Source organism: Grus americana, chromosome 24 (assembly GCF_028858705.1).
Source record: "Grus americana isolate bGruAme1 chromosome 24, bGruAme1.mat, whole genome shotgun sequence".
NCBI lineage: Eukaryota > Metazoa > Chordata > Aves > Gruiformes > Gruidae > Grus > Grus americana.
Window position 1 is genome coordinate 961,410 of NC_072875.1, and position 269,952 is coordinate 1,231,361.

Here is a 269,952-nt window from a genome sequence, read left to right on the forward strand (position 1 = left end):
CTCTCCTGCCCGCAGAAGCCCCAGGCTCACTGCTTCCATTGTGCCATGAAGGATGCTCTCCTCCACCGCCCAGCGAGCACGCTGGCCTTTCTGCTGCCCTGCTGCAGTGGGCAGCTGTTGTTCCTCCCAGCAGGGAAGAGAGTGCACTGAGGAATGCCTGGAGAGCGCAGAGGCTGTTGGGCTTACGGCCACCGCGGGCTGGGGGAGTTGGATGCTGTCTTGCAGCTGGAGACTTGGAAAGGAAGCGTGAGCTTTGCTCCACGGGCAGTTTTGCCAACCCGGGATCAGGGCCGAAGCAGTCAGCAAAGCAGCACATGGAACTCCATTACTCTCCCGGGTGTCGTGATGGTTGGCAGGAGCAGTTTCAGCCCTGAAAGGTTTGCATTCCTCACAGCCAAGGCAGGACGTACCCCAGCTTTTATGGACAGCAGAACCGGGACCAGGAGGAATGATACAACTGACTGACAGTCCTCCAGGGAGCCTATGGCAGATCTCAAAGTTTTATCCCAGTCCTCCATCGCTTTGCCCCTCCCAGGACTCAGAACAAGGTTTAATCAAAGCTGCATCCTTTCTCTTTACAATTATGTACGATGAGGTAAACCAGGAGCGACTTCCCTGGAAGTATACTGCCCTTACCTGCCTAGCAGCCTTCTACAAGCTGTGGGGCTGCACTCACAGCCTGGCCTCACAGGCAGGCACGTGTTAGGAAGGTGGCCTGAGAAGATCCTTCAGACCCTTCAGTCCCCCGGCCCTGGGCCTGCAGGCTTTTTCCTGATGCTGGGCCCCTTTCCTTCCTGGGGAAACGGTGCGGAAGTGCAAAGAGTGCTCGGATAAACTCCACAAGCACCAACCCCCCGTGAGAAAGGAGTGGTCTCCTTCCCCTGGCTCCCCTCCAGGGACCGGCATGTCAGCCACACAAGACACTTCTCGCATGAAGTGCAGAAACTGCCACCAGCTGTGGAGCTGGTCAAAACTAGCCCAGCCACGGACAAATCTTCCTCTGGAGAGGCTGACTCAGATGCCACTCTGCCTCCCAGGCGTCTCCTGTCTCGTAGGGCCTGTCACTTCCATGTCTCAGAACTAGCCAGGAGGGTTTTCTGCCATCCGAGCTTGACCTTCTAAGGATGTTCAGCATCTTGCAGCATCTGGCCCATTAGGGATGTGACATGCTGCACAGATGTGCAGGACAGCAGGCACAGGCTTTGCCGAGCAATAGAGACCTCCCTCCTCCTTCCCGCTCGCCATTCCTTTCCAGGGACTGAAGACATACAGTCTGCCTGACTCCGTCAGGTCTCAGCAGGGACTCCAGGGCAACGCGCAACAGCACACCCGGGTGACCATGATTCTTTTCCTGAAGGAAAAAACATTGTCTCACCTTCTCCCCGCCAAACGATGCTCTCTAATCCTTCATGACTCTCCAGTCTGGTCCTGCCTGAGGAGGGGTGGTGAAGAGGATAGCGTTTGTTCTGCTCCTGCTGCCTTGCAGGACAGGAGCGCCTGTGGTCAGTTCTGCTTTTAGCCGCCCAGTTGCCAGCATGCCGTTAGGAAGCATGTTTCCGCTGCTGCCGCCCGCTGCTCTGCAGCTAGACCCCTGGCAGAGGTCTCTCTGGGATTACAGGCATCCAGCTGCAGAGCCTGGTGAAACCTCCTGCTGCCCACGAAGGGGGATCTGCCTCTCTCAGGTGTTGTTATCATCACTGATGCTGAGCGCTGCTTAGTTCAGCCCCTTGACACATTTATCTGTCTCTATCCACAACGGAAATTCCCGTGCGCTTCAGGGGCTCACCAGCCTGGGCTGCAGTTTGGCTTTGGACTCATACCTGAAGCTACCCTGCTGGCTGGGCTTCCCAAGGCGCAAAGAAGAGGCTTGTCTGTCTTTACATGTAATTAAATCTGGATTAAAACAAGATCTTGCTGGAATCCAGCCTGGGGGAAACTGTAAAGGGCTTCCTGGAGGTGAAGCTCTATTACCAGCACCCAGGCAGTGCGGTGCCCTCTCTCTGTCTCCTGAAAGCGAGGGGGAAGTGAAAAACCCGCGGAAGCTGGTTTGGGAACCTGTCCATAGCCAAAGACCAACTCGGATGCTCCAGCAGAACACTGCCCATCACACGCAGCTCTCTGTTCCACCTACGGGAACGGAGGCAGCCATAAGGGAACCCTGACTCGTGTAAAACCAAGCTTGGTCCCTAATCCGCCCTAAAATTTCACATGCTTGCAGGACTCCCAGGAGTGAGGTGGCAACCTCTTCTCTTCTGCACAGCTTTGGAGAGGCACCAGCCCTGGCCCCTCAGCCAGGACCAGAATGAGTGGGGCACTGCGGGGTACTCATTCCTGCTGGGCAGCTTCAGAGCTTGCTCAGGTGCCTCTCGGCACTGCCACATCTCCAGCACTCCCAGTGCGGAAAGGAAGGACTGGCTCGCTGAACCTCCAGTTCTTCAAGGAGGGGACCAGGCTGGATTGAGGTGGTCTTCAACAGGAAGCACTGGCTTGCAGAATTGCTGGGCACCCTACAGTTTGCTTCTATCAGCACAAGTGGCACGCACATGCTGTCCCCTGCGCCTTACCCCCAGAAAGGCTTTGCTAGGTGAATCTGTCACCTCCTTTCCCCATGCCTCAGTTTCCCCAACTATAAAATGAGGCCAACCGGTCTGGCCCATGCCCTCCTTGGTAAAATGCTTTGAAATGCACCAGTGAAGAGTACAGCCTGCTCCCCCCTGCAAAGTATAACCCCCAGCCCGCCACTGCCTTGCACACCAGCTCCTCCTTCTGTCACCAGCTCTTCCTCCTCCAGCCTGCTGGGCACTTTCCATGGGGTGTCCTTGCAACCAAGCAGACATCAGGGCTTGCATTCCCTGCTGGATTCCCACAGCACCCCCGCCCATGCGCTTCCTCCCGGCTGCTGCATAATGGGCCTGAAAACTTAGAACTGATATGCAAATCTGACATTTAATTTGGACATGAGAGTTTAATGAGGCTGTGGAGATTCTGCCACTCGCAGCCTCCACATCCTGCAACCTGCAGTCACATTCCCTTAATTGAACACGTCCCCAGTACACATGTATGAACGCACATTCACGTGCACGTGCTCTCCAACACCATCCACCCCTCGCAGAACAGTTGCTCCCAACTCCTCTCTCTGTCGGTGCCTCCTCCCAGGCTCCGGGGGCCAAAGGGCAAATCCGGGGACAGTGACTCTCCAGTAGCCAACATCTGGTCTTTCTAATAGCATCTCAGTTTGGAGCAGACACATGTCTTCCCACCCCAATTTTGGGACCTCTTTTAAGATGGTGCTTTGGTTTGGTGACTCCTGAAGCACTTGGCTCTGCTGCAGGGCAGGCAGGACTGACTTACTCCCTCTGAGCCAAAGAGCTGGGGGCATACAGTTCATGAGCTATTGTGCTATCTTGCACTTGAAGAGATGGATGGTGCACCAGGAGCTGGCTCTGCTGAGAGCTGGGGTGGGAAGGACACAGATCACGCCTTGTGAGGCCTCTCCTCCCATCCCATGAGAGCTGCAAAGCATTTCCCTGCCACAAGCAGCACTTCAGTCGGGAAGAATGTATCCTACCCACCGGCCACAGTGCCAAAGACACGTTGCTGTTGGAAACAGGATCAACTCTTCACTTTAACAGCTCCACACCAGTCTCCCCCTCGGGCACCTGTCTGAGCAAAGGCAGCGTGGGCACAGCCAGAGCCCCATTTTTGCCACCCTGCCCTCCCTTGCAAGGTGGGAAAGGAGGAAAACCACATCCTCCCTGATCCACAGGCTCAGTCTGACATGAAAGACACCCCTGAGAACTAGAGCTGAACTGTAACAAATTGAACCGTAATTAATCTGCCTCCCTGACTGCAACGGCCTGAGATCAGTGTATTGCTCAGACCCCAAAATACAAAGTGCATAGGATACCTTGGTCCCGAAGAGGGCAACTGGGAATGAGCTGTCAGGCTCTCTGAAGAATCCTTAAAACTCCCAGTGAAGAGGAAAACAAATAATCAAATAACAAACCCCAAGCAAAACCCAGGAACTCCCACATCCAGCAATGAGACACTCCTTTGTGCCGCCTGCCCAAATGCAAAAGCTTCCACCAGCTCCCAGCACAGAAACTTCACAGTCTTTTTACTTGAAGAGGATTATGGAGCTGCCAGTCTGTAAATGAAGTGCCACTCCAAACAGCTGCACTGTGGCCTGCCCTTGTTCAGACAGACTGCCTTGCTGGGGCCGCAGAAGCTGCGGGCAAAGGCTGCTCCTGGCCTTGGAGCTCTGCAGAACTGAGTAGCGCCTGAGAGTGCATGCACAGGAGCCAGGAGGGGGGTGAGGAAGCAGGAGGAGAGTTTCTTTTCGTCATTTCTGCTGCTCCTCTGACAAGTACAGCCAGGGTTTTCCTCTTCAACAGCCTGCTTTCCTCCCAGGTTGCAGCCACAGCACTGAACTGCTTCTCTGGCAACTAAAATATAGGTTCCGCTTTCCCTGATTTGCTGGGAGGGGGCAGAAGGACAGAAGAATGAGGGTTACTCCCCTTTCCTGCTGCTTTACATCAAAACAAGTTGCTCCCAGAAGCCGTTATTGCCGCAGTAATCACAGCACCCTCCGCACAGGGCTGATTACCCAGCATCACAGAAGACAAAGTGAACTGCAAGCCTGAGCTCTAAGTCTGCCACATTTAATTGCCAGGGAATATGAGCTGGGGAGAGGCCATCCAGCTGGTGAAGAGACTAGGAGACCCACTCCGGGGCTGGAAGAGGGGGATGTGAGCTGGGCGACCGGAGGAGATCAGCGGGAGGAGGCGGGTACGTGGGACATGAGCTCTCTTCAGCACGAGCAGGCTCCAGGATGAAATATTAATGCCGGCATCCTGAGAAGGCAGCAAGCAGCGGTGTCTGCGCCACTTGGCCATGAATAAAAGATGGTCCTGAAAATGGGGAAGAGCGGCAAATTAATTAATTGAAGCAAAAGTCTCTCCACTCCCATTAACGAGCAAGCCTGGAATCCTCTCACATGCAGCTCGGCTTGAGGAACACGCAGGGGCACAGAGGGGAGAACGACAGCAGAGGCAAGGTCTTGTCCCAGTGACCTGGGGTCTCCCACTGTCCAGTAGTGCCCTTAAGTTCACGTTCAGGTTCTGGTTCAGCTCCCTATCCTGTCTAGCCTGCCAGCTTTGAGAGTTCAGCCTCCGCAAGCTTGGACTCCAGGCCTGTGCCCTGAGGTTTGAACTCCCAGCCCATGCAGGCTCCTTCGTGGATCGCTGTCTCTGCAGTGACTCTGAGAAACGGCCACCGTTTCCCCTTCACTTGCCTCCTTCCTTTCCCTGGGCCAAACTCCCCAGGGCCAAGGTCAGGGGGTCTCCTGGGCCCCAACACTCCATCCCCATCCCGTCTCCCTCTCACTTCCCGAGGTTGCAGGGCTGGTGAAGGAGGAATGGGAAGGAACAGTCGCAGCTGAAACAGTGCCAGGAAAGGGGTGAGGTGGGAGCTGCAGCTGGGGTCCTGGCCCAAACACCAAAAGCGGCTGGCAGGAGAAGGTAGAGGTGCCACAAAGCTGCTGTATCACCCCAGGCAGAAGCCCACACGTTGCACCAAGAGCGGCTGAAGGAGAGCTGCGCAGGCTGAAACAGCCCAGCTCTGAGCCAAACCCTGGGGTACAGCCAGCTGCTCCCAGGTGAGCTAGCAGGAGGACAGGGCGCTCTCGCTGGGGGAAGGCTCAGAGTTGCTCCTGCCTGCAGGAGAAGACAACCCGTTTTCTCTTCATTCAGAGCCGGGAATTTTCCGGGTGCTGCTCGGTGGCTGCCCTGCCCAAGGCTAATCCCTTATGCCGTGCCAGTCGTCTGGAAACAGAGCAGTAGGGGCTGCTGCAGATGGAGAGCCACCCTCAGCACCGAGACACAACTGATCTCCTCTTCTGAAGCTTTGCCCATAAATTATAGATTTTAAGCAGTGTTTGTTTAAAATATTCAGCTTGCCACTTAAAAAAGAATACTCATACACACCAGGAATGGGGAGAAGGATGGTGGGGGGGGCGGGCTGCGTTCCCACTTGGAGGAGGGGGAGGGAAGCAGACAGGGGAGAGGTGTTTCCTCAACTAACGAGCCAGCATTCCTCCCAGTGGATGTGCAGTTCAACACGTGAGCCACCTGCACTGCAGCTTTGCCTGCCTCTCCCTCTGGCACGTAGCTCAGGACCAGCAAAGGTCTGCAGGAGCAACGGCCTCTGCTTTTTCCACCCCGCGTCCCAGCGTGCGGGTCATCCCACAGCCTTCCCTTCGAGCCTGCAGGACAGCGTTGTGTTTGCAAAGTCACAGCAAAGACAGCTCTGAGGGCAGGCAGGAGGTGAGGAGGCAGGCAAACATCCCCCTCTATACACACACCCCTTACCTAAAAGCACAATCATTGCTTTGATTAAAAATCCAGCTCTCCGGCTGACATGGCCGAGGGGCGAGCCTGCAGAAGGTGGGATGCAGGGAGCAGTAGCCCAGGTATTTCTCATTAATGAGAGATGATCCTCTGCTCTGCGAGCATCCCAACCCCGCCAGTCACCAGGGCCTCTATTGCCGCCTGATGGTGAAGAAAAGGCAGGGCCTTGCTGCAGTATAAAGGGATTTCTCCTCTAGGTTGCAGCACTTCCCAGGCTTAGGCAGGCTCTCGCATGAAAGAGACTGCAGATAGCACTGGCGAAGAGACACGGACCTTACAGGAGATGACTAAAGGCATACCTCAGCTTTTCCTGCCCCGAGAAGCTCACTTGTATACTCAGGTACACCTTGCAAGCAGGGTAACGGTAGCAGCGGTCCAGCTGCAGAGAGACGTTCAGGAAGGCACAGATCTCCCAACAAACCCAGACGCACCAAAGGGCTGCTGCTACGCACGCACCGCTCAGCTAAACCTCGCGTAAAGCATCGGAGGAGTACTCGGAAAGACAGAAGACTTGCGCTGTTGTGTGCTCGGTGCTTGCTGTTTGTTGAGGCCTCTGTCGAGAAAACTGAAGTGGACAGAGGAAAACGAGGCAGTTACAGGTGGGGTACCTAGAAATGCCATCACCTGTACTGTGCAGCAGCAGCAGCACCTGGAGCCTGACCCAGCGCCTTGGCCTTGCAGCACCAGGTGCTGTGCAGAGCTTTAGGAAAACCCAGCCCAGCTGAGGTCAGTAGACGGTGAGCAGCCGTGCAGGGTCCGGACAAAGTTCACCTTTAATAAAAGGAACGCAGCCCAGGGTCAGACCGAGCCAGTGGAAAGGGCTGCAGCTTCAAATCCTGACTACCCCACGTCTGCTGTGATTTTATCAGGGTAACACCCAGCTGGGAGCTCTCAAGTGGGTATCTTTGTGGGAGCTCCCCGTGATCTGACACGGCTGGCTGCCCGAGGGCACTCTGCCTTTCCTTCCTGCCACCTGGGTGATGCTCCAGGCCCAGCCTTTCTCCCGCACCTCCCATGCGTGCATGCGCCCAGACTGCAGAGACATCTTGAAGCAAAGATACCTCCTAAAGGGCCCTCTCAGGCTCACCCCCGCACGCAGGTAACCTGAGGAATGCCCCGGGGCTCATCCTGTCTAGGGGATACCAAGTGCCTGCCTGGGAAAGCAGGCAAGAGCTTGTCCAGGATGCTCCAGCAAAAGGCAGCTGGGTGTTTTGGTCAGGAGGCTCAGGGAGTCTGCAACTGAACCAGCCTTGCCTGTAGCTTAAGCACGCTTCAGGCTAGCTTCACCTCATTCCTTCCTTAGCCGCAGAGGGGGAACGAAACAGCCTGTGCCCCCCGTAGGCAGAGAAAAGCTTGGTGCCTGGTCACCTCTCCCGTGCGGCAGAGACACAGGAAGAGAGCGCAGCAAGCCCTGGAAAAAAAACCAGGCAAAACTTCTCCGCATACCTGCTGCCTCCAAGGATGCCGAAGGGCTGAGCCTCCCACGTTGCCTCCTCCTGTAGCACTCTGAGCATCCTGCAGGGCTGGAGATCTTTGCTCAGCCTGGCCTGCTCGTCAGCATGCCCTTTGGGCCCTAGCATTTTTCTTGAGTAGGAAACAACGAAATAAAGCTCGCCAGGCCTGGCCTGGAGCTCAGCAACATGGCAGCTGCAGAGGCTGAGGGTACCTTGAGCTTCTACGCAGCTCAGAGGTTTTCCCAGCCCACAGGGGCTTGAATCTGGCTCCCCTCCTGCCTGTCCCCCAGGCAGGAAACATCATCCCCTGGCCAGTCACAACCCGTTTGCCAGTCAATGGCAAGGAAACATCAGTTGGCTGGGCTCTCCCAGCTGGAACCAGGGGTGTTCTGGCTGGAACATTTTTGCCAGTAGCCAGCTCCGACCTGCTCAATCCCAAAACAGGGAGTCAGGACTCTTGGTTTTCCCACAAGCAATTAAAATGCACCAGTCAGGCTGGGGAAAGACTGACGCTGAATGGAAAGTCTACTAAACACTTTCAGAGATTCAGACGAAAGGCACGAAGAAAGCCCAGAAGATCAAAGAGTCAACAAGCACCTGCTGATAATTTTTACCAGACTGTCTGCTCCTTGCAGCAACGTCTGTCTTCAGGGCCACCCAGCACCTAGACCAGGCCAGCGCCGCTCACGTTGCCGACACAGACCACAAAGGTGACCACCAGCCCTGCTGCTGCAGCCCACGCGCCCATCAGCTGAGGGTGGGGTCCCTTCAGTCTCTCAGCGCTGCCTGCTTCCCCACAGTGCAGAAAGACCAAACCTCCCCTGGCCGAGCATGAGCCCAGCTATCCTCCGTAACCCCGGCAGGGCTGCGTTCCTTGCTCTCCCCCCCAGGAGACACTGACCCTTCTGGCAAGCTCTGCACTCTATTTTTAATAAATTAGCCCTAAACTCCATTTGCGTGGATAAATATAGCATCAGCCACTCTGCCAAGCCGTTTTTTTTCTTGGTTAACACGTTCATCCAAGCTGCTCTATTTGTCTTTCCTCCACAGACTCATATTCTTCTGGATTCATTTTGTCAAACAAATTGCACAAGCTGGACTGCCCATTTACCCAGTGCTGTTTGATTGCAGGGGTTATTTATGAAACAGCAAGATATATGGCATTAAGGTTCTTAATAATAATAATAATGAGAGAAAGGAAGGGGGAAAGCATTAGAAGAGGGGAGGGCGAAAATGTTTTTTTATTACAGACAAAAGCTCCTGCCACGGGTGATAAATTCCAGACGCTTTTTCCAGTTGCTCTTGTGTTGCTGGCATGATGAACAGCACAGGCACCAGCAGGAGCGTGCCCATGGGCTGCCAGGAGAGGAGGGAAATGCCGGAGCAATCACACGTGGTGAGGCTGGCTGGGGTGCGCAGGAGCCGCCGGCCAGCAGTCACCAGGCAGTTCACTTCCCAGGAGGGATCGCGCTGGTTGCGGCGATACAGAACCCAGCCCTGCCTGCCATCGGCACCGTGTCTGCAGTCCCTCACGTTTCAGGCTGAGAGGAACCTTGGAGGCAGCGTGAGGGCAGGTGATGTGGCCATCCAGCACCTTGCCAGTCCCCTGCCAGCATTGCTCCTCCCAAAGTCCAGCTGCCTTGATGAAGTGATTACTGGAGAATCCTGTGTTTGGGGAGCAAATTATCCTCTAACTCTGTGGTTGCAAAGCAAAGCCTGAAGAAAGAACACAGTGCAGAGAAGAGAAAGCCTCAAACTACTTACTGCTGAGCTCTCAAATCTTATAAAAACTGCGTCTACAGCCCAGTGAGAATCTAGACCAGGTCCTCTCCTTCTCACACATTGTTCCTGTGCTGAATAGGCTCCATATATGCAGCTAGCTTTTCTATTGCAACCTGTATGATTTCCAGGCGGTACTCAGACTGCCCAAGATATTTCATTTCTGCATAGCTAAACTGCTTTTGAACCTCTTTCGCCCTCTTCTCTCCGATTTAGTCACTTATTCCTGAGAAGTTTGGAACCACTCCATTCACCACACGCAGAGCCCGGTTCGATCTCTGAACTCATCCCACTCTGACCTGGCTATCCTGGCTCTAGTGACAGCTCACTGCGATTCCATCAAAAGTTCTTTCAAAGGGAGATGGTCGGTTAAAGGCCTGGGAGACCTTGAAAGTAGAGTCACTCCTGGAAGAGGAAGGTAATTAATTTTTTTTTTAATCAGTGGGAAGGTGTGGAGAACAGAGTCAGCAGCAAACTCACTCCCACAGATACATAGTGGAGCCCTGCCGCACTACGGGGAACGTGCTGGGAACTGGACGTGGTACACACCAACCTGCAGAGCTGCTGCGTCATCTCATCTTTCTCCCTAGTGGGAGCACTCTGGGCCATTCCCCTGGGGCAGAGGCACCTTGTGCTTTCCTCCCTCACCTCTGACACGAACAAAGTTGGAGGTCTCCCCTTCTCGCCCTCTCCCACAAGAGGAAAGCACACCAGGCTTGCAATCAGAGACAGCATCAGTCTCTGGAGATAATTCCTTAGCAGCCCAGTCTCCCCTCGCTGTCTTGCAGGGAGGACCCTGGCAACGGGATAAACAAGCTCAAACACTGAGACTAAAGGCTTTCCCCTGGCACATGCAAATGGCTCTGCAGTACTCAGCTTCTGCTTTCTTGTTCATCAGCTGGCACAGACCTGGGGATGCTGGGCAGGCAGAGTTAATCAGGCCTCGTTTGCGATTACAATGAACTCTTGCATTTCATGGCCTGCATCCTAAACCTGCTTTCTAATTCCCCAAAGGAGAGGGATTTACACTTTCAATTTTATGTCTAGTTAGTTAATGGTCCATTACTGTCAAAAGGATCAGTAGCTAGAAGTTAAATCCTACAGGATTTATGATAAGGAAGAGCCAAAGGCTGCAGAAGAGAACATGCCAGAAAGAGGGCACAGGGAACAGAGAGGGGTGTTCGCAGGTCCTCAGCGCTGTGGCACTGCTGGTTGGACACTGGTGACGAGTCTAGGACAAGGTTCACCCCATCACTCTCTGCTGGCTGCTTCTCCTCTATATACTGTACCAAGTTTCTTCCTCGAGTATCTCCTTGGAGAAAGTTTACCAGCAGGCTGCCAGGAGCAAGGGGATTTGGGTAAATTGAGGGATCCGAACTGCCAGTCACAGAGAAAGGTCCTGCTCTCCATATCGAGCCAGGCATCAGACCCCCATCCTCCAGCAGGATTCACCACTGAAACCGAGTTCGGCTGGGGCAAGTCATCGTGCTCTAATACTGCTGGGAGCTAGAAGGGCTGAGAAAGGCAATACCATAGTACACACACAAAATAGATTTTGATGGGACCTCCAGAGTCCAAGCTACTCCTCAGCCAGCATTCTGCTTGTTCCCAATGTAGTTCCTCCGTAGTCCCCCTCAGGGAAAAATACAGGACTTGAGCATGGCACACCGCAGCCCTCACCTTCCCAAAATGATTCCCCCCACTTGAGAGGGAAGTCAGATCCTGTTTCCCCCACCCCAGGGCCACTGGCCAGCATTGCTGAGTGACCTTGAAAGCTGCTATATCCACAGTGCCTCAGGTAGGAGGCAAAACAAGAAGGTGTCCAGATGTGGTGAACATATCAGTTGTCCAACACGTTGTTAAACTCTGGCCTACCTTCCGTTAATACCACTCAAAGCAGGATCCCCCCAAGCTCTGCTGTAGATATAGAAAATTATGCAGCTACCTCTGAAGCAGAACAGTGTCGCTATCCCATAGCGCAGAGAAGCCGTCCTTGCTGCAGGCAACCAGAAGCTCGGAGCAGAACAGTAGCTTTGGTGGGACTGGAATGGGTTTGCCTTGTTCATGTTGAATTCCTCCCCCCTCCCCACCAAGAGACACTGAAAGGTCTCCAGTTCCTTGGCAAGATAAGGGCTTCTGTGAAGTATACACAAGCCTGCCAATAGCCAAAAACATCCGTCTGCTTCTGATCCCATCCCCTGAGATGCACGGTGTTGCTGCTGTCAGAGCAGATGTATTAAAGCAGCTACACCGAAAGGTCTGTCAACATTGCAGAGCTTGCTGTGCAGGGGTTTATAACCTGCCCGTAAAAACCTCACTCCAGGCTGAAGCAGGGCAAACAAGGTCCCCATGCCCCTCGAGCAGGGAAGTGTTATTTTAATTTTATTTGGCAAACAAGGAAACTTTTTTTTTCTGCTGCCTGAAGTTTTTCTGAGTTGTAAGTGGTACCAAAGAGAGTTTGGCTAGAAGGGGGACAGGAAAATATACAAGTCAAAGAACAGTTACTGATTGTGTTAGCAAGAGGCTGGAAATGATTTTATAGGTCCAGGTAGCTTAAGCTGCAGCCAGGCAGGCAGCACAGTGGAACTCTGAAGACAGGTTCAGGGCCCTTCCTCAGCCTCATCCATACCTGCAGAAAATGGACACATCAGGCCTGGAAAGGCAATCCAAGGGAGCACTTAGTTCTAAGCCCCTCGCTGCCTCGCCACCAGAGACAGGTATGCCAGCCACGTTGCTGGCCCTGGAAAGCCTGGGACAGAGAAGGCAGACTTTAACACTGCCCAGAGACATTCCAGTCTGGCTCTCCAGCCACACTGCAACTTGCGCCCTGCCAGTGCTCCCCCCGACGTCTGCCTTGCCCCTTTCATGCAGCCATACAGCTTCATGGAACCCATTACACACACAATACACACAATTACCAGCCATTCAGAAGCTGCACTGCTATTACTTTTAACCATTTGCTCTAGTAAGCTTCTAAGAGATCAGAATTTTTAATTTCTTCCCACTCCCCCTTTCTGTACAGCTAGGAGCACTCCCCCCCACTGAAATCTGTGCTTCTTCACTGAAGCCCTGCCTCAGTACCTTAGGCCTGCTAGCACATACACAAAGTAAAGCCGTACAGTTCATGATGAGTCCATAAATCTCACTTTCATCCCTCCTATCTAACCTACCAGGGAACACAGGGCTAAACCCTGGAAACCCAAGCATCATCAATTAAAAAAAATAATCAAAACCCACCCTGCCAATAGCCCGCAGTCCATAGGAAAAAACATAAGACTTTTGGCTTCTACGATACATTTCTTTTCACATGCAAGAACAGACCACTAGGCCCTTAGGATGCAGCCCGCTGCACCCCAAGAAGCCTCACAACAGGTAGGGAGAAGAGCAGCACTGCGCTGGTTCCCCCAAGCGCACTCCACCAAAAGGCAATGCTACCCTCTAGTGCTTCCGAGCAGGATAACCAGCCTGCTCGCTAGTCCCCAGGAAGGGTCTGCAAGCCAGGGATGCTAACATCGTGCTGCTGCCCCCACAGCCTGCCATAGGAGCCAGCTTACCTGTATCATGCAGCTTTATCACCGAGAGCGCCAGGGCACCCGACAATACTACGCCAGAAAGCGCTGCCCACCCATGCTGCCCCATCCCCTCACCTCAATAACACATGCCACCACCTTTGCCGTGAAAGGCCATTAAATACACGCAGCAAGGTGCACGGGGCGGTGCTCCCGCTTACCTGTGCGGGCCAGGGCGCTGGGTTTTCCCCTCCCCCTGTGAAAGCTGTTTCTCAGCTGGTTTCAGTGTGAATACCCTCGGGTATCTCCACAGCAGAAGCAATTAATTAAGGGGGACGGAGGAAGAAGCTTACTCTATCAAGCCATTGCTTTGTGTGAGGAGAGACTTCAAGGCAGTCTTTGCTGGCCCTTCACACTTGATTAATTCATATTTATAAAGCTTTGCACCATTTGAATGGAGCTTTTTGTGATTTATTTCTAATATATTTTCAGAAATGTAGCCCTGGCCTGCCGGCACAGACAGGAATTGCATTAAAATAGGCTGCGGTTTGCTTCCTAGCATTTATTTACTTTTTTTGTAGTAAACAGCAGATTACGTTGTTTGTGATAGTTAATAAATTCCCTTTTTGTTAAGTGTGTGTAAGTGGAACCTTCCTCTGTATCTGTGTGCGTGCACGATTGTGGTAGCAATGTTTTCCTCTGACAGTACGTGCTTTTCATCTAATTCTTTCCCTGTCTCTCTCATTTTGCCCATCTCTCTGTCCCTGCCTCTGATTTTCACCAGCGGAACTTTCAGTTTTTCCTTTGGTTGCAAATAACTTGTTCTTCAGGGTTTTTTTTGAATTTACTAATGTGCGGCCTCAGAGATACCTGTAAATACTTCCTTCAAGTTAAGAAACAGTGAGAAAGAAAAGGAATCTTATTGAATGAGGTGCACAGAAACACGCGTGTGTCCCCTGGGTAACAGCTGCATAGATTCCAATGACATGTATTTTGAGGAATACATTTGCTCTACTATTTCCTAGCCTAGATTGTGGTCATGATCCTAAATATTGCTTTTTGGAGTATCTCGCCCAACACAGTTTTTGACGGAAATCTGAATCTCTTCAAAACAGAGATTCGCAACGTTTAAAAAATCACATTAAGGAAAAAAAATCTATCCCATGGAAAGAGTAAAATGACATGTCCTGTTACGACTGACTCATCACAAACACCCTCCACTGCTTGGGTAGTTGAGAACTATGTAAATAAGCATAGATTATGTTTATATGTAAATAAACATGGTAAAGTACATAAATAAATGTTGTAAATAAACACAGTAAACAGTGTCAAATGGTTGACTTTATCCTTGCAATAAAAAGCTGAGAAACATACTTGTTAAAAGGTTTCTAGCCAGCATGCGAACTCAAAAGGCAATTTCTTTTTTTTTTTTTTAATAATTTCATGTTTATAAGCTTGTTTCATAAGCTTTATAAACTCATGTTTTATAATCTTGTGTCAGGACTCTGAATATCTCAGAAGGCTCAGTTTTAGCAATCCAGGAAAATACTGTGTTACTGAGACTGGCCAGTGCTTTGTATTCCGGCATTTCAAGGCAAAGGAAAGCACAAATCCAGTTGCAGGGAGAGGAAGGATACAGGCTTGAGAAGCAGAGTTAGAAAGAGATAACATAAATCTTTTTTTCTCCACATTTTTTTCTACCATTGCACAGGAAGGGTAGAGAAGGGGGGCTTCTTTATAAGTTGGGTTCTTTTAAAAACACCAAGGAGATCACCAAAAAATAGCAATAACTTTCTTGTCATATGCTATACAGTGACAGTCTTTTTGCATGTAAAGTGCCTAAAATATTTTGTTTAGAATTCAACTCCAGAATGATATAAATACAAGGGTTAATGGATTTGCTCAAGAAATCAGGCTGGGCTGCACCTGTGTGCTGTTAATTGCCCCTCAGGTGCTGCCATTGAGGGCTCCTGCCCCCAGCACCCCAGGAACGCAGCTGGGATCCCTATAAGTAGCTTCCCAGCAGGAGGTGGAGGTTTTTGCTTGTGCTGCAGTGTGGTGAGAGAGCTGAGGTGTGCTGGAAGGGTCCTCAGTATGTTCAGGATTAAAGCTTCTGAGAAAGACAGACAGGTACAGGTATTTGGCTGGAGGTTAGGTGTAAGTGTCTTCAGAAACAGTTAGAGTTCCTAAAATATCTTTTGGAGTTGTAGACTTCATAAATGAGCTTATGTTTTACTCAAGTGGTTATTTAGGGTGGGTAGGATATTCATCAAGTTTTCTCTAGCTCTGAGCTCACAATTACAATGCTGAGGGAGGGCCAGCGAGGCTGGGTGGTTCTGGAAGCGTTGTAACGCTGGTGGGAGCTGTGCCTGAGCTCTCCCTGGGGAGAGTCAGGGAGCTCATGGAAGGGGTACAAGGGGTTGGTGCTTTGGGCTTAGCTTAGCCTGGGTAATGCGGTGCCTGCTGCTGAAAAACAGATAGCTTGGTGTCTGGGGAAATGTGGGCGCTTTACAAAGGCAGTAGAGGATGACCGTTCAAGAATGGCTTTGGGACCTCTTTGCAGAGTTGTATCTCTGCTTTCTGTCTTGGGAGATCTTTGGGGGCCTTGGGAAAGGCTAGGGGATTGCTGAGGGCAGTTGGGTTTGCCCTGTAATTTAACATAGCAACAGACCATGATGATAAATCTTCCCCTTGCTTGGTGAGATAGGGGCGGGCAGGTGCTCTGAGTTTGTGGGTTATGCTGCTGGCCTGCTCTCTTGACCAGACTTGTCAGGCAATATAAATGGTCCTGGGGGATGCACAGCCTAATCTAGGGTTGGGGGGCAGGCGTTTTGCAGCAGTGCTTCAGCTGGGTTAGTAGCTTGCTTTGGCTTTATTTGGGCCAATTGCCAGCGTGCTTACTCCGGGATAAACACTCATGTAACTTCCCAAGTGGTTTGACTCCGGAGGCTTGAGCTGGTACGTGGGGGCTGAGCCACTTGCCTTTCTGTGGACTCTGCTGGGTGTTGGGGCTGTGCTGCCTGTGCCTCCCCTTCCTGAGCAGCGCTGGAGCTGGAAGGGGCTCTGAGCACAGGGCAGGAGACTGGTCCTGGGCTGTCTGGGAGCAGCGAGCTCTGCTCCTGCCTCCCTTGGAGCGTGGGCCAGGAGCTTTCCAGGCAGCCTTACTGTCTGGCCAAAGGCTTTTGCAACCACTGCAGGCATGGGCATCTCTCCTGGGGCTTACTGGACCCAAAAGAATGCCATGAAAAGCCTACAAAAAACAACTGGAGACAGGAGTCTGCTCTGCCAGACCCAGCCTAGTGTGTCACTTTTGCCTGCTGCAAAGCTGTCCCCTGCCTTGAGACTGTTCCCTTCCAACAACATTTTTAGTACCTTTTTAGAGTATAGCTGTAGCAGGCTGCTGTTTTGCATCAATTAGCACTGGATCCATGTGTTGGTGGATCACCTGGCAATGAAGGTGTTACTCAGACCAATGCACAAACAGATTTTAGTCCCATTTGCTGGCACATGCAGAGCTGTTTGTGCTGGCTGTGTCAGCTGCAGAAGCACAGATGATAGCCCATCTGGCATAAACATGCTGGGACAAAACTTGTTCCTTCAAAAAAAAAAAATACTGGAACACACCTGAATCAGCAGAGTGAACTTACACTGATTCAGCATTTCATGTTGGCACAGTAACTTCAATGTGGTAGCGGGTACCCAAGGCCTGGATGCGAGCTTTCAATTCCACTAAATGCCAGCTCTTTAACTCAGAGTGCTAAGACTCTCTAAAGAAGATAATTCGTTTATGAGCTATGGGGGTCCTGCTTTGCCTTACTCAAGAGCCTCAAGAAGAACCTCTGAGTATTGGAAACCGAAGTCTCGAGTCCCCTGGAGCTGAGATGATAGATAACTTGCCACCCCACCCATGAGGCTGCAATATAATCCTGGCCTGCCCTTCGCCTACTGTTGTCAGTCCGGTCTTCAAAGGCTTCTGTGTAATTCTTTCCCACCTGCTGTACTGAGAGATAACGGAGTAGGGGGACTCGAATGCCATGCTGGTATTCAAAGTGTGCTGACTCAATGCTCAAAGTTTTCCATTCTGTAGCTACCTGAGCAAGCTGAAGGTATGGCCAGCAGCTAGTCCTGTGGTGTTAAGAGTCCCGAGTAAGTTTTGTAGGCAGAGATTGCTTAGCCCCGGTCCCTCTGCTGACTCGAGGTTGCTGGCTTTTGTCTCTGGCAGTTTTCCATGCCCCTAAAATGACTGCAGTAGTTGCACAGTCAGGTAGGATCCCTGGGGGATTACCCACGGGGCTGCAGTCTGACACAGCGCTTGGTTAGCGGGATAATGTACATTTTCCTTTAAACAATGAGAACCTCTGTTGTGGTGGAAAGATCAGAAAGATCTATAAAAGAAATGCTTGAAAGTGCACAGGGAATCAGCCTCATTTCCCTAACTTTTATAGCTCTTTCTGACCGTGCATTCCAGTGCAAAGCAGTATACTCCTTTGGAATTATTACCGGCAGAGGAATGATACTGTCAAAGTGTTTGTTCTGGGAAAACAGCAGCACAAATGTGGAAAAGATTAAAATCGATGTGTCCTAAGTGGGTGCATGCATCGAAAACTTGGGGAAATCACATCGGAGCACATAATGCTTATTTTGAGTTTTGGGGGTTTTTTAAAAAAAAATAAAGGAAATGAGAGTGCCTGTTAAGTTAAGGTGGGCTCTGGAGTAGCCTGTGGACTGCCAGAGGGACTCCACCGGGGCCCAGCTAGGAAGGGCAGGCGGAAGGGAGATGAGAGGTGCTGGGGTGAGGATCCTGCCGGGGAAAGGGATCACGCGGGGGGCACAGCCGGGGTGACAGAGCCGGTGGGCAGGGCAGACTTCTGGCGAGAAGCTGTGGTAGGTGTGCGGAGCGGTTCTGGGCGGGAGAGCCCATGAGGTGTCCCGCCTGTCGCTGAGGGGGCGGGCGGGTCGCTGCTGTGGGGCCGCCCGCCCTCCCTCCCTGCGCGGCGAGGCGGGGCTTGCCGCTTTCCCGCCTCCGCGGGCTCGTCGGCCGGCTGTGGCGCGGCATTCAAAGCGGCGGTGGCTGGCCTGCTCTGCCGTGCAGTGAGACGGACGACAGCCACACGGGCTGAAGGGCTCCCCTGCGGCCGGGGTGCGCTTTGTGGGGTTTGGTAATGAGTCTGGGAGTGGTCCTGGGGCAGACTTTGGGCTGTTACAGAGGGTGTGGAGGGGAGGGAGTATTGGGCGGCTGCCTCGGAGGACGGCGTGGTGTTTCAGTGGAATTTGTGAGGGAAAACCTGAGGTAATTTGGGGGGGGGGGGGCAGAGTGAGCTTTATGGAGGAGAAAGCTGAAGTAACTTAGAAGGGACAGAGGGGACGTTTTGGGGGTAAAATCTGAGGTAACATACGGGACAGAATGAACACTTTGGATGGAAAAGCTGAGGTAATTTAGAAGGGACAGAAGTGGCGTTTTGAACAGAAAACCTGAGGTAATTTGAATGAAACAAAATGGGGGACAGAAACAGTATTTTTGAGGAGCAAGTCTGAGGTAGCTGAGAGGATAGGGAAAGCTCCAGAGGAGAGCTCCATCATTTATCGCAGTAATATTGAGGATAGTTAGATCAGAGGGAGCATGTTTCAGGGCAACATCTCTGCTACCTTAGGGAAGACGTTGCCATTGTATTTGTGGGAGAATCTGTAGTATTGCAAGATGCTGAAAGTAACAGAAAGGATGAAGATTTTAGCAGACCTTGATGAACGAGAGTTCTTGATTTGTGTAGTAGCTTTTCCTATAATCACTAAGGTACAGGAAGCATGAAGAGAGGGTCATGGAGAGGGATTTTCATGAAACTTCCCTGCCACCTTCACAGGGATTGACTCAAAATAATAACCAAGCAATGGTATTTCACATTATTTAGAGTTCTGAAGCCCAGGTTTAACAGAAACTCACAGACATAACCTTCCTGGAAGAAGAAACAACCAAAACTTGATGGTAAGTTCAGGAAGAAATTTTCTGGCCGTAAATGGGCAGGATAGGTGGAGAGAGAGAGACATTGCACCTGAAAGAAGGGAGAGGAGGATGCACGATTCAAAACTGGAACTTGATATGGGTTGAAGACAAAAAACAGAATTAAAGCACTGGTAGTGCGAGAGTCAGTCTTTCTCCACGTATGGCGGTTACGTGCTGACGCTTGTGAGGCCTAACTGCGTCCTCCTTCCTTGGCAGCGGCCGGCGGAGAAGAAAGAAGAGGCTTCGTGTGGAACGGCGAGGCAAGAGTGAGCGAGAAGAGGAGCGGCGTCGGGCTGAAGAGCGAGCGGGCAGGAGAAAGGCGCTCTGGGCAAAGGGACCTCCCTGTCAGCAGGGCGCGGTCACGTAAGAGCATCGCGGGCACCTTTGGGGTGCCCCGGCTGGCTTTGCGCTGGGCGACCTCCCTGTAACCAGGGCTCGGTCTTTGCTTTTGTTGTCGTCGGCCTTTTGCCGTCGTGCTCCTTTGGCTGCCCGGAGAGAGCGGCGACCCTGTAAGGAGGGTGAGAGCCGCCGTCTCCGCACCCGAGGGGGAAGGGGAGCTGTCTGGACCCCGAGCCCACCCTGTAAGCAGGGGAGGGCCGTTTCCCTGGCCCCGGCGGCTTTCTGCCTGCTGGAGGCCTGCCCAGCGTGACGCCCTGGAGTCAGGGCGTGTCACGGCGTTTGCCCCTTGGCCACCTGTGGAAGCCCCTTGGCATGTTGAGGCCCCTGTGGCCTCCGTGCAGCCCGGGGGGCAGGTCTGAGGCTCTCCTCTCCCGCTCGGCGGTAGGGTTGGCTCCCCAGACATTGGCTGCACAGGGCTCGCTCTCCTTTCTAGGAAGTTCTGTTTGTCCCTGTTTGCGTGCGTCCGTGTCTGCGTCTGTGTGAGTGAGCAGCGAATGAGCTTCTTGTTTAGGCCCCTGTTAATATTGCTGCAGCGTACTTAGCTTGAGCTTCCCAGGAGGGAAAGGGCGGCTCTGTGCAGCAACAGGGGGGTCCCCTCTGAGCCCGCGAGCGGAGGGAGAGTCCGGGCTTGCCCCTCCTTTCTATAAGGACGGAGCGAAGCCGCTTAGCGGTAGAGCGGGCAACGCGACCTGCCTGTAGTCAGGGCCTGGGTCTCTGTGCCTGCGTGGCCGCCTGTCCTGCTGGTGGCCTGCTCGGCGTGACAGCCCTGTACTCGGGGCGTGTGTCACGAGCCGTGGAGCCCTCTTGTCCCCAGGAGCAGCCCGACCTCCCCGTAAGCGGGGCTGGGGGGGCCGCTCTAGCCAGCCCACAGGAACGAGCCCTCCCTCGCCCTTTAGCGGGCGCAGGTTGAGGAAGCGCTGCGCCGGAGGGCGCAGTCCCGCCTTTGGCGCTGCTTTTGGCTGGGGCGACCTCCCCGCGGTTGGGGTCGAGGTCGCTCCCTGGGCTCCTGAAGACGTGGCGTTGTGCTGCAGCCAGGCCGGCCGGCCCGTAAGTCGGGCGCAGGTGGGAGCCTCGGGCTCCGCGGGGCTTGTTGGGAGAGCCGAGCCGAGGGGGGCCGCCCTGTAAGCAGGGCTGTGCGTGTCCCCCGCGCTCGGCGGGAGGTGCTTGGAGGGACCCCCTGTAATCAGGCGGGTATCTCCTGGCCCCGGCCTTTCAGAGGCGCGGGGCCAGGATGTGTGGGGGCCGGGCGTGCGCCCCCCCCGTCCTCGGGGCTGGGGCCGCGGCCCCCCGGCCTTTGGCCGTGAAGCTCCGCTGCCTGGCTGTCGAGTCTCGTTCCTGTGGCTGCGGGGGAAGGCCGAGCTCCCCGACTCCCTGGGTGTCGACCTGCCTGTAAGCAGGGTTCCGGGTCTGGGAGCCTTTGTGCTCAGCTGGCAGCCTGCGTGGGGTGACCGGCCCCGTTAGCGGGGTGCGGGTCGGGGTGCCCCTGAATCGGAGAGAAGGAGCCTCCGTGGGCCTTTGGGACCAGGGCTGCCCTGTAAGTCAGGGCCCGGCCAGTGCCCTGCAGTCCCGGGCGCTTTGCGGTCCAGGCAGCGGCTCGAGCCCCCTGTAAGCAGGGACGCGGAGCCTCGTTGGCCGCTGCTTTGCATGCCCAGCTTCGTTTGCCCAGGGTGCCCGCCTCCGAGCCCGGCTCCAGCACCGGCTGGAACTCTGGCCTGCGTCGCTTTGGTGAGAGAAGCTGGAGGAGGAGGAGGGTTTTGCGGAGGCGGGGGGTCCGCGGGCGTCTGGCGGCCGGGTGACGCCCTGGGGAGCTCCCTCCGGGGGCGTAGGGGTCCCTGTTTCCTTTGTGCGGCGGAGTTGGCGCTTGTGAGGCCTAACTGCGTCCTCCTTCCTTGGCAGCGGCCGGCGGAGAAGAAAGAAGAGGCTTCGTGTGGAACGGCGAGGCAAGAGTGAGCGAGAAGAGGAGCGGCGTCGGGCTGAAGAGCGAGCGGGCAGGAGAAAGGCGCTCTGGGCAAAGGGACCTCCCTGTCAGCAGGGCGCGGTCACGTAAGAGCATCGCGGGCACCTTTGGGGTGCCCCGGCTGGCTTTGCGCTGGGCGACCTCCCTGTAACCAGGGCTCGGTCTTTGCTTTTGTTGTCGTCGGCCTTTTGCCGTCGTGCTCCTTTGGCTGCCCGGAGAGAGCGGCGACCCTGTAAGGAGGGTGAGAGCCGCCGTCTCCGCACCCGAGGGGGAAGGGGAGCTGTCTGGACCCCGAGCCCACCCTGTAAGCAGGGGAGGGCCGTTTCCCTGGCCCCGGCGGCTTTCTGCCTGCTGGAGGCCTGCCCAGCGTGACGCCCTGGAGTCAGGGCGTGTCACGGCGTTTGCCCCTTGGCCACCTGTGGAAGCCCCTTGGCATGTTGAGGCCCCTGTGGCCTCCGTGCAGCCCGGGGGGCAGGTCTGAGGCTCTCCTCTCCCGCTCGGCGGTAGGGTTGGCTCCCCAGACATTGGCTGCACAGGGCTCGCTCTCCTTTCTAGGAAGTTCTGTTTGTCCCTGTTTGCGTGCGTCCGTGTCTGCGTCTGTGTGAGTGAGCAGCGAATGAGCTTCTTGTTTAGGCCCCTGTTAATATTGCTGCAGCGTACTTAGCTTGAGCTTCCCAGGAGGGAAAGGGCGGCTCTGTGCAGCAACAGGGGGGTCCCCTCTGAGCCCGCGAGCGGAGGGAGAGTCCGGGCTTGCCCCTCCTTTCTATAAGGACGGAGCGAAGCCGCTTAGCGGTAGAGCGGGCAACGCGACCTGCCTGTAGTCAGGGCCTGGGTCTCTGTGCCTGCGTGGCCGCCTGTCCTGCTGGTGGCCTGCTCGGCGTGACAGCCCTGTACTCGGGGCGTGTGTCACGAGCCGTGGAGCCCTCTTGTCCCCAGGAGCAGCCCGACCTCCCCGTAAGCGGGGCTGGGGGGGCCGCTCTAGCCAGCCCACAGGAACGAGCCCTCCCTCGCCCTTTAGCGGGCGCAGGTTGAGGAAGCGCTGCGCCGGAGGGCGCAGTCCCGCCTTTGGCGCTGCTTTTGGCTGGGGCGACCTCCCCGCGGTTGGGGTCGAGGTCGCTCCCTGGGCTCCTGAAGACGTGGCGTTGTGCTGCAGCCAGGCCGGCCGGCCCGTAAGTCGGGCGCAGGTGGGAGCCTCGGGCTCCGCGGGGCTTGTTGGGAGAGCCGAGCCGAGGGGGGCCGCCCTGTAAGCAGGGCTGTGCGTGTCCCCCGCGCTCGGCGGGAGGTGCTTGGAGGGACCCCCTGTAATCAGGCGGGTATCTCCTGGCCCCGGCCTTTCAGAGGCGCGGGGCCAGGATGCGTGGGGGCCGGGCGTGCGCCCCCCCCGTCCTCGGGGCTGGGGCCGCGGCCCCCCGGCCTTTGGCCGTGAAGCTCCGCTGCCTGGCTGTCGAGTCTCGTTCCTGTGGCTGCGGGGGAAGGCCGAGCTCCCCGACTCCCTGGGTGTCGACCTGCCTGTAAGCAGGGTTCCGGGTCTGGGAGCCTTTGTGCTCAGCTGGCAGCCTGCGTGGGGTGACCGGCCCCGTTAGCGGGGTGCGGGTCGGGGTGCCCCTGAATCGGAGAGAAGGAGCCTCCGTGGGCCTTTGGGACCAGGGCTGCCCTGTAAGTCAGGGCCCGGCCAGTGCCCTGCAGTCCCGGGCGCTTTGCGGTCCAGGCAGCGGCTCGAGCCCCCTGTAAGCAGGGACGCGGAGCCTCGTTGGCCGCTGCTTTGCATGCCCAGCTTCGTTTGCCCAGGGTGCCCGCCTCCGAGCCCGGCTCCAGCACCGGCTGGAACTCTGGCCTGCGTCGCTTTGGTGAGAGAAGCTGGAGGAGGAGGAGGGTTTTGCGGAGGCGGGGGGTCCGCGGGCGTCTGGCGGCCGGGTGACGCCCTGGGGAGCTCCCTCCGGGGGCGTAGGGGTCCCTGTTTCCTTTGTGCGGCGGAGTTGGCGCTTGTGAGGCCTAACTGCGTCCTCCTTCCTTGGCAGCGGCCGGCGGAGAAGAAAGAAGAGGCTTCGTGTGGAACGGCGAGGCAAGAGTGAGCGAGAAGAGGAGCGGCGTCGGGCTGAAGAGCGAGCGGGCAGGAGAAAGGCGCTCTGGGCAAAGGGACCTCCCTGTCAGCAGGGCGCGGTCACGTAAGAGCATCGCGGGCACCTTTGGGGTGCCCCGGCTGGCTTTGCGCTGGGCGACCTCCCTGTAACCAGGGCTCGGTCTTTGCTTTTGTTGTCGTCGGCCTTTTGCCGTCGTGCTCCTTTGGCTGCCCGGAGAGAGCGGCGACCCTGTAAGGAGGGTGAGAGCCGCCGTCTCCGCACCCGAGGGGGAAGGGGAGCTGTCTGGACCCCGAGCCCACCCTGTAAGCAGGGGAGGGCCGTTTCCCTGGCCCCGGCGGCTTTCTGCCTGCTGGAGGCCTGCCCAGCGTGACGCCCTGGAGTCAGGGCGTGTCACGGCGTTTGCCCCTTGGCCACCTGTGGAAGCCCCTTGGCATGTTGAGGCCCCTGTGGCCTCCGTGCAGCCCGGGGGGCAGGTCTGAGGCTCTCCTCTCCCGCTCGGCGGTAGGGTTGGCTCCCCAGACATTGGCTGCACAGGGCTCGCTCTCCTTTCTAGGAAGTTCTGTTTGTCCCTGTTTGCGTGCGTCCGTGTCTGCGTCTGTGTGAGTGAGCAGCGAATGAGCTTCTTGTTTAGGCCCCTGTTAATATTGCTGCAGCGTACTTAGCTTGAGCTTCCCAGGAGGGAAAGGGCGGCTCTGTGCAGCAACAGGGGGGTCCCCTCTGAGCCCGCGAGCGGAGGGAGAGTCCGGGCTTGCCCCTCCTTTCTATAAGGACGGAGCGAAGCCGCTTAGCGGTAGAGCGGGCAACGCGACCTGCCTGTAGTCAGGGCCTGGGTCTCTGTGCCTGCGTGGCCGCCTGTCCTGCTGGTGGCCTGCTCGGCGTGACAGCCCTGTACTCGGGGCGTGTGTCACGAGCCGTGGAGCCCTCTTGTCCCCAGGAGCAGCCCGACCTCCCCGTAAGCGGGGCTGGGGGGGCCGCTCTAGCCAGCCCACAGGAACGAGCCCTCCCTCGCCCTTTAGCGGGCGCAGGTTGAGGAAGCGCTGCGCCGGAGGGCGCAGTCCCGCCTTTGGCGCTGCTTTTGGCTGGGGCGACCTCCCCGCGGTTGGGGTCGAGGTCGCTCCCTGGGCTCCTGAAGACGTGGCGTTGTGCTGCAGCCAGGCCGGCCGGCCCGTAAGTCGGGCGCAGGTGGGAGCCTCGGGCTCCGCGGGGCTTGTTGGGAGAGCCGAGCCGAGGGGGGCCGCCCTGTAAGCAGGGCTGTGCGTGTCCCCCGCGCTCGGCGGGAGGTGCTTGGAGGGACCCCCTGTAATCAGGCGGGTATCTCCTGGCCCCGGCCTTTCAGAGGCGCGGGGCCAGGATGCGTGGGGGCCGGGCGTGCGCCCCCCCCGTCCTCGGGGCTGGGGCCGCGGCCCCCCGGCCTTTGGCCGTGAAGCTCCGCTGCCTGGCTGTCGAGTCTCGTTCCTGTGGCTGCGGGGGAAGGCCGAGCTCCCCGACTCCCTGGGTGTCGACCTGCCTGTAAGCAGGGTTCCGGGTCTGGGAGCCTTTGTGCTCAGCTGGCAGCCTGCGTGGGGTGACCGGCCCCGTTAGCAGGGTGCGGGTCGGGGTGCCCCTGAATCGGAGAGAAGGAGCCTCCGTGGGCCTTTGGGACCAGGGCTGCCCTGTAAGTCAGGGCCCGGCCAGTGCCCTGCAGTCCCGGGCGCTTTGCGGTCCAGGCAGCGGCTCGAGCCCCCTGTAAGCAGGGACGCGGAGCCTCGTTGGCCGCTGCTTTGCATGCCCAGCTTCGTTTGCCCAGGGTGCCCGCCTCCGAGCCCGGCTCCAGCACCGGCTGGAACTCTGGCCTGCGTCGCTTTGGTGAGAGAAGCTGGAGGAGGAGGAGGGTTTTGCGGAGGCGGGGGGTCCGCGGGCGTCTGGCGGCCGGGTGACGCCCTGGGGAGCTCCCTCCGGGGGCGTAGGGGTCCCTGTTTCCTTTGTGCGGCGGAGTTGGCGCTTGTGAGGCCTAACTGCGTCCTCCTTCCTTGGCAGCGGCCGGCGGAGAAGAAAGAAGAGGCTTCGTGTGGAACGGCGAGGCAAGAGTGAGCGAGAAGAGGAGCGGCGTCGGGCTGAAGAGCGAGCGGGCAGGAGAAAGGCGCTCTGGGCAAAGGGACCTCCCTGTCAGCAGGGCGCGGTCACGTAAGAGCATCGCGGGCACCTTTGGGGTGCCCCGGCTGGCTTTGCGCTGGGCGACCTCCCTGTAACCAGGGCTCGGTCTTTGCTTTTGTTGTCGTCGGCCTTTTGCCGTCGTGCTCCTTTGGCTGCCCGGAGAGAGCGGCGACCCTGTAAGGAGGGTGAGAGCCGCCGTCTCCGCACCCGAGGGGGAAGGGGAGCTGTCTGGACCCCGAGCCCACCCTGTAAGCAGGGGAGGGCCGTTTCCCTGGCCCCGGCGGCTTTCTGCCTGCTGGAGGCCTGCCCAGCGTGACGCCCTGGAGTCAGGGCGTGTCACGGCGTTTGCCCCTTGGCCACCTGTGGAAGCCCCTTGGCATGTTGAGGCCCCTGTGGCCTCCGTGCAGCCCGGGGGGCAGGTCTGAGGCTCTCCTCTCCCGCTCGGCGGTAGGGTTGGCTCCCCAGACATTGGCTGCACAGGGCTCGCTCTCCTTTCTAGGAAGTTCTGTTTGTCCCTGTTTGCGTGCGTCCGTGTCTGCGTCTGTGTGAGTGAGCAGCGAATGAGCTTCTTGTTTAGGCCCCTGTTAATATTGCTGCAGCGTACTTAGCTTGAGCTTCCCAGGAGGGAAAGGGCGGCTCTGTGCAGCAACAGGGGGGTCCCCTCTGAGCCCGCGAGCGGAGGGAGAGTCCGGGCTTGCCCCTCCTTTCTATAAGGACGGAGCGAAGCCGCTTAGCGGTAGAGCGGGCAACGCGACCTGCCTGTAGTCAGGGCCTGGGTCTCTGTGCCTGCGTGGCCGCCTGTCCTGCTGGTGGCCTGCTCGGCGTGACAGCCCTGTACTCGGGGCGTGTGTCACGAGCCGTGGAGCCCTCTTGTCCCCAGGAGCAGCCCGACCTCCCCGTAAGCGGGGCTGGGGGGGCCGCTCTAGCCAGCCCACAGGAACGAGCCCTCCCTCGCCCTTTAGCGGGCGCAGGTTGAGGAAGCGCTGCGCCGGAGGGCGCAGTCCCGCCTTTGGCGCTGCTTTTGGCTGGGGCGACCTCCCCGCGGTTGGGGTCGAGGTCGCTCCCTGGGCTCCTGAAGACGTGGCGTTGTGCTGCAGCCAGGCCGGCCGGCCCGTAAGTCGGGCGCAGGTGGGAGCCTCGGGCTCCGCGGGGCTTGTTGGGAGAGCCGAGCCGAGGGGGGCCGCCCTGTAAGCAGGGCTGTGCGTGTCCCCCGCGCTCGGCGGGAGGTGCTTGGAGGGACCCCCTGTAATCAGGCGGGTATCTCCTGGCCCCGGCCTTTCAGAGGCGCGGGGCCAGGATGCGTGGGGGCCGGGCGTGCGCCCCCCCCGTCCTCGGGGCTGGGGCCGCGGCCCCCCGGCCTTTGGCCGTGAAGCTCCGCTGCCTGGCTGTCGAGTCTCGTTCCTGTGGCTGCGGGGGAAGGCCGAGCTCCCCGACTCCCTGGGTGTCGACCTGCCTGTAAGCAGGGTTCCGGGTCTGGGAGCCTTTGTGCTCAGCTGGCAGCCTGCGTGGGGTGACCGGCCCCGTTAGCGGGGTGCGGGTCGGGGTGCCCCTGAATCGGAGAGAAGGAGCCTCCGTGGGCCTTTGGGACCAGGGCTGCCCTGTAAGTCAGGGCCCGGCCAGTGCCCTGCAGTCCCGGGCGCTTTGCGGTCCAGGCAGCGGCTCGAGCCCCCTGTAAGCAGGGACGCGGAGCCTCGTTGGCCGCTGCTTTGCATGCCCAGCTTCGTTTGCCCAGGGTGCCCGCCTCCGAGCCCGGCTCCAGCACCGGCTGGAACTCTGGCCTGCGTCGCTTTGGTGAGAGAAGCTGGAGGAGGAGGAGGGTTTTGCGGAGGCGGGGGGTCCGCGGGCGTCTGGCGGCCGGGTGACGCCCTGGGGAGCTCCCTCCGGGGGCGTAGGGGTCCCTGTTTCCTTTGTGCGGCGGAGTTGGCGCTTGTGAGGCCTAACTGCGTCCTCCTTCCTTGGCAGCGGCCGGCGGAGAAGAAAGAAGAGGCTTCGTGTGGAACGGCGAGGCAAGAGTGAGCGAGAAGAGGAGCGGCGTCGGGCTGAAGAGCGAGCGGGCAGGAGAAAGGCGCTCTGGGCAAAGGGACCTCCCTGTCAGCAGGGCGCGGTCACGTAAGAGCATCGCGGGCACCTTTGGGGTGCCCCGGCTGGCTTTGCGCTGGGCGACCTCCCTGTAACCAGGGCTCGGTCTTTGCTTTTGTTGTCGTCGGCCTTTTGCCGTCGTGCTCCTTTGGCTGCCCGGAGAGAGCGGCGACCCTGTAAGGAGGGTGAGAGCCGCCGTCTCCGCACCCGAGGGGGAAGGGGAGCTGTCTGGACCCCGAGCCCACCCTGTAAGCAGGGGAGGGCCGTTTCCCTGGCCCCGGCGGCTTTCTGCCTGCTGGAGGCCTGCCCAGCGTGACGCCCTGGAGTCAGGGCGTGTCACGGCGTTTGCCCCTTGGCCACCTGTGGAAGCCCCTTGGCATGTTGAGGCCCCTGTGGCCTCCGTGCAGCCCGGGGGGCAGGTCTGAGGCTCTCCTCTCCCGCTCGGCGGTAGGGTTGGCTCCCCAGACATTGGCTGCACAGGGCTCGCTCTCCTTTCTAGGAAGTTCTGTTTGTCCCTGTTTGCGTGCGTCCGTGTCTGCGTCTGTGTGAGTGAGCAGCGAATGAGCTTCTTGTTTAGGCCCCTGTTAATATTGCTGCAGCGTACTTAGCTTGAGCTTCCCAGGAGGGAAAGGGCGGCTCTGTGCAGCAACAGGGGGGTCCCCTCTGAGCCCGCGAGCGGAGGGAGAGTCCGGGCTTGCCCCTCCTTTCTATAAGGACGGAGCGAAGCCGCTTAGCGGTAGAGCGGGCAACGCGACCTGCCTGTAGTCAGGGCCTGGGTCTCTGTGCCTGCGTGGCCGCCTGTCCTGCTGGTGGCCTGCTCGGCGTGACAGCCCTGTACTCGGGGCGTGTGTCACGAGCCGTGGAGCCCTCTTGTCCCCAGGAGCAGCCCGACCTCCCCGTAAGCGGGGCTGGGGGGGCCGCTCTAGCCAGCCCACAGGAACGAGCCCTCCCTCGCCCTTTAGCGGGCGCAGGTTGAGGAAGCGCTGCGCCGGAGGGCGCAGTCCCGCCTTTGGCGCTGCTTTTGGCTGGGGCGACCTCCCCGCGGTTGGGGTCGAGGTCGCTCCCTGGGCTCCTGAAGACGTGGCGTTGTGCTGCAGCCAGGCCGGCCGGCCCGTAAGTCGGGCGCAGGTGGGAGCCTCGGGCTCCGCGGGGCTTGTTGGGAGAGCCGAGCCGAGGGGGGCCGCCCTGTAAGCAGGGCTGTGCGTGTCCCCCGCGCTCGGCGGGAGGTGCTTGGAGGGACCCCCTGTAATCAGGCGGGTATCTCCTGGCCCCGGCCTTTCAGAGGCGCGGGGCCAGGATGCGTGGGGGCCGGGCGTGCGCCCCCCCCGTCCTCGGGGCTGGGGCCGCGGCCCCCCGGCCTTTGGCCGTGAAGCTCCGCTGCCTGGCTGTCGAGTCTCGTTCCTGTGGCTGCGGGGGAAGGCCGAGCTCCCCGACTCCCTGGGTGTCGACCTGCCTGTAAGCAGGGTTCCGGGTCTGGGAGCCTTTGTGCTCAGCTGGCAGCCTGCGTGGGGTGACCGGCCCCGTTAGCGGGGTGCGGGTCGGGGTGCCCCTGAATCGGAGAGAAGGAGCCTCCGTGGGCCTTTGGGACCAGGGCTGCCCTGTAAGTCAGGGCCCGGCCAGTGCCCTGCAGTCCCGGGCGCTTTGCGGTCCAGGCAGCGGCTCGAGCCCCCTGTAAGCAGGGACGCGGAGCCTCGTTGGCCGCTGCTTTGCATGCCCAGCTTCGTTTGCCCAGGGTGCCCGCCTCCGAGCCCGGCTCCAGCACCGGCTGGAACTCTGGCCTGCGTCGCTTTGGTGAGAGAAGCTGGAGGAGGAGGAGGGTTTTGCGGAGGCGGGGGGTCCGCGGGCGTCTGGCGGCCGGGTGACGCCCTGGGGAGCTCCCTCCGGGGGCGTAGGGGTCCCTGTTTCCTTTGTGCGGCGGAGTTGGCGCTTGTGAGGCCTAACTGCGTCCTCCTTCCTTGGCAGCGGCCGGCGGAGAAGAAAGAAGAGGCTTCGTGTGGAACGGCGAGGCAAGAGTGAGCGAGAAGAGGAGCGGCGTCGGGCTGAAGAGCGAGCGGGCAGGAGAAAGGCGCTCTGGGCAAAGGGACCTCCCTGTCAGCAGGGCGCGGTCACGTAAGAGCATCGCGGGCACCTTTGGGGTGCCCCGGCTGGCTTTGCGCTGGGCGACCTCCCTGTAACCAGGGCTCGGTCTTTGCTTTTGTTGTCGTCGGCCTTTTGCCGTCGTGCTCCTTTGGCTGCCCGGAGAGAGCGGCGACCCTGTAAGGAGGGTGAGAGCCGCCGTCTCCGCACCCGAGGGGGAAGGGGAGCTGTCTGGACCCCGAGCCCACCCTGTAAGCAGGGGAGGGCCGTTTCCCTGGCCCCGGCGGCTTTCTGCCTGCTGGAGGCCTGCCCAGCGTGACGCCCTGGAGTCAGGGCGTGTCACGGCGTTTGCCCCTTGGCCACCTGTGGAAGCCCCTTGGCATGTTGAGGCCCCTGTGGCCTCCGTGCAGCCCGGGGGGCAGGTCTGAGGCTCTCCTCTCCCGCTCGGCGGTAGGGTTGGCTCCCCAGACATTGGCTGCACAGGGCTCGCTCTCCTTTCTAGGAAGTTCTGTTTGTCCCTGTTTGCGTGCGTCCGTGTCTGCGTCTGTGTGAGTGAGCAGCGAATGAGCTTCTTGTTTAGGCCCCTGTTAATATTGCTGCAGCGTACTTAGCTTGAGCTTCCCAGGAGGGAAAGGGCGGCTCTGTGCAGCAACAGGGGGGTCCCCTCTGAGCCCGCGAGCGGAGGGAGAGTCCGGGCTTGCCCCTCCTTTCTATAAGGACGGAGCGAAGCCGCTTAGCGGTAGAGCGGGCAACGCGACCTGCCTGTAGTCAGGGCCTGGGTCTCTGTGCCTGCGTGGCCGCCTGTCCTGCTGGTGGCCTGCTCGGCGTGACAGCCCTGTACTCGGGGCGTGTGTCACGAGCCGTGGAGCCCTCTTGTCCCCAGGAGCAGCCCGACCTCCCCGTAAGCGGGGCTGGGGGGGCCGCTCTAGCCAGCCCACAGGAACGAGCCCTCCCTCGCCCTTTAGCGGGCGCAGGTTGAGGAAGCGCTGCGCCGGAGGGCGCAGTCCCGCCTTTGGCGCTGCTTTTGGCTGGGGCGACCTCCCCGCGGTTGGGGTCGAGGTCGCTCCCTGGGCTCCTGAAGACGTGGCGTTGTGCTGCAGCCAGGCCGGCCGGCCCGTAAGTCGGGCGCAGGTGGGAGCCTCGGGCTCCGCGGGGCTTGTTGGGAGAGCCGAGCCGAGGGGGGCCGCCCTGTAAGCAGGGCTGTGCGTGTCCCCCGCGCTCGGCGGGAGGTGCTTGGAGGGACCCCCTGTAATCAGGCGGGTATCTCCTGGCCCCGGCCTTTCAGAGGCGCGGGGCCAGGATGCGTGGGGGCCGGGCGTGCGCCCCCCCCGTCCTCGGGGCTGGGGCCGCGGCCCCCCGGCCTTTGGCCGTGAAGCTCCGCTGCCTGGCTGTCGAGTCTCGTTCCTGTGGCTGCGGGGGAAGGCCGAGCTCCCCGACTCCCTGGGTGTCGACCTGCCTGTAAGCAGGGTTCCGGGTCTGGGAGCCTTTGTGCTCAGCTGGCAGCCTGCGTGGGGTGACCGGCCCCGTTAGCGGGGTGCGGGTCGGGGTGCCCCTGAATCGGAGAGAAGGAGCCTCCGTGGGCCTTTGGGACCAGGGCTGCCCTGTAAGTCAGGGCCCGGCCAGTGCCCTGCAGTCCCGGGCGCTTTGCGGTCCAGGCAGCGGCTCGAGCCCCCTGTAAGCAGGGACGCGGAGCCTCGTTGGCCGCTGCTTTGCATGCCCAGCTTCGTTTGCCCAGGGTGCCCGCCTCCGAGCCCGGCTCCAGCACCGGCTGGAACTCTGGCCTGCGTCGCTTTGGTGAGAGAAGCTGGAGGAGGAGGAGGGTTTTGCGGAGGCGGGGGGTCCGCGGGCGTCTGGCGGCCGGGTGACGCCCTGGGGAGCTCCCTCCGGGGGCGTAGGGGTCCCTGTTTCCTTTGTGCGGCGGAGTTGGCGCTTGTGAGGCCTAACTGCGTCCTCCTTCCTTGGCAGCGGCCGGCGGAGAAGAAAGAAGAGGCTTCGTGTGGAACGGCGAGGCAAGAGTGAGCGAGAAGAGGAGCGGCGTCGGGCTGAAGAGCGAGCGGGCAGGAGAAAGGCGCTCTGGGCAAAGGGACCTCCCTGTCAGCAGGGCGCGGTCACGTAAGAGCATCGCGGGCACCTTTGGGGTGCCCCGGCTGGCTTTGCGCTGGGCGACCTCCCTGTAACCAGGGCTCGGTCTTTGCTTTTGTTGTCGTCGGCCTTTTGCCGTCGTGCTCCTTTGGCTGCCCGGAGAGAGCGGCGACCCTGTAAGGAGGGTGAGAGCCGCCGTCTCCGCACCCGAGGGGGAAGGGGAGCTGTCTGGACCCCGAGCCCACCCTGTAAGCAGGGGAGGGCCGTTTCCCTGGCCCCGGCGGCTTTCTGCCTGCTGGAGGCCTGCCCAGCGTGACGCCCTGGAGTCAGGGCGTGTCACGGCGTTTGCCCCTTGGCCACCTGTGGAAGCCCCTTGGCATGTTGAGGCCCCTGTGGCCTCCGTGCAGCCCGGGGGGCAGGTCTGAGGCTCTCCTCTCCCGCTCGGCGGTAGGGTTGGCTCCCCAGACATTGGCTGCACAGGGCTCGCTCTCCTTTCTAGGAAGTTCTGTTTGTCCCTGTTTGCGTGCGTCCGTGTCTGCGTCTGTGTGAGTGAGCAGCGAATGAGCTTCTTGTTTAGGCCCCTGTTAATATTGCTGCAGCGTACTTAGCTTGAGCTTCCCAGGAGGGAAAGGGCGGCTCTGTGCAGCAACAGGGGGGTCCCCTCTGAGCCCGCGAGCGGAGGGAGAGTCCGGGCTTGCCCCTCCTTTCTATAAGGACGGAGCGAAGCCGCTTAGCGGTAGAGCGGGCAACGCGACCTGCCTGTAGTCAGGGCCTGGGTCTCTGTGCCTGCGTGGCCGCCTGTCCTGCTGGTGGCCTGCTCGGCGTGACAGCCCTGTACTCGGGGCGTGTGTCACGAGCCGTGGAGCCCTCTTGTCCCCAGGAGCAGCCCGACCTCCCCGTAAGCGGGGCTGGGGGGGCCGCTCTAGCCAGCCCACAGGAACGAGCCCTCCCTCGCCCTTTAGCGGGCGCAGGTTGAGGAAGCGCTGCGCCGGAGGGCGCAGTCCCGCCTTTGGCGCTGCTTTTGGCTGGGGCGACCTCCCCGCGGTTGGGGTCGAGGTCGCTCCCTGGGCTCCTGAAGACGTGGCGTTGTGCTGCAGCCAGGCCGGCCGGCCCGTAAGTCGGGCGCAGGTGGGAGCCTCGGGCTCCGCGGGGCTTGTTGGGAGAGCCGAGCCGAGGGGGGCCGCCCTGTAAGCAGGGCTGTGCGTGTCCCCCGCGCTCGGCGGGAGGTGCTTGGAGGGACCCCCTGTAATCAGGCGGGTATCTCCTGGCCCCGGCCTTTCAGAGGCGCGGGGCCAGGATGCGTGGGGGCCGGGCGTGCGCCCCCCCCGTCCTCGGGGCTGGGGCCGCGGCCCCCCGGCCTTTGGCCGTGAAGCTCCGCTGCCTGGCTGTCGAGTCTCGTTCCTGTGGCTGCGGGGGAAGGCCGAGCTCCCCGACTCCCTGGGTGTCGACCTGCCTGTAAGCAGGGTTCCGGGTCTGGGAGCCTTTGTGCTCAGCTGGCAGCCTGCGTGGGGTGACCGGCCCCGTTAGCGGGGTGCGGGTCGGGGTGCCCCTGAATCGGAGAGAAGGAGCCTCCGTGGGCCTTTGGGACCAGGGCTGCCCTGTAAGTCAGGGCCCGGCCAGTGCCCTGCAGTCCCGGGCGCTTTGCGGTCCAGGCAGCGGCTCGAGCCCCCTGTAAGCAGGGACGCGGAGCCTCGTTGGCCGCTGCTTTGCATGCCCAGCTTCGTTTGCCCAGGGTGCCCGCCTCCGAGCCCGGCTCCAGCACCGGCTGGAACTCTGGCCTGCGTCGCTTTGGTGAGAGAAGCTGGAGGAGGAGGAGGGTTTTGCGGAGGCGGGGGGTCCGCGGGCGTCTGGCGGCCGGGTGACGCCCTGGGGAGCTCCCTCCGGGGGCGTAGGGGTCCCTGTTTCCTTTGTGCGGCGGAGTTGGCGCTTGTGAGGCCTAACTGCGTCCTCCTTCCTTGGCAGCGGCCGGCGGAGAAGAAAGAAGAGGCTTCGTGTGGAACGGCGAGGCAAGAGTGAGCGAGAAGAGGAGCGGCGTCGGGCTGAAGAGCGAGCGGGCAGGAGAAAGGCGCTCTGGGCAAAGGGACCTCCCTGTCAGCAGGGCGCGGTCACGTAAGAGCATCGCGGGCACCTTTGGGGTGCCCCGGCTGGCTTTGCGCTGGGCGACCTCCCTGTAACCAGGGCTCGGTCTTTGCTTTTGTTGTCGTCGGCCTTTTGCCGTCGTGCTCCTTTGGCTGCCCGGAGAGAGCGGCGACCCTGTAAGGAGGGTGAGAGCCGCCGTCTCCGCACCCGAGGGGGAAGGGGAGCTGTCTGGACCCCGAGCCCACCCTGTAAGCAGGGGAGGGCCGTTTCCCTGGCCCCGGCGGCTTTCTGCCTGCTGGAGGCCTGCCCAGCGTGACGCCCTGGAGTCAGGGCGTGTCACGGCGTTTGCCCCTTGGCCACCTGTGGAAGCCCCTTGGCATGTTGAGGCCCCTGTGGCCTCCGTGCAGCCCGGGGGGCAGGTCTGAGGCTCTCCTCTCCCGCTCGGCGGTAGGGTTGGCTCCCCAGACATTGGCTGCACAGGGCTCGCTCTCCTTTCTAGGAAGTTCTGTTTGTCCCTGTTTGCGTGCGTCCGTGTCTGCGTCTGTGTGAGTGAGCAGCGAATGAGCTTCTTGTTTAGGCCCCTGTTAATATTGCTGCAGCGTACTTAGCTTGAGCTTCCCAGGAGGGAAAGGGCGGCTCTGTGCAGCAACAGGGGGGTCCCCTCTGAGCCCGCGAGCGGAGGGAGAGTCCGGGCTTGCCCCTCCTTTCTATAAGGACGGAGCGAAGCCGCTTAGCGGTAGAGCGGGCAACGCGACCTGCCTGTAGTCAGGGCCTGGGTCTCTGTGCCTGCGTGGCCGCCTGTCCTGCTGGTGGCCTGCTCGGCGTGACAGCCCTGTACTCGGGGCGTGTGTCACGAGCCGTGGAGCCCTCTTGTCCCCAGGAGCAGCCCGACCTCCCCGTAAGCGGGGCTGGGGGGGCCGCTCTAGCCAGCCCACAGGAACGAGCCCTCCCTCGCCCTTTAGCGGGCGCAGGTTGAGGAAGCGCTGCGCCGGAGGGCGCAGTCCCGCCTTTGGCGCTGCTTTTGGCTGGGGCGACCTCCCCGCGGTTGGGGTCGAGGTCGCTCCCTGGGCTCCTGAAGACGTGGCGTTGTGCTGCAGCCAGGCCGGCCGGCCCGTAAGTCGGGCGCAGGTGGGAGCCTCGGGCTCCGCGGGGCTTGTTGGGAGAGCCGAGCCGAGGGGGGCCGCCCTGTAAGCAGGGCTGTGCGTGTCCCCCGCGCTCGGCGGGAGGTGCTTGGAGGGACCCCCTGTAATCAGGCGGGTATCTCCTGGCCCCGGCCTTTCAGAGGCGCGGGGCCAGGATGCGTGGGGGCCGGGCGTGCGCCCCCCCCGTCCTCGGGGCTGGGGCCGCGGCCCCCCGGCCTTTGGCCGTGAAGCTCCGCTGCCTGGCTGTCGAGTCTCGTTCCTGTGGCTGCGGGGGAAGGCCGAGCTCCCCGACTCCCTGGGTGTCGACCTGCCTGTAAGCAGGGTTCCGGGTCTGGGAGCCTTTGTGCTCAGCTGGCAGCCTGCGTGGGGTGACCGGCCCCGTTAGCGGGGTGCGGGTCGGGGTGCCCCTGAATCGGAGAGAAGGAGCCTCCGTGGGCCTTTGGGACCAGGGCTGCCCTGTAAGTCAGGGCCCGGCCAGTGCCCTGCAGTCCCGGGCGCTTTGCGGTCCAGGCAGCGGCTCGAGCCCCCTGTAAGCAGGGACGCGGAGCCTCGTTGGCCGCTGCTTTGCATGCCCAGCTTCGTTTGCCCAGGGTGCCCGCCTCCGAGCCCGGCTCCAGCACCGGCTGGAACTCTGGCCTGCGTCGCTTTGGTGAGAGAAGCTGGAGGAGGAGGAGGGTTTTGCGGAGGCGGGGGGTCCGCGGGCGTCTGGCGGCCGGGTGACGCCCTGGGGAGCTCCCTCCGGGGGCGTAGGGGTCCCTGTTTCCTTTGTGCGGCGGAGTTGGCGCTTGTGAGGCCTAACTGCGTCCTCCTTCCTTGGCAGCGGCCGGCGGAGAAGAAAGAAGAGGCTTCGTGTGGAACGGCGAGGCAAGAGTGAGCGAGAAGAGGAGCGGCGTCGGGCTGAAGAGCGAGCGGGCAGGAGAAAGGCGCTCTGGGCAAAGGGACCTCCCTGTCAGCAGGGCGCGGTCACGTAAGAGCATCGCGGGCACCTTTGGGGTGCCCCGGCTGGCTTTGCGCTGGGCGACCTCCCTGTAACCAGGGCTCGGTCTTTGCTTTTGTTGTCGTCGGCCTTTTGCCGTCGTGCTCCTTTGGCTGCCCGGAGAGAGCGGCGACCCTGTAAGGAGGGTGAGAGCCGCCGTCTCCGCACCCGAGGGGGAAGGGGAGCTGTCTGGACCCCGAGCCCACCCTGTAAGCAGGGGAGGGCCGTTTCCCTGGCCCCGGCGGCTTTCTGCCTGCTGGAGGCCTGCCCAGCGTGACGCCCTGGAGTCAGGGCGTGTCACGGCGTTTGCCCCTTGGCCACCTGTGGAAGCCCCTTGGCATGTTGAGGCCCCTGTGGCCTCCGTGCAGCCCGGGGGGCAGGTCTGAGGCTCTCCTCTCCCGCTCGGCGGTAGGGTTGGCTCCCCAGACATTGGCTGCACAGGGCTCGCTCTCCTTTCTAGGAAGTTCTGTTTGTCCCTGTTTGCGTGCGTCCGTGTCTGCGTCTGTGTGAGTGAGCAGCGAATGAGCTTCTTGTTTAGGCCCCTGTTAATATTGCTGCAGCGTACTTAGCTTGAGCTTCCCAGGAGGGAAAGGGCGGCTCTGTGCAGCAACAGGGGGGTCCCCTCTGAGCCCGCGAGCGGAGGGAGAGTCCGGGCTTGCCCCTCCTTTCTATAAGGACGGAGCGAAGCCGCTTAGCGGTAGAGCGGGCAACGCGACCTGCCTGTAGTCAGGGCCTGGGTCTCTGTGCCTGCGTGGCCGCCTGTCCTGCTGGTGGCCTGCTCGGCGTGACAGCCCTGTACTCGGGGCGTGTGTCACGAGCCGTGGAGCCCTCTTGTCCCCAGGAGCAGCCCGACCTCCCCGTAAGCGGGGCTGGGGGGGCCGCTCTAGCCAGCCCACAGGAACGAGCCCTCCCTCGCCCTTTAGCGGGCGCAGGTTGAGGAAGCGCTGCGCCGGAGGGCGCAGTCCCGCCTTTGGCGCTGCTTTTGGCTGGGGCGACCTCCCCGCGGTTGGGGTCGAGGTCGCTCCCTGGGCTCCTGAAGACGTGGCGTTGTGCTGCAGCCAGGCCGGCCGGCCCGTAAGTCGGGCGCAGGTGGGAGCCTCGGGCTCCGCGGGGCTTGTTGGGAGAGCCGAGCCGAGGGGGGCCGCCCTGTAAGCAGGGCTGTGCGTGTCCCCCGCGCTCGGCGGGAGGTGCTTGGAGGGACCCCCTGTAATCAGGCGGGTATCTCCTGGCCCCGGCCTTTCAGAGGCGCGGGGCCAGGATGCGTGGGGGCCGGGCGTGCGCCCCCCCCGTCCTCGGGGCTGGGGCCGCGGCCCCCCGGCCTTTGGCCGTGAAGCTCCGCTGCCTGGCTGTCGAGTCTCGTTCCTGTGGCTGCGGGGGAAGGCCGAGCTCCCCGACTCCCTGGGTGTCGACCTGCCTGTAAGCAGGGTTCCGGGTCTGGGAGCCTTTGTGCTCAGCTGGCAGCCTGCGTGGGGTGACCGGCCCCGTTAGCGGGGTGCGGGTCGGGGTGCCCCTGAATCGGAGAGAAGGAGCCTCCGTGGGCCTTTGGGACCAGGGCTGCCCTGTAAGTCAGGGCCCGGCCAGTGCCCTGCAGTCCCGGGCGCTTTGCGGTCCAGGCAGCGGCTCGAGCCCCCTGTAAGCAGGGACGCGGAGCCTCGTTGGCCGCTGCTTTGCATGCCCAGCTTCGTTTGCCCAGGGTGCCCGCCTCCGAGCCCGGCTCCAGCACCGGCTGGAACTCTGGCCTGCGTCGCTTTGGTGAGAGAAGCTGGAGGAGGAGGAGGGTTTTGCGGAGGCGGGGGGTCCGCGGGCGTCTGGCGGCCGGGTGACGCCCTGGGGAGCTCCCTCCGGGGGCGTAGGGGTCCCTGTTTCCTTTGTGCGGCGGAGTTGGCGCTTGTGAGGCCTAACTGCGTCCTCCTTCCTTGGCAGCGGCCGGCGGAGAAGAAAGAAGAGGCTTCGTGTGGAACGGCGAGGCAAGAGTGAGCGAGAAGAGGAGCGGCGTCGGGCTGAAGAGCGAGCGGGCAGGAGAAAGGCGCTCTGGGCAAAGGGACCTCCCTGTCAGCAGGGCGCGGTCACGTAAGAGCATCGCGGGCACCTTTGGGGTGCCCCGGCTGGCTTTGCGCTGGGCGACCTCCCTGTAACCAGGGCTCGGTCTTTGCTTTTGTTGTCGTCGGCCTTTTGCCGTCGTGCTCCTTTGGCTGCCCGGAGAGAGCGGCGACCCTGTAAGGAGGGTGAGAGCCGCCGTCTCCGCACCCGAGGGGGAAGGGGAGCTGTCTGGACCCCGAGCCCACCCTGTAAGCAGGGGAGGGCCGTTTCCCTGGCCCCGGCGGCTTTCTGCCTGCTGGAGGCCTGCCCAGCGTGACGCCCTGGAGTCAGGGCGTGTCACGGCGTTTGCCCCTTGGCCACCTGTGGAAGCCCCTTGGCATGTTGAGGCCCCTGTGGCCTCCGTGCAGCCCGGGGGGCAGGTCTGAGGCTCTCCTCTCCCGCTCGGCGGTAGGGTTGGCTCCCCAGACATTGGCTGCACAGGGCTCGCTCTCCTTTCTAGGAAGTTCTGTTTGTCCCTGTTTGCGTGCGTCCGTGTCTGCGTCTGTGTGAGTGAGCAGCGAATGAGCTTCTTGTTTAGGCCCCTGTTAATATTGCTGCAGCGTACTTAGCTTGAGCTTCCCAGGAGGGAAAGGGCGGCTCTGTGCAGCAACAGGGGGGTCCCCTCTGAGCCCGCGAGCGGAGGGAGAGTCCGGGCTTGCCCCTCCTTTCTATAAGGACGGAGCGAAGCCGCTTAGCGGTAGAGCGGGCAACGCGACCTGCCTGTAGTCAGGGCCTGGGTCTCTGTGCCTGCGTGGCCGCCTGTCCTGCTGGTGGCCTGCTCGGCGTGACAGCCCTGTACTCGGGGCGTGTGTCACGAGCCGTGGAGCCCTCTTGTCCCCAGGAGCAGCCCGACCTCCCCGTAAGCGGGGCTGGGGGGGCCGCTCTAGCCAGCCCACAGGAACGAGCCCTCCCTCGCCCTTTAGCGGGCGCAGGTTGAGGAAGCGCTGCGCCGGAGGGCGCAGTCCCGCCTTTGGCGCTGCTTTTGGCTGGGGCGACCTCCCCGCGGTTGGGGTCGAGGTCGCTCCCTGGGCTCCTGAAGACGTGGCGTTGTGCTGCAGCCAGGCCGGCCGGCCCGTAAGTCGGGCGCAGGTGGGAGCCTCGGGCTCCGCGGGGCTTGTTGGGAGAGCCGAGCCGAGGGGGGCCGCCCTGTAAGCAGGGCTGTGCGTGTCCCCCGCGCTCGGCGGGAGGTGCTTGGAGGGACCCCCTGTAATCAGGCGGGTATCTCCTGGCCCCGGCCTTTCAGAGGCGCGGGGCCAGGATGCGTGGGGGCCGGGCGTGCGCCCCCCCCCGTCCTCGGGGCTGGGGCCGCGGCCCCCCGGCCTTTGGCCGTGAAGCTCCGCTGCCTGGCTGTCGAGTCTCGTTCCTGTGGCTGCGGGGGAAGGCCGAGCTCCCCGACTCCCTGGGTGTCGACCTGCCTGTAAGCAGGGTTCCGGGTCTGGGAGCCTTTGTGCTCAGCTGGCAGCCTGCGTGGGGTGACCGGCCCCGTTAGCGGGGTGCGGGTCGGGGTGCCCCTGAATCGGAGAGAAGGAGCCTCCGTGGGCCTTTGGGACCAGGGCTGCCCTGTAAGTCAGGGCCCGGCCAGTGCCCTGCAGTCCCGGGCACTTTGCGGTCCAGGCAGCGGCTCGAGCCCCCTGTAAGCAGGGACGCGGAGCCTCGTTGGCCGCTGCTTTGCATGCCCAGCTTCGTTTGCCCAGGGTGCCCGCCTCCGAGCCCGGCTCCAGCACCGGCTGGAACTCTGGCCTGCGTCGCTTTGGTGAGAGAAGCTGGAGGAGGAGGAGGGTTTTGCGGAGGCGGGGAGATTGGTATCATGTACTGTAATGTAAGGTATTGCTTTTGAGAGCGTCCTTTACAGGTTGTTTCTGCACCATATACGTAGTTGTGGGCAATGGTATATCGCAGTACAATGGAGGCGTTTTTGTTTGTCATAACTGTTGTTTCGTATTACTTGTAATCTTTTTTTGTTGTTTTATCTCTTAATACGTATGTTTGGTTTTTTGTTTTAGCATCTTCAAAGGGGCGGAAGCATTTATATCGCTGTATCCAGAAAAAAATTGTTTGTTCTGTCCAGTGACTGCGTCTGTGATTTGCCTCTTTCCCATTACTTAATGTTCCGGTTCTCAATAAAATGCTTTTTCAAACTCCACGTTGTACTTGTATCAATTTTCGTACTGATTTTTTTCTATTACTAATGCTCATAAGATTGTAATACATGTTTGTTTACGTTTGCAAGAGCAGTTGCAGTTATTGTTGTCACGATGCTGTGGTGTATTTGTCCTCGGTGCTTCCAAGTGGAATCTCGGGAATCTGGAGGTGACGTCCAGGTAAGTGACGCTGTAATACTCCAGCAGACTTGTATGGGGCAGAGCTCCAGGACAGCTGGTGGGTGTCCAGCGATGCTCCAGTCCCTCCTCAACTCTTGTGTGGGGCCCAGTCCCTCTCACCTGGCCGCTGGGCACCCTCCCCGGCCTGGAAGCAGGACTCCCTGGCCTGGAAGTAAGACTCCCTGGCCGGGAGTTCACTTGCTCCCTGTAGCAGAGCATTTTCTTCAGTAAGGGGATGCACAAATTCCTTTCAAAGTAAGAAAAAGGGAGCATGGCTGCACTCATGTACTTAGGGTGGTTTATTTGTGTGTTTTATTCTGCACTTGCTTGTAAACAGCTCTCAAAGCCTATACTCACTAACATGCTACAGCAGAGGTAAGGGAGCAGTGACTCGATGGGGGACTTTGTGGAGCTGCTTGGTGTATTGCGGTGTTTTGGGGGTCTGGGGTGGCCGCTTGAAATAGCTTGGCTGAACACGCTAGAAGGCAGGTGTGGTTCTGCAACTTTGAGAGGTGGTTTGTTTACAGAAAAATATAAAACTGCATTTAACAGACAGGATATTTTGTTAGAAGCAATACAGAGAGTAAGAAACCATGTAAATTATCTCAACAGAATAGGGGAGTAAGTAAATTGTAATCGAGCGCCGGCTGGTAGGTTCCCAAAGTCCATTAGGACTGAATGTTTAGCTAAGTGCTGTGCAGCTTCTGATTCTGAGCATGCTCAAGGTATCTAAAGCCACACAGCGAGATTTCTTCCAGTAAACATTGGCGGGGAGCGTTTACTTCTTGCAATACAGACTTTTTAACAGTTGCAGAGGTTTATTCTTTATGCGTTGCCTTTCCGTGTTTATTTCTAGTAATGGTACACACTATCCCGTTTTTCAGCTCTCAGTTCTAGAGAAAAGGAACCAAGCAGCTAAGCTTGTCCCAGCATCTGGTGTCCCTGCCTTGCCCTGGGAAATAGGAAGGGTTCGAAATAAACCCACTGGTTTGCGATAGTGACAGCTTTGACGTGAAACTCCTGGGGGGAGCTTCTGGTGTCACTTCCAGGAGTAAATTAGCTGCTCTTGCATGTTGAAGCGGGATCTTGCAAAGAGCAGTTAGGGCCAGCACTGCTCTGGTACCCCTTGTCCTTTTCTCCGTGGGGGTCTTGCCAGTGACGTCCTCCTTTCAAGCTGTTTCGTTTTCGATGCTTGTGGTTACAGAGCGTATGGTAATTACCGGCTGTGCTGTTGTCTGTCCGTGAAGTCCCCAAAATGAGGAGGGTGCTGTTCCGTTTCTCGTTATGAACCTCGTGCTACTCGGCCAAACTTGAAACATACTAGAAATGGAAGGGCCTTGTTCAGTTACCTGTGCTTTAGGTAAAGCACTAAGAGCTCAGAAGGATGACAAGATCATGACCAGGAGCTAATCTTTCCAACACGCAAACCAAAATTGCGTTTAGGATTTATCTTCCCAAGGAAACGGTGGCGATAGGGTGAAACTTACGCTTAACAACGATTTATCTGCCAACTTAGGCTTGCAAATGACAAAGAGCACGCAATATAAAAGGCAGTCCTCAGATCTGACTATGGTGGAAATAATGTTTTGTTGACATTTTTTGGAAGAATTCAAAGTTCACCTTGGAGTTAGTTTCCTAAGTTTAAGGTTAGTAATGGCATTGTATGAGTTAGGCTTATGCTAAACCTCCGGCTAAACTTTCCCAAAAAGCACTTGCTATTGGTAATCCAGAGGCTTGAGTTCTTTCAGTACAGCAACTGTTCCCCAAAGGATGCTTCTTGAGGATGACTGAGGCCCATTTAACACCGTTCATCGCAACGCGGGGGTTCCAGCCCTTTCCCTAACGTCACCTCTCTGGTAAAAGGCAGGTCCTTTAGATGCAGACTCATTTGTCCTGCTTTACCGCCTCAGAGGCGAAGCAAGCCTGTAGCTGGGCACAATCCCATCATGTCTCACACCTCCTTCCACTTCTCTCTCTTTGGTTAAGTGCTGAAGTACGAAGGCCGTGCCGCTCCTGGCCCACGGAGCTGGAGCCCTGGCTGAGTGTTGCTTTTCCCTGGCAGGACCCTGTTTCTGAGCAAACTTTGGCTCCCTAGAAGTGCCTGTCTTTGGTGTCGCGAAGGTGCGGAAGCTTCTGGGGAGGTCTCCGCGAGAGCCGTTGTGTCACAGGGCAAGAGGCTCGTGGCAGACCAAGGCTGGGCCCTCTTGCCTGCCTTGAGTGACAGTAGGACGGAAAAAGCCCGACACCCCGCTGTTCGCAGACGTTTGATGTGGTGCTGCTGTTGGAAAGAGTCTGCTGTGCTATAGCATAAATGAAGCGATCGCAACGGTATTTGCTGGAGAGCCTCTGACTGCCGCCTTGGTGCTTGTAGTAACTCGGTGAGTATACTGAAGAGCACGCACACCAGCACAGTTCTGAAGTGGGTGCCCGGGTAACTCCTCCACTGCTACAATCAAGATTTTTCTTTTTCTTTCAACCATGACTTTGGGTTTCTCTTTACAAAAGCTCAGTGATTCTTTTTGACTGTGTTGTCTTTATCAGCAATCTGTCTCCTGGAGACCAGAGGGTTGGCCTGGACAAAAAAGGAAGGAATTTCTTCAGGACATGTTTTTCTGCGGCAAAACTGATGCACAGAGATATGAAGCGACCCACTTCCTGTCCCTGAAGGAGACTATAGAGGAGATGAGGAGATGGGGCTTGGGCTTCTTAGCCCTGCCTTAAGAGTCCAGAAACAGGAGGTTCTCCAGCCTCCTAAGCAAACAGGAGCAGACAACAACAGGTAAAAGGCTGCCTGGGAAGCGCTTGAAAATATCTCTCTGCTCCAAACAATTTGTCGGTACGGACTGGGAAGAATCGCTGAGCGACTAAGGCCAGCACGAGTCTGGTTGCTTGGCCAGATGCGGCTGGAGGGATGCTGGCGTTTGTGGTTTGACGCTGAGAAGGGTGACGCAGAGAGCGGGGCTTGCCGAGTGCCTCCGAGGAGAGCGGGCATCGGGCTCTGGGCAGGCAGTGTTGTCTCCGCCTCGGCCCAGGCGCTCGGGTGTCCTTGGCGGCAGGAGGGCTAAGGGAGCTCGCCAGCAGCACAGGCTCGTGGGCTTATATCGGCTGCAGAGAAGGCAGGGAGCAGGGGAAACCCTTCCTCGCTCCGCCCGGTACATGCTCCTATTGTCCCCGCTAACAATGGGGGAGCTGAGCGAGCGCTGGAGCTGGTGACACAAACCCGAGCGCGGGGAGCAGCTGGCTGGCTGCTAAAGGGAAGCACTGTGTGTGCCGTAGCAACAGCCCCTGCCCCTCCGGCACGGCCAGGGCGAGAGCCAGGCCCGGGCCTCCCTCCCTCCCCGCTGCTCCCCATGGCCTCCAGCCTCAACGTAGAGCCGAGCTCTGTTCTGCGCCTGGAAGGGGCAAACCTGCCTGCCTTTGCTTAACCTGCCTCTCTCCAGGGTGAGGAGCTTGGAGCACAGGGGAACCCTGCGGGCAGTTGCTTCCAGCGGCTCTTCTCTGGAACTGTCCTCAGGAACCCGCGTGGTGAGAGTTAACCACCCTGGCTGATGATTTCTTCATAAATAAGGAATGCTAATAAACATTTTCCGTTCCTTAAGGCCCAGCATGTAGGAGGAGAAAATTCGGGGAAGCTATTTCCATTTTATGTAGCTTGCATTATTCATCTCTCCTGAGACAGAGAGGAGGAAGCTAGGCTGGGGATGGGGAGCAGAAGCGGTGCTGTGCTCGATGCCGCTTTTTCTGTCCAGCACCTTCCTAGGAGGCACCTAGGGGCTTTTCCTTTCCCACACGGGTAAACTTCCCCAAAACAAAGGGGTTTAAAGTTGCCCTGGGAATCAGTCAGCTGCTGGTCTGGGGCTTCTAATGCTGCACAACCTGGCATCAGCCCCCATAGTTACTCTCCTCGATTGCCATCTTAAGTGGGGACAGAGGGGGGGGGGTGTCACGGGGTAAGGTGTTCAGCAGGGGGAGGAGTGGAGTCTCATCATCTGAAGCGGCATTTCTTCCCAGTTCAAACTCTCTGTCTGTGTTAAGAGCCCATGGGATGTGGCACCCTTGCAAAGAGGCTGAATACAGGACCTCTGGTCGCTCACCCTGCAGGTAAGAGACACGGATCTTCCAGCTCTGAGCTAGGAGCCGAGTTATCTGCCAAACCTGCCTGGTTCAGTTGGCAGAGATGTTTCCCTTTTTGCAGGGACGGGTCTCCATCTAAGCTCAGCAGAGATCAGGTTTGAGGGACGTGGTACAGAAAGCAGCGCGCTCATCCCAGCAGCTGCGTGGGAAAAAAAACCTAGCCCCTGCCACGTGCCAGGAGGATGCATCGCTGGCTGCAATGGGAGGCAGTAAGGGGGAGGCTGGAGCGGGCAGCCGAGCGCTGCTCCCACTCAGTCTGGGGAGCAGACGGAGCAAGCTGAGAGCTCTGTGCCTCAGTCAACCCCCTCTTCCAGGCTGAGTTGGTTCCTAATATCCTGGCTGGCTCCCCCGAGGATTTCCAAGTCTCTCGCAAGAAGGTTTTAGTGGCCCTGGGCAGGAAGGGCTGGAAGCAGACAGAGATGGTCACCTCTCCTCCAGATTGACACCAGACTGCAAGGAGAACTGTTCTGCTCTGGTTGGGCAGGAAAGCTACACCGCTGGGATCTTGCCCGGTGGCTCCCAGATCCGAGCAGGGTGGAAAGGCAGCAGTGCCAGATAAAGCAGGGATTTACTGTGGGGCATCCTACGCTGTCTTGAATACTCACTGCTGGCAGCCTCCTAGAGAAGCATCCCTTCACGGCAAGCCACCGCGACAAGCAGGAGGGCACAACGTTCCCGCTCTGGGCCACCCTTGCGTGACTGGGTGTGAGCCCAGAGCCTGGACTTTCCGCTAGCCAGAGCACACAAGGCAGACAGGGAGGAAAGGAGCGGAGGGAGGGATGTTCCTGCTGGCAGCTGTGTCGGTGCAGGGACTGGAGCCGATTCCTCACGGGCACTTCCTAGCCCCGGATCGCTCTCTGTTAGACCGAGGTCTTCAGTCTCTGGGGCTTCTCTGAACCCAGAACACAGACATAAAACACGCAGAGGCTATCAAGGAGGAGCCCTGCATGCTGCAGGCAAGCCACTCTGGCAGAGCTGGAACTATGCCCCGGGCAGCCATCTCCTTTGCGAGGCTAACACGGCTGCTCGGAGCACGGCAGACCCCAGGCCAATGCCGCAGCAGGAGCTCTGCCTGCCCCTGCTTTCCGTGGCCGTGTGCTGCATGCAGGAAGGAGGGGAGCACAGTATCCTCCACCCCTGCTCTGTGCAGCAGTGCCACAAAGCCCAGGGGCTTCGTATCTGGGCCATGCTACATATAGCATCTGTGGGGCCCCGCCGGGCTCCCAAGGGCCATTCTGTCCCTCCAATCAAGGGCAAAGCTCTTCTGCAGCTTCCCGTTCTCGTCCCTCAAAGGTGGGGTGGGAAGGGTCTGGCTCAGCGCAGTGAGAAGCGCGAATCCTTTGCAGCCCTCCTGTCAGCTGGAGCTCTGGGGCCTGGCCAGCCTGCCAGGTGCTGCGCTGCGAGGCAGGTGAGCGCTGCCGGCAGTCGAGCCTAGAGCTGTGATCTCTGCCAGATCGATAGCACTGACTCTCAGGTGCCCTCCCTCACTTTTCCATCCCGTAAGTCCCCGGCTCTAATGGCCTTGGGGAGGATGCCAGGAGTCTCTCCCCAGGAGTGCTGCCCCCAGGTCCTGTTGTCCGGGACCTCATGTCTCCCCTCCCCAGCGATTAGCGGGGGGGGAGCAAACGGTAGGGACCAGCTGCTGCGTGGGCATCCTGCTGTCATGTTTTGAGCAGGACCCAGAGCGTACTGCTGTGCAGTGATTCGTAAGAGGGAGAGACGCTCTCTCTGCTCCTTGTGTTTGGGGGTAGGCTGAGGGCAGTGGAGAGATGTTCCTCTCGGGAAGGATGTGCACCCACCTTTCTCCTAGAAGAAGGGCATCCCCTGCACCAGGATGTCCTTGGGACAAGGCCAGGTTTTAATTGCTGCAGCAGCACCAGACGCCCGAGTCATGGTCAGTGCCTCTGCTCCCAGCCTGCCTCCTGCAGCTACTGGGGACGGTCCTTGAGCTACCAGGAGCAGCGATGCCCCCGACGCACTCCAGCAGAGCAGAAGGACTCCCCACACGCCCCAGCTTTCTCTCCACACGGGCGCGAGGGGCAGTTTGGCTGATCGGAATTCCTAGGAGGGCTGTGCGCGCCCTGCCTCTGCCTGCTTGTCTGTCTGTCCTGCCACAGCGACCCACGCCTGCTGGTATCTGCACTGCCGTGCTGTGCTGCGCTGTGTCTGTTTGGCTACCTCCTTGCCCCGTTTGTGCTTGTCTGTCTGTCTTTCTGCCTGACGCCTGCCCCTCCAAATGCTGCCTGCCCCCCTCTCCGTTTCTCTGCCTGTCTGTCATTACTAGACTCTCTCCTCTCCACCCTTTTCCTTTGGCCACTATCTGGAGGTCTCTGCATTAAGTGCGACTTGGGGACAGATTTTCTGTGGTTTATGGATGACAGCCAGACTGCGATCTGCAGTGAAGGGACTATCCAGCTGGCGAACCTCTGCAAGGAGCTTCTTGCAAATACCTAGGCAGGATGCTCGCTGCCAGCAGTGCCCAGAAACTGCACAATCATGCCTGCCTCCACAGCACCGCCAGCCCGAAATTTAAAGGGAGCTGAAATCTCTTGCAATGGGACTGGGGAAACCGCATGCCTCCAAAAGCCAGTCCTTTGAGCTCAAATTCCCTGGTTGCCTATGCTCGCATAGCCAGGGGCGAGGGTGGCGTTGTGGAGGAGACGCAGCTTGTGGAGATGTGGGGCTAGATGTAAAAAGGACCCGTACGTTTGCGCGCGCGTGTGCACACGGTTACGCGTGCCGCCCCACATCACAGCTGCGTTTGGATGCAGACTTCGTGCTTGCATTTTGTGCGCCCTGACAACGTGGCGACACACCTCTGGTGTCTGTCTGCTTGCGTTGCGCCAGTCTGCTTCCAGTCACGTTAGCAGTGACCTTCTGTGCCACGGCTGCAATCCGGTCCTTAGCCAGCACTGTCAGTCTGTGCCATCCTGGGTCACCAGTGCAGTTGTGTTGCTGCGCACATGCAGCTGTGCGTGACCCCACCGCCTGGGTCCCTTCGGTACCCAGCTGCCACAACGGACAGGGTCAGGCCTTTGCCCTCCTCGTGGCAGCGCACCGGAACCCTGATGCACGCTCCCTGGACATCACAGGCCCCCTGGCCAGCCCGCGTGTCCGGTCCCGTTTAGGGCAGACACCTGCGGCCCACGTAGGGAGCGAGCAGTTAGAGTCAAGATTTGGTAGAATTAGCAAAACCCCGTTGCACAGCCAGCTTGCAAAACCTCAGCACTCGAATGTCACCCGGGATCAGGTTCTGCTGGAGCAGAATATGACTTTTCATATCAACTTTCACAGTGCCAGCCCTTTTTGCAGAGCCCAGCCAGGGGGTGTGGGAGGAGGCGAGGACAGGGCAAGCCATCCTGCATGCCTCTGCTCCTTCCCCGGACGAGGGCCTTGGGACCCAAACTCCCAGGCAGAGCAGCTCCCTAATGCTGCCCTCCTCTCCTGTCATCTCCACCTCGCCCAAGAGCAGGGAAGAGGCCTTTTGCCAGGCTGCTTTCTGGGTCCAAAGACATTTTGCACGTGCAGAAGCAGCTCTGCTTAGCCCCTTCCCAACCATGCGGTGACGGGAGCCTGTGGGGAACAAGCCCTTGCTTGCGTCCTCACTGCCACCGGCTCTGGGCCTAAAACTTCAGGCTCGTGGCCAGCGGTACCACAGACGGAGCTTCGGCTGTGTCCCCCGCTGTTCCTGCCACCGTTTCCTGCGTGAAGGAAACCTGCGTTGCGTGGGTCTTTGGAAACTTGGTGCGGGCTGGCCTCGTCGGCACCTGAGCTCTACTCATTTGAGGAGGGGGAATACCTCCCTCCTTCTCAGCAAAGCCCAAGCCAAGCTCTTCTTTCCACGTCCAAAGCACCCTCCTTTCCCAGCAAAACAACTCCTGCCTTGCCGGGGAGGATGGGGGCTAGCAGCTCTTCTCCAAAATGTGATGTTCCCGTGGCAATGGGGATCTGTCGCCCTTTCCAGTCTGCAGAAAGAGGGGAAGGGGCGGGGAGGGGGGAAGGGGGCCGAATGGGAGCCCCCCCACCGGTGCGTGCCCCGGCCGGGCTGAGGACCCGCCCCGTCGCCCCCCGCCCCAGCCCAAGGGGCTTCCTTCCTCCCCGGCGCCCCGGCCTCGGGCAGAGCCCCCCTGGGCCGGGGCGGCCGCAGCCGGGGGCGGGGGCAGGCCCGCAGAGGCAGGGCCCCCCCCGTCCCCCCCCCCCGCGCCGCAGGGCCGGGGGCCGAGCCTGCGTGACGCCGCCCGGCACTGATTTGCTGGGGCCGCCCGCCCGGCCCTTCCCAAACTGCGGGAGCGCCGCGCCGCCCACAGCGCCGCCGGGCAGCAGCGCCGGGCAGCAGCACCGGACAGCGCCGGCAGCCCCGCGGGCGGCAGCGCGGGCAGCACCGGACAGCGCCGGGCAGGTAGGCACGGCCCCGCCCGCCCCGGGCAGCCCCGCCGCCCCGCTCCGCGCTGCCGCACCGCGGACCGGGCGGCGCCGGGCGGGGATGAGGGGGGGAGCGGCGGCGGCGCGACCCTGCGGGCTGCCTTCCCCCCGCCCCCGCCCGCGGGAAGGTCCGCAGTCCCCCCCGGGCGTGGCGGCGGGGCCGGGGGCGGGTGTGGGGGGGGGGGGGGAGCCCTCTGGCCCCCGGCGCGGGTGGCGGCCGGCGGCGGGATGCTCTGCCCGCCCCCGGCCGCCGGGGAGAGGCCGGTGCTAGAGGGCGGCGGCCGCCGGGGGGGACGCTCTCGCTGTTGTCGCGGCCGTGGCGGTCCCACTCCCCTCCCGCCGAGGATCGGGACTGCGGCATTCCTCCGTGGGCACGCCCGGGCGCACGCACGCACGCACGCACCCGCCAGCCTCGCCCCGCGCCTCCACGCGCTGCCACACGCGCGCCCGCTGCCTGCAAGGCGGGCAGCTCGCGCCTTCGCGGGGCCCGGGCAGAGGCGCCGCGCCCGCCTCGCTCCGCTCTTCCTTGCGGAGCCGCACGCCCACGCGCGAACCGCGCGCTTGGCAGCCCTCCCGCGCGCTGCCTTTCGCTGGCAGCCGCCCCCGAGCGCAGCCGGGCTCCCGGGGCTCCTGGTTTCCCTCAGCCCGTCGGGCTGGCTGTTCTCTTCCCCGGCGCCTCGCCCCCGGCCCCACGGCCTGCCCGTCACCCGCGGCTTGCCACGACGGTGGGCGCGGAGGTACCGCCGTGGCGTGGCCCCGAGCGGGCGGCAGGGACCGCGCCGGAGAGCTTTGCTCTGCGAGGGCTGGGCTTGCTCTGATGCCACCGTCCTCGTGGGTCCTGTCCCTACGCAAAACCCCTGGGACCGGGCGGGAGCGAGAGGTGCTTGGCTCGCTCTGCTCCTGGCACCACTGTCAGGAGGAGAGGGGGGGTACAGGGGGTCCGAGGGCTCAGGAACCCAGAGCCTAGAAGATCTGAGTGCTTCTGCACACGGATGGGAGGAGGCCTCCCTCTCTGGGAGCCTATTTGCACTGATTTTCTGGAGGAAAGCCTGGCCGTGACCTAGATAGCGTCCCAGGACATTCCAAGAGGAGTGGGTCGGACCTGAGGAATGACAAAGCGAGGGACGGGGGCCAGTTCCTAGGAACCCAGAGGAGACACAGGTAGTCTCCTCCATCACACCTTTGCCCCCCCGTTGCAACCTCTTGGTTGTCGAGATCAAACAGAAGGGAATTTTTCTTCCCGGCCTGGGTTTGGGCTCGTGGATACAGAGATCTTTCACAACTTCAGAGTGAGCAAATGGTTTTGGTATTTCCTCCTAGAGAGTTATATGAAAGACCTAAAAAATGCTAAAAAGAAAAACCCAGCTGGCTGTGGCGCGGGCAGTTCCTAGCTCTTCCCTGGGTGCTTAGCCAGGCTCGGAGGGAGCAAACTGGGGACCTGCTGTCCCCTCTGCCAGCCTGGAGTCCCAAAAGGGGTGGTAATTCACCTCCCCCTCTTGGGCCTGGCCCCGCATCCCCAGCCTGGAGGACCGACTGCAGGGCGCTTGGTGTGTCCTTCAGCCCTGGCGTCTGCTTTGCCGCTCCCCCACCCTCTCCCTCCATTCCGCATGTCTGCGGCTGAATTCCCCATGCGGCTGCTCGGCGGGGCTGCAAACCTTTAACTGATTCCTCTCAGCCGGATTGGACCGTCAGCAGCCCTGGCGTTCTGACGGCACGCCGGTGGGCCCCTTACCCACGCAGAGCGGGAGGCAGCCTGACGAGAGATGGGCACCGGACCAGGGACCCAGAGGGTGGGCTCTGCCGCCCCAAAACCCTTCCACCCTGTGGCCGGGCAGGCTTGGCTCAGCCCCTGGAGACTGGGTGCCGTCCGTCGGCAGTTGGCTCCCTGTCCAGCTGCCGCGTCCCTCCTCCTTGCCGGTCTTGGCCCCTTTCCCTCACTGCATCGCAATGAGTCATCTTTGCTGAGCTCACCCGCTGGAGCCGCAGGGGGGCTGGCAGGCCTGGCGCCCGCCGGCACCGAGGGAGGGTCCCTCACCTGGCAGCACGCTCGCCGTGAGCCGCAGCCCTCTGGCCGCGATGCGCAGGCGCCGGGGTGCATCCTGATTTCTCCTGCCCGTCCCTTCACTGGGCACCCAGCCTGGGCACGGGGCAGAGGGAGGGGAAGGCGGCACGTGCAGGTCTCGCTGCAGGCAGCCGCAGGTCTGTGCCACGCTCGTTTCACGTCTGGCGTGGGGGATCCAGACAGGGAAAAGAGCGCGTGGCCGGCATTACCAGGGGATACGGAAAGGTGGTGCTGACCAGACACGCAGCGCCTTATTCCCGAGCTGGCTGCAGGGCCAGCTGGTCCCTGCGCAGTGAATCAGACATCAGGATGAGGAGCAGGCTACAGAGCATCATTTGCGCGAGGCGAGGCAGCCTGCCTACCTGTGCCACGTGTGCCCACGTCTGCACCACCGAGTGCCCACACCTGCGTGCCGGGGCAGTGGCCTGGCTGACCGCCTCTCTCTCCCTGCCCAGGCTCCCCTCTCAGTGACGGCCACCGTCAGGCACCTCAGCGGAGAGATGAACCCCACCGTCAGCATCGCTGTCATACTGACAGGTACAGCTGGCAGGCGCGCATCCCCTCCCTGCTCTCCAGTGAGCTCGGCCCAGAGCAGCTAGGCAAGGGCCAGGAGTCTGCATGGGCATCTCCAGTGCTCGCTGGTCCCTGTCCAACCCCTGCTTGCTTCTCCCAGTCCTCCAGGCTGCCCACTGCCAGATGATCAAGGACCTGAGTGCCTGCCTGCTGGGCCAGAGCCTCCGGGTGGACTGCCGTTATGAGAACAAAACCAGCAACCCCCTGACCTATGAGTTCAGCATCACCAAGGACAACAGGAAGCACGTCATCCACAGCACCATCAGCGTCTCTGAGAACGTCTACCGGAGCCGAGCCAACGTCACCATGCACAAGAACCTGGTGTGCCTCCACCTGCAGAGCTTCACCACCAGCGATGAGGGTGTCTACATGTGCGAGCTGAAGGCCACCAACGACTACACCGGCAACCAGATAAAGAACATTACTGTCATCAAAGGTAAGATGGGCAGGGGTGCCTGGCCTCAGTCCCTCCTTCCCACCTGCTCCTTGGCTTGGCAGGGCCAGCAGAGAAAACCACGACCCCCTGTGGCGTACCCAAACCCTCCCTGAGCCCCGTCAATGTTTCCCAACCCTTACCGTGCCTCCCTACTGCAAGCAGAGCAGTCAGCCCCACAGATGGCCTCACTCTGCCCCATCCCAGACTACTTACCCCTGCCCCGCCTCGGGCACGTCGCCCAGGTGTCCTCCCGCAGTCAGTCTGTCCCAGCAGAGGGGACGAGTCTGCTGGAGAAGGACTGAAGAGGTGCGTGGTCCAGAGCGGGAATGCAGCGGGGATTCTCCACGCTTACATCCCACAGGAGCAGTCCTCCAGTTTCAGAGCCCTTCGTCTTACCTGGTGCCCGTCCCCTTGTCACCTCAGTCAGGCACAGGCAGGGTTACGCTTCCCAGGATCTCTGAGCCCCCAAAAGCTTTGCCGCTGCATGGGCACGAGGTGGGAGGGGCAACAGGCAAGAGACCAGGACGGGACTTGCTGCATTTCTGTGGCAGAGAAAAGGCAAGAAGCTGAGTCCCGGTACCCCTTATAACCCCCAGCCTTATTCCCTGTTCCCAAGGGATTTCATTGCGGATTTTCTCTCCCTCCCCGTTCCCTGTTCCTCACAGACAAACTGGAGAAATGCGCCGGCTTCAGCCTCTTGATCCAGAACACTTCGTGGCTCCTGCTGCTTCTCCTTTCCCTGCCTCTCCTGCAAGCCGTGGACTTCGTGTCCCTGTGAAAGGAAAAGCACGCCCACACACGCACGCACGCACACACCGAGTACCCCAGCAAACCTGCCTCCCCTGCCAGAACGCAGCCCTTGGAAAGAGAAGCCGAACCATTTGGAACGAGTGAAACCTCTCTCCGTGTTATCTCTATATAGCCATATATCTAACGCTAACCACCGTCCTGTGCCGAGACCCACCATCACACGCACACATGCCCTGCTCCGAAGCATGGTGGCTCTGCTAGGCAGCGTTGCTTCTCCCATCGTGCCTCCCCGCTCGGTAGGCTGGCTGGTTTGCTCATACTGGGAGCACTGGAGCTTCAGCCCCACACAGCCCGCTTCTCCCGTCCCTTTAACTTTTGGGGTTTGCCTGTTCTCAAGCGGGGAAAGACAGCTGGATTGGCAGGTAAGAGAGGGAGATGATGCGAGAGCATGCCAAGGGGTCCCCTTGCTGGGTGCTGTGCCCACAGCCCCTGGAGGAGATGAGGCTACTGGCGTCCCCAACCCGCCCTGCCCGCTAGCCAGGTGACATTACTGATTCCTCAGCCTGCTCCTCTCTCCCTGAGCCACTGCGAGCTGCCACGACTGGGAGAGGCCCCGAGGTGAGTCCTGTCTGGGAGCAGGCAGGGAAGAGACGGAGGGAGCAGGGGAGGCAGGGGACGATGCTGGGCCTGGCCAGGCTGGGAGGAGAGGGGGGAGCAGGTCGAGGAGACACCCGTCGAATGCCCCTGCCTCCTTAGGGCTCGCTGCATACATGTTTTGGCAACGAGTTTTTCCTAATCTGTTTCTTACAGCTGAGCTGGAAGCGAGGCCTCCTCCAGATATCATCTGGTACCTCTGGGCTGCCCGAGCCCAAGACACCACTTGCTGTCCCCGGGGACCAGCCCTTAGCTGTGACGAGAGAATTGCTGCCAGCACCCGCTCCCCGTGGAGGCAAGCAGAGCCTCTCTGAGCTAGCTGCAGCCCTGCCTTCATCCCCGCTCCCCTCCCCGAGGCCCCTGGGGCTGGATCCAGGCAGGCTGGTGGGGAGGGGGCTCCCCTATGGGACCGTGACCCCAGGGTCTCCGCAGGGATTCCTCTGCACCATCACCCTGTCTTCCCTGAGGGAACATCTGGCGGCCCCGATCCTTCCTCACGGCACACGTCCTGGTGCCTGGCCCTGGGTAGGCTCGGCAGCCTTCCTCCAGCCCAGTCTTCCTCCAGTCCCACCGTGCTGCTGGGAGGAGCCCATGCGCCCCCTCCCTTCTCTCTCCTCCCTTTCAGCATTTCCCCGTCTCCATTTAAGAGCAGCCGGGCTCTTGGCCACTGCCTCAGTAAGGCCAGGACCTTCCCAGGGGTCATCCAGAGCGGGGAGAGCGATGCTGAGCGCAGCCCGCATCTGCCAGCCCGGGCCTGCCCCAACGCCCCGCAGGAGCCCGGGGAGCTGGTGGGCTGCTGCCCTGGCCTCCCCGAAACCTGGCGGCTCCCAGGCAAGGAGCAGCCCAGCCGGCCGTGGGGAGAGAGACCCGAGGGCCAGCCCTGCTGCACCCTTGCCCAGGGGAGGGCACAGGGGCAGGGAAAGACGCAAGCGGGAGCATCCGTGGGGTGAACCCCAGCCCTGCCGAGCTACCCGTGCATCCCAGGTTGTGCCGTGCCACCACGGCTGAGAGCAATTCACAGCAGCTGCTCCCCACTCCTTGCTCTTCTCCAGACACCGCGAGCTGCCTCCTACCCCCGTGCTCATTCCCTGCCCGCCTCTGCCTGCTTGCTTGCTGTCTAGTGCTGCTGAGGCCCTGTATAGCTGAGGTCTGGCTGTGCCCAGCTCCCTGGGCTTGCTGGTGAGCGCCGGGGCAGGCGCAGAGCCCAGCTGGCAGAGCGCGGATGTGTCTCGAGTCTCATTTTTTTGTGAACATTTGTAGTTGTTTCCACAGCTTGTCGTAAAAGAAATTCTGTTACAGGGGAAAAAAAAAAGAACCCTACGAAAAGCAACAACAAAAACCCACCCTCCGGGAGTGTTCCTCTGTCTGCACAATAAAACCCTAGGTTGTGTGTTGGAGCCACGGCCACCCGTGTGTGCGGCGGCGGGGCGAGGGGCCGTGGCGGGGCTGGGCTCCCGCCCGCAGTGAGGGCAGGGGCAGCCTGTGCCCTCAGCCTCCCGTCTGGGAGGTACACCCTTCCCAGGCGGCCCCCGCCGTGCCTCCCCCCGGCCTCCGGCAGCCCGAGCCCTGCAGGAGAGGAGCAGGCAGGGCCAAGACTTGCCTTCCCTGGGGAGGGCGGCCCCCTCCTGCCCACCCGCAGCATGGAGTCCTGTGCCGAGGCCCTTTGCCCCCATCCCATCCCGGTCTCTCTTCCCCCTGCTTCCCAGGGGCTCCCCCTCTCCCGCCCCCCCCGCCCCATTGCGAGCTCGGGGCCAGGGCTGCCCACTCTGCTGGCAGGGGGGCAAAGCGGGGTGGGTATGAGCGGGCACCCCGGGGCCGGTCCTGGCCCAGCCGTTCTCCGGGGAGGGAATTGCCGGGGCTGGGAGCGTGGCTGGGTGCGCACGTGCGTCCCCAAGCTCCTGGCCCTGGGGCGGTGTGCCTGTCGTGCCAGGGTCCTCTCTGCACGCCCATGCCTGCACGCTGCCCGCGGGGCTGCCAAGGGGCCCTGCGTCCTCTAGAGCAGCGGAAGCAGCGCTGCTCCCTGCCCGGGGTCAAGATGCCGACCTGGGGACCGTGGGGCCTGCTTGCCCTCGAGTTTGGGAGCAGGGCCCTGCCACCACCTCCTAACGCTGCTGGTGACCCCGTAGCAGCCTCCCAGAGTGACGCCCAGAGGCGTCCCTTGCGCGGCCCTCCCGGTTTAAGGGCTGGAGCCAGGCGGAGGGAGGAAAACGCCACCATAATTGCATCCCTCCTAATTATCCTCGGCAGGTGCTCGCTGAGTCACGGCCGCCCAGGAGCCGGCGTATCGCGAGGCCATGCCGCCCTGGGTGGGTCAGGCGTCGGGGAGGGGTGCCGGGTGGGTGCCCCAGCGTCCCCGGGGAGCCACAAGCGGTGCGTGCTCCTGTGCCCACGCCGTCACGCCAGCTGCCTTGTGCCCACCTTTGCTGCAGGCTTAGGGGGCTCTTCTCACTATGGCTTGCCCCAAGGGGGGCAAAACCCAGACCACCTCCTTCCCTCACTTGGATGCTCTGCTCCACACCTTACTGGCAGCCACGGGCACCCCTTCTTTCTGCCTCCCTGACCCCCACACAAGTTGTGTCCCGCTCCACTCCCTTTCTTAACCCTCTGTCCATCCTTTCCCTCCTGGACTTCCATCTGCCTCCTCAAATCTCTCCCCTCCCCACACTTACCCTCAGTCACCCTTCTTCACTCCCACAGCCCCCCTTGCCTCCACAGCCTCCCCTCCCAGCACCCCGCTGCCGTGGGCCACTAGCCCCCTCGGGCTCACGTCCCCTTTAAGCCTTCCCGAAGCTGGAATGCGAGAAGAGCATTTCAGCGCCCTGTGAGGTCAGATAAAGACACTATATTTATCTAGCCGGTAACTTGAGCCATGAATTTCTGCTGTGGCGTTTTTACGCAGCCCCACAGCCCTCCAGTTCGGCCCCCTCCGGCCATTGCGTCCGCTCCCTGCAGGGTGGAGGAGCTGAGCCGTGGGGTGTCCTGTCCCCTCCAAAGCGCTGCTGGCCCTTCCGCATCGCTTACTCTCCTCCGGCCCCAGGGGAAGCACCCCAAGGAGGCAGGATCGGCTCCCTGCACTCAGTCCCGTGGGCACCACCCCATGACCCGCCGCTCAACCCCCGCCGTGCCGGCCTCGTGCCCCTGACCAGTCACCAGCCGCGCGCGCCACCGACCCGCGTGCAGGTGAGTAGAGGGGGTGCCGTGGGGACGTCGGCCTTGGGGAGGGGGCTGCGGCATCAGAGGCTCAGAGGCGCCGGCAAAACTGCCCCCCTCTTCCTTCAGCTGGGTAAAGCCACGAGGGAGAGGTTTGTAGTCTCTGCGTCTCCAGAGAGCAGATTCAGAGTTCATGCGCGAAAACTTGGCGGCTCTCCGCCAGCAAACCACGCTCCCCGGCACCCTCCCCGTCCCCCAACATGAGCAGAGCCACGTGCCCGGGCACTTCCCCGGGGTCCTTTCTTTTTTTCCACCCCCATACCTCAAAGCAATAACATGCCCTGGGTCTTACGTCAAGGTTCCCCGTGGGTTTGGGGTTTTACTGCCTGGGGGCGGCCCAGGAGCAGTGACTAGCAGGTTCTGCAGTCAGGTGGGTATGTGTCAGCAGCACAGAGCGACTCCGGGACAATGACTCCCGGCTAGCACACGTGGTGTGAGTTCGGAAGGTTCTCAGGCCCGGTGGCTGTCAGGGGAAGGGCCCTGGCCAGGCTGGCCCCAGCTGCACGCGCGACCTTGTGCAGGTTCCATCACTCTGAGGTGTGCAAGCGGCGGGGGGGCAGCGCTGGAGCCAGGGCAGCTTCTCCGCAGGTGCTGGAGCAGGGCTGTGAGAAGGGCTGCCGGCAGCGCCCAGGGGCACTGGGGTCTCTCTCCGCTGATCCAGGACACCCTTTGGTGACTCCGGCCCCTTGCAGGGAGCAAACGCTTTGCAGCACATTTTCGCCAGGGCTGCTCGGGTCCACCCTTCCTAGAGGGAAATGCAGATACCCCGAGGGATCCCCTCCCTTGAGGAACGGGCAGGAGGCTGTCCTACCCCTCTGGCACCGTCAGCTGGACGCAGAGCCCCTCCGGCTCAAACCGCTTGCAGGCTGGAGCCGGCAAGGTGCTTCACACAGGGTCCCCCCTCTGCCTCCGCCATCGCAGAGGGCTGGGAGCTCCCACGTAACCTCCAGGCTGGGACATAGTGTCTCAGGGAACATGGGACACAGGTCCAAGCCTGCGTAAGCGAGAAGCAGCTCTGCCGTAACACCTTGGATGGAGCTGTGTAAGCTGAGCTTGCTCTGGGGCTCCACGGCCTCCGAGGGGGACAGCTGCCACCGGGCCACGCCAGGAGGGCTCCGGAAGAGGACAGCAGCTGGAGAAGGAGCAGGGTCTCTGCTCCTCTGCTTCCAGGGCGGTTTGCCTCCCAGCTTTGGGCTGAGCTTCCCACTGGGAAAACTGGTGGACCTGGAGGCCAGGCCAGGACTCCCCAGGGGTCCCGGCAGTCCCTGGCACTGGCTACTGCCTGGCCACGTGATGGTGGACCGGACATTCCTGTGCCTCAGCTTCCCCTGACACCCCGGGAGGACGATGAGGGTGCAGGAGGCCTGACTCAGCCACACCAGCCCCAGGGCTTCGCCAGGCAGCAGGAAAGCTCAGCACTATTATGGGCAGGGAGGGGCCAGGCAGGCCAGGAAGCGACGGGAGGAACCAGGGTTTTCTCACACCCCCTCAGCTCCTCTGGCTCCTGGCACGCTCTGCTCTCCCACAGCCCTGGGGTCCGCTCGGATGTGACACGGGGACTCCGCAGCGCAGGCAGTCCTAGCAGATGTGGCAGTCCTCCATGGTAAGACCTCTCTTCCCGCAAGGCCACTCAGTTGGGTGCTGTGTCGGGGGCAGGTTCCCCCTCCCGGGCCCCACGGCATTCCATCGGCTCCCCCACATCCCCAGGGCACGTGCTGCCCTGGGGAGACCTGTTCTGCTGCCAGAAAGCACCTGCTGCCCTCCTGCTCCCAAGCTGGCTGCTCTCCTGGGGCCAGAGGCACCCCGCGCACACTCGTGGGGAGCCGCTGCTGGTGCTGGCACAGCACAGTGGGAGGGCACGGGCACCGCTGGCAGCGGGCGATGGCACGGGCTGCCGTCGGAGAGCGCAGGCATCACTAGCAGTGGGTGACGGCACGGGGCTGTGCCAGCACCGAGGCGCTTGTCCCGAGCCCGGGTTATCTCTGCCGGCTGGGGGGACGGGGAGCAGGGGCAGCCCAGAGAGGGTCCCTGTGCCAGGCTGCTCCGTGTCCGTGTCGCAGGTGTGTGATCCCTGGGAGCCGAGGGGCTCGGTTGCTCTCATTCCGGTGCCCAAAGGGGGTGCCAGTCCCTCGGCTGGGGTCCCATGTCCCTCTGAGCAAAATTCCCCACTGCCCATGTCAAATCCTGGCTAGTAGAACCCCCTCCTGGGTGCTCCCAGAGCTGGTGAGGGCGGCCGCAGCCTGGCCAGGAAGAGCTGGGTGTTTCGTGGAGTCCTTGCCTGGGAGCAGATTATTCACCCCTCAGCCTCCATTCCCGAACAGGTCTGCGTGCTCCACCTTGCTCTTGTTTGTAAATAGTTTCCTCTCCACCGTGGGATGGTTGTTCCCGGGGCAAAACCAACAGCCAGTGGGATGCAGCCAGCTGGCTGGAAAGCCAGGCTGCCGGCCGGGATGCCATGGTGGCTGGACGGTGCGTCTCACGATCGTGTCCTAACAGCAGTCTTGAGGCGCTTCCGTGCCGGGGTTAGATGGGCAGGGGCGGCTGGGGGAGCTGGCACCGCAGCCACCTCATGCCCCACCCCAGGATCTGTGGAGCCAAGGGGGTTCGTCCCTGTGATGCACAGCTCCCTTCCGCCTCTCCAGTTTCGTGGGGATCCCTTTTTGCTGCCTGCCACGGAAAACGCAGGGCACGCAGGCTGTGGCCGCGGCAAGGAGGCTCGGGGCGGCTCCTGTCCCCGGGGTGACGCTTGCAAAGGGCTGCTGCCGGCTCCCCCGGGCAGGGGGTCCCACTGAGGGCAGGCATGCCCGGCGACTCGGGGGCTCTGGGCAGGAGCCCGGTTCCCCGCAGGGTGAGGCAGGGAGTGATGCTGCCGTGACTCCTCTGGCCGGGGATCCAGCGCACGCCCTGCGCGCTGCCGGGGCTGCGGCACGGCTGGGCCAGGCACCGTCTCCGTCTCCTCCTCGCTTGGAGCCGGGCCAGAGCCCGCCCCGGCCGGGCTGGGAAAAGCCTTTGAATCAGGGTCATCTCCCGGGTGACTGGAGACTCTCGGAGCCACATGAGCCACTGTCCTGCCAGGGAAGGGACGCCAGGCACCCGGGAGCTGAGCGCCAGCAGCGCCGGGACAGAGGAGCTCGGCTGGGGTCGTGCTCACCGCAGCGCCAGCCACAGCCTCAGGACAGGTAGGGGACCAGCCATCAGCCTGCCAGCGTGGGTGCCGAGAGGAAACCTTCCCCTCCGGACAGCCCGCGTTTGCAGGCACCGGAGGCTGCTGGCTGCCACACTGCACTGTCCCGGCTCCGGGCTGGCTCCGCGTGTGCCCTGGGCGCCTCCGTCCCTGTTCCCCGTGTGCTCTTTTCTGTTCAGTGCAGGTGCCATGGGGCACAAGCCGCCAGGTCCCTGTGGGGACCGAGTGCTGGGCTGTCGCCCACCCCTACGGGCTGGCTCTGCCTGGCTGCCGGGGGCACAGCAGCCGCCTCACTGGGGGGACTCGCGGCGGCTTGAATTACTGATGGGAGGCCAGCAAGGAGCAACCAGGGCAGGGAGACAGGCGGGCTGCTTGGGAGGCCAGGCGCCTGCAATGCGGGGATCTCTGGCTGTCCCCCCTGTCCCCCAAGGTCCCTGGGTGGTGGTGGCTGCACCGAGGTCCTCATCCACTGCCTGGTTCCAAGCACCAAGCGGGGAGCAGGGATGGATGGCAAGGACTCCTGCGTTGACTTTCCGACCTTCGCTCTGTTTCTCTCTCAGCCAAACGAGGGGTGTGTTAGCAGCGAGCTGGAAATGCCAGCCCCCTGCCAAGCCCTGGCACTCGCTCTGAATAACCAGGGGAAGGTGCTGGGCTGGCTGGCTCAGTCCGTCCCACCTGCCTGTCTCAGCCAGAGTTGGACCTGAGTATCATGACTGTGGCCAGGCAACTGCCTCCCATCTGGAGGAGGCACTGGGGACACCTCTCCAGCCCCAAGAGTGGGACAGCCACAGGACGGTGTGGTAGGGATGCCAGAGCTGGAGCAGAGGTGACTGCCGCTGTCCCTTGGCTTTGGTGACTGTGGGTGCTGGGATGCTGGGTGCCTCTGCCTGTGCCCTGGGGCTCCCTTCTGTGATACATTTGCTGAAGGCAAATGTCTGGCACTGCCAGCTGAGCCCTGCTGTCCCAGGCTCTCCAGGAGGGCTGGCAGGTGGCAGAAGCCATGGCCACACCGCACCCCACAGCCCCCCTGCACCCTTCATCACCTGGGTTCCAACCGTTGCCTGCCTGCCCCTCCCAGGGTCTCCGGGAGAGGCAGGAGCCAGCAAGCTACTGGGTGGGTGCTGGTGGTGGGTGCTCCATTGTGGTGGCCACGGCCTGTGGAAGCTGACCCCTGGCATCTTCTGTTGCAGTCAATGCCTCCAGGAGAGCCCGCTAAGCCCCAGCCTCCAGCATGTCCCAGCTCTCCTCCACCCTGAAGCGGTACGTCGACTCGTCCCGCTATGCTGAGACCACCTACAGCAAGGTGCCCTGCGGCTACAGCTCCTACACCTCCTATGGATCCACCTTGGCCACATCCTACGCAGACAGCGACAAGATCGGCTTCAAAACCAGCTACCTGCCCTCCCCCCGGTACCACCACACGGGGCTGTCCACAACCAGTGGCTATGACAGCAGCCGGCTGCCCCTGTACCCCGACTCCAGCATCCGCCTGAGCCCCACATACATCTGCACTCAGCCCCGACCGCCCGGCGGCGGGCTGAGCGGGGGTGCATGCTACACCTTCGCGGGGGCCCCCAGAAGCCCCCCGGGCTACCTGCCCACCACAGCACCTCTCAGCCGTCGCAAATCCATCAGCCACTCAGACCTGGCACGGGAGTTTTCGGGGCTGCACGCCTCGGACAGCACCTACGTGCCCACCTCCGGCCCCCTCAGCACCCGGGGCCGCCAGGAGCTCGGCGCCCTGCAAGGTCTCTACCAGGCTGCTGCACGCTCCGACTACGTCCGTGGCTACCTGGAGAGTTACGGGAGGAAAAGCAGCCATGGCAGCCTCCCCACGGGCCCCCTCAGCCCCTCACAGGCCGCCCTCGGCTCTGCCCTGCCACCCTCAGGCACTCGCTGCACCGGCCAGCCCTGCGAGAGGAGCGATGGCTACTGCGACGCGCCCACCCGGGACCCCCCGGTACGTGGCACCTGCTGGGGGTGGGGGACAGAGCTGTGCTGCGGTGGGGTATGTGGTCCGTGCCCACCCGTGCTGAGCCGGGGAGCCCGAGGCACCTTGCGTGATCGCCCTGGGAATCGCAGCGTGTTGCTCCGTGCCTCAGTTTCTGCGCCTGTGCCGCGACGGGCTGCTGCTGAGCCTTCGAGCTGCCCTTGCTGGCACTGCAGCCCTGGACCAGAGCTGCTGAGACAGCCACGTGCGGGCAGGCGAGTGTCCTCTGAGGGGCTGTGCGCTGCCTGCACCACGGGGAGCACAGCTCACGGGGCTCCCCACGGGCGCCTCGCGCCTAAGGGTACCCCTGTGCTGGCAGGAGTGTGCGCGCACTGCACCTTTCTGCCTGTGTGCGTGACAGTGGGTGATGGCACACCCAGACAAACGCGCGCCCCTGTGCACGCGAACCTGCACGGGCGCACACCGTGCACCGTGTCCCCACACAGCTGACCGCCCGTACCCCGTGCCCTCTTCTCCCTCCCAGCCCTGGCTCAGCGTGGGGCTGAAGAGGGTTTCCTGCTGCCTCGTCCCAGCTAGAGAAGGTGACGTGGCCGGGCTGGGCACTTGCCCTGCTGGAGACACCCAGCTCGGAAGGCTGGTTTGGCTGGTGCTGGCTCTGGCACGGTGACTCGGTGCCCAGCTGCCAGTCAGGTTTTTCACTGGTGCCCTGTGATGCCTGATCCCGGGCACGGTCTGTTGCTGCCACCTTGGGGCCCTGTTCCCCAGCCCCCAGCATGGGCCATGTTTCTCGGTGGCAGCGGCTGCTCTGTACAGCATCCCACGAGGTGGCGGGCACTTGGTGCCCCAAGTACCGGTTGGTGCTGCACCATCCCCAGAGCCGCAGCCTGGGCCGGGAGCGGGCATCACACATGCAGTCTGGCTCAGGTGCACAGGGGAGCAGCCTGGTAATTTTCCACTCGGGTTTCCTTCCAAGACCTGGTCAGGCTCTGCCTGCCTTGTCTCCCACTCTCTTTCCAGTCAGCCTTCATTCACCCATGGTGGAGGTCGGTCTGCTCCAGCGCAGGATCTGACCCGCCCTTCGCTTCCCTGTGGCTCTGTTATCCGCCAAAGCAGGAGGGTAAGCGCTAGGGGATTCTTTTCTGCTTCCCTGCAAACAGCAGAGGAAGTTCCTTCCCTTTCCATCCAGTGCCCCCACGTTCCTCCCTGTGCCCACGCGCCTGGGAAAAGGGCTGTGGGAGCAGCCCGGAGGTCTGGCCCGTGCCCTTTGGCTGGGGAGGCACAGCCGGAGGCATGGGGTAGGAACGAGAGGCAGACGCTCCCGCCCGCCGCAGCTGGGGCTCAGCGGGAAAGGTCTCCCCTCTGTCCCCCTGGAGCCACCCGTTCCGTTCCTGGCAGCGCTGGCTCCCCTCTTCCCTCTCCCTGGTACTCACCCAGGTTTTAAACACCCAGCTGAGCCCCCAGGCGTGGGAGCAGGGGCAACGGAGAGGGTGCGGCACCACAGCCCGCTGCCAGCATCTCACCTGCCCCTTCCCCAGCGCCCTCCATCCCAGAACCAGCTGCACCACGTACAGCGCCAGCAGTACCCTGCCCTGGTGTGGGACCCCCTGTGCCCAACCTGCCTGGTCTCTGGTCCCCAGCCCTAGGGCGAGGGAGCAGGTTTGGGGGCCAGGGCGAGTGGAGGAGCGGTGCTGTGGAAGGGAATTCCTGCCTCACCCTCCCATGCCAGGCCCTCGTGGGGGGCACCAAGGGGGGGACCCAGCAGCCGCCGCCAGCCACGGGCACTCACTAAAGCCCTCGCCACCACTGCTAGGGCAGGGGTCCCCGCTCCCAGGTGCCCACACACCACTACGATGTGGGTGCCAGCCTGCTGCCATGGGGTGGCCACGGGGTGGCCGTGGGGCAGCTGTGGGGCAGCAGGGGCTGCCCTACTCCCAAACCGCAGCCTTCTGGTCTGCATGCAAATGCAGCCAGGGGCTTTCCAGCCAGGACCGATGGGTGGCAAAGGTGAACAGGGCTTGGCAGCTGGCACAGGGTGCCAGGGCGGGCACCCGTACCAGGGCAGGCGGGGAGGTTGGATCGGTGACGCTGGCTTAGGTTTCCTTCGTGCTTTGATGGGCACACCTGCTATTTTCCACTCCTGTGCTTTTTTGCCTTCCTTTCCCAAGCCGGGAAGCAAATGTACCGATCGTAAAACAGACTTGGGCGCCTGCGGTCATGCCAGGCGCTGGACACAAGCACACGTTGCAGCCCTGGCACTGCCGTCAGTTCTGCCCCATTAACCCAGCCCCAAGGGCAATGCCGGTAGCACCTGCTCCCACCGGAGCCAGGGCACGGTAGGGCTGGCTCGGTGCCTCCTCCCATCCCTTCTTCCCCAGCTGCCTCCTGCCTCTGCACCACGCGAACCGCCATCCGGAAGAGTTTGCAGCCAAGAGGCAAGGGTGTCCACATTTGTTCCTACCCACAGCATCCCTTTGCGCCTCAGTTTACCGTCCCGCAGGGCAAAGGGAAGCGCATGCAGCTGCAGTGAGTGGCTGTGCCGCTGGCGCTGTGCAGGGCCGTGCCGGCTCGTGGGAAGGGCAGGCTGGCGGGGGGGCAGGACCGGAGCTGTGCCGCCCCATTAACCACCCCGGGTGAACGTAGGGTCAGAAGGCCAGAGCCACCCACAAAATCGCCGGCAGCTCTCCGCAGTCCCATCCTGAGCAGCTGACGTCTCTGGCCTGCAGCCAGTCCTGGCCGTGCCTGCCTTTGCGGTGCCAACCGGGCCTGTGGCAACCTCTGCCCGTGGCAGAAGGTCACCACTGCAGAGGGGACAGCTGAGGGCAGGGAGCTGGCCGTGAGCGATGCCATCCCGCCAGGGCTCCCCTTTTCCTCCTCCAGCCTTGCCCTGAGAGCCTGCCTGCCGCTCTGGCCCCCAGGCCATCCACCGAGCTGCAGGGCAGGGCGGCGGGAGCCCTGGCTGGCGCGCCCAGCGCTGGTGCAGTGGTACACACGCTGGGGAGCTGCGCCACGGCCCCGGGGCCCAGGCTGCAACCCGCAGGGCTGCAGGAGCATGTTGCAGGGCACCCACGCAGTCTGTGCGAGGCCGGTGGGGTGCGCACCCCGTGTGCACGCTGTGTCCCCGTGTGTGTACAGTGTACACACCGCGGGGTGTGTGTATATATATACACACATGCACGCACACGCAAGAAGGGATTACGACAAGCATCCTGTTGTGATGCAAAAAGCCCTGGCCCTGCAGATGAATAACGCTGCAAGATGCCGCCTCAGATATTTTTGCTGGTGCCAAAAATAGTCTCCCTCCCTCCCCGCTCCAGTCAGCCCCTCCACTTGCTGTGCCAAGCTCACTCCACGGACAGGGGAGGCTGCATCTGCTGCAATTAGGATTCAGACAGCAGTATTGGTAGGGGCTGGCATGGGAGGAAGGCAGCCTCTGCTTGGTGCCTCCAGCACCCCGGTGAGGCTGGAGGCTCCGGCTGTCCCCAGGGCAGCTCGATAGCACTCCCTGCCTCGGTCGCCCGTGGAAATTCCCCCGAGCAGGCGGGTAAGACACCTGGGCATGCATAGCAGTTGCAAGTCTCCGCCACTCGCCCTGCTGCGGTCAGAGGGGTGAAGCAAAGGGAGACGCAGGACTGGGATGCAAGACACCCGGGCTTCCTGCCAGCCTCCGCGTCCGCCCTTGCTGCAGGAGAAGAGCCGGAGCCCTGCCCGCTCCGTGCCTCAGTTTACCCAGCATTCAGAGGGGAGACACCAGATGGGTTTTTTTGCTCCACACAGGATTTGGGGGGAGTTGTTGGGTTTTTTTTTTTTCCCAGTGAAGGAAGCAAGGCTCACTCTCTGAGCTTGGTCCGAATGCATCCCCCAAAGAGCGGGGTATGCGCTGCCTGCTGTTCAGTTCCCTCCAAACGGCACTGCCCAGGCCCCCGGCACTGGCCCTGCAGGGAAGGCACGTGCCCAGGACCCCCACAACCCTCTGGGCAGCACTCGGCCCCGCTCTGGATAGCGGCACCCTGCGCACCCACACGCTGCGCGGGTGCCCCAGTTTTACTGAGCCAGTTTTGGCGAGCGATTCCTGGCTGGAGCAGCCCCCCCTCTGTGCCCAGCACCCGCCCAGCTCCTGGGCCAGCGCGGCGCTGGCAGCACGGCACGCCCGGGGCCGGGGGGCCGATCCCGTCAGTCCCGGTCCCCAGGAGCCGGGAGCACGGGCGCGGCCAGGGGGAGCGGGCGCTCCTCCGGCTGCCGCCTTGCGCCAAGCGCCCCTTGGGCCCCGCGATGCCGGCGCTGGGGGACGGGCACCCCGGGGTGCTGAGAGCTGCCGGGCCGCGGGGGGGGGGGGGGGGCAGAGGGCCGCACCGGGGCGCTGCCCGCGTCCCGCCCGGAGCCGCCGGGTGCCGGGGCCCCGCCGCCGCGGGCTCGGTGTGCCGGGAGCAGGGCCCGCGGGCACGGCCGCCCCTCGCGGGCCCCCTTGGCTCAGGGCTCGGCTGTACCACGCGGTGCGGCGGGGGCTGGCCGTCACGGAGCCCGGCTGCCGCCTCTCCACCCATTTGATGTCAGAGCCGCTCAGGTGCCGTCAGCCCCGGAGCCGGCCCCGGCGCGGGCTCCGCACGCCTCAGCACGGTGGTGCTCCGGCGGGGCCGGGCGCCTGACCCCGTGCCCCAGGCCTCAGCCGGCCCGAGGCGAGGGGCGCCCACCCGGCACCCCCTAGCATCCCCCCGTCCGCGGCCGGCCCTCGCCATCGCGCCGTGCCGTCATGAGGGACTCCTACACGGTGACGCTGCCCGAGGAGCCCCCCGCGCTCCCCGACCTTCACAAGGACCTGCGGCCCCGCGCCTCCATGCCAGGGTCCCTGCTGGTCTCCACCTTCGTCGGGCTCGTCCTCAACAAGACCAAGGTAGGAGCCCCGCAGCTGCCTGCAGCCCCTGCCCGCCGGCTCGGGGGCAGAGAAGGGAGCGTGGGGAGGGGGCAGCCCCCGCGCTCGCCAGGGAGCACGGGGCACCCGGTGGCGTCCCGCTTGCTGCAGGATGGGGTGCTTGGGGCTGGGTGCCCGTCTCGGCTGGCCGTGGGGCCGGGGTGCCCCGGTCTCCCGCAGGAGGAGCAGGGAGCGGGCGAAAGCACGTGTCGGGACGCCCGGGTCCCTCTCCCAGCCCTGCCCCTGCGGTGACCTTGGCCAAGTCCCAGCGCCTCAGCCTGCTCACGGCAAGGAAGGGGCTCCTGGCCACGCTAGCCCCTTGGCAGCGTCACCAGACTGAGCTGTGGCTGTCCCTGGAGCCCCGGTGCCGGGGCAGATCTCCCCCTGCGGGGACGGCAGAGGCAAGGGACAGGGAGGGCAGGGTCTGGGCACTTATGTAAGTCTGGCTGCTCCGGCTCTCCTGCTGCCCCAAGAGGCGCTTGGCCTGCAGACCCAGATGGGGCAGGACAGTTCAGATCTTGTCACCTGTCCCCCATCCCCTGTCCCCCCCCGCAGTGCAGCCTCGGAGACTCCCCAGCCGCCACCACGTGAGCCAGCTCTCCTTCGCCGCCTCTGAGCTGCGCCGTGTCCTAGATAAAGCCCCGGACGGGCAAGGGGGATTAGCAGGAGTTGAGTCACCCAGGGGAGAGAAAACCAGGGGGGAAAATAGGACCTCAGTGCACACGGGCTTGTGCCATGGTATGGGAGCGCCTGGGCATCCCCCGCCCCAGCCCCGGCCCTCCCCTGGTGTTGCTCCAGGTTCTGGGAAGGCAGCCTCGGTACCGGCCTGGCCGTGCGGTGGGCGAACGCCCGGTCCGTGGGGAGGTTTGCACACGCATTGGCGGGACACTCTGGTCTCTCCTGGCACGTGGTGGGAGCTGCCCAACCAGGACGACTGGCTGAGCAGCATGCTGATGGGGATGGCTGGGGCACAGTGGGGCAGCTCCCGGGAGCTGCTGCTACCCCCCTGGCACTGTGACCTTCCCTGCAATAGGCGTGGGGACACGAGCAGCAAGCCCTTGGCGGGTCGGCCCCTTCGAGGGACGTAGGCTGTTGGGACACAGACCCAACTCTCCTGCTGCCTGCTTGGCCCCATCTATTCAGGGACCAGAGCTGGGACAGCTCCTCCAGCTGTGGCGTGGCTCGGATCTGCCACAGCCTGCTGGCACCCCTACTCCGGCTGAGCCGCCCAGCCTGGCAGTCCCTGCCCAGGGATAAGCTGTGGGGTTGCCCAGCACTGAGTGCCACGGCTGGGGACATCCCTGCACGCTGGGCACTGCAGGGACACTTGCATGGCACGCAGGGTACCGGGTCGGTCCGGTAAAGCTGCGTGTGCCCGCACAGGACAGCCGAGCCCTCGCTGGTGCTGGTCCCCTCTGTGGTAGGTGATGCCTGCACTGTCGCTAAGGAGCACGTGTAACTGGATCTGGGTTATTTTGGGCTGCTGTCAGGGCTGGGTGCTCAGCACCTCCCACACACACACCAGCTGCTGCTATTTCAGAGCTGCTGGGCCCCCTCTCCTCCTCCCCCTCCTCATGCCTGGGGTGGGCAGCTGGGGCGTTTGCCTGAGGACCCTTAAAACCTGGTCAGACTGGGGGGGGGCATGATCAGCAGTCTGACCCTGCAAGCCCTGTTGGCCCCCCACCCTGCTCCGGGCACAGCTCTGGGGAGGTTTGCCCCACCACTACCCTCTGCACCAGGCTCGTGTGCAGGGCTGGGAGCAGGACCCCTGCGGTCCCACCACTCATCCCCACCAGCACCCAGTCCCCCACGCCAGAAGAGGGGTGGGCAACTCCGTGGCCCCCTAGACCCCTCCATGCTCTCAGTCTCTCCAGCAAAGAGTGGCGCTGCCTCCTGGCCCCAGCGCCCAGCTACCCGTGCCTGTCTCTGCTTGGCGTGAGCCTGCCTAGCTCGGGAAGCACCTGGGGACCTGGACGAGCCCCGTGGCACAGGCGCAGCACAGCCAGGCCAGCGAGCGGTTGGGAGGACACCACTGGGCACGCAACCCTGTCCCCTGGGCTGACTGCCGCAGGGCTGGTCTTGCACTTTCCCAGGTGGACTTTATCCTGCAAAACAGCTGTGGTGCCAAAGTCTGGGCTGTGCTTGTGCAGGGTGTCCTGGAGGAGGCACTCGGTGCGGACAAGGTGGGCAGCAGCGCGGCACTGTGCGCCTCCTGCAACTGTGGGGCGGGCATGGGGCACTGCTACCCCCCAGCTTCCTGGGGCACAGGGCTGGCAAGGGGAGGCAGCAGGGGCGGCTCGCCTGGCCAGCAGGCCGGGGCATGGGGCAGCAGTGCTGCCAGGCAGGGAGGACTTTGAGCCCTACGCATTGTCCCGGGCCAGGGAGCCAAGCAGCAGCAGCAGCCGGGCAAGCAGGATGGGGCAGGCCAGTCGTGGCTTCCCACCGGGTTCTTGGTCACCGTCCCGCATGCAACCGGTGCAGAGAGCAGCTGCGGTGCTGGCTCTGCCCACGATGCCCACTGAGGGATAGGGCCTTTCTTTGCCCTTGAGGGTCTGCATGTGAATGACCGTGGCACCATGGCCTCCCTGGGCTGCCCGCAGGCACAGCCAGCCCGTGCCAGGCACTGTTTCAGCCCCGTTCCCTCTCTCTGCAGAGCTCCAAGGCGGTGCAGGGGCTGACCGGCTTGCGAAACCTCGGCAATACGGTGAGTGCTTACCCAGGCGCCCGGCTGCGCAGCCCCGGCTGACACCATGTTCTTCTACGGGCACATCTGTGGGGCATTGGGGAGCCCTGTCCTTTTGCCTCGCCCCTGGCACCCACACTCTCGCCCCGGTGATTCCCTGCACCCCACTGCCAGGGGTGCTGGCAGAGGAAGGGGTTCCCGCGGTCTGCACTGTTTCGTCCCCATCCTCTGCCCCCCCGTCCCCGTCCCAGGTGTCCCCCTGCCACTGCCTGCCTCCCTCTGCCTCCTGTTGCTATGGTTTTCTCTTCTGCCTCCCCCAGTGCTTCATGAACTCCATCCTGCAGTGCCTGAGCAACACCAAGGAGCTGCGGGATTACTGCCTGCAGAACCAGTACCTGCGGGACCTCAACAACAATAGCCGCATGCGCACTGCACTCATGTCAGGTAACCATCCGTCAGCGGCCCCTGGCTCCACACCTTGCAGGGCTTCTGGCTTCTGCGGCACATCCTCGCTGCCCTGGGCCACCCCACGTCCTGGGGGACCCCCGCCCAGAGATCGGTGCTTCTCCTCAGCCTTGCTGGGGCGGGTGCTGTGCTGTGGGTGCTGTGCAGCGGGAGGATCGGGTCCCCTCTCCAGAGAGGATGGGGCGGGCCACAGGGTCCCTGGAGCGGGGTGCTGAGCTCTCCTCTGGAGAGCACAGTGATGCCATGCCACCGGGGCTGGCTGGGGCCAGCCGTGCTGCTGACCTGCCTCTCTGCCCACAGAGTTTGCAAAGTTGATTCAGTTGCTCTGGACCTCGTCCCCCAACGACAGTGTGAGCCCCTCCGAGTTCAAGACGCAGATCCAGAGATATGCTCCCCGCTTTGTCGGCTACAAGTAAGGGGTGTCGATGCGGGGGTGGCAGGGGGGACCCGAGCCCCCGCCACCGCTCACTGGCCGTGCCCTGTGTCTTGCAGCCAGCAGGATGCACAGGAATTCCTGCGGTTCCTCCTCGACGGGCTGCACAGCGAGGTGAACTGTGTGCTGGTGCGGCCGCGGGCCAGCACAGACACCCTGGACCACCTCCCGTAAGTGCTGGCTGGGGCGGAGGCGGTGGATGAGCCTGACGGACAAGCCTGCAAGCCCGGCCCGGGGACAGTGACCACACAGGTCCCTCTGGGCTGGGTCGTGGGGGCCAGCGTCCCCCAGGCCACTCTCAGTACCGCTCTGTCTCCCCATCTCTTACAGCGATGACGAGAAGAGCCGCCAGATGTGGAGGAGGTACCAGGAGAGGGAGGACAGTCGCATTGGTGGTGAGCGGGGCTGTGAGGAGAGGAGGGCAGGGCTGGGCTGAGAGCGGGGCTGGGAACTGAGGGTCTCACCCTGCTTTGTCCCCTCCCCACCAGACCTCTTCGTTGGGCAGCTGAAGAGTTCGCTGACCTGCAGCGAGTGTGGCTACTGCTCCACAGCCTTCGACCCCTTCTGGGACCTGTCCCTGCCCATCCCCAAGGTAAAGGGTCCCTGCTGACCCCCAGCCCACTGCGCTGCACGCCCTGTCCCTGACCTGCTCTGTGCCCCCACAGAAAGGCTACGGGGAGGTGACCCTCATGGACTGTCTACGGCTCTTCACCAAAGAGGACGTGCTGGATGGGGACGAGAAACCGGTATGGGCCACGGGGCACGGGGACAGGTGGGCTTGCCTTGGTGCAGGCTGGGCCCCTCTCCCTCCATGCCTGTGTTGCCAGGACTGTGGGCTCGGTGCCTGGGGGGGCTGGCCTCTGTCCTCACCCTCCTGCTCAGGCCGTTTGTCTCCCACAGACGTGCTGTCGCTGCAAAGCCAGGACGAGGTGCACAAAGAAATTCAGCATCCAGAAGTTCCCCAAGATCCTGGTGCTTCGTATCCTTCAGGCGGAGGGAGAGGGCCAGGGGGTGCTGGGGGGGGGGGGGGGGCAGGCGGTTCCTTGCGGGCTCCCCTTTGTCCCTCGGCTCCTTGACGTGCCCCCCCAGACCTGAAGCGCTTCTCAGAGGCCAGGGTACGAACGAGCAAGCTCACCACCTTCGTGAATTTCCAGCTGAAGGACCTGGACCTCCGGGAGTTTGCCTCCCAGAGCTGCAGTGAGTGCGGGTGGCTCCCGGCTGGGTCCCCCACGCCCCCCCAGGGGGCTGCAGCCTGTGGCGGGGGGCGGAGGCGTGGGGGGCGGGAGCCGCAGACGCCCGGTGGCCCCAGCTCCCCGCTGGCATGTTGTGGGGCAGCGGGGCAGCAGCTGGCACAGCTGAGCACCACCCTTGCTCCCCGCAGACCACACCGTTTACAACCTCTACGCCGTCTCCAACCACTCAGGCACCACCATGGGGGGACACTACACTGCCTACTGCAAGAGCCCCGTCTCCAGTGAGTGGCACAGTTTCAACGACTCCCGGTGAGGCTGCATGTGGGACAAGAGCGGCTGTGGGGGGGGGCCAGGGCGAACGGGGACCCCCTGCCCAGGGCATCCCAGCGCCTCATGCCCACCGCTCACAGCACATCTTCCCATCTCCGCAGCGTTACCCCAATGTCGTCCAGCCACGTCCGCAGCAGTGACGCCTACCTGCTCTTCTATGAGCTGGCCAGCCCGTCCTCCCGCATGTAGCCAGCCCTGCCTCCCTGGGGACCCCTGCGCCACCCCTCAGAGCCAGCCCTTCCAGGTTTCGGCCATTTGCTCCCCAGGCGCAAGAGGGAGGTGAAGAGGAGGGACCGCGAGGTGGCTGCAGCGGGAGGCTGGAGGCAGCCAGGAGCAGACCCCAGGCAAGGACACCCCAGCTCCAAACTGAGGAGAGCAGCCCACGGCAGGGCAGGGCCCAGGCAGCTCAGGCGTCTCCTGGTCGCTGGCGTTTGGTTTTTACCTTGGGGTACGTTTTAGTTTCTTCCTTTCTTTCTTTCTTTTTTTTTTTGTTTTGTTTTGTTCTGTTGGTGTGTAATAAAAATACTGAGCAAGGGACTCTGCGGGCATGGGGCTGCCTGCCCCATTGACTAAGCCAGGACCTCTGCTCCCCTGGAGGAGCACCCAGAGCTGTGGACCCAGGAGAGCCTCCCACATCCCTCCTGGCCTCTTGGCACTCCTGTTCTGTTTGGCCGCCCCAGAGGATTCACGAACTGCTCCCGGCCTCCTCCCAGCAATTCTGAATCTCCTGGCGAAGGACCCCGGCCCTTCGGTTGCCTCCGTCCCATCTCAGGCAGCGCTTCCCCACCAGCTGCCCCATGCACACTCCTCAAAGCAGCCTGAGTTCAGGCCCAGCCCCACGGACAGGAGGGAGGAAAACATTTTGTGAAATTTCTATGTATTTATAGTGGACTTCGCTCAACCTAGAGCACCCTGCCGCTTTCTGGCTCTCCAGGGACTTGTGCCAGGGCATGCTTCGGGTAGATTTTTACCTGCCTCCTCATACAACGGTGCCTTAAACCATTTAGGGGAGCGGGGGGGGCGGGCATTGGGGTTGCACAGGAACGTCCGTCCTGCAGAGGAGAGGGAGGGGAGGGCAGTGGCTTTCCGGGACCATCTGCAGTTGGGGCTTTCTTCTCACTGCGATCAGGAGCCCCCCCTGGGTGCCTGGGGACGCGCGTCCCCACTTGCTCCGCTGCTCTGTCCTCCAGTTAGCAAACGCCAGTGGCCTTTATAGCCTTTATCTCTAACTTATTCTCCTCCCCATCCTGCCTTGCCCGAGGTGCGGCGGGAGGGGAGATGGGCCCGACCCAGCACAATCCCAGCCCCAGCCCGCAAGGCAGCTACTTCCAACCCAGCGACCCATCCTTCTTCGCCCTCGCTGGCCCTGCGGGCACAGGCTGAACGCTCTCACGCCATGAGCATCCCACCCAGCTCGGAGCATCCCGGTGTGGCGGGGGGGAGGGCGGGCCAGAATGGAGGGGCTGCCCGCGGCAGGTACCGGACTGGGGCAGCGTTGCTGCTTGGCAGGTGGCTTGTTTACTGTGTAAGCAAGATGGGCGGGAAGCGTCTCGTACAAGGGAGACTCACGCAGGAATAAATTTTAGCTTGAACAGAGCGCTGTGTACACGTGCTTGTGTCCGGGCGGGTAGGCAAAGGACTGTGGCTCCAGCAGTGGGAGGGAAACTGAGGCACGAAGCAGGACTGTAACACCGCCAGTGCCAGCGCAGCCTGCCTGTGTGTGGCTCAGAGGCCCAGGAGCACCCGTGCCCTGCGGCTTGCCTGAAGGAAGGGAGATGTGGGTGCAGGCAGCAATCCTTTTCATCCAGCTACCCGTGGTGCCCAGGGGCAGAAGGAGCCTTTCCGCCTCCTCCAGCCCTGTGGAGCTCCCCGCGCCCACACTCTTCCCCCAAAGCCCCTAAACAATGGCCCCTTTCTCCTCTGCTTAGGGACCGAGACGGACACCAAGGCATTAAGGGGCAGCGGGAATGCAGGCGGTGGGGCTCGGGTGCCCAGCGCCGGAGAGGCGCAAGGAAAGGAGGGACGCGGTCAGCCCGGGGTCCCCAGCACAGCCCCTTCCGCGCTGCCCTGTGCCGGTGGGGAGCCGGGAGGCAGCAGGCGAACCAATGGCCCCTCTGTGCACCCAAAAGCAGGGTCCCTGGCAGGACTGGCTCCCAGCAGGACGAGTGCGAGCACACCTTCCCCTTTAAGACGCTGATTCTCGTGCCAGAGCCTGACCTCGGCATCCTCAGCTGAGCTGGATTAACTGGGCGAGGGGGAAGGGGCCTGCAGAGGGGACTGGGGCCGCCAGTCTCCCAGGGCTCCCCGCACTCGGGGCACGGTGGGCATGGCCCTCCGGGCTCTGCGGGGTCCGGCGCTGGAGCGGCACATATAGGCACATCTGGCGTCGCCACCACCTCTGCCCCGGTGCGTGGAGCGGGGGTCCCCACACCGATGGGGGCAGCTGGGGAGGAGCAGGCGGTAGGGCAGGCAGCTGTGCTGGGGGGCAGAGCGCGCTGGGGAGGCTTTTAGCCAGGCTGCGCTGGGAATCGCCCGCCACTATGAAAGACTTCACTGAAATCACGCTTTGCCCTGAGGCCCTGGACCACAGCAAGGTAGGGCTGGGGGTGGGGGTGCCGCCTGGAGGGTCCCCGCCTGGCCACCGGCAGGTCCCCACGGCGTGCTCCCTCCGGTGCTACCCACGCTCGCTCTCCTGCAGACGGAGTTCTGCAACCCCATCTTTGAGGGTGAGGAGCCCCGGGCAGCGCCGAGCACCAAATGCCCACCGGATGAGGACGGGACCAGCCCTGCATCGCCCCGGGACGGCCTCGGTACCTGCCTGGGGGTTTGTGCGCACACCGTTGTCCATAGGGCTGCCAGGAGCAGCCGTGGGTCTGGGAGTGGGGTGGTGGGACAAGCTCCCCGCAGGGCTCTGGGGCTGCTTAGGGGACCCACTAGCACGCCAGGGACAAGAGGGGGGGACATGCCCAGCCAGGGCTCAGCTGGCCGTGCAGGGAGGTGGCAGGATGGGGGCATGGCTAGCAGCACCCTGGCTCTGCCCGCTCTCCTCGCTCTCCCGCAGGCCAGCAGCTCTGGGGCCAGGCAGGCTGGCGGTACCGTGCCGACTGCAAGTTCACCTGGCTCTGTGTGGCTCTGATGAGCGCTGTCCTCCTCTTCCTCATCGCCCTCCTGCTGGGCATCGTCATCCGCCGTGAGTGCCTGAGCAGGGAGGGCTGTGGGATGGGCTGTGACCACGGGGTGGGGGACACAGAATTGGCTCAGCGGGGGAGAGGGGCACAGCGAGGGCATCCGTCCTACACAGGACCTCCCAGGGTCTGCCCGCTGTGGGGACGGAGTGCCCCATGCACAGGAGCAAGGGGGATCTCCACCTCCCTGGGATGTGGCAAGGTCACGGGGCCCTGCGGCAGCTGTGCGGGATCCCCTGGGACCTGCACACATGTGGGGTGGAGTGGGAGCACCGGACATGGGGCTGGGTGGTCTTCCTAAGCCCCTTGCCTGCCCTGCAGTCACTTCTCCCTGCTGGGACTGAACTGTCCCTGCTCTTCCCCGGGCACAGAGCTGACGCCCCCGCAGCCACCCGGCGCCCCAGCTGCAGCCCTGCCCGCCCGTGGCACCGCCGCCGCCACCGCAGCACCCCCTCAAAGGGACCTCCCAGCCCCCAAAACAGCTGCCGCCCCAACCCAGAGCTGGCTGCCCACGGCTGGCACTCCAGCACCCGGTGAGTCCCGCGTGGGGCGGCGAGCTGGGACGGCGGCGCCCGGCAGCACCAGCTCATACCCACGCTGTTGCCCCGTGCAGCCTGCGGAGGGACCCTGCGGGGCCCCGAGGGCTCCTTCAGCTCTCCCAACTACCCTGGCCCCTACCCGCCCAACGCACTCTGCACCTGGTACATCGAGGTGGGCCCCAGCCTCGCCATCCAGCTGAAGATGGAGACGTTCAGCGTGGAGGGCACCGCCTCCTGCCTCTTTGACCGCGTGGAGCTCTACGAGGAGCGGGGGGCTGGTGGAACGGATCCTGCCCCAGCTCGAGGGGGCCCAGCCAGGTAGGGTCCCTCACACCCGGGGGGCACGGCAGTGCAATGGGGACGCGTCAGCATCTCCGGGGACAAGCAGCGCCGTGCCTTGTTGTGCCCCCAGGTTTTGCGGTAACGTGGCCCCCCCAACCTTCAACACCAACTCCAACCACCTGCGCGTCACCTTTGTCTCCGACAGCAGCGTGGGTGCCCCAGGCTTCCGCGCCCGCTACCGCGCTGTGGCCCCCGGCGAAAGTGAGTACCCCCGCCCCTGGGCACTGCCAGGACTCCTCGCTGTGGGCGGGCAGCGGCTGGCGCTGGGGGGTCTCCCGTAACATGCGGGGCACTGGGGCAGGGGAGGGTGCCCGGTGGGGTGCCGACGCTGGCCCGGCTGTCTCTGCCCGCGCTGCAGAGAGCTGTGCCTGGGACGAGCACTTCTGCGACCAGGGGCTCTGCCTCCACCTGGGCTTCGTCTGCGACGGCTTCCACGACTGCACGGACAAGAGCGACGAGGCCAACTGCAGCCTGAAACCCAAAGGTGGGCCAGTCCCCTGCCTGTAGCCACAGCCCCCACGGCACCGGCCAGGCATGGCGATGGGCGCTGGGAGGCAGGGGCAGGGGAGCAGGGAGATGGAGCGAAGGGAGAGGGGCAGGGGATAAAGCTGCGTGTGTGTGCGTGTCCTTGCAGAGTGTGGGGGGCCGCTGACCGCCTTGGAGGGGCACTTCTCCACCCCGAGCCATCCCCGGCCATATCCGCACCAGCAGGTGAGAGAGAGAAGGGATGCTGGCGGGCTGGAGGCAGGAGCAGGGAGAGGATGAGGGCCAGCAGGAAGGAAGGCAGCGTCCCACCGGGGAGAGCTGGGTGTGATTCTGCCCAGCTTCACGGGTGTCCCTGGCTGCTCCCTGCCCCGCAGCTGTGCCTCTGGCAGATCTCAGTGCCCGTGGGCCACGTCATCGACCTGCACTTCCACAACTTCAGCCTGGAGTCGCACGAGGACTGCAGCTTCGATTTCGTGGAGGTGCACGACAGCGCAGGCACAGGGGCCGCCAGCCTCATGGGCAGGTAGAGGCACACCGCTCTGGCCCTGCTGCACCAGCCTGGGTGCACTGCGCTCCCGTGGCTCAGCTGGGGAAACTGAGGCACGGGGCAGGCTGGTGAGGAGGAGCCACTGGAGGACAGGGTTTGGGGAGGTGCTGGCCAGCCCCGCTGACCCCATCCCTCACCCCGCGACCCCGGCAGGTTCTGCGGCCACCAGCTGCCACCCACCTTGACCTCCTCACGCCACGTCATGACCATCCTCTTTGTGGCGGACGAGGGAGTAGCAGACGACGGGTTCTTCGCCACCTACCAAGCCCGCAATGCCACAGAGAGTAGGTAGCCAAGCAGAGGCGCACGCTGCCCAGAAGGGCTGTGCAGTCACGTCCTTGGGGGTCTTCAAGGCCGGAGAGGCTAAAGCCCCGGAAAAAACTGCTCTCACCCCATAGCTGACCCTAGTTGGACCAGGAGGTTGGGCTACAGGCCCCTGGGATGCCTGCTTACCTGAATTACCCTGTAACCCTATTGATCCTAGCCATGGGGACGTGGCCTGGAAGGACTCACCTGCACACAGGCATGATCCACCACCTGGGGGCTGCCCCCAAATAACCCAGGGAATTTGGGATCCCCCTAAGCTGGGCCAGCGACGGTCATCTATCGGCCGTGGCTGCCAGGCGGCAGTGCTCTGCAGCCACTCACCTGGATGTCCCCTGGCCGGTGACCAAGCAGAGCGGAGACAGGGGTAGTCAGCACGGGAGCAGGCTGACTCCCGGCCACGGCCAGCCCGCCCTCTCTCTGTGCCCATGCCCAGGCCTGTGCCCTGCCACACTGGCCCCTCTCATCTTACAGAGACCTGCAGCCCCACAGAGTTCTCCTGTGGAAATGGTGAGTGCCAGGCACTGGAGTCTGTATGTGACGGCTGGCATGACTGCCCCGATGGCACCGACGAGCTGAACTGCACTGGGGTCTCCTACCCGGCCTTCGGTGAGTGCCGCCCCTGGGTGCACTCAGCGCTCGGCATCCCCCTGAGCCCACCTGGTCGGGGAGACGTGCTGGCAGCTGCCCCACGGCTAACGCCTGCCCGAGGCACTCCTGGTGGGCATCGCTGCCGCTATAAGTGAAGAACCTCACCCTGCGGCAGGGTCTGTCTGTGAGCCCGTGGAAGTGGAGATGTGCCTGGGGCTGGGCTACAATGCCACCTCCTTCCCCAACATCTGGCTGGCCATCCCAGACCAGGAGGGAGCCGCTGAGGTGCTGCAGGACTACCAGGTGAGCTGCCCGAGGGGCTGCCCACTCCACGCCACACTGTGCCACGCTCACCAGCACTCTCCCACAGACGCTGATGGAGCTCGCCTGCTACCAGCACCTCCGCCTCCTCATCTGCAGCCTCTTCGTGCCCAAGTGCACCCCAGATGGGGGGGTCCTGCAGCCCTGCCGAGCCGTGTGCCTGGCTGCCGAGCTGCGGTGCCAGCAGTCTCTCAGCCTCCTTGGCATCCTCTGGCCCATCAACTGCAACATCCTGCCTGACTCCAATGACCCTGTAGAGTGCTTCCAGCCCTGACCTGGCGAGAGAAGAGGAGCAGAGACTGAAGCAGCCTGCCCAGAGCTACACCCCCCCCCCCCCGGCCCCCGCCCCAGATGTCCCTTCCGTCCTCCTGCTGTTGCAAATACCCAGCTGCTGGGGTGGCCCCCATCAGCAGCACCCCATTGCCTGGCTCCTCGCCTGTCCTGGGGTCAACCCCTCTGCTCAGCGCTCAGCTTAGTGCCTGGATGCCATGGGCTTACCCACAGGATCAAGTCCCTAGAGAGCGGGTGCCCCTTCCCAGCCTTCCAGAGGGAAAGGCTTTTGCTGAAGGGGCTGTGCCCACAGGTTGGAGCTGTGCTGGGGACACCATGCAAAGTCCCCCTTCCAAGCAGCAGGATGGTGGCAAGAGGGCTGGGCACTGCCTCCCCATCCTCAGCCGACCTCAGGTGCGTTGGCCAGAGCTGTGCATGGTTCCCAGCCCACTTCTCTCTTTCAGCCTCTCTTGGCTGCGTACAGCCTCCTTCCTGCAGCCCTCAGGCAGCTGCTAGCCTCGCAAGGGGAAGGGTTAATGCTCCCCAGACGGAGCAAGACTGGGCAGGGGTGAGCCAGGCTGCAGGCAGAAGAGTCCAGGGCTGCCCATGTCCCACAGCCCCAAAGCCAGCAGAATAAACAGCGTGAGCAGCTGACAAACCTGATGGAGCAGATGGCTCATTTGGGGAGGGTCTGTGTGTGGGTCCTGCCAGATCCTAGGGGAAACTGAGGCACGGGCCAAGGGAGGGAAGCCCGTGCTGGGGTGGGAGGTCTGAGCAGGAATGGAGGGGTACAGGGGAGACTGCCTGTCTGCAGGGGGTAACAGGCTGCTGGCTGTGCCCCGGCTGGGCTGGGGGGCTTGCAGGGCCCCAGGGAGACGGGTGGGTCTTGGCGGGGGTCAGGCTGGTGGCCCCATGGTGCGGGGAGGGGATCCTGCCCCAGCGAGGGCTGCGGCCCTGCTGGCTGAGCTGGCCGTGCTGGCTTCAGGCCACCCTGATGGCCACAGGCCTGGCAACACCCCGTGGCCACAAACCAGCTCCCAGCTGGCCAAAAACAACAACCCCTTCGCACCTTGGGCGAGAGGAGCCAGGCAGCTCCCTGCCAGCACCCGGCCTGGCCCCAGGCATCTGAGGCAGGAAGGCTCAGCCGGTAATGTCACCCACACTGCTGTGGGCACTGGCACAGCGAGGAGAAAGCCAGCAGCGCCCGCGTGCTTCCTTCTGCCCTCATCTGCCCTGAGCCGCATGGGAAGGTCCCCTGCCCAGCCGGGGTCACTGGGAGCAGGACCCACCCTTCCCGTGCAGCTACCCCTGCTCAGGGGGCACAAGCCCACTCAATTCCTTGGCTCCTTGCGTGTCCCGGCTGCTGCAAGCAGGCTGGAGGGCACAGGGACTCCCCCCAGCCACCGGAGCACCCCACCGCTCTGGCATCTCACGGTGTCCCTTGGCCGCACTTGGTGCTGGAATGAGTTAAAGGCAAGCTGGGAGCGCTTTCAAAAGCCCGGCACGGTCCCAGCTTTGCCACATGCTCCGAGGTCCCCTAGGGCCAGCCCTGCTTCCTGGCACGGCCGCAGTGCTTCCACAAGCTCTGCCTCTGCTTCCACCTGCCTGCTCTGCCTGGCGCGTCCCTGCCCGCCCAGACCCACGGGGTGCCCCCAGGCCCTGTGCTGGCACCCCCCGGCTGGCTCTGCAGCTCCTCGCAGGTGCTCCCGGGGCTGGCGCTGCCAGCCCGTGTGTGCCCTGCCATCCCCCTCGTCTCAGCCCTGCTGCCAAGGCCACCCCCGAGGCTGCCGGCTGGGGGACCCACACGCCCAGAGTGCCCCCTCTTCCTTCTGCCACGCCAACCCTGCCTGCCTCTGCTGGGTTTCCCTCCCTCGGCCTTTCTCTTGTCCCGCTTTCCCTCTGCTGCCTGTCTTCTCATTTCCCTTCCTTCCGTCCTGCTGCTCCGGTGCCCAGACGTGTTCAGCCGAGGTGGTTTGCAGCCCGTGCCTCCTCTCCCTTTGCCAGGCTGTTTGTCTGGCTCTCCCTTCCCCCTGCTTACAGCACTTCTGACACCATGGGATTATTTTTCTTTTTCCCCTTGTCTTGTAGCTTTTGGCTCCCAAGGCCCTTGATTTCCTTTGGAGTTTGGGAGGAGAGACGTGAGGAGGAGGGGGGGTGGGGGTGGAGAGGCTGCCTTTCCTAGGGCCTTCGTCAGAGCAAAGTGGTCAGGAAGAGCCGCAGCCTTTCCACGCCGGAGAGCAGCAAGGCGCCGGGGCAGGAGCCGCGAGATCGCAGTGAGTGGGGCTACCCAGCTCCGTCCGCCCCGCGTCAGGGGGAGCTGGGACTTGCTGGGGTCCTGGCTCCAGCGCCTGGGCGGAGGAGAGACACTTTTCTCCTCCTTTTCCTCTTTGTTGCAGCTGTAGCGTCCAGGAGGGGGAAGAGAGCAGCTTTCCCAGGGCAAGGCCACGGAGAGGGGGCAAGCGCCAGCTGAGGGGCTCCGCTCTCGCTGCGCTGATGTGGGAAGGCTCGGGGGCAGCCCGGGCAGCAGGGTGGTCCCCGGCAGCGGGGTAGTACGGCACGGCCAGGGATGCTGCAGCCCCAGACAGCCGTGCCCCAGCCAGCCAGCCGGGCGTGGAGCAGAGCCGTCAGCAGCAGGGATGCTGCCAAGGGCTGGGCCGCGCCACAGCACCGCGCTCCCCAAGCTGCCGCCCCGCCACGCACTGCCCGGATGCACCAACCCCACCCCACGCACGGCTCACAGCTCGCCCGCTGCCCTCCAGCTGACACCCCAACAGTCCCCTGCTGGCACCCCTGCGCACACCCATAGCCGGGCACGCCGTCGGTGTGGCAGCTCCCACCCCAAACAGGCCCCAAGCGCACACGCAGAGTTACTGCCTCCCGCACACGCCGCAGACCCCGTCCCCAGCTTCCTGGCCCCACCACCCCCGTGAGCTGTCCCGCGGTGTGGCACGTCAGTGGGCAGCAGGACGGTGTGTGGCACAGCCGGCGATGGGGATGCTGCGGCAGGTGCAGCCAGCAGTCGGGCCTTGCTGTGGGGAGCGGACGGAAGGGCAAAGGGGAAAGAAGGGAGGAACAGTCTCTCGCCGACCCCCCGCACCCACTCCCTGCCAAGCACTGCAAGCCCGTTTCCCAGCCCTCGTCGCTGAGCTCCCCAGAGCCGTTATCCTTCTCTGCCCCCTTCCAGCCCCTCCACGGCAGACGAGATGAAGCAGCTCTTCCTCTTCCTCCTCGGGCTCATCACCAGCTCCTTGCAGATCGAAGACAACAAGATCCCTGGGCTGTGCTCGGGGCAGCCAGGCATCCCAGGGACCCCAGGCCTGCACGGGGGCCAGGGTCTGCCAGGCAGGGACGGACGAGACGGCCGGGACGGGGCGATGGGGATGCCAGGGGAGAAGGGCGAGATGGGCCCTCCTGGTAAGAAAGGAGACATCCCGGCCGGGGAGGGGGACCGGACCTGCCCTGCCCTGCCCTGCCTGTGGGGAGTGCCCTCACGCCAGGGGGTGAGCCCTGGGTGCTGGCACAGTCCCGCATTGCCAAACCAAGAGCAAATCCTGCAAAAGTGCCCCTTTCATGCCGCCACCATTCCTCCTGTCCTGCCTGCGGTGACCCTGTGCTCCTGCAACAGGAAGGAGCTCCCCATCACTGGCAAAGCTGCATTTCTTCCCATCCCCACTGCCATCCCTCTCTTCCAGTCCCCGCTTTAGGAGGGCCCACCAAGCTGTCCCTGGAATACAGCTGCATCGTCCCCACCCTGGCTCCTGGGCTAGGGTTTCTCCCAGCCTGGGGGGGTTTCTCCGACTCTCTGTTGCCACTGTGCCCGCTTATCAGGTGCCCCTAGCCCTTCCCACTCGTGCTGCTTCCCCAGGCAGAGCACTGGCCACAATGAGTATTCGCCACCCACATCCCGTGGGAGGCTTGGAACCCTGGCGGGACCTGGGGCTGGGAAGGCGGGCTGGGGGAGCTCGGATGGCGAGGGATCGTGCTGCTGGTGGTGGCTTAGAGGTAACCCTGTCCCCCTCCTGCCTGCCCCAGGAGCACCTGGTCCCCGCGGGGAGGTGGGCAGCCCCGGCGTGGATGGCATGCACGGCGAGAAGGGGGCGCAGGGCGAGTGCGCGGTGGCCCCCCGCTCAGCCTTCAGCGCCAAGCGCTCTGAGTCACGCAGCCCGCCGCTGGCTGACCAGCCCATCCGCTTCGACGTGGTGCTCATCAACGAGCAGGGCCACTACGACCCCACCACGGGCAAGTTCACCTGCGAGGTGCCTGGCCTCTACTACTTCGCTGTCCATGCCACCGTCTACCGTGCCAGCCTCCAGTTTGACATCATGAAGAACGGCCAGTCCATCGCCTCCTTCTTCCAGTACTACGGGAACTGGCCCAAGCCCACCTCGCTCTCGGGGGGGGCCCTGGTCCGCCTGGAGCCCGAGGACGAGGTGTGGGTGCAGGTGGGCGTGGGGGACTACATCGGCTTCTACGCCAGCGTCAAGACGGACAGCACCTTCACCGGCTTCCTTGTCTACTCCTACTGGCATAACTCTGCCGTCTTTGCCTGAGCCTGCCCCGGGCTGCGGCCGGGCTCAGGGCGCGTACCCCTTCCCAGCCACCGGCGCCCCAGGGAAGGGCGGTGCGGGGGTCCGGCCGCGTGGGAGCGGGGACCCCGGCACCCCGCCCCGGTCCGCTGCTGCCGCCCAGCGCAGGGCGGGAACGGGGCCCCTCTGCCGCCCCGGGGGTGGCGGGGAGCGTCCCTTCAGCAGCGCCGTACAAGAGCTAACGATTACCCCGGGCACCCGGCTCCGGGGCAAGACGCCCGCGCCAGGGAGCCGCAATAACCTGGCTGCCGCATGTTACTCGCCATAGCCGCCTCGGCACGCAGCACGGCCCCACGGGCACGGCGCCCCGGCCCGTGCTGCCAGCTTCTCCCCACGCGCAGGGCGAGCCCGGGCTGCCTGGCCGCTGGCACGGCGAGGGGCCCGGCCGGCCGCGGTCCTGGCGTGCCCCTGGGCTAGCAGTCACCCCCGCTCCCCGCCCTCCGGCCGCCCCGGCGCCTTCCCTTCCTCCTGCACCCTCAATAAAGGGCTCCTCAGCCACGCGTGTGCCTGCTGCGTGTGCGCCCGTGCCTGCGTGCCAGGGCCTGCCGGCTCCTCGGGTGCCGCCCCGGGCTCGCTGGGGTGCTGGCCCCCCTCTGGGGAGGCTGCTCCCGGCGACCAGGGCTGCGCGGGTGCAGAGGGCCCGCGGGAGCAGCGGGGGGGGGGGCCGGCAGGGCTGCGGCGTCCTGCCTCGGGGGGGAGTCCCGGGGCCGGGGGACGGGAGGGGACGGTCCTGGGCCTTCGCCCGCGGCAGCCGCTAGATGGAGGCATCGGCGTCCCTCAGCGAGAGCACACGCCGCGGCCACGTTCCCCCGTGCGCCCCCCCCCGAAGCCTCGGGAGGGGAGCAGGGGCGGGGGAGCCCCGGCTCCCTGCGGCGCCACGGCGAGGACCGACGCCTTGCTAGGCCTGAGGTCCCGTTGCCGCGAAGGCCACCCCGGTGGGAGCGGGCTCGCCCGGGGCGAAGCGGGGGCCCTGGCCCGGCGGTGGGGAGCAAAGCGGGGCAGGCCCTGGCCCCACGCTCCCGGGACGGGGCTTGCGGGGCTCCCTTCCTGCCTGCCCCCGCCAGCCCCGCGCTCCAGTGTGAACGCGCTGACCCGTCCCTGAGAAAGGACCCTATTTTTAGCGAGGGAACGAAGAGCTTCCTCATTCCTGCCCAAAATAGGTCCCCGCGGGAGCGGCCAGAGAGGGGGCTTTTGGCCAGGGGCCGAATTCCTCAATGGGCCCTGCTGCGGGAGTGGGCTGGGGACGGCTGCTCTGTCTGGCTGTGGGGTGGCAGCTGGGCTGAGCTTTTCGGTCACGCCAGCAGGACCTGGCAGGTGCTCACTAGCTCAGGATCGCCCTTACACGGCTGGACAGCCACCTCTCCTCTGGCCCAGCACCCCCGCTGTCCCCCAAGCCGTGCTGCATGGAGCCCCCAGGACTATGGCCGTGCCCATCCGGGATGAACCAGCCCTGCGGCCCTGCTCGCCTGCCCTGGCTGGGAGCTGGGGAAGGCTGGCAGCAGCCGTGGGGCCAGCCTGTGTGCCCCTGGGGAGGGCCAGCGCCACCCCCAAAGAGGGCTGCCCACAGCCCCACAGCTCCCCACCCTGGGGACCATGCAGGGACCAGGGGCCAAGGGCACGTCACTGCGCAACCTGCCTGGCTGCATGGGACTGGGGGAGGATGCACAGCCCAGCAGTGCCAAGGGCCACCCCCAGCCCACGAGGGCCTGTGGAGGTGCTGGCACCAGGGGTGAAGCCTCGCTCCCCCCTGGGGTGCTGAGGGCTCTGCTAGCGCATCTTGCAGGCTCCTCTTCCCAGCCCCAGCTGTAGGATTGGGTTACAGCAGAAGCGTCTGTTTGGGTTGACGATGGCCTTTTCCGTAAGCAGAGCCGCCCAGGGGCAAACAATGCCGCAGAGCAGATCGATGGCTGGCGCTGTCTATTCTGGGAGGAGGAAAATGACTTTTCTTAAGATGAGGCCATGGGAGGTGCGTGGGGGCTGGGAGCATTCTCTATCACAATGGGAGAAGCACAGCTAATAGAGGCGGCCATGGACATAGCACTTGGCACAGCGGTTTCTGGGCTCTGCTTCCTTTGACGTGCTCTTGGTCTTCTGGACACTTTGGGATCATTGAGAGACTACTGGGAACCCTGGGGAGGATGAGGAAGAGGATAAGGAAAGGATAAGGGAAGGAGAACCACAGGAGACCTTGACTTCTGGGAAGTTTCTAGTAAGCTCCAGCTGGTCCTGATGTGCTCTCCCAGCTGCCCCTGAGGAAGGAGTGCTTGAAGCCCCTCTTCCAGCTGAGCCCAGGTTAGGGAGGGGCCAGCATCCCTTAGCCAGTGCAAGGGAGAAGCCTATATAAGAGCCAGGCTCAGCAGTACTGGAGTGCAGCTGAGAAAGGCAGCAGTTTGTGCAGAAAGGTGGGTTATTTTGGCTTTATTTTTTTTTTAAAAGTGCCAGCACCCCTTCTCAGAGCAGCATGCACGTTCTTGGCACACCAAGGTCGCAGTTCCCAGCAGCCATTGGAGAAATTCTTCCTGCAAAGCTGGAGGACATAGCCCGGCCAGCCTTGAGCTGCAGGAGGGTGCTTGGGGCCTCTCTCTGGGGCTGGTGCACCTGGCTGGCGGCCCGCAAGAGGTGTGCGGTTGTGCATGTCTTGGAGCTGTGCTGCCAAGTGGAGAAGCTCCTGGAGGAGGTCAGCAGGCTGTGTGGCATCAGAGAGGGTGTGAAAGAGATCAGCTGAATCATCTCTGAGATCCTACAGCTACAAGAGCTCAAATGTTCAACTACGGTGGCAGAGCATGTGCCTGCCAGGTTTGAAAGTGGAAATGCCCTTGATGGTGAAGGTTTTCCTGGTGACTCCTGGCAGCAGGAGGATGGGTCCTGCTTCATCCAAAAGCTTGCGGTTATGGCATAGGTTCTGTGCCCTCATTGCTGATGAGGTGCAGGGAGCAGTCATCCTCAGGTGGCCTCTGCCAGCAGGCCAGCTGACCTGGTAAGGAGAACTTTAAACTGGGAACGGCAGGGGAGGGGACGGGACAAACCTCATGTAGGTGGTGATGGGGTGAGCAAGCAAAGGGCTCAGGTGGTGTGAACAACAAGGACTCTGTTACCACCAAAACAGTGGGGTCATTTATGTGCAGGAGCATCTGGGGAGCAATAGCCATACACGCTAGCACACGCTGGTGGCTAACTGGCTGGAAAGCAGCTTCCCAGAGAAGGTCCTGGGGATCTTGGCGGGCAACAGCTCTACTACAAGCCAGCAGCGTGCCCTCGTGGCAAGGAAGGCCACCAGCCTTCTGGGCTGCATTAGGAGGAGTGTTGCCAGCAGCTGGAAGGAGGTGATCCAACCCTTCTGCTCAGCACTGGTCAGGCACAGCTGCAGTGCTAGGTCCAGTACTGGGCTCCCCAGTACAAGACATGGACATACTGGAGACAGTCCAGCAAAGGGTTGTCCATCTTCTACTGTGAGGGTGATCGAACCCTGGCACAGGCTGCTCAGAGAGGTGGTAGAGGCTCTACCCATGGAGATATTCAGAACTCAACTGGGCACAGCCCTGTGCAACCTGCTCTAGCTGCCCTTGCCTGAGCAGGGGGCTGGGCTGGATGATATCGAGGTCCCTGACAGCCTCAGCCACTCTGTGTCCCCCAGGCCTTGTCACACTCAGCACTGTGGCTTCAAGGCGCTGGGATTGCTGCTGTGTTCAGGGAGCTGGTGGGGCTCCCTGTGCCGAGACACTAATGAGAGAGCAAAGCTGGTGCCCAGGATCGGCCCAAAGGCCCCCTGCGGTTCAGCTGCTGATCATCACCTGCTCCCTCCCTGTTGGCATGGTATCATTAGCTGCTCCTGCTGCTCCACATCTGCAGCGAGCGTCTGTTGTGCCAGCTCCCTGCTGTCAGGCAGGCGATGGCTGTTGTCCCTGGGCTGGGGTGTTGCAGCTGAGCTGACAAAGGGATCCTGGGGATTTTCCCAGGGCCTTGGGAGGGGGGGTGGTTTCAGCAAGCTGTCGGCCTCCACCACCCCCACAAACTGGAGTAACCCAGCAGCGTCATGCTCCTCCCTCCCTGGGGAAGGGAGAAGGGTCTTGGCATTGTGATGGGCTGAGACCAGCCGCTCAGCTCACACCTGAGGCTCCTAAGGAAGCTCTGGAGCAGGGAGTACCCCCGGGGACTCCAGATCTGATGCCCTGGACTGGTCTGTGAGCATCGCTGCTGCTGGACATTCCCCCCAGGCGGTGCAGGCGGGCACCAAAAGAGCGGGCAGGTCTGGCATGGCTGACCATCAGTCTCAGGAAGCCTACGCGCTGCCCGTTAGCTGGGAGGTGGTTGCATTTTCCTCCTGTAATTGCTTGCTGCTTGGCCAGTGAGCGAGCCAAGTGCGTGCAGGATGGCTCCCTGGGGGAAGGCTACGTCCTTCACATCCTGTCCTTGCTTGGCAGGCCCAGCCACAGTGGGCTGAGGCTGCTAAACAAACACCCCCTCAGTCCCCTGTCGGGGCTGGCTGAGGGGGTGGTGGGCTGGGAACACCCTGCCTGTGCAGGTGATGGCAGACATTTCCCTGCTGGCCCAGTCCTCCTACCCCAGGGCAGCTCTGCACCCTCCCTGTGTGCTCAGCCTGCCTCGGCTCTCACACCCTGGGAGCAGGGTGGCTGAGCAGTGCCTCCGTTTCCCCCGTTGTCACGCACCGGCAGCCAGACCCCCCCAGGGCTCGGGTGGTCTCCTTCCCCGTGCCTGCACTGTGCCTGGCAGAGCTGTGTTCCTGCAGCAGATGCCCAACTCTTCCTGGCCTCCCAGCAGCCCCCCTCTCCCCACTGGGGTTTTCAGCCAGGGCGTGAAAAGATCCTGGTTAAAATTAGCTAGTTTGCTGGCGTAGCCCTGCCAAGGCAGGTGAGTGCAGGGCAGGGCGAGCCAGAACTCCTGGGGTCTCTGCCCATCAGGGCCCCAGAACATTTTTTCCGAGCAATTTACAAGGATGCTGGAGAAGCAGAGGGTGCTTAAAAGCACACGGCAATCTGCCAAGAGCTCAGATTGTGGCCAGGGAGTAACTCATTGTACAGTGAATGCATCTGCTCACCAGTAGCCCAGTGCGGCTGAGCCTGCCACAACCTTTCTGCACGGCAAGACTGAGCCCTGTGCTGCCTGCTGTTCCGCAACTCCTAGTGCTTCGGGTACCACCTCTCTCGCTGTGGGTCAGCAGAACAGGGGCTGGGGGATGCCAGTCTTGGAAAGCTCACCTGCTGTGTCTTCAGGTGTAGATTCATCTCCTGGGCCCCAGGCTTTTCCTGTGCAGCAGCCTGGCTCTGCGGTATTCCACAGCACTGCCTTTCTGGGTGCAAGCACCCCCAGACGGGTACCCCTGAGCTTGCTGGTGGTGTTCGCCCTCCAGCACTGACCCTTGGTGGGGAGTGATGGGCTTCCTCTGGACTCCAGGGGTGAGCAGAGAGGAGACCCCGTCCTCCCCCGAGAAAATCCTTCCCAAGAATGAGGCAGCAGGTAGTTTTTGGTAAAAGAAATTTAATCTGCTCAGTATCTAGTCCATAGTGCAAAGAGTTAAACTTAAGGCAAAGCTTTCTCTTTTTTTATAAACAGGCAGCAAACAAACAGGCCCTAAAACAATAAGCGTGACTGGTATAATAGAAGAAAGGTTTGAGGGGAGAAACTGCAGTCCTGGGGAGGTGTCGTGTCCCCCCCCAATTCATGTAGGAAACATTGCATCCCAAGATCCATGTGCTGGACCTGACCAAACACCACCATTTGCAGCCAGAAGCGTGGCCACACTCCCAGTCCTGGGTGTCTCCAGAGGCACGCCCAGGGAAAGGAGCAGGTCCCTGTCTCCTTGGCGAGACCTCTGCAAGTGCCTGGGACAAACAGGACTCTGGGGAATGCAGTCTGTGGGGCCGCACGTGCTGCTCTGGCAAGGGCTTGGCTACTCGACTGCAAGTGTCACTGGCTGCAGCCACAAGAGAGGTGGCTGGAGAGAGCAAACATAAACGTGGGTGGTGTGGGTCTGGGGAGGCACAGGGACAAGAGGCTGAGCAACAGGGCTCGGGCAGTGAGCTCCGCATCTCTGCGAAGTGGGGTGGAAGCAGCTGACAGCCCGGGGGTCAGGCCCTTCTGACACCCGTTAGTGCTCAGGAGCCCAGCTTGTCCCAGGGAGTCCCTCCGGCCCCCAGTAAATGCAGGGGCAACCAGCCCCTGCAGCACCTCCAAGAGCAAAGCCGCTCTCTGACAAGACAGTATCTTAGCACTGCTCGGGCTTACAGCACAGAGGCGTCTCCCAGCATGGCCTTGCCTCTCCGCTGCTTCTGTTTTGGCTTAAATCGCTAATCAAGAAGGAAAATAGAGAAGGAAGACCATGCCAGCCGCCCTCAGGCTCTTGGCTTGCAGTCTAGGAGTCAAGACTCTTTCCAGTCTGGCTCCAGCCAAAATTGGCTGTGGCGTGTAGCTGACCTCAGGCAAGCAGCTGGAAAAGGAAAAGCTTTTTAGTGCAAGGCCCTCTTGCAGCCCCAGCAATGGTTGACCAAGCCGGGACGAGCCATCTCGGGCCTCCCCAGCCAGGATCGGATGCCCTCATTAGACTTCAGGGGACACTTGTAAATAAAACTAGCTACATTTCTGACAGACAGTAAGACAGAACAGCAGTCTAACCCTGCCCTAATCAAAGATAGCCATGGTCCTGGTACTGCTCCATGCACGCAACTGCAGATCTGCAGCGCAGATCTGCAGCACAGATATGCAGAACTTGTGCCTGGAGCTGGAATGTCTCGGTGGGCTCCCAGAAGCTTTGGGGTGTCCCCTCTCCTCCCAAAGAGTTACTCCCTCCAGCCAGCCCAGCCTGGGAAGGAACAAGCAAGCACTGGTATGAACCACCCAGTTCCATGGCACTCTGAGCCTGAAGAAAATGTGTATTATCTAGAGAGGATTCTCCAGCATTGGCTCAGGCGCGTGCTGCTGCTGCCAGGGCTGCGAGCACTGGCCAGCCAGACGCTCCTCAGGTTCCCCAAGCAGCACCACCGCCCCTGCAGAAAGAGTAACTCCCTCCCGCCTTCCCAGGCGAGTAACCTGATGTGTGCTTGCTAGTCTTGCATAGATGATGCGTGGAAGCGGCAGCAACGCTGAGCTCCGCAGTCGTCTGGCCTGCAGAGAGCCCACGTTCATCACGGCTCCTCATTGGAATAGGAAGCTCAAAAACCACAGCCGCAGTGGTTGGGATACTGAAGTACCCCAGAAACCCTGCTCTTCTCCAGCTGAGAACCAGGCTCAGCCCGCTGGCAGCAAAGCCTAAAAAGCATGAGTGTGTTCGTTGCTCTCCTAGGGCCTTGCAAAAGGGGCACGCTTCTCCCTTCCCAGGAAGCTCCCCGACTTAGATGGTGGGAGGAAGAACAAGAGAGGCCTGAATGCAGCCTGCCAGGTAGTTTTCTGGTCAGACCTTGGGAAAAACCCTCCCTTGCTTTGCATCAGCCCCTGTGATTCCCAGGAGGGCACAGCCTTTAACCTTTCCATCAGCTTTGGCTAGGAAGGACCAGAGCATCTTTGGATCTCAGACTGTTGCAGGCTCGAGGCAACAGGCCCCGAAACAGTGAAACTTGTCAACAAAAAAAAAGGTAACTCTCTCAGCCCGCTGCAGAAATCAGTTATCGTGTTTGCTAGCAAGAGCTACAATCTAGTTACGTAGCAAATGTGGCTAGCAGACACCCCTCAACAGCCTTTTGCCCTTTCAGCACCATCCTTAGTTCTTTGGAAGCTGCTCAAGGCAGCCCTGGGAAGTTCTGCTTCCCGGCAAGAGGCAGACAGGGGTGCCCTTGACCTCCTGGGAAAATGACCCAAGCCGCCCGCCCCTTGGGCTCACAAGTACACATTGAGCGTCTGGAGGATCATCTGGCGGCACAGTGGGCAGTTGCGCTGGTAAATGGACTGCTGCAGGAGGACTTCCGTGCACTCCCGACACAGGCACAGGTGCCTGCAGGGCAGAAGCAGTACTGTCTTGGTTTGGTCTTGACAGATGACGCATTTCTTACGTTCTTCTTGTTCTTTCAGGAGCATCCAGGGGTCATTATCTGAAGTGGCCTCACCATCCCCAGCTGCTGCGTTCAGCTGCTGCCTCCTCGGAGCTTTCCCCCAGGAGGTGCTTGGTTCCTCCCTCGGCGGCTGGAGACGCTGTCCTGCACTTCGACTTAGAGCAGGACGCGCTTGTGGTACCTGCTCCACCTCCAGCTGGTCCTCGTGCTCGGCCGGCAGCTGGCCAATCCCTGCCAGTGTCAGCCTGCCAGGGGCCGCGGGTCTCGGGGCGGGCACAGCTGCCCCTCGCTGGTTGCTTTCCCGGTTCATCGTTCTGCCTCCTCGGCTCCAGTTGGTCACCTGCAGACTCCAGTCCACCAACCTGCGCCAGGCCTGGGAGGTCATGGCCATACCCAGCGTCAGGACTGCCACCTGATAGAGCCGCCACACATCCCGCTGCAGGCGGTGGTAGGAAGGCAGCGTGTTGAAGTAGCCCAGCACGTAGCCTGTCAGCGTCCACAGCAGCCCGGGGTTGAAGACAAAGGTGCTGACAACAATAATGAGGAGGAGCAAGCCCAGGCCGTAAATATTCACGAAGAAGATGTTGATGAAGAGCTCGGCGACGGAGGCCAGGAGCTCAAGGGCCAGCTGGCAGGGTGACCACAGCAGGATGGACAGAGCGATGGCACCGCTGGAGACGTGCGCGAGGAAAGCAGCCAGCAGGTCCGTGACTCTGAGGAAGGGGCTGGCGACGGAGTCCCACAGGGCCACGACCAGGGTGAAGAGGTTCTGCGTGCCGATGAGGCACACGTTGACGAGGCTGTTGATGAGGTAGGCCAGCAGACTGGTGCCGATGGCCAGGCCCTCGCAGACCTGCCTGGCCAGGGCCTGGCCGCAGCCCAGCAGGCCGCAGAGCCCGCGGTGCAGCAGCTCCTTGCCCCGCAGCGCCAGGTGCGAGAGGAGGTGCCCCGCCACCTTGAGCCCCTCCAGGCCGCAGCAGCAGCTGCGCAGCAGGCCGGCCAGCCCCTGCAGGGCGCCCAGCGCCAGGCAGCTGGCCGCCCGGGCCAGGGAGGCCAGCGAGAGGAGCAGCGCGTCCCAGCAGGCCAGCGCCCCGGCGGCGGCGGCCGCGGGGAGGCTGCAGGCCGCGGTGAGCAGCCAGAGCAGCGCCGACACCAGCGAGGACACCAAGAAGAAGTTCACGTCCAGCACCAGGACCAGCAGGTCCAGGGCCATCCGCAGGCCGCGGAGCAGCACGAACAGCAGGTCCATGGCGGCCGGGCGGGCCCGGGAGGCGGCCAGGCGCCCTGCCGGGGCCCCTACGGCGCCATCAGCCCCGGCCCGCTCGGGGCCCCCCGGCGCTGGGCGCCGCCATCTTCGCTGCAGCTGCCGCGCGACGCCGGGCCAATCGGCGGCGAGGGCTGCGTCTCTCCCAACCGCCCATTGGGCGGTTCGGAGGACGCGGCGGGGGCGTGGCCACCGGAGGCGCGGCCTCTCCCGGGAGGGGCGCCGCCGGTTGGCTGTCGCCGTGGGGACGGGCCCCGCCCACAGGCGCGCGTTTAAAGGGCCCGCGGAGCTCGCTCAAGCCCTGGCGGGGCTCGGGGCAGCCCGGGCACGACCCCAGCGGGGCGGCGGCGGCGGCCGGGGCGTGAGGGCGGCCCCCTCACCCCGGTTCCGAGCAGCGCGGGGGGGCACCCACCACCCACAGGGTCCCGGGGACCGCACGTACGATGAGTTTGCGGCAGCCTCAGCCCTGCAACGGGGAAGGTTTGCGCTCGCTGGCGGGGTCAGCCCGGGGCGGTGCTGCTCCCACCCTACCAAGCGGTTTCCTGCAGGAGGTCCCAGAATAACTCCACGGCCTGGCCCAAGGTTACGGCCCCAGAGCAGCTCCTGCCCTCCCTGCCGGCTCCCGCGCAGGGTGCGGGGCTGCCGGCGTCTCCCGCCTTCGCTGCACCGCCGCGCTCCGGGAAACGGTCGAGCCCCGCCACGCTGGTAGCGATGACAAGCTCGGGAAACTCCAGCCCCGGAGCCCAAGGCTTTTTAAGGAAGGGGAGAGCAAGCGGAGCGGATGACCCGCGGGAAAGACGTCTGCAGCCCCCTGAGGCACCGGCCAGCGCGGGGCCATGGAGGGAAGCGCTGCACCCCTGAGTAGCGTGGGAAGAGCCCCGAGGGAGCAGGATGCTGGGGTCCCCTTCCCTACATCTGCTCCCCCGGTAGCACCCCGAGCTGGGGCGGGAGCCGGGGGCGCTCCTGGCACGCTCTGCGTGGGCCGATGCTGCTTGGTGCCATCCAGCTCTTCTTGAGCCGCAGCGCTGGCTGGGCTGCCGGGACTGCAGATCCCTGTCTGTCGGTCGGTCTGCCCCTGTCTGAGGTCTGTCCTGCTGGCCGGCTCTCCGCCAGCCCCATCCCCTCCCTGCCTGGCCGGTTTTGGCTGTGAGCTCCCTCGCAGCGGGTGCCTGGATCCCGCCGGCGGTGTGGGTGCCTGCGCCCACGTGACGGAGTCAGGATGCTTTCAGCATTTATGGTCATGTTTGGAGTTCTCATTGCTTTACCAAACAGGAGAAGGAAAAAAAAAGAGCCGAGCCAAGGCCTGGGCGTGTTCCGCTCATTCCCTTCCTCCAGCCGTGCACCTGCCTCCCCTTCCCCCCTCCCAGGGCCCTGCCGCGCCTGAGTCGCTGTGCCCTGGCGGGGTCCCCACTGTGGGGCTGGAGAGGGTCGGGGGCTGCAGGGTTTAGGGGTCACAGCTCCGTAGCAGGGCTTCTCCATCGTGGCTCCGTGCTCTGAGGGGCAGAGGGGAGCCTGTGCCTGCTCTCCCCTGCTGTAGGGTGTCCGGCTCCACAGCATCCAGACCTGCTGGAGAGACGTGCAGGGCTCAGGCATCCTGGCATGGGGCAAAGAGGGATGCAGGGGGCTGGGATCACCCGGGGGATCAGTTCAGGCCAAACTCTGATTTGGTTGGAGCAGAGTGGAGCGGGGATCCCAGTGGAGGGACTGTGAGGCTGGGGTGCAAGGAAGGAAAATCCTTTCCTGGGGCCCTGCTGGGGGGGGGCGGACAGAGGTCCCTGCCAGGGTGACCAGCTGCAGGGCCATGGCCAGGACCCCTCCTTGCAAGGAGGGTCCCCCCAGCTGTCCCTGCACTTGCTGGAGGTCTGGGCGCGATGCCACTGCACTCCCAGCTGTGCCCCTGGCAGCTGCAGGCAGCAGAACAGGATGGGCCCCGCTTGTGAGCTCCCTCCGCTCCTCAGCCTCTCAGTGCTTGTTTGACACAGGGTAGACGGGGCTCTGCCATAAGCCAGGCTGCACTGGTGCTCACCAGGGCCACCACAGCCCACCCTGAGGGCGCAGGAGCCCGGGATGTGTGCGCGCCCCTGCCTGCCCTGCAGGCAGCCCTGCCTGGAGACCCGCTGCGGCCCCGGGGGCTGTGCGGTGCACCGGCTGTGCTGGCACCAAGCCCGGCCGCAGGGCTGCTGCTGCTGCATCATGCCTCTGAGCTGCCTTCCCGGTGCTGAGCTCACTGCAGCCAGGCAGCCACCCCCCATTTTGGGGAAACAGAGCAGGCAGAGGAAGCCAGCTATAGGGCTGCCTCAGCCCCCGTAGCCGCTGCGTCCTCGCAGCTTGTAGCTGGAAATGTGCGAGCGACCCCAGGGCCAGGTGTGACAGTCCTTGAGGAACTCTGTGGAGCCCAATGGCCTCGCGAGGGAATCACGATCCTGTGCTCTGGGGTCCGGGCTGTGTGGAGCTGGGGGCCAGGCTGGCAGCAGCGGGGCTGCCATGCATTGCGCCCTGAGCAGGTCCCAGCAAACTGGCTGGGAACAGGCTGTGGGTGGCAGAGGGTCGTGGTTTTAGCTGGGAGGGTTATTTTCTTCATAGTAGCTAGTATGGGGCTATGTTTTGGATTTGCGCTGGAAACAGCGTTGATAATATGCAGATGTTTTTGTTAGATAGACATGCTGTTGTTGAGCAGTGCTTACACAGAGCCAAGGCCTTTGCTGCTTCTCAGACCGCCCCGCCAGCGGGATGGCTGGGGGTGCACAAGGAGTTGGGAGGGGACACAGCCGGGACAGCTGACCCAGTGGCCCAAGGGATATCCCATACCGTACGATATCATGCTCAGTTTATAAGGAGCTTGGGGAAGGGGGGGCGGGGTGGCAGCGTTCAGAGCGATGACGTTTGTCTTCCCAAGTCACCGTTAGGCGTGATGGAGCCCTGCTTTCCTGGAGATGGCCGAACGCCTGCCTGCCCGTGGGAAGCGGGGAATGAATTCCTTGCTTTGCTTTGCTTGTGCGCGCGGCTTTTGCTTTACCTGTTAAACTGTCTTTATCGCAGCCCACGAGCTTTCTCACTTTAACTCTCCTAAATTCTCTCCCCCATCCCGATGGGGGGGAATGGGCAAGTGGCTGCGTGGTGCTCAGCTGCCGGCTGGGGTAACACCACGACACAGATAAATGGCTGGCAGCACAGCTTGCAGCTGCAGAGCTGGGGACCACCACGGGTCCCTCCAGGCCTGCCTTCGCAGGGGAAATGCAGCTTCCCCAGCCCCAGCATCTTCCCCTGCCTCCCCGGGCCCTTGCTGGCACATCCTGCCCTGCCACTGCCCTGAGGCAGGAAGGGTGTTTCTGGGGTGTGGGTCCCGCTGGCATCACGCCATCGCTCCCAGCACGTTGGCCGCTGGCCGGGCAGCTGGGACTGTCCCCAGGGTGTCCTCACCCGTAGGCCCCCAGCCGTGCAGCAGCCCCAGTGCCCGGGAGAAGCCATCCAGCCCAGCACGGTCCTCCTGGGCACTGCCAGCAGCCTTACCTCAGGTCCCCCCACCAAGGGCCAGGCAGATGCCCTCAGAGCGGCGGCGGGCGCCTGCAGCCCTGTGCTCGCAGGCCAGGCTGGAACAATAGCTTGTTCCGGTGCATCCGCTCCAGGAAAGTCCCCCGTCCCCACTCGGGCTCAGCTCCAGGATGGCGTGGCTCGCTCTTCCTCTGGCCTTCGCCTAGCCTTGGAGGCACAGGTGACGGCATCCCCCACCTCACACATCCTTGCTGGCAGGGAACGATAGTCAGCATCCGTCCTGTGTGCCGCACAGCTGGGGCTGCTGGGGAGAGCCCGCGGGAAGGCTCGGGAGCTGGAGGGCACCCGTCTCCCCAGATGTCCCCGGCAGCAGGCACCATCCCTGCCTTTGCTCGCCCAGCAGACTGCTGGAAGAGTGGAAGCACGAGGGCTGCCCGCAGTGCTTCTGGAGGGCTGCGTGGCTCCCCGCAAAGGGAGCTGGGATATCTCTCTCCTCCTGGAGCTTGGCCAGATGGCCCTGGGAAAAGCAAGTCCTCTTCCATGGGAAAGTCCTGCAAGGAGAAATCCCTGCTTGGCCTGGCCAGCCCCACAATTCCCCTGGGCCCTGGTGCTCCGGTGTGTCCCCGATGCTGTGGGACCGAGCCGGGTACAGGGCCAGTGGTGCGGGGAGGTGGCCTGGGGACTGTGCACTGCTCACTGCCTTCTCCCAGGCTGCCCTTGTCCGCCCTCTCCTCTGCTCCGTGTGCCCTCACAGCAGCAGGGAGCCTTCCCCAAAGCCCTCCAAAGGGATCTTCCACAGCCCATGGGTGCAAGAGGGGCTCCCCCAAAGCTGGGGCTGGCCTTGCCACCTGCCTGGGGCTAATCTCTCATTACACTTTCTTTCAGTCACTCCTAACGAGCTGTCCTCGGGGAGCCCCCAGTCCTGCAGACAAAGCTGGGATGAAGACTGCGCTGCCTGGGGCCACAGGCAGTGGGTGATCACAGGGGGTGATGCTGGGCCCCCATCCTGGCTTCTCCTCCCTTCCTTGGCAGAGGGGAGCGTGCCGCTCAGTGGCACGGCAGCGAGCTGGGACAGCTGGGTGACAAGGAGCGCAGGGCAGGGGTGCTCCTCCTCCTCGTTCCTCCGGGCAGCCGTGGCAAGAGAGCTGTGGCGTTAGCAGAGGTGACAAATGAGCGTGGCCGGGACCCCCGCCTGCCTCGCTCCCGTGCCGTGGTGTTGCTGCGCGGGCGCTGGCAGCAGCTGCTCCTCCAGGGCGTCCTGCTGCCGGACCCCCGCCGGCCGGGCGCATAATCTGCCCCATTGTGCGGCGAGTGCCTGGCCAGATCCCATCTGGCGCTGAGACAATGGGGCCTTTTTCCTGCCAGCGCTGGGGGGAGATGAACTCGGAAGTCTTCCGAAGGAAAAGGCTGGTTTATAAATAGCTGTCCCCAGGCTTCTCCCCGCTGCCTCGTCAGCCCCCATCCCACCCAGCCCCATAGCCTGCCTGCCCCTCACACCAGGGCGGCAGCGTACTGGGGCTGGGAGAGGAGCCGGGGCACGCGCATGACCAGCCCAGCCCGGCCGCGCACGTGCGAGTGAGAGGGCAGTACGTGGCTGCTTGCACGCTGTCCCAGGGCTGCACCTGCTCTGGGCCGTGGGGAGCCTGTACCCCCGGGATGTCGAGTGACAGGCCAGCCGTAGGCGGAGGGCTCCTTCCCCCTGCGCCTTGGCGGTGGCTAAGGTTTCCCCAGGAGTTCCCCATCGGCTAAGGTTTCCCCAGGAGTGCTCGCTCCTCCCAGCTGTCCTCGTCCATCCACCCCGCTTACAGTGAGGGTCAGAGCCCCGGGGCAGGGCGCAAGGGGAGAGCTGCACGGCTCCGCAGCCTTCCTCGCCACCCCTGCGCTGCTCCCTGCGGAGCACGGCCAAGCCCCTGCCGCTTGCACGCCACAGGCCAGCCCTTGCAAGGGAGCTGGAGCCCTGGGGCTCCTGGGTCTGTCCTCTGACAGCAGTACCATCACCGGGGTGGATGCTGGGGGCTGCGATTTGGATGGTGTGGGGCTGGGTGACCCTCACCAGCTTGGCTCCTCTTTTGGGGCTTTGTCACTGCTCCGCGCCCGCCAAGCCCCCGGCCATCTCCACACAGCTGCCCCAGGAGATCGTGCTCCTCTAGCGCAGAAATCCAGATGTCACCTTCCTTCCCCCCTTCCGCTCACGTCCTTCCTTCCTCTGCCTGCCCAGCTCCTCGTCTGGCTCCCGCTCCTGGCCCCTCCTAAACAAAGGCCCCGTAGCCATGGTTAATAATCCCCACATAAAGGCCCTGCAGAAGAGGAGAGGAAGGAGAGGGGAGACACAAAGAAGCTGCTGGGAGCCCAGCCAGGAAAGGTGGGGTGGAAGAAGGCGTTTTCCTGAGCTGTAGGGCAGGGGCATCAGAGGGCTCCCAGAGGTGGACAGAGACAGGGTGGAGGTACCCCAAGGCAGCTTTGCCCTCACGGCACGTGGTCTTCCACCCAGGGAATGGGGAGCCAGAGGTCAGCCAGCCCAGGCAGGTCCCCGTACTTACCCCAGACCGTAATGTATTGCGTGAGCCCTAAAGCACCCCAAAATGCGGCACCAGGGGCAGGTGGGAAGGTGCCCCAGGGGCTTCTGCCTGGAGGTGGTGAGCCTCAGCACTGCCGTGCCCCAGCGGCGGGGAAGCAGCGAGCCGTTCCCGGGCGGTGTGGGAAAGCACGGCACTGGCCTGCGTCCCGTCCCTTCCCTGGGGAGCGGGGCCCCTCTCGGCCCTGACGGTGTTGTGTGAAGAGGTGCAGGCCTAGGCGGACGCGGCAGCCGACTTCCGCCCTGCACGCCTGCCCTTCATCGACCCCGGAGCCGTGCGGGAAGCCAGCACCAGCCAGCAGCTCATCGCTCACCGGCCCCGGCAGGGGCACTTGCTGGGAGGCAGCTGGCACACAGAGCACCCTGGGCACCCCGCAGACCCCTCCCGAGCCACCCGGGCTGCCCTGGGCCCCCTTGGCATGGTCAGGGGCTGCAGGGGCTGGGGAAGGCACGGGGCCCCCCATCCTCACCTGGGGCACGCCAAGCAGCATGTCAGGGCACGCACAGCAGGAGAGCAGAGTGCTGCCTGCTGGCACAGCCTGCACGGGGGCCGGCTCCCTCCAGCAGCGTCAGCAGGATCCAGCCAGGCCCCAGGGCTCTTGCTGGGAGGGCAGGGAAAGGTGGAAGGGGCTGAAGCGTGTGCTGAGATGCAGCCTGTGCTCAGCCCCGGGCCCTATGCCTGGCTCTGCACGCTGGCCATCGGTCCCCTCCGGCTGCAGAGAGCCAGGCTCAGCGGGAGCCAAAGGAGAAAAACAAACGCAATTACACGCTTCGGATCATGCCTGCAACCTGCAATGCTCAGATAACACCAGGGTAATCAGCCCTGCCTCGGGGGCTGCGAGCTGCCCTGCAGTGCCCATGTTTCCAGCAGAGAGGAGCAGCCGTGCAGCAGCTCTGCCAGGGCCCGGCGAGTCCCACTGCTCCAGGGGCAGAGCCACCCGCCCGGGCGCAGCCTCTCACCTGAGCGGCGGCACGAGGGTTGGAGGAGGAGAGCGCTGGGAGCCGCGGGGGCCCAGACACTCGTAGCCCCTCGGCTGCCCGAGCGAGTGAGAGCTGCTCCGTGCCTCAGCTGGGGCCGGACCCGCGCGCCCTGACCTTCCCGCTCCGGCTGCGCGCGTGGGACTGCGACACGGGAGCTTAATCCGCACTGTTTGTTTGCATTGCAGCGAACGGGAGCTGAAGCCAAATCCATTAGGTAAGCAAATAAATAAGAAGGCGTGAGATAAGGCGGCAGAGAGGGAAGATGAAGGTGGCCAGCCCGCTGCGCTCCCCACACAGAGACCCCGAGCCCACCGGGTGCCGCACACAGCGTGGCGGGGCGATTTCACGCCGGCTGTGAGAGCAGTGGGGCCTTGCTTTCAAATCCTGCCCGTCTTCCCCAGAACCGTTAGTTCAATAGGGAGAAAAAAAAAAAGTTTTCTTCAAAATTAAACGGTCTGAAAAGCAGAGGCCCAACCAACTGGAGGGGCAGCCACGGCAGTAACAGCGGAAGGCTGTTTCAGGGTGGCATGCTCCCCACTGCAGCGGTTGGCCAGCCTGTTTTCCCCGGGGAGCGGCATTGCCCTCTCCAACTGCTGGGAATTTTCTGCAGAGGTTTTATTAGCAACGTTTTGCCTTATTTTTAACACAGCATAAAAGTTAGTACCAGAACAAAATTCACCAGCGGTGTGTCATCTGGGTTCTCCCGCTTGTTTGTTTGACTTGGTGGATGCTTTCCCGCGGGAAAGCGGGACCCCCCGGCCCTCTTCCCTCACAGAGTGGCATTTGCGGGGCTTAAATCGCGTTATTTTGTGCAAAATGGAACATGCCCTTCCCTCCTCCAAGAGGAGCAGAGCCTGATGCTCCTCTGGTGCTGCACCCTGCCCTTTGGAGGGAGAGGAAAATGTGAGCACAATGTCAGGGGGTCCTCGAGCCCCGGGCACCCGCTCGGGGGGCAGATGCTCCCACTGCAGACAGGGAGCTCTTGCCACCGCCAGCTGCGAGAGCATCCCCACACTGCAGCCGTGGGGCCGGAGAGCGGCTCGCGAGCAGCCTGTGGGCGATGGCACAGCTCCCTCGCACTTGTTCCTCCCAGTGAACACGCCATCTGGGAGCAGGCCTCCCCTCTGCATGGCAGCGCAAGGACTACGAGCCTTATCACTGCCCAGCATTGCCATTTTAAGCAACTAATCTTGTGGGGAAAAAATTTAATCATTTCCGATGAATCATCAAGTCTATTTGGCTGGGAAAGTGTTGGGGGGGGGCTGGCCAGGCACACAGCTGAGGCAGGAGGAGGGCATGGGAAGGGCTGCTGCATGGCACTGGCGGGGGAACGGGGCTGGGGCTGGGGGCCAGCACGGGGTTGCCTGGGCTGGAGGGGCTGGGAGTATGAGAAGTGCTTGGAGATGCCCGGGAGGGATGCTGTGGCCCAGGGGAACCTGCAGCCCGGCCCCAGAGTGGTTCACGGTGGTCAGAGGGGTGCAGCCCACGCTGCGCGGGGCCCAGAGCGCAGCTCACGCTGCAGGAAAAGCAAGTGGAGGAGAGAAGGGGATATGCAAAGGTTCAGAGCCCCTAGGCCGAGAGCTGGAGGAGCGCGCTCTTGCTGCTCTCAGAAGATGCTGGGGCAGCTCTGGGCCTGTCCTCAGGCGGAGCAAACACAAGTCAGCAAGCTTTGGGAGTCCTGCATGAATGGGGAGCGAGAGTGTGGGAGGCAGAAGAAGGGCTTTGAAGGAGAAGAAAACGCCAGTGCTTTGTCCTCCAACACAGCCCCTCTGGCTCTGATTGACCCGGGGGGAAACTGAAGTGCGGAGCCAGGCTGCGACAGGGCGGGGGCACTGGGCCCGGGCACTGGACCCGGGTGTCCCGCATGGCTGGCCGTGGGCAACTCGCAGCACCTGGGGAGGTTTGTTGTGCTCCCCCAGGTCTGTGCGGGGAGGTCCCCTCTTGGGGCTGCAGACGGGGATGGGCTGTGCTTGGGCTGGGTGATTACCCCTGGACAACAGCAGCCTTGTGCAGCCCCGAGAGCCCCCGGCCGGCCCCCGGCCAGGCGTGCTGCCCCAGTCACCGCAACTAACGGCTTTTCCACAGCCGCCCCATTCAGCAGCTGCGCGGGGGCTTGGGCCGCGGCTCGCTGTGCGCCACAGAGCGGGACCGTGCCTTGGGGCCCTGCCTCGGGGACAGGGACGGGGCTTTGCAGAGAGCCTCCACGCGGGGCCGGGGGCGCAGCGTGCAGGGAGACTGAGGCAGGGCAGGGCCTGGGGCGCAAACCCTGCGGACCTTGGCGACCCGCCTGGGATGGCACCACCCTCGCGTCCCCGCTGCTCCCCAAGGACTCCACTGTCTTCAGGTGTCTCTCAGAGCCCAGGCAATGACAAAGAATGGTTTAGCCCCCCTATTTTTGAGTCCGCCTGCGCGGGTTCAAAGGCAACCCAGAAGCTGCGGGTGCGCTTTGGGGCAGCGCGGGGCCGAGCAGGGGAGCCAGTCAGTTCTGCACCGAAGCACCGCTGCCAGCCGGACCCACTGACGCCCGGAGGTGGGACTCGCAGGGACTGTTCCCCCTTTCCGGCATTCCCCAAGCCCCTGTGGAAACCGGCCCGACCCTACGCCTCTGCGCCCTGCGTGGGTCTGCTCTAGCGATTTCCACCTGCAGTGCCCGCAGCCTGCTCTGCTCGGCCTGTGCAAGCCTGGGCAGGCAGCGCCGGGCAGGCTGCCGTCTGCTCGCAAAGCTGGAACGAGCCCCTCCAGCAGCGCCGGGAATACCTGAAAGCGGCCCGTGCGGAGCCGGGCAGGGATTGCCTCGGGGCTCGGAGTCGGGGGCCGTCTGGGAGAGCCGGGGCTCCGGCCGAACGTCCCGCGCCAGCCCGAGCGACGCGCGATGCTCCGGGCGCGGAGGCCGAGCGGGGCGGGGGTCCGCACCCCCCGCCGGGCTGCCGGCTGGGCCGGGCTGTGCTGGGCGCGGCGGCGCCCGGCCGGCTGCCGCTGGGGGGTGATAAGCGGCCGCGGGCGGTGGGCAGCACCGCGCCTTCCTCCTCCTCCTCCTCCTCCTCCGCCTCCTCCGCCTGACGTCAGCCCGCGGCCCCGCTCAGTCGCGGGCGGCCGGCGGCGACGGCGGGCATGGCTGGGGGGCGACGGGCGGCCGGGCTCGCCCTGGGCTGGGGCTGCTGCCTCCTGCTCTGCTGCGGTGAGTGGCGCCGGGCGCGGCGCTGCCGGGGCCGTGTGCCCGCCGGGGCCGGTCCGCTCCGGTCCGTGCCGGGGCCGGGCGCACCTGCGGGCGCTGCGGGTCAGCGGGGCGCTCGGGGGCGGCCGGGCCGGGGCCGCGCTGCGGAGCCGCGGGTGCAGCCGCCGGCGGGGCGGGGCGGGGCGCGGGGCCCCGCCGTCCCCGGGCAGGGATGCCCCTTCGCCCCGTGCTGCCGCCGGCCGCAGCGGCACGGCGCTCCGGCAGCAGGGGCGTGCGGTGCTGGGGTCTGCTGGGGTCTGCCGGCCTCTGCCCGCGCCCCGGCCCCTTCTCAACGCCGGGCTGCGCGCTCCGAGGGGGCGAGGGGGGGCGGCAGCCGGCGGGGTCTTCTCCGCAGAGGCGCTCCGGGGCCAGCCCGGGCAGCCAGCAGAGCTGACGCCCTTCGGGCGCTGCCTGGCTCCGGGCCAGGAATGCCAAAATTGTGGTGCCGGGGGAGCCTGGGTGGGAGCAGCCCCCTCGAGGCTATGTCCTCGCCTGCACGTCCCCGGGCTCGGCGGAGGTGGGTGCGGGTGTGGGGAGCCGGGAGCGCCCCATTCCGCTCTCGGGGCCCCCTTCCAGCCCCCCTAAAGCAGGACAGGGTGAGGGGTGCCCTCTGCGTCCCCGAGGGGGGCTGGCCCGTGGCCAGGGAAGGTGGCCGGCGCAGGGCAGGCTCCTGGGGCTGTGCTCCGTGGGGGCAGAGGCAAGGGCGTGGGGGGGCAGGGTGCCGGGGTGCCCCCACGTGCGTTCATTGTGCGGCAGGGTGAATTGGTCGAGTTATTAGGAAGCATCCACCCCTTTCCTTCTAAGGAGTTTTTCCCTGAGCACTTTGTTTCCCTTGGCTTTTTTTCACGCTTTCTTTTTTTATCCTCTTTCCAGTCCATTTTCACCCTCGGGGGCGGCTGCATTTCCTGCCCTGCCCTGCTCCCTGCAGCACGCTCTCCCCTCGCCGGGGGCCAGGGAGCGGTCCCGGTGCGCTGGCTGCTCCCTGCCGCCTTCTCGCCTCGTCCCTGCCCGGCCGTGCTGCGGAGGTGGCCCCGGGCGCTGGGGAAGCCTGCTCCGGCCGAGGCGTTGGCACCCCCGGAGAGCTGAACACCCGAGCCAACCGCAGCCTGGTTCCACCCCCGGCCCGTGCTGGGATCCCCTTCCTCACAGCACATGTGCCGAGCGAGGCGTTTATTGGTTGGCGGCATCGGTGTGTTTGCAAGCCCAGCCACGACAAAAGGCTTGATGCTTCCCAGAAGCGTGATGGGCCACAGCCAAGCCATTCCCAGGCGGGCTGGGGCACTCACTGTGCTGCCAGGGCGGGGGGCTGCGCCCGCACGGGAGCTGCCAGTGCCGCCCTCGCCCCTTCTGCGTTGCAGTCTCCGGCTGTGAGAGTTGCCACCTGGCTGTAGGGCTGGGGCTGTGAGCCTTTCCTCTCCTGGTGCACAAGGCTGGGTCCTAATGGCAGCGGTGGTTGGGGGCGCAAGGCGCTGGTCCCTCCTGCAGCAGAGCCTTGGCTCCCTCCCCATCCCCAGCGCAGCGAGGGCTGGGGCGGAGGCTGCTGGGTGCTGGTGCTGCTTGCTGCAGCCTGTTTCTCCTCTCTACGAGGAAGAAGGGATGCAGGTGATCCCGCTCCGTGGAAGCTAGGGCACCCCGGCTCCGGAATCTGTGCAGGAAAGGCAGCCCTGCCAAGGCAGAGAGGGGCAGCGTGCGTGCATGTGTTGGGAGCGGGAGGGATCTGGCCGCAGCTGGTTTCCCCGCGGAAACCTCAGGCATCCTACGTGCGGGTCCAGACCCCTGCGGTGCCCCTCCTCTCGCTGCTCCGTGCCAGGGGCTCTGCGCTGGGGCCTCTGCGCCGCCAACACAGCCGTGCTCCTCGCTGGCTCCCCACACACCTCGGCTCCACAGGAGGCTGGCGGAGGGGCTGTGCTACTCCCCACCCCCTTCCCCGGCTCTAAAAGCAAATCTTTGTTCTTGTGGAGCTCTGGCTGCTGGCCGGCTGTCCGCCAGCCAGATGGAAAGGCACGGGGGCTCTCCTCCCTTCCCTGCTTGCTTGCTGCAGACGTCCTCTCCAGATCTCTAGGTCTCCCGCTGGAGCCGTGCCAGGTAGTTGGGGTGCACGGTGGAGGCGGGAGCTCAGTGTGCTGATGGGTCTCCAGCCCTGCCCAGGTTCCCGCACCGAACCAGCGTCTGCAGCCACGCTGGGCCCGAGGGAGGATCGCCGTGTCCCCAGAGCCTGCTATGCCGGGGTGCCGGTGCGCAGTGCCTCTCCAGCGTGCCCACGCGCCGGGCTTGGCTGTGGGGTCCTGGAGCTGCGGGAGGAAGCCTTGTGTCCCCCACCTAGCTGCACCAGCTGTTGCTGGGTGCTCCTTCCAGCCTGGGGGAGGACTGGTATCCAGTCTGCCCTGGAGGAGGTGGGGAGCAGTGAGCCCTTGTTCCAGGCAGGGTGGGGGCTGCCGTGCCCACGTCCACCTCCTCAAGGGCAGTGGATGGGTGGGAGGGAGGGATGTGTGCCTCATGCCAGCCCCGGATGCCAGCCATTCTCCAGCTCTGAGCTCATGGTTTCTGTTGCTTCGCGGCCCGCACGAGGGCTCTCATGCCGAGCAGGTCAGCGGGGTGGGCCAGCAGCTCTCCCTCTGCCCGGTGCCCATGCCGAAGGTCTAGAAGTGATGGGGGAGCAAAGCCTGGCCTGGCTGCCTGCAGCCCAGAAGTGTCAGGGCTCAGGGGAGAGTGCAGGGGGCAGCGGGGGCGTGCCCCGGCCCCAGGCTTGCCCAAGTCTGCGGGTGCCCAGCTGCGTTGGGCTGCCAAGTTGTGGTCGTGCAGGCGGGCAGGTGTCTCTCAGGCAGAGTTATCTTTTCCTATGTACGCTCGGTCCAGTTTCCTGACCCCGGTGCCTGCTTATCTCTGGGGCTTTCACCTGTTTTTCTAGCACCTCCTTTCCTGTGCGGCGATTTGCTTGTTCCTCTTTGCTTAGTGACAACTGTACTGTGCTGATGGGGTGGATGAGGGCCAAAAGCTGGCTGTTGGGGTGTCCTGAGGTTGCTAGTCCTGTGAGACGGGGTCTTTGCTGTGGCTGCGCGCTCCTGGCTGCATTTTGGGGCTGTGCCTCCACATATCCACTCCAAAGAGTATTTTGTGGGCACGGCATTGCCCTTTGAAGTTGCCTCACTTGTGAGGCTCCGTGGCTGTTACCGAGCGGCGCTATCAAGGGAGCTGTTGACACAGCTGGCTTCCTCCAGCCTCTTGTCCCCAGCTCCCATACCTGGGCTGGGCCGTGGGTGCCACGTGGCTGGCCCTGTTGCTGGGAACAGACCACGGTCCCCTCCTGCAGGGCTGCGTGCCAGCCCAGGGCGTGCAGACCCCCCTTGCTTTGGCATCCACAGGGTCAGCGGCGATGGCGCTCCCAGCCTTGCCGTGATGCAGCCCTTGTTTCTACTGTGTCCGGCTGGGGCTGCTCTACCCCCAGCCCCTTGGGAAGCTACTCTGTTCCCTGTCCTGGATCAATAGCCATTACCTTCCCCTGCCGCTCTGGAGCGTGGCCAGGAGCTCCATTACTGCTGCGGGCGAGCGGGCGGCTGGGCTGGGAGGGAAGGTGGGGTGCTGGGGTGGGCAGACTCTGCTCGCTGGGGGTGCAGGTCCCTGGAGCCACCCGTGCTATGGGCAGGCAGCGCTGGGTTTGCTCTGTGGGCAGGGAGCCGAGGAGCGGTGAGGGGCTCATCTTGCGTATGCTGCAGGGGTGGATGGTCCGACCGCTGGGTTCTGGGTTCCTCCCTGGGTGGCGGGGTCAGAGCTTGGGGAGGGACCCGGGAGTCCCGGCTGCACCATGGCCGTGGTGGCTGGGGGCATGCTGCCTCCCCGAAGGGCCCTTTTGCCTCGGAGGGAGAAAGGGAGCAGCAGGAAGCTGGCTGGGGCACCCACCCTGAGCTGCTGCCCTGTGTGCCCCGTCCCGCTGCAGAGGAACACAACGCCTCATTCACGCCCCAGCTCCCGGGGCCGCTGCGGGGGCCGCGCGGGCTGACGTCAGGGCTCTGCTCCCGGGCCGCGGGAAGGTGCAGCCCTTGTGCGCCAGCTTCAGCCTCCAGTGCCCAGCCCCTTCCCCTGCTGCTGCTAACCTCCCGACACCTCCTTGCCTGGCCCTTGGGGCCAGCGAGGCGCGGTGGGTGCTGGTCTGGGACAGTCTCAGAGCGGGGGCGTAGATGCGTGCTCCGGGATGCGAGGGGGATCAGCGCTGCCCTGGGCTCGGATTAAGGCAGCCGGCAAATCGATCCGCTCGCTTTGCGGGCTGCGGAGACGCAGCCCCTTTCCATACCCATCCCCGGGCAGGGTGCAGATGCTCCCCGTCTCGGTGGTGCGCGGGGGAATTGGAGGGCTCAGAGGTCCTGCTGCCCGTTTCAGCAAGGCTGGGATGCCATGGGGAGGGCAGGTCTGGTGGGAACTGCGACAGCAGTAGGGCGGGCGGTTGTCTCCAGGCGTTCTGGGGAGAGCGGTGGTGCGAGCACAGCGTGCCTCGTCCCCTCTCTGGGAACAGGGCTGGCGGCCTGAGCCCACGGGCTCTCCGTGGATGCAGAAGGCAGCGTGGCAGCGGGAGCGGGACTGTGCTGCTGGCTGGCACTCCCCCCGGGCTGGGACACGGTGCTTGGGGACGCTGGGTGCTTGGGGACGCTGGGTGCTTGGGGACGCTGGCGCAGGACACGGCTCTGCCCCACCCCCTTTGGGGGATGGAGATGGGGACATGCCCAGGCTGAGCTCCCTTGCTGACTCAGACACGGGGGCTTCCCTGTGCTTCCTGCCCCTGACGGCTCTGTCCCGCAGCTGCAGCCGGCCAGCTGGAGGTCTCCATGCCGGCAGTGGTTGAAGTGGAGACCGGGGGCACGGCCAGGATGGAGTGCAACTTCTACGTCCCCGGAAATGGTTCCTACACCTACATCAACTGGTTCTACGTGAGTGCTGGCCCGGGAGAGGAGTGGTGGGCGGTGGGCGGGGGTGGCCGCTAGCCAAAGGCTTTCTCCTGGGCTCCCCGTCAGCCCGGCTTCGGCCCCTTGCCTTGCAGATCGACCGCAACAACTTGGTGAGGCTGTGCCACATCACGGGCAGCGAGGTCGTGCAGGAGAACACAGACTACAAGGGACGGCTGTCGGTGGGGGAGGACAAGGCCCTCTCCATCAGCAGGGTGACGGTGCAGGACGCCAGGACCTTCGTGTGCCAGGTTGGGGCGGGTAGCCACGGCGTGGGTGAGAACCGCACCGAGCTCCACGTCTACAGTGAGTGATGGGGCAGGAGAGCAGCACAGCCGTGCATCTGCTCTGCGGGGCCGGCGGGGGATCTTGTCCCATCCCTACAAACACGTGTCGGGTGGCTTCTCTTTCCAGAGGTCCCCGAGGCCCCTGAGATCACGGCCAACCCGGGAGGCATCTCCGTGCAGAGCAGCGACATCCCGCAGGTGAGGAGAGGCCCCGCGTGGGGGAGCGGGAGGCTCCCAGCCGTGCCAGGCTCCCCTCTCCCCGGGGGGGCACCCTGCGCTCAAGACTCTCTCTGCCGCTGCAGATTGCTCAGTGCGTGAGCAGGAACAGCTTCCCGCCCCCCAACATCACGTGGCACAAGAATGGGGAGCAGCTGCAGCCGGAGGAAAAGAGTGAGTTGGATGGGGATGGGGAACTGCACCTGCCTGCTCAGGAGAGCACTTGCGCTAGCCAGGGTCTCCTTGGCTGGCGACTGGCAGCCCGTGGCCACCACAAGGAGCCCTGTGCTCCCGAGGGAGCCCTCCTTGCCTTCCGCGGCCTCCCCGTGGGCTGGGAACAGCGGCTGTGTCCCTTGCAGTGGTGAAGATCCCGTACACGCTGACCCGCGAGTCGAGCGGGCTGTACACGGTGAGCAGCACCCTCTTCACCCACGTCACCCGGGAGGACCGCAACTCCCTCTACCACTGCACCGTGCACTACTGGCTGCGGGGACAGAGGCGTGACGTGGAGTCGCAGCGAGTCAACGTCACCATCTTCTGTGAGTCAGGGGCTGGGAGCCGTGCCTGCTGGCCGGTGCTGCGCGGCAGGGCCCCACATCGACCCTCCCCGCTCCCTCCTCCCCCAGACCCCGCGCAGCACGTGAAGCTGCAGGTCATGCCGTCCTCGGCGCTGGTGAAGGAAGGGGACAACGTGAAGCTGGTCTGCGAGGCCGACGGGAACCCGGCACCTGTCTTCAGCTTCTACAAGAGAGAGGTGAGGCCAGAGGGGACCTGGGCACTTCTCCCTTGGCGGGCATCTCGTGTCCTGGCTGCTCCTTGTCCCCTGCCCAGAGGGCCTTGGGGAGTGGGATGCAGCGGCTGGGGTGGAGGGTGCCTGTGCGGGGCTAAGCGCTCTGCTTTCTCCCCGCCTCCTGCAGCTGGAGGACAGCTGGCAGGACCTGACGTCGCTGGCGGACACCAATAGTGGGGTGCTGAACCTGCACGATGTGAATAAGAGCAGCAGTGGCTTGTACAGGTGCCAGACCCTGGACTTGGATGATATGAGACAGCTGGAGAAGGACGTGGAGCTCGTTGTGAACTGTAAGGCAGGGGGACGGGACCCCGTGCACCTTGTGGTGGGTGCCCGCTCCCTCCTGCTCACCCTGCCCTGGCCTTCATCCCTCTCCTAGACATTGAAGGGGTCCATGTGAAGATGGAGCCATCCTCACCCCTTCGGGAAGGGGACAGCGTGAGGCTGAGCTGTGACGCCCACAGCCCTGTGGCCCTGGACTACCAGTGGAGGGATGAGAAGGTGAGCCAGCATTCGAGTACTGTCACGCTCGGGGTCGGCAGGCCTGGGCTTTGCGGCAAACTAGGCAGAGCCGGGAGCTTGCCGCATCTCTCCTGAGAGAGGCCAGGGGTGGGATTCCCCCTTGCACGGACCTGCGTTGTCCAGCGCTACCTCTTGACCTTCTGGCCAGTACTGCAGAGAGGTCCCGTGCTCGCAGGCTCGCTCGCCGTGTGTAGGAGGGCGGGCTGAGCCCCTTTGGGGCAGCTGCAGAGCCTGGGGTGCTGGGTGCAGAGGGGTCGGGTGCTCAGGACTCACTGCCGGGGGGGCATTCCCTTCCCAACAGGGCAGGAAAGTTGCAGAAGGGAACCAGCTCCTTCTGAGCAACCTCACCTTCGAAACCTCCAGCAACTTCAGCTGCAAGGTGATCGCCCCAAGCGTGCCGGGGCTGGAGCAGAGCAAGCAGGTGGCTGTGGCTGTTCAGGGTAAGAACCGACGTGCGCGTGGGCACGTCACCCTGCCGGAGCGAGCCTCATCCGCCCAGCGTAAGCCCCGTTCCCCCCCGAGAGCCGTGGGTGCTTGATGTGCCCTCCCCACAGGGAAGCCGCGGATTGTTGCTATCAGCTCCCCGATGTATGTGCGGCAAGACGAGGTGGTGAACCTGACCTGCAAGGCCATCGCCTTCCCCAGGCCCTCTGTCCATTGGAATGTCAACGGGACGGTGAGAGCTAGGGAGGGTGCTGGGTCCAGGCCCTGGTCTCTCAGAGGGGCTGCGCGTTGCCTCGGGCGCTGAATCCTTGGCTGCCTCCCCCCCTCGCAGGCTCACGAGTACGTTGAAAATCAGCACATCGCCAGCAACCTGACAGTGCGTGTGAACCACGACCTGCTGCGGGCAGGAGCCATGTGCAGGGTCTCCAATGCGCTGGGTGTCAGCGAGAAGCACATCCAGCTGCTCGGTGAGTCTCAGGCGCTGCCCTCCGCCCCGGGAACCCAGGGAAGGATTAGTCCCCCTCACGCAGGTGCTCGCGTGTGCCGTGCTGCCGTGGCGTGGCTGACCTCTGTCTCTTTCCTTCCCTTCCTGCTCTACCAGTGGAGTCCGTCAGGAAAGGTTAGTCTCTGCACGGCGCCGGGTGCACGCGGACGTCAGCCCAGGCTCTGGCGGGAGCACGCCGCCCACGGGACTCGTGCTCCCCTCTGGCCTGGGCACGCAGGCTTGGCTGCTGGCTCTCGCACGGCTCCTCTCTCCCTGCCGAGCCGTGAGGGAAACGGAGTCTCTCTCCCCACCTGTTTCTGCAGCGGTGGGAAAGCCACATGCTGGTCCTCATCGTGTAGCCCAGCGAGACCATCAGCTGCAGCTTCCTGCGGCCCGGGGCCACTGGGCGAGGAAGCAAAGGGATGGCCTGGTGCCTTGCAGGAAACCCTGTAAGCTATCCTATGGCACGCCGGGGCACGGCAGCCGCGAGCAGAACGCAAAGTGTGTTCGTACAGAAACTGTCCTAACGGAGCATTTTTGTACTGGCATCTGCATCCTGCAGGGAGCCGGAGAAGCACCGGGAACTGGAGTCCCCATCGTGCTTTCTTGGAGGAAGGGGCCCTGTCCTTGTCCCCAGAGGGGTGCAGCAATGCAGAAGCTGGAGAGCATCAGGGTGGGAGAGGCATTAACTTCTTCCTCCTCTCCCGTTGTGTTTAGATCAAAAGACACCAGAGAGCAAAGGGGTGATCATCGTGGCGATCATCGTCTGCATCCTCGTGGTGGCTGTGCTGGGGTCTGTCATCTACTTCCTGCACAAGAAAGGCAAGATCCCGTGTGGCCGCGCTGGGAAACAGGACATGTAAGCACTGCTGCCCGCCCTCCCAGGGAGTCCTCGGGGCTGGAGGTGCTTGCCATCGCTCACGCTTCCCATCTCATTGCACCAGCTGCTCCCCGCCCAACGCGGAGGGACTGCAGCCTTGGGGGTCACCGTGCTGGGGTCTCTGCAGCGCTTCCAGCTTCCCACAGCCTGGGGTCCGCACTGCTCGCCCTGTCCACGCAGGGAGGCGATGAGGAGGATAGCAGAGTGGTAGAGCAGCCAAGGGACTCTTCCCCAGAGAGGGGCTGGGCAGCCCAAAGCTTTCCCTGAGCTGGAGCCTCTTTCACCCCTGGGCTTCCTCTGCCCCGGCCCCGCTCCAGAGCATCCCCTGAGATGGAGCCCCAGGGCTTGGCCTCGCTCGACCGGCCACGTGCCCTCTTTGGTATCGCAAATGTGTCTCAAAATTGTCACCTCCCTCCCCTAGCACAAAGCCAGAGGCACGTAAAGACAAGATTGTAGTTGAAGTTAAGTCAGATAAACTTTCCGAAGAGGCGGGGCTCCTGCAGGGCGCCAACGGCGAGAAGAGACCTGCCGCTGACCAGGTAGGACAGAGCGTCGTGCGCTGCCCTTCCCCAGGGCCAGGGCTGCTCCCAGGGCTGGGAGCGGCGGTGAGGAGCGTACGGGGGCGCGTTGAGGTAATGCTTTTCTCCTCTCCGCAAGCTCCTTTCCCGGCACTTCCCACCCTGCATGGGCCTCCATCATCCATCAGCAGCACTCAAGAGGGGCCGTGGGAGGGAGGGGAGGTGACAAAGCCACAGCTCTCCGCTCCAGGGACGCGGGAGCGCTCCTCCCCTGCGCGTGGGCAGCTCTGCTCTGTGCCAGCCCCTGGCACCTCCTGGGAGCACCCTGCCCGCCGCCCGGCCTGCTTGACGCTGCCGCCTTCGTGCTCCTTGGAGCAGGAGCTGGGCTTCCTGGGGGGGGCCGGGAGAGGGACCTGCCTGAACATCTCTTGCCAGGAGTCAGAGCGGGGGCTGCAGGAACGGGCCCTGCTCTGGCATCTCCGAGCCAAATCTCTCAGCGCAGGATGAGAGGAGTCTCCTGAGCTGGGTGCTTAGCTCTCACCCGGGGCCGAGAGCCGCCGGGGGCTTGAGCAACTCTTCACAGTCTTGGTGCCGGACCAGCACCGTGCTGAGGCAGGGCTTGTCACGCTTGTGCGTCCTGCGGAGCCGCAGGAGGCGGCACCGGAGTGCTCTGCGGTTTTATTTGCCTTAGACCAAGAGATGACCCCACGCTCGTCCTGCTGCCTGCGCAGCTCGCGCTCGCCGCCCCTTGCCTTGGGGCGCGTGCTCGGCCGCCACGGGTGGCCCGAGCTGGTGGCTCTCCCTCGTAACGTTGCTGTCTGTCATGCGGACACCTGCAGTGCGGGATCTGGTTCTGTGTTCACCCCTAAATGTTTTCTTTTCCCCTCTGTCTGTTTTGGTGGACTGAAGAGCGAGAAATACATCGATGTGAGAAACTAGAGAGGGAATCTACTAAGTGCTTTCTTCCTTCAAACCTTTCCTGCTCTTGGATCGCCTCGTCCCACCCCTGCTCCAGTACCTGGGGAGCACGACCAGAGACGATTAGTGCGTCGCAGTGCTGAGACCCAGTGCGCAGGGGGCACCCCCCGACTCACCCGTCTGTTACCTCAACCGTGGGCTTGCAGGTTGTCGACTTAGCAGCAGCGAAGCTGGACTTGCTTACTACTACAGAGAAGCCAATAGCAATATTAAAAAGAAATATGCCGTTAAGCTACCCGGTGGAAGGATTTGGGCTTTTGTAGGAAATCTGTCCTGTACTTGTGTGGGAAGGTTTTGATGCGTTTTTACCCCAAACTTGCTCAGAAAAGCTGGTGAAATTTTACTTTTACTTCTGGGTTGTCCCAGGCACCTTAGATGTAGTGGCGTGCAGGTTAGATGAGCGAAGAACGGAGGTGGTGCGTTAGAGCGGCATTTGCCACTTGCTGGGGAGGTGTTAGTGCTTTGCTTTTCCTTTGAACTGTTCTTGCCTCTTTGGTTTAGCGCAGCGTGTCGGGGCGGTGCCGCGCGGGTCGGCAGCTCCGTGACGGGTAGCTGTGATCCTATGGCAGGCGAGCGCCTGGCAGAGCAAGGGCAGGGGCGCCCGTTTCTCAGGCGCACGCCAAACCGAGGGCTTAGGTTCTCTGGTTCGTGGCGTAGCCTTGCCGACTCGAGGCGGAGGGCTTCCCTCTCCCCGCGCCCCGGGGAATTGGATTGCTTTTAGGGGGCTGCACAGCTGCTGGCAGTAGCGGGTCCCAGAGCGCCCCCCAAATTTGAAACTAAAGAATATTAGGCCAGGGCCAGCCAGCGATGTCTCAGGGTTTGTTTTCTGTTGTGCCGAACACTTACCAGCCCCAGGTAAAGCTGGTTTATTTCCGTGCTTCGGTGGCACCCCTGGCCCCACAGCCAAGCCGACGCCGCGGCAGCTGGGTGGCGGGGAGGGGAGCCGGGCAGGCAGCCCCCCTTTAACTGCTGCTGCCGTGGCCTGTCCCAGCCTTCTGCCCGAAACGTGGCTCTCCCTCCTGCCTCCTCCTCCAGAGAGCAGCCGCCCGCAGCCCCCCCCTTCCTCTCGGTCACGTCCCCTCAGTGCTACGCTGTCCACGGGCTCACCTGCCCCCAGGCCTTGGGCGAGGGGTGACAGGAGACGCGTCCCCTTGCGCACCCCCAGCATCCTCTGCCGGCAGCGGGGAGCCGTGCGGCAGCCCGGCGGCCGGCGCCCCGACGAGCGGTGAGCTATACTCGTGAGCTACAAGTGTTGTCGAAGCAAAAGCTTTGGTTTATATATATTTTTGTTGGATTGTGTGTAAATTTCCAGAAGTTTTGTCTGATACTTGCAAGGTTTTTTTTATATATGTGAAAATAAAGTACAAAGTTCAAAGGCGCATTCTGAGTTTGTTCCCAGTAGCAGGCCCCGCCGGGACGGTGGGGGCAGCGTCTCTCTCCCATCCCCGCTCAGCTTCAAGGCTCCCTTCCCCAGGAGCAGGTTACCAGGGCACCCCGCGCGCTCCCACCTCTACGTTTGCTTCCGCGGCGGCGGGACTTTGACCTAGGACACGGGCTTCGATCGGCAGCGTGGGCTTGAACCCCTCTTCCCCCAGGCCCCCGGCAGCGGGGCGCCACAGCGGAAGGTCGCGGTGGGCTGGCGGCCGCTGCCCCGGGGTCTCAGCCCGGCTGCTCTCAGCAAAGCATCTGCAGCGGCACGCGCTGCCGTGGCGCGGCTTTTGCCGGAGGCCGCCCTTCGCATCCCGGCGGAAGGCAGCGGGACGGGGTTGGCTTAACCTGCCTTTGCGCCGGGGCCGGGGCACGCGTTGTGTTCGCTGGTAATAGGTGACGCCGTTAACGGGCGGCGGACGGGTCTGACGCCGACTACGAAGAGGTAGCAGTAGGCAGTGGCTAACGAGGCACAGATAGTCGTTAGTCGATAATCCTGTTGAAGTTCTCACAGGTGACGTGTTTACGCCCCTGTAGCTGGTAACCTGTAATTCTATCGATTCTCGTAAGCAATGGCATTAACAGCTAACGCAGACACTAATAACCACCGATACTAATAGAGCTACTAAGGTATTCTAATAGATAATAGTAGGATTAGATGGTCATAGATAATTGTATTACTAGCGATGGTAGATACTAAAAGATAACACTGTTGATAGAACTCCATAGATCCCAACAGTAGGATCTATTAGTTGTATTAATAGCTAATACAGATACTAATGACTACTCAGAGATAGGTCTGTCACTATATTCTAATAGATAATATCGTTGTAGCTAATCGTAGTGATTGTTACTATAGATACCGATAGATTTTTCCCTTAAAGAATTCTAATAGAATACAACACTTCTTATTCATATACTAGCTACTCTAGATCCTAATAGATAATTCTTATTGATGTACTCTAATACATTTTAATTGGTAATTGTATTAATAGCTACTGTAGATACTAAATACAACGAGGGAGTTAATTTATTGGATGCCAGTAGTGATAGGTTTTAATAGATAATTGCAATAATACTAACGCAGACATAAATAGCTAACGTTGTTGATAGATTCTCATATACTATGAGACAAAAGTGTATGGCTAGCTACTACGTATACCAATGAGAAGTTCCATTTCTGAATTCTAATGATTCTAATAGATAATTGCATTAATAATGACTATTGATAATTCTACAAATAGATTCTGTTATAGATTCTCCTAGACTATCATATTTCTAGCTAATGTAGATTCTAGTAACTACTTGATGAATAAGAGTGTTATTAGATACCGATAGATTATACAAGAAAATCTTATTTCCAGCTACTGTAGATACTAATAAATCTACAACTACATTCTGAGAAATTCTGATAGATAATTTTAGGACCAGCTACTGTAACTACTACTCATGATAACTATGAGGAGTTACCGATTCTGATAGCTAGTGTACAGGTTGAAATAGCTATTTGTATTACTCCCTACTATAAGTAAGTACTAATACATAGTTCTGTTATTAGAATCTATATGAAAACTTTGCTGCTCCCTGCTGTAGATGCTAATAATTACTAATAGACCATTGCTTTAATAGAATGAATTCCAAAAATTGAATTACTATTAATAACTCTCAGTGTCTACAGTGGTTGTTATCTGATAGCTGTAATACTCTAATATAATAAAAAAATAAGAATGAGCCGTTAATGACAGCTACTGTAAACACTAATAACGCTAAAACCAACTCCGTTAGTGGACTCCAATAACCTTAACAAATACCTCTATTAGTAGCTTCTGTAGATACTACTAGTTACTCATCGATAATTGCAGTATTAGAATCTATCACGTGCTAACAGAGCAACGTCTTACCGGCTGTAACAGCTCCTACTACCTGATAAATAAATCCGGTTCTCAAGCGTGGTGTTGCACTGTTACGTGAGTCTGTATCGCGGCTGTGCTCACAGCTGGGGTAGCTAAACGCTGAGAGACGACGCGGGCAGTTAGAGGCTTGTTAGAATGGGTCGGCCTGCACTCCGCTACGGAATAATAACCGCAGGGCAGCGAGTAAGATGTCGTTCAAAGCCGGACAACACCGCAGGACCCCGTGTGACTCCCCCGATCCCTTTGACTCCATTTAACTAGACTGATAGTGCTCGATACCATCGGACTCCGGCTGCCCCCTCATTTGACCCCAGTTCGCATTATTTAACCCTTCTTATCCGCCTTTGACCCTCGTGTTCTCATTTGACCCCAGTAACCTCATTTGACCTCACAGTGATGTCTTTGAGGGGTTCAACCAACCTCATCTGACGGCCGTGTCCTTGTTTTTAACCACCTCTGTTCTCATTTGACCCTCCAGTAGCCTCATTTGACAGCTCAGTGATGTACCTGAGGGGTTCACTTGACCTCACTTGACCCGTGTCCTCAGGTGACCCCGTGTCCTCAGTTGACCCCAATTAACCTCATTTGACCCCACAATGATGTATTTGAAGGGCTCAAATGACCTCAGATGACCCCTGTGTCCTCGTTTGACCCCGTGTCCTCAGTTGACCCCAATTAACCTCATTTGACCCCACAATGATGTATTTGAAGGGCTCAAATGACCTCAGATGACCTCAGTGTCCTCGTTTGACCCCTGTGTCCTCAGTTGACCCCAATTAACCTCATTTGACCCTGTAGAGAAGTATTCAGGGGTTCACATGACCTCAGATGACCTCAGTGTCCTCAGTTGACCCCTGTGTCCTCAGTTGACCCCAATTAACCTCATTTGACCCCATAGAGAAGTATTCAGGGGTTCACATGACCTCAGATGACCCCTGTGTCCTCGTTTGACCCCGTGTCCTCAGTTGACCCCAATTAACCTCATTTGACCCCACAGTGATGTATTTGAAGGGCTCAAATGACCTCAGGTGACCTCAGTGTCCTCAGTTGACCCCATGTCCTTAGTTGACCCCAATTAACCTCATTTGACCCTGTAGAGAAGTATTCAAGAGGCTCAAATGACCTCAGTTGACCCCCGTGTCCTCAGTTGACCCCCGTGTCCTCAGTTGACCCCAATTGACCTCATTTGACCCCACAGTGATGTATTTGAAGGGCTCAAATGACCTCAGGTGACCTCAGTGTCCTCAGTTGACCCCTGTGTCCTCAGTTGACCCCAATTAACCTCATTTGACCCTGTAGAGAAGTATTCAAGAGGCTCAAATGACCTCAGTTGACCTCAGTGTCCTCAGTTGACCCCGTGTCCTCAGTTGACCCCAATTGACCCCATTTGACCCCACAGTGATGTATTTGAAGGGCTCAAATGACCTCAGTTGACCTCAGTGTCCTCAGTTGACCCCCGTGTCCTCAGTTGACCCCCGTGTCCTCAGTTGACCCCAATTGACCCCATTTGACCCCACAGTGATGTATTTGAAGGGCTCAAATGACCTCAGGTGACCTCCGTGTCCTCAGTTGACCCCCATGTCCTTAGTTGACCCCAATTAACCTCATTTGACCCTGTAGAGAAGTATTCAAGAGGCTCAAATGACCTCAGTTGACCCCCGTGTCCTCAGTTGACCCCAATTGACCTCATTTGACCCCACAGTGATGTATTTGAAGGGCTCAAATGACCTCAGGTGACCTCAGTGTCCTCAGTTGACCCCTGTGTCCTCAGTTGACCCCAATTAACCTCATTTGACCCTGTAGAGAAGTATTCAAGAGGCTCAAATGACCTCAGTTGACCTCAGTGTCCTCAGTTGACCCCCGTGTCCTCAGTTGACCCCAATTGACCCCATTTGACCCCACAGTGATGTATTTGAAGGGCTCAAATGACCTCAGGTGACCTCAGTGTCCTCAGTTGACCCCATGTCCTTAGTTGACCCCAATTAACCTCATTTGACCCTGTAGAGAAGTATTCAAGAGGCTCAAATGACCTCAGTTGACCCCCGTGTCCTCAGTTGACCCCAATTGACCTCATTTGACCCCACAGTGATGTATTTGAAGGGCTCAAATGACCTCAGGTGACCTCCATGTCCTCAGTTGACCCCAATTGACCTCATTTGACCCCACAGAGATGTGTTTGAGGGGTTCACATGACCTCAGATGACCCCTGTGTCCTCGTTTGACCCCATGTCCTCAGTTGACCCCAATTGACCTCATTTGACCCCACAGTGATGTATTTGAAGGGCTCAAATGACCTCAGGTGACCTCAGTGTCCTCAGTTGACCCCTGTGTCCTCAGTTGACCCCAATTAACCTCATTTGACCCCACAGTGATGTATTTGAAGGGCTCAAATGACCTCAGGTGACCTCAGTTGACCCCCGTGTCCTCAGTTGACCCCAATTGACCCCACAGAGACGTGTTTGAGGGGTTCACATGACCTCAGTTGCCCCTCGAGTACTCGGTTGCCCCTCGTGTCCTCCTTTGACCCCATGGTGACATCTGCGCGGGGTTCACCTGCGCTCAGTTGACCCCTCGTGTCCTCCTTTGACCCCGTGGGCTCCCTTAGTCCCTGGGTGGTAACAAACCTGTTAATGTAACTGTCGGACTCTAACAGGGCCTGATGGATTACAGCCTCTGGCAATCGAGTCTCTCGGACTACGTGGGCGCTAGCAGCGGCCTTATCGGTATGACCCGCGTAGAGCTCGCGCCTGCTCTCTGTTTGGCAGTGGCCATGAGAGGGAGCCGACCGTAACCGAGAACTGTGGTAACCGTGCAAAGAGCTGCAAAGCCAGTCCCTGTCTGCAGGAGAGCCGGGCCACTAACTGAGCATCCGGGCCTGGGCACCCTCAACAAGATGACTGACCCGGGCTTGAACGGGATAGTATTTTTTTTTTTTTCCAGGACTCACAGAACCAACACAACACAGACGATATGCTACAACAAAGGAAATTTTATTTAAAAATAAAACTTTGTTTTGTTTTCTTTTTACTGACACAGGTGAATGAAATCCCAAACAAAGAAGCTCTTAGTGGGCAGCATACAAGAATGGAAACAATTAATAAATAACATTAGTATAACCTCTAAACATTAACGATGCATTTGCAAACAAAACGAGGACTTTAAACCAAGTGAACCTTAAAGCTCAGCTACTCTCTGTAAGAATATTTACCTTCTGTTTTTCCTTATTCTTTACAGATCTGAAAGGATTAAATACTGCTATTATATTTTTATATTAATGACACTATTATACTTTTTTAAAATATTTTGTGAAAATCTCAACATTTTTAACACTGATATTATACAAATTGGTATTTGTCATTTGAGAGAAAGAACAACTGTTCCTCCCCCACTGGGAATTTCAAAAAAGATTTCTATTAGGAACTTTAAAAATAAGCGTCCTTATTCCCCACTAATTTTTAAAGTGGCACCTTTAAGAAAGTGCCCCGGGAGTTGCATTTTTTCTTGCTCAACTGAAAAAAAAAAACCCATTTACAATAATGACCCTGCCTCAGGATTAGCTACAGTAATGTAATCGGTCTAGTGCAGGAAGCAACATGCTGTACCTGGCTCCCCCCAGGGAAGGGCAGCAGCAAAGCTGCTCACAGTGAAAGGGAGCCTGCTGGTTCCCAGCACAGACACTCCGCTCCATGCCTCGAGCTGCAGCACTTGCAGAGACGGACGCACAAGGGCAGTGCAGCAGACAAGTTTCACCACAGCCCTGGCAGGATACGTCGCATTTCAGATTCCCGTTCAGCTACGGTGGCATTGAACATGCTAGGTCCGATGGAAACCCTGTTCCGAACAGACACTACTTGCCTGCTTTCCACAGCTACCTGCTGCTCGCCGTGCAGAGACACGTACTGGTCCCACACATTTTGTGCCCAGCTCTTACTGTACAAAATGTTTTCTGCTCGCTTCGTGTCCGGGGTTGACAGGCGGGGGAAAACCAGCATTTTTTATGAGCAGAACTCATATTTTGTTACAAGCAAAACTGATCCTGTCATACAATTCTGCTGTCTTCACGCCAAGCTTCGTACAGCACCAGCCCAGACAAGTCACTGTTAGGTAACGTAGGAGCCCTCCACAGCTGAAATGCTACAAAACCCAGTGTCATAGCTGAAGTGACAATTGCCCATCTTTCTTGCTCCTTCTTTTCACCCTTTTCAAAGCAGTCTCACGCTCGAAGGCATCTTTACAGCTTGTCTAGTTCGGGCTCTTCAGTTTCACGGAGGGATAGATACTTAGATCCAGCCTAGCGATGCAGCATTCCCTTAAGAAAGGCACTAGACATTCAGGGGGTTTTTTTCCTTTCTTTTTAAAGTAGCGTCATAAAGTTAACTTCTGAAGAATAAAGATCAAGGAGGTGAAGGGAAAAAAGAGAAATCAACCTTAGGCTTACCCTTCTGAAAGAACAACAACCAAAAATACACTGTACAGTGCCTGGATTGACTTCACAGAGCGCAGCCATAAGACATGGTCAGGACTCTGCTGCACTTCAGTGGTACTAGCAAACACTTACATGTCTAAGGAAGAAAAGCCAAAACTTAAGTTTCTTATACCAGTTTAAGACACAAACAGTGCACAGAAAGGACACATGCAGAAAAATCAGTGATACATGCCACAAAGATTGCTCTCTCTAATACCTGCAACAACACCCATAGGAACGTCTCTTGGCACGTACACCCCAAAGACAGGCCTGTAATAGCTCTGCTAGGCATGATTTAATTTAACGTTACGACGAGCCTGTAATAAAGGGCTTGTATGGGACAGGGCATCACTACTCTGATCACACACACTGTGCAAGACAAGAGTTAAGGCTTTCTAGCTGGCTGGACTTGGCTCTTACGCAGCCTTGGCAGTGGCAAGAGTCACAGGCCACACTCGAACGCTCTTGCACCGAGTTCACACAGCAAGCCAGAAACGAAGTGGCTCCAAACCCAACATGGAGCTAGTGGCAGCACTGGAGAGAATATGAAAAAGAGGGACATAAAACCGTAGTGCTCCCTCACAAAAGGGTTTTTACCTGGTTCTCCAGAACAAAGCCAGGAAGTAACTCCCATACGCTAGGACTGGTTGCTCAGGCTCACAAGTGTAACACAAAGGTCTACTGAGAGCCCAACCAGAGCTGCCCCACGTTCCTGCCTCAGCAGCACCAGTGCTGAGCTTGCTTCTCTGGAAGCTCCCACAGACACGCTGACCAAGGCTGCCACGCATAACTGGCAGAGTACTTCACACAGAAAGAGCGGGACTGGTTCATGATACCGCTGACTGTTGCTCATGTGGGCAGAGGAAAAGAGAACAGCTCTTTTCCCCCGAGTGCAATATGCACTGACATAACCCTCTCTGCAACTCAGCACCGTCACCAAGGTCAGACCCTGCTCTTGGCTGAGCCCGACCTCTCTCTGCACCACTGCAGAGCACCATGCCCACTGACATAAATCTCAGCAGTATGCTGCATTTGCAAGTTTCAAACTTGGCCCCAAAGGAGGGCAGTAAAGAGAGACAGTTTGTACTTTTCGACTGCCTGGAACCCACTGCACCAATTTATAAAGCTGTAGATCTAGAGAGAAACGTATACTCTATATAAAACAAACATTTAATGCTTCGTTCCCTTTGCTAATACTTGTTAAGTCCTCTCTGCCAATTGCAATCTGTTTCTCTGAGATCTGGGCCCAGCTACTAGATTCTTTGAAAGGCTAAACTGCATCCAACTGCTGTAATCACTCCAACGACGTTTGAAGTTGTAACCCTTTGCCTAGTGACTACTGCTGCCCTCGGAGAGATGCAACTAATGCTAGACATGCTTCAGAAGGCTAATAGCCTCTCAGTGTACACAGAGCACTTGTTCATCTGCGAGGCTGCGATCTGTGTCTCCCTACTTGATTTAAATCCTCTCAGAAGGAACCACACGCTTCTCGCACATCAAGCATATATGAACACAGTTAAGTAGCTGAATATGCAAGTCAGTTTTTTTTCAAAGTAACAGCCGAGTACTGACTTTAAAGCCGTGTGATTATTTTGCAAATGCGGAAGTTTCCCAGATTTGTTTTAACACAAGCTCTGGCAATACCTCAGAGTAATGGAAATGGAAAGAAGAGCCCTCATGTCGTTTTGATAGCCGTGCAGAGAACTGCTGCATTTCTTTTACTGCAAAGCAGGTAAGATACCAACAAATACATCAGCTGCATCTACCAATTCCACAAAACAGCCTGGCACGAAGACAGCTGGCTCCTGCAAAAGCTCTCTGAAGGAGATGATGGCAAGTGCGCGAAGGCCACTAGTCTGCAACAGCCACCATGCAATTAAGTTAAATAAAACATCATATTTACCAGGTGCAACGTTCCTAGAGAAAGAGTGCATGGGAGTGTCCAGTGACGGCTGCTCAAGCCCAGCAGGGCCACAATCAAGTTTGAGCATTGAAGCACAAAATGCTCAAGGCTAAAAAAGGAGAAGCAGCAGCCAGTTCTTTGCTCTCTCTCAAATCCTTCCCACCCTCTCCCACCCCTCAAAAACACGCAAAACTTCCAGCATATCTATCTGCCTGGAATCTGGTGCTGCCAGTGCTGCCGGCAAGAGGACACATGTGAGAGAAATCCAACTCCCAGCACTGTCAAGATCAAAATGCCTGACAGAAGCTAGTCACGCTATCTCCAGGCAAAAAGGGAGGACTTTAATCATAAGCAATAAATGCTATTATTACAGGCAAGAGGGAAACGCCATGGCAAACAGGAAGCAATCAGAAGATTCTTCCAATGTCTCCTATTTATTCCCAGCAGAAAGTGACCTCCCACAGCTGCTCTAAAAATCCTGAGCCAGACACACAGCAGCAAACAGATCCAAACCTAGTACCATGAACCACAGGACACACCACACCGACCTCGAGACTTTGTTTCTCAGAGCATTCACTTAGAATTCACAGCACAAAACACTCCCCCCAGCCTCCAGGGCATCAGCTCAGGGATCCCTTGTTGCGATACCTTTCTCTACCAACACCCCGGAAATAAATCTGTTCTCTCAAACAAGAGGTAGGGGTAAAGGACTCCAAGACATACACTGTATAAAACACCATTCTGCTCCATTTCATTCCACTGCTTTGAAATCTGGAACCACAAAAACCTGATAACTGATTCTCTTAAGAGGCAGGACTGACCTCAGCACGAAGTCTCTAAAGGAACCCCCTTCCCCTTTGGTGCGTAGCTGGGCTACAGCTGCCCAGGCAGTTGGTCCACAGAAGTTGAAGGTGTGGAGGTAATGTGCTATGTGGCCACGTGCGCAGGGGAGGAAATGGAAACAAACTCCCGGAGAATATTCTTGGCCATTTCAATATTGTTATGTGCAATGACCAGTGCTTTCTGAATGTCCTGATATGAGTAGCCTTGGCTCATTAGATTCTCGATCTCACTGGAGAGTTGCAGAGATGCACTAGTCCCACTGCTGGCTCCGCCTGCTTGGCAGCTCCCTGCTTTCCGCTCAGAATTTATTCTTCGTGGCAGCGGCTTCGGCGGCCTTTCTGGAACTTGAGAGCCATCTGAAAAACCTGGAAGGAGAAATAAATGCATCACTTCAAAAAACGACATGTGGTTCTTGCCTGGAACAAAGTGGGAATGACATTAGACTGATAAACGGCACTTCGAAAACATGCCACTGAAAGCTACACACTGTCTCCAACCAGCCTATCCCTCGCACAGCGGTACAGATTAGTTCAGCTTCCCCTCTCGTGTGCAAAAATGGCTATGGAGGTTTTTTTTAATTAGGAAGCCACATCAGGCTCATTTATTAAGGTAAGACAACGTAAATAGAAAAAATTGACCAGGGATGTATGCGTGCGTGTGAGCAGAGCTCAGGTATCAGCCTTAGAATAAGCAGCAGAGACCTGCTGGGGAAAAATGACACAGAGAATATGCAGGTTTACCAAACATCCCATTTCCTTCTAGAATTAGACCGCAGCCTCCAGTTTAACTGCCCAGATGCTGATCTCTCCTCACAGAACTGCTGTCTGCATTGCAGTGTGCTGAGGGAGTGTATGCGTAAAACCAGATCTATCAGATACAACTCATCCATCACGATCGCTCCAGCAAATGAATTATGTTCTCTGAAGGATCTGTTCCTCTTCCTCTGGCAGCCCATCAGCAGGCCAGGGCCATCTACAAGAGCTCCTGCTGAAGCTCACCCTACCTAACAGCTGGCAGCTACGGCAGATCAGTAAGCTCAGCCTGTCCTGCCTTTTGTCTTAGTCATTCAGATGTGTTACTTGCCAGTAGCCACATCATGCACTGCTCCTGGGAAGAAAAAAGAATAGCCAGTAAACCAAACAAGATACCAAACACTCCAAGGATTTAGCTAATGCCTTGGAGAAGAAACACATTGCTTAATGTGTTAATCCAACATCTGATAATTTTTGAGTTCTAACCTCCTGTATCATTGCAGAAAGCATTTTTTCCTACTTTGCAAATCACAGGAAACTTTTCTGCATAAATATTTGACATCGCCTTAAAGAAAGTTTTATTTGTCTTCTGGAGAAGCTCCTCAAGGCACTCAAGACAGAGTTTTCTAGCAGTAGAACTGATGTACAACAGACAAATTCAAGCAATCCCTTTTTAAGAGTGGGCACTGCAGCACTGGTCAGAAAAGAGCAGTCATTGTGGAGCCCTTCTGAAAAACTCGTACCAAAAGCACTAAGATAGAGAAGGGTCTTCAGAAAACAAATTCATTGAAGCTTCCTCACCAACCACAATGCAGTTCAACTCCCTAATCTTCAAAGTTCAAGCTTCTTACACACAGAAAGCTTTTTGTACATTTGAGAAAAAGGCCTACCCACTTCTCTCCCTCAAATTCTTTCAAAATAGCTGCTTCAGCTTGAACCGGATCAAATCTCAGAGACCATGGGTCAATTTGAAAGGGCAACTACTAGCACAGGGTTTTTTTGGTAAATGATTAAGAAACTAAACTGTAAGGCACAATGCATGAGAACATAAATCTGCCAAAATGTACTCCATACTAGTCATGCTTGCTTAACATCAGGCTTCAGCAGTAGCCAATAGCCAGGGTTTCAGAAAACTGTGTATGCTTCCCAGAGCAGTAACAATCAGCATTTCCACAGCGTTTTTCATTAGCAGAACTCCTAACACTACAAAGCAGGACAACAGCATTGTTATTTCAGGGCTGTATAAACAAAGAAGCATCGATGATTAAGCTCAGTACTTCATCTGGGAGGGGGATGTGAGCTCTCTCTGCCCCTTTTTATCCTTGTCAGCCACATTCTACAGACACAGTGACAGGCCTAAAAAGTGAGGCAGGGAGCAAATAGGAGTGGCAAAAGCTAATAGACTTCTCTGCCCTAGTAAACTCTTCTCTGCGCTGAAGAAGGGCAAGATCAAGGAAGGAGGAGTGGTGAGCAGGTGAACAGAAGACTGGGCCAAGTGGTCTTCTGCCTGCCATCTACCTCCAGGAGGAAAAAGAAACTCACTCCTCTTACTTGGCAAATTGTCAGGGGGTTCAGACACGCTGAAAGCCCCCCAACAAGAAGAATTTTAGAGCTTCCTTTAGAGCTGTTGGGCAGTTGCAGGGAATAAGTCAAGCGTTATTCGGAAAGGCTCTTGAAGAGACGAGGCTTTAAGTTTTGCCTGGGAGAATGTGCCTTGCAGCCAGAAGGACAAGATGTCCTCTACTCCCCAGGGACAAGCAGCTGACCTTGCTGAGCCACCCGGTCCCTGCTCAAAGGAACCCACAGCCTCAAACAGTACAGTTGTGCCACCTGCTGGCAACAACCGCAGCCGAGACAGCCACACAAGCTCTGCAAGGCCAGCCATGTCATCTTCTACTCAGAGCAGTGATAAGCAGGAATGTTCTGAAGTTCTGTTTCATGCCCTGGTACGCTCTGGTATAACAGGTATGCCATGCCTTGTAGGCAATAGTGGCTTAAGGAATATTCTTTAAGCTGAGGAAAGGTTTTCCTAACTGTGATTTAAATGTGATTTGCTAGCTCAGTGATTAAATGACCAAGGCAGTCCATTCCAAGTTGTAAATCAAACTGAACACCTAAGAATCAGTGTAATTCTGCCTTGTAAACCTGATTTTACAGCTTATATAGAAAACCTTGAGCGAGTGACAGAAGTTTCAAACGCGCATAGCAAGCCATCAGTACTCACTACAACATGAAGAATGTGAGTGTTCTCTAACCTGTTACAGGGTCATTTTCCAAAGACATTCGGCTGAAGGCAGGTGTGGCATTGGAGATATCAGACAGTGTGCGACGAGCAATAGCAACTGGTAGCGGTGGTTTGGGGATATCATAGCCATCTTCTTCATTTTCTGACTCTTCAGGGCCATTGCTGGCAGTGGCTGCTGCCAGATCCCCTTCATCTAGAAAAGAGGCACATTCTGAGCTCTGGGGCTGACCAGAGCCTCTGGCTATCAAGGCAGACTCTGTTCCTCTGTAGTCCACAAACATTGTCAGGACAGAGGACTAAGGTCTTGCTGCCCACACCCTACATTCAATGGAAGCTCTTTCCAGAAGGGAGTATTAGATTAAAAATACTTATGATAGATGCGGACTGACAACTGCTGCCCAGAAAAAAATAATCTTCAAAACAGCAATTTTTTAAACAAGTGCTGAGTATTTTTACACTGTATTCCAACTAGGCTTCTCAACAACATTCCCACATGCAGTCTGCAGTACACAGACCCAGATGTTTCCACATACATCCTAGCTATTTTAACAGTGAAAGCAAATAACATTTAATTTAGCCTAAAACGCTATTCCATCTGGGACTGGACCAATTCATTGTACCCCAGTTTCTCAGTTGCTTTTTTAGCACACCCACTCACCAGAAGTGTTGACAATCTCAAAAGCAGAGGACGCTGCTTGGGAGTGAATGTTGTACATTGCTTCATACATACAGCCATCCGTCTGCTGGTCGCGGTCTAAAACTCTGAGGGAGAGAACACACATTTCCCTTCAGACAAGTGACGGTGGGCAATCACCCACCACCTAGCCTTTGTGACTGAGATTCTGCACAGATCCCTGCTTCAAAGTGAAATCACCACTGTTCCGTGAAAGAGTATTTGTTCCAGAAAATGTTCTGGCAATGTCTACTGCAATACAGCATATCAGCTTAAAAGTTTAATTATACCACCAGAACCCAACCTTTTAATAGAATTTTGAATTTCAGTTGCTGCTGCTCTCAAAAGGTTACTGGCAGAAAGAGGGCGGAGTGGTTATCTGACTCCTTTTAATACTGTATAAGGATTCTGCAAAAGAGCAGTAGTCACACTGCATTTACAGTTAGCTGTGTTAGTCTAGATCTGGTGAGCACCACTGGGGCAATTCAGCAAGCCAAGCAAGCAAAATCTCCACCCTTGTAAACAAATATGCTTTCCCAGAGCTGTGAAGAGGAAGCACAGTACATACAGACAGAATCTCACCGTAAACTCTGAGTCATTTCCAAAGGCATTTTGATCTCTGGATTTTGTACAGCGGGACCTGGAGGCACCACAGGCAGAGAGGATGGTGACATGTATTCGGTGTCTTCATCGCTTTCAGACTGTTCTCCAGGAGGCAGTTTTGGTACAGGCAGTGGTCTGGAAGCAGAAGAAACAAGATACAAACATCAGAAAAACATTTACGCCAAATCTAATTAATATCAAAGTGGCCTTTAAAATCCACAGCGGAAGTAATAAGCAGTCATCTTATAGTGATCCTGCCTAAAGAAATAACCTGGTTTTCAGGATTCTCAGAAGCCCAGCTGCAAGGGCACACTGGCACAAGGTCATTATGCAAAAGGAAGTTTACAATATCATACACGTTATACATCACCTACTTCACATAAAGACCAACTCAGAAGTGAATTCATAAAAGAGCTCATGGCAACTGTAGCCTATTTCCTGTTGCCACAGCCAAGGGTAACTACCACCACCATCCACAGACCTTTGGGATGCTGATTTCATCTACTTTCTCTAGATTGTGAAATGTGAATCCGTCAGAGACTGAAACTACGGCTGACAGAGTTGTGTCAAATTCTGTCCCTGGCACCAGCATGGAGAGGGCCCTACAATTACCATTCTGTAAGTTATAAAAGAGCACTTTTGCTAGAAAACAACAGACCTGGCAGCTAAGGAGTAGATCGCATTGGCAGATGAGGAGGGTTTAATTTTGGAGTGTTCACACTCTGAGGTTGTCGCTGGACCACTGTTCAAGCTCTGGAAGAAAAAATTCCAAACCAGGAATCAGAAACACCACATATACCAGTGCAGTGGCAAAGCTGTCAGCCAGACATTTAACACATCCTCTGTGGGAATCTTCATTTATTCCAAAGCATTTACTGACACCTTAGAAATCCAGTAGTTCTGTGACAGTTTTCCCTCAGTGAGGGCACAAGCAGGGTTCTTCTCCTGTAGCCAACTGCTTGTTTACACAAAAGCTGTAGGAACTTCATATTTGAGACTTTTATATTTTATTTTGAATTATTATTTATATTTTGAATATTTTATTTCATATAACTTTACTTTTAAGACTCCAATGGCTTTGGCAAATTCAGCTGAAATAGGCCAAAATGGGGCCCAAGAGGAAAAGGATGCAGACAAGCACACACATACAGAAACAGAATGACAACTGTGCAAGTGTCGTTTTCTTAGACAATCTTGCTAAAAATGTACTTGCTTTCAATTTTAGAACGCTGGAGGTTTTAAAAGGAAAAATTAGGGGAATGGAATCAAAGAAAGCAAAACTGCCTGGGATTTCTTGTAGAGAACAATATGTTGGACTACTAAGTCACACATCATGACATTGGTAATAGTAACAGATCCAAATTTAACTCAGATTTTACTGTGTTAAACTAATCATAGCTACCGTGTGTAGGTTTTTCAGGACTGAAAACTGAAAAGAGTAAATTACACTTTTCCAGCATACCAGCTTCCAACACAAAACATTGTCAGTTTTTCAAAATTGAAAGGTGAACAATGATCATGACATTGTGGCTCATGACTGCTCAAACTGGAATTTCAGCCTTGCTCCCAAGAGGCACGAAAGCACCTCCCTGAGAAGTCTTCCCATTATTCTCCCTTGCTGGGCATTCACCAGTTCCTTTCCATGTCTCCCTTAGCACAAGATTGCCCTATCTGGATGTAAACTATGAGAAGAGGGCTCCTTGCAAGACTGACTTCCTCACAGATCACCTTTGCCTCCAATAGGCCTACTCACCATTGGGCTGTCCAGGCTGAGCGTGCTTCCAAGCCGATGGCTGTCAGCCCTGGAGTCCATCTGAGAGGGCAAGGAAAAGGGAAGCGAGTGCCTGTTTGACAGTTCTCTCCCAGCCCAAGGGTCACCAGGACTGAGAGCTACAGATGGGGCTTTTGGAATCGGCCTGGATGGCCACAGATCAGCCTGACGGTTGGAGGGCACAGGGGGTGGCTTGTCTCTCGAAGGACAGTCTCCTGGCGTGCAGGGCAAGGGACGCCTCTGAGGTCGACCTTCAGCCCCAATGGAATGTGGCCTGTCCGGAGGCGGTGGCGGCGGGAGGTCTCTGAGCGTGGGTGGTATCGGCAAAGGTTTATCCTTGTGAAGAGTACCAGGTGCAGCCTGGAAGGCAGAAGACTGTAAAATATTGCTTAACAAAGGCAGTCTAGCCACAAAATATAAAAAGGAGGGAGGCGGGTGGCAAAAGGGTGAGTTTTGGTTTTCATTTTATCTATTTTTACAGGAAATTATCTCAAAGGATGTGAAGATAACTCTCCGCATCTCCACAAGTTAACCCTCCAGAGACAGCTTCTCTACAGGCTCGAAGAGGTAACGCAGTAACTGCGTGTAGCTACAGCTAGGCACTAAACACACCAGATTATTCTTCTTGAAGAAAAAAACAATGCTTACAGCAGCATTAGATTGGATTCCAAACAAAGGATACCCATCATTTAGAAAAACGATTCAGTTGTGGGTTATTTATACAAGTTAGCATTCATCAGTCAGCAATGAATATTCATAGAAATAGGTATTCTCCTCTGCCTGAACTTTCAAGCATAACTTCATTACTTCATCCAAACTGGCTGAAGAACTACTGCCTATCTCAACAGCCAATGACCAAATGCCACTAAGATCATGCTACTGCCTTCTGCTAGTCAATCAGTTCACCTCTCCCGGTCACACACATTTCACTCCTTCCTTAGTCTTCTATCTGAAAAAACGCTTGATGGCAAAATTTGTGAAGAAATATTTGGGACAGGAATATGACACCTTCCCACATCTAGCCTGCTAGCTAGAACAAAACACAAGCCCATAAATGCAGCTCCAAAGGGCATAGGCACCAGTGGCTGAAGCTGAAAAACAGTGAAGATATTGGTAGTAACAATAACTTGGTAGTTCAACAGGAGAACACCAGTCACCCTAAGTGAGCAAGCATTTCAGCTTGGGACAAGCTTCTTTCTAGCAATTGCATGGACGAATGCGAAGAAAAGACAGGCCCTTTAAACAGCAAACAGGGACTCTCCTACCATGGATTCCAGAAGGAACATTTGCTTTCAGGACAGATTAGGCTTTCGTGGGGAATGGAAGGAAAGTGGCCTAACAGAACTACAGAAAAGGAAGAAGAAAAAGTCTTGTGTGAAAGTACTTAGGGATGTCACAGAGAACATTCAGGGTTCACCAGAATGCTCTTCGTCCTGCCGGCCCCAGAAAAATCATAGCTGAAAGGGCAAACAGTGTGTTTGACCTTTGAAGTGGTCCCAGGGCTGGAAGCCCCAGGTGGATTGGACACTCGCTGCTGTAAAAGATCCAGTCGTGGTGGCACGGGAGGAAGGGTGGCCTGTGGAGCTACTGAGAACGGAGAAGGAGGACGCTCAACCTGAAAAAGAACAGAATGGGAAAATCAACAAATGACAAAATCCAGCAGCACGCCTTTTCTCTGGAGAGCCTTTCAAGCTCTGTGACTTGTACCGGCTTCAACATCGCTATTGGTAACAAATTACTATATTAGTAACAACCACACACCAGTAAATGAAGGCAATTTCACAGCACAACAGCGTCTGACCTGCAGCAAGCCTTGAAGATTACCAATAGGCTTAGCTGTGGCCCACAACTAAAAATGCACACTTAGCAATGGCACAGTAAAAGACAAGCTGTTTTGCTGGGCTAACAGACCTGCCTTGCTACGCCCTGAGCAGAACAAGCTTCATTGCTTTTCAACGCAAGAGGGCATGATCTGCTGCAAAACCTACTTACCACTGCAGGCACCACTGTGCAAACTACCTTGACTACAGCGTCATGGCTGTTGCAGCAATCACTAGCGTGCACCAAAACCTCCATTTTTGTCCCTGGAAAGCTGTTTTTCCACCTAACAAATCAGAACAGTGTCTGTTCTCCTCTTTTTCATCAAGTTTATTTTACAAGGAAGGCTAGTGCTTTCTGACTTTGAAAAGCTTTACACAGGTTTGAACTCACTATTGCCAACAGAGTACTAGCCTTCTGCAAACCATCACAGGATGTCACACTGAGGAAATTGCTTTGCTTCCCCAAGTTATGCATATAAACACTACCTCCAGGGATACAGTTTACTATTTAGTAGACTTTTTCAAAGAGTGGAAGCTAAAGAGATATACGACCATAGGTAAACCAGTGTAGAGGATTCTTTCTGACCAGGAAAGGCAGATTATTTTAGTGAATTCAACTATTAAAAATTAGCCAAATTCGAACCCACTTCCCTATGCAGTAAAACAATGCTAAGTGCAGGTATGCAAAAGCAGCAACGAGCTTTTAGAAAAAAACATGCAGGGATCCATAAAGAATGCCTGTCTTGTACACATCTCCTGGCAGGACGTAGCACTAATGGCAGAGAGTTATCACACCTTTATTATACAAATTTATCAGACACCATATAAAAAGATCACAGTCAAACTGACTCCCTCAGCAAAACAGCCTGCCCTCTACCCCATTAGTCATCAGGACCTTGGGAAGACTCTATCTGGCTGGCTGTATTCATCACTGGGGAAAATGGATGAGTTTTTGCTGATATGAGTGAACCATGGCTAATAAATCAAAAGCAGCATTGCTAAGCATGCAGGGAAGTGTTACAAACCTAGATCTTACACGCCAATAGGTCAAGCCAGCCTTTTCACCCTTCTAAGGGTTCTTTCAAGACAACCCATAAAAGATCAAAGACTTCAAAGTGTGATCACCATTGCTTAATGGAACCGACAGTGTAGAACTTAATAGAACTGACAGAACTGAACCTAAATCCCCGTTTTCCATACTGAGTAAAATCTTTCCTGTTACAAGGTCTGACAGCCCTCACACACACAAATCACAAAGACCACAGGAAACTGATGGAGAACGCGCGGTCTTTGTACATACTGTCCCATCTACTAGCACACACTCTGGTGACCTTACTTTGGTACCAGCGAGTTCTTTCATCATGAAGAGCGAATCATCAGCTCTGTCGTCATCATCATCGTCATAATTGGGTGAGGGAGTTCCTTCTGCCCCTTGCCGCGATAACCCTCCTCCTCCTCTGGGGTCGAATGGGTCTACTACAATTGGCTCCGTGCCTTTGATTTCACAGCGGCAAAAAGGACATCCCTGGCCTTCTGATTCCTTCAGGGAAGATAAGAGATCTGTTACAACAGCCACTATGATGCAGAAATTAAACACAGTTAATATACAAAGAGGTTTAAACCTGCTTTTTTGGCAGGTACCTTTCAACTGAGAGGAAGACAGAAAGGCAAACTGTGATACACTTATGGGGACTATTTTCCCTCTGAAGCAGAGAAAACGTTTTTTAGCAAGTCCTCGCACTTGCCTGTTCCTAGATTAAGAGATCAGGCATCTAACCAGCTTCTCCCTGTGCTGGTGAAACTGGCACTGAAGCACTGATATTACTGAACTATGTGTTTAAGTCCTCAGTTATGCTATCTTATCTCCATACCTGAAGGAAACTGAACAGCTTTGAGAAGAGAATACACCACTTCTGTAAAAGAGCAACTAGCTTCACTCAGAGATTAACAAGAGGCAATGCCTCACCTGCCATGCAGTGAGACAGGACGTGCACATCAGATGGCCGCACGGTTCAATCTTCACATCCTTGTCGTTTTCAGCACATATTTTACACAGCTGAAACGTGGAGCCCATCTCGCAATACAATTCATATTGTTCCTTGGGGAAAGATAGACAGACATGATTGGTACTGTAAAATAACAAGCATGATTAGTCACAGCTACAAGAAAACCAACACAAGATTTGCAGGAAAAAAATAAATAAATTCCAAACACAAGAACACAGTGCAAAGGAGAACAGAAGTCTGCGAAGATTTCACTACAATTTTATGTATTAGATACATCAGTCAAGTGCTCAAAAAAGTGGGCTTCAAGTTATCCCAGATTTTCATTTAGGTGTCCCAAGAACAGCCTGTGAAAGCAGGGTTCAAGACATGCTGGATGGAACAAAAGAATGAATATTTGGCAGAACGTTCTAAAAAAAAAAAAATCTTAAGATCTGTCAGCCCTGCATAAAGCTTCACCTAACCTTTGCAATCTCCTCTGCCCATTCCTATCATTCAAAGTTTTCTGCAATTCCTGTAAAATACATCAGCCTTAGAAACAAACCTTGGGGATACCAAGTATGACAGAATTGTATAAACCGCTAAGGAGGCTAGAAATTAGGAAGAAAGCAAGCGAGTTTGATGGGACAGAATACTTTGCTCACCTGTGTAACTTTAATGTGGTCCTGAGGTGTGGGCTCACACAAGCCAGTCAAGTCAGGATTCTGATTCCGGCCATCGGGAAATAAATAACTGTAAGCAGTTGGGGGGAAAAAAGATATCTCTATAAGTGCATATACACACATGCATACATACACACACACAAACACACATATAACATTTGTTTTGGGGATGCTGGAGGAAAGAAAGAATGAGGGTAAGAAGCGAAGGGTGGGAATTCAAGGTATTCTGAATTCAAAAGAAGTTTTGGAAGAATTTTGCTGTTGGACAAAAACCAAACATGTCATTCTTAAAAATAAAAAGAAGTGTGTCTTCCTTGCTGGCAGCAATTTTTATTTTAAAAAGGATGTTATGGTCCCAGACTACTCTTCTTAAATCATCCTATAGTGAAACTGTAATATCCAGAATAAGAAAACTTATGCCATAGTATCAGTTGTGATGGCTCAAATTAAGGACTCGACTGGAAAAGACTCTATGATAAGGGAAACACTGACACACACTCATCATCTGCTATTGCAAAGGACAGTACAGCTCTCCAGTGCAAAAGATAGTTGCCTGAGTATTCTCGAGTGCCAAAACAGTTAAGCGTAAGAATTATTCCACTGACATCAATGGGACTATTCATACAATTGAACTGTTTTGCTGAATCAATGTCTAAATAAAAAGTAAGAGCTGATAGATGTCCAAAAGGGGCTCAGCGATGTCAATAGTGATTGCTTGACCTCTGCAACATGCTGCCTCTCCTGTGAAGTAGACAACATGCCACGAACCCAGAAGGTACATTTTACCGTTCAACTGACTTTAAGACCTCACCACAGGATTAAGATTTATAAAACAAACTCACAGTGAAAAAGGGCAAAAAAGTTAATTTTGATAAAGTTACTTACAAGCCTTCCCTGAAGCCATCAATCAGTGCTTGAAAAAGAGGTTTGTTGTGGGGGATTGTCTGAAGAATGTTCCCATCTGCAGTGACATAGCCAATGGCCCACTGACCAAGTCGCGTACAGCTCAATCGGAAAATATAACTAAAAACACATAAAGGAAAAGAAACTTCAGTTTGGACTGGAACAGAGAGAAAAGATTAAATGTCAAGTAGGCAGTCTTTGTCTGGCTATCTCAAGTCAGCAAATAAAAACTAGTACGAATAACTTGATGATTTATACCAGCTTTCCTCAATTTACCCCCAGGCAGATCAAAGAAGAACCTTGCAATCTGATACAAAGTGAGAAAAGCATCCTAGCACTGGCCTCTAGGTGACATTAAACCCAGAATCCAGAGCAAGAAAAGTTATCATCATTAAAATAATTTGTTTCAAATTAACTTTAAAAAAACCCAACAAACAACAAAACCAACTGACTACACAAGGTTTCCATTTTTAAAACCAGCACAGAACTAACAGCATAGTAACAACCTCCAGAAATGAACACTTGGCCCTTCCTGCACAAAGAGAAAACTGTTAGCCCTGTTGCACTGGGCCAAGGTCTATCCAGGACATTAGGTAGCCCAAAACTGCTCAGGTGCACAGCCCCCCTAGAAGCACGTGTTGCCCCCCACAGCCTCCGAAATCTGCCCAGCCTGCAGCACTACATTGCAGCCTACTCCACCCACCATGCTGCTTTCTGCCAGAGCAAATACTGGTCAGCTGCCTGCTCTGTCTGAAGCTGGCTTCAAATGTGCAGACTGCTTCTGGAGGCTGAGATCCGCTCAGCTCTCTTGGTTTTATCCATATGCACCACAAAGTTATGGGACCTATAGATACATTCTCTTATTTGTGGTCCTAAACAGCCCACCGTTTAGGCTCACTCTGGCAGTGTCTGCCTCTGCGTTCCGCTCACGCCTCAGGGAGCTGTTGTGAAGATTGTGGGGGTGGGCAGGAGGTAAGTCACCACACGGAGGATAATCTCCAAATATGGGGCAAGCTAGGGCTTTTCACAGTTTAAATTTCTGAGCAAGGAGGACATAGACAAAATAAAACCAATCTCCTCAGCCAGCGCACTAATCGGCGATGTTAACAAGAACGATCGAAAAAGCCACTTCTGCCAAGCACCAACCTGCCAGGTTTGTGAATGAATTTCTGAAGCCGGGCTTTCACCTCATCATATGTTAGGAATGCCATATAACCAGGATGAGTCACCGCTAGGCTATTCCAGTTCCTGAGCAAAGAGGACCATGGCTATAGAAACAACAAAGAAATATATTAACCATGCACTTCTAAAAGGTATCAACACATACAATATTCCTTAGTCAAAGGGATCAGTTCCTCAGTTAAAGAAGCGGTTTCTTATTCCACCATAAACCCAGTAGCGGAACTAAAACCTACATTCTCCCGCAACAGCCTTAGCATTTCAATTTCTCTCTTGCCGGTGATAAAAACATCACCTAAGACACGCCTTAATCCAAACTCCTTTACTAAATGCCAAGGGAGAAGTCACTGAGGTCACAAAAAGGCAGCTCAAGAATAGCTACCAATTTGTGCTGCTTCTGCAGAGAAAATTACTCATTCCTGAGATAGGGATAAAGACAGGAGTTTAAAAAGATTACGCACAGGACCAGAAACCATGACTAGCCTGATCTCTCACATCGACTTCCTATACGTATGGCTTCAGAGAAGTGACCTCCCCTCCCTGTGTGAGTTTCACAGTGAGATTCTTGTGACTATCCACAAAGCACCTAACCTCACTTGGGTGGGGCAAGGATTACTGGCTAGTCTAAGATTTGAATAAAGAGACCAGCACATACATGTTAAATGTTCTTTAAAATGATGCACAAAAAGTCATAACAAGCGTTTGAAAGCTCTCAATCCTGTGAAGGGCTTGGGTGTCTAAATCTCATCCAATTTTTCCAAATTTCTCAACTTGTCTAAAAGAAAATAGTAGCTCTCCCTAAGAACTTTGCACCTCTTGGAAACTGTAGCAACTCTTAACTTGCTCTTTATGTACAATAGTTGGAAAAAGTACTGAATGAGATCAGCTACATTGCAACACCGAACATGGGAATTTTTCATCTAGACGTATCTTAATTACAACCCACCCTATCACATGGGAAAAGGCGAGTCAGAGCCAAAGAAGTAAGTGTTTGTTCTTCAAAATACCCAACTGCACCATCAGAAGCTGTGTTTTTGAGTTTAGTACTATTAAAGACTGTGGGTTAGAATTTTACCTACTATTAATATCACATCAGTAATAGAGATATTTCTTGTGCACAGAACACAGACATGTCCACAACGTCCTGGCTGTATCAGTTCAAAAGCTAGGAAGCCCAAATTTTCATGCTTGTGCTCCATCCTGAACAACCCTCCCATGGAAAATAAATCTGACAAGAAAGAAAAGGACAAGGAAAGACAGACTGATAAACTAAACTTCACACTTCCTGGCTTACGGAAGTTGTGGCAGAACTTCAGTCTAAAAGCGATCTTTGAAAGGGAAAATCTGATTCATGGGAGGATACTCAATGTGCCTTACAGCTGCAGTATACGTTTAGACAATTTTTTCTTCTGCAATCAGACGCATCACACACTTTCACTGCAATATAGGGTCCTAAGTATTACTAGAGCTTTTTAGGGGATGAAGAACAAGACAACTAAATCCCTTACAGCATAAATAATGTCATTTTAGTGTGTTAGTTGGTCCTGGGAAAAAGTCTAACTTGAAGAACTGAGACACATTTCCAGTGATTCACATTCCTCAATTCTTACCTGAAAAAGTCGTGTGAAGATATCAAATTCAAATACTGAAATGTAGTCATTGCACGTCAAGTCAATCGTTGACTTCAGGGCCATGGCTTCCAGCCCTGAACTGATTGGATGCACTTCATGCAAGGCCTGACGGAAGCTCTTCCATGGAACGATAGTCCTGGGGAAAAACAAGCCACCTGTAAATGTGATGTGTCTGAAGACTACTACCATGCACATACTTCATACGGGGTTTTTTGTGTGAGTATGCGCTTCATGATAATGGCAGAGAAGAAAATCCAAATTAGCCACAAGAGGTTTATTCATGTTATGCAAGCACAGGATTTCTTGGTACTGCAGGAAATTAGCAGCCAAATGAACTTTAGACAATTTTCTCTGCATATGCAAAATTTTGGAATCTGAAGTCCAGCTCTGCTTTCTCCTTTCCCTTTTTTCAGCAGTCCTATCATGTCAACGCTTGTATGTACCCTGGGCTATATACAATACCACCACTTGATAAAGAATTTCGTAATGCTGCAGCTGGTAGAGAAGGAGTTAACATTAAGTCTTTTAGCAGAGGTCTAAATAGTTTAAAAAAAATAAAACAGCTGCAAACAATTCTCTTCTCTTAACTGGAGAAGATAATCAGAAGCCAAAACAGAGGCTCCTGTTTAAAGGAGTATTTTCCTTCTTTTGAAATATCAAGTGGACTAGAAACACAGAAAAAAACATGCCTAGCATCAGACAACTGTGCTATTCATGAGTAAATATATTACTGCTTTTTGTTCTGACAGCTACTAATTAAACTCTTTATATGAAGTACCTTAGTTACTGTAGTTAGAAAGCAGTACCCATTTCCATTAACTTTAATCCTCAAACGTTGCTGCGGACACCTCTACAGTTCATTTAGTCAGCGTTTTAGCAGATACAAAAATTAAAAGTGACATTTCAACAGTTTGCACACAAATGTACACTGCACTTCACCTTCTCCTTCGTTCTATCTTAAGAAAGCCATTATGCAAACTGACAAAAGTTCAGAGAAGCCAGAAGAAAGGTGATTGGAAAGACTAATTGGAGGGAAGATGAAAAGAATTTAATATAATGGCTTAGCTAAAGGACAACTAATATTGGGAGCATGGTAACCTTTGGAAGAAGAAAGCAGATTATTTTGCATAGTTCATGGAGCTTACTTACAAGTTAACGAATTAAATTAAGGAGAGGACAATTTAAGCTGAATAATCAAGGGAAACTCTGTGACAGTAAAAGAGTCTCCGAGGGAAAGACCCATCACTTGCCACATTTAAAACAAGACAGGACAAAGAACTGGGAAATATAACGTAGGAACAATACTGTATCTCATCCCAGAGTGGACCAAATGACTAGTAGGTCTCTCCCATCGTTAATTTTAACCTGACAAAACCTCTCCTGAACCACAAACCAAAATTTTTAAAAATACACAGTGCTGTGTACAATTTGTTGCCACATTTCTATTTTTAAGCATAGTTAGAAACTTACTTTTCACCAAACGCCTTTCTCCAAAATTCTGCAGCATCTGCCTTGGTGATTCGGAACGTGTCTCCCTGGAAAAGGCCGCTTGGGAAAATACCTTTGAGTTCTGCCAGCATATGGCTAAATATCAGGGATAACTTTGTCAGGTTACGCCTACAAAGGACCCAAAAAAAAAATGTTTCTTTTAGAAAAGACAGACATGGTTTAGCACTCTGAACAAACCAGCAGTAGTACCTATTGCAATTCAAGAAGTATCCTAGCCTAGAAAACTCTTCTTATTTGGGACCGCCTATCAAGTATTTTACCCAGCATTCAGAACACATCCATCACATGGTACTTAGCAGCAAGGTCTGTGTTTGTCAAGACATCTTCCACAATGACTAACTTTGCATAACCTCTCTGAGGTGGGCAGATTATTTCCAGGGCAATCCCCCCTCAAGGAAATACATTCAGAGAAAACGTCAAAACTCAATATTCAGACCATACCTATTAAGTAACAGCATAAGCGGAGCCAAAAACTCATCAGAATCCTTTGCTCTTGGGTCTGAAAATTCCTTATGAAAGCACATAAAACTACTACTGCCTTGGACTGTGTAAGCTGAATGTCTTTCCAAGTCTCTTGCTCACAGAACTTCTAACTAACCCATAATAACAGGCCAGCTCTCAAGGTCAGGTCAAAACACCTGCAGGTTTTTTCTAAAATGCTAATAACTTACAAACAAAAGCTTGATGGTCAGGATGCTCAACCATATTGTGTTGAGTAATTATCCAATTTGAATTACAAATTGAAACCCCAAATCCCTTCTCTGCCTGGTGACATTCATAGATCAGGAGTGCTCTAGTCCATCGGGTATGCCCTTTTCTAAACTGGAAAGTTGGAGAAGAGGAAAAGAGATATTCTCTGCTTCGGATTTAGTCAATGTGCAAAAGATTTCCAGAAACAGAAGACAGGAGGACTACAGCCTAGCGGAGAGGGCACAGCAACATTGTGAGCATGTTGGGTTACATGCTTCACAAGAAACTGGCATTGGATTGGCATTAAATTCCAGCAGTACAAACTGCAGCCTAGAACTGCTTCTTCCCTCCTTGTAGTCTTAGCGACTACGTTAAAGGAGGTAAGCTCTATGTTGCAACCGTGCTATGCAGAAACAGAACTAGCTTGGGTACCTCAAAGCATCAGTGCCTGTAGCAATACAGTAATACCAAAATAACAGTCTTCCTACTGGGGAGTCAAACAATAGCACTATTACACACTAGAGAGATCATCTCCTACTTGTAGATGGGGGGAAAAAAAATTCATTCACTAGTGGCACCTCGTTCTCTCATTCCTTTATCCAAATAAAGGACGACTCTCTTCTCCACACCGTTACATTCTCCAGATGCTAGGAAAATGGGAGTTCCTGAAAAAAGACTGGGATATTTCTAGGCCAGAGGCTTTTTTTCACCCCCACATCACATGCTTGAAGGTAAAAGAAGAATCTAGTATCATGTGGGAAAGGACAACTTCCAAGTTATGTCCAACAGACCAAAGCTGGTCAGAAGATTGCCTCAACCACCAAGGCACTGCAGACTCAGTTAAGACACTGAGCAACAAGTTATTTTGCAGACTGCAAAATACCAAACCATTCAGACAGGGGCTAGAAGCATCACCAGTCACATAGTACCTTCTCAGTGCCTTGTTTTCCAAGCTCCCTCACTGAGTATGCTACTATTGTAGTGTGCCATCTCCCTGAAGACAGCTGTGTTCGGCAGCTCCCCCAGGTTTCAGCCTTTCACCAATTTCTAGTATTCTGGTTGGATTGGTTCCAATTTACTTAATCTTGGACATTTTTCAGATACCACTTGCTCCAGACATGCTACTCCTACTTGAAGTACTTATCCTGTTAATGTGCCTGACTGTGAAACTGATCTCCAGCTAAAGGAGATAGGTAACTGCTTCCAGTCTTTCTGCAAAAATTCCCTGGACATTTAGGCTTAGGTCTTCTAGCTCCATGTCATACTTTCATAAAGTCTAAACTCAACTGGAAGTGACTTACTTTGTCTGACATATGTTCTACCATTTACTCAGCTGCACATGAGCCCTTTCTCCATGCTATGATGCAGTCTAGGTAGACTAGAAGGCATAGAGGACTCAAAACTATAAATCTTCTTTGACAGTAGTTCTCCTCTCTTACCCTTATTTATTCAACTACATTTTAATTTGTGTCTAAGCAATGAAAGCTGCTCAAAGTGGTTACAGAAGATACCAGCTATAGAGCATGGGATTCTAGCTTTTGGGATTTCATACATGTTTGATAACAACAGGTGCTCAAGACTAACGTAAAACAAACCACCCACGTGCTCTTCTGTAGGGTGCTCCATTCACAGCAGCTCTCTACCGGATGCGTTACATATTCAAACTGTGTGTATTTTAAAGCAGCCGTATGATTTGGTTGCTTAATTCTATAAACACAAACTGAAAAGCTTTGCTGTTCACCACTCTCCACAGAGAGGGGCTGTCAGAAAGTCCCCTTGTCTTACTAGTGTATCACAACTTCCAGTTATCTTGCTTTTGCATTTTTGTTATAACTTTGGAGTGCTACTGCAAATTCTCACCTTCTGCTTTTAGGAAAGTTTACACAGCATGGTTTTTTTTTTTTAAACCAAAACAAAAAAACCCTACACAGGACCCTGTGTGTAGGAAAAACTGAGCTGTATCAGAACAGCAAAGTAATGGCTTTCTACGTGACCACAATCACATTTATGAAGATCAGTGGCTCAGGACCTAGATGTATGGATACACAAAGAAGCTGCAGCAATACAAAACCCAGGCTGTTACCTTATCAGTAGTATCTGTTTGTGCACTTCTTCCCTGTGGTGTAATGTTAGGTAATTCAAAGTTTTGTATTCCTCCTTCCAGTAGCAGATAATCAACTTTGCATTTACCAGGGGAAAGCACCCTTCTGAGGCACAGCTACTAGCTAATCCTACAGAGAAGATGATTTAACTATAACTCACACCCCAGCTTCCTCTCTCCAGAGGGTAGGTTCCCACCATGTCCCTGCAACACCTTTGGCTGACAAACACTAGAAAAACTGCAACTCAGAGGTTCTAGCTGCAGAGGTTGCTCTCCAAGCCATCTTCTGAAAGTCCTCACTTCCATAAAAATGATAGAAAAGATGACAGTTTATGGCAGTGCAAGGAAAAAAAAAAAAAAAGCAAACACCATGCTATTATGCTATCATTTAATCCATCTACAACTCAAGAAAAAAAAAACCCATGGTATTTGATTTTACTAAGCTTATAAAAATGGAGGTATGAGCAAAACCTGCTAATTGTTTTGTTACACTAACATGGAAGTAGTTGGTAAGAACTACATTCTGAATCATTTCCTTGAAGGGTTAGTGTGCAATATTTGTGTGCAATCTTAGCAGGTAAAGTGGCATCTCACAGCAATGCATGAATGTCAAGTGACTACAATGTTAACAATCCAAAAGCTCTTAAGGTATATGGTACATGCTAACACCAACTCGCTACGTGCTCTTAACACTTGAAAAATCATGTCTTATTTATGAAAAAAAATCTAAGCATGCTTGAAACTAATGTATGCAATATTTGATAGATAGAAGGAAAGTCATGTCAGGGATAGACGCTGCCCAGCAGTGTGAAAATTTGGGTATGATCAGGCAAGCACACCTGCATTTCTGACTCTCAAACAAAAAGCTAAGTGAACAAGTGTATGGTTTAAATAAAGCAAGAGTTAACACTGCAAGAAGACAAGGTATATTCCTGAGTCCAGTTGCTTAGCACTTCTGCCTAAGAGCCTTCTCCCGTCGCTGAGTTTCAGAAAGTTCTTGCACTTAGCTGAGCACGTGATTTCAGCAAGAGAAGTTAAGAACTTCTGCAGGCATCAGGACGGATAAACAAATGGTTTTACACACACACACACACTCTGAGGGACTCCGTTTCAAAAAAAAGTTTCTAATACATGAACATTTTCAATTCTTAAAGTTTGTGGGGTTTTTTGTTTTGTTTTTTACAAGTATTCAGCTATATCTTAGGTAAATAACGGAAGAAACCACAGGAAGTGAACATAAAGCGCAGCAAATTGCAGAATACTTTATGTTAGTAACTAGCTTTTACATACAGCAACTAGTCACCAATCCTGTGCTAAAAGGATGAACATGCACTCCTTTATTTTTACAAGCCAAGTTACACATTTGTAAATTAATACAGACCAAATAATGCTTGCAATTACAGCGAACATTTTTATTGGCATATCAAAGTTTGGTGATTGTTGTGTTTTATTTTTAGTAACATCAGCAACTGTCCTCATCTCCATTGCTTCAACTAAACAGAAGGAAGTGTCCCAGAAAAAGGGTAATATTTTCAAAGGACACTTCAGTGACATAGACCAGAGATTCCCAAACATTTTTGGCCAGACCTCCAGCAATCTTCCATGTTTCTTATAGACTGTGATGACCCTCTTTCAAACTTTTAGCCAAACACAGCAATGAACACCAATGCTGTTACCAAGAGTTGCATCAGAGGTATGCCACCCACAGTTTGGGAACCACTGACTTGGGCACCTAAATCCCACTGACGGTCAGTGGAATTTAAACACTTGTCATATAAGCACTTTTGAAAACATTACCCAAGGACCACAGGTCACATCAGTTGGCTCTCCTCACTGTTTGCAACTGAGCTGATGGCAACACCTGTACCAGCTTAAAACAAAAGAACTACAGCATGTTTCTGTTCAGTGGTTAGGTCCAGAGAGAGAGCAACAGCTGCAGTTTAGGTAGGATTTCATGTTCCTGCGAGTGCTTTCACACATACGTGCAAAGTATTCAGCTTCTTGTTGTTGTTAGATAGTGAATCGATGACATACGTAAGAAGTGAAAGCTTAGAAAGCCAAATATTTTTCCACTCTATACAGTAACCAAATATTTTACTAAAACATCTGCGGTTCTAGCATGGAGGCATTATTCCTTCCGTACACACAGCGTTAACAGAGAATCGTTTCTTTAACAACCCAGCAGCATCACCACAACCTGTTCAGCTGCAATTACACTCACATGCAAAATTGCACTACCTTGACACTGACAGGGCTCTAAATACGCAGGTCTCAAGCCACTGTTTTGAGGAACGACAACCAGCATGAAGCAAGACTTTTTTTTTTTTTTTCAATTACTCAGTGCTTATTAATCAGCTGGCTCCCCAAGGCCGGGCCAGGCCTGCTGGCAGCTCTGCAGGCTGAACAGGCATGTTCCTTCGTCCTCCCTCCTCCGTGCCCCCTCCGCTGTGGTTGTGCTACTTCCTTCCTCTTCGTGACTGTTTTTGCTCCATGCATCTTAGCGGAAGTCAAGAGGTCGAGTAGGCACTTCCATTTGCACCACAGTTCTTCGCTGCAGCCCCTCCGTGGGCCGCGGCCCAGCTGGGTTTTCTGGTGCTGTTGCCTCCCCCAGACCTACTGCAGATTTATCTTTTCCAGTTTCTTGTTTGCTGGACAAAAGCGTTTTTCCACCGTATTGGCTCAGTCTTGCAAAACCATTAACAGCAGAGGACTGTTTTAAATCGGAGCACTGCCTCTTCCAGCTACATCGACATGATTAGTTAAATTAATTCAAGTTACAAGAGTCATACAGCACCTAATGCACTTCATGACTAAAATGCCTGTCCTACCTCAAGGCGATGTTGATATAGTACTACCATTTCTGCCACTGCCAGCTAGATTTTTTTTCATTTTCTTCCAGTATTTCTCAACTTCTTCACAGCTAACCGACACAATGTAATTTTGTTCCTCACACATTACAAGAAGACTGCTCCACTGGATGACTCAGTCACAATATTGGGCTCACATGCCGTAATTTGACATGCACATACTGTCACGTCTGTAAAGCTTGTTCTGCTGAAAGCATGCTACAAACATCGCTGTACAGAGGAATTAAGAGCTGTAACACAAGATGACCAATTAGGAAATTCTTCACTTCTCTGAAGTTATTGTGCATATTTCTTCTATATGACCATATTTTCAAATGGATTTTGTATTTGCACTCCCACTGACTTGAGTTACACTTGTGAACGCTGGGTTTTCACAAATAATGTTCAGCGTCTCTAAGAACAGGCTGTGTTTAACAAAGATTCTTCACAGGAGGCTAAGACAAACACAGCCACGCCTCCACCTCAGGCCCAAAACAAAATTAAGCTGGACTGAACAGGACTCAACTGACTTCATTACAACACACTTTCGAGAAAATGCTCTACTTCATAAAATCAGTGCCAAACTGGCTAAAATCACACGTCAACAAAGATTCAAGAGGGTAAAAAAATTCAAAGTCAGAGGACCTAAGCTACTGTAAGACCGTGCTATTCGAAACACAAGAGAAGGCTCTCCCTCCATGTCATTTTGGCTGTTTAAAGGGGCATGACCCAAAAATGCAGCTCACAACAAGAAATGCTGTCTCGGTACACTGGAGGAATGATCACAGAGCATTTTTTAAAAAAAGTATAGCTATTTATTCTAATGGAAAATTAAGGGGAAAAGCATTACAGAGGATGTGGGAACATCTGACACCTTAGCACTAAACTCATTGACTGAAAGTCAGAGGCTCCTGGAACAAATGATGCAGATAATTGCTTTTTGTCCTCACAGAACTGCAGAATTAAAACGTTCACCCAGGACAACTCAGATGCATCACTTCCTTTCTTCAGAAATTCTGTGTTTATTTGGTAAAAGAATTACAAATTGGGCACTTGGAAATGAGACACTGCTCAGTTAAACTGAGGGACAACACACTCTAAATTGCTGCACTATTATTCACTGCCACTGCTGAAAACTTGTGGTTTTTTTAAACTCACAGTTCAAAATGGCTTCTGTGGCATCATAGTCTTATGTCTCCAGTGGCTCTCCATGTAAGTTTGATATGCAGAGCTGCAAGCACACCACAATTATTTCACTAGTTGAGCAATTAACGCTTGCTTTTCTGTAAATCACACCTCAACAACCCTACTGATAGGTGAGACTTCCTTCGGGACTTTGACATTCTTCTGAATATGAGATCAAGATTAAATTTTCTGAGAGATTTTTTTTTATTTTAAAACCTCATTTTACAGGTGAGGCAGCTGAAGGACAGAAAGTGCTGGAAGCTAGAATTACAGCTAGGGAATTTCCAATTCCTTATCACATGCTCATTATTGCAGAATACTATCCACTTACTAAGTACTACTGCAAGAAATTAAAACTAAGGAAATACAAGTTGTCTACCCTCTCACTTCCAGGGTTACTTTGGAATTACAAACTTACCACCAGATAATGTTTAAGTGACAAGCTTAGCATCTACTACAGGTAAATGCAAGCTCCAGTACTTAAGAAAAACCAAACACACACACACACACCCCCCCCCAAAACAAAACCCAAACCTGCAGTTCTTGGGTTGTGCAAATAGTCAAACATTATTTTTTTCTGTAACTACTTTACATCTTACAGTTTGATATTTTTAAGATTTAAGAACTAAAAAAAGAGTCAGCTCTTTTAACAAGTCTCCAACAAGGAAAATGCACCTTTCAGAAACCACGAAAGTGTGAGGTTATATAATAACACCTGCTTTTCAGATGTTATAAACTATGCACCAGACACGAGCAGTTAGACTCCGTTTCAGCAGATAGGTGGCTGTGCCTGGTTCCAGAAAGCACAACTGTATCTTATATCCTACTACCACACTAGCAAGAAGTTATGTTAATAAGAAGAGTATGCAGAAAAAACTCCAGCCTACGCATATAAGCAGTAAGTGGAAATGCTTGAGGTGATCCCAAGATGTCTTTTATAACTGAGACAGCTTCAGAAAAATAGAAACAGCGGAACTACTTTCAACAAAACTTGCAACACAGGAAGTGAATGAAATTCCATTTAACTATTACTGGCTCAACAGAAGTCACCTTACAAAGCTATGCTGGGCCACTGCTCTGTAATGTTTACAGTACTTCCATAGGACAACTAATACAGCAGACTAACAGCAAACCAGACATTTTAGACTCAGCAAATTAATTGCTTGTACTATAGAATTTTACAGCATCAGCTACACTGATTTTGTAGACTAGCTCATCCTGGCACCCTTTGGGAAAAAGGAAACGAACACATAACATGTTCATCACCTCTTGTTAATAGGAGGTTCGGCTCCAAACACTTTTTCATTTAAAGAACTTCAATTTTTCATTTTTTGTAGAGCTATAAAACCAGCTGGTTAATTCTGCAACTTCGAGACTTCACTTACTAAACCAGCAAAATAGGGAGCGGGAACACAAACTGCAAGACTAGATGTTTCTGTCCATTCTAGGTCTAATCCCAGTTCCACTACAATACTCAACAGCACGCTTGAATAACCCGAATGCAGGGTAGCACCGTCACCTCCTCTGCAGAGGAGGAACCAGTCTGCATCAGTGGATGCTGCGGGCCTCAGTGTGCCTGGCTAAGGATGTCTGCTCATGCACAAAACCCACCCCTAACTGCACCTGGAAGCTAAACTGCCATGTTCACGAGACGCTGCACCTGAGCTGACTCCCACAAAGCCAAGTCAGAAATGACTGCAACCACCGCATTAGACTCTTATCCTGCTTAATAACTGCTACAAATCTGTGTACAACAGTTGCGATTGCTATGAAGCTTCCCCTCTGCTCCCTCCCCCTTTTTTACCAATTATGTCTATGACCAAAAATGCAATAGTTAACTAGTGAAACGCGTTCCCTGTATGCAGTATTTCTTTCCATTCTACATTCTTTAAATGGTACCAGTTGTAGCTTTAAAGCAGCAAGAAATTCTATAGACTAATTCCTTTATCGGTGCTTTAGATATTACGGGACAGAAATATTACACGAAACATACATGTTTCCTTACAGTCTACTGAATCCTGGCACTTTTCAACTTTTTTTTATTTTTATATATATATATATTTAAATACCTTGAGTTCTGTAGTAGAGCATGGCAATCAGTTTAAAGTGTCACACAAAATATACTGCAGGCCACAAATGACCAGAAAACTTTGGCATACTTGTATTGTTATGCAAATGGACGTGACTGATCTGAAGCAGAAAGGACACCACAGTTCAGTGTGCTGACCAGAAGCACCAACCTACTGACCTTTAAAGGATCTGGACTTATTATTCCAGGCACAAACACTACTGTTATATTTTTAACAAGCTAGATTTCTTTCAATGTTAAGAGGGTAGAAATCCACTTATTTTTCTGGATTCAAATATTATAGAAACCACTTTAAAGAGAATAATTCATTTGATACGATTAGTGGTCTTTAAAGAGCTCAACATATACTCAGAGGATTGACGAGATAAAGGATAACCTCTCACCTCAGTAACAGATTAATTCTTTTACCAGATCAAGGGACTACACAGCAAAACTTATTGCTCAGAACAACACTACTCATTACACTTACATTTGGGCTCTCTGCACTGGAGTAAAAATTTGTATTTCAGGGGCTACTTGCTACAGTTAAAGGGAAAAACAAAGCACAGAAGCCCCGTTTCCAAATAAAGAAAGATTCTGTATTTCACGCTTGATCTTCAGCCACCTCAAAACTGTCTTGGGTATCGCGACACCGCTGGGGGTTTCCTTGGCAGAGGATCTGTAAGCTCTCTCTCTTCATTCTCCATTTGCATCTTGTCAAAATACTACACCCAAGATATTTTGCAACATATATACTCCAGTACAACATACAACTCTGGCGGATGCTTGCTGTTGAAGCTTCAGACTCTAGGATTGCAGCTAATGGCAGTACTTGCCAAGCCCATAGCTGACCTGCTGAGTAGTTTGGCAACAGATCTCCATTTTTTACCCCCCTCACACCTTACTCACTTACCATGACCAACTTACCCTCTACAGTAATTTCGCAGTCCTTTCTACAGGTGGGTAGCAGTCAGCAAGCCAGCTATGGGCAGCACATAACTGAGTGCCATCTGATCCATCTTCCAGTGATGGAAACGGGGCAAAGCCAGCAAGTTCCTAAACTAACACCACAGAAAGTATTGCTTCAAACTGTTAGGAAGCAGCTGGCCTAATTTTGTTCAGTACCTTGTAGCAAGTTGATGGTTTTTTTCAACACTACCTTGTAGTTCAGAAAAAACTTTCCCGCACCAAAACACAATCTGTTTTCTGGCTGAAAGGGCCATGACTGCAGACTTCTTCAAATCAACAGAAATCCAAAACACGGCATCTTGGCACTTGATATACAAGCAAGAACCCAAGAAACATGATACGGTTGCCAAGTAGCAGTAGCACATTTTTGCCAGCATCAAGAAATCTATCCGCATTTCAAATGATAATTACTACAAACTAAATAACACGCTTGCACTTCCATCCACAGTATCAAGTCCACAGAGATAGTCTTCCATGAAAGTCTACGCTTTTATAGGCTCTGAGAGCAAAGAAGAATAAAAATCTTACTTCCTTATTATGCAATAATCTGAAAGCTTACATTTGTCCATAAATTGATTTTCAAGACAGTAGTCCAATTTTTGATAGAAAACTAAAATAAATGCAAGCTTATGCCAATTATGCTAAGTGTTACTTAAGTTCCACAACTATCCCCTAAACTAGCAATTTAAAGCCAAATTAAAACGAAATAATTCACATTCCTCTCTCCAACGACATTTAAATGATAATGAATTTCTTTTTGGGTAATAAGCAGTTAGTTAGTGTTTATATGCTGAAGCCTGGCAAGGAAACCTTTCTTGTGGGCAGCTTTGGAGCCTGTTCTTTTCTTTAAGATGTTCTAATTTAAATGCAGATGTAGACTCCACACTAGTGGGTTTTGTTTAAAAATGTCTTAGCTGTATTAGAAGGAAGTGACAGAAAGAGGACTCACACACACCATGCACCATTTGAGTTCCACATTTTATACTATCTCTTTTTCACTGGACAGGAGTGTGTGCAAGCACTCTAAAATAGAAGATTAGAGCACTAACCTCCCCATCCCCCCAGAGGGTTTTTCTGGTTCATGGTTTAGCACAAGTGTTTTCCAACTTTTCCTCTTTAAAAATCCAACTTTCCACCACCACCCCCCCCCAAGTCATTCTTTATGCACTTCCTTCCCTTTTAGAGATATGCATGGTCATTTCCAGTAGACATTAAATATTGGTAGCTTTTTCCTGTGTAAATTAGTTAAGTGTTCACTTTGGAGCTAGAGAATATGAAAACCTGCTGAGCCAGCATCCCATAAGACTATTGCCAGACAGACAACAGTTAAATATGGACTAGTCTCCCAAACCTTTTTTGCAACTCCATGGAGGGGGTTTATTGTATTCCCTGCCTAACCCCATTTTCTCCTCTACAGATACGTTAGTTTTGTTAACAGCTTGTTTTCCAAAGTATGCAAGCTGAACTAGTGAAATAACTTGTGCTAATTCTTAAACATCCAGTCCACATCCTGAATAATTACTTCTCCTCAGCCTTTCACCTAACCCCCACCCTCCAGTGTACATATCTGCATGTGGAGACATTTGCAGTGGTCTGATTTTATTTAGAAAATAACTTCTCTGAATTTTCCCTCATAATAGACTGTTTTAACATAATCAGTAAATTTGATTCACTGGTGAAAGATAACTCTTCAGCCTAATTTATCCTTTCCTAAATAACAGATAATTCCTATCCATGTCTACTGTTCAGCAAGCTATTTTTCCATGTGAAGTATAATCTATATACACAACTGAAAAAGAAAAAAGCTGTTTCAATGAGTAATTTATGCAGTTGGGAAAGCTGACGAGTGACAGCTCCTCTGTGCAAGTAAAGGTCTGGAGAAGTAAAAGCTTTCTGCAACAGAAACAAAAAATATTCCAACATAACCACAGAGCCTTTAAATTAAACTGTAATCAAGAGCTTAGGTAAGTTCGGCATGTTCAGAGCAGTTGTGGCATCAGTATTAATGGCACTATCAATCAATGGAACCATCACATTGCAGGAAAAAAATATGTATGTTCAACCAATTTTTTGTTATCACTAGTTAAACAGTAAACTCAAAAAACTCACAATATTTACGGAGTCAAAGAAGTCACGTATTTACCACCGCAAGTAGCACAGCAAGCTACTCAGTGCTAAGCAGGTGTACCTTTCTCCTCTGCATATAGACCTGATACGTACCATCTACAGAATTTCTTTTATTGCACCTTTTCAGCTATATAGGCTGCAAACTTCACCTTTGAGTGTTTTCGTGGTTTGTTTTTAAAACTTCAAGTGACAAGTCTCAAATTGCCTTTTTCATTAGAACGCACTGTAGATCTATAAAGAATAGGAACCAACAGCTTTGGAAATGTGTATAGCTTCAAGAGTACCTGCTAATACAGCCAACCAATTACTGAATGACTTACCTTTACCTTACTGCAAGCATATGACAAAATATCTGGAATGATTAACTCTTTAAATACTATTTAATTCCAATATCAAAGCTTGTAGATGTTACCATTTTATTTTACCAGATCCCCAAATATATAATTTGTTTTGAGAGACCAACCTACCTATTAGCAAGGACAACCCAAATAAGCTCCTAAGCTGTCAAAACTCAGAGGAGCAATATAGTATCTCCACTAAAAACCCCACACCTACAGAGAAGTCATCAAGCTGAATCTGATCTACTTGCTAAAACTCAGTCTTTAAACAGTAACTAGAAGTTACTGCATGTACTTATTAGTCAGGAAGTACATACATAGCTTTAAAAGCACCCTCAACAGCATTAATTTTTAAACAGATATGGAAGTGAGCTAAAGCCGAATTTAAATAGCATCTTTAAAGCTCTCCTAATAAAATAAGTTGTCTTCACAAAAGTCACAGTTATGAGTTTATGCAAGAATAACAATTTCATCTGAACAACTACACATCAAAACCACAGTGTTACAGAGACAAAACAGCCGTTACAGTCCTAAAAAAAGAAAGGAAGCCATTGAGTGTTGAGAGCATTGGACGTCACACTGTGGTGTTAGCCACAACAGGAGGATGCTTTCAGCACGCTGATGGTTAAGGTATGACACAGGAGAGCTGCCTTCACTTCTAACAGCTCTGTGACTGCAATTTCAGTTTAAAACTGAAGGAACACACTTTCACCCACATCCGTAAGCACAGTGAGTGCTCATACAAGCCTCTTCTAACCCTGTTCACAGCACACAAACATCTACTGTAGTTTCCAAATCACAGACTACATGAAGGCGCGAGTTCTCTTCAAACACACCTTTAAGCATTCAACATGCAACTGCAATCTTATTTTGTACTACTGGATTTTAAACTGCCTGCCTTACAGCAAACACCAAATAGCATCCATACTATACTCCTACACAGTCTGCTCTAAACACATACAAAACGCTGTACCAAACCACTCAACGTTAGATGACACACATCTTGCGGCTATTATGAACTCGTGAAGCAGCACAAGCAGCTACAAGACATGGTGCTCTCTGCAGCTGTGCTCCGATTCTGCCCTAGTCCACCTTGGATGAACACACTGAAGAATCTCTAAAAAGTTTGAGAGGAAATACACAAAGAGCAAGTCAGAAATAATAAAAATAGAAGGTTGATGCTCAAGTGATCAAGGCAATTCTGATCCTACAATCTAAGGGAGACTTCAGTCCTTTCCAATTACTGGTCTGTTTGCTAGTAGCAAACACCTGCACAGCTTTCACATTAGTTATGCAAATGTCAAAATAGTGCATTTGCTCTACATCAAGAGACATTTGGGGGAGGAAAGTAAGAGCACACACAACAGGAAACAAAATAAATGCTAAATCTGGAAGACAGGAAGAAAGAAGCTTCAAGGATAACAGGAAAAAAAGTCAGAAAAAGTCAAGACAAAATGATTATTCAGTACACTGGATTTTATGCTTATGTTTACAAGTCTCACCACAGTTGCTTCCTGGTAAGCTGTTTATTCATAAATGGTACAATTCACAATTCCCCAAAGACTCCCATGACCACTGTGAGAAAGCAAGCCTCTGCTGGAATCCTGCTTCTGAACTTCACATCTATCAATTTGGACTTCTCCCACTCCCTTTTGCCAATTAGTTTGACTACAAACTGATTAGGAGGATCAGCTCTCTGGAATTATTTCTCTTTGCTTGTCTCTGAAAAAACAAGGGACTGGAGGTGAGATGTTGGACTTATGATTGACACAGCTATCATTTACTCATCAGATGTTCCATATTTATGATGGACAGATCACAACACATATACAGTTAACCAGAACAAATATCACAGATACACTCTAAAGGGTTTCACACACCCTTTTAGCCTACTTCTGGAGGCAGTACTAAGTGTTCTAGAAAATAACATCAACTCTCTTACATAGGAGCAACACACAAAAGCATTTCAAGATAAATGCTATTCAAAATATTTTAAGAGCAACCCACTGCACTGCAAAAAAAAAAAATCATTCACAATCTTGAATGATAATCTGTGTTGTTAATATCTCAAATGATGATATAAGAAAATGACCAGTTCTAGCAGAAGACCCAGAGATTACTTTTAATCAGTTTAATCAATTTATTCACAGTAAAAAGTGCTCATTTTGATCTGACTGAAGGCTAAAAAAAAATAAAAATGCAGTTTTCCATTAAGTATCGCCTCATCTGCAAAACATACCCCAGGCTAATGAACTCTTTTCTCCCCATACTTGTTACATCCATTATCCTCTATAACACTTTCTGAAAATTCCAGCTAGTGGCATTTCCCAAAACCTTTCCTCACCCACAACAAGCCAAGTGTGCCTATAGTAACCACATTCTCCCAAAGCCAGGGGATGGGGCGCAGATATATTATTACATCTATCTTTTGAGTTCACACATTACATTGAACCCAATTCCTGAAGGCCACATACAGATAACTAGACTTTTAAAAGAAGCAAGCGTACTACATGAAGACGCAGTACTTACACTCCTCAAATCCTGCCTCAAACCAATTCTAAGAGTAAGTCTTGTCATCCCACAAAGAAACAATACTAAACAACCACCCAGAGAGAAACTGCCATTTCTTAATTCATTCTTCAACATCATTGGTGAAAAATAAAACAGCATTAACAATGCCTTCTGGAGCTGCTATCATAGTCTTTTGTTGGAGTTCAATATTACAGAATATGCTACATAGAGTTCAATATTATACCAGAAACATGTGCCAGGACTTTTCCACAACCTCCCCCTCTCCCCTCAAGTAATTCAAGCAAGTAGAGGCCAGGGCCTTAACAACATATTCTCCCCAGAGCAATTATGTTCAGCCACTGCGTGGTTTTTACTTCTTTCCCCACTTTTTTTTTTTTTTTCCAATTCAACACCTACTCCAAAATCCTGAAATTAAGCTTAAAGTTACAAACGTATGCTCTCTGTCCGTTAGACCTGCTGCCAACGGCTAGAGAAATATGTATGATTAACCTTTTCCAGAGCTTTATTCTACTCTTAAATCACCCTGGCTCTCCTTTCCTTAAAGCTGGATGAAGGAAAGCAGCACCTTTTCAGGTACAGTACTCATCAAATTCACACTATTTTGTTCAAGAGAGCCTTACATTCAGATACAATTGCAGTTTCTACCCCCCACCTATCCTTTTTAGTAAGTGCTGTTCACCTTGAAGATGTCTTGATCTCAGCTACGCCCTCCAAACAAAATGAAAGACTTTGCAAGTGTGACACCCTGATCTATGTTAAATATGAAGTTGCCAGTGTATGAAAGTTATGGGGTTTTAGCAAGATGTTTAATTCCCACAAAATAAAATTACTTCCCCGCTCACCTCCAGAAATACTGGACAGTTTCAGTTTCCAGAAAAAGTTCTGTAAAGCCTAAAGACCAATCACAACAAGTTTTAGTCTGGATGACTGTTTTGCTGTGTAACGGAATATTCCATTGTTTCCTAAAATTGCCAGAAACATCATTCTGAACCTTATCATCCTCTCTCACAAGATATTCTCTATGTGAGAATGCAAAGGATGGCAAAACCTTTTCACAGCACACTTTATTGTTTATATTAACCTAGCATACTTGAACTACACAGCAACTAAGGCTATACAGGTTCTGAACACTTACTCTGCTCTCAGATTTCAATATACTCAAGTATTGCTTACTTAAAACTATACACTTAGACTTAAATCTCTTCAAAGTCTGTTTTTATGTAAAACAACATATCAACCAGTAGACACTGGTTCAAGCTCTTGTTCACTAAAGCAAATTTATATCATAAATATTTGAAGACATTCTTCCCCATTACCTAGGCTGAGAGTTCTCCTCATACATCCGCTCTTTCCCTTCCTTGAAAAGGCTGATGGTCTGCTTGGTTTTCTTCATCAAGTTCTCCATGAAAACACGGAAATACTCATTTTCTCCCAGGGTCTCCATCTTCCCCTCGTAGCGTGATAGGATGGTTCGTAGATGCTGGTAGGTATCAGGTAGCAGATCTAGGATATAGGGTGGACTGTTCTTCAACGCCAGTTTAGGGTTCTGACACAAACGCACCACCTATGGTTAATAAAGAAAATACTGTTTTGAAAACTTAAAAGTAGCAAGTAGCAATCAGTTCCTTAAACACAATTCAGTGTTACTTACAACCACAATACATTGAAATGTTTACTCTCAAACTCCATTTGTTGCTCAAATACAGACAGGGAGCCCAGTAACCGTAAAAGAATCAAGTCTATGGATTGAGTGCACGTGGACTGACAAAACTCCCAACATACATAAAAATATATTTCATGAGGCTGCGTTTGACCCCAAATGCATTTTCAAAAAACAAAATTCAAGAAAATTCAATATGGAGTTTGTAAATGGCAAGGATGTAACTTCCAACATATGTGTCTAGTACTTCCTGACACATTTCAGACTCTGAAGATGCCCATAGGCAGAACTTTACCTGTCTAGCTGCCCTGACTTTGGCTGCAAAAGCGACTTTTCACACTGACGCATATATTCAGGACAAATATGTCCACACAGGAAGTTCCACTGCTACGTGTATCACTGATGACAGTAAGTGTTCCCAGGCTGAAAGTCTTTTGAAGGCAACAGTGCTAGAAGAATCTCCTTTTCTTCCTCCTTGGATATATACAAGGACTAAGAGGAACAGCAGCTTTCATGGATAATGACAACCATCAAGAAAGAATGAATGCAAAGGAATTTCTCTGTGCAAGAATGAGAACTAAGCTGTAACATAATAGATATGGTAAGAGAAGCCTGGGTAAAAGTTTAGCTCGCAAGAACTTGTATCCCCAGTTATGCATCAACTTTGCTTCTAACTTCTGTAGATGAATCTCATAGCAAAACGGCATTCTTCACAACAATTTCTGTGGGTTTGTTGTGTGTTGTTATTAAAAAAACCAAAAAACAACACAACCACAGTGATACTAGTAATTAGATTAAAGGGTTATTAGATGACCTCAACCTGTCTTCCACTTGGCATACAACTAAACATCTCATTTTTCTTCCTTCCAAGCCACACGTTCTCTATTTTTTTAGCAGCAAGATCACATATTCTGAAAGTTAAGAATCTGAATCTATCAGCCCAAATTTTTGCCATCTACAGTGAATTTATTGGATTATCAATAAAATAACTGCATTTTTAGGCACTTTCTTTTGTATTATGTAGTTAAGGCACAAGTAACAAGTAGAATATTCCTGTTCAGAACTCACAAGCAATGCAACTGTTGTACACAAACAAATTGGGATGCAAGTTGAACTTAATATAGGCCTTTAACACATGGGAACACAGAGCTTACGTGCCAAAAGCTTATTATCTTAAGTTTATGTGATAGGGGAGGATAAAGGAAGCCACTTCACCATCCACCATAGTCAAAATTTTCAGTTATCTAGACTGAGATAACGATAGGGAGACATAATGGCAAAGCGGCAATTTGAAAAATTAGCGGTGCTCTTTCAGTTATAAAAAGGGCTGAAACTCTGGAGTTGCAAGGTCAGTTGAAGTTTACAAGCTAAGAACCAGCAGCTGGTCTAGTCTTACTGCTGGCTGGCTAACAGCTTCTAGCTTCTGCTATTTACATCAAACTTGAGAGGAAGGTTGGTAAAAATGTAGATAGAGTTTCCCAAAGTTCTTCACTACAATTAATGTTATCTGACTGCTTAATACCAAGCACATGAATGAAGTCTAAACTAATGACACTGCCAGGTATAAGGGTATTACAGGTATCGAACAACGTAGCACTGCAGAATGCAAAGCTTAAGGGAAGTGGACAGGAAAAATTAAAAGAACAATCTAACATCCTTTTGCAGTACATCAACAGAATCTTGTGAAAGCTTCAAGAGGAATTGACTAGTTCCCTACAACGCATACGTAAATACCTACTTCCCTTAAACGCTTAAATGCTGACGGTAAACAAGGAATTTATTCTAAAATAGTGCTTTAGCATTTAACTTTGCCACTCAGGGTATATGCAAAAAGAACCTTGTGAAGTTAAGCGACATCTCCAATTATATCTGACTTACAGTAGTGCCTCTAGTAAGAGCTGACTGAGAAAGACTCAATTTCGGTGAAGAGAAAGGCACCCAGCGCATCAAAACTCAACCAGAAAAATCTACCTGCCATTAAAAGAATTATGTACCTGAAAAAGCCTCTGCAAGCATACATGGAAAAAATCTACCAAAAAGTTTCCCCTCCATTTTGAAGAGGTTGCCAAGGATTAGGAGGTCTAGATAAGGAGATGGATGGTCAGACAGCTGACTTATCCAATTGTTTCTGAAGCCTCCTTGGAGCCCGTGAACTTTGTACAATGAACCATATCAATGAATTGAGTCAACACATTCGTCCCGTGAATAAAACTAGTTTCACTATGCAGCATGAACAGGTTCTAAATATGCTCCTCAGATGCAGCTGAATTGTGCTATGGATAGCAAAATATTTTCTTCAACACAAATTGTTTATTACACATTGGGTTTAAAACCTAAATAAAACCCAGTCAGATCTTATGAGGAAGCCACATTAAGCAAGCACAGACGTCAGAGTATGCACTTCTCTCAGTTGTCTGTAATAGGAAACAGTTTGACTGTTACCCCTTGAAAATATCCAGCTATAGAAGAAGCAGATGCACTGCATGTCAATACTGTAACACACTTCAATATCAACTAGAAAAATTTCCTCACGGCAGAAGCAAGTTCTGCAAACCACTCATTCTCATAGCCTCTATAAATGTTTCCCAAGAAGTGACTTATGAAGATACTTCAAATAGTTAACAGGCCAAAACTGCTGTGATTTTATTACTGAATGAGCTTCTTTATTTACCACGTAGACCAAAATTAGCTAAGATAAGCATTTAAAGAAAGCTACATAACTAGGAACTGCTGCCTCTTGAGCAAACTTGGTTGTTTTACGACACAGTAGCAACAAAAACAGTTGCATTTTGCTTATTCCTCTACGTGTGCACTTGCAGCATCATGACAACGTCTAAAGGAATGTTCCCAGCCCTGGGAACAGCTGCCCCTCCGCAAGCTGCCCTGCCTTCCACAGAGACCAGCAACAGCAAAGGAAATTGAGCAAAAAACCAGCAAATATTTTCAATTAGGTGTGATGGCAACACACACAAGCAATCCATGTTTTTAAACTACCATCCAACCTCATCCAAGTTTGCCTGGCTTACGCTTTGTTCTCTCAGGAACAAGCCTTTTACGGAGACATTTTTGGTTTTTTAGAAAAACAAAGCATTTTGAGCTTCGCATGAACATTCTAAGACATTGGCCTGTGAAGAACCCTAAAATTGACTTTATCAATTTTCTTTTGCTAAACGCAAGTGGAGAAAATTATCAAAAATCAGTTTCTTCTCTCAGTTTTGAAGAAAGAATATTAGATACTCATTTGAGGGGAAAAAAAAAAAAACAAACCACATAGATTTTCTAGACCTGGAACTGAAGCTCTCCCCTCAAGATTCTGCAGCTTGCCTTGACTGATCTCTGGATTTAAAAATATTTCTCTTCGGCACCGCTTCACCAGACTTGCACAAATAAAGGAGCAGGGTAACTAGAGTAGGAAAGCAGCGACACTATATACAGGGCGCTATCACGGGCACAACGTATAGATGACCTGAGAAACACAGCAAGAACCACAAGGTTTTTTAGACACTGCAGTCAGGTTACACGGTTGGATTAGGCACGTTAGTAGAAGTAAGGAAGAAGCATTCAGGAAAAAAAAAGATACGTAAGCAAATACACTCATTTCACAACACAGAGTATTTGTGAGGAAGGGCAGATGGTGCCACTTAACAGAGGACACAAACCTATAGAAATTGTGGCCCCTCACGGCAGACTGACCAGCTGCCACTCTAGCAAGCTGTTTCCGCCAACACACCCTGAATCCCTCCCTCTCAGCTTCCTGTCTATCTGTCCCATCCTCTTGGTTCGTTATTTTCCCCATTTTGCTCATCCCCAACCCAACCCACCAAAAAGCCAGCGCCAGCCTGTTTGTTGCAGCCATCGACACGGCACTCCGTTTCTTGTTCCGACAGAAAGTCCCCGGCACAGACACCACCTACCTGCTTGCCTCAGGTGGGGGACAGCGTCCCAGAGTTCCAGGCCTGACAAGCTCCCAGGTGCTACTGGGCCAGATAAGAGTTTTTCCCTTCCAGCTCAGACCTCTTTAGCACAGTTCTGAAAAGCCATAGTTCTTTCCTTTTTTCCAGGGCTAAATAGCTGACTGTATCGAAATCACATCTCATTTCGTCTTAAGCCAACAGCAAAAGAAAAGCTACTCAAGCTTCTCTTATCTCCTGCTGAATTGGTATTTGGCCTATCTTCTACTTACAACGAAGGTGACCTGCAGTGGCATTTCTCTAAAGAGCATACTGATGCCATTCAGTTTCTAAAACCGTTTAGAGAAGCTTTATCTCAAAGCTCGTCTTCCTCCTCCATGTCTTACCACATGTACTCTACCATTCTTCTGCTACGTCCCTTATACCTCGTCCCGAGTGGTTCGTGACTACACCACCACGTATTCAAACACCATCCACAGCAATGAACTTGAGTGGTCTGCATTATCTGCTGTCCAGATCACATTTGCAAGAACTGATTCATAATCTCACGCTTTTGCGTAAAAAATAAAAATTGTTTTCAGCAGCCAACACATCGTATGTTTTCCCATACTAAGCACTGCTTTATTTGCTAAAGACAGCGATAAGATGAGCAAGCGTGATAAAAACAAATGAACAGCAGTTCCTCCCACTTGAGCCAATCTATACACTTTACCAGGTTCAAGACACCGCAAGGAAATTACTGTGTTGCTTACTGCGCCATTGGGCACTGCAAGCTTGCAGGCTCACAAGACATCTGACAACACGTTCAGCTTCCAAGGACACATTTAACCTCTATTCCATACACAAACTCATAAACATCACCTAAATCAGCTGCAGGTGAACATCCTGCTGCACAGTGATGAAAAGGGCTATTTTATGTCCACATACTATATGTGCCCACATGCAACTGCGGGAGGAACGGTTAGTACTGACAAAAATTGGAACCTCAAGCAAAAGAATCTGGAAGACAGGAATATATCAGGCAACTTATGGAGAACATTATGGGGAAAATATTTGGACAAGAATCAACTTGCATAGGAAACTCATCAGTCACATCCAAACACAGAGATGCATTGATGCTTTGACAACACCAGCTAATTATGCAGACTAACGAATCAGGTCGCAAGTGTACTGTACGCACACAGATACAGCACACATTTCTGAAAGGCAAACACATCATCCAACAAACATTTATTTGTTTATTTATACAAACAAGTATTTTTTTTTTTTTAATTTGCACCTCTAATTTAATTTACTTGGCCCAGAAAACTAACCCACTTTCACCACTTTCCATTCATTTATCCCTTCTCACCACTAGTTTCATAAGCACCACGTCTGCCTGGCAATTTGCTACACTACTATAGAGATTTTTAATTCAGATGCGTTCATGTAAACATGTATAAGTACGACTAAAGTCTAACTGAAATCTGAAAGGCTTTTCAGAGCCAAATCTTTCTTCCTGTACAAATCAGGCTGAACCACTAACTCTTTAAGACTTTAAAACTTAAGCCTACACCTAAGAGCTGTCAGACGCTACCTACAAGCAAAACTGAAGTGCATATTTAAACGAGGTTACTTTAATTTGTGACAAATACAACAGTAGCCTTGGCTTTTCTGTCGGTGATATCATGGCGGAGAGGGTATACAGCCAAGGACTTGACTATGTAGATCGGAAACTGTGGAAGTATCCCCCCAAAAAACCCCATCCCACTGCAATTCAAAACACCAAGGTAATCAAAGTTTTTTTCAGGCCAACTTTTTCCTTTGAACAGACCAGGCTATGAGGTCAAACAGAGGTTGACATTCACATCCATATCACATGCACAAGAATGAAGACGTGTATTCTTGCAAGTTGTATCTACGAGTTAAACTTATTTCTAAGAGGATCACGTTTCCGTTCTCAAACTAACTTTCCCACATTAGCACTTATGCTTGCCCTCAATGTTTGTAAGAAAGGCACTGGTACTTCTCAAAAGCCTTTTTTTCTTTATCCCAAACTCTCTCTGTAGAAGGTGATCAAAGCTCATCACAAGAACAGCAAGGCACAACTATAAAAACCGTGTCTTTTGTTGAGGCAGCCAACACAAAGTGATTTCTTGGCATGAACATAATTTAACGTGTCTTTAAAAAAGTCATCTACTCTGCCTGCTTTAGCATTTACTGCAGGAGATTCAGACACTGCATGCATAAACAATGCAGGGAAAAGAGAAAGAAAAGTTGAAATGCATAAGCCTGCAGGGCAATTAGATGAGGTATGCCCATCATCCCTGCTTGCTCTGCTCCCAGAGGGGAAGAAGGTGGCGAGGTGACGCTCCCCAAGGACTGCAGGCAACTTTGGAGATGCTCTTACCCGACACTAATTTTAGGGCCCCGAACCCAGCATTATAAAACGCACTGCATGCTTTAGACTCCACCATGTCAAGCCTAGCCTCGATTCTCGGGGCTGAACACTAACAACGTCGGCGGATCAATCAAAATCCCAGGAAAAATGTTAGAAGATTTTTATTTTATGCCCACTTCTGGCTGCCTATGCTCACTTACTAGGTCATTCTATAAATAATGCTAGCATTCACTAACAACTCACCAGGATTTCTTAAAACAATGGATTAAACAACACACCTAGCCAGGCTAGTAAACCAACTGGCACACCTCATCACACCATCAGGCCAAGAGGCCTGGTGTCCTGCCCCCGGCAATAGCCATTTCCGGGCATTTTAAAAGGTGGAGGAAGGGAGAGTCTTAACGAACTCAGAGCACAGTGCCCCGCATAAAGGCCTTTCCAATTCCAGCACCACAGGTTTCTGTTGTTTAACATTAGACTTCATACTCCTTCTCTTTGTGTAACTACATGCATTTATTACAGAGAGGTTTATTCAGACTTGTACGTTTTTTACCAGGCTTAAGGAAGAGGCTTTGGGCTGAGCTCAGTAACGTGTCCCTATTCATTCAGAAATGAATAATCTGAACTGCCACAAAGCAGATGCTCAGCCTCGCCATCCAGTACCCACGCACGAGGTTGTACCACAGGCCGAGGCTCACCTTCACGCAAGCGAATCCTAGATTCCCCCCTCGTGCAGCTATAGACAGGCAGGACCTGTGCTGACGCCGCCAGGATGCACCTGCGGCTCCCCACCAGGCCCTAGCCATACCCGGCCTCTCTCTCCGCCAGTGTCCAGCCCAGCGTCTACAAGAATACGACGCTACAAATCCCACATCCTCTCGAGCAGGTCTGCAACTCCCACGCCAAGTCTTCCCCTTTTTCTCCAGCCTGTTCCCCCTACAGCCCTGCACACAGTACATCTCTTGCAGAGCTGCTGTTCTCCCTCCACACCCTCCAGCCTTCACATCCCACTCCCATCCTGCCTCTGGCCTCTCCTCCACGCACACCCCTCCACCAGCTCCCCCATCCTCCCCACCCAAAGCGTTGCATCCTATCCTACACCCGAACATTGCACCCCAGCCCCACGCCGAGCCACACAGCTCTCTCTCCCCCAGCCAACAACCTGCAAAACCCTGCAGCTCCAGGCTTACCCTGCCCCACAGGGCCCCCCCTGCCCCTAGAGCCACCCCATCGCCCCAAACCCTTCAGCCCGGCCCTACCCCAACCCGGCACGGCCTCATCTGCCCTATCCCTCACCGCTCTCCCCCCAGCCCCACCCCGCCTCCCCAAGGGCCCCCCCTAGCCCCCCGGCCCCGCACAGCCCCTCGACCCGTCCCGAAGCCCTTTGCCCCATCCCCACCTCAGCCCACAGGGCCCGCTTCCGCCCCAGCCCGACCCCCCGGAGCCGCCCCGCAGCCCTCCCCGCCTGCCCAGGGCGGCCCGACGCCCCCGCCGGGCCCACCTTGTCCATGAGCTTCCAGCACTTCTCCACCATCTTCTTGTCCACGGCGCCGGGCTGGTGCGGGCCGAGGTGGTGGTGGTGCGGCTGGAAGGCGTCCTTCATGAGCCCGATCAGCCCCCCGGGGCCCTTCTTCAGCGGCGCCGACATGAGGGCGGCGCGGGGGTGGGGGGCGGCCGCGAGCGCGCCCACACCCGCGCCCGGCCCGTCGCCCCCGTCCGGCACCGGGCCGCGGCCCTGCAAGGCAACCGGGCGTGGCGGCGCTCCCGCGGGCCGGGCCGGGCCGGGCCGGGCCAGGCCGGGCCGGGCAGGGCAAGCGGCGGCAGCGGGAACCGCGGGCGGCGGCGGCAGCAGCGGCGGGGGCGCACGGCTCTAGCGCCGCTCCGCCCTCCTCCCCGGCCACGCCGCGCACCCATTGGCGGGCCGCCGCTCCGCGAGCCCGGGACCGCCCCCTCCGCCAGGGAGGAGCCGGCGCCGATTGGCCGGCGCCCGCGCCCGGAGGATAGGGGCGAGCGGCGGCTCGGCGGCGGGGCCCCGCCCCGCCGCCGTGGGGCAGGCGCACGGCCGCGGCGAGGGCGGCGCGGCGGCCATGTTTGGTGCGGGCGGGCGGGGCGCGGGCCAGGGCGGGGCGGGGTCGCCATGGGAACGGCGAGGGCCGCGCCCGGCGCCCGAGCTGCGCTGCCCCGGTCCCGCCGCCCCCGGGGCGCGGCGCTGAGAGCCGGGACCGGCGGCGGGGAGCTGGCCCGCGGTTCCCTTCCCCGGGCCCGCCGTGCGGCAAGCTGCGCCGGTTTCGGAGGCTGCAAGCCAGGATCGCTTCCCCTTTCCAGCAGCCGGGTTCCCTTTTCTTCGAATGGCTGACGTCCAGCCCGAAAACGGGGAAGCGGCCCCGGGAGCCTCGCCGCCCTCCGCACCGGGTTTGCAAAACGTCCTCGCCCTAAAGGGCCGCACTCGCCCCGGCCGTGGGAATCCAGAAGCCGGGCAGCGGGCGGGAAAGGGGCCGAGCCCGGCCCGGGGCCGGCACCCTGAACGCGAGCGCTTGGGCAGCAGGGCTGCCAGCCACCGCTGCAGAGAAACCGACCCCGCCCCGCCCCGGCGCGGCCGGGACCGCAGCCCCCCTCGGGGCGCAGGACGGAGGATGCAGCAACGCCCCGGGCGCTGGCCCTGCCGCGGGGGCACGGCCCTCCCCCCGGCGCTGCTCCTCCGCGCTGCTGCGGCTGCTGCGCTCAGCGGCGGAGGCCGGGCCGGAGCAGCGCCGGCCGCAGGGAGCTGAACCAACGGCTCCGAGGGGCGCAAATGGGAACGGGGAGCAGCGCCGTGGTGCAGTCGGGAAGCTCCTGGCTGTTGCCGGTGTCTTTGAGGCGTCTCCATCTGCAAAGTCAGGGGAGGGAAAAGCCCTCTGGAGCTGCCATCCCCTTTACCGGGGGCAGGAGCTTGCATGGGCCGCGGGGGGGGCGGGGGGGCAGAGCGGGCAGACGAACAGGGAGAGAAAAGGAGACCGGGGAGCAGGTCGGTTACGACGTGGGCTCAAAAGTAAGTTCAGTTCTGTTTCTTCACTGCCTTCAGATCCGCTTTTCCCAGGCACGCCACCGCTTCCTTTGCAAAAAAACAGCTGAGGCTGGTATAGCACGGCATCAGTCCCACGGCACGGGCTTCGAGGAGGAAAGAAGACAAAACACCACCGCAAATGCTGCAGTTTGGCCAGCCGCTTTTGGGAGTGTGAACACCCAGAGACGGGGGTCAGGCCTGGAGGTTGAACAGCGCAGCCTCAGCCTCTGGGGAGCTGGGGTCCACACTGGAGATGAACCACCCAACAGAGCTCACCCTTTTGCTTCCCCTGCGGCACCCGTGCAGCCGGTCTCACATGGGAGCCAGCACCCCCGGGGTGCCAGGTGTGCAAAGCCACAGCAGCGCGGAAAAGCCACTGCCCTGGTACACCATCTGCCGCGGGAGGGATGTGCCGTGCTCTGCTGCCGCTCAGCCCCCGCCAGCCCCGGGCACGGCCACGGGCCTCTGTGGCAGGCTGCGGTGCTGCCAACAGGGATGCTGTCCCTCTCCTCCCATCCCTGCCCTGGCTGCGCACACACATCATCTATCAACCGGCTTGCGTCATGGCAAAGCGCTGTGCTGCCCCACACCACCCCAGCTCCAGTGCTGCTTTCTTCCAGGAGTCTGTGCCTGGGGCCAGGGCTGCCTGTTGGCTGATGGCTCGTGATGAGTTCCTGCGTAGCACATGGTGTGCTGAGGCATCAGGCGAGCAGGACAGTGGGAAACGGCATACAGCGCTAGACAGAGCAAGAGAGCCCTGCATAGCTTGGTTGTAAAACTCTCTGTCTTGATGTTACTGCCTTTGGTAAAGCTTGGTAAATATTTCTGGGACAGGCAGCTCCTTGTCTGGCCTTAATTACCTGGGCAAATTTTCCTAAGGATTGTATTGACCTCAAATATGTCAACATTTATTGAGGCCGTGTTCCTGAGGCTTTTCCCATTAGATGCTAATGGATTCTGGCTAATAGTCAAGCCGGATTGACCACTGGAGGGTGCCCTGGCCAGCTCCAGGATACCACAAGCACCTGGGGAGAGGGCTGGGGAGGGTTACACCAGCTTTGCAGAGCCAAATATAAAAATCACCATGGCCCCAATCCAAAGAGATCAGGGAACATGCTTGAGCAATTGCATTCCTAACTATCTGCTTCTCTGGGCATGATTCACTCCAAGTCATGGCTGTATTTATGTGTGGGACTCCAAGCAAAGCTTGCTTTCACTTGGGACTGTTCTCTCCCCGCGGGAAAAAGGAGTCCAGCACCCCTCTGCACGGCTCCCATTTGCTTCTGTTCCCTCAGGCCCTTTCCAGGGCCAGGGCCATGCTCAGCACAGCGCTGGAAAGCCACGTCACGCCGGTTTGCTTCAAAATCGCTTCCCTCCAACCCTGTGGCTGGCAGCGAAGAGTGCATCCAGGTGCCTGGGTGCCTCTGGCCACCCGTGTGCATCTCGTGGGGTCGTGGGCGAGAGCAGCGTCAGGTCCCTTGCTGGTCATGCCACCCAAGGCTGGGCACAGGTGTGTGCTCCCCTTCCCGTGTGTGCGCCCCACACTGCCTGCCAGCCAGCTGCCAGACGCACCCGGATGCCCCTCCGATTGCTCAGCTCTGTGTGGCTGGGCAGCGGTTTCAGATGCGTGTGCATAGGCGTGCATGGGCGTGTACAAGGTGCACGCCAGCCTCTGTGCCTGCGTGTCTGCACAGAGGAAGAGCCCCCGCCGTTATCCCTGGCCCAGACCCAGCTCCCCTGGCTCTCCACACCCAGCCTGCTGCCCTGCCAGCTCCTCCGGCAGGACTGCATGTCCCTGTCTGGCGTCCCTAGGTTGCCCTGGCAGCGGATGGCCCCACGCACCAGCTCCCTGCTCCTGCTGCCTGCCTGGCTCCTGCTGCCCCTGCCCACACAACGAGGTCTGCGTCCTGCTGAAGAACGGCAGCGCACCCAGGAATCTCCTGCTCGCTCCCAGGTATTTGGGGTTAATCGCGTCCTGAGCAGAAACAGTAGTTTAAAATCCTCTCCCTTCCTTCCTCCCTCTCCTGGTTTGTAAGGGAAATCCAAATCCAGCCACAGTCCCCAGGACAAAACTTGCAGTGCTGAGCAGGAGGGTGTGCTGGAGGGGAGAGCCAGGGCAGGAAGAGAGGAAGATGCCAGGCTTGTTTCAGACTGTGACCTGGGAGAGTCGCCCTCCCTGCCACGTGCTCGTGTCCCACAGCTCAGCTAGATCCATGCTGGGACTGCTGTAGGACTGCCGCTCTGGGCCAGGAGCAGGACGAGGTCCAGCCTACCTGATCAGAGCATGTCCCACAACCCTGCAGCCAAACATGCCCAGTTCAGCGCTGGGGAATGGGGCCGGCTTCAGACCATCCTGGTGCTGCGCTGGGCACAGGATGCAGTCGATCCATGCCTCTGTCACGGGAATGAGATGCTCAGCTGCTGCAAGGTGGAGGCGGGTTTGGGGCCGGATAACAACCTGTCTTAGTTGCAGATAGTTGCCTCAACAGCAGGGATTAGCTTGAAGGCAGCTGCTGCACCCTGAGGGACTGAGGTCCGTGCTAGCAGCCGGGACAGGGGCTGGCAGGACAGCCATCCTGGCGGAGGCACGAGGGATGCACAGCAGCTCCACATCTCTGGGTCTCACTTCCTGGGGACGCAAAGGCCTTTTTCTCCATGTGCTGGGGGGGTGGGGGGGGGCACTGCCTCCCCTTTCTCCCCCAAAAGTCCAGTGTGTGATCACCAGTTGCTGAGAGGGAGCACTGCTATCGCTTTGCGGGAGGATGCCTCCGAAGAGCAAAGGGAGAGGGAAAAAAGCAGTGAAGCAGCAGCAGGAGAGAGACATAGCAGGTAAGTCTGGGGTCTTTCGTCTCCCTCCAGCCAGCAGGAATGTGCCTCTCCTGTCCCTCCTCTGCTGCTTCCCATCCTCAGCGAGGACAGGCATCGTGGGGGCTGCAGTAGCGGGAGCTGGGAGCACCGGGGCAAAGGATTGCTCTGGGGCACGATGGGACAGCCTGGCTGTGGCGCTCACATCTCCTCCAGCCCTGCTTACCCTGTGCCAGCAGCAGTAGCACAGTCACACCTGATAAGATACAGGAGGCAGGAGGTCCCTGCCCAAAGCACCCTGCACCCCACCGCACCCTCCAGCCCAGCAGGATCCATCGGGGAAGTCAAAGAGAGCGGCTCTTCCATGGCTCTGAAAGTGCAACATATGCCAGACTGGAAGAGCATCTGGGGTGAGGTTTTGGAAGGGGACCCCAAGCCTCTACGCACAGCGGCTACTGCACCATCTTAACTGCAAAATCCCAGCCCTCAGTCCCAAATGAGCGTGCATCTCTCCAGGGCAGCCGCTTCAAGTAAAACCGGCTACACCTTGACTCTGTGTCTGACAGGTGTCTGTGTAAATACCACCCTGGTGCCGGTGTTTGAGCCGGAGGTGTGTTTCAGCCAAGATTTCCTGGGGCAAACATTCCAAGGCAGGCTTCGCCTGGGCCATTTGACAGTGCTTGGTGTTCCTAGTCCAAGCCTCTTTAAAGAGCTGCTCTTGACTCTGTCCCTTTGTTCTTCCCTCTGGCTGCAGAAAGCCAAGCTGGAGAGAAATACAGGAAAGCAGCACTGGAGGCTGACATGCTGAAAGAGCACCTGGGTAAGGTCGGGAGAAGCCGGGGCTGGGGCAAGCAAGGGATGCCCACTGCCCTGTATGGACTTCCTAGGGACTAGTCCTTCCTGGCAGCAAGTCACGCCAGAGGATGGCACACGGCCTCCCGTGCACGGGGGCTCCAGCCCCAGGGGCTGCCTGCGCTGTCCCAAGAGTCCCTGGTGGGCAGCGCAGCAGCTGCTTACAGAGGCCAGCAACGCTGCAGAGACGGCGGGGAAGGCGAGGAGCAATGATGAAAGCAGATGGGAGGTGGCAGGGATGCTGCAGCGGGGCACCCCCTGGAAGTGCTGCCCTGGCGTGGTGCTGGGCTGAAACAAAGGGCAGCTTTCTCGCTATGAGATTCACTGTGACTCAGGCAGGGCTTGGGGGGGGGCAGACATGGGCTCAGGAGGTGTCCAACATCCCCCTGGCTTTGAGAGCAGAGAAAGTCTAGGAACAAGTCACTGCTGGGCCCACGTAGTGAGGAGGTACTGGGCAGGGAATAGTCACCCAGTATGGTTTGCCTTTTGACGGCCTGTGCTCAGGCCAGGGTCGTGGTATGGGTGACCTGTCAGGAAGCACCTTGTCCCCATGACGGTCCTGTGTGGCTCTGGCTTGCAGGTCCCTGGAGGGATAGGGCCTGGCGGGCAAAAGCTGACAATGAAGGGCTCAAGAAGAGGCTGTGGGACCTGGAGAAGGCGCTGGAGCAGGCACGGGAAGACAAGCGGGACATTCATGAAGGTGAGGGCAGAGGTGGGAGGGGGCAGTGAGACAGATGCAGGGACCCCACGCCTTGGTGCTGCCAAGCTTACCCCACCTCTCCCTTCAGCCTTGACTGCTCAGCCCCAAACCAGCGGGCTGTCGGCTAGCCCTGCTCCCTCCCACGCTGGCAGCACGCAAAGGCTCTGGCCATGGAGTCGTTGCACCCCAGGTGCCCGTACTCAGCACAGGCAGAGGACACCACAGAGGCAGAGACTTCCCTGCCTGCAGAAGTCATTGCCTCGCCATTTCCGTTAGTGCTCGAGAAGGGACTGATTTTAGCAGAGGTAAAACCTCAGCCAGAGGTTTGCGGTCTTGCCACATGCAAAACTCCGTGCTCATTTTCACTCTCCCACGCTCAACAGGGAGGTAAAAGTTTCCCTCCGGGGCTCCCTCCTGCCCCCACCCCTCAGCATTGTCACAGCCCGGCCAGGCAGGGAGAGGGTGTGCTGCTTCTGATGGGTCACCCTGCAAGGGGAGCCCTCGGGTCAGGCCTTGCTGGAGCCCCTGCCTGGTCACAGGTGCTGGGATCCCAGCACAAGGACCGCCTGCTTGTCCCTCCACGTTTGCCCCTTCTCCTTTCCTGGCTCCCAGAAATGACCCGGCAATACCAAGAGCTGCAGAAGCAGACAGCAGCCCACAGCCAGCGCTTGGAGGCGAAAGTGAAGAGCCTGCAGGAGCAGCTCGGTATGGCCCCCGGCACGCCTGCCCCTCGCCCGTGGGTGGGGATGGGGTTTGCTCCAGGGCAGCAAAGTGCACTCGGGGGGAGCAAGGGAAGATGGGAGTCATTCGCACTGTGCAGTCAGCACAGCAGCAGCTGAAGGCAAAGCCTGACCCTGTTCCCAGTGCGTCCCTGACCTTGGGAGATGCCGACTGCAAAGGGGGTGCTGTGATCCCTCCTCTGCCCCAGAGCCCTCTGCCACTCGGGGGATGAGGGGGATCGGGCAGGGGCTGTGCCGCACACTGCCTGCACCCTCCCGTGCACTGGTCACACAGCGTCAGGTTCCTGTGTCCGTGTGCTCAGTGTCCTCGGCCTCTGTCCCTGCACCCCACAGCCACCAGGCTCCGGGAGAGCCAGCAGACCCAGGAGATGGCCACCCAGGCACTAGCAGAGAGGGACAGGACCATCGCCCAGCTGCAGGGCAGGCTTGGTGCCATGGAGAAGGAGTACGAGAAGACCCTCCACGTGAGTGGGGACATGGCTGTTGGTGGTTCCCTCTGGCAGTGCGGTGTCCCCCGTCCTCACCATCCTCTTTCCCACCAGGGTAGCCTGGACCTGGTGCTGGCCAAGATGGCTGAGGCCAGCCAGCGCTGGGAAGAGGTAGCAACAACCATCGCCGTGGAGCACAAGGAGCGCCTACAGGAGTTTGGCCTCAACCCCCTGGAGATATAGCACCCTGGGGTTCCTGGGGTGGGACACGCTCTCAGCCCCTACCTCCCTATCAGCACACTTGGAGAACCTCCCACATCTGCTGCCCCACACCTCAGCTGCCCCAGGCTAAGAGAAGATGGGTCCTGTTGGGCCATAGGATGCACTGCCGAGTCACAGTTCTCTCCATAACATCACCCACATGAATGCCAGTATGGATTTGTGCTTTTATCACACCCCAAATGGGTGACGCGGGAACAGTGCTATGATGGGTGGCAGACACTGCCCACAGGTTCACTGGGACGATGAGAGGAGGAGCACCAGAGAGATGTCCATGCAGGGGCAGACCTGAGCCGACAGGCTGAGAGGTGGGGGGTTCCTCCAGCACCCCGTCAGTCTCTGCTGCTCCCTCTCCCCTTCACACAGCGGCCTGAAGGCCAGCCCTGGGCTGAGCCAAGCCTCAGGCTCCCCAGTCCCCTGGGTCATGGCATGCAGGGCAGCGCCTCGGCTCTCCTGGGAGCTCGCAGAGCCTGGGGCTGGGCAAGGGCTTCAGTGCAATGTCTCTAGATACCCCTGGAGGCAGCTGGGCAGGCAAAGACACAGGTCCGTCTTCAAGTTACGAGAAGCCACCGCCATGGTTAATAAAAGCTTGAGGCCCACCTCGGTCAGTGGAGATGAGTCTCTGGGCGGTGCGATGCTGCGAGCCCCATTGCGGGCATGGAGACACAACAGCTGTGCGTGCAACGGCCATGGCTGAGCAGCGCTGTACTCTCCGGGGAGCCAAGCGAAGGGCACTGACGGGCTGGACCTGGCCGAGGTTGTGGGGGGGAGCCTGGCTGGAGGCAAAGTGCTCCTGGGTTGCTAGAATGCCTGGTGCAGCCTCCTCTGCTCCTGGTGTGGGCTCTGCGGGAGCACAGCAAGGGTATTGCGGACAGCACGTATCTACTCACCCCCACCACACTCCACCCTCGCCCCCTGGGCAGGTTGGAGGCTCTTTCTGCCTGGCCCCTGTGACCAGGGGACCACGCAGCCCCCTCCCGGTGGTGTCACAGGTGCCAGGGAAATATTAGGACAGGCAGGGCAGGAGGGTGCCAGGACTTAAAGCAGCGCTGGGCTGTGAGCAGCACAGCCACAAGAGCCTGGCAAGAGGGGTTACCTGTGTGAACCCTATACTGTTGGCAGCAGCCACCAGCCAGGAGCCAGGTCCCTTTGGTCCCACCTCAACGTGACGGAGTCCAGGAGAGCCACTGGGAGAGGGCAGGGAGGGCGTTTGGGAGCCTGAGGCAGGGTCAGTGTCCTCAAAGAACAGCAGAGGGGACAGCCCGATCTGGAAGAGCAGAAGAGGGATAACCGTATAGCTCCTGGCCCTCCACAGCAACCCAGGTCCCCCGGAGAAGACCCCACTGTGCAGGCCTGGGGGCAGGAGACCCGTCCAATCATCCAGCCTCACAGCACCGCAGGGGTCCCCAGCCAGGGCAGGACCATTCTGGGTCCCCAAAACTTACCGACTGGTAGAACTCATCGCTAGCGGGGTCGATGACCAGCAGCTTCACCTGGTCATCATGGGCACGGATCCTGAGCACAGTCTGGTGGTGGTCCAGCCCCTCAATGCTCTCACCATTCACAGCCAGGAGACGGTCCCCTTCCTTCATCCCTGCCTGCTCGGCCGGCAGCCCCACATCCACGTCCCACAGGAACTGGCCTGCCGCAGTGGGACAGAGGGAGAGTGGGGAGATGCTCACAGAGGCGTTCAGTCAGAGAGGAACTGGCACCACTGACCTCCACGTGCAGGTGAGGACAGGGTCCCACTGTGGGCACAGGGCTTGCAGCTATTCCCGACCCTCAGACATGCCTTGCTCAGGTACAGACTGCCCCCCTCACCTGTGGCCCCTGAGCTGCAGTCGTCCTCCTTGAGCAGAAACCCGTAGCCAGCTGGACCCTTCACCATGTGCAGCTCCCGGACCTTGAAGGGGAGCCAGGAGACGTCCGCCAAGGCAGCCATGACCCGCAGGCCCCGCAGGCGGTAAAACTCCTCCACGGCACTGGACGCCACCAGCAGCGTCACCTTGCTGCCGCTCCGCTTAAGCTGGATGGGAAACACAGGGTGCTCAGCAGCATTGCCGGACCCGGTCCCCCACCCTCCCGCGTCAGGAGCACACACCTTTCTGGCGAGCTGTGCGTACGAGTAGCTCCTCACGCTGGCTCCGTTCAGCTCCAGGAGCCAGGAGCCCGGTGGTACCCCTGCTCTCTCCGCTGGCCCATCCTGCCGCACCGACAGCTGGAAGGTGCCCTTTGCGCCTGCAGGGAGAAGATCGGTCTGGGGTGAACGAGACGCTGCGTCAGGGAGGCTCGTGGTGCCGGCATCCCGCTGCCTCCTTTACCTTCCGGACCCGACACACTGAAGCCAAAACCACTTTTGTCCCGCGTGATGTGGCAGAGGCGAGGGCGGATGTCAGCAGGCAGCATCTGGGACAGGTCCCTGCCCAGGGCTTTGGCTGCTTTGTAGGAGTCGCCATCCAGCACCACCAGCAGGACCTGGTTCCCGCTGGCCTTGATCTTCTGCACCACCTGGAAGGACCCAGGCTGTACACCCTGGGCAGGGCACCCCTCCAACCACAGCCTGTGGGATCAGGGACCCGGGGGGGGGGGGCAGGCAGCGGGGTCCTGCACCCTCTCTGCCCCTGGCCAGGGAGGACCCGGGTGTTCTCGCAGCCCCGGGGTGCTCCCAGCTTACCCTGTGGTGGTCCATGTGATCCACGAAGCGGCCATTGACGTGGAGGAGCCGGTCCCCGTCCTGCAGGCCCCTGCGCTGGGCCAGCCCCCCCAGCTCGACCTGCCGGATGATGTGGCCCTGGCAGCCCAGCTCCTCATGGAGGCAGAAGCCGAAGGTCTCTGCGCTGCCCTTGTTCAGGAGGTAGAAGCGGGGCTCCCCCACGCCCTCGTCATCTGCGTGGGGGCACAGCCCGTGAGCAGGGCCTTGCAGAGATCCTAACATGAGTTCTCTACCCCGTCCTGGGCTGGAGTCTCCCCATCCCTGCTGCCTTATGCGTTCACCTCCCCACAGCTCGGGACCCCGGCAATGCCCAGCTGCCAGAACCCCGTGCTGACACAGGGACACCCTGGGGAGATAGGGGTATTTACCCGTGTCCTCAGTCAGCGACAAGGCAGGGTTGTCGATCCCATCTTTGGGGTTAAATTCGAATTTTCTGAAATGATAAAGGGCAGGAGAGGCCACGTTAGTGTGGCAGCACAGCCTTCCCCCTGCCCTCCCCAGCCCTGCCATGGGCAGTCTCGTTCCTCCCAGAAGGGGCCAGCTGAGGCCACAGCTCCGGTGCCTCCTCTTCCCTGAGGAAAGCCAGGAGGGGATCTCCCTCTTGGACTGTCCCCCACATCTCTCCTGAGCAAACAACGCAGGGAAGACCCTCCTGGGGCAGGCAGCTGGGACTGGCAGCCATGACCCACACCACCTCAGCTGAGGATGTGCCCCAGCACAACCCAGTGGTGGGGCCGTGAGCCCCAGAAAGCCCCTGGCCAGGGGGAGCTCAGCACTTACATGATGGACTTCTTGTCACCCTCGAGCCCTGTAGAGGGAGAGGACAGGTCAGCGCAGGAGGCGGTGGGCTGGGAGCAGGCCCCAGGCTCTTGAGCACTCAGGGCTTGTCCATTCGCAGGCTGAGCACGCCACGCCAGGTGAGGTGGGTTTGCCGAGTCCACGCAGCCCCCTCGGCCCCCCGGCTACAGCCTGTGCCCTGGCACAGCTCAGCCCTTGGCCCCCCACCAGTGTCCTCTTGCATTTCAAAGCAGCAGGAGACCTGCTGCTTGGGTCCAACAGGCACCCGTTGCTGAGCCCAGCAGGGTCCCGCAACACCAGGGACAAAGTAGGGCCAGATGATGGTATGCAGATGGAGGCTAGTCCTGGGGGTTTACAGGGCTTTTGAGAGGGGGTTGAGAAGGGTCACCAGGGCCCCAGAGAGCTGGCCGGAGCCAGGAGATGGAGACAGAGGCCTTCCCCTGCACACCTCCCCATAAAACCCCTCCCCACCTCTTCCAGCACAAGGACCCCCAAACCTAAGGAGAGGGGATTCCTGCCAAGCGCCCCCACAATGTCCATCTGCATTTTCCTGGATGTCCCTAGCTCCTTTCCATGGCCTGCCTGGGCTCTGACATTGCCTCGCTCCATGTGGAAGCAGGGCCTGGAGATGTGCGTGTGGGGAAGGGTCTCCGCTGCGAAGCCCCACTGCCCCGGCACATACCTTTCGTTTGCTTCATGGCTGCAGAGAATGCGAGAGGGAGCAAGGTACAGGGTGAAGTGGCAGGGAAGCCAGTGTCCCCGCCTCTTCCAAGATGCCCCAGGTTTAATGGTTAAACAGCCCCGACGACGTCTCCCCTGCCCTCCCAGCCCTGGGGCACTGCCAGTCCTCGCCCAGCAGAGCTGGGAGCAGGGACCAGCACCCTGGGACACCCAGCTTGGGAACAGATCCTGACGTCCCAGCTTCCAGCTGCCCCCAAGGGCAGCCCGCAGCGGGGAAGACTGACCCGTTCAGCATGGGCTGGAGCTGAAGTGGGCTGCCCCATCCTAGCCCCATGAGATGCAGAAGGGCCAGAGCCCTCCACTCCAACTGCTGGAGGGACGGCTGCACCAGTGCCTCGGCACTCTTCCCCCAGGAAGGGCCCGGAGGAGCGATCAAGTCTTGGCACTAGTGGAAACGAAGCGGTGCACTTTAATGCTACCAAAGGTTTCACAAGCAAGCCCAAGTCCTGCCCCTCTGCCACTGCTGTGGCTCGTGGCTGGGCCAGCATTGGCCAGGGTGCAGGGGCTGAGTCTCTACAAGCCCAGAAGAACAAGTCCCATTTGCTCCTGGCCTGGTCTCTGCACAGTTCTCCCACACTTCAGCCTTGCCCACAGATGAGGGCTGAGCCCCACATACCCAGCACTTTTGACAGCCTTGGCAGCACCCGACCACTGGGCATCTCCATGCAGGTAACGGCGCAGGGGATGTGCTGCTGGAGCACACTCCAGTGTTTCCTTCCCGGCAGCACCGCTCTCTCCCTGGCTGGGTAGATGGACAGCAGGCTAGAGGGTCCCATGCTGCAGCTTCCCCAGCATCTTCTTGACCTCACTCTCGACTCGTAGGAACTTGGCTTTCCTCCAGGGATTGGCAGTCTGTCTCCGGCTGCTCTCCAGGTCCTGCAGGAGGAGGGCAAGGTGCTGCCGAACCCTCTCACGGTCCCAGAAAGGCAGGTTCCTCTGCACCACGTTCAGGATGCTGGACCAGTAGTCAGAGACGTCGGTGCCTGCCGTAAGGAAGACCAGCGCTCTGACGCCGTCCCGGTCCATGCGCAGGCTGTGAAGCGCCCGCTTGCCATCCTCGCTGATGTCGTTGAAGTACAGACTGTGGGTTGAGAGAAAAGGAACGTGAGGGCTGGGGGACGGGATGCAGAGGTGGACTCCCCGCCCACTGCCACGGGAGGGACACCGGGTCAGACGTATCGCCTACAAGAGGGACGAGATGAGACAGAGTGAACTCACTGCACTTTGTCCAGTGTTGCGTGCTTTTTGGCCACCTCCACCACGTGCAGGGCAGCTGTGTCCGTCAGGGAGTTGTAGCCCAGGTTGAGCTCCTGGAGGTGCTGGTTCTTGGCCAGGTGCTGAGCAATGACCTCAGTGCCCTGGTTCCCCAGCGCGGTGTGCAGCAGGGACAAATGGGTCAGCGAGCGGTTGCCTGCCAGCGCCTCAGCCAGGTATCGTGCCCCCTGCTCACCCACCGGGTTATTTGCCAGCCTGCGGACACAGGAGCTCAGGGCAATGCCGCGTCTGGGCAGGGGGCCCAGGGCCAGGGCACGTGGCGGGCAGCAGAGGCAGTTTTGTGCAAGGACAGAGGCAGTACTCACCGCAAGTTGCTCACCACACACTTGTCATGCAGGAGCAGGTCACGGATTTCCTTGCAGGCATCAGAGCCCAGGCTGTTGAGCTGCAGACTGATGCAGAGCAAGACACGGGGGTGGCAGGACCGAAATGGCCGTTACCCACGGGGCTGGCAACCCTGCCCTCTCAATTTTCCCTGGCCCTCCCCATCACCATCACCATCACCCCCTTGTCTGGGGCTCCCCAGACAAGGCCACACAAGGCTTCCTCTCCAAAAGGGAGCACACTAAAAAAGCACCAGAGCTTGGGTAGCATCAGCCAGCAGAGCCAGTGCGAGCAGGAGCAGGGGAGAGGAAGGGGGTGCAGGGTGCGCAGGGGGTGGGTGAGGGCCTGAGGAGGAATCAGGACTCCACCAAGCCCTCCAGAGCATCTGGAGGAAGGAAGTGCTGCACAGCTCTGCTGCACAGCCAAGTCCATCTCTGCTGATCATGGCTCGCCACCCCCTGGGCAACAGGAAGACTGCAGTTCCACAAATGGACTGGAGCAGAGCCCATCCCTTTGCACAGCCCAGACTCTCATCCTTGGGCTGCGTATCTACTGCCCAGAGTTAGTAGTAGTAGAGCTAGCTACACGGGGATGCTGGGTGGCTCTGGGGGGCCAAGCAATGGGAGGGAGCTGGGTCTGCCAGGGGGGCTGGCGTCCCAGTCTGTAGGGGTTCTGCAGAGAGTTCTACAGGAAGGTGTGTTGGGACTGCAAATCCCAGCATGCAGCGCCCTAGCAAGGCTCCAGGAATGTTGCATGTCGGAAGCTGTAGTCCCCCAGGTCTGCACTGAGGATAAACAAGGGCATGCATGCCCTTCCCTGCCTTTGCCATGCTCGAGCTCCTAGTGTATCTCTGTGATGGGCAGAGGTGAGGAGGAGCCCAATTTTTTAGCACTGCCCAAGGGCAGAAGAAGGCGATACTCACTGGAGAGCTTTGCATCGCAGCAGGACAGGGAAGAGGATCCTCAAGCTGCTCGTGTCAAGGTTGCAGGAGGTCAGGTTCAGCTCCTCTACTTCGTGGCACGTGGTGCCCATGACAGATGCCAGGACAGAGCACTTGAGAGGGGTCATCTTGACGGATGAGAGGTTGACAGTCCGGAGGGAGCGGATGGCCTCAGCTGTGAAACGCTCATTCTGGAACTCATGAAGGAAGAAGAGGTAATCCATCAGCTCAGAGGGGGGCAGCCCCTTGCGGCTGTTCCTGATGACCGTCTTTTTCATGGCCTTGGCAATCTCAAAGGCTGCCAGGTTCTTGATGGAGCAGCCCAGCTGCTCCAGGATGGCGCGGTTACGGCGGGACAGTATCCCACCCATGAAGATGGGAAAGAGCTCAAAGACCTCATCATCAGGGGCCTCATCAGGATGGCACATGGGGCCCTCCACGCCAAGGATGCTGAAATTGATCTGGTCCAAGACATCATCATTATTGTAGTCCTCCTCTTTGAACAGCTCCTCTGCCATGGTGTGGGCAATAGCATCCCGGTCCTTACCGCTCAGCCGGGAGAAGTAGCGAGGGAAGATTTTCAGCAGATTGAAGAGCACTGGCAGAAAGCGCAAGGGCAGCACCTTGGAGATGACACTCAGAACGACAGCGACATCTTCACTCACCTTCCCAATGATCTCTGACAGCTCCTTCCCCACTCTCTGTGCCAGGGTCTTCTTCTCACCCAGCACCACATACAAGGCTGCCAGGTACTCCTGCATAGCAGGGATGGTGAAGACAAAGGTGTGCTCTTTGCCTGGCTGCACACACGGAGTGAGGAAGAAGCGGAAGACATCGCTGCGGAAGACCTCCAGGAGGTTGAGCTCACTTTCAGTCTTCATCTCTACCTCAAAGCACTGCTGCAGGTCATCCTCTGAGAAGCAGGTCTTGCGGGACATCACCCCTTCGTAGGCCAGCTTGCCCACTGTCTTGGCCACATAATTCATCATGGAAATGTTGGTGGGGTCGGTGCTGTCCAGCACCTCCCCACTGAAGTTGAGCCTCAGGAAGCTGGTGTAGATGCCAGTTAGGGTCTGGCTGGGAGGTACCGTTCTGGTGAAGTAGAGGAAGTGCAGCGTGGCGCACACCAGCCAGCAGTAAGAGGGCAAGAAGCAGGCAGCAGCTATTTGGTTGTGGCGCTCCAAGTTCCGCGACAACATCTCCAGCAAGTTTTCCTGCTCACCTGAGCTGCTACCCGCACTGTCCTCGCCACTGCAGCCAGGCTGGCTGAGACGCATCTGGAAGTACAGCTTCTGCAGGTTGGTGTCAGAGAAGCCACAGATCTTGGCATAACGGCCCACATACTTGCCGGGGATTCGGCGCACCGCCGATGGGCGTGTGGTGACAATGATGCTGGCCTGGAAGCAGAGGGCTGAGTGAGTTTGGAGGTGCTCCCTCTGTGGCTTTGATCTAAGCTCAGCAGGGTCTCAAGCACGTAACCCATGTATAGGTGCACAAGGATCACACCACCCAGGGGCTGGGGTTCAAGAAGCTGCTGCCTAAAGGGCATTAGTTCAAATCTGGCCCAGGCAGAGGGGACAGAAGAGCTTTCTCCATCCCCTACTAGACATATATCAAGTCTGGAAGACAACAGCCTGGCAGACTGCCTTCTTTGCCTTACCAGGCCTCCCCAAAGATCCCACAGAGTCAAAGCAGTAAGCGTGACATAAGGCCACCTTGGTGAGTACCTCCAGGAACGGAGGCTGCCTGTTCGCTCACAGCCAAGCTGGTCTACAAGCAATTAGCACAATGGCCATGCCTGCAATGCCCCAGGGCTCACCCCCAGCCTTTCTCCAGCATGAAGGAGCTGGAGGTAGACACTGACCTCTGGCAGGAGGTATTTTCGCAGCAGGTTGACCACAATGGCAGAGGGAGGCACAGGTTCATTGGGATCGCAGCACAGTTCCGTGCCAGCTAGCCGGAAGTCCAAGTTGAGATGCTCCAGGCCATTGAGAATGAAAAGTACCTTGAGGTTGGAAGCACCCAGCATCGGCACCACGTCCCGGAGGTGCTGGTACTTCTTGGTTATGAGGTGCCGCAGGGAGATGGGGGCACGACTATGGGACAGGTCCTCGCAGGAGAAGGGGATGACCAGCTCAAAGCGGGGTAGGCGACCATGGCACCAGTCCACCACCATCTTCTTGATGAGGGTGCTCTTCCCCGTGCCCACGGGGCCATACAGTACCACGTTCTTCACCTGCCGCCCACAGGCATCCACATCAAAAAGGTTCTGGAGGCTGATAACCTGGCTGCAGGGCTGCTGGAGCTGGTTCTGGATGGTTAGGTCAGGCAAAGGCTTCAGGATCTCCTCCAGGGAGCTCTCCTGGATCACTGGGTCCACGTGGACTGCATCCAATGAGAAGGAAGGACCGAACTGCCTCTCTTCATTGGGCTGGTGGCTGAACCATGCAGACAGGCTCTTCTGGTGTTTCTTGATGGCATCTGGAAAAGGAAGGTGCTTAACAAGTCAAGGGCTTCTCACTGGCAGGGGACTGGGGAAATTGCCTGTCCCAAGCCACTGCAGTGAGGTGGCTGCAGAGAGGAGGACAGACCCCGGTTCTTGCTAATCTTCACACTGCCTAGGACGGCAGCTGCCCCTAACCCACTGTGTAGGACCCTCCATCTTCTTCAGCACAGGGCTGCAAGCTTACCAGAAGAGGCCACGTTCCTCAGGTGGGACATGCCATGGCGAGAGGGACTGGGCCGGACGAAGTGGTCCTGCGACCCTCCCTGGTAGCGAACAGAGCCCCTGCAAGAGGAGGGACACTGTCATGAGGAGGGCAGGGGCCAGCAGCTCCAAGCCCTGCCTGGGGCAGGGTGGGCAGATCACAAGTGAGCGTCGTGGCAAGCGCTCCTTCCTTCCCCTGCACCAAGGGAGAGTGCAGGGCTGGGACGAGGGCACGGCTGGGAACTGAAGTTCGGGAAGCACGGGTCAGGCCCCAGCTGTGTGGCACTGTACCTGGGGAGGGAGATGCTGCTTGCGTGAAGGATCTTCCTGAGGAAGTAGCTGCTTGCAGCGCCTGGGGGGAAGAAGGATGCACACGATCAGATATGGCCCTCTCCAGCCCAGCAGAGCTAACGCCACGGAGCTCACTGGCTTCCTGTCTTGCTGGAGTGACCCACAGACTGCACAGGCTCCAGTGTGCAGCTGGGGAGGGATGTCCACCAGGGACAGGGCTTCCCTGGGGCAGGACAGATTCAGGGTCACAGTACCACAAGCTCACCTGGCACCGAAGCAGCACACAGATACACCCCCCGGGTTACCCTGCTCCCTGGCAGGGACAGATGCAGCTGCATCCAGCTGCCCCTGGGCAGGCAGCTCTGGCGTTGCACGGCTCGCAACATCCTCTGCCTGAAAGAGAGAGGACAGCCCGTGAGGCAGGCTGGGTGCCTGGACCTGCCGGTTCCCTGCCCCAGCCCAGCTCTGCAGCCTGAGGCTGTACCTACCCCCACCTCAGCCCAGGGATGCCTGGATCAGGAACCACCTGCTCCCACATCCGAGCCCACAAACCCACCAGCCATGGGCAGCAGTGGTGGGCTGGCCGGCAGGGTGGCTGGAGCAGCGCTGAGCTGGCAGAGGCACATCCCGCATCAGACTCCCCATCCAGCACCCTTCACGTACCTACCTGCGTATCACCTTGGCTGAGTTGCGGCCAAGAGGGCAGCTAAGCAGGGCCTCGAGGAGGTACTTCACCCTGCCAAGCAAGCCTGCCTGCCCCCCAAACCCACCCACACCCCCCAGAGCCCCAGCCACCCAATTCAGTGGGGGCACAAGGGGCAGGGGACGAGCTCACTGTTAGCAGCCAACAGTCACTAGCCTAGACTGAGCTGTAACAGTACAGCTATTGACAATTATCGTTACTGAGAGAGCAAAAGTGTTGGGGAGAGGGCAGGCTTCCTCCTCTCGGGCTTGAGGGCTTGGCATTTTAGGGCTTTATATTAGAACAGACCAACCGCCCTCCCCAAACTGCCATGAAATCCTGTAGAACCAGGAGCTGGGGCTGGGAGAGAGGAGACAGCACGGGGGGGATTAGGAACGGCAGAAAATAAAGGTGATCCCGTATCCTCACGCACGGTGGCTGCCCCCAGTCTGGCACTGGTGTGCCCTGGGGCTGCCCCATGGTGGCTGGCCCCGCCGAGTGCTGCTGTCCCCCGGCAGGTAGCCCTCGCTGTGTCCTTGGTAGCCGCTGACCCCTCTTGCCAGGCTCGCCAGGTCGAGGCAGCCGCAGCACACAGGGATGCCGAGCGCAGCCTCCTCCCATTTAAAGCAGCCGGGGAGGCTGTAGCCAGAAGCAGACAGGGCACGGGCTGGCAGGGGCTGGCAGGGGCTGAGCTGATCCCTCCAGGCCGCACCAGGTCCAGCTCAATTTTTCCCAGGCAAAGTACCCATCTCCAGAGGTAGATGAGGGACTCGGCAGCTCCGGGGTGCTCAGGCAGCTGTCCCGCATGGGCCTGGCTTTGCGGGGCACAGCAGGATGGGGTCAGCAGCTCTGCTCCCCGGGGACGTGGCGCAGCAGCGCCCTGCCCAGCCTTACCTGCACAGAGACAGTCCAGTCCGGCAGAACCGGCTGTGCCGGCACTGACTCAGGCTCCCGCCCCAGCTCAGCAGGGTGATCCTTCAGGAGCACAGACTGCGTTCACAGCCCCCGTCATCCTGAGAAACTCAGGCGCGGGGTGGGGGAGGGCGCAGGTAAACCCCAGCAGATAGGAAGGGACAGCACGCAAATCTCTCTGCACGTGGCCTCCCCCCAGAGAGGATGAGCAGGGCAAAGGCTTGCTCGCACCTCCCACAACCTGGGCTTTTTGCAGTCCCTCGTCGTGTTCTGCAGATGGAGAAACTGAGGCACGGGGGGGGGGGCAGCGGAGCTCACCTTGAACCTGGGTGTCCCGGCCTCAAGGCCTTTGCAGCACACGAACCCCAGCGCGTCCCATGCTGGGCTCCCAGCCCCTTCCCGGCACCCTCTGCTGCCCAGGTCACGCTGCTGAGCGGAGGGCCCCACGCCACCCGCCTGCTGCGGTCCCCCTCCAGAGACCCCCGGTGCACGCCTGGCCCACGTGCCCTCGCTCTCTGGTTACCGCAGCCTCCTGCCTCCCTGCTTCCGTGTCCGGAGGGTGTCCGGAGGGCGGCCGAGGCCCTGGCGGTGCAGGGATCTGTAGCCCAGGGCAATGGTGAGGCTGGCGCCGAGCAAGGCGAGAGCGACAGCCGTGCCGAAAGTGGCGGTGTTACCTCCAGGAGAACTCCTTGCCAGGGAGGCTGAGCCCACGGCTCCCTGTGCTCGTGCTGCCAGGCGCTGAGCCTGTGGAGGAGAGCCTGGTACTGCTCAGCCGCCTCCTTCCATCCCTGTCCTGGGAAGAGGCTCCTCTCCGGAGGCGGCTGTTTTGCAGCTGTAACTTCCTGCAACGCCGTCCTGTCCCATCCTGCCCTGCGCACAGCGGCCCCCAGCTCCGCCGAGCAGGGCGAGGAGAGCGGCCACGTCCACGCTTTGGTGGCGAGGCAGAGGGGCCGGCAGGCACAACAGCAGGGTAAAACACCTGTACCCCTAAACACAGGGGCTCACGCAGTATGGGAGGGGGTCCTGCGGTCTTACCACCAGTGCTGTAAGGGCAGGTTTCCTCTGGACACTTCTGGCGGCTCTACATCCCCAGCTGGTGCCCGGCTGTGCAACAGCAGCCTGCAAGGAGTGAAATCCCCCCGTGCTCAGCTGCTGCCGCCTCACACAGAGCGCTGTGCAGGGAGCAGGACACCAGCAGCCACGCAGGGAAAAGACCCCAGAAGAAGATGCGCTGGCAGGGCAGCCCAGAGCCACCTGGTTTTGCCTGGCTGTGTAACACACGTGTGTGGTCATATACACACACACAGATATATATCCCTACCCTTTCACTGCTTGCGGATCTGCTCTGGCAATCCAGTGAGGCGGTGCCGAGCCCAGAGCCAGCAGTGTCTGCGGGGCTGCGCGCACTCTGCTCGGTCCCTGGGTGCTGCTCCAGGCAGCGCTGGCTCACCCCGGCCAGCCACGGGCAGCGCCAAGCCCGGCATGCTGGGGCTGAGGGCTCACACCTGGGTAACCCCGGAGGCCACTCTCGCACCCCAAAGGCCTGCGCAGAGCCCACACAGACACGCACGTCCCTGCATGCCTTTGCACACGCTCGGCACCCGTCCCCAGCAACGTGTGCAGCCGCCTGCACCTGTGTGCTGCCCCCTCAGCACCCCCCTCCACACCCCGATGCAGGGATGCCTGTTGGTGTAGCCAGGCACGCACATCACCCCTTGCATGCATCCCCTCTGGCTGCTCAGGGAGGTGAAGGATCCGGGCAGTACACTATAAATATAAGTTTTATTGATGTGTGAAATCCAACAAGTACAGCTGGCATCTCAGAAAGACTGAAATAAGCCGCAACATCTCCGCCCGCTCAACGGTTCCCGAGGCCCTCCAGACACCAGTGAGCACCAAGCAGGGACCTGGGCACCCTGTCCCTGTGGGGAACTTACCTGTATGCATGGCACAGCCCAGAGAGACAGCAGGGCCCCGCCAGCAGCCCCCTGCTCCCCCCAGAGCCCAGGGGCTCACCTCTGCCCTGCCTGGTTCCTGCCAGGCTGCAGCTGTGGGCAACGGTGCCCCGGCCCTGCTTCGCAGCTTCCCCCCAGCAAGGCGGAAGGACCTGGGCAAATGCCACCCACGTGCAACTTCCACAGCAGAGCTACGGCTGTGCGAGCAGACTCCCTTGGCCTTTGAGCTGTTATCTGCATCTTATTTTGGCGAACGGTCCCAGGAAAAAAGCAGCTCACCTCCAGTCATGCGGGAGCATGGGTTTCAACAGCTGCACTTCTCTGCACGGTCCACCCCTGCCCTGCATCACACGTGGATCCCGCTGTACAACCTCTTCTGCACACGTGGACGAGGTGAAGGCTGGAAAACCACAGGGACCAGCGTGGCAGGGATGCACAAAGAGATCCCAGGCAGCTGCAGGCTGCCCATGGCACCAGGAGCTCCCATGGCAGAGGGACGGGACAAATGGTGTCCACACACAGTGAGAATGAAACACTGTTTTATTGCCTGATTTGAGAGAGGGGTGAAACCCTGGGAGAAGCCCCATCCTCTCCCTGTGCTAGCCCAGTTTCCCCTCCAGCAAATCCTAGCACAAGCCAGGCGACGATGCATTTGCTCTTCTTGTGCGTGTGACAAAGGTGGCCTGGACATGCGTGGAGGTGAGTGGCCATAGCCCTGCTTGCCTGCCTGCGTTCACAGCACGCACGGGGAGAGGCAGTACCTGATACAACCATGCCCGTGCGCTGAAGGAGCCAGGCTAAGGGGCTGAAGCAGTTTTAGATGGGTTGAGGTTCAACCAGTGCTCCCAGGGAGCTGGAGCCACGGCCTGAACCACATCCTCATGCATTCAAAGTGCATTGCAGGGAAAGGCAGGGGCACAAGGGGAGAGGAGGTGTGGGGGAAGAAGCCCGCTCTCCTCCATCACACTCCTCATGATTATCCAGACGCATTCCCTGGTGGGATTCCTGTAGCCAGAAGCACCCACGGCCCCATCCCCTGCTCTGATAAAGTGCATCCTCGCTGCTGCATGCCAGCCCAGCACATGGGTGCTCCCCATCCGCTCAGGACAAGGCAAGACCCAGCCTGGGCACCCCTGACCCCACACCACAAAACAACCAGTGTTATTGCCGAGGTGTCCTGGCACAGCCTGGCTCAGTGCCTATCTTGCCCTGAAGAGACCGTCCCGCAGAGATGCCCGCTAGCCCGCGGGCTGGAGCAGCCCGGTCTTTCTCCGCTAAGGGCCCCCCAGAGCAGGGTGGCTGCACCCCATCCCTCTGCTGTTCCAGGGCAGAGACACCCCCTCTTGCTCTGCTCCTGTGGGGCCGGCGGACACCCGGGCAGCGGAGGGGCAATAAACCCTGAGTGCTGAGCGCAAACATGCTCGGTCCCTTTGCATTTCCCTGTGCCTTCCACCGTGTCTGGGATTGTCCTCACTGAGAGGGAAGGGGCAAGGGATGGCCCCATTCTGGCACCTTGGCTCAGTTCACTCCTTGGGCCCTGTTTGCCCTTGGGCACCACCGAGGGTGCTTTTGCCTGGGGCAGAGTCTCCTAGATCCAGGCTCTCTGTGCCACAGGGTGCTCAGATCCCTCGTTCGCTGCAGCCCCTTCGTACCAACACACACACTTGCCGGCTCCCTTGGGTGTGCTGGTGCCCTCCTCCAGGGCACCTTAGACCTGCTGCCTTGGCCCTGGGGATGAGGGGCGCCTGCCTCGTAACCCCCGCTCCCCAGTGTCCTTGCCCAGCTCAAGGACACAGCCATCCTCCATCTCCAGAGCTCACCCTGCCCCACAGTGACCGCGCACCTGGTTAGCCGGGACTTTGCGAGCTGCGCACTCACCGGTGCAGGAGGCCCGAGGTGTGCTGAACTCTCCTGGAGATCCTGGGGGTGCTGCTAACCGCCCTGTCGCGGACAGGCTGGTACGAGCAGCCACCTGTGGAGCTACCCGCTCCAGCAGCCTCCCCGCGGCCACGCTGAGCTCACAGCCTGTCCCACGGGGTTTCTCTGCAAGCAGCAGAGGATGACCAGATGCTTCTGTTGTAGCATCCCGGTGTGTGGGGGACACGGGCAGTGGCAGTCACGGGTGCCTGCTGGTAGCCTCCTATGCTCCACACGTGGGCCATCGCTAGCCCATCTCGTCCTGGTCCTTCTAGGAGTGGTGGCGGCACTGGCTGCGATGACACAGAGGTGTCCTAGGAGGTACCACGTGCTGGGTGCAGAGAGCAGCAGGACGCAGCGGTGGGGACAGCAGTGCCTCCAATGTGCAGGAAGCAGGACCCACCATGAGAGTCCCCGCTGCCAGGGAGTGGGCAGGAGGCAGGAGCTGCGCAAAGCTGCCCCGTTGGCACCTCCTGCTGACTTGGTGTCCACGCAGGGGAAAACCCGCAGCCCGGCGGCGCGCTCCCTGTGCTGGGCAAGGCTTAACTAGCCGCAGCCCAAGAGCAGGACAGAAGTGGGTCACCGGTCCCATCAGCCCCACGGAGAGTGAGATGGAGAAGGGTGACAGCCTGCAAGCTCCACCGCCCTCCTGGCTTCCTGCTCATCCGCCCACCTGGTGACGGAGCAGATGTGGGCACCGTTCCCCATTTGACCGCGCCCCTGCAGACGTAGCTGGCAGAATCATGCCCAGGAGACCGCGGCCCCCCAAGCTGGCACGGCTCCATTGCAGAGCACGGCACAGGGCTAGCAGTGAAGGAGGATCCAGGCGCAGAGGGGAATTTTGTGAGGGACAGCAGTAAGTCAGACAAGAGCCCCTGGGGAATACCCCAATGCTCAGCATAGAAAGGGCATCAGGGCATGTCCTGCTTCCAGACCCTCTGTGCAGGAGAGCCCCGTGGCTACAAGCTCCTTGCAGTGATGCTGTCCAGGCAGAGGAAACCCGACCTTGCTGAGCGCCCAGCATCAGCGCTGCCACGCTTCTGCCATCCACCTGCAGGCCAGTCCGACCCTGCTGTGTGCAGCAGTCCCAACATGAGCCGGTAAAAGCAAAGAATAGTCTCAAGGATTTTGCTGAAATCTGGCATTTGCCCTGCAATCCCCTGCTACTCGGAGCGTGCTGGCAGCAGCGTATCACAGACCGCACTTGAACCAGGGCCCAGCATGGCAGGATGGGGCAGAGCTGCCCTCCTCGTGTCCGTGCTCACTAAAAAGCAGCGGGTTCCCGTGCACATGGGTGACCAGCGCAGCCCCACGACACCGGTGCCAGCACACCCAGAGACAGGCCTGTGCTATATGGCCAAGCAGCGCTGTGCTCCCAGCACAGCAGGGTGTGCAGATGCCCCACCAGCTCTGGTCTGCAGTCTGCTCCTTTGAAGAGCCAGTGAGGTGCTGAAATGCCTTCCCTCTGCAAGGGGCGTGGAGAGGCAGGTGATTTTGGAGGAGCCACTGGAGACACTTGCCAAAAGGGACCTTTTCCTGATACCAGTCACAAAGTGCAAAGCCCTTCCCAGCATCAGGGTCGCCCAGTGCAAACAAACCACTCCAAGATCTCACCTGCTTTCCAGTTCTGGCATTGCTGGGACCTCCTTACGCACACTGCTGCCCCGGGAGGTTTGCACTGTGAAGAGACTGGGCGTCCCTGGGGCTGACATCCCCTCCTTGCAGACGGTGCTGAGCACGGCTCATCCTCCCTGTTCTGCCGAGACAGCCAAAGTTGTGCCGGGGGAAGAGAAGCGAGGAGCGAGACACTGTAAGGGAAGGGCTCGGGCCCAACTCTTCTCCTGCAATAGAAGCTCCAGTGATGGCACGGCTGAGCCCAGCCCTGCTTTTCAGCCACCTGGCACCGGTAGGGTGCGGGAACCTAAATCCTCCTCACTCCATGCAGCACTTGAAGGGACCAGTCACTTCTCTCCATGTTGGTCGATTTTCTCCTCTTGGCTCAGACCCCAGAGACGACAGAGACTGAACTCCCTAAGGTCTAAGAATATGGTCCCATTCCCACAGACCCTGCCACATCCCCAGGTTTGAAGATCCCTACTCTGAGGATGGCATTTGAGCAAAAGTCTGAGACAGAGCTCTAAGTCCTTCTCTGCCTGCTGGGTCCCGTTCCCCTCCATGCAGACTGGGAAGCAGCGGGGTTTATAAAAAAAGAAAGAAAAGAAACAAAAAAGAGGGGGATTTACGCAGAAAGAAAAAGGGGATGCAGCAATTTCTGTGGCTACAATGACAGGAAACACTAAAGCCTTGTGCAACTTGGCCTATTGCACCTTCGGGCTCTTCTTATCGCTGACACACACGCTGCTGGCCAGGCCGAGCAACGGGGCTCGGTGCTGCACTATCCATCCTTGCTCTGCAGGCGTCTCCTCTCGGCTTCAGCCCCAGGCTCGGGCAGCCCCAGGGCGCTGCTCCCCTCCTGCCTGGAGCAGCTGGCTCCTCTCGGCCTCGCTCGGCAGACAGCCACCTCCGCAGGACCGTCCCTGGTGCCCCAACGTGTTTGGCAGAGAAGGGCAGGTGCTGGGCAGAGGCAACGAGAGGGGACCCAAGCTCCGTGGGGTTCGGCAGTCCTGGGGGAGAGGGTGGCACATGCCAGGCTGTACAAAACTTTTGCAATGAAGAGTGCGTGGAAAGGTTAAAACAGTTCCGAGATGTGTCAAAACCCTTCTCGACTGAGCTAGGTCTGGCTGGCACCTACAGACACCTCTGCCGTGGTCCGTGACCTGCCAGAAGCACTGTATCCATCTGCAGAACGTCTCTCACAGCAGGCCAGGCCTGGGAACGGCACTGGCGCCCCAGGGCCCCTTTATCTCTCTGACTTGACTTTATACCTGAGGACCAGGTAAGCCAGGAGCCGCAGGATGATGAAGAAGATGCCCAGGATGAGGAAGTCCAGGTAGAGCTTGGCCTCCTCCACGTCCAGCTCCTGCAGGATCTTGATGGGCTTTTGGAAAGGGCAGAAGTCCTCGAGGCACTCCAGGTCCTCACGCTCCATGGCATAGATGGTGAGAATGACGCCCTCGAAGCCATACCTAGGGCAGAGCACACCACAAGAGTCGTCATACGTCCCAGGCAGCCCTCTTCTCTCCCCAGCCCATGGGAGCCCAGGGCAGGGAGTTTCTGGCCAGAGCACGGGGTCCCACCTGACATAGGAGACGTAGGAGCTCCACTGCAGGTAGGTGGGGATGGTCTTGAAGCTGACGAAGAAGCCAGAGAAGAGCAGGACGGGGATGGCAGTGACAGGGCCCACAAAGGTGGCCACCTGGGGAGCAGAGGCCACTGGGTGTCGCGTCCCTGTCCACAGGCGCACCACCTGTGGCACTCACACGCCTGCCTATGGGCCAGAGTTCCCTCCAACCCTCCTTGTAGCGGGACCCCCTGCGACTCTCCCCTCATCGCCACATAAAGGTAAAGCCAGGGCCCCATCTGACCTGTAGGGACGTGGAAGCAGCTCCGATGAGAAGCCCAAGGGACTGGGCCACCAGGGCCGTGGCAGTGGCCAGGGCAGAGAAGAGGAGGAAGCGTGTGGCTTCGGGCGGCTGGCCTGTCATCCAGTACACGATGCTGCAGTACGCGATGGGGCAGATGACCTGGAGAGGGGCAAGCAACGAGACCGCTCTGATGGACCCATGGCCATCCTCACCCCACAGACCCTCCGTGAAGGACGGAGGGCTGCAGGGACCCCCTCAAAGGCAAGCCCGGGGTACTGGGGTAGCCGGGAAATTGGCTGTGCCGAGGAAGGCACGTGAGCATCAGGGCCACGTTCTAGTCCAGCTGAAAGCGCACCTGGAAGGGCACGTCTGCCATGGTCTTTGCCAGATAGTAGGCTTTCAGGCTGTACCAGTAGTTCAAGTGCTCTCGCAGAAATACAGACATCTCCTGGGGGACTGCATGGAAACAAGGAGTTAGCAGCCCCAGCCCCCAATCCCACCTGCCGCGTTGCAGGCAGATGCGATGCCGCCCCAGCACGGAGCACCAGGCAGCCTCCTGCCTGCGCCACGAGCGGGTGCTCAAAGCTTCGCCAGGGAAAAAAGTCAGTGACCGATATGGGAACTTTCTGCATGGAAAAGTCAGCTTGGCTGGGGTTTTTTAGGCAAACTTTTTGAGGAAGTGAGAGAGAGGCAAAGCAGCTGAAAATGCAGCTTTACAGACATTTCCTCAGCAAAAAAAGAAAAAATTCCAGCATTCTGCTTTGAGCCAGCAAGTACATCGTAGCCAAACAGTAAATAAAGGGCAAAACCGAAGTATACCCAAACAGAAGTTTTCCCCTTCTTCGTTTGATTTTTTTTTTCCCCTCCCCTCTCTTATTTCCCTCCTTTTGTCCAATTCATCTGGCTCCGCCATACGCCACCCAGCAGACACGCTCCCACGCTGCTGGAGCACCCCCCTCTGCCCCAAGGGCTGGGAGCAGCAAACGGGTGTGAGGGGAAGGAGCTCCTTACAGGTGAGGATGGTGGGCATCAGTGCAGCAAACATGAGGAAGAGCATGGAGAAGAAGAGAAAGCCAGTGTTGTTGAAGACTTTCCCCGCGTCGTTGCCAATGTGCAGGTAGAGCAGCCCGATCAGCACCCCGATGCAGATGTGGGACATGAACCGCAGGTGGGTCAGCACCTGCGGGCAGAGAGGGTACAGGGGCTCAGCGAGGCGGGGATGCACCCCATGAGCATCCCAGGGCAGCAGAGGTCAGCCTGCCTGCTCCTCAAGGGTGAGCCCCGCTCCAGCCCCATTTAACTCTTGTCTCTGCCTGCCCCCAGTGACCAACAGGCCCCATCCCCTCAGCCCTGGCCCAGCCTCCCCTGCCCTCACCGTGTCCCTTAGGATGCAGATAAAGGTTCTCTTGAAGAGGATGCAGAACTGAGTTGAAGTGCTGGTGGCAAACGTGTGGCTCTCGATGTGGTCCACGTCCTGCAAGACCACGGGCAAGTCAGTGACGTGGGTCAAATTCACAACACGGGCTCACTACTAGGACGGCACCCAAACGCTCCTAGCGCGCCCCTTGTGAGCACCCCGGTGAGAACAGGCACTGCCAGCTGCCAGCACAGAGCTGTTGCTGAAGACAAGCGGAGGCAGCACACAATACGTGTGTGCTGTAGGGCAGGGGAGACTGAGGTGTCCCTGGGTGGGCACCCCAGTACCTGCCACTCCCTGACACCGCAGGAAGCTCCTCTCGCCCCCACTCACCGTCACACAGTGTGCCGGGCACGACGGATCTGTCTTGTCGGGGCTGCTCTTCTTCTCGGCCATGGTGCACATGCCGTTCTGGACGGCGCGGAACAGGACAGGGTTGAGGTCTCCATACTCTCCTGAGGCCACCTCGATAACTGTGGAGGAGGGACAGGATCCCCGAGAGGCGCTTAGCCAACCCTTGCCATCACTTTGCTGCTCAGACCGTGCCCCCGTGGGGCAGGGGAGTGGGAGCCCAGCACAACCCCCGTCCTGTGCTGCTGCACCACACGGCAGCACTGCCCCGCCAGCACCCAACAGGACGGGCACAGGCAGCCCTGCTCCCGGGGAAACCTGGGGGAACACTAGGCATCCCACAGGGCTTGGGAACTGGGTTTGGACCTGGCCACCCTCTTGCTCCGCACCACGGTCCCAGCTGGGGCAGGGGCACTCACTGAAGTCAGCGGGGTTGTGGTATGTGGGGCAGTGGAGGCCGAGACCCTTCAGGTAGGGGATGAGGTTGGTCACAATGCCTTTGAAGATGCACTGGCCCTGGCTCAGGATGTACAGCTGCAAGAAAAAACTCGGATATGGCAGGTGCAGAGCAGACAGGGGCACTGTCACCCGCTCCTACCCACCTCCCTGCCCTAGGGTGACACAGGGCACCCTTGCCAGACCCTGGCCATCAGGGCTGTGTCACGCAAGCCCCAGGCCACATGCCTGCAGCCCATCCCTCCCACGGCCTCTCTCCTGGGTCTTGGGACCAGAGGAACCCCGCGTCCCTGAAGAATCCTGCGTCCTAGCCCAGACCAAACCTTGTCGAACATCTCAAAGAGCTTGGCGCTGGGCTGGTGGATGGTGCAGATGATGGTGCGCCCACCCTGAGCCAGAGACCGCATCAGGGAAACCACCTGGAAGCACGAGGCGCTGTCCAGACCGCTGTGGCCACGCATGATGGAGTGGAGGACAAAGAGACAGCAAAGAGAGAAGGGGAGAGTTGAGAGGGGGAGAAGTACGTCCTAAAGGTGTCCCCACTTGCCTCCCCTGGTGAGCACCCTCCTCTCAGATCGATGGACAAGAGCATCCCTTTGCAGACCCAGCCTTGCCATGCCCCAGCTCCTCCTGGAGCCCTGGTGGGCACAGTCATATCCCACCCTCAGGCCTCGCAGCCCTGCTGTGCTCCAGAGGGTGATGGCCACCCCAGTGTCCCCCGGTAGGGGAAGCCCAGCTGGGCAGGCAGTGCTGGGGAGCCCCGGCCCCTGCGGCCTCACCTCGTGGGCTCGTCGAAGAACATGACCGGAGGGTTGTTCACCAGCTCCAGGGCGATGGCCAGGCGCTTGCGTTGGCCCCCCGACAACGAGATGGTGCGGGTGAAGGAGCACTCCAGCAGCCCCAGGGCCGTCAGGATCTCGTTCACCTGCGAGACAGCCTCATGCGCCACGGGCTCTCATGGACCTTCACCCCATCCCTGCCACCTCCCTTCAGACCTCCATTGCTGGGAGCCCCTTGGCGTCCCCTGGTCCCCTCCAGGCCCTCCCTTCCCTACTGTCCCTGTCTGGGGACTGACGAGGGTGCCTGGGCCCACCTTCCTCTGCACTTACCAGCTCCTTCTTCACCTCCTGCTTCTCGCTCAGCTTCAGATTAGCAGAGACCTGCAGGGAGAGGATGGGCAGGAAGACATGACTGTCAGGTGTCGGGAACAGAATCGGTTGCACTCTGGCCCTGTCTCTGCCTAGCCAAGGGCTGGGAGCGATGGCTCAGGATGAAGGCAGCAAGAACAGCAGGATTTCGTTCCCGTGTTCCAGAGCCCTTGGAAATGCCTGATGTCCGTGCGGTCTCAGTGACCGAGGACACAGGCCACGGGATGCCCCACAGAGCCCAGCAGGCTGCCTGGCTCTTGCATCACTCACCATCATAGCCTCCAGCACGGTGAGGTGTGGCAGGAGCATGTCGTCTTGCATGATGTAGCAGGACATCTTGCGGAAGGTACGCAGGTCCCGCGGCCGGCCATTCACCAGAATCTGGCCCTTCATGCCAGTCTCCCTGCAGGAAAGAGGCGTGGAGGGATGTAGCATAGAGGCCGCTAGCCCTGCACCCCCAGACCCACTGGCTTCCCCACAGCCTCACCTGTAGCCAGCCAGGATGTTCATGAGTGTGGACTTCCCAGCACCTGATGGCCCCATGATCCCAATGAGCTCCCGCTGGCAGAACCTCCCTGACAGGCATTTGAGGAGAGTCTTGTACCCTAGAGGGAGAGAGCAGCATGGGTTTGACTTTCCAGAGCAGCAGCGCTACAGGGACCGCGATGCCACCCCAGCACCTGGGGGAGCTCAGGACCTCCGTGCGTTGCGCCAGGGGCTGCGTATGCCCGGAGACCGTCTCCATCAGCATCCCCAGGACTATAGCCACAGCAGCTGTCATTTCCAGAATGATCCCTGACCCTGGTCCTTGGCTGGCCCCAGTGGTTTCCAGCACCAAAAAGGCACGTGCTCTGGATCACAGCAAAGACCAGGGAAATCTCTGGGTCGGGGCACACAGCTGCTGAGAAAGACTACCAGGTTGTGACATTAGTCCTGGGCATGTTGTCCCAGTCCCTAGGGCCGGTGGAGATGGGCAATGAGAAGCAGGGTAGCATGGGGTAGGCAGAGTCCCCAAGCCCGCCAGATGCCCGGCTGTTGCCTTCATTGGCATTCATGCTGTGACACCCGGCAGCAGCCACTGCTAATCAGACCTGGAATTATCTCTGCTTTAGATGCAGCTGATTAGCATTTTCTGGCAGAAGGAACATGATGTGTTGGGAGTAGGGAACGGGCACAGCCTCAGGCTCCAGGAGCTGCCCTGAAAACACAGCTCTGGCAGAAGAGCAATAGTATACAGGGTGCTAGGACCAAGCTGAACCACAGACCAGGTCTGAGCATCTCCCCGCTGGAAATACGCTCCCCACGCACCCCGTGGTAGCAGCTGGCGTTGGACTAGGGCAACGTGTCCATTGCCTGCCCCCAGGCTGGGGCAAGCGTCAGAGCCAGACCAGCTCGCAGCCCTAGTACTACTAGGGGGGCAGCTCCTCTGGCTTGTCCATCCCCAGGGCAGGGGTCTGGCACCTCAAGCTCCCAGTTCCTCCTCTGCACCCCTCAGAGTCAGGCGCCCTGCATCCAGGCCCGGCCCCCCTGGCAGAGCGGCAGCGGGGGCCGGGAGAGGAGGGCAGGGGGCTGTGCATGATGACAGCAGAGTGAGCACGCCCAGCAGCCCCCCCAGCAGATCCCAGCAGCACGCACACGGCTCTGGCACCGCGCATGCTGCTCACGTCGGCGCCACTGCAGCTTGCGCAGCGGTTACTTGCGTTCATTGACTGCCAGTAACCTCCTGCTTCAGCAAAGCGGGGCGGCCTGGCCGGATCCTGGGGGCTGCGGCCAAAGGCACCGGGAGCTCCCCACCAGCTCTTGCACCTGCCCTGGGGAGAGCAGAGTCCCTCCCACCGCCACCCCGGGATGCCAGCACCCCCCTGCATGCTCTTCTCCCGTCTAGCTGCCCGAGCCTTTCCCCCTCCCTCCCTGCAGGGCACTGGCCCCCTGGCAAGCAGCCGGTCCCCAGGACTCCTGGGTGCTGCAGCACACTCTGCCCTGGGGAACCCATGGCTGTGCCATGGCTCCTCCTGGGACGCTTCCTCAGCATCCCAGACAAACGGGCGGACCTCATCCTGGGGAATGTCAGAGCCAGTCCCACAGTCTTTCAGTGCCTCGGTTTCCCTAGCTGCAGACCCTGGTTGGGGACAGGATCAGAGGCCTCATCCAGAAATCCTGGCCGGCAGGACGCCCCGAGGAGCGGCCCTGCACCCTCGGTCTGCTCACCCCAGGCCCCCATCCATCCATCCATCCATCCCTGCCTGCCTTCAGCTTCCGCATGTCAGCTCCCCCTCCACCTCATGGGGCTGCCTGACTGGCATCCCATTAACTGAGAGCGCTAATTAAAGCGGACTGCCACCCACCAGCCACCATCTGCCTCCCTTCTCCCCACCCTGAGCTCTCGGCCAGTCTTGCACACAGGAAAGGGGACCGTGGCCTCAGCTGCACAGGGAAGAGGAAATCTTCCTCTGCTGGAGAGGAAATCCCCTGCAAACCACACATATTCTCCTTACAAGGCTATGAGCTGGGGCACCCCTCGGAATCTCCTGCTGTCGGCACATCGCACACAGCCATCAGACCCCAAACAGCAGTGCTGAGGAAACTCACCCATCCCAGCTGCCCCTCACCCACGAAATCCACCCCATCTCCCCCATGCAGCCCTGGCCAGAGCCTTCCCTGGCCAGATAATTCCCTGGGATACGATCTGCTTTCCTCCAGCATCGCACAGCAGCGGTGCACAGCAACTGCTGTGGGACACGAGCCTGGCCTCCACCCATGGGCACCCAGCAAGGACAGACAGCCACAGTGCGGCTGCAGACAGACAGCGGGGCCAGACGGCCCGATCACCCAGCCAGACCCCACTGCCGCAGAGGACAGCAGGGCGAGCGGCTCCAGCATCTCCCGCTGTGGCTCCCTGGGTGCAGCGGCCCTATTGCCACGCACTGAAACAAGCTCCTGCTTGAGAGCAGAGGCGCTCTGCGCTTGCAGAGGCTGTGCCGGCAGCAGGAAGCGGGCAGAGAAGCGAGGAACCCAGCACAGAGGGAGACGCTGGGAACCTGGGTGAGACCAAGGCGTACAGAACAGGGCAGGGGTGTGATGGCCCTGAGGTCCCCTCCCCTGCCCCTCCCCAGCTGGCAGGTCCTACCTCTCTTCCTCCACCAGGAGCCTTCACGCACAGAGTAGGACAGGTCAATGAACTCAATGTTGACAGCCGAGCGCTTCGGGAGGTGGGAAAACCTCTGGGCCTCTGTGATGTGGTTCTCCACCTTCTTCAAATGGGTGGTGAGCAGGGGGGCATCGGGGGGGCTGGCGTGGCACACCGTGTCCTCCAGGGCAATGGAGACACACGCAGGATCCATACCCTTCTCTGCCATCCTGCTGTTCTGTGGGAAATGCATAGGGATCGACTCGCAGTGGGCCCCTCTCTCAGGGCCAGGGGCTGCAGGGGCTAGGGACCGGCTCACAGCGAGTCCTCTCACGCTCTTTCCCTCTGGCTCCTCCGCCTTGTGATACGCTGCCCAGCTGTGGTCTGGCACCCACAGCTGGATGGAAGGATGGACCTGGCCAGGGCAGCCGAGCCTGCGCTGAGGGGCTCGCAGCAAGGAGCAGCTGATCAGCTCCACAGTCAATAATTCATGCACCTCCTGTGGCTGCGTCCAGCTCCGGCAGCAGGGCTGGCAGGCTGTTCGGCTCCCCTGCTGCCGTTAGGCTCCCTGCCCCACTCCTGTCCGCGGGATGTGAGGTGGGAGACCTGATGTTCTGCCCTTGATGGGGGACACCCAGCTGAACGCGGATGTCCCTAAGGGCTTGCCAGGTATTACCCAAGTCCCAAGCAAGCAGACTGTTACAGCCAGTTCCTCAGACAAAGCACGCTGAGCCTCACCCAGGCTCCTGGGGCAGAGCAGTCCTGGCCAGATTAATCCCTCAGCTGGTGCCTGGGGTCCCCATGGGCTTGCTAGGACAGACTTAATAAAACAAAGAGAAGGCCCTGCTAGTACCAGTCCTTCTCTGCCTCCCTTGGCTCATTGCACCTTGCTGGCTCCTACCAGCACAGCCTCAGAGACCAGGCCAGCGCTTAACTGGGGCCATTGTGTGACGCTAACGCACACGCGCCCAAATGCTCTCCCGCTGGGTGGTATCTTTTGCATGCAGTCCTCCCCACAGCTAGCTGCAGCAAGGCCAAGCTCCTCACACCTCTGCTTGGCTTGACGACTCTCTGCGGTGCTGGGGCGGAGGGGGGTGTTAAGCCACGCATGGTGAGGGGCACGCTAGTCCCGGGTCCCACTGCAGCACCGCAGACTGGGAGGGGGCTGGGGATCCCTATAGCACTGGCTCAAGGAGCCTGAGCTGCGCCTGAGCAGGCTGGGCCCAGCATCCATCCCAGCTCCAAGGCGGGGGTCCTAATGCTTTGCTAACCTACATTTTGCTGAGGTGCAGGCTGCAGGCAGCTCCTCGCTACAGCTGCAGCGCACGCACACACGCAGTCCCCCGAAAGGAAAAGCCGGCCTGGCGAGGAACCGTGCGGAGATCTTCCCAGCCCTCTCCCCTTTGCAGACAGATCCCTTGCGGGGCTGGAAGAAAGCCAACCCCAGCCCTGGGCAGAAGAGGTGGGAACGGGGGCTGCGGGATCCCAGCGCTCAGATCCCCGTCTCTGCAGCCGCGACATCGGGGGCACGCTGGGCACAGCGGGGGGCTCGGGGGGCTCGGGGGAGCAGCGGGCACGAAGCGCCCTCGGGCTCACCTTGACTCCTTCGGCTGGGCGTCACACGGAGCGCTAAATCCCGCAAGCCGCTCTCCCCGGCTTAGCCCATTTCCGAGGCGACGGGCGGGGAAGGCAGCTTTGCCTTTGCCGAGGATGTTCCTCCTTCATCCCGGCTCCCCGCCGGCCCCCTCCAGCCCCGGCCGCCCCCAGCCCTCCACCGCCCCCGCAGCCCGCACGGCCCCTGCCCCGGGAGGGGAGGGCAGGGCAGGGCAGGGCAGGGGGCTCCCCCGGGCAAGGGGCTCCCCCGGGCTCTCACCTGGCAGGCTGCGGCGTCTCCTCGCCCCGCCAGCAGCGGCCGTGCCTCGCCGCCGCTCTGCGCCCAGCGCCCGGCCGTGCCTCCGCCGCAGCGCCCTCCGCCTCTCCCTCCTCCGCAGACAAAGGGGCGATGCCCGCGGCGGAGGTTGGGGGACGGCGCCCGGCGCCCCGGCCGGGCGGGGAGCGGCTGGGAGGCAGCCGGCCGGTCCTCAGCGCCGGGCCCCGGGCTGGGCGCTGACCCCGCGGGTCCCCAGCCGGGGTCTCCTCCCCATCCCTCCGCTGGGCTGGGCTGGGCCGGGCCGGGCGGGCAGGGCGGGAGGGGCGGCTCTCCGCCTCCAGCCCTGCAGTGGTTAGCAGCCCCCCCCGGACCCGGCTGTCCGGCGATGCCCCTCTCCGCCGGCTTTGTCCCTGCTGCCGCTGCCTGTCGGGGCGGCGGGATGGGCTGCCCAGGCGGGCAGCACTGCCAGGCAGCGAGAAATCCTCTTAAAGGGACCGGCCCTATTTCCTCCTCCCGCAAGCCAGAAGGCCCCGAGCATCCTCAGTGCACAAGCCTGGGGTTTGCCAGCCCTGTCTCCGCAGCCCCCCCACGCCCCCACCCGGTGCCTGCTGCTGTTCACACATGGGGCAGAGCCCACCGCAGCTCCCCCCATTGCCACCTCAGCCCAAAACCCCGTGGGCCCAACACTCCCCTAAGTCTGCTCCCACCCGAGACGCTCCTGGTCCTGCCCTGCCCTGGGACAGGGGCCCCACCACTGCACAGCCGCCCCAATGGGGGCACAAGCTGGCTGAAACTTGGGCTGCAACACAGCGGACTGTCCGGGATGCCCACGCCAGGCATTAAGAGCCAGGGCTGGTGGGGTCACAGCTGGCCGCAAAGGGCCTCGATAGGAGGGTGCTCCCCCTCCCAGGGCTTTTCCCCCCAGCACACACTCCCCTCCGCAGTTCATCGTGGGGGGACCTGCCAGCCCCCTGGCACCTCCACCCTCCGCAGCGCCACGCCTGGCTCCATCCTCACTGTTACTCACACCTCTCACCCACCACCGCGCTTAAGCATGAAAGACATATGGAAATGAGCGGCACTAACAAGAGTATTAATTAAAAACCCATCTGCTGAGCCAAGGAAAGCTTTCCCCTCCCACAGCCAGCCTTGGGCTGGGACAGAGCTTAGGGCAGTGATTTGGCTCCTTGTTGGAGCAGGATACAGCCAGAGAAGAGACTGCAGGGCAGGGTAGCCCACAGGCTGGGAAAGGAGAGGGCACAAGGAGGGAGTTGTGGAGCCAAGCAGGTCTTCAGTCATCTCCTCATGGAGCAAAAGCCTGTTTGCTCTGCGTTCAGCACTCTGACTCCCATCCCCAGGGCACTCATCGTTAGCAGGTCTCTGCCCAGGCCCCCTCTGCAGAATGCAAAACAGCCCTGCTTCCCTGCAGCTGAGCACAAGCAGGGTCTGGGAGTAAATCCCCTGGATGCTAAAGCCCCTTCCTTCTCAACTACTGGACGCTGTGTAAGGACCTCCTGAGACCAAGCTGGTGGCCATACAGCAGCCAGCAGCTGCTGCAGCATCCTGCTGTGGAGTTGCTTCAAGGTGGAAAGCCAGCAGGGATGGGAGGCCAGTGCCCAGAAAGGCTTGGTGGCCAGTGCCATGGGCACATTCAGCACCCATCTGGTCCCCAGATAGGACCTTCCTTACAGTGGTTTTGACCACAGCTGTGTCCCTATGGTGGCTCACGTGTCTGGGACAGTATCAGTAGCAGAGGGAGCCTATCCTGGCTTTGCCATGTATGTCTAGGGCTCTGGGGACAGGGCAGGCATCAGAATTTCTTTGCATGACTGGAAAACCTGTGTGATTTCCTGTAAACAGATTTTGAATTACCTGTGGTGGTGCTGCTGGTCCTCCAGCTCTCCTGGCAATCTCATTGCACATGCTCCAGACCACCTTCTCCTTCCCTGGGGGAATAAAAATTCTGGCTTTTCCATTGCTGCTTCAAAGGGAGCCAGGGCAGTCCTCAGGGAGCACAAGGCTGCTCCTGGCTGGAGCCAGGTACCAGTGTCAGCACGAATGAAACCCACTGAGTTGCTGCCGTGAGAAGTGAAGGGTCAGTGGGGAGAACAAAGAGTTTAGGGAAGGGAGCCTGGGCAGAAACCCACTCCTGAGAAGAGAGGTGGCATAACGCAGGGTTACAGCAGTGCTCATGATGGCTGCTCCTGCCAAGGGCCACATTAATAGCAGTCGTGCACAGGCTAGGAGGCCCCATGGCAGGCAGGGAGAGCCCACAGCCCCAGCTCCCTTCTCAAATGCCTGAGAGGAGTCACTATGGGCCCACACCCCAGGTCTTTTTCTCCAGCTACAGGATCAAAGAGGGCCCTGCTGTGCTCAGGATATCCCCCTTATATCTCCTTACCCATCCTGGCTGCAGAGCATCGGCTACCGTGTCTCTTTGTGGCCCCAAGCTGCTGGGAGAGAAGTCCCTGGGGAAAGGGGCTCTCAGGGCAAGGCTGTAGACCTCTGGAAGGAGCATGGGAGCATGCCCTGCAGCCAACGCGCGGACCAGCTCGTGGGAAAGACTTTGCACCCGGGAGCTAAGACCTTCCCCCGCACAGTTAGCTGTCCTGGCTCGCGGGGAGGCTGTAGGGCAGCTTGTCCCACTTTAACACTTGATTCCTCAGCAATGCGTGGTGCAGCCCTGGCCAGGCTGCTCTGCCCGTGGCATGGGGACAGCGGGCACGTCCCACGCTCCAGCTCTGCCTGACGGCCGCAGCAAGCACAGAGGGCAGATCTACCTCTCAGCCTAGGGTCTGGCTCACGTGTAGGAAATACCTGGCAGGGAGGAATCTCAACCTGCAGCACAGATGGGATAGATACTTCTGGCACAGGCACATAGGCTACCTCCCACCTAAAAGGGGATATGAACCTCCTTTAGGAAGCAGCCTGGCAAACAGAGGCTGAGACACCACTGTCCCCAAGGCCAGCTGCAGGAAACACACGCAGCTTCCCAGTGCCTGCTGCTCACAGAGCACCCTCTGCTGCTGGAGAGTGACAGGATGGGGCCAGGCAAGAAGGCAGTCCTGCAAGAGAGCAAGTCCAGAGCATCTCCTCTCCTCTCAGATGACAACCTTGGGATGGACGGGTGGAAGCCTCCCTTGGCATGGGACCAGCGGTCACAGCCCCGGACAGCCCAGCTCTATGTGGAGGAAGCTGTAAGGAGAGCAAGAGCAGCGGATTTTGAGCTGTTTGGCGGCCCCCAGCTCTCAGTGCCAACCCTTCCCATGAAACAGTGAGACAGGCCCTTACCAAAGGTGGGCAGCCATTACTGGGACTCACCGCACGGCACGTGGCAGTCACACTCGCAGACGTCGCAGCGCAAGAACCAGCGGGCCCAGCCCGAGCGCTTGGTGACACATGCTGAGATCTTGATGCAGCCACGGTTGAGGAAGGCTCCCAGGTGGGCCTGGGAGCTGCAGGATGAGGAACACCTCCCAGTAACGTCCCGCTCGCTGATCTCGATCCGACCTCGCAAGCAGATCCCTGCAAGAGCAGGGCCAGAGCACGTCACAGGGTGCTCACCAGCCCTACGGCCCTCCTTCAGCAGGCTGGGGGAAAAGAGGGGTCAGAGACATGCCTGCAGCCCTCCCGCCTGCTCCTCACGCAGGCAGGTTGCCCCTTCGGGCTCACTGTGACCCCCAGCAGTACTCACGGAGGCAGGTGGGCTTGGGGGTCCAGCGGCCGTCGGACTGGCAGGCGCTGGCTGGGTCCCCCAGCAGCAGGAACCCCGGCCGGCAGCTGTACCGCACCACTGAGCCAACCCACCAGTCGTTGCCGTACACCACTGAGTTGAAGTCCACTTCAGGTCGCCCACAGTTCACTGGGGACAGGGAGGTTCCCGTGGGCAGCATGGAGCTAGCACTCCATGCAGCCTGCTCGGCAGAACCCAAGGAGACGCACCCGGACAAGGTTGCGGGTCCTGGGCAAGGACCGTGGTGCTGGGCAGGCTGCGTGGGTGCCCCAGGCTGCGTCCCGAGTACCTGGCTGCTGGAGAAACCCCCCAGACGTGTGCGTGGCACAAAACCTGCCCTTCCCAGGCTGGCTGTGCCAAGCCCTGCAGCCATCCCCAGGGCCTCCCCCCGGTCTCCCCGCTCTGGCTGTACCTCTGCAGAAGGACTTGTAGCCCAGCCAGCAGCAGCTGCCGTTCCCGCACTGGCTCCTCTTCAGCTCCTTGTGCTTCCCCTTGCAGCCCCCCAAGCAGATGGGCGCTGTACCAGACCAGTAAGTATCCAGGTCTCCTGGTGCCGCAGGGAGCAAGGCAGAGCAGGGCTGTGGCAGGGGGCTGAGGACCACCCTTCCTGCAAGCTCCCCAGCCCTCAGAGACCCACAGGGAGGGGGTACAAGCCCAGGGAAGGCTTGTCTCAGCCCACCCCCCCGACCCCTGCTGTGGTGAGGAGCGCATCCACTTGCAGCCCCCAGCTCTCCTGTAAGCCAGCTCCCACTTTCCCTGTGCCAACCTCGGCACAGGGACACGACAAAGGTCTTGCTCCCTGCTGGGGAAGACCGGTCCAGCCAGGTGCCAGCAGCTCTGGGGCACCCTGTAAGCCCCTCTTCCCCCAAACACCCTATTACCTTCTGGGTCCTCGCAGGAGACCAGCGCGATCAGCACAGCGAGGAAGAGGAGGCCCAGTCCCATAGCACACACTGCCCTCCTCCCCTTGCCCGTCAAATCAAAGGCCCTCTCTCTGCTTCCCTAGGAGAAAGTGAACTCGTTTCCATACACACAGGACAGGGGATGCTGTAGGACTCGGGGGAAGGGAGGAGACATTCCCTTTAAAGCCAATCCTCTCCCCAGCAGATAATCTCTGGCAGATTACCCACCCCAGACCCAGTGTTTAAAGGGACAACTTCTCCCTGTCACCACAGCCTCACCTCCACTCCCAACACCTAGCACTCACATAGTGCAGGTAGGTGTGCTGTAGTCCGACATAATGCAGGCACAGTCACGGCTTTGGCAGCAGAGCCCCAAGGTCTGCGTGTTGGAAAGAGGGCCGAGCTGGAAGAGCTGTGAATGCAAACCTGGCGGGAAGCCCTTCTCTCGAAGGTATCCTCGGCCCAGCTCTGCCAAGTACCAGGGAGCAAGGGCCAGGCAGGGGTGGGGAAGGCTGGGCATGCCTGGCCACATCACACGCCGGCGGCCCAGGGATGCTCTCCCCAGAGCTGGCCAGCATCCTTCTGCAGCGCACGCCGTCAGGGCTGCCGGCTACGGTCAGCTGCCTCACCCCCAGCACACGGTGCCCAGCTCACGGCCCCAGCTGCGTTTCACTGGCCCGTGGAAGGCACTCTACGTGCACAGCCCTAGAGAGAACAGTACTGGGGTGCAGGCATGTGCGTTACCCCTTCACGCACGGATCCAGCCCCAGGAAACCTTCCCATACAGCCTGCAGCAGGCAGCTCTTCTTCCCTGCTCCTCACCCAGCCCCTCTGTAAAGCAACTACAGAGCACGCAGGGCACAGGCCTAAGGGACTGCTCTCATCACCCCGTCCCAAGGGCACAGCCACAAATCACACTCACAGTGTTTGTAATTAGAAAGCGAGCAGATGGCCAAGGGTTTAGTATAAAGTGATTTCCTCCGTTAACCCGGAATTCCAACAGCTTTTGCTGAATTTCTTGAGAAAGGAAGCAAGGGGAAAAAGTGTGTCCAGCCCAGGAGATCAGCAGGGCACCTCCCCGCCTCCATCGGGGCACATCACCTCCGCACACAGGGTGGTGAGGGCCCGAGTGTTACTCTAGGGACACCAGCTTCACAATGTCTTCATCCAATTCACTCGACAAAGGGCAAGCTGGCTCTGCTCACAAGCCCAGGCTACTCTCTATATTCAAAAAATGACATTGCAGGCAGCTGACATTCACACCCTGAAGCAGGCAGCAAAAATCAAACCCGTATCAGGACAGCAGGGAACAAAAGTGCCAGACCTCAACCTGGCCTTCCAGTGCCACCTCTGGGGTGCAATAACACACTCTCCAAGGCAGTCGCCAACTGCACCACGTGGCAGCCTGTAGAGATCCCAGCAGCTCTTCAGTGCCCACCTCCCACGCTGCAGGCTCTAGGCAACTTGGTCTCATCCTCTCACCACATGGCCACAGCTGGCAGGAAAGGGGCTGAAACAGACACCAGACACGATTTGGCCTGGCAGTCTGACTTTTATTTGTCTTGCCACAGTACACTTTGCTCAACCAGGAGCCCAAACCCCAATGTGGGGAGGAAACTCAGGGAAGGACAAAAGCAGTAAGAAGCTCCCAATCCCCCAGTGCTGCAGGGTAGCAGTAGCCTGCGAGGGACAGCACCTCCAGCACTCTCCTCCCAGAGATCAGTGCAGGGTAACGGGATCAGCAGTGCAAACACCACCAGCAGCACCAGCTGAACCACCTAGGAAAGATGATGTGCAGGGAAGTGCTGATGAAGGCAGAAGTAGAGCATGCCATCCCTTGGAGAACAAAGTATGCATGGGGGAGAACAGACCTGCTAGGGCCACACATCTCCCCAGGAAAGAGGCTTCAGCTGCAGCGTCTGCTCAGCACGCCATCCTGCCTGGGGAGATCCTAGCTCAGCAAGGACAACTTAGCTGCACAGCAGCAGGGACCACATCACCAGTGAGCGACCAAGAGGGCAAGACCTGTGTCAGGCTGAGGCCAAACCTCCTGGAAGGACGGCAGAGGCTTGCCAGTCCCTAATCCCCAAAAGAAGGAGACAGACAGCTCTTTCCAGCTCAGATCACTTGACCCACAACACATCTGTCCTTCCCCTCTCCCCACGCTGACTAGAACCGGCAGCCAGTGAGGCCAGGGCAGCAGAGGGGGAAGTCAGCCAGCTGCAGGTAGGCGAAGACAAGCTCATCCCTCTCCCCCAAGCACTTCCCAACCTCCCCCACTGGCACATCCGATGGATGCCCAAGTTATCCGCATGCAGAGAAGCAGGCGAGCACCTCACACGATCTGGATGCCCAGCTCCTCAGCTGTTTTCTGCAGACGGTCCATGACATTCTCCTCCACCTCCATAGCCAGCCCGCTGGGTGCTGCCACCTGCTCCTCTGAGGACGTGCTGGCCATGACGTAATACACAGTCTCACTCTCCCCACGCTCGTTGGTCCGGTTCACCACACGGATGATGGGGTTGGCCGGGGTGCCAGGCTCTTGCTCCGACGACAGCGCTGCTCCTGGGAAGGCACTCGGCCGTGATGGCTGAGGGCTGTCAGCACAGCAAGCTGCTGGGCGCAGCGGCGCCACGTGCAGCTCAGCGATACTGTTCTCCACCAGCGGAGCCTCTGCTGGGGCCTCCAGAATGATGCCCTGCAGGTTGCCCTCATCCTCAGACAGCACCACACACTCAGTTGAACCATCCAGTGCCTCACCCTGCTTCTCTCTGTCCTTCAGCAGCTGCTCTGTCAGCTCCACGCTCTCGTAACGCACCAGCTGCAGCCTCATGTAGCCATCCTCATGTTCCTTGTACCTGAGTAGAGATAAGCAGGGGTGATGGAGCCAGTCACACTGCAGCCCCTTCCCAAGAGACAGGTAGCAGCCTGAAGCAGCAGCCAAGGAAGGGGTACTATATTCTAGGTTCCAATGCCCAGTGCTGCATATGTGATACTGGGCAAGTGAGATAAAAACCCTTCGGCCCCTACCCCTAAAAACACATCCACGTGGCAGCTTCTGATCTTTCTGCCAGGCCTCTACCATCTCCCAAGCCCATCTCCTTCCACCACTCTGTTTCACTGGGAGCATTTGAAGTCCATTCTCTTCCCCTCCCAGCTTTTAAGCTCTGGAGTTTCCTAGAGAGGATGCAGCAGAGGCATCTGTCAAGAGATTGATCTGCAGCAGCTCTCTCTAGAGTGAGACACCTGGACCCGTCCCCTGCCAAGCTCAGAGGCATCCCACCAGATGCAGCTGTGATGGCATCACTGCCACCCTTAGCCCTAACCTCTGACCCACTGCTGGAGCTGCCACCCAGCACTGCTCTGTCGCTGTGCCAGATCCCACCGAATGCCTACTGCACAGTGCCTCCCAGCCACTGGGAAATGGGTCTTGAGCGCAATACAGGCAAATGTCAGAGCCCAAGCACTGCCAGGTATCTGCTCCAGCAAGACGCAGGACGCAGCTCCAGCTCTCTCTTGCACTAGAGGAGGCAGCGAGGAGCTAAGGATGGGCAGTACCTGAAGCGAGGATGCCCCGAGGGCCATTTGAACTGGTGTTTCTTCCTGAGGTGGACAGTGAGGTTGTTCCCACGTGTGAAGCACTTGTCACAGACATGACACTTGTACCGGGGCTCTGAGTCACCCTGAAGGGCAAAGAGAGGGATGTGAATACCCTGTGGGCCTGATCAGAGGGCCTGGTACCCACACATACGCATGGAAGGAGGAATCAGGTTCTCAGAGAAGACTGACATGACATATCATTGCAGCAGTAAGACAGGAATGCAACCCGACCTCACGTTCCTACAGCCCTGGTCAGCCCGGGGCACTTTACATGACTTTAGCTTTTTTCCTCATGCTTCTGTACAGTGTGTTGCACTTCGCAGTTCTCAGCCTCAGTGGGAGAGAGCACACAGCACAATAGCCCTTTGCTCCCTTCTCACCTCATGGACTTTCCGGTAGTGCAGTTTGATGGAGCAGAGGGAACGCGCAGTGAAGCTGCAAGCCTCAAACTCGCAGCGATAGGCTGGCTCTTTGCTGTGCGTGTCCAGATGTTTCCTCAAGTCAATGAGATTCTTGCAGCTAAAAGGAAACGATAAGGGCACAAAGCTGAACGCTGAACACCACACACACACGCGTGCCTCTGGGTGCCTCTCCATCACCAGTCTGGGAAGATGGAAAGCCCTGGTCCTCACCTGTAGTCACAGTAGTCACACTTGAACGGCCGCTCCTCACTGTGCCGAAAACGAATGTGATTGCGCAGGGAGGAGGGCAGCGGGCAGGTCATGTCGCATAGAGGGCACTTGTAATGGTTCACTGTGCGAAAGAACAGGTGGAAAACATTACCTCAAAGCAGGGAAGAGCGCGCGCTCTTCAGAGCCTCAGCTGGGAGAAGGGGTCTTTACTTACCATGGTTCCTCATATGGTCACGGAGCAGCCTCTCTGTGGCAAACCTCTTGGAGCAGTGAGAACACTGAAACCTCTGCTCTGCAGCATCAGGGCCAGGGAGAAAGTGGAGGGGGTGGTGAGAAAAAGAGATCAAAGCAGAGAGAACAGCACAAAGAGCAGCAGGCGAGAAAAAGAGGTAGTTACAGCAGAGCTGGGAACCCTTCTCTTCAGGCAGAGATAGCACACGCTGACTACAAAGCCAAACAAAAAAAAAAAAAAAATCCACTTGCAGAGACCAATCTGCCTCCCCTTTGCGCAACCTCCTTGTGCTGCCAGTGCAGGAACTGGGGAGCAACCATCTCACACACACATCACCAGCACAGCACAAGGGAATTCAACAAGCAAATCCCAGTGCTGCTGCAAGTTGCCAGCTGCTGCCTTTGCCTTCAGTCCTGCGCGCCTGCAGGAGGAACAGCTCTGGCTGCAGCAGCATGAGCCCTGTGCAGCCCTGTCAGCCTCCAACAACTCTCCCGCCTCTGCAAGAAGACGCTTCTCGGAGATTCATCAGTGTCTTAGTTCCCAGCCATCAGAGAAGTCAGGCTGTTTCCAAGCGCACCTATGCCCTTTCCTCGCAGAGGACAGGCAGCTCTATCAAACCAAACGGCCGAGCCAGAGGACTGCTCACAACCCACTCCTCCCCTGCCCGTAGGAGCTTACGGTCCAGCGCAGTCTGACGGCGGATATGGTCAAAGAACTTGGTGTTGTTGGCGAACATCCCCCCACAGGTAGGACAGGCCACCACCTTCTCCTGCGTGTGGCTGCGCAAGTGCTCCCGCAGTTTGCAGCGTCCCTTGAAGGTGCAATCGCAGTCTAAACAGAAACAACAGAATGCCATTAAGATCCTTCACACGTGGACCTCGATCCACAACCTGACTGAACGGTCGGCTTCTGTTTTGACTAGCAAGTATCAGCTCCCTGCTCCAAAAGCCCACAGAGCAGGGTCACGGCAGGATGAGATCACTAGTGTACAACTGGCGTGCCTCCCCCGCCACTGCAAGCAGCTAAGGCAATTGCACAAACACGGAAGAGAGAAATTATTGAAAAAATTAAACTGGAGCTTTTTCTTCTAGGTACTAATTAAATATAACTGAAAAGTGCAACATTAAGCACTCAACCAGATCCCCTGAAGGAAATTCTACAGGAACATTTCACTGTTAGGACCATGCACACATATTTTTGAAGTTCAAGAGGCTCTCTGAAGCCCTACCAAGGAATACAGAGTTCTCCCGTACAACATTTGCAATCCAGTCCTGTGCAAAGCTCTCTAGAGAGACCTTGCACGCACCCACTAACCTTTCCAGCCACAGAGGACCACGTGGTTTTCCTTCCCCGCTGCCTTGTACTCCGAACAGAAGCTGTGATCCTCCACGTGCCGATAGAACCACTCGGGATTATCAAACGATCTCTGTCGGGGGGGGGGGAGGGGCAGGTACAGACAGAAGAGGGTAAAAAAATCAGCATGAGCTGGCATCAGTCAGAGCACAACAGATGCTTTCACACAGGCGCAAAGACAGCCAGGAGGCAGGCATACAGGTGAGCTGCAGGACAAAAGCAGCTCCCCTTCCCTTAGCTGCCAACTCACAGCAAACATAGGAAAGCAAAACCGGGTCCCCTGTTCTCACCTCACAGTACTCCCACAGGCACAGAAAGTTTTCCTGGATCTCGGGGATAATATTGCGGCTCTGGAAGTCCAGCTGGCAATGGCTGACATCTGACTGGCTCTGCAGGGCCCGTAGCCCCCACTGCTTCAGCTTGGTGTGGTAGCAGTGGAAATAGACGTGGCGAATGAGGTCAGCTGAGCTTTCTGGGGAACAGAAACCACATTCCTGCCACAAACACGTGTATTGCTCTGCAACACAAACAGAAGACACACAGGCCGTAATGATCTGATGGAAATTCTCCAAGCAAAGCTCAGGTTCCCGCAGACAGAGAACCCCCACTTTTTCTTTCACGGGAGTCCAGTCCTGCAACAGGCAGCGCTGTTCTCCTCAGGGAGAGGAAGATTCTCTCGCAGCGAAACAGAGAAGGGGGAGGGCTCACGAGTCGCAGCGGTCGAGGCTGCTAGCTCCTTACCGAGAGGGTCCATCTCGTCCCGGTGCTCCCCCGGAAGATGCTGCCGCAGGTGCTGGGCCACGTGCTCGCAGAACTCCTCCATCTTCGAGGCCACGTAGGTGCACACCTCCCACTCGCACTGCAGCACCAAGGCCTCCTTGCCGCCAGCCTTGGCGGGCGGCATGGCCGGGGCCGCCGGCCCTGAAGGGCAGGGCGGAGATGCCGAGGAGCTCCCCTCGCCGTCGCGGTCACCCGCTGCCCGAAACCGGCCCGGGCGCTGTCCGGCAGGCCTCGGCGAGGGCAGGGGGCCGGCCCCGCGCCTCCCACAGCGGCGGCCGGAGACCGGGGCTGAGCCGCCGGGGCTGAGCCACCGCGGCGGGCCAGGTGGGGAGCCCCGGGCAGAGCGGGGCGCGGGACGCCCGCCCCACTCACCCTGCGCCCGGCCCGGCCCTGCCCTGCCCCGCCGAGGGGGGCGCCGGAACCCAACGGACCGCGCCCGCCCGCCGGCCAATCCCCGCGCAGGAGCCGGCGGCGCGCGTGCAGCGGCCGAGCGAGCCCGCCGGGAAGCGGCGCCGGCTCACAAAGGTTCCGCGGCCGTTGGGGGCTGACCCGCGAGCGAGCGCCTGCCCGACAGCGTCCGGCTCCGGGGAGAGCCCTGTCCCGGGAGCCGGCACCGCCTCCGTTATTACCGGACTGGGCACGGAACCCGGCTGCGCGGCGGTGGGGTGTGAGACCCCAGCACGGGCCTCGCTACCACCACTCGCGCTAATTTCTGGGGTTGCCCGCGTAAACACGGGAGTCCTCGCAGCGCCAAGGCCGCGGCCCAAACCCGCACAACCGGGCATCCCGGCCGAGCGCCAAATACGAAACCTCGCCAGTAGCGCCGTTCCTGCTGTCAGATAACGCGACGTATTCTCCTCACTCAGTAACGGGAAGACAGATTGAAACGACAGCTTGAATTAAACAAATACACACTGACTACTACATCTGCTCGTTCAGGCGTTCGTAACGCAAAACGGAGACACGATGCTCAGAAAGTTTGCTTTGGCACGGGCAAATGCCACGCTAAAACCAAAGGCGATGGGACAAAACATGCCACAAAGCGTGCCTTAGCAATACACAGTTGCTTCTCTAAGTCCCGTCACACACGCCGGCTCTCCCCTCTGACACCAATGGAAAGTACGTGCCAAAATTCACTAAATCGTATCAAAAATCTGGGTCTGATGCTTTTCAAATGAAAATGTAAGGTAAGAAGCGGATCTCCTCTAAAAGAAGGCTGGCTGAGGTTTTATTTTATCTCTCTTTCTTTTCTGCAGGATCTGTAGTTTTCAATGTAACTATTTTGTATTCAGTACAGAAGACACCTGGACTGGCTAGACTGTGCAAGGCTATTAGCTTGAACGGGGCTGGGATTTAGCTTGTATATCCTAACCAAAGTATACAAATATATGTAGCATGGGAGACAAAACTACCTGGGAAGCCTGCCAGGGGGCAGGTGGCAAACCATGGCTATTGCTGACAAAGGAAAGACAGCCCTCCTCTGTTGTGACTTCACATCTGCCCATGCTTCCCCGACCTGCCTGGTGCTTTCTGCCCGTTCTATTACCTGTCAGCCAAATCCGGGACACCTGTAGGTACCAGGAGGGGGTGGCCAGGAATGAACGGGCCAAAATAAGACATGTCTTACAGAAGAGAGCATATATACGTGGCGAAAGACTTCTATGAGCTTGATTGTGAGATGTCCTCTTGGTCCTGAGCTTCGTGTCTGAGCAGGCAGAATACCTGAGTTGTTCTGCAAGTTAAGAATATCAGGAACTATTCAGGATGTTATTTCAGCTCTGCCTTCCCCACTGGCCTCGATGGCCTGAGCAGACGCAGCTTTTGCCAGATGCCGCTATTTCTATTTTATTTTTCTTCTGAAGGAAAAGAATAATGACAATTAAAAACCCAATAGCTTTCCCCAGGAAGGCAGTTCACATGACAGGCCAATTGCTGAGGCCAATGCTGGGGAAAGCACGTGGAATTACAAAGAGGGACGAGTCTTACCTAATAGACCCACAAGCTGGCGGCAGACGCTACAAGAGGAGAAATATTTAATTATGAGGACCGTCTTGGCGCCAGTCTTGTGCTGCTTATGTAAGATGAGCACAGCAATACTGCACACCAGCCCACTCTGCTTGTACACAAAACGCTCCAGAGATCATCTGCCTCACCACAGCCTGTCCTCGCCGTATCGATAGGTTGTGCTAGCCACGTTGCGGGGAAAACGGCTCTCTTACAGCAAATGCAGATATGTTTCAGAACTAGGATATCAACTATGGTGCTTAGAGAAAAAATTAAAGGCTTACCTCTGCTTCTTGGTTCAGATACTGCAGAAACAGACTTGCTGCCACTTGGAGGCTGGGACCAGAGGAATGGTTACAGCAGGCCTGGCCAAAGGTCCCTTTACTCTGGGTCCAGCAGCAGTGCAAGAACAGGTCCTTTCCTGGCTGCTGTTTCCCCTCCTGGCAGCTCACTGGAAACTAACCTCAGACCTATGGAAAGGGGACCCCTTGCTTGATAACAGAGCGCCAAACCCCGGCCTCCCCGCGGGAGCACGTGAGTTTGCTAAAGGATGTTCCTGCCGGTCCCATGAGCGTGCCGTCCCTGGCTGAGCGTCACCTCTCTCCCCGCAGGTGCTAGCGGATGCCATGCAAAGCCTTCTGGGTTCACTGTGTCCAAAGATCCAGTTTTAATTGTGTGGTGCACAAGCCAGCCTGTGGGGTCCCAGAGAGACAGTACTACTCCCCGAGTAAGGCCTGCTGTGTGCATCTTCAACAGCACATGGATATCTCCCACTTACACATGAGAAGATGCTCTTGTCCCGAGTGTTGTTTTTCCAGCCAGGTTCCTCACCTGTGAGGAGATGGCTCATCACTGCAAGACTTAACAGCCTTTCACTTTAACCCCAGATTTTTCTGTCAGTAAACCTCAGCTCAGTTTTCATCCATGAAATGTCAGCTCAGACAGGAAAGAGACTCTTCGGGAATGATCCACGTTGACCATGCAAATTAGAGTGAAACACACATCAAGAGATTTGCATTTAAGCAAATCCCAAACAAGGTATCGTGGAGGCATCACTAAATTGCAGAAAATTTATTTCCATCAGGCTCAGCTGGAACTTTACCAGTGGAGTATGAGCACTGACTTCACTTTGCTCTGGGAAGCCCATGACAGACAGCCCTTCTCCAAAGTCCTGCAGAATCTGAGAGCTGGGACTTGTCAGCAGTGACGACAATGGAAACAGGTGAGTTTCAGCACCTTGACTTTTCACAAGCGTCAAGACGTATCTTCATGGAAATATCAGGGAGAGAATATACTGGGCCATTCTTGGACTCATATTAAAAAAAAAATTCAGAAAGAAGAATTGTCTAAAATCAATGTGTGGCATCTTTAACGTCCCAGGAATTTAATAGTATCTGTTAGCATGTTCTGTCTTCTCTAGACTGAATTTATTTTTCTTCATAACACAATATTTTTTCCAAAAGGCAGTTAGATCGAAGTGATGTGATATATGGTTCATATAATTTTCAAGTAAATTGAATTTGGGCCTAAATTATCATTCCTTTCCCTGATGCTGCCAATAGCAGAGGTATCTGGAGTTTTAATAGCTCAGTGTCAGATCCTGCTGAATAACTCGCTGAAAGCAACAGGTTTAGTTATGTGAGGCTGGACTGCCAAGTTAAAGACGGGGTTAGAGGACAGAGCCATTACATTGCTTACTTATAAGAATTTGAGCAGAGGAATAACTGTGAGTGTAAGTGAAGTAACTTCAATAGCACGGCACGCATGTGTAGAAGTAACGACATGTGGAAGTGTTTTTCTAATGTCTTCAGCCCATAGTAAAGATGTTAGGAAAACAGAAGTGCAGAGCGTCAGACGCTTGCTAGAAATAGTCACAGAGAAGCAAGGTCAGTTAACACAACGATGCTGTAGGATTCGGCAATATTAGACTGCGGAATAAAAGAATAAAAGCTGCTCACAGCTTTTCCAGTGATTCTATTTTGGAAATATCCCCATTCTGAAAACTAAATGCAAGACTGTCTCCTTGGCTTTGGTCCTCCTCCAAAAGTTCTGTGCTGAATCAAGGCCTGAATCTTCAACTGGATGCAGCTAGCAAAGGCTGCACAAGTTATTGCAGGTACCAAACCATGATGGAGCTCAATGAACTGCACTACACAATTCAGGCTTCTCTATCAAATTGCAACACCGTGTCTCTAAAGGAGCTCTTGTGCAAAGATGCAAAGTTTGCAATGCAAAGAGTATAGCTGTTTCTGCTCCAGCTGCATGTGCACACCGGGTATCCGCGGTTCCAATGGCTCTCAGTAAAAACAGCCCTGAAAAGGGACTACAGGAGGGAGATTCCTTCCTTGGGCCGTGGAAGAGAGAAGACCTCAGTATACGGGTTCCTCTCAGCTGCAAGAGTTGATATCCATTTCTGGCTGTGTCTTGGCTTCTCCACAGACACTCCCTGGTCAGTATGCTGACTCGGTGTTCACCTCTATTTTGATCATAAGATTTTTGGGGCACTGTCTCTTGCAACGTGTTTGCCTTGTGCCTAGTCTGGGCTGAAGTCTCTCTGGTTAGTATTCAAATACCAAAACCAAGTGGTAGTCGCCCAAAATTGCAATTGCCCAACAGAAAACATCTGGGGTAACCCCAAGCCAGTGCTGAGATTCTGTGTTGTTTAAACCCTCTACTCCCCCCTTTCTAAGCTCTCCACGTGTATGCGCACCTGGGGACACAATGCTACATGAATGAAAGTGCTAAGTGGAGCCAAATGACACATCCTGAAAAGCAGAAGGGCAAAATGATAAATCACAATTTTAGAGATCAAACGCATCGGCTGTGGAATGGCTGTTTGTGTTCCCTCGGGAGAACACAGCTGCATGTTTTCCAAGGGATTAGCTTCAAAGGTAAGTTCTTCTCCGGAAGATTTCAATAAAAGCCCATATGGACACTCCTCCTTGGCTCCTCCAGTGCAAGCTCTCTGCTCAGGCACTGTCAGCTAGCCAGGATAAGAGAGCTGTCCCTGATATTCCACCTCGTGCCTCTCTGCACCTCCCTTGCGCCAAAACGCCTGCACACAAGGCAGATCTCGCAAAGCTTTATCCAGGCAGAGGAAGAGGACAGATGCCTCACACCCAAGTCACACAGGCCCTCTGGACAGGTTGTGCTGTTTTCCAGGAAGGTCAAAAAAACAGAGCCAAGCCTGCCATCAGCCTCTTGGGTGATGTGGCTGAGACGCTGCACCCCTCTTTGTGCCTTCCTCGACAACCTTGATAAAACAGAGTCCCCAGGTACCTATCTGTATTTGCTGTGGATATAAAGCAGGCTGAGCGGCCAGCCCCTTTTCCTTTCCTGAGATCTGCACTGTGATTCACATCACCATTCAGAGGAGCCACTCCAGTCATCTAGGGTATTTCCACCTTTGCTACACCGAGATCAAAGCTCACGGAGCGGTGTGCTGAAAGCCAGCAACTCCAGAAGGGCAAGGAGGGGCTAAACCCCAGTATCTCTGCTGAAAGTGAAAGGCGCTGTACAGTTGAATCAAATTTTGCTGACCCAAAGGGGAAACGTAGGATCTCCCCAGAGCTCTCTTTGGAAAAACAAAACCCAAAACCCATTAGCCAGCCATATCTGGCACAGAGGGACCTGCGAGGAAACCACATGCCACCCAACGCTGAAATACAGGGTAGGGCACCTCTGTTCTCCCCAAATGAGCAGTCCTTGCTGTTGGGTTCCTGAAGGATGATTTTGTATTAATAATAGCAGGCTTATATGCTTCCTTCCTAACTTGGCGTGCAGAGGCGATGAATTTACTTCTTCCGTAACAAGCTCTTCCAGCTGCTCTGTGCTTTCACTGAATTCCTCTAATGCTCATTTCATTCCCTCAGTCCCTACAGATTTTGGCAAACGGGTATACCAAGGAGTGCGAGTGAAACATACAGTCAAAGATCTTCTTGCTGAAAAACGATCCAAGCAGAGCAGTGGCTCCCGCTTCAGTGTAAGTCACTTTCAACCCATCCTACCTCCCTTTTGGTCTTTTTTTTTTTTAAACCAGAAAAGTCATGTCATCTAATCCTCTTGTTTAAAAAGCATTTATGTTGAGTTCAGGGCACTGCCAATATTGACAGAAAATAGCAAAAACATTTGCAACACTAGTGTTTGCCCCAAAAGATCACAGATGGCTCCTTGATTTTTTACATCAGTGAACCTTTGAGGGATTAAAGTGGTGTTTTGTTTTGGTTTTTTTTTTTTTAAAAAGCAAATCAGTAATGCTAAATTTCTCATTCCTTTTGCACTAGCTACATAACTTGGTGCCACAAAAATAGATGTTCTTCCCTGAATGTTGTGCTCCTTCTAGCTCCTCTCTAGCATACTAGAATGCCAGGGGAAATACAGTGACGTTATGGTCTGGAAAGAGGCCAAGCATCAGTTTGTAAGAGATGGTTTCTTTTTAAAGTGGTTCTATGGCAACCGGAAATCTAAGTCAAATTATAGTACGCTACATTGTTTTTCCTCAATTACCAGCCATAAAAGCAATGCTGTCCCAGAAAGGGACACAATATTGCAGGTGCCAGCACATCCAGCGGCATCCAGCGGCTCATTAAGCCATTTCCCGTGTGCTCTCCAGACTCACCTTTTCCAAGCAGCAGCACTTCACTTCCAGGCTGATTGGGAGCAATGGGGCCACTGACAGATGAGGAGATGCAGTCAAGCTGCTGAAACTGTGTCCTGGAAGGAAAAAGTGGGAGCAGAGCGCTGAATTACTGGCAGCAGAATACATATATAAAGAGTTTTGATGCTCTTTCCCCCCTCAAGCCATTTGCCTCAGGCTTTTTGCCTTTAGCAAAACAGAGACCTCAAAGGGACTTGCAATTCTCACTGTTACTTTCATGCTTGTTAACTGTGTTACAAAACAGGCAGAAAACCAGCATGAGCATCACCAAACAAAGCAAGATCTAGCCATAGATCTCTTCACAGCCTTCAGCTAATGCAGAAAGGCAGAAGACCCCGTGAGCCATGGACAGTCACTGGGAAACACATGCTCCCACCAGACAGGCATTTGGGAAGTTTGCTTTGGGAAGCAGCAGGAAGCAACTGCTGTGTTTGCACTCACTGAGAAAACAGATCCTTGTTGATGCCTATCATGCTTTACCTGCTCCCTTTCTGGAGGCAGCAGCTTCAATGGCTGCACTCAAAAGCCCTAGGAACTGTAAAACACTTGCTGGTTGCTTTATTGCCCTTTGTATTCCAAAGCTTAGCAGTTGTGTGTCTATCTAATGCAAAATCAGCCCTATTGCTAATTCTGTATGAGAGACAAAAAATTATTGTGCAGGGCAAACATCCGTATTTACTCGAACATATCATGAAAAGAACAGCTGTAAGCGCAGCTCTGGTTATCTGACATAATATAATCTAGAATCAAAGCAAACGGCAGATAACTGAACACCCCTTTGTATATTTATGATGCAGTGTAATTTAGCTGCATCTTTTGTTTGAACATGATCTTTGCTCCAAAATCAGTAAGCCTTTGTTGTGCAAGGGGAGGTCTGTGGAGGAGATCTGCAGTGCTAAGGAAAGGTCATTGCCCATCAGAGGTGAGCTGCTAGGCTCTTTACTGAGGCAGCAGAACAGCAACAATTTCACGACAGCCAGGCCTTGCACACATCAAACGTTAGGAAACCAGTACGTACTGTGACGAAAACAATACAGTTTGGGCTTCCGAGTCCCCACCAACTGCAGGGCAGAAGGGCTTTATCAAGGGTCTGACATTTTTTCCTTTGGCTCATCCACCGCATAGGCATGAACCAGCAGTTACTCTCTGCAGGATGAAAGGATTACCCTCTTTTCTCAGGTGGGGAAACTGGTAGTTACACAGATGAAGCACTATGCCCAGCAGCACTCAGAGGCCAGGGACAGATCATTGAGCAAACTCGCTGTCGGCAAACCAGCGAGGTGCCCTGCCCAAGACTAAGCTTTGCTTTTATTATTAGTTTTTATTACTGCAGCTGCTGTACTACAGATTGGTCCCAGAGAGGAGATACACTGAAGCCAAAGTATGGTCAAAGGGCACCTTAGGTCCCCATTGCAGGACCAGGTCATTATTTTGACCGGGATTCTTACATTTACTCCCCCAAGGCAGCCTTGTAGCTGAACAGTGCTCCTGGGTTACCAAGGCAGCAAAGCAGCACAGCTCTCTGGAGTACCCCCAGCCAGTACGTCTGCCCGGTCATGTGTAAGGCGGGCTGAGACCGAGCTCACCGACAGCTGAATATGCTGCGGGCTCAAGCGATGCTAAACAGACACACCGACGTGTTGCAGAAGATCCAGCTACCCCAGTCCCACAGGACTGAAAGGAAGTAATGCAGGGAGGAAATGAACTAGTGGGCTTAAATTAAGCAGAGCCCTTTGTTGCCCAAAGCAAGTAAAACGTAGGTCTCTGCAAGTATGCAAGTGCCTGCTATGATGAAGGCCAAAGATGGGCTGCTGCAGAGGCTCTTGCAGTTGAATTAAGGCAGGTAAAGCCCTTGCAGCTAACATCAGCTCTGTGGCTATCTGTCATAGGTGTGTTCAAGAAGACCTGCTGCCTGTCACACAGAGTCAGATAGTTTCAGTGGCTGTTGAACAGAAAGGACAAAAGATTAATTTAGATGCACTGATAATTTGAAATCCTCCATACTAGAGGCTGGCAGCTGTGCCCAGGGACCTTCCTGCCTCTCCAGTGAAGCATTCCAGCTCTCATCACTGCAGTCCTTTGACCTGTAGCAGCATCTGCGCTACCTGGACCTCCTAACTCAACTTTTTCCTCAAACACGGTATTAGGGGTGCCAAACAACAGTACTAAACTGCTTCCCAGTGGGGCATGAAGGCTGGGGTCTAAACACTAGTGCAGAGGCCAGAGGTCTGCACCATTACTTTCAAAGAGATTCCTCCTCAGCAAACGCACACTGGCTGGAGGATACTATGGCCACGGGCAGGCAGAGGAGGTGGGGGGAAAAAACCCTGAAGCAGGAGAAGGTATTACTAAAGTGTCATGCATGCTGAGAGAGGGGTATCTGCTGAGATGAGATTTGCATGTGGAGGCTTTAGCTTTGCAGGGCAGCGTGCATTACGAGCTGTGACCCTCGCTGAGGTCTGCGGCCAAAAACGGCCCAGCTGGAGACAGGTGCAAGCCCTGGCTCTGACCCTGCAACATGAACGCTCTCATCTGCCCGCAAGCCAAAGGGCTCCTTCCTGACACCTCCCATCACTCCTGCAGCCCATGTGACTTGTGTGGGCTCAGACCTCATTTTCATGATGGAGCAGGGAGCAGCTGCAAACCTCCCTCAGCAGTAAAAGGAAGTCCTAGCACTGGCAAATTTAATTCAAATCTAAACCTCTAAATTTGGTTGCTTGCTATGGCAGGAACCTCCTGTTTACAGTATGCAAACTGAAAATAGCATGCCACCATCACTGGCCAGGACAACAGCACAGCTGAGGTAAACGCAACTGTGGGCACTGTATTTCTGGTCTATGGGTTTGGAGGTCTAGAGACAGAACTCAACGAAACTCCACGTATGAGCTCTGCTGCAGAGGAACAGATGCCTTTGCCACAGTACTTTGTAAGGAATTGGCCACTGTGAGCGCCAGGTTCACTCAGGGCTAATTCTTTCTTACCTGGGGACCAAGAGGAGATTAGTATTATCGGTATTGCTGTAGAACCCAAGCAGGGGCTGGAAACAACTGCCTTCTACACACAGTCTGCTTGTTCTGCTAGGAGGGACCAGCTAAAGCAGCTCTGTGGCAGGTAGACGCAGCCCAGGAGACCTGAGCTAGAACACGGGCAGCGAACAATCTGTCTGTTTTGACCACCAAAGACTTAGATACCAGTTTATTGAGACCTGTTTTGGGCCAACATCAAAATGACTGCTCAGCGTTATGCCTGCATTAAGGGGCCTTGCAGTACGTGAGAAAGAAGCCAGTTATCCTGATATTTCTACTGCTATCAACTCCACGTAAGACTTTCAAAATCTCCTCTTAGCCTATATCTGCTAATACCTCAGAGGCCCCAGGCTTGAAATCTGGTAGTTAAGCTCTTCATACTGATAGCACCAAGGCTCAAACAGTGCATCTGAATTACGCCAACACCTTCCAAAGCTATGTGCTTAGAGAGCTGCCTTGTTTTGAAAAGACTTTTTTTTAACATGTTTTTATCTTTTGCAGGGCAGCACCAGCACACCACAGTCATCAGTTGTCCAAATGCCAGGTGAGGTTTTTCCTCCACCAATAAATACTTTCTGTGCAGGCTGGACAGTTGACACTGCTCCTGTCTATTCTCCTCCAAAGAACATGAGGTGAGCAAAGCAGCATCGGAGCTCCAGCTCCTCTGGGCCACCCCTCAGAGAGAGCCCAGGAGGAAAGTAATCAAAAGAGTCAAAACAGGAACAGCAATAGTAAAAGAAAGGCCCCTGTAGTCTGTATGAAATTCCTAAGAGGGGAAAGCCAGGCAATAAAAGCAGTTCCCACCTCTTCTGACAGAGGTGCTACACAGAACCTCTTCTTCTCCCCCTGCATTTTCCAGTTTTTCCTGCAGCTGAAGAGAGAAAGTACGAAACCAGGAACTGACCTGTTTTGTCCCTTGAGCTCTTGGGCAGGGAAAGGGGAGTGAGGCTGGAACAGAGGCAGGTGGTTTTGCAGCTGTAACTCCATCCTCCTTCCCAGGGGCTGTAGCAGAGCAAGGAAGAAGCAAAGGCTGGCAAAACTAATCTCTATCCCACTGGCCTCATTTGCTGCAGGTGGAGGTCATCAGTTGGATCAGGGCGGTTCGAGGTGCTAACAGCACTTGGGCTGACACACCTGTTTCAAGACAGGATTGACTCCTGCCCTGGGCAATGCTAGAGAGAAAAGGGCTCTACTTTGCACCTGCAGAGATGCCCACAGCTCCGTGGCTCCCCAGGCGTTGCTGTTAACTTTCCCTTTAGCCAACCCTTTTTTCTGACCACTACAGGCTCACCTACCACGGCCAGTTACTACCACGGCGTCAGGAGATCCTTCACAACTGAATTGGATGTCCACAACACAAAGCAGTTTGTCAGTGATGTCTACTCGTCCCCTCTAGGGTCCAAGCCCTTCTCATGCGACTCCTCTGCCAGTCAGGGCTACCCAGCACTTCCGGACCCATATCTCTCCGACCAATATGGGGATTACCGTGCTACTGCCCTCACAGCTGGTACCAGCTCCTTCTTCAGCCCTTCTTCTGTGCCCCCTCTCCTGCCATCCTTCTCTAATGACACAGCGCACTTCCTACTAGTGAGTGAGTCTACAGTTCTCAGTCACCCAATGAAAGATCGCCCAATTTAAAGCTGGGGTTGTCAGGGGGACTCACGTGGGAAGGATGTGGCTGTTACAGGAGGCAGCCACAGCAGATGGAACAGGACTGAGGCGGGAATGGTTTTTCTCTTTATTCCCATCTAATTATCCCCTCTTCCTGTTGGAGACCAGCTCCTAAATTAACTACCATCCCTGTTCCCCAAAACAACTACTCCATTAAGCTCCTTAAGCTTCCAGAAACATCCTTCGTTGGCTCCCAGCTGCTGCCTATCCTTATCCTTGCTGCTTCCCAGGAGCTGGCTCCATTCACACCCTGGGCCCTGCGGGGACAGGGCTAGTCAGTCCCACCACAAGCCTGTTCCAGGCCTTGCTCACTACTGACAGCATGGATGTTTCCTTTCAACAGATTTAACACCAAATACTGCTCCAGAGCAACAGAAACCCTTGTGAGTGCTCCCAGCTAGGCTGTAGGGATATCTTGGCTTGGTGAAGCTAACCTAGATATGCCATTACCTCCAGGACAAGCTTCTATTCTTAAGGGTCTTTCTTGCCTTCTCTCCCCACTTTCATGCAGAGAGAGCCCTGGGAGCAGACCTCACCCAACAGTCTCAGCCAGTTGGACAGTGTGTGCTCAGACATTCTGCAAGCACTGCCTGCTAGCGCCAGTTGCCTCTCCTCACACGAGTCTGGAGGCATTTCCCCGTACCGAAGCTCAGGTTGGACCCCAGCCATCCCCGGAGCCCAGTCCTACCCTCTGCATCCTCTTGAAGATGTTCACTACTCCACTAGCTATGCTGCCACCTCACCCTACTCCTTCTCACCACTCATGACTGTGGCAAACGAGCTTACCTCCAGGATGAGCCACCTCTCGCCGGAGCAGTCCTCAGAGACACCACCTCTTCACGATAACTCTGCCTGGGCAAAAGAAGATGGAAGTCCCATCTGGGGGACTTACGAAGGGCGAAGAACTTATTGATGAGAGATAAGAGCTGGAGGAAAAGAAAAACGGACCATTACTGAAGCAAATTCATTACTTGTACACTTTGTCCTAAAGCTGGTCCTTCAAACAGAGGATGCTAACAACACGCAATGCTTTATGTTCTGTTTAGAAATACAGTCACTTGGATATACCACATTTAGCTTATAGTGGTGCCTTCTAGCACCTTATGAAAGTCATTGTTCATAATGCCGCTGTGCTACAAGTAACACACAGGTACTTCTTTGCAGATGCTAAGAAAACAGGTTGCTCTGAACCTTAAACTACATCTATAAAGTGACATTACCAGAAGAGATTTGGGAAGGCTGGGGGGCAAGGCAGGGGCTGGGGGAAGCCCTCGTTAATAGAATAGAGTCTGTATAATGGTATCTGGTTACCTAGCGGCACAAATGTACATCACTAATGCTAGCATGCTGTGAACGTGGCATTGTCTTGGCCAACAGTTATGGCCAGAGTAGCATACAGCACAGAAAGCTACAACGAAATAAAGCTCACCATGCTACAACAGGGCCTGGCAGCTTAGGGTGTTGGCGGGGACTGTCGGGGCACCATCCTGCCTGCTGATCTGCACGTGAGGAAGCCTCCCCATCCCTCTCATCTGCAATGCACAAACCACATCCTCCCCAATTTCTCTCTTGCCCTGAAGAAAACACAGAGCTGTTCCCCGTCTTGCGTATGCCAGATCAATGTAAGTGAGGTGACCCAAAGCTCAGTGTCAGTGGGCATAAGGCAGACTGCTCCCAGCCCCTTGCCAAGAGGCACCCACCCGGGGCGGTAATTGGGAACAAGGCTGATTGGAAGTCCCAGTGGCAGAGCCGGGCTCCACGGCCACTAGAGGTAGCTCTGCACACACAAACACGCACACACACAGGGCAGTCCTGCGCAACCCTCCCAGCTGCAGCCAATCCTGCCTGCTGCGTCCATACTCACCAGAAGGTACCCCCTTTGCCCCATCTCATCCCCCAGCTTGGCACCCATAGAAACAGCACCAAAAGCTTCACTGAGGAAGAACAGGTGCTTTCCGGGGCCTGAGAGCGCGTAGTGATGAGATGCTTTAAGGCCCTCCTTGCCTATCGTCCTCAAATCCTGGGGCTGACGGGGCATTTGGAGACTTCTTAGCACCCTCCAGGGATCATAAATGGCACCGGGGCCACAGGATCGGGCCCAGAGCATTGCTTCTTGCCATGCTGTCTGCAGGCACCTCTCTGTGGAGAACGTGGAGTGGGGACACAACACTGCACCTAGAAACAAGCAACAATATCGGGTCCCTGTAAGCAACACCACAGAGAGCTGCCAAGCGGGCCAGGCCAGTCCTTCTACACAAAGCTCTTTCTTTTACGGGTGCACCACCTAGCACCATCCCTGGCACCCCTCATCCTGTTGCCCAGAAACGTCCCTGCACCTCAGTGCACACGCAGCAACCGTACCAGCCCCTCGCTCGGCCCACACCTGGCGGACACCACCTCCCTGATTGTTTGGGCACCCGTTAACTGTCCAGGCATCAAAGGCTGGAACGAGTGCTCCCAGGGATCCGTGCAGCTGCCCCAGGACAGACCTCTCACCCTGACCTCTCGCAGCACAGCTGAGAAGCAGCTCTAAGAGCCAGAGCACCAGCAGCCCTGGGGCACCGTGCCCGGCAGAGCCCATTTATGTACTCAGGGGCTCAGCGCAGCCCCTGCTTCTACGCGCGGGTGCCCGCCACAGCAGTGGGCGGCAGGGACGGGGCGCCCGCCCGCAGGTATTGCTGCACTCCCGGGGCCGCCGCGGGGCCACAGCCGCCAGCCAGCCCCGGCCGCCGTAGGAAGCTCGCCCCCACACCCTAGCCCTGCTGCTGGGCTGCTCCCTGGCTTCCCCGAGGGCTGAGCCCCTGGAGCCCCGGCTCAGGCAGAGGCCCGCGGCCGGCCGGGAGAGCTCGGCCCGGTCCTGGCTGGGCTGGGGTCCCTCCAGACGCTTCCCGATTCCCCAGCCTTGTTCAGACCTGCTCGGGAAAGCAAACTCCGGTGGCTCTCTGTGCCTCAACTCTCGCCTCCACCCACCCCACAGGCTGCGCCCTTCTTCTTGCTAGTCGGGCCCCAGAGAGACAGGAAAAGCTGGACTCAGGGAAAGAGCCCGCAGCCAGGGCTCCTCCGCTCACGTGCTAAGCGCGGGTCCAGGTGAGCCGGGCTGCCTCCTGTTTGGTCTGCGGGCACCACAGGCTCCCACGAGTGGCAGGTGTGGAGCATCGCAGGGTAGCACCTGCTCAGCTAGAGCTGTTCTCCTGAGCACGGGCCCGGGCCAGGCAAGGAGCCCCAGAGCATCTCGGGCTGCGTGCAGGTCTCCTTGCCCCGCACCTAGCCGCTGTGTCCCCAAACCTGAGGCCTGCACAAGCCCGCAGCCTTGTTCCACACCACAGCTGACAACACCGCCAGGCTGAATCACTGTCCTCAGCTGCTGTTTTACAAAGTGGCGAAGCAGTCACCGTCAACTACCTCAGGTGTACCTTCTCCAAGGGCCTTGCATGGACGGGGACACCAGGGTCAGTCTGGCTGTATTCCCGTCAGGCTCTAAGGAAGAAGCAGGGACAGAAAGATTTTTGGCCTGTCTTGAAGTGTTTGACCCACTCTGGCATTCGGCTCTTAACCAAGGCAGGGTCTCTGTGAGCTTGGAAATGCTTCAAAGCCCAGGACATGCAGGAACACCCCGAACACGGGTGCTGCATGTTTCCTTAAGGCATACAGCTCAGTCACGGCTGGAGCTAAGCAGCCTGCACGCTCAGCTCTGTGGTCTCTGGTTACAGAAGTAAACATTACCCCAGCTCCCGGGAGCGCCGGCTCCCCCACACAGCGCCCGCGGCCTCGCCGGGCTCTACCCACCCACCACCGATGCTTCAGCAGAAAGCAGCCCCAGCAATGCAAGGGCTTTGGGTCCCAAACCGCTTAGCACGAGCAGGCCTGAGTACTCCCCTGTGACCCCTCCCCGGCAACTCCCCCTTGCCGCTGCCTCAGCACGGCATGCTCCTTTGTTTGCTGCATCACAGGTGGGGGGGAGAGGGTTCCTCTCCAGAGGGACCCCGGGAAAGCATGCCTGAAGAGCTGCCCCGAGCAAGGCTTGGCCTACCAGGAGCTGCAGAGGCACATTTCAGCGCAAGGAACAGCACTGCCACTGCGACCACTCCCCACAGAAATCAAGTGTATTTGTTCAACTTAAAGGAAAAGATTCAGCTGCAACAACAGCCAAACTGAACTGCTAGTAGATTATTAACTGCCTGGCCTGCTTTCTGCCTCAGCCGGCTATTCCCGGGACACGGCACAGACTGCGGTGCCCATGGAGGAGTTTGAACGCAACCTAAAAAACCCAAATACGTCAGTATTGTATAGCGATGAAGGGTTATCCAAAACCTGTGTCATCCTACCAGAGAGTCAGACCCCACCACTTCCAGCACACAGGGCAGGCCAGTGCTGAAGCACGTAAGAACAGAGACACCAGTTTGCACAGCAAGAGCACAAATAGTCTGAATTAGGGGAAACCGCAAATAAACTTCAATATAAGGCCAGCATCTGGGCAGAGGGAAGGGAGTACTGTGGAAAGAAGTGGGGTTTGGGTAGCTTCAGCTACCTGGGTGCCCAGGGCAGCCACTTTGTTATGCCATGCCTGCCTACTGCCATTTTGGTCCAAACCCCTTAGTATTTAGCCTTAAAATGTGACAAATTGTGCAAAGAGCAGCTCTGTCCCTTGCAGAGTCTTCTCTGGAGGTAGCAAATGTAATATGAGAGGGCTGGAGCCCAGCCTGTGCGTCTGAGGGGAAAATACTGAGCCGGTTTCGAGTCATCTGCTTCATTCGGGGAAAGATGGATAAAACCCTGCAAATGTCCCAAAAGCAAAGGGTGGGGAGGGTGGCCCCACCAGATCTTGTTCCCCCAGACCCTCTGCTAGATGGGGATGTGCTCGGTTTCACAAAAAGATAGCCCATTTTGTGGAGCCTTTGAATATTCAAATTGAAAGTATCGCGCAATCATTGATTGTCAAATCATTGGTTTCTAGAGGTTTTAAATACTTGGCATTAGGAGAGAAAAACTCAAACTTATACCTGTAGGGATAAAACAATAATATTGTCAGGATCCACCTGGCATTGCCACCAGGCAAGCAGGTCCCTTCACCCCCAAATTTTAAGCCTGTCGCCTCTTGCCCCCTTCACCTGCTCTGGGGCCGGGGCCGGGGCCGGGGCCACCGCTGCACCGGGTGCCCGGCGAGGCGCTGCCCACTCCTGCTCAGGATGTCCGGTAAGCCCCCCCGCTCCCCCCCCCCCGCACCCCCGCCACCCCATTTGGGGGCTATTTCGGGGTTCGCCGGGGTCATTTCGCGACTGAGGCAAGCTCGCCTTCCAGCGAGGAGGAACCGGGGAGGGCGGGGAGAAGGGAAGGAGGAGGCAGGGAAGGGCCGCTGCCCGCCAAGTGCCAACCCCGGCCGGCCGCGGGGCCGCCGCCGCGGGGCCGCCAGCGGGGCCGGGGCGCAGCGGGGCGCAGCGGAGCGCGGCGGGCAGGGCCGGCCCGGCGGCAGCGGCCGGCGGGGGGAGCCGGGGCGCCGCAGAGCAGAGCCGGCCCGGCCCGGCGGCCGCTCGCCCTCCGGCTGCCAGCCCCGTGGCTCCCGGGGGGGAAGCGCTGCCGTCCCGAGCGCCTGCGGCGGGATGGGAGACGCGGCCCCCGCACCCTTGCCCCCCACCTCTCTGTGCCCTCCCCACGCGGTGCTCCCCGACCCCAAGCCCACCCTGAGCCCCAGCCTGCCCTCGTCACCCTGCTCCCGATTCCCAGCCTGCCCTCACCACTGCGTTGCCTGACCCCCGGCCCACCCTGGCCGCCCTGCTCCTTGACTCCCAGCCCCAGCTCCATCCCCCTGCCCCTTCCACGGGCAGCCCGGCCAGTTCAGGAGAGCTGGCCACGGTGGCCCCGCTCTCGAAGCTTCAGCTGCACGCAGACCACCCTGGGGCCTCGGGGTGCTGGAAGAGCAGGATCCTCGAGGCACCGTGGTCTGGCGTGGGAGCCGGTGGTGGGCCCTGCCTGACAGCCAGCCCCTGGCTTACAGATGCGTCCATACCGCACCTGCTAACGTGTCTTTAAGTTGCTCATAGCGTAGCCCCTAGCCCCATCCATCCACCCGTGCAGACCAGAGCTGAGGCTGTACGCAGCATGAACCCAAACTTGCAGAAGAGGATGCTAGCTCAGGGCTCTCCCTGGCTATAGGGATGCCTGGTAACAGGGTGTTCTTGTTAAATTCTACCCTTCCCTCCCCTAATTTTCCCCGTCTTCATTTTGTTGAATAGAAACAAAACATAAAAATATGAGATGAATAATCCCCAGCTGCTGAGAATACGGCTCAGCAAACTCCCCTTGAGGCAGACCCGGCTCAGCCTGCCACCTTTCCCGAGGCACCTGTATGCCTGTTACAGCACGTCCTCAACCAGAGCACAAAGGGAGCAGCAGGAGGGCTGTGGGTGGGCAGACGGGAGAGTGAAGATGCTATACAGTCATCAGCAATGGAGAGAGGTTACAGCAGAAGAGGAAACTGCTTACAGTGTGGGATTTCTTGGATACGTGGGCAGAACCCACAAATCCAGCACTGTCTCCTTGCGTGCAGCAGCAGCAGGACAGGGATCCTGCAACCAGCTGACTGCTGGATGAGATGCCACTAGTGTTTGTAGGATCTGCTACTGGATGAAAATAACAGTAGAAAGTCAGGACAGAAACAGAACTGCCAGAGGCTTCAAGTATTTTAGCACAAGTACAGCAAGCGAAAGTGATTTTTCAGAGTAGGTAAATTCTTTACCATTTCCTGTACTAAAAATCCCTCATCAGGTAGTAACTGATGATTTCTCAGTGGTTTTGGCTGGGTTAAAGACATCCTAAATGCTTGTTTGAAATAAATTGGAGCTGTACAGAATGAGCAAAATAAAGAGATAATGTAGGCTTTGCAAGAAGTAATTAATGAAAGCAGTAATTTTATTTGCGTTTTGTTTAGCCCTCCTAGTAACTGCCCACATATTTCCGTTGTTTTATTCCTGGTCTTCATTTGCCAGATGAAGTGCTTCCCACATTTATTTTCAGGTCCTAAGAGTGTCAAATACGATAGGAATTTAAATAAATTCAACAGTAGCACCAGATGGAGCTTGGTATTAGGACACCTGGGGGGGGTGGGGGGAAGAAGGAGATAGTAAAGAATAAAACATATATGATTACTAAATATAATCAACACCAACTTTTTTGTGCCTGCTTGTCACAAGCTTGAATAGCAGGTGCTATAAACTGTGATTACAAGTGACTTAGTGTTCAGATAATCATCTGTTAACTCTAAGTAGACGTTGCGTAGAACATGCCTGAAAACATGCTGGATTTGCTATACGCTCTGAAAGTCTCCCATCTTGTAAAGTATTTTTCTACAAGTTCTTTCAGGAAAGCCCAAAGTGTATCAAGGTGTTAGAGTAAAGATTACAGTTAAGGAGTTACTGCAGCAGAGGAGAGCACAACAAGCAGCAAACAGCTCAGCGGTAAGTAAAAATCTGTCGGTGTCTGCTTTGTCTCTTCACTCTTAATCTTTTTTGCCAAGACTGTAATCTCTGAGCCAAGGAGACTGCCAAAGTCTGAGTGTAGCAGGCTGGTGAGGATGGGGGAGAAGAACATTCAGCCAGGGTAACTGCAGCAGCGGTCTAAACAGGTGACGGTCTGAGCCATTAGCGCAGGGTGAAAGCAGAGCTGGTGCTCCAGAACCATAACTCTGGGATGGAAGGCTCACATGGACAAATTTCAGTCCCACTCACAGTTATCACAGCAACTCCAGTATCATTATGCTGGATGAGAAAGGCAGGCCATGGTCACTGCCCCCCCATTTAAAATGTGGCCTGGCCAGGGTGAAGCATGCACCAAACTTTTTTGCAGCATCAGGTGAAGGATATGCTCAGGGCACGCCTTTGACCCGACCTGTGCAACTTTGGGGAGCAACCAGTGCAAAGCTCTGTCACACGAAAAGCTCCCCTAACCTCTCCCTTTTCAACAAGTGTCAGCCCCCCCCAGGAAGCTGCTTTCAACCACCCCCTGACCTTGGAGGCTTTCTGTTCACCAGTTAGGTCAGGCAGGAAATGAAGGCACCTGAGGTACAGTGCCTCCGGCAGCTCCCGGGCAGTGGAAGGGGTCTGGGAATTTGGGACTTAGCAACAGCCCCAAATTTTGGCTAGCAGAAAGGAAGAAAACAAGGCGTGGGCAAAGACTCCTTAAGCAGGCTCCATCCTGCGCCGTTAGGGCTCCTTAGCATAATACGCAAGCACACTTGACTGAGTTCCGGTCTCCAGTGTTTTTCAGTACCACCTAGGCAGCTCCTAGCCCCGTCCTTTCTAAAGGAGGGGATGGAGATCTGTGTGTGTGTACACACACACATGCGTACACGCTCTCTTGCTTTCTGTCACTCACTCTTCCAGTCCTTGTAGGAGTCCTCTAGTTCCAGCCACTCCAGGGATTTGCATAAAGAGGTTGGTAAATCATTACTTCTTCCTGGTTTGTGACATTACAGCTTTGGATGGTTTTCAGATTTCATCTCCCACCTCCTGTACCTCATTGCAGCTGATCGCACAAAAAGCTGATCAGCCTGCGAGCCACAGGCGGAGAGGCCTGGGTGGACAGCACGCCAAACCGGTGGGCTTTGGAAAGGCTGGCTCAGTCCTCCCCTCAGAGAAGCAGCCTCTTCATTGCAGCCAGGCATCGCAGGGCTGCGCGGAACTGGTTTTTGCTTCCCACAGTGAGTTTACACAGCGCTTGTTTTGCCCGTACAGGAAAAAGTGAAAAGCGGCAGTGCAGGAGGTTACCTTTGTGATCTGCAAAAGGTACACGTTGTCCTAGAGAGGCCCCAGAGGTTAGGGCTGGCAGGATAAGCTGCCTCTGTGCACTGAAAAAAGCCGAACCTGAAAACTTCCGCTGCCAGTGGTATGGCTCTGTCCGTCTTGTTACACACCTGCAGCCAAAGAGAAGAAGGGTAGTCCTGCAGGCACTCTCAGCCCAGAATAGCTGCTGTTTAATGAATTAAATGCACAGGGATATGCAAGGAAGTTGTTCCTAGGGAAACGAGCCACTAACTCAAGAGGATTTTGAATAAAGGAAACGAAGAGGAAGTCTCTATAAATTAAAACTGAGGAAAACCCCCAGTATTTGTATTTGCAGAGTAAAATCCTGGTCCCAAACAACAAGCATCAAAACTCCTGTTGCTTTCGGGGTGGATCTCTCCCCTCCGGCAGGTCAGGTTCCTAGAACAGATTGGTCTGTCCAGTCTCCAGCATCCCTCAGAAAATGGGACTGTCCATTTTCATAGAGGCATGTAGCTGTGTTAGAGTGGGGACTGATGTCGGAGCAGGTTCTCAAGTGACACCAACACCCAGCACGGTGGCCCAGCCATGAGGATACCTGCAGTTCCTTTTAGTCATGTTTCAAGAGTTATTGCTACAATTTGTTAGTTACCCATTCTCAATCGTATTTATCCATACAAATTCTTTGGGATCCCCCCACTGTGGAATTCATGGCCCTAGAAATTACCAGGGTACTTTCGCAGGCAGCCACATCTCTGCTGAATTAACAGTAATAATGCAGTAGGAAGAGCACACTAGCAAGGTGCTGTATCAAGGGCTTTACACCAGCTTGATGTTGTGTTCCTCCAGTGCCGGTACAGGCTCAGGGAAAAATCATGCTATGCACGTTAATCTTGTTCTGTCAATGCTAGGGAAGTTTTCCATGTCACCTACATAAATAGGTTGAAGCAAAATCCTGACTTACCTCAGCATGCAGACGAGCGCTCCCCTGTGTTACAGTATCTACAATTTCTTTTCTTCCCTTTTCTTTGGTCAGGTTTCTTGGGGCGGCAGCAGCATCCAGTTTTCAGAGTCTGTGTCTCCTCCTCACCCAGGTTGGTACAAAGTCCATCCACATGTCCCTTCCCATCCCCTTCCCAATTTTTCCCATAGCCCAGAGTCTTTCCAGCCCTTGGTCGAGGCAGGCACTACCAGATAACCGGCAGTGCAGCCAATCAGCACCTGAAAGGAGCCCATGAAATGCAGATGAGGATGCCGTGAGGCCAGCAGGGTACACATTACCCGGTTCGGGAGCACGCTCACACGCTCTCATTTGTGCAGTTTATTTTTCCCACAGCAAGGAGCGAGAGCCCCTTCAGGAAGGGATGCTCATTCCCTAGGGAATACCACTGCTGGCATCACCTTGTCTAGGCTGCAGTCTGTGGGTCCGACTGGCGCTAGAGGGTCAGATCACCCTGGGGCGTTTTGCTGAGCTCCAGCAGAGTTGGCTGTTCTCACTCTCCTGGCAGCATCCATAGCAGTGAGAGGAGTGTCAGGGTTTCAGCAACACAAAGAGTTTCTTCCTCCTGTGTGTGAGTATCCAAGGAAAGGGGAAAGGGGCGGGGGGAACAGCCCTTTGGGCTCACAGATCCTTCAATTAGTCTGCAGCCAAAGCAGAGACACCTCAAAGGTTGGGCAGGTGTGAATATATACATTGTATGGAAAAGGAAATGATTAAACCATCAATATTTGGGAATCGATTTGCTTATGTTAATACAGAAATGTGAGACATACCAAAGCTTTTTCAGGCTGGAAAGTGTCCATCTGTTTATGTATTTTGGGTGCTTCTCACTTCCTCCCCACATCCAGCTACACCCTGCCACCTTGAACCTGCAGTTATAACTGAGTGACTTTCTACCCGTGTGCAGTTCCATTGCCTTCAGACCTGCGCCCCTCCGTGTAGACAGGGCTTTGATTTTAACTGTATTTGAGCGCAGCATGAAAAGATAATAATGCTGAAAAGTCAGATCTGCTGTGAGCTTTGATACCCCCAGCAAGTATGCTGCAGTACAGTGAGAGTCTGACCCTACAGCTTTCTAGGAACTCACACTTTCGTCAGCAGCACTACGTGGACACAGTGCCGCGTTATCACTGACTTGCTCAGTTTTGTCTGCTCAGAAGTTTGTCTTCTGTCTGGCTGTTTGGAGCATAATAGAGAAAATTATTCTTCTGTTATCCCCTTCTTCCTGCAGATGTAGCTTCCTTGCATCTGGAGACTGGGTGAGGCAAAGGCGCAAGCCATCTGCCAAGCTGTGAAGCATAAATCACTGCATGGCAAATTTCTAGGTCTGTAAACACTTGATATTTGAAGAGAGGCCAGAGGGTCAAGAGTCTGAGGGAGTTTCCAGCTGGATCCCCATCCGTAACGGCTGGAGCCGGAAAAGTTTCCAGCAGTATTTAAAGAGCTTTGGATCTTTCTAAGGGAACTAAAGTTCCCAAGTCATTTACATGCTTTTGAGCATCTTCTTCCTGGTGTCTGCTTCCCTAGAAAATTCACCCTGAACTCAAAGGACCATTTTCCTTGTCTAAATCCATAGGGCTACTGAACATACGAGAATACTGAAACCTGACCTGGGGCAACACCTGCCCTTTGTGAAGACAGATACTGAATAATCTGCTACTGTCTGGTTTACCTTCTCTCCTAGCGCCTTTTGACACAGAGTCCATCTGTTCTGTTCCCAACTATTGTCCATCATGGCAGTTTTCAAATTGCCTCTCCTGCGAAGAAAGCCCTAGCTATTTGGAGCAGCTGGTGGATTCCTGTCTTCAGACAGATGCGCCCTTAGACTCAGCCTTCAGTGCTTTCCAGACGTCCTCGCATCACACCTCAGATGCCTTCCAGCCAGCTCCGCTCTGCTTTAACCAAGGCCTGGTAAGCTTTATGTCCCAGCGGAGCAGCCACAGGTGCGCTCAGAGGGAAGATAGGGACGGGAGTCACATCCTGCGGCAGAACAGCAGCAAGCTGACTTGGAGATGTGACTGCTTTTAGGGACACGGGGTACGGCCACAGCAATGCAGGCTGCTTGTGTGGCCTTCTGCGTGGTTTGCCATTGGGAGCAGAGGACAGGGAGGCCCAGCCAAATCTAGAGAGAGGCTGCAGAATAGGGAATGTCCCTTCTACAGATCCTGTAAGTTTTCTGCAAAGAATTGCCCAGTTCCTGCTAGCAGTTGTCTAACTCGCCGAGAAGATCCCTATTCACACTAGCGTCACAGGAATTGCCTCTTGGGTTTAGGCCTCCAAGGGCCCAACCATCTCCCTACCGCCAGACCCTCCTGATAAAGGCTACGGCATGGAAATTCTGGCTGCTGTTCCCGTTTCCCCAAATGACCGCCTGAAACGTCCTGTTGTTTGGTTTTTTCTCTCTCTAACTCTAGGCTGCCGGATCCCCCAGTTCAGCTGACCTGTCCAGCCCATTCAACTATAGCTGCTCTCCTCCTCAGCTATCTCCTTTCACTCCGCTGACCCACAGCCCACCCTCTGCCCTGGACACCAAGACCTGTGGCTACCCTGCAGAGGAGTGGTCCTGCCATACCCCCTCCCCATGCACCACCTCCACCTGCTGCTGCACAGCCTGTGGCTCCCAGCACGTGGACAACAGGGTCCCGCAGTACTTCCCCTGCCCCAGCACGGACTGCATGGACTACCTGCCGCCTGTGGCCACGGCCGAGGACTTCTTCAGAAGGGATAGGAACTGTGACATCTGCTACAGCTAATGGGACTGTGGTTTTGCACATCCATTGTATCCAAATCAGATTAACTGCCCATGAACCACACAAAGTTGCGCTGCCTAACACAATCCAGTTTATTATTCACTACATTTTCTACATGATGCTGTCACTACATTAGTCCTCCCGTCTTGTATGGTCAGGAGCGTTTTGTCGTGGTGGTGGTGGTGGTTTGGGGTTTTTTTTCTGGGGTGTTTTTTGTTGTTGTTGTTGTTGTTTCTTAAAGAAATCCTAAGCTGCCTTACTAAACACGTGTTATTAAGCCAGCTCTTTTTGATACAAATAAATGATTTGGCACACATGCCGAAGCCTGTTCATTCCTCATGTGTTAAATGTCAGTTCTTTTCTGCTAATGATCCAGGATTCTGGCCCTGTTCTCACAAAGGTGAGGAAGAGAGAATCTCAGCAACCTACACAAGGAGCACTTACTCAGCAGCATGAAAGGTCTTGCTTACACTTTCCAGCAGATCAAAGTCTGTACGTATCTCAGCACCCAGCACACTATCCAGAAAGCAAGCTGTGCAGCAGCCCACTCTGATATGGGTCTGCAGCTTCTTAGCCACTGCTTCTGCCCAGGCTGCCATGATGATGATATTCTCTAGTGGTTCTTGCAGAAAAGGAAAACCGCTCTTCCATGCAAGCTCAGGGCTTAGCCCGTGGGTCATGTGGCAGAAAGGCCTCTCAAGCCTGCACAGAGGTTGAATCCAGTGCCAAACTTCCTTGGCTGCTGCTCAACACCAGCTTCCCCGGGAAGGCAGTTTCAATGAGAGGCTGATGTCCTTTGGCAGCCCTTTGTATAGTTTGGTCTGTTGATAGCAGGTTCTCTCCACCTTTCAGCATAATCAACTGAACAGGAGCTAAATGATTTTTTTTTTTTGAAGTAGATAATGGGGAAGTAACCATACCTGAGGATTCCCTGTTTCTTGCATAAACCCAGACCTTTTGAAGGCTGTCTTCGAAGACCTACTTTTAATAGCACTTGGTGAGGCAGACTGCCAAGCCACCAGTTTCTCAGCTGAGCACCCAGACTGGAAAGAAAGAAGCATCTCTCCATATTAAATCCAACACAAATGAAAAAAATAACTGCACCTGTGAAGAAAAACACATAATCTAACTAGCTGTATGCTCACCTTCTCCTCCAGACACTTCTGCAGTTAACTGAAAATCTTTCCTCTCCCCAGAGCTGAAATTACCCATATGGCCGAGGATGCAACGGACACACATATCCAGCTGGCAAACAGAGAGGTTTTCTTCATTCTACCAAAAAACTCAACCAATATTTCCTCACCCTGTGAAATCTATGAAGAACTAAGACTAACATTTCTTTAATGAGACTTTAAAAAATATTTATATAATGCCAGTTATTTCAACCTTCATCAGAAAACAGAGCTGTTACCTCCCATGCAGCCTCCAGGGCTCTCTTCACTGTAAGTTCTGTATGAGCTAAAAATGGCATTTTTCCCATGTCCAGTCCAGGTCCCTAGACAGGATGTTTCATTTTTGCCATGCTAGACAAGGAGATTACACAGCGAGAACTGTACCTTTCCAATATCCAGTTCCTTCACCTTATGTGAGGTAGCAGCCTTTTTTCCAAAGCTTGCTTTAAAATACTTTGACAACTTTAAATATCTGCCCCTCTCCCCTGTTGTTACCTGATTAATCTCAGAGTTGGCCCAAGGGAGAAATGCATTTGGTCACAGAAAGATTATCAATAGGAGTTAACAGCTGTATCTTTGCTGCAGCTAAATGTGTGGTCACCCCTGTGCAGAGACACTCTATCAGGTGTTATTTTAAGTAGTACTGGCAGGTGCTCCAGCCGCTGAGTGTTATCTCAGGACACCGGAGGGCTACACTTCTACTGCCCCAGCCTACCCCACAGCTTGCTCAGTGCTGGCTACTCCTGCCTGCTGCTTGAGGAGTGGGCACACCTTTAGCCACATGTCATAGCCCCTTATCACCAACGTGAAAGAGCCACAAGAAGACAAGGTTGCGGCAAGATATTTGAGTCTTCTAGTAAAAATAGGGTAACCGCACCCTCTCCGTGGGTTGGCAATGTTGGCCAGAGCTTAACAGAGCTGACATGAGGCGTTCTCGCACAGCGAAGGGAAGAGCATGTGGGAACGGTAAGTAAGCGTTCATCGAGAGCACTCATATTAACGCATCTTAGAGCAAGGTTAATAGTATCCCAGTCTACACAACAGCACCAGCAAGGAAGTCAGATAAAGTGTTTCAGCCTAACAACATACCTCTCACCTTCACATCAGGCGGATATCTAAATCTAATACGTTATCAGCAGATTGCACATTTATCAGTATATTGTGGCATAGATCTGTGCAGATATCAGCGGTTACGCTGCATTTCCGAAGAGGGTTGCTCTGCGCAAAGACTGTGGTGCGCAGCGGAGAGGTTGTGCCCATCATTGAACTTGTGGCTGCTGTTTAGGCATGACCCCTTAGGAATGTCGGTGTGAGCCACAAACCACCCTACATCCCATTCTTATTCCTGCTCCTTGGATGTTGCCTGACCCAGGCAAAAAAAGCACTCCTCCAGTGGGGGAAGCCGTCTCTTGGAGGGCTCACCACTAAGCTCCCACACTTCCAGGGCTCGCAGGTGGCTGGGGTCCTGAGATGGCAGCATGCAGCGTGCTCTTAAAGACAGCAGATATTTGGCAGCTATTGGCCTCGTGCTGCACGGGGCCAGCTGCTCTGAAACTATCAACTGCTCTGTTGGGACAAGGAGATTTCCAGCACAACGTTTCTGTGCGCCAGGGTCTCTGGACTCTAACAGCTGCCATTAAGTAAGTAGCACTGTCCTCCTCCCTTGCAGGCTCTTCCTATTTCTCTGCTGCTCTTTCTCCAGCTGTTTTGCAACCCTCCATGCCAGGGACTGGAGACACGGTTTAGACACCGTTCCCCAAGTCCACGGCAATAGCTCCGGGTGACACACGCAGTGCAAGTAAAAGCTTGCTGACTGTTGACACAATGATGCCTTGTTGACACAAGGAAGGAAACCAACAGAGGACGACTATTCAAAGGTTGAGTGTGCCTTTTCTGGCTATGAGGAACATATTCTTTCCCCCCTCTACTCCTCCACCCTGCCAAAAAAAAGGGGGGGGGGGAGGGGCGTTAAAGGAAAGCAGCTTGGGTCATATCTCCAACAGAGCTGGCACGGCACTGCTGAAACACTGGCATTTCATCAGGCCCTGCCAGGTGAACTTCTGCCAGCCTATATAAACACATGTTTACACAAGTGAGGATCACACCAGTCTTACAAAAGCCATGAATAACTCCACAAGTAACCCACAGTTACAGAGAAAAGAAAAGGTTCTTATTTTCAGGTTCTTTACCAGTTGCACAGAGTATTTGATCAAAAAGTTTTTCTGGCCAACCGACTGGTGACTTTTCTATGGTGCCACTTCAGAACATTTGTTTGGTGATAACAAGCCTTTGTTATTAGCAACTTATCCAAAGCCACAGGTAGGAAGAGATAAACTGTGCAAATATAGGGGTATCACACACTGCCAGTACTGCTAAGGTTATAAAAGGTACATTTCTCCTGAAACAGTCATAAAAATTTGAGGGGTTAACTGGGAACTAAGATACTGCTCAAATAAATAAAATTCACCCCAGCGCAGAAGACTTCACATGCAGGCCACCTTTGAGCCTTAAAAGGGATTTCGTTGATACACAGGCCAGGAACTGGCCGGCTTGACAGGGAAAGGGAAAGGTGCTTCACACGCATGGGGAAGCAGCAGCTTCCAACTGTCTCGTGGATCCAGTCCAAAGACAATACGCACAGCTTGTTGATTATGGCTGGCCTCATACCAGGCCTTTAATAGATGTGCTTTGGGAAGCTGAACACAGACGTGCCTATAGAGAGAACAAATCCTTCCTGAGTCCGTCATGGCATCTTCCCTCTGCAAATCTCATCTATCAACGCGGAGCAACGCAGGCTGCCAGGGTGATGCTTTGAATGAAGCCACAGCCATTCCTCCCCAGACAGAGATTTTCCCTGATATTCTGGAGGTGGTGATCTTTGCAGACTCCAAGTCGCTGATGGCATTGCTCTGTATTAAACCTCCCACAGCAGGCAGACGAATCAATAGAGATAAGCCACTCCAGAAAACAGCTCATGTATTTTTTTCACTTGCTGCAAAAGGACTTCTGTCATCTCATAGACCTTTCTAGATGGCAAAAAGCTTTTCACCTTTTCCCTAGCGCACCACGTGCCACATGCTGGCCAGAGTTTTACAGTTGTGTTGCTAGCAAGTTCAAGAAACAGATATTTTATTGACCGTTTTGTCCTGACACACAGTACTAACTCACCAATGCAGTTATCATTCAATTCAGGGCTTGTTATAACATCCCTTCAAAGTAAGAAAGCACATGCTTTTGCTGGCCTATGCCCAGATACATGCAAATTTATGCAAACACATGCAAATACACATCTGCTTTTTTTTTTTTGTCAGCGGATGTTGGCAGGATTGTAGATATGATGTAGTGAGAAGCACTAGCAGAACAGCAAAGAGGAGGGCTGAGAAAGTTGAGAAGATCTCTGCATTTCTTAAGAGCTTTTGTTCAAGTCTACTAAACAGTTGTTTAAACAGTCCAGGTCTGTGAGCCTGACAAGCGCTTTAGAAAACCCCATCCTATTGAGTTAGTCAGTAGGCGATCAAGGAAGTTACTGCAGTGATTTAAGACACCTGCCCTTCGTCTTATTGTTCAGTCCTGTTAGAAAAAATAACTTGTACGACATTGAGAAATCAGTGAACTATAATTCAGAATGTGTACTGAAGATGAGACACCCTCTATGAAAGGGTTGTCGAAACGCAGCTTTCACTCCCTTCAGGCATCTACCTTCAGTCCTATTGACCTGGCAGAGACACTGTTGCCAGCTGATTGCACAGCAATTCACAAATCATTTCACAGAAAGAATAAGAAGAATCTATTAAAATGCCCCCTTAGACAAGAATGGGAATAGGAGAGCACTCACCACATTGCACTCTGACCCTGCTGTGTACAGGCCCACAGGGCTCAAAGGTTTTCCACCCTGTCTGTGTCTCAAAACTATTGAAGACCCAAAGGAAACCTCTGTCTCCTACGCAGGCATTAGCTCACGTGAGGCTTCAGCTCCCCACTCTGAGGTGCTTCCAGAGCTATTTGCCATTAAAGCTGGAGACTTGGATTGGGTCAGATGTCTCAAAGAGGAATCCCTTCACTGGGAAGCACTCAGGAGCCACACGAACCTGCACTGTTGAGAACCTGCCCCATGTCCTTGCTCTTACAAGTGTCTGTTTCGTTTTCTTGGGGTTGGGTGAGAGACTGTGGCAATGGACAGCTGCTTCAGCTTTCTTCCACAAAGTGCTAAGAAACGGGGTCATAGCAGCTTGCGGGAACCCTCGCTTGGAGCTCCTGAGTTTGGATGTCCGTTCATTCAGGTGAAATACAGCCATGGATGACTCCTCAGGCTGACTTGACCTCTTCCATCCAGTCTTTTCCCTCCCCTCAGGTTCCTGCATTCCCAGACTAGCAGGAACAATGGAGGCAATTGCACATCACAAAGGCTTTGGCATTTCAGCAAGTACCTCTGTACAGGACCTAACAAGAGGCACAGTTCAAGCCTGTCTTAGAACAGTATTTCTCAACCTTTTATAGCCAAACTACCATCTTGCGTTCTGTCACCACCACGGGTTTCAGTTGCCACCAAATCAAAGGTTGGCTGTACTTTGAGCATTTGCTCTGCTTGCTTCCTTGCTTGCAAGCAATGCTTGAGGTTTATTAGCATTCACTGTTAACCAAATGAAGTTTTCAAGCATTTGAAAGGTCATCTTCTGATATCTTACGCGCTATTTTTGGTCCACAGGTTGAGAAACACTGTCATCCCACCCTGGTTTAAAGACCCTAAGAGCTGGGACATGTTGGTTAGCCATGCTCACAGTTTTTCTAAGAGGCCTTGTGCAATCCGCAAGCTGAAGTTAAAGCCATTCCAGAAATCGCAGGTAACCTAGGATCTGGCATTTCGACGACAGGAAATGAATGCAGACGCAACTTTCCCTTTCTTCAGCAAATGCCTAACCTGCCAAAAAATGTAGAAGTTCACAATGTACCGTCTGAACCTGTGCATGCAGACACCACACACATACATACACGCACCCCCCTGTACACATGTATATGTGTAACTAGATACATAAGCATATCAGAGACTACGATGAGCTCCAGGAGCCTTTTCATACCTGTAGGCATGAAACCTAATCATCCCTTGAGATTTGCTGCCATTATAAAAGAACTACCCATCAATACCTCCCCAGATGTATTCGGAGTACCAGCTAATGCCCGCTTTGTGCTCCCTGACTACAAATTTACTGAAGCGGGGAACCCCCAAGTCCGTACCACTGCAACGTCAGACCTGTGTCATATGACCTGTTGTCACTGTTCCCCTGGTAAGGACAGGCAGCTGTGGTGCGCACAGATGTGTTAGGAAGCAGCAGCAATGCGGATCATGTACCTGATCCCCAGCTTTTCCAGAAGGAGCCATGTGGATTGGCTGATCGTTGTCTAAGTTTCGGATGCTTGGGTCTGCCCCATGGTCAAGGAGCAACTGGATGATTTCTTTCTGGTTCTTGTCATGAGGCAATGCAGCTGCCATATGCAAAGCTGTGTTGCCATGTGCCTAATGCAGTGGAACAAAGAAGAAAAAGAAGAAGAAAAGACAAAAAAAAAAGATAAACCTCCTGATAAGCTGTGCCACCTATGCAGAATTTTCCTAGAAATGGACTTGTGAAACAAGAGCTGAAAAAGCCTCACACGATTGCTCACTGGGAGGGGAGGGAGTACCCCTGCCCCATTTCTCCCATGTATGGCTGCTCATGCAGGAGATTTATGGATTTAGATTTTTCTTTCTGACAGAGCACTACAAATTGGGGGGCTTTGATGGTTTGGGTACAGCTAAGAAATAGTCCTGTATCAGCAACATTCCTAATCGCTCTGCAAACCTCTGCTAAATCGTACCCTCATGTAAGCAGAGACCTGATGAGTTATTTGAAAAAGAGAAGGATAGAGGCCCTGTGACATCCATATTTATCCAGCAGAAACAACAGGAACTATTTCACTGGGAAACATTTCGGTCAGTCCGAGGGACACAAAACACATTATGCTGCGTCACCCGTTACACATGGGCTATGCAAGGACCAACAATAGCAGAACCATTTGTGCTCTTTGACTGCGCGAGTCCTTCCAGGTCACCAAAGTCATGGCATTAAAAAGAGGTGCTTTGAAAGGTACCAAGCTGTCCCAGCGGTCCAGCCAAGCCAGAGGTCCAGCAGCCCGTGTCCCTCAGTGACTTTGTGTACCATGGACCAAACAGGGCTGCAGGTGGCTTGGCTCTGCAGCAGACAAAATAAATCATGCTGGGCTCAAACCTTCTCCCGGTTCCTTCCCAGAGTGCTGAAGGTACCGCTTAGCTTTATTTTCATGGTGCTGTCATTAAGCAGAGTCCTGAAGTCAAGGGCCTACTTGAGCATGTATTGACTCCAGCCTTTTTCCGTAACAGGATTTGCACAGAAACAACAGACAAAAATTGTTGCGAAGCCACGGGGGGGCGCAGGACGGAGCATACTGCAATTTGTTGCAGAAAAACTCTGCTATCACCAGACCGTGCAGAAATCTGTGCCTCTGCCTAGTCAGGTATGACTGGTAACGGTTTTAAATGAGAAAAACCTAATAAGCAAATGTATAAGGCAAGGTATTTTTAGTCTACAAGAAGTATCATTTGGGCAGCTGTATATTTTTTCTCTCTGATACAATCATACACTTCTCATGAACTTGGAATGATTGGACACAAATTGTAACGTGTATTATTATTCCAATTGTTAAAAGGAATACATATGATTTTCAGGTCCTATTTACCAGTGAGACATAAGGGACATTGAAGCACAAAGCAAAACAGCAAAATCTTAACAACTATTCTCAGGCAAGACATGTTTTACAAGCCCTGAACAAGCAGATCCTTGTCAATTTTATCATTCCATAGAGTCAAGGGATAGTTACAAACTCTTTACAGGACTTCTCATTAAAATGGCAACATTTGCATTTGTTTGCTGCATCTTTGTGGCAGGAGCACCTGATAGCTTCCAAATCCAGGCACAGGGCTGAGAAAACAAAGCAGTCTGACAATGAGTGATCTTGAAGCCTCTCCATTGACTTTAATAGGGCTTATGCAAGACAATGGTCCAGAGCACCAATATGTAGGCTCTAGGAATCCTTCAGGTGAAAAATACCTCAAAGGCCTCAATGCTTTTCTCATTGTGGAATCCACAAAGAAGTGGAGTTGGAATGAGACAGCCACAGCAAGCAGTGGGTGAGCCACGGAAGCCAGAACATAGACTCCAGTGTCCCTGTTTTCTTGTCATCTTCATACTTGGAAGAGCTAAAAAGCCAGGATGGGTATCAGACAACCTTGCCATCATATTTCACGCTGTCCCAGACAGCTCACCAACAAGACTGAAGACTCCAAGTGATCCTATCACAGTAGGAAGCTCTCACAGGATTGTGATCAACAGACAACAGCAGACTCCCACAGACAAGCTAGCACCTGCCTAATGGGTCTTAAAGATACAGAAAGAATGTAGTGAAAGGGCAGCACAAGGCCCTTCGCTGTACGGAAAGACAGAAACTCAGTGTTATTACCCACATACACAAAGCAAAACATGTTTCCTCCTGTCCAACGGAAATCTGTAGAGGGTAAAAATGTGAAGCTGCCCAGTATCTGCTTCCCAAGCGAGCAACTGAGTTGACAGAAAACATTCAATTCCTTCCCGATGGGCACAAGCACGAGGATGCTCTAGTGAGTACAAGCAAGGCTGAGAGACTGAAAATCTTGAGATGAAAAGCCAATGCACTGACCCTCTCAAAACAGGGAGCCCTGTTCTTGTCCTCCCCTCCCTTTCCTGCTCAAGGGTACCCTTCTGCAGAAGCACCCAGAGTCACCCACTTAGTCCTGCTGAGATAGGGAAGCTAGCCAAGAGCCAAAGCTCTGGCTGATGGTGCGGAGCGATGTCTCAGCTAAGGCACAGGAATGTCAGGACTTTTGCTCAGGAGGATGGGTGAAGCTGATACATCTGCAAGATAGTGTCACTGCTTGGTATCTGCTCAGAGGTGAAGTATGGGGCGGCAAGGGGATGGGTGACACAAGAGCAGCACTGGGAAGGTTTCTAGCTTGCTTTATACAACCTAGGAAATTCTGCACCGAGGAACCGGTGCAAATAACATCTAAGGCAGAAAGAGTTGCCATCTCCCTTAATTGAAATGGAAGCTTTGTCCTTCCTATGGGTGGCACGTTTGACAGGAGAGATTACTTGATACGTGGCTGCCCTAAAATGCCATCTTTCAGTATAACGTTGGTGCCAACAGCAAACCATTGCATCATTGCGGAGGTCTTTTCTCAATCTTCAGCCTAATGTAATAAAGCTCATGTTCCTCCTCAAGTAACCGCTTCCCATGTCCTTCCTCTTCCCTGGTTATCTCAGTCTCTCAGCTCCTGCCTGCTGGGAGAGGGGCCTGTGTTTCACGTCACAACTCAGAGTTGAAGCCAGGCACTGTTTTCCGGGTGAAGTGTCTATTCATTGGAAAATGCATTTTCAGGTTAAAAAAAAGTAGTTCAGATTCACAAACTGTTGCTCTTTTCCCTCCAGAAAAAATATGCATGTGGGAAGAGAAAAACTGGTTTCTGGAGGACCCCACAGATCTTCTAATGCCTCTGTCTGCATGCAGCCTCCCACCACAGCACAGCGCTCACACTGCTCACGGCTTCTCCTCTGCCTGTGGATGTGCACACAAATCTTGTTCACACATGGCCAAACTCACCTTGTTATTGACAAAGTCCTTGGACTTGAAAGCATTCAGCTCCAAGAAGTACCTGAGCAGGGAGATGTTCCCATCTTGGACTGTATAATGAAGAACTGTCTTGTTGCTTTTCACATCCTATTTAAAAACAGAAACCCCAAACAAAATAAGAAACATTCTGCAGAACAAGCTGAAGACATTATATAAACCCATCGGAGAAAAGTCCAGGCCAGCTCTGCAGCTAATGTGGAGCACCTCTTCCCTTCGGTGGCCCACTTAACTGTCCAGTGTTTGTTGCAGGCTGCAAGAACGTAACTCCAAAAGGCAGCAGCTAACTCTGCAACCAGTCCCTTGACGGGGGAACAGGCTTTCTCCTTCTGTCAGTAATTCACTCCTTCTCCAACAGTCTGAGCACAGCGTAAGCATCAGGCAGCGCAAGGGAGAGTTCCCATACAAACAAACAGCATACGGGTAACCGAGCTGGTCCCTCACCCGGCTGTAGATGGAGGCTCCTGTCTGCACCAGGAGGTGGATACAGGACTCCAGCTCTTCGCTCTTGTGCTGAAGATCTTTCTGCTGCTCCTCCATCAACGTCTGGCAACCCTGGTCCCGGAGCAGGGCGTTGTGGGCCAGAACAGCACAGTGGAGTGGGGTATGGCCTGGAAAACCAAGGAAGGGAGGGAGATAACCCCAGTCCCAGCAAACATACTGATTACAGAGAGGAAGCGAGGGCTGGCGGGGAGAGAATATGCATCTCTGCACGTGCGTTGTTAAGGCACAAGCCCTCCTCTGGTTTCAGAGGTACCATATTGGCTGTACGGACACTTTACGGGGCGCTCCAGCATGCGCTTACCACCAATTGTGCACTGAATCACCACTGAATCATCAGCACTGTTGAATTCTGTGGCATTTGAGAGCACAGCAACGACTCTCCCCAGGCAGTTTCTGAGGCCTTTCTGGCCTCCTAGCACACCACCAAATACCATTGCGTCTCAGTCAATGAAATAGCCAGTACGGGGGTTTCATCTTTTTAATATCACTGTAAAATAGCTGTACAAAGGGTCTTACCTTCAAAATCCTTCATTTCTAAATCAAGAGGGAAACCTAGTGACAGTATAACCTAGAAGCAATAGAGAAATGGAAAATTTTAGTTCAGCAGAATGCTGTCCAAGCCAAAATGAGGCAAAACTAACAAAATTTAAAAACAAACAAACAATGAATTAGATAATTGTCATCGAACTACAGACTAAGCCCTTCTTTGACACGAGATTTCAGTGCTGTGAATCTATTTCCTAAGAGGAACATTCAGGGTTACACAGGAAAATCATGTTCCCTAGTTTCCTAAACCTCACCTACGCATAGCATCCTATTAGGTTCTCAGTTCAGAACCATAAAGTTAAGTCACTGCCCCCAGCTTAAGAGCGCTAGCCTCCTTTCACCCCGGACTAAGCAAAGGCACCAATGATACCAATTCATATTTATTCTGAGTTGTTGCTGGCAAGGATAAATGAAAATCTCTTCTTGACATGTACAGCCAAACTTTATTACCTAAAATTTTGCTGACACTGGAAATTCTCTGATGGGATTTATTTACTTTTTCGTTTTAATGTGCAGCAGATGCGCAGCAGCGTGACGGGTTAAAACCACAGCTTGTTGCGATGGCTGCAGCAATGAGGATGCAGAGCCTATAAATGCCATGAAACAATGGTCTGGAGATGAGCACTGCTTAGATTTATCAGAGAGTAAAAATTTTAAAACTCTTTAACTTAAGAAAATGATACATTTTATATGATGCAGCCAAGTAGCTCCTTGCCTATATTATTACAGATAATGCATTTTTTGCTCTTGATTGAATAAACTAAGTTGTTCACATTACAGCATCTTGGCTGAGAATTTTTGCATTGCAGTGACTCGTCCAGAACCTTGTAAAATTAGACAAGGCGCAGGACAGAATCCTTCTGCTGAAGGATTATCCAGAACGGTTAGGGCTTGTGCTCTCCTTTCAAAACAATTAAATAATACATCCAGATCAAATATTGACAGGTAGCTCTGAGCTGCTTGATGATTAGAGAGTAAATGTTTAACCCATTAGAAAAAAACCAATTAAAACAAACAAACAAACAAACTGTAAAGCATTTCATGGCTTTGACCCCACCAAGAGGCAAGCCTGTGTGCATTTTCCCTTGTTATGTCAAGGGAAAAAAAAGCAATCCCAAAACAAACACAAACCACCACAAGGCACTCTGGGAGGCTTTGTTGGAATCATCTGGATGTAAAACACTCTTCCCCACTGAATGAAACACCTGTTTTCCCAAGAATATGCAACGTTATACGTTAACTGCCTGCTCGTGACTTAACCCAGGGCACGTACAAGGCAGAGCTAACGGATACCGGAAAGGGACTGCCAGCGTGCCAGGTACCCCCTGACACAGCCCTCATCCTCAGGGGACCCTGTGCTCTGCCCTCAGGTAAACTCAGCTCTGCGTGAAGTGCAGAAATGAAGCTCTGCATTGAAGCTGCCCATACTTGGTCCTGTCATGAATCAAGGAAGGCAGTTTTATTAATTCCATTTCATGGCCAATAGTTAAGCATTTAAGAGACCTGTTCCAGTATGCTTATCTCTGCTATGTAATACCTTCCAAAAATTCCCACAGCGCCTTTTCTAATGTGATAATTTGCTCTTCAATGCTGCTAGATTCTGGCTAGCACACAACTTAGATGTAGACCCTGTCTCCAGAAAGATCTGTGAAGCAATAGAGAAGTGAAGATCTGGTCATGTAAGTCATGAAACTCTAGTAGATGCTGGCCATACGGGAGTGTCTAGTTTCTCTCATGCCCTGGAAAATCTTCCTCGATGGATCTTGGTTTTGCATAAAGTGACAAATGTGTCTCATTTTGTAGTTTGTGCCTGCGCTGGCTCTGCCTGCAGGGTCACATCTGCTCTCTCTTTGGCTGGCTTGAGTCTGGACTAATTTGTTGCTCCCATCTGGATGACGCTGACATCAGGGAGGGGGTTTCTCCCTCTCCTCACACCACACAGCTGCCTGCAGCCTCTGGGGAAGCCCCTCCAATGCAGGCATCAGTACAACACTTGGGGCTCGAGCCAGAGCAAGCCCACTCTGCCTGGCCTGCCATCAGCAGATTTAGAACGATGATCTGCAGAAAGGATTTCTTTTCCCCCAGATACGCTAAAGTCATTTCCTCTGTAACAGGAGGTTGACGTTAGCTGCAAGTATAGTCCTAAAACGGGAGTTACCCGGGAAGTCGGTTACTAACGCAATGGAAAAGGAGCCTTTGGTCAGTCTTCATTGCTTACTGACATCTTGCCTTCTGAGACAGGTATTTAAAGCCACCGATATTGAGACTTTATTGTAGGCTTATACTGTTAGCAATTAAAACCATAAAAGCTTTTCCTACCTGAAGAACTTGGGCATACCCATATGTTGCAGCAAGATGTAAGGCTGACTGCCCTTTGTTGTCTACAGCATTGACATCTGCTCCTGTCTGGATCAAATCATAGACAATAGCTGGCTGCCTGGCAGTGACGGCCACCAGCAGAGGAGTCTGAAAATAGCAGCACAGCAGAAAAAATGTGAGAGTCTAGAAAGCAAATGCTATCATAAAACAAGGAACAGGGAAAGGCAGTTTGGGCTGAATGGTATCTAGAATGCCAAGGATTGTGGCGCATAAGCCTAAGACAGCTCACAGGCAGATTTTGAATCCCGCGTATTAGGACCCGTGGTATCATGGGGCAGGGGGAGAGCATTTCCCAGCTCCTGCTGAACTCCCTCTAGTGTTCTTTGGCCCTAATTTGGATGACAACCTAAGTTCAGCATTTTTGAAACACTGTTTATGTCAGGTGCAGCACTCCTAGCATAAACCTGTTGTTCATAAAACAATTCGTCAGAAACTACTGCCAACATACACATATTTTCCTGGACCAGCGTGGTCTTAGATCGCTCTATGAACCATGGTCTGAAAAGAGAAAAAGCTCCTTCTCATTCTACCTAATTTCAGGATCCTGCTAGATGCACTTAAGCAAGACATATCAATGCCCAAGTCTTCCTTTGCAGCAACAGAGAGAGAGTGCGCTGGATTTTTCAGGGCATCAGTTGCTCTCAGTCATGCAAAGCCCATGCCCATCCCAAACACCACTGTTTGCAGAAGAAAGCGGTCAGTATTACCTTTCCTCTGTGTTCCTTGGCATCAAGTCTTCGCAGCAATTTCATGCGCTCTGCAGCTGCCAATGTATACGCCCTCATACCTTTAGCTGCATAAATATGTAGAATTCTAAGACAAGTAAATAAAGACACTGATCACTTCTTCGCCATCAACCACCCTGGGAGCAAACAGTTTTACAGGGCAGCGTAGCCACTTTGGGAGTTTTATACCCAGTGTTCCACAAAACCATGCCATAAGCCCCAAAGGGCTTGACCTTGAAAGCACCCACTCCCACAGAACGGGCTTCCTACCTCAAAATAACTGCAGCTTTCAAGAGCCCTCGGCACTCCTGAGCTTTGACATGCTGTCTCCTTTCCACTTCAGCACTTTCTTTCAGGTGAGATTTGCCCTTGTGCTGGGAGGTATCTAAGTCCTCCACAAAGCCTAGTGCTGGGGCCCAGTGTACCATAATGGACGTGTGTGTCGCTTGCTGGGGTGATGTGGCCTTGTACGCATTGGGGATATCACACCATCTGCAGTTACAAACAGCCTCTTCTAAATGGTGTCTTTGTAAACAGCCTGTTAAGCTCTACTTGTTTATCAAAACTACTGGTGAGAGGGACCAAGTCCTTATCTCGTGCATACGACAAAGAGCTATCAGATCCCGTAGCAGTTATGGGCCTGCTGGTGACATGGCCTTTAGTGACAGGGAAAACACTTCCCTCCTTCACTGTGGTTGCCTGGCTCTGTGGCTGGAGCTGGAGAGAATTACACAGAGCTGGAAAGAATTACTACACAGAGCTACTCGCCACTTCCATTCCCCCAGGTCCTGTTCGCAAGGGTGCTGGGCATGCACAGGTAGCTTTGCACTTCCCTTTTGCACAGGAGGAGACCATCCCACAGGCAGCCATACCAGCCCCCGAGTTTGTTCTGCTCCAGACAGCAACATTTGATAGTTTTTAGCCAGAAGGTGGTAGGCAGTCCTCTCTTTCCTCAGATAATTTTGTACCCCAGAGCCACCCCTTGCAATTCCAGGAAGTAGAAATGCAACTTCATGGCTAGTCTGATTTTCAGTCAGGCTCAGCATTAGCTGTGGCTGCACACCCGCACATCCCCAGGGATGCCAACAGAGGATAATAGTGATTGAACTAACGTCTGAACTGCAGGAGTGCTTCTGTGAGTAAGGACTTCTCGAGTAAACAGTGCCTCCAGGCCATATTTGGATCATGGAATTCCACCTTAGTCTGCCTTAACGTGCAAATTTAGCAGAAAGTCTAACAGCTAATCTGTGGTTCTAGCCTGTACGTACATTAATGAACTAATTGATTGCTAAACCGATGCTGGGTTACCCTTTTGGATAGGAAATAAAACACTCTAGGCGTAGTAAAGTTACTGTAGATCTTTATTGAAAAAGATTTTGTCTTTTTCTAACCAGAACAACCCAGAAAGAAATTCTGAAACAGTTCATCATTGTTTTATATCCACACACAGAATTTACATACATTGGAGTAAAAGAAATTTAAAAGCAGCCTTAGCAACCACAGGCTTGAGTCACAACTGCATTATCCCAGTTTTACCTACTGAATGTCTCTGTACTTATAAAACTGGAGTAAGCAGTGGTGAACTAAGCACCTTCTAATTAATTTCTTTGCTGGGTTTTTCTGCAAATGTAAGCCACTAATTTCAATGTACCTGAGCTACTGCTATTTTCAAACAACATCCATAATCTATTGCTTATGTCTTCCAGATTTGTCAATATTAAATAACAAAATATACTTTGAAAGTCCTGAAGACTTTTGACATGAGCTTGCAAACCTCATTCAGGCATAAACTGTAAGGTCACTTGAAATATTGCCTGGGTGGCAACTAGAGCGCTGGACACCAGGTAATAAACAGTGCAATAAATTATTTTGCAAATTAGTCTTGCAAATAATAAAATCACTTAAGGATCCTGGGCTTTAGAAAGCAGAAAAACCCAGAGAAATTGTGTTCACCAGCCAAGAGTCCCTTGTTTATTAAGGAAACAACAAACAGAATTAGAAGGGGATATATCTTCTGCAAATGTATTTGCCTGTGGCACGGCAATCCTGAACAACAACAATAATATTTACAGTTGCACCTGAGGAAAAAGTAAAGCTACTCATTCTCCAAGCAAAAAAATCAGAAAGCTATAAAGAAAACGTGTGCACCTGTGGGCCTGGGAGGCTACAGCACAGAGAAACTTTCCACAGCAGTAAGGCACAAGAGAGGTCACTAAGGTTCCCTGGCTCAGCATGACATCACCGACTTCACATTCAAGCGCTACAGAACAAACAAAAGTATTGCTGGCTAACAGTAACACCATGAATTCCTTGTTAGACTGAAGTCCAGATTTTGGAACACCCTGTCTTCTCAGAGATCTCCTGATAGGGAGCCATGTCTTGCAATCCTGACTCAGGCAAAACTCCTAGTGACTTCAGTGGGACCAGGATCTGTCCATTGGTAGAACACGCAGGATTACCAGCCAGCCACTAAATCAGCCCCCCATCTCGAAGGTGGGTATTTTAGAGTCCAAACACATTCTGCAGCTGAAAGACTATGACTCCAAACCACTGTCCCACACCTACATGGCTATCTCCCAGCGGCAGACAAAGCGAGACCTTCAAGTTACACCTTTGTGTGAACTCAAACATTTCATCTAGGCCATTTTGTGTTGCTCTGTAAATAGGGATGTCTAACTGCGCTGGCGTCTAGTTCAGCTGTATTGATTTTTTTGTCTTCAGACCAATGCACCTACCTGCGCCAGCAGAACAAAAGTACACTTTACATTTTCCTATTTTCCAAAGGGGTGGCTCAATTCGGGAAAGAAAAAGGACAATTTAGGCCCCAAAAATGTTTTCTAGTGGCCTAGATCAGGCTCCATGGACAGGATAAAGACACACACACAAGGCATTGACATTGAACTCTGGAAAACAGTCCTATTGAACTAGGTCTTGCCAATGTTTAGAGGGAAGTGTACCCTTACCAAATGCTACAGCTGGCCACGGCTACACTGTAGTACATTGATTTGAGACCATGCCCCGTGTCTGAGGAAAGTCACCTCGTGCTGCTGCTGAGCACAAGAACTATGCGGTATCAAAAGCCTGCCTGGGAGCGGCAGCAGGAACCGTAACAGCAGAGAAGTCTTGTGCTGGGCCCCAGGACAAAGCAAGTTTCACACAACACATAAGTCATGGTGTGCTAGAGGTGGACACCAAAATCACAAGTCAAGTCCTCACCCCGCCCCCCAGCCTGCTTTTCCTCTGTACTCAAAACTCATTGTGGTGCCAAGTGGAGTATTGAGTAGGTGAGAATCAGGCCCCAGATGTGCAACTTAAAGCCCTTCAACAGAGAGAGCATGGTTTAAAACATACGTATCATTGTCTTCATCTTCTAGAAGAAGCTTCTCGATGGGCAGCGTGCCGATGACTCGTCTGGCATCCTCCAGCTCCTGTGGGGCTGGTTCAGGAATGGAGATCGGCAAGGGCACAAACTGCGGCCCGGGAAGCGTGGAAGAAGCTGGCTGGTACTGCAGAGTGGAGGCTGGCAGCGCAGAGAGGGGCTGTGCCCATGGGAAGTACGTGAGGGGTGGCTGCTGGTCTGTCACCTCGAGCTGAGGCACTACGGCGGGGGTGGTGCTTCGGGGCTGTTAAAATAGAAGGGAAATAAAACAAAATAAAACAATTGGCCAGGTGGGGTGGGGGAAGGACACAAAACAACAGACTAAGGATGCTCAGTCTCGCTTTTAACATCCCTTTTCCTGTCTCTCTGGGTAAAGCGTTATGCTGAGTGTGATAGTTTTCCCACGCTGGCTCCCATGAGAGTGGTGGCTGTGGGTGTCCCAGGTGTTTGCTGACATGAGCGCGAGCTACTGGCAAGTTCCCTCCAGCTTTCTGTTCCCACTCCCACCCTCACTGTAAGCCCATGAGACAGTTACACCCTGTGCTGAAAACTGCGCTCTTTGACAGTCTCTCTTGCAAGATAAATGCAAGAACTTTGCTGCCGCAAGGCTGAAGGCAGCTTATTCTGGCCTCTGCGACAGTCCATCCTGAGCAGCCCGTCAGCCAACGCAGAGCCATGTTTGAAACAATCGCCCTTCCTCGCCAGCGAAGGCCGCAGGCAGGGGCCTTTGCTGATTTGGGGCGTCACTTTCAGCAGCTGAACTGCAATATTAAGAGGAAAATCAGCTGCTTAAGTTCAACTGAAACAGAATTCTCTGCCTTTCTCCTCTAGGGAAGAGCAAAGCATCTTGGGTCAGCCAAACAGATTTTGTCGAGCTTGAAACCAAGTGTTCTGCTACGTTTACGTGCTATTTTGGCCTTGCTCTTTCATCGACTACAAATTTTTGTCCTGCTCAAACCACGCTAACATCCAGCACAGTGCAGACAGGGCCAGTGCTAGAACAACTATGTGTCATAGCTGCAGACAGACACAACATTATGGTAAGTAAATTATCCTAATTACACCCAGCACTCTCCATGGCTCTGGCTGGAAGGTGGGGAAATTGCTGTCATTCATACTTGGGTATTTTTGACTCACTGCAAAATTGGTGATCAGCGGTTGAGAAGCATAAGTCAGAACAGATGAAGGTCCAACCAGTGTGTAACTGGGACACATCGGCTGAACGTACATATCTGCTGTGTACGGACAGCTGACCGCTTCGTGGGACACATAATCAGGGTAAGTGGTCCACTGAGTTAAAGGCTGTAAGGATGTGGGAGAGGGCTGGGAGATCCAGCCAGAACAGAGTGCTCCTTCATCTGTGACAGGCAATGCAGAGGCAGCAACGTCCATATCAATGCAAGGCTGGCCTAAAAAACATGAGAGGATTAAAGCCCAGTTCAGCATAGCCTTCCCTGCAGCAGGGCTGACAAACACTTAGAAAGTCAGGGAAACATTACCCATTGGTGAATAGGAAGGAAGAGGCTGATGGGGCAAAACAACCTAGAGGAGAGAAGAAAAACATCCAGAGATTAAGACCATGAGCATTAAATTCAATCCCCTCTGAGAAGCACTGAGGGACAGACCATATTGGCTATTATCAACTGATTATCAGCTCCTACTTCAGTGTCGGTGCCTGAACGTTCCCACCTGCCTCTACAGAAGGGCCAGGAGAACCGAGCCTGTTCAGCCCGTACAGATAATCCCAGCCCTGTTCACAGGCCTAGCCAAAGTCCACAAGTCCCTCCAGTTCAAGGGGGCCTTAAACAGTATTTAAACCTTGTGTTGCAGAGGGGATTCCTCTTCAGAGAGGAGCCAGTCCATCTGCTTCCTCCTGGGAGGACAGCAAGAGGTAGGGTGAAACTAAGAAGCACATAGCCAAAGATGGCTCCGGCTGCTCTCCTTTTGTGCTCGTAAACAAGCTGCTTCACTTCCAAGCCGCTTTCCGTTCCTAGGAATTAGATCCTGCCAAGTGCAAAGCACTTTTGCCCTTCCATTAAGTCGATGGTGATTGAAGGTGCTCAGCACCCCAAAGGCACTCCACCTAAAGTAAAGATATATTTAATGATATCTCCAGGTAACGTGAGGCAGCATTGCCTTCAAAATGCTTTAGAGATGCAAAGATTTCTTTCATTGCCAAAGTATTGCCAGCGGGTGCCAGGGCTGGTCAATCATTTAGCTATTGGGGAAGAATTTTCCGCCTGTGTTTGTTTTTTCTCCTACCGTTGTAGCTGCCGTTGCACTGGCATTATGAACATTTCCCCGTTTCCTTTTCAATAGCTCCTTCACTGGCTCTTTGACGCGGACACCTTGATAGGGGCGAGGCTGTGGCTGCTGTTCTGGAGCAGAAGCTGAGAAAAAAAAAAAAAATAAACGCAGGTGACATTTATTTTCTTTTCCTGCTATTTGCCAGAGCTAAAATCCCCATGGCAGCCTGCTTGTCTGCAGGCTGTACTAGTCAACGTGGCTGGAGTCCACACTCAAACATACTCTTCCTTAGCTAATGATGTCTTTTGGCCCATACGTGACATCAGATGGCATAGGCCTTCTCTCTACCTTTGCTGCGTGGATGCTGCGATCACGCAGATGGATCATGAGGACAACCTAACCTGAAATAAGTATGCTTGCAATTCCCTCCAGCTGAGAAACTCAGCCCCCCCCCCCCCGCTTTTTATTTTTTTTTTGGCAAAAGAGCATTCGTACATAATTCACGGCACGAGAGCCTGCCCAGGCCTCGCAGCCCGGGTGGTCTGGAAGTCAGAGCTGGTGGTTTCCCTGCCACGCTGGCAGGTGCTTTTATAGTCGGCGGGAGCTGTGCCCCGTCGGGCACGGGGCGTAACGAACAGGTTCTGTTGAATCAATAGGCACATCGCTCTGAGCATTTATGAAAGCCAGGGAGGATGTAGGAGGAGGAAAAGGGGTCGCTGCTGTTACACAGAGGATAATACTCCATTCCTAAAAGCAATGGCTATCAACAGACCTCCCCTTCCATTTGGGGATATATTTTATACATGTGTGAAATGAGACTAGTAGTGGTGAGCCACACACTCTGAAGGGAGATGAAAAAGGGCATCCTTCTTCAAAACTTACCAACTAGGTAGACAAAAATCAAAACCAGAGAAAAGCAACAAACAGATGCTGGGTTTTCTCAAACTGTCTCTAGACTAAACCTTTCATTCTGCTGTCTTCAATGAGGTTCCAGTGTGTTAATTTTGATGTTCTATCTTTTTTTTTTTCCTTCTTAATCCCTGAGCCTGAAATTCTGTTTTCTTTAGGCTTCTGACAAAAATTGTGTGCGTATTTCTTTCCTCCTGACTTCACTTGTGTGTACCTGCTTTATGCTGCGTCAGTGCCACCGATCTGCAGTGCAGTGATTTACACCCACTTGAAGAACAAATCAGACTGAGTATATGCAACAGACATATAATACAGTTTGGTTAGTGGATATCTAGCCTATGACATAACATAATCGCTGGCCAGGTAGATACATAAAGTAGAGATTAGATATTCAGGAGAAATATTTTATATTCTGTACTTAGACACAAGCTATAAACTCAACCCAAAGTAGAATAGCACCCTCATTTGGAAAGCCATTTAACTCATCACCAGTTTGACATGCATACCTCACAGCTTTTGAGAACAGGCAGGGATACCTAAGTGCCATCCTGGAGCAGAGTCGTGTTTCTGTTCCAAACAGAGCTTTGCTCATAGCCTGGCCAGGAGGCTTATCACTTGGGGAGCTGGGATGTGACACAGCTTTGCACACAGTTGTCTTGGCAACACATCTCAGATGTTATGCCCATAAACTCTGATCCAACTTGAAAAGTAAAGCTTACAGCCAGCTGAACAGGCCTATCAAAAAGTCTTGCAACAAGTGGAAGTAGAGGAAGCACAGTTCTTCATAAACCGATATTATCAACCCATATTTTACATGAAGTATTTGGAGGCAATTCGTAGCAGAAGGAAACCATAAGATATCAAAGCTCATAGAGGCCTGATATTTGTAAAGCCACTGATGGGCAGGTAGCCACTGCTGCTCTTTTTACTGCACTTTGATTTGTAAATATGCTAATTGATAAGTTTCCATTTCTAAAGATCGCAACTGGCCTTTGCTTTTATGAAGTCCAGGTGGATATCCAGCTCAAATCGTAAACTTGAAATATTCTTCCACCCAGGAAACATCTATTCAGATTTATATTCTGTGCTTCACATCACCGAAGAAGATGAATCATTTTACTTCTGATCATCTCTCCCAGTTACATGCAATTATGTGCAAAGTGAGATGTTTCTGTTACACCTTACTGGGGAGAGAAAAACTGAGTCTAAACACAGACACTGTAAGTCAACTTCAAAAATTTTTTTAACAGAATAAACATTTCTGCTTTAATTTCTTTTTTAAAAAATGAACTACTTATTTCCCTTCAACTTTGCTCTACCATTAACTCTTTCTGACTCACTACATACCATTTAATCATGAAACCTCGATCGGCCATTATAAATATTTTTGGTACCAGATAGCACTACATTTATGCATTGAACTGTTGTCTTTTTTTATCTTTATGCATACTGGGAAAATACTTCTCTTTGCAATAGTAGCTGAAGAAAAAAAATGATTTTTCAACCTTTTCCTGATCTACCATTGCTTTCTGTGGACATTCTTTGCGGGACTTTAAAGCGGGTTACTTGCATTCCCATGAATCCTCTGGCTTTGGAAATGCAGTTAACAAAGAGAATTAAGGTCACTTTAATTCTGCATACAAGCATCTGCAAGGGCTTTTAATATAGTTCACATTTTGCTCGTTAAATTTCATTGGTATTAATTTATCTGAGTGCAAAAAATCGTGCTAAAAAGTGCTGTGGTATGAGCTGTACTGAGAGCTCTGAAAAGGAGCTAAATACTAGACAGGAGGTCTGAAATAAAGACCATCACAAAGGTGCTTTCTTGGTCTTATAAGCAATTTATTTACATTTAGAAATTATTTATTTATACTTTACTGAAGAGTTCTCCAGAGTCAGACATTGCTGCTGTTGTTTATGTTGCGTGAAAACACCAACTCCAGCAAAGCAAATAGCTCTGCTACAGATTGCATGAGCGGCCGAACTGTACCTCTTGGGTAGGGTCTTATCCCTGAGTCATCACACTGATTTTAAAGGGCCTCCTTGCAGAATTAGGGTGGGGGAAGGATGGCAGTTTCTGGCTCCAGGTTTGGGGGATGGGAAAGAAGAAATTTACTGTAAAAGCTGACAAATATACCTATTCAAAGTTTCCGGTGTAAGCAGAGTAACCAAAAAAGAAAAAAGGGAAAAAAAACCCCAAAAAGAATAAAAAAACACCAAAGTCTGCAGAACGTATTTCGGTTCCCCCAAGCTGACCTCCAGAAATAAAAATAATGTTAGCACAGCTGCTTTTCCACTGTTGAAGTGTGTACAAGGTCTGAGCATTACAGACAAACCACAGCAAAATGACTTTTGTCTTCAGTGTACAATTCCTCATAAAGCAAAAGAAATACGATAAATTTAAAGATAAAAGCATTCTGAGAAATAACGACAATTAAAATATCCATGTAAAGGGAGTACTTGGATTTAGCAGTCTCCAACTCCTTATACCAAGGAGGTACACCAAGGTCTGCAGGCCCAGATTCCATTCAAACAAATAAAAGGAATAGCAGAACATGTGCTCAAGTGCCCACTGTGTTCTGGCTTGGCTTATACAGTTCAAGGACCACAGAACAGCCATACGTTGTTCCTTAATAGGCACTGGATCTCGATTTGCAACTGCTCTCTGAAGTTGGAGCAGTACAAAGCATCAGAAGTCAAGAAAGAAGGAATCTAATCCAACCAGTAGGAAACTTTGCAATAGTTTCTACAGGTAAATATATTTTAGCTCATTGCAATGCTTTTGTCAGGCTGCCTTACAAATCCACGGTGTGTGTATATGCTCAGGCTCCTTTCATCAATGTTATCACTTACTGTATTTGTTGAATGTTGGCAAAAGCCTAGCACAAACCTTGAAGACTTTTGAGTAATCTTTCAAAGTGGCTGGATAACACAACTAATGAAAAATCATAGGTACCAAACGCAGCAGTCCCACTAGCTCTAGGTATCAAGTGACAACAGAAGAAAGCCCATAATGATGTTTGATTCCAGACCACTCTGCCACTCAGGCTGAACATGTTCAGACTGCATAGACAAGGTCGAAGGCTGCCAATTTCAGTGGACTCTGGACGAAGAGAGAGAACCCCACTAGTGATGTTGTTAAGGTCAATACACTCATCTCTCTACATTGATTATGCCCCTGCCAATTGGTTTGCACCTAGGAAAAAAGATATAATTTTTGCTGCTGAGCGCGAGTCCAAGTTGTGCCGAACACAGCAGGCATAGCCAATGGGCATCTTGCCGTTTGCTTTCGGGGAGCGGCTCCAACCCCAGCTCACAGGCCGAAAAGAGCTTCAGGAACATGCTTCACAAGACCCCTTGCCCAAGATGAGCAAAAAGTTGAGCAGACTAATGTGTTGGGCAATAACCCTATAAACCCTGTCCTTCAGTTGCTTGTGCTTTGGAGACCTGAGAGACATCCACAGCATCTAGTGCAACAGTCAACGGCATCCCATTTTTGTACGGTGTTTGCCATCCCCAGAGTTTTGTCCGTACAGTACCTATATGCAGATGCAGTCTTTTAAAAGACATCTGCTTCTTACTAACGTCCATGAAATGCTGATGTGAGTAAAAGATCAGACAGGGAAAGCATACCAAGACATTGCCAAACAATTAAATCAAGCAACTTCAAAATGCATCTTCCTCTACATTTTTATTTAACCATTGCTGAAATTTGAAGGAAGATAATGGCAAAACAGCTGTTGGAAGACTGCAAGTATTGAAGCGTGACAAGTTTCAGATCACTAAACTTCTTATTAGCACCACTAGCCTTCACACACATGTGAGCTGCAGATCAGTTTAAACTTCCATCCTTTCAAACAAGTCAGAATGATTTCCCATCAGGCCAATTTTCAGTTTGAAATACACTGCTAATCTTTAAGAACAAATGACACACTTGTCACTGTTTCAGAAGATTTACTGTTTCTTTGCTCACACACTGGCATGTGATAAGCTTATCAATTGATCAGCGTTAACAGTGTAAATATTTGTCTCTTCTTTCACCTCCAGCATAATAAAAAATTGAAAAGAAACACAATAGAAAACGTTTTCTTATTTGTAGTAACACCAAAAAAGCAAACAGTAACTCTTGAATAACAAAAAAAATTTAGATTTCAATTAACAAATAATGAGTTTCTGGATTGGATATTGAAGACCAAATTACATTAGGCAGCTGCTGACATTTTTATTGTACACAGGGAACTTTGGCTAATAAAAAGAAAAAGAGTTGCTTATCTTTGTATACGCTATTTGGATGCTAAGACTCCAATCACAATCTTTTTACAATAAGACACCAATGCCCATTTATCAAGGGACTATTTCGTCATGGTTATCTGCATTTTACATTGACTTCAGATATGGAACCCTACAAAATTCTTTCTTTAAAGTATTAAAGCTAGTAATATTATTTTGGGTCTGTTGCTGCTTTGGAAATGAATCGTGTGATCAGAGCTGACATCAGAACTGAAATGGCTGCTTTTATGACATCGATAATGTTCCACAGTACATCGCTGTGAAAAGCACTTTGACAAAATGCAGCTCTGAACAGCTAGGCAGGCAATCCTTTGGATGAGAATTATTTAATCAGCTCCGCTTACATTTACAGCCAGGCTACCTAACCATTCATAGTAGGGGATCGGCAAGGAGAGGCAAGGAAATCAAAGCCCAGTTCTTAGCTCTGCCGGGATCCCTGTCCAAAGTTGAGGGAAGGGTCACCCAACTGGTGGATCTGCACAGTTACTCAGCTGCCCAAGGATAAGTGCTTTAACAGAACCGCCAAAAGCACTTTTCAGTGGGTTTAGAAATCCTTGCAAAGGAGGATCTGCAGTTCTTAGGCAGTTGATTCCCTTTGAAAACTCAGAACTTTACAAATCTATACAACCAGGAGAAAAGCAGTCCTTATTCCTTTCGGCTTTCTTGTGTTTCTACTGCTCTTACAACAACAACCTGCCAGTCCCCACAGGGGTATTTAGGTGGTGCTGGAAAGGTAATCCAACTGCAGCCCATCTCGTGGGTGCTTTGACTCTAATCACACCACCAGTACCCATTTACGCGAGGCAGTAAATAGTGTAATACGTGTTCAGGTCTCTGTGCTCCCTCAACCATAGCCATCCAGCTGGGAGTCAAAGTACAGTGCAGAATGAGAGTTCCCCAGCCACGACCAGAGAAGCTGAGCCTTGTCCTTATTTACTGGCTAATTACACAGTTTTCCTCAATATGTTACTAAGAGTGAACCAAGACAGCGATCTTTCTTTGTCTCTGATTTGTGGCAAGTCCAGGGCAGGGAAGCAAAGCACTGAAATTCATTTAACTGTCCAAAATCCCAGACAGTAACACGACAGGGAGTCACTCAGGAGAAAGGTTGTTCATTTCAACTTCATCCCCAGCCTTCAGCATCCTCCAGGGTGTGTCCCCTTTTGAACTGATCCGATCAAAGTGAAACACTCTGAAGTGCCCCATCTGCAACTCGTGCCCTTGGAAACAAAAGTCAGTTATTTCTACCAAGATCCATCTTAGCAAGTTGCATTGGTGGTAACAGGCTCGAGTGGCTAGTAAGTACCGGGTCCTTGGTACCTGGCCTAAACTGCCTACTACAGACCTGACTAATCCATTCTCTGGCTGGCCCTGAGAATGAAAAACCTGCCATGCGGTGCTCCGACACAGAATCACCTGTACAGCATTGCCAAATGAATAATGAAACAACACAGAAAACATTTATCTGTATTTCATTTGGCTATTGCTTGCTTCATTATCTTGTCAGTAGCCTTGCCATTTGAAATGACATGTCTCAGGCCCCCAGGTTTGCACGTCAAGGTCCGTCTGAAGGGCTGAATGTGCAGCTCATTTTGTGCATCTGACACATCCCAAATCTCCTTTGAAGCGTTACCATTACTTTTTGTAGACAGCTCTGACAAGGGAAACTGGAGTGGTTTCTTTTCTATACTGTTCGTTGCACTATGGGTCGGTATTTCAATAAAGATTTAGTTAAACGCAAACACTAAGAAAACATCTGGGCAGAGAATCTGCTCTACAATAAAGAACTCGGAGCATGAGCAAAAGAGCTGAGTGATGGTTCATTGCTCAGCATAAGGAAATGGACTTGGGAGGGTTCTGAGCATAATTAAATCAATAGACTAAATATTTCACTTGCTTACCAACAACTCAGTACAGGATTTGACTAAGTCTCTTTCTGCTCTCTTACTTAGCACTGTAACTACCAAAGTCAGTGAAACGTACTCGTTTGACAGTCGTTTATTTCAGAATTCTACCCAGTGTCTTTATTTTCAGGCATTTATCTGCACTTGGAAGATTGACAAGAATCAAATTAGCCTTGGATTCTAGCAGATCCATGTGCCCTCGTACCCTGCCCGCACCATCCTTGGGGGCACAGTATGCTTTTGACAACTGTCCTTTTTAAAAGACGTCTCCTTCACACCTCCGGATGATCTAAATGAGTGGAAGTTAGGAGAGCGCTGGGCAGAACCTACATTCTGTTCCAACACAAGGAAAGTGTTGCCGATTGGCAAACAAAATGTTAACTTTGTATTTTTCCACCTAGATAGAAAAAAAAATCAAGGGGAGATCTGAAGACACTTGGGAAACAATATGAAAGGCTGGCTAGTAATCCCTGCCGAAGAAAGGAAAAGAAAGGAAAAGAAAGGAAAAGAAAGGAAAAGAAAGGAAAAGAAAGGAAAAGAAAGGAAAAGAAAGGAAAAGAAAGGAAAAGAAAGGAAAAGAAAGGAAAAGAAAGGAAAAGAAAGGAAAAGAAAAAAGGAAAGAAAGAGCTTCCAAGTGCCAAATAGGAGTTGGATTCACTGGCCATGTAGCAGTCAGGGCTGCTGAAAATTACCTGTTTCAGAACAAGAGAACCCCTATTACAAAGGGGAAGCTGAGGTAGACAGAAAGTGTCTTAACCATAAGTCTCACCCGCACATCCTAATTCCTCCCAGCCCATAATACTCTTTCCATTTTAGTAATGCAAGCTTTCCATTTAATTGCTTATGTGGTCATTCGTAGAGCCTGACACCTGCTTTGTAAAGCATGGATGGGCTCAACTTTCATACTATCCATCTTTCCCAGTGGGGTTTTACCAAAATTAAAACTCACAAGGTGCAGCACATTGCAGTTTCACCTCTCAGTCTCATTATCTGATACTTTCAGAAAAGCTGCATAGAGCCCCACATCTGTTGTGGGCAGAAAAGGCTTTATGCACTTAAAAAGTATGTGGGAAGAGATTTTCAAAGGTGCGAATTCCCATATCTCAGTTGCATGGGAATCCAAGCAATCGGTGGAACAGCTGAATAGCTGAATGTCTGCCTTACATGCGGAAGTCCCGGGGGACTGCAACAGGAGTTGAATGTCCAAAGCATTTTGACCTAGCCTTAAGCATCACCTAAATGTGAAACTCTTGTAGAACTTCAACCTGCTTGCATACCCTCTCACAACAGAAACCATTTGTGCGAAAGGTACGTTCATTTTGTTTTCAAAATACAACATGATAAAGACAGGCAAGAGGAAAGGGGCTGGTGCTACCCACTAGAGATTTCCCATCCCTGAAGGGCTGCTGGGCTGCAGAGTGGGCCCGCTTCCATTCAGCAGAATCCTGCCGAAAGCCGGGAAGCCCCGACTAGTCACTTCACTTCTACCGTGGGAGGGGATGCTTTCAGGCTGAGACACTCTCTGGGGTTTTGCTGAGCGGAAGCTCTGGGCCCCACTCCTGCAAAGAAATGCACTGTGCCGTGACCCTGAGGGAACGATTTCCAGTGCGCAGGGCCAGCCATGCGAGACTCCCTGGAGGGCAAGAGCCTCTGACCATAGCAGGTGAGGGCAAGGTCTGTTAGTTCGCCTTCTGTTCCTGCAGGGCTTTCTACAGAAGGGTCCCCTGAAGAAGCACGGAACTGCCCTTCAGAAGGTGCCCAGGAGAAATGCCCTCTGGTGAGGTCACACCTATTTAAATGAGTTCTTGTGTCACACTCCGGCTTTCAGTTTGGGAGAGTTTTTTGTTCTTTGGCTTTTTTTTTGTTGTATTCTCTTTTTACATCTGGCGAAAACGTATGGAAATGGTACCATTCCTTTTAAAACCTTCTATTTTGCTAAAACCCAATTTTAATCCAAATCGACGTGTCCTGATGGAAGAGGTTGCCAGGACTTCTAAGTAGCGTCCTCTCACACGAGTACAGATAGAAAAAAAATTTCTGCCTCTGCCTTTGCTTTCAAGCTGACACTGCGTTTGACCAGAATTGCAAATGCAGCTCCAGCCAGGGAACCAACTTGGTACCAGTAAGACAGGAATGCCTGAGCATCCACTATGCCTTTGCTTCCTCCAGCGACGTAATGGTACATAACCTACTCATATCCCCATGTTCCCTAGTCATTCTGCTGTTTAAGCATGTAAAGTTGGACTTAATACTTGTCTTGTTCTTTAATCCAGTCTCCTCCAGAAACCAGGTCCGTACTATGACATTTGCAAAGAGGCCTTGGGAAATCCAATGACTGACTCCAGTTGACTGGCACTTGAGTTTGTGCCTCCGTTTGTCCTCCTTCTGGCCCAGATATTGCAGCACCCCTGCTGTCTCTGACAGATCCCAAGCGGGATAAAGGTCTCTTTTACACGTGCCCCAGTACATGGTCATATGCCTCTCTAGGCTGGTCACTCCACAATACGGCAGCTTAGACCACAGGGAAGTAATTTACCTGCAGAGTGAGAAACGCCAAACCCTGACTCCCGTGCCTGGGAGCGCGTGGCTAGGTGTCATTCGCCTGCCTGGCTGGCTGCAGGTGTGCAAAACAGCACAGTTGCTCTTGCCAGGATTACAGCCATCTGTTTCTACACCGAGCATGGGATGCTTTGTCCCATACTCGGGCAAAAGCTTCACCCACTCCTCAGAAGCTCCCCGCAGACTCGCTGCCTGTCTGTCCAGGATGCCCTTTTGCCAGAATACCGAACTCATTGTAGTTGTACTGAAACTCTCTGCACGGCTGAGGAAAGCTTCTCCTATTTCCTAGGTAGGGAGCAGAGCAGAGTAGGGCTTCTGTGCTCTCACATTAGCCTAGGGCTTGTGCAAGCACACGCCAAGTTCCCTGGTCATCCATACTACCTCTGCATCGATTTATACTTTAGAGCAAAGCCAATGGCTTGCATGTGGGCACTGGGACATCCATGTGCTCACAGGTGGTTTGAACCAGATGGTGCAGGAAACTCGAGGCCACAGCTGGTGGCCTATAACAGGAAATATAGGTGCACGAGAGACACCAAATGGAGACTCACAGAGCTACTGAGGGGTCTAACTTCCACTGAAGCCTTTGGGACTTGGCGCCTGAATACCTGTACTGATCTGAGCAATCTACCTACAGTTGCACAAGGGGTCTCCAGCAGAGCAGGCAATTGCACCCAAGCTGCCTGCATCCCAGTCATCAGAATACTCTTCCTGTCTACCTTCAAAGCCAAGGCACATAATTCATTACTCTAATGGTGTAGAAAAGAAGCAGGGTTAATAAGGTAACAGTTCCACGTTGGAAAAAGGAACCCTAACCATGCAGTGACACAGCAAAGACAGCAAACGCCAACAGTGAGCACAGACTCAGCCAGGCAGCCACCTACAGAAATTTCCCCTCAGCCCCTTCCGTGTCTTAGCAAACATAATGCCAGGCTGCTCTAGCAACCAGCCCAGGAGCCAGAGAGAAGTCTGACCACTCCACTGGCTGCTTCATCTGACCAGCGTGAGAAGGACTGCCTCAGCAACAGAAGTCAATTCAAGGCAGTTACTAGGTCTCATGCAGGCTTTCAAAACAGCCAGGAAGCATTGCTCTATTAGGGGATTCAAGTCTCGAGCAGCTCAGGGGGCAGGGAGGGACAAGCAGGTATTGGCCAGAAGTTGCCTTGTCTAGAAACTATCAACAGGAACATCAAGATACAGGTTTTGATTTCTTCTCATGCAGGCTTGCAATTCCTGCTTACCTTTGAAAGCACTGCACACGTCAAAGAAAAAGTGTAAAGGAAAAATACCAATTCAGTTACCAATTCCGTTCTACCTAAAACGTTGGGTTGTTAGTATTGCTTTGTCATTGCAGAAAACACCCCCCCAAACAAACCATTAATGGACTTTTGAGATTGAAGACTAGATTCAAGATTTGGATCTAATCATCTTGCGAAACGGTCCACATGATATACCTAATGATTCTGAAAACTGCACAAGATGAAGGAGGAAACAAGGTGTGTTGCCATAGCGCTCGCTCTTGCTGCTTAATATTTGTCAGAAAAATTGAAACGCTATTGAATAAGCAGTCAGAGCTTCTTGCTACAGGATCTTACAGTCTATGGTATAATTTCACAAATACACATTTGAGCTTCCAAAGTGTTCAACTGAAAAAAGCATGAGAAATGTGTAACAGAGAAAACAGACTTAACTGCTAATAAGCGCAGAAAGGCGTACGCGTAGAAAACCAACCTCTGAACAACTGACAAGCCATTGTATACAGAAGATTCATGTTAGCTCCATATCAGATAAGTCACTGGCAAAGGTTTAAGAAATTAGCTTCTTCCGTTCAGGTACATTGTATTATTCCAGGTTAATGGAACAGGACAGTGAAACGCAAAGGATGGCAGCACAGTTGCAAAAATGAGTGTCATCTACAGATCCGTAGAGTGAGAATGAAAAGCTTGCAAGAAGCAAACACCTATCTGTATTATGATCAATAAACTATTCGAGCAAAGGTGGGCCAAGAGGAGTGAAATTATCTTGAAAACAAGAAAACAGATTTCCTGTAAAGTCATAACTGCATTGCCCTCAACTGCTATGTTCCTTATCTTTTTTTATTACTTGAAAAAAGTACATATCAAAAAAGGCAGAGAAATAAGATTTCTCACAGGTTTCACTTTTAAAAAGGAAAATTTTCTGGTATGTAACCACTGTAACCTTTGATATAATACCTGCATCCTGTTATTGTTTTTATGAATCATAGTCTTCCACTTGATTCATAGTGATGAATGCCAACAAAGCAGCAATGCCGCCCTGTGTTAATATCCCTGCTGGAAAATTAGCATCATGCCTTATCATTTGCCTCTCTTGAGCCATGCATCTCTTCACGAGTATTGTCTCCCGTGCTACGCTAATGCTTACTTATTCGTTACAATCTTCAGCTTTTATCGCAGTTACAAAAAACAAATCAGAGCTCACTTACATTTTTGCCAGTGCATATTCTGTGTCAGGACGGAGTCTTTTTTTCTCTTTGATGAAGATAGCCTGGCTTTTTAATAGCTAATGTTTGTTTGACTCCTTTACGGGGATGTGATAACTGACTGTCAGGATGTTTCTTTCAGCTTTTTAAAAGCCCCATGTTCCCGCTGAACCCTGTGATGTCATCACATCCTCCAACCACAACCACTTCTATATTTTCCCTTGCTCTATGTTGTTCTTCATGATGCTACACAGTTCCTCCAAGAGCAGCGAACTCTGGAAGATATTATGCACAAAAAGGCGCTCGATATCACCTAAATGTATTCGAACAAACAATCAAACCTGGAACTTGCCACTGACGGGGCTTTTACCTTAGATTTGCAAAATTGGGTCAAAAGGTTGTGCAACAGAAAAAAACACAAGGGTCTTTTAGTAAGATTTTGACCTTCTGTGGCACTAAGGATGGTCTTGTTTCACGTAAGACAGCATTCTGCTGCTTCAGAGGGCATAAATATTGGCTCCGTATACTTCAGGTAGACTGAACTGGCCCACACGCCACATCTGCCTGCCCCTTTAAATGCACAACACTTTTAAAATACAAAACTTGAGTGTTTGCTCCTGTCTTATGAGAATCTCAACTCCCTGGGGCCACTAAATTTGAACTTATGAGGAAACACCTGTAAACACTTCAAGCCTCATTAAACGAGGACATCCTTCATTTAAAAAAGAAACTCTTTTTTTCTGTTTTGTTTTTATCAAAATACAACACTTCCTACTAAAGAAGAGGTGGCCCTTCCAAAATAGCTTGCAAAGCCAAAGGAAGGCTGAGACACGCTTGCTGTAGGGCTTCAAATAAGTTCTTAGCATCAACAGCAGCACCATTAGATCTTACATATTCGTGCCACTGCATGAACATAATCTCTTAAACCTCTTAAAATCAGACCATCATGATGAATTTTCACAAGTAACACTGACTTAGGAGCTTCATTCCCAGAGAAATATTTGTTGGAGGCCGCACAGTAAGTTTAGGATTCTGGCGTTCCTATCTTCCTGTTCAGTTTTTAATGACTGAATTGCCATGGCCCCAAAGTTTGCTCTCACAAATTTCTCTTCCCATAAAGGGAACAAGGCAGGGTCCAGGCCAGGAGTCCAGGCCAGGAGTCCGTTAGAATTTCATCCTTCCAAGGATGCCAAACACCTCTCAGGACTAGTTTCGTTTTGTGAACTGTTTTGCAACATCCCATTACTGTTGCATTTAATGGAAAACCCCAGATTAATTAAATGAAGATGAATGCTTAATTGCATTCCCTCTAGTTCAAAGATTTGTCCAAAACCAAAAAGAAGCAAACCCCAAAGCAAGCAGAGTGGAAAGAAATAAGGACTGTATACCTCCATATTGCTGTCCTCCGAAACAGCACCCACCTCCTCAGTTCTCAGGCACGAGGACATTGTTGAGCCACGTTTTGCATATCTGCATTAATGCTGACTGCCAGCCACACAGTATAATATCCTCTCTGCTGCTGAAGTGCTTAGTAATAGCAGGCAGTCTGTGAGCTACTACTGCTAGACGGACAGGTAAGCTAGAGGCTAACTCACAGCCCAACATAGCCAGGTGAAGTAAGGAATAATACTGAAAGTGGCTTCGGTGGCATTTCAGTTGCACCAAAGCAGGAAGAATTTGTGGACTCTCCTATCTCTGATATAAAAGCAGTATTAAATTTCTCCCTAAACTAACGGAACTTCATTTTAGAAACCTCTTAAATTTGTAGAATTAAGATAAATGCTTGCAATGCAACAGGAAATCTCTTCCCGACCAATTATGCTCTTTAAAAGCCAGGGCCCGATCATATATTTAGATTTACTTAAAGCTTACAGCACCAGGCAATCTCAGGAAACACTGGGAGAAGTTCCTGGAGTTTGGCTTGAGTCTGTGCGTAAACCAACGTCAGAGAGCCTTTAGAATTGTACACTGTTGCAGTTTTCTTCTGGAAATACCTGCATTCTGACATCACAGAGCGACTGGAAAACAGCACGGTAAATCAAGTTTTTAGGCAGGTCTTTGCCAGGAATAAGACCTTATTTTTAAGTATGAGAACACCCTCTGTGTACGTTTGGGCTCTGCAGAGTAGTAGAAGCACGGTCCGAGATTTGTACACACCAGCTCTTATGAATATGCGAAGGCAGGCTGCATAATACCCAAAAGTAAATATAGAGACTCATATTAAAAGAATCTATATATGCATATCATCTCACCTTTAACTATACTTTAATTGTGTTTAGAAGAATCTGTGGATAACATTAAATCACTCAGGATTAAACTGGTTCTAAGGTCTTTATATCAATACTTTAAAAATATGAAACCGGGCAGATAAAGCCTTGTTGTAATAAACATCTAAAATGAGGAAGTTGCAAAAATGGGCATGTTTTCCACAGATAAAACAGCCAGCACTATTTTGCTGGCTGATAATCACCCATTTCCATATTTTACACACAGTTACCAGATAAACTTTTGACGTTTTGACAAAGAGTAAATGTATTAACAAGAGTAAACAAAAAGTAACTTCACAGTTATGCATTAAGATATGAAGGGGCACATGTGTGTAGCTTGGTGACCCCACGCTTTAACAAGCAAAATCAAAGCTCTGTCAAACGTGAGCCTCTTCTCATTTCACGCATTTTACAGAAAACCACAATTTGGTTAAGGACCATTTTACTAATGAGGTCCAAAGGAAAAGACGAAAGCAGAGGGAAAGATGAAAAACATCACTTAGCAAGTATCATAGTTGCCTGTTCCTCTAGCAACTGTTTGCAAATCACGTTTCCAGTTTATAGCCTATAAATACGGCTAGAGCCTAGGCTATTGGTAGGTGACCAAACAGCACCGACGGTAGGAAGGCTTCTTTGTGGCTAGCTGTACCTTTAAGAGACACTCAGCAAATTAACTGCAGCCCTTGCCACTAGATGACTAGATGCAAACCCAGCTGCCTCAGGTCACGCCTTGACCTGTTCACCCTAAGACCAAAGCAACAGGCTCTGTGTCAGGCTCCAGGCTGGAGTCAATCCCACCTCGGTTTGGCCAGGAACATCTCTGCCCTGAGTCAGGGTACAATTTCGCATTTTCCTGGTGGCTACGCTTTGAGTCACGTCCAGCAAACAAGAGATTCACAGGCAGCATTCTCATTTGGGCTGAGTGCCGCACACAGCTGTTCAAAGGATAACCTGAAATTAGCCACAAAGCACACTAGACCACCCGTGCACCAGTGCAGAATTTGTTCGCTTTAGACCTACAGTGAGATGCATTTCTCCTAAGCAGGGTTGGTGGCTCTGTACACACAAAAACCAAATCCAGGGTTGCAGCAGATCCCAGTGGATCCCTGCAGCTGATCTCAGAAAAGGATGGTAAGGGTGGAGGGCAAGGATAATTCAAACTGCATGTGCCTTATCTCCTCTTCCAGGCAAGACGATCCAAGCGTGGAAGATGCCCAGCATCAGTCTTTCCTTCATAAAGGTATGCGAGATGTGTACTCCAGCAAACAATGCTGGCTGGAAAGCCAGTACGTCAGACACAGCGTTCAGAAATCCGCAGCTCCTCTGCTAGTTAATCACTCGCCACCAACCGGCAGGCGAGACTTTCCTCTGAACGCTCCAAGCCATTGCGGACAAATCCATCCTTTCCTCTTTTACATGACAAAGACTGCCTCCATCTTCCCTCTCTCCTGTGGGCAGCAGCGGGTTCCCCAAAATCCACTGCAAAAGGCAGAGAGTCATACAGCCTCTAAAGGCACCTCTTGCCACTGAAGAAATGCAGATGAGCAGGATGAAGAGACTGAGAGGAGACAGTTGTTCGGTCATCTTACAGCTAAGCTCACTGCAAACACCAGCTGATACATACTGCAAGCTTGCCGCTCCTCTTAAGGGGGAACTAAAACCAAGAACTGTGCCTACTCTGTCTAGTAGGAACTGTGGGTACTCAGTGCTGGTAGCAACATGGCCCTGCAAGAATTCTGAGTACACGAATGATATAAAATCATAGGGATATATAATGTTTGACAATCTGACCTCATCTCTTTGATGTCGTCTTCTTCCCAGGACAGAAGTTGAGCTCATAAATAATTTTCTTCCAAAAGTGGATTAATGCTATTGACAGATGTCCTGAGTGTTGGGTTTTGTGGTGGTTGTGGAGTGTGGGGGTTTTTTTGTTTGGCTGGGTTTTGTTGTTTGGTTGGGATTTTTTTTTAAACACACCAATACTAGCACTCTAATCTTGCCATACAATGTAAGAGGTATGAATATATAAATAGTAGTTTGATATTTCAGAAAGCTTTGTGGTCTGCAAATTACCTTTGAGAATACAATGGCTAAATTAATAACTGGATCGCTACCTCGCAGGTTTGAAAGTTTAAAAGACAACCATACTTAGAAAAGGTTCTCATACTTCTCTCCTAATTGATCAAGAGAGAGAATAGAGAAAATGAAAAGTTGAGCTTCATTTGAGGCAACAAGATCTGACAGCTGACTGAAAAAGATTTTCTATTTCAGATTACAAATTCTATAACCCATGTCTTTCTTTTGTAGCATGGTGTTATATGTGAAAACATAGCAAGAAACAATCTAGGACCAAAGCCCACAGAGTATGAGTCCAGGATTCATTCCATCAAGCTTATGTAAATCGCATCCCCTAGCTTAGGATCATCACGCTACACCCCGTTGAACTCTCTCGTCAGAACTGAAAGAACAACAGGCATCTCCAGAGGTATGAGTCACCCAAGCGCAAATCACCTTCCGGGAGGTCCTGATCTCTTTTAGTAGGCTACGAAGCAGTTCTAGCACAATGAGGCTCCTGATTCGGGTAGCTTGATTAGGCATCAAGAGAGTGGGATGTACGAAGGGCTGAAAAGCCTCAAAGCCAAAGCTCTTCCCCAAAGTCAAAGGCTCTGCTGGATGCAGAGATACGCCATGGCTTGCCACAAACAGTGAGAAGGTAACCGATTTCCTTGAGAAGCACGAGGCACGTGACGATTACTGTGAACAAGGGCAGAGGACAACGGCAGTGAGCTTCACAGTGTATCACAACGCGGAGTGAATTTTCATGCTCTATCTACGCACCGTTTACCAGAGAACAAGTCTCAAACACTTCTAAAGCTTCTTTGAAGCAAAGGTGTTACTTCACTGGGGGGGGGTCTGTTTTAAAAAAATAAAAGAAGAAAATTTCCCATTTTCAGCTGAGGCTGGTGTGAAAGTTAGCAGGTCTCCATGAGTCACAGAAGGAGGGAGATATCATA

General features: G+C 55.4%; 17 protein-coding genes and 1 long non-coding RNA gene across 51 annotated transcripts in view; 9 read left to right on the forward strand and 9 right to left on the reverse strand.

Moving 5' to 3' along the window:
* The first annotated feature begins 18,274 nt into the window (after positions 1–18,274).
* LOC129196170 (uncharacterized) lies at positions 18,275–40,249 on the forward strand. Its single transcript, XR_008574084.1, has 13 exons — positions 18,275–18,289; positions 19,056–19,129; positions 19,364–21,271; positions 21,443–23,350; positions 23,522–25,429; positions 25,601–27,508; positions 27,680–29,587; positions 29,759–31,666; positions 31,838–33,745; positions 33,917–35,824; positions 35,996–37,903; positions 38,075–39,983; positions 40,234–40,249. It is a non-coding gene; the product is annotated as an uncharacterized LOC129196170 (long non-coding RNA).
* An 8,682-nt stretch (positions 40,250–48,931) lies between these two features.
* On the forward strand, positions 48,932–54,979 carry THY1 (Thy-1 cell surface antigen). 4 transcript variants are annotated; one of them, XR_008574083.1, is made up of 5 exons: positions 48,938–49,084; positions 51,625–51,706; positions 51,843–52,178; positions 52,844–53,350; positions 53,739–54,979. XR_008574083.1 is itself a non-coding variant. In XM_054803159.1 (4 exons), the coding sequence occupies exons 2-4, from the start codon at positions 51,670–51,672 to the stop codon at positions 52,954–52,956; spliced, it is 486 nt and encodes a 161-aa protein (XP_054659134.1). In that variant the 5' UTR covers positions 48,932–49,084; positions 51,625–51,669; the 3' UTR covers positions 52,957–54,979. The 4 variants fall into 4 exon arrangements, 2 of the variants coding, with proteins under 2 accessions (XP_054659134.1, XP_054659133.1); XR_008574082.1 differs by having other exon boundaries at positions 48,962–49,084; positions 52,844–53,546; XM_054803159.1 differs by having other exon boundaries at positions 48,932–49,084; positions 52,844–54,979.
* Positions 54,980–56,480: 1,501 nt separating this feature from the next.
* On the forward strand, positions 56,481–73,531 carry USP2 (ubiquitin specific peptidase 2). 5 transcript variants are annotated; one of them, XM_054803166.1, is made up of 15 exons: positions 56,490–56,762; positions 58,321–58,395; positions 59,868–59,971; positions 61,167–61,936; positions 69,487–69,537; positions 69,837–69,960; positions 70,282–70,393; positions 70,474–70,584; positions 70,745–70,809; positions 70,903–71,006; positions 71,080–71,160; positions 71,315–71,393; positions 71,504–71,611; positions 71,796–71,916; positions 72,039–73,531. In XM_054803166.1, exons 4-15 carry the CDS (start codon positions 61,208–61,210, stop codon positions 72,124–72,126), a joined length of 1,773 nt encoding a protein of 590 aa, XP_054659141.1. In that variant the 5' UTR covers positions 56,490–56,762; positions 58,321–58,395; positions 59,868–59,971; positions 61,167–61,207; the 3' UTR covers positions 72,127–73,531. The 5 variants fall into 5 exon arrangements, with proteins under 5 accessions (XP_054659138.1, XP_054659141.1, XP_054659140.1 ...); XM_054803165.1 differs by lacking the exon at positions 59,868–59,971 and having other exon boundaries at positions 58,285–58,395; XM_054803164.1 differs by lacking the exon at positions 59,868–59,971.
* Positions 73,532–74,477: 946 nt separating this feature from the next.
* MFRP (membrane frizzled-related protein) lies at positions 74,478–78,560 on the forward strand. Its single transcript, XM_054802830.1, has 13 exons — positions 74,478–74,531; positions 74,636–74,747; positions 74,999–75,127; positions 75,494–75,655; positions 75,736–75,979; positions 76,074–76,204; positions 76,362–76,487; positions 76,638–76,714; positions 76,864–77,012; positions 77,190–77,320; positions 77,835–77,969; positions 78,127–78,254; positions 78,322–78,560. Exons 1-13 carry the CDS (start codon positions 74,478–74,480, stop codon positions 78,544–78,546), a joined length of 1,803 nt encoding a protein of 600 aa, XP_054658805.1. The 3' UTR covers positions 78,547–78,560.
* Positions 78,561–80,716: 2,156 nt separating this feature from the next.
* Positions 80,717–83,618, forward strand: C1QTNF5 (C1q and TNF related 5). Of its 2 annotated transcripts, XM_054803082.1 has the most exons (4): positions 80,771–80,815; positions 80,939–80,978; positions 81,727–81,956; positions 82,575–83,618. In XM_054803082.1, exons 3-4 carry the CDS (start codon positions 81,746–81,748, stop codon positions 83,090–83,092), a joined length of 729 nt encoding a protein of 242 aa, XP_054659057.1. In that variant the 5' UTR covers positions 80,771–80,815; positions 80,939–80,978; positions 81,727–81,745; the 3' UTR covers positions 83,093–83,618. The 2 variants fall into 2 exon arrangements, with proteins under 2 accessions (XP_054659055.1, XP_054659057.1); XM_054803080.1 differs by lacking the exon at positions 80,939–80,978 and having other exon boundaries at positions 80,717–80,815.
* Positions 83,619–88,607: 4,989 nt separating this feature from the next.
* Positions 88,608–102,317, reverse strand: RNF26 (ring finger protein 26). 3 transcript variants are annotated; one of them, XM_054803372.1, is made up of 2 exons: positions 102,198–102,317; positions 88,608–93,955 (listed from the first exon to the last, which is right to left on the reverse strand). In XM_054803372.1, exon 2 carries the CDS (start codon positions 92,375–92,377, stop codon positions 90,956–90,958), a length of 1,422 nt encoding a protein of 473 aa, XP_054659347.1. In that variant the 5' UTR covers positions 92,378–93,955; positions 102,198–102,317; the 3' UTR covers positions 88,608–90,955. The 3 variants fall into 3 exon arrangements, with proteins under 3 accessions (XP_054659347.1, XP_054659344.1, XP_054659345.1); XM_054803369.1 differs by having other exon boundaries at positions 88,608–97,029; XM_054803370.1 differs by lacking the exon at positions 102,198–102,317 and adding an exon at positions 95,903–100,233 and having other exon boundaries at positions 88,608–93,958.
* A 116-nt stretch (positions 102,318–102,433) lies between these two features.
* Positions 102,434–119,392, forward strand: MCAM (melanoma cell adhesion molecule). Of its 7 annotated transcripts, XM_054803362.1 has the most exons (17): positions 102,461–102,618; positions 107,446–107,573; positions 107,684–107,894; positions 108,003–108,073; positions 108,178–108,265; positions 108,451–108,630; positions 108,718–108,845; positions 109,009–109,171; positions 109,261–109,382; positions 109,705–109,843; positions 109,958–110,079; positions 110,179–110,314; positions 110,449–110,466; positions 110,655–110,780; positions 111,049–111,190; positions 111,633–111,750; positions 112,639–114,082. In XM_054803362.1, the coding sequence occupies exons 1-17, from the start codon at positions 102,552–102,554 to the stop codon at positions 112,666–112,668; spliced, it is 1,989 nt and encodes a 662-aa protein (XP_054659337.1). In that variant the 5' UTR covers positions 102,461–102,551; the 3' UTR covers positions 112,669–114,082. The 7 variants fall into 7 exon arrangements, with proteins under 7 accessions (XP_054659342.1, XP_054659337.1, XP_054659341.1 ...); XM_054803366.1 differs by lacking the exons at positions 111,633–111,750; positions 112,639–114,082 and adding an exon at positions 119,085–119,220; XM_054803364.1 differs by lacking the exon at positions 111,633–111,750.
* On the reverse strand, positions 119,018–163,708 carry CBL (Cbl proto-oncogene). The gene is made up of 16 exons (XM_054803360.1): positions 163,319–163,708; positions 155,183–155,430; positions 138,972–139,118; positions 137,481–137,637; positions 135,838–135,959; positions 134,674–134,811; positions 133,771–133,858; positions 133,090–133,221; positions 132,460–132,663; positions 130,787–130,918; positions 129,286–129,663; positions 128,191–128,285; positions 127,512–127,667; positions 126,915–127,018; positions 126,267–126,449; positions 119,018–123,624 (listed from the first exon to the last, which is right to left on the reverse strand). The coding sequence occupies exons 1-16, from the start codon at positions 163,463–163,465 to the stop codon at positions 123,344–123,346; spliced, it is 2,712 nt and encodes a 903-aa protein (XP_054659335.1). The 5' UTR covers positions 163,466–163,708; the 3' UTR covers positions 119,018–123,343.
* A 1,851-nt stretch (positions 163,709–165,559) lies between these two features.
* On the forward strand, positions 165,560–170,684 carry CCDC153 (coiled-coil domain containing 153). Of its 4 annotated transcripts, none has more exons than XM_054803017.1 (7): positions 165,560–166,814; positions 167,720–168,075; positions 168,420–168,485; positions 169,098–169,217; positions 169,830–169,922; positions 170,291–170,421; positions 170,500–170,684. In XM_054803017.1, exons 1-7 carry the CDS (start codon positions 166,504–166,506, stop codon positions 170,626–170,628), a joined length of 1,206 nt encoding a protein of 401 aa, XP_054658992.1. In that variant the 5' UTR covers positions 165,560–166,503; the 3' UTR covers positions 170,629–170,684. The 4 variants fall into 4 exon arrangements, with proteins under 4 accessions (XP_054658992.1, XP_054658993.1, XP_054658995.1 ...); XM_054803018.1 differs by lacking the exon at positions 167,720–168,075 and adding an exon at positions 167,586–167,689 and having other exon boundaries at positions 166,684–166,814; XM_054803019.1 differs by lacking the exon at positions 167,720–168,075 and adding an exon at positions 167,567–167,689 and having other exon boundaries at positions 166,765–166,814.
* Positions 170,685–170,819: 135 nt separating this feature from the next.
* NHERF4 (NHERF family PDZ scaffold protein 4) lies at positions 170,820–175,692 on the reverse strand. 4 transcript variants are annotated; one of them, XM_054803014.1, is made up of 10 exons: positions 175,533–175,692; positions 174,158–174,185; positions 173,746–173,810; positions 173,339–173,550; positions 172,986–173,172; positions 172,766–172,902; positions 172,486–172,690; positions 172,110–172,306; positions 171,761–171,931; positions 170,820–171,507 (listed from the first exon to the last, which is right to left on the reverse strand). In XM_054803014.1, the coding sequence occupies exons 1-10, from the start codon at positions 175,690–175,692 to the stop codon at positions 171,466–171,468; spliced, it is 1,404 nt and encodes a 467-aa protein (XP_054658989.1). In that variant the 3' UTR covers positions 170,820–171,465. The 4 variants fall into 4 exon arrangements, with proteins under 4 accessions (XP_054658989.1, XP_054658991.1, XP_054658988.1 ...); XM_054803016.1 differs by lacking the exon at positions 175,533–175,692 and adding an exon at positions 174,858–174,873; XM_054803013.1 differs by having other exon boundaries at positions 170,820–171,931.
* NLRX1 (NLR family member X1) lies at positions 175,309–182,884 on the reverse strand. Of its 4 annotated transcripts, none has more exons than XM_054803009.1 (10): positions 182,722–182,884; positions 182,571–182,645; positions 180,719–180,846; positions 180,454–180,514; positions 180,146–180,243; positions 179,320–179,936; positions 177,438–178,852; positions 176,497–176,583; positions 176,135–176,386; positions 175,309–175,997 (listed from the first exon to the last, which is right to left on the reverse strand). In XM_054803009.1, the coding sequence occupies exons 3-10, from the start codon at positions 180,837–180,839 to the stop codon at positions 175,679–175,681; spliced, it is 2,970 nt and encodes a 989-aa protein (XP_054658984.1). In that variant the 5' UTR covers positions 180,840–180,846; positions 182,571–182,645; positions 182,722–182,884; the 3' UTR covers positions 175,309–175,678. The 4 variants fall into 4 exon arrangements, with proteins under 4 accessions (XP_054658984.1, XP_054658983.1, XP_054658981.1 ...); XM_054803008.1 differs by having other exon boundaries at positions 182,366–182,645; positions 182,722–182,808; XM_054803006.1 differs by lacking the exon at positions 182,571–182,645.
* Positions 182,885–183,812: 928 nt separating this feature from the next.
* Positions 183,813–198,251, reverse strand: ABCG4 (ATP binding cassette subfamily G member 4). 4 transcript variants are annotated; one of them, XR_008574057.1, is made up of 16 exons: positions 197,777–198,250; positions 195,904–196,141; positions 193,264–193,381; positions 193,047–193,179; positions 192,738–192,788; positions 192,408–192,553; positions 191,952–192,075; positions 191,592–191,706; positions 191,155–191,294; positions 190,780–190,878; positions 190,416–190,584; positions 189,760–189,860; positions 189,405–189,563; positions 189,117–189,235; positions 185,881–189,005; positions 183,813–184,402 (listed from the first exon to the last, which is right to left on the reverse strand). XR_008574057.1 is itself a non-coding variant. In XM_054803011.1 (15 exons), the coding sequence occupies exons 2-15, from the start codon at positions 196,130–196,132 to the stop codon at positions 188,780–188,782; spliced, it is 1,929 nt and encodes a 642-aa protein (XP_054658986.1). In that variant the 5' UTR covers positions 196,133–196,136; positions 197,777–198,251; the 3' UTR covers positions 183,813–188,779. The 4 variants fall into 4 exon arrangements, 3 of the variants coding, with proteins under 3 accessions (XP_054658986.1, XP_054658985.1, XP_054658987.1); XM_054803011.1 differs by having other exon boundaries at positions 183,813–189,005; positions 195,904–196,136; positions 197,777–198,251; XM_054803010.1 differs by having other exon boundaries at positions 183,813–189,005.
* A 1,211-nt stretch (positions 198,252–199,462) lies between these two features.
* On the reverse strand, positions 199,463–201,771 carry LOC129196162 (complement receptor type 2-like). 2 transcript variants are annotated; one of them, XM_054803146.1, is made up of 3 exons: positions 201,468–201,771; positions 201,095–201,298; positions 199,463–199,719 (listed from the first exon to the last, which is right to left on the reverse strand). In XM_054803146.1, the coding sequence occupies exons 1-3, from the start codon at positions 201,664–201,666 to the stop codon at positions 199,517–199,519; spliced, it is 606 nt and encodes a 201-aa protein (XP_054659121.1). In that variant the 5' UTR covers positions 201,667–201,771; the 3' UTR covers positions 199,463–199,516. The 2 variants fall into 2 exon arrangements, with proteins under 2 accessions (XP_054659121.1, XP_054659123.1); XM_054803148.1 differs by lacking the exon at positions 199,463–199,719 and adding an exon at positions 199,822–200,968.
* Positions 201,772–203,337: 1,566 nt separating this feature from the next.
* On the reverse strand, positions 203,338–209,251 carry HINFP (histone H4 transcription factor). Of its 2 annotated transcripts, XM_054803141.1 has the most exons (10): positions 208,967–209,251; positions 208,516–208,742; positions 208,187–208,298; positions 207,551–207,703; positions 206,855–206,932; positions 206,641–206,761; positions 206,389–206,527; positions 205,967–206,091; positions 204,748–205,266; positions 203,338–204,186 (listed from the first exon to the last, which is right to left on the reverse strand). In XM_054803141.1, the coding sequence occupies exons 1-10, from the start codon at positions 209,127–209,129 to the stop codon at positions 204,147–204,149; spliced, it is 1,677 nt and encodes a 558-aa protein (XP_054659116.1). In that variant the 5' UTR covers positions 209,130–209,251; the 3' UTR covers positions 203,338–204,146. The 2 variants fall into 2 exon arrangements, with proteins under 2 accessions (XP_054659116.1, XP_054659117.1); XM_054803142.1 differs by lacking the exon at positions 208,967–209,251 and having other exon boundaries at positions 206,855–206,927; positions 208,516–208,736.
* A 2,870-nt stretch (positions 209,252–212,121) lies between these two features.
* Positions 212,122–221,287, forward strand: POU2AF2 (POU class 2 homeobox associating factor 2). 2 transcript variants are annotated; one of them, XM_054803143.1, is made up of 5 exons: positions 212,122–212,231; positions 214,882–214,991; positions 219,194–219,236; positions 219,978–220,279; positions 220,875–221,287. In XM_054803143.1, exons 1-5 carry the CDS (start codon positions 212,222–212,224, stop codon positions 221,274–221,276), a joined length of 867 nt encoding a protein of 288 aa, XP_054659118.1. In that variant the 5' UTR covers positions 212,122–212,221; the 3' UTR covers positions 221,277–221,287. The 2 variants fall into 2 exon arrangements, with proteins under 2 accessions (XP_054659118.1, XP_054659119.1); XM_054803144.1 differs by lacking the exon at positions 212,122–212,231 and adding an exon at positions 213,328–213,458.
* A 4,153-nt stretch (positions 221,288–225,440) lies between these two features.
* On the forward strand, positions 225,441–233,062 carry POU2AF3 (POU class 2 homeobox associating factor 3). The gene is made up of 5 exons (XM_054803145.1): positions 225,441–225,556; positions 227,711–227,814; positions 230,153–230,210; positions 231,801–232,027; positions 232,531–233,062. Exons 1-5 carry the CDS (start codon positions 225,550–225,552, stop codon positions 232,867–232,869), a joined length of 735 nt encoding a protein of 244 aa, XP_054659120.1. The 5' UTR covers positions 225,441–225,549; the 3' UTR covers positions 232,870–233,062.
* Positions 233,063–236,370: 3,308 nt separating this feature from the next.
* Positions 236,371–250,340, reverse strand: LOC129196211 (NF-kappa-B inhibitor delta-like). Of its 2 annotated transcripts, none has more exons than XM_054803300.1 (6): positions 250,274–250,340; positions 243,789–243,840; positions 243,213–243,379; positions 242,742–242,858; positions 239,386–239,550; positions 236,371–238,956 (listed from the first exon to the last, which is right to left on the reverse strand). In XM_054803300.1, exons 2-6 carry the CDS (start codon positions 243,802–243,804, stop codon positions 238,885–238,887), a joined length of 537 nt encoding a protein of 178 aa, XP_054659275.1. In that variant the 5' UTR covers positions 243,805–243,840; positions 250,274–250,340; the 3' UTR covers positions 236,371–238,884. The 2 variants fall into 2 exon arrangements, with proteins under 2 accessions (XP_054659275.1, XP_054659274.1); XM_054803299.1 differs by lacking the exon at positions 250,274–250,340 and adding an exon at positions 246,138–246,362.
* POU2AF1 (POU class 2 homeobox associating factor 1) overlaps positions 248,266–269,952 on the reverse strand; it is a 23,907-nt gene continuing 2,220 nt past the window's right edge. The window contains exons 1-5 of one of the 2 annotated variants that reach the window (XM_054803298.1): positions 264,675–264,790; positions 252,564–252,691; positions 251,801–251,843; positions 251,439–251,710; positions 248,266–250,545 (exon numbers count right to left, since the gene is read on the reverse strand). In XM_054803298.1, coding sequence (XP_054659273.1) covers positions 250,234–250,545; positions 251,439–251,710; positions 251,801–251,843; positions 252,564–252,691; positions 264,675–264,690 — 771 coding nt within the window. In that variant the 5' untranslated portion in view covers positions 264,691–264,790 and the 3' untranslated portion in view covers positions 248,266–250,233. Of the gene's footprint in view, positions 250,546–251,438; positions 251,711–251,800; positions 251,844–252,563; positions 252,692–264,674; positions 264,791–269,952 lie in introns of those variants that run through there. The other variant, XM_054803297.1, reaches the window with a different exon arrangement.

What these genes read in the sequence shown, in the direction of transcription:
- THY1 (XM_054803158.1), top strand. Translation starts at nt 53,174, where the DNA reads ATGGTGGCTCTGCTAGGCAGCGTTGCTTCTCCCATCGTGCCTCCCCGC. An exon ending in AAAGACAGCTGGATTGGCAG is followed by an intron (nt 53,351 to 53,738) that starts GTAAGAGAGGGA and finishes TGTTTCTTACAG; the next exon opens with CTGAGCTGGAAGCGAGGCCT.
- USP2 (XM_054803163.1), top strand. Translation starts at nt 61,208, where the DNA reads ATGTCCCAGCTCTCCTCCACCCTGAAGCGGTACGTCGACTCGTCCCGC. An exon ending in GGAGGACAGTCGCATTGGTG is followed by an intron (nt 70,810 to 70,902) that starts GTGAGCGGGGCT and finishes CCTCCCCACCAG; the next exon opens with ACCTCTTCGTTGGGCAGCTG. An exon ending in CACAGTTTCAACGACTCCCG is followed by an intron (nt 71,917 to 72,038) that starts GTGAGGCTGCAT and finishes CCATCTCCGCAG; the next exon opens with CGTTACCCCAATGTCGTCCA.
- MFRP (XM_054802830.1), top strand. Translation starts at nt 74,478, where the DNA reads ATGAAAGACTTCACTGAAATCACGCTTTGCCCTGAGGCCCTGGACCAC. An exon ending in AGGCCCTGGACCACAGCAAG is followed by an intron (nt 74,532 to 74,635) that starts GTAGGGCTGGGG and finishes GCTCTCCTGCAG; the next exon opens with ACGGAGTTCTGCAACCCCAT. An exon ending in GCTCGAGGGGGCCCAGCCAG is followed by an intron (nt 75,980 to 76,073) that starts GTAGGGTCCCTC and finishes TTGTGCCCCCAG; the next exon opens with GTTTTGCGGTAACGTGGCCC.
- C1QTNF5 (XM_054803080.1), top strand. Translation starts at nt 81,746, where the DNA reads ATGAAGCAGCTCTTCCTCTTCCTCCTCGGGCTCATCACCAGCTCCTTG. An exon ending in GGGCGAGATGGGCCCTCCTG is followed by an intron (nt 81,957 to 82,574) that starts GTAAGAAAGGAG and finishes TGCCTGCCCCAG; the next exon opens with GAGCACCTGGTCCCCGCGGG.
- RNF26 (XM_054803372.1), bottom strand. Translation starts at nt 92,377, where the DNA reads ATGGACCTGCTGTTCGTGCTGCTCCGCGGCCTGCGGATGGCCCTGGAC.
- MCAM (XM_054803362.1), top strand. Translation starts at nt 102,552, where the DNA reads ATGGCTGGGGGGCGACGGGCGGCCGGGCTCGCCCTGGGCTGGGGCTGC. An exon ending in AGAGCAGCGACATCCCGCAG is followed by an intron (nt 108,074 to 108,177) that starts GTGAGGAGAGGC and finishes CTGCCGCTGCAG; the next exon opens with ATTGCTCAGTGCGTGAGCAG. An exon ending in TCAGCTTCTACAAGAGAGAG is followed by an intron (nt 108,846 to 109,008) that starts GTGAGGCCAGAG and finishes CGCCTCCTGCAG; the next exon opens with CTGGAGGACAGCTGGCAGGA.
- CBL (XM_054803360.1), bottom strand. Translation starts at nt 163,465, where the DNA reads ATGTCGGCGCCGCTGAAGAAGGGCCCCGGGGGGCTGATCGGGCTCATG. An exon ending in ACCACATTAAAGTTACACAG is followed by an intron (nt 133,222 to 133,770) that starts GTGAGCAAAGTA and finishes TCTTTCCCCAAG; the next exon opens with GAACAATATGAATTGTATTG. An exon ending in ATCTACTCCTTAGCTGCCAG is followed by an intron (nt 127,668 to 128,190) that starts GTCTGTTGTTTT and finishes TTCTGCTTCCAG; the next exon opens with ACCACTGCCTGTACCAAAAC.
- CCDC153 (XM_054803017.1), top strand. Translation starts at nt 166,504, where the DNA reads ATGGGCGTGTACAAGGTGCACGCCAGCCTCTGTGCCTGCGTGTCTGCA. An exon ending in CAAGCGGGACATTCATGAAG is followed by an intron (nt 169,218 to 169,829) that starts GTGAGGGCAGAG and finishes CCTGGCTCCCAG; the next exon opens with AAATGACCCGGCAATACCAA. An exon ending in GAGCCTGCAGGAGCAGCTCG is followed by an intron (nt 169,923 to 170,290) that starts GTATGGCCCCCG and finishes TGCACCCCACAG; the next exon opens with CCACCAGGCTCCGGGAGAGC.
- NHERF4 (XM_054803013.1), bottom strand. Translation starts at nt 175,692, where the DNA reads ATGGGACCCTCTAGCCTGCTGTCCATCTACCCAGCCAGGGAGAGAGCG. An exon ending in ACGCACAGCTCGCCAGAAAG is followed by an intron (nt 172,691 to 172,765) that starts GTGTGTGCTCCT and finishes TTTCCCATCCAG; the next exon opens with CTTAAGCGGAGCGGCAGCAA. An exon ending in GCGATGAGTTCTACCAGTCG is followed by an intron (nt 171,932 to 172,109) that starts GTAAGTTTTGGG and finishes CTGCTCTTCCAG; the next exon opens with ATCGGGCTGTCCCCTCTGCT.
- NLRX1 (XM_054803005.1), bottom strand. Translation starts at nt 180,991, where the DNA reads ATGTGGGAGCAGGTGGTTCCTGATCCAGGCATCCCTGGGCTGAGGTGG. An exon ending in CTGCGATGCAAAGCTCTCCA is followed by an intron (nt 176,584 to 177,437) that starts GTGAGTATCGCC and finishes GCTCTGCATCAG; the next exon opens with TCTGCAGCTCAACAGCCTGG. An exon ending in TGTGTGGTGAGCAACTTGCG is followed by an intron (nt 176,387 to 176,496) that starts GTGAGTACTGCC and finishes CTGTGTCCGCAG; the next exon opens with GCTGGCAAATAACCCGGTGG.
- ABCG4 (XM_054803011.1), bottom strand. Translation starts at nt 196,132, where the DNA reads ATGGCAGAGAAGGGTATGGATCCTGCGTGTGTCTCCATTGCCCTGGAG. An exon ending in CTCCTGGTGGAGGAAGAGAG is followed by an intron (nt 193,382 to 195,903) that starts GTAGGACCTGCC and finishes CTCTCCCTCTAG; the next exon opens with GGTACAAGACTCTCCTCAAA. An exon ending in CTGCTTCCACGTCCCTACAG is followed by an intron (nt 189,236 to 189,404) that starts GTCAGATGGGGC and finishes TCTGCTCCCCAG; the next exon opens with GTGGCCACCTTTGTGGGCCC.
- LOC129196162 (XM_054803146.1), bottom strand. Translation starts at nt 201,666, where the DNA reads ATGCTGCCCACGGGAACCTCCCTGTCCCCAGTGAACTGTGGGCGACCT. An exon ending in CCCCAAGCCCACCTGCCTCC is followed by an intron (nt 201,299 to 201,467) that starts GTGAGTACTGCT and finishes CTGCTCTTGCAG; the next exon opens with GGATCTGCTTGCGAGGTCGG. An exon ending in TGACTGCCACGTGCCGTGCG is followed by an intron (nt 199,720 to 201,094) that starts GTGAGTCCCAGT and finishes TTATTCCCCCAG; the next exon opens with GGAAGGAGAAGGTGGTCTGG.
- HINFP (XM_054803141.1), bottom strand. Translation starts at nt 209,129, where the DNA reads ATGCCGCCCGCCAAGGCTGGCGGCAAGGAGGCCTTGGTGCTGCAGTGC. An exon ending in GCCTGTGGGAGTACTGTGAG is followed by an intron (nt 208,299 to 208,515) that starts GTGAGAACAGGG and finishes CCCCCCCGACAG; the next exon opens with AGATCGTTTGATAATCCCGA. An exon ending in GGTCCTCTGTGGCTGGAAAG is followed by an intron (nt 207,704 to 208,186) that starts GTTAGTGGGTGC and finishes GTTTCTGTTTAG; the next exon opens with ACTGCGATTGCACCTTCAAG.
- POU2AF2 (XM_054803143.1), top strand. An exon ending in ATCAGTTGTCCAAATGCCAG is followed by an intron (nt 219,237 to 219,977) that starts GTGAGGTTTTTC and finishes TGACCACTACAG; the next exon opens with GCTCACCTACCACGGCCAGT. An exon ending in ACACAGCGCACTTCCTACTA is followed by an intron (nt 220,280 to 220,874) that starts GTGAGTGAGTCT and finishes ACTTTCATGCAG; the next exon opens with AGAGAGCCCTGGGAGCAGAC.
- POU2AF3 (XM_054803145.1), top strand. An exon ending in TGTGTCTCCTCCTCACCCAG is followed by an intron (nt 230,211 to 231,800) that starts GTTGGTACAAAG and finishes CTTCTCTCCTAG; the next exon opens with CGCCTTTTGACACAGAGTCC. An exon ending in TCTGCTTTAACCAAGGCCTG is followed by an intron (nt 232,028 to 232,530) that starts GTAAGCTTTATG and finishes CTCTAACTCTAG; the next exon opens with GCTGCCGGATCCCCCAGTTC.
- LOC129196211 (XM_054803300.1), bottom strand. An exon ending in GAGCCTCCATCTACAGCCGG is followed by an intron (nt 242,859 to 243,212) that starts GTGAGGGACCAG and finishes GTTTTTAAATAG; the next exon opens with GATGTGAAAAGCAACAAGAC. An exon ending in AGGACTTTGTCAATAACAAG is followed by an intron (nt 239,551 to 242,741) that starts GTGAGTTTGGCC and finishes CCACTGCATTAG; the next exon opens with GCACATGGCAACACAGCTTT.